Source organism: Telopea speciosissima, chromosome 3, assembly GCF_018873765.1.
Source record: "Telopea speciosissima isolate NSW1024214 ecotype Mountain lineage chromosome 3, Tspe_v1, whole genome shotgun sequence".
NCBI lineage: Eukaryota > Viridiplantae > Streptophyta > Magnoliopsida > Proteales > Proteaceae > Telopea > Telopea speciosissima.
The window spans coordinates 21772142-21997741 of NC_057918.1; the positions used below are offsets into that span (position 1 = coordinate 21772142).

General features: G+C 39.2%; 11 protein-coding genes across 16 annotated transcripts in view; 7 read left to right on the plus strand and 4 right to left on the minus strand.

Moving 5' to 3' along the window:
- Positions 1–2119, minus strand: part of LOC122656417 (uncharacterized protein At5g49945-like) — an 8762-nt gene extending 6643 nt beyond the window's left edge. Inside the window, exon 1 of the mRNA XM_043850923.1 lies at positions 1031–2119. Coding sequence (XP_043706858.1) covers positions 1031–2062 — 1032 coding nt within the window. The 5' untranslated portion in view covers positions 2063–2119. The remainder of the gene's footprint in view (positions 1–1030) is intronic.
- Positions 2120–4939: 2820 nt separating this feature from the next.
- LOC122653560 (transmembrane protein 18) lies at positions 4940–17530 on the plus strand. The gene is made up of 4 exons (XM_043847430.1): positions 4940–5231; positions 16343–16448; positions 16945–17093; positions 17189–17530. Exons 1-4 carry the CDS (start codon positions 5091–5093, stop codon positions 17282–17284), a joined length of 492 nt encoding a protein of 163 aa, XP_043703365.1. The 5' UTR covers positions 4940–5090; the 3' UTR covers positions 17285–17530.
- A 2606-nt stretch (positions 17531–20136) lies between these two features.
- Positions 20137–23851, plus strand: LOC122655702 (FHA domain-containing protein PS1). Of its 4 annotated transcripts, XM_043849988.1 has the most exons (9): positions 20137–20653; positions 20802–21025; positions 21113–21262; positions 21354–22430; positions 22523–22670; positions 22814–23199; positions 23327–23555; positions 23639–23652; positions 23702–23851. In XM_043849988.1, coding segments are annotated over exons 1-8 (2523 nt in total). In that variant the 5' UTR covers positions 20137–20346; the 3' UTR covers positions 23641–23652; positions 23702–23851. The 4 variants fall into 4 exon arrangements, with proteins under 4 accessions (XP_043705923.1, XP_043705920.1, XP_043705921.1 ...); XM_043849985.1 differs by lacking the exon at positions 23639–23652 and having other exon boundaries at positions 23327–23552; positions 23777–23851; XM_043849986.1 differs by lacking the exon at positions 23639–23652 and having other exon boundaries at positions 20802–21021; positions 21109–21262; positions 23327–23552; positions 23777–23851.
- Positions 23852–27336: 3485 nt separating this feature from the next.
- Positions 27337–30199, minus strand: LOC122655703 (protein SENSITIVE TO PROTON RHIZOTOXICITY 1). The gene is made up of 2 exons (XM_043849989.1): positions 29851–30199; positions 27337–29083 (listed from the first exon to the last, which is right to left on the minus strand). Exon 2 carries the CDS (start codon positions 29068–29070, stop codon positions 27457–27459), a length of 1614 nt encoding a protein of 537 aa, XP_043705924.1. The 5' UTR covers positions 29071–29083; positions 29851–30199; the 3' UTR covers positions 27337–27456.
- A 9687-nt stretch (positions 30200–39886) lies between these two features.
- Positions 39887–44063, plus strand: LOC122654969 (COBRA-like protein 1). Its single transcript, XM_043849224.1, has 6 exons — positions 39887–40004; positions 40084–40163; positions 40912–41365; positions 42520–42673; positions 42786–43051; positions 43747–44063. The coding sequence occupies exons 1-6, from the start codon at positions 39887–39889 to the stop codon at positions 44052–44054; spliced, it is 1380 nt and encodes a 459-aa protein (XP_043705159.1). The 3' UTR covers positions 44055–44063.
- A 5196-nt stretch (positions 44064–49259) lies between these two features.
- On the minus strand, positions 49260–165798 carry LOC122655676 (DExH-box ATP-dependent RNA helicase DExH7, chloroplastic). Of its 3 annotated transcripts, none has more exons than XM_043849942.1 (35): positions 165459–165798; positions 165261–165366; positions 164985–165175; positions 161280–161333; positions 130215–130368; positions 129739–130133; positions 129243–129461; positions 128857–128968; positions 128589–128768; positions 125874–125953; positions 122274–122396; positions 122008–122094; positions 114433–114533; positions 112916–112973; positions 110897–110962; positions 103071–103153; positions 102784–102967; positions 100445–100597; positions 100260–100361; positions 99983–100135; positions 99696–99800; positions 99129–99269; positions 98907–98996; positions 98701–98757; positions 86682–86765; positions 86329–86427; positions 86100–86240; positions 85948–86018; positions 79711–79780; positions 72516–72608; positions 68715–68927; positions 63844–63936; positions 62457–62579; positions 61226–61320; positions 49260–49343 (listed from the first exon to the last, which is right to left on the minus strand). In XM_043849942.1, the coding sequence occupies exons 1-34, from the start codon at positions 165765–165767 to the stop codon at positions 61234–61236; spliced, it is 4377 nt and encodes a 1458-aa protein (XP_043705877.1). In that variant the 5' UTR covers positions 165768–165798; the 3' UTR covers positions 49260–49343; positions 61226–61233. The 3 variants fall into 3 exon arrangements, with proteins under 3 accessions (XP_043705877.1, XP_043705879.1, XP_043705880.1); XM_043849944.1 differs by lacking the exon at positions 49260–49343 and adding an exon at positions 59592–59630; XM_043849945.1 differs by lacking the exons at positions 49260–49343; positions 61226–61320; positions 62457–62579; positions 63844–63936 and having other exon boundaries at positions 68721–68911.
- A 7108-nt stretch (positions 165799–172906) lies between these two features.
- Positions 172907–176256, minus strand: LOC122654002 (pentatricopeptide repeat-containing protein At1g19720). Its single transcript, XM_043847976.1, has one exon. The coding sequence runs from the start codon at positions 176085–176087 to the stop codon at positions 173373–173375; it is 2715 nt and encodes a 904-aa protein (XP_043703911.1). The 5' UTR covers positions 176088–176256; the 3' UTR covers positions 172907–173372.
- A 1169-nt stretch (positions 176257–177425) lies between these two features.
- On the plus strand, positions 177426–190380 carry LOC122654003 (translocase of chloroplast 90, chloroplastic). Its single transcript, XM_043847977.1, has 3 exons — positions 177426–177660; positions 184315–184439; positions 187726–190380. The coding sequence occupies exons 1-3, from the start codon at positions 177626–177628 to the stop codon at positions 189975–189977; spliced, it is 2412 nt and encodes an 803-aa protein (XP_043703912.1). The 5' UTR covers positions 177426–177625; the 3' UTR covers positions 189978–190380.
- A 4797-nt stretch (positions 190381–195177) lies between these two features.
- Positions 195178–196420, plus strand: LOC122653519 (tRNA (guanine-N(7)-)-methyltransferase). Its single transcript, XM_043847371.1, has one exon. It carries the CDS (start codon positions 195330–195332, stop codon positions 196149–196151), a length of 822 nt encoding a protein of 273 aa, XP_043703306.1. The 5' UTR covers positions 195178–195329; the 3' UTR covers positions 196152–196420.
- Positions 196421–210177: 13757 nt separating this feature from the next.
- On the plus strand, positions 210178–210873 carry LOC122654970 (osteocalcin 2-like). Its single transcript, XM_043849225.1, has one exon. It carries the CDS (start codon positions 210178–210180, stop codon positions 210871–210873), a length of 696 nt encoding a protein of 231 aa, XP_043705160.1.
- Positions 210874–222509: 11636 nt separating this feature from the next.
- LOC122656209 (WEB family protein At3g51220-like) lies at positions 222510–223356 on the plus strand. The gene has a single exon (XM_043850682.1). It carries the CDS (start codon positions 222515–222517, stop codon positions 223220–223222), a length of 708 nt encoding a protein of 235 aa, XP_043706617.1. The 5' UTR covers positions 222510–222514; the 3' UTR covers positions 223223–223356.
- Positions 223357–225600: the final 2244 nt, after the last annotated feature.

Below are 225600 nucleotides of genomic sequence, written 5' to 3' on the forward strand. Positions count from 1 at the left end.
GATGTTAGAACTTCCATTTGTCATTGGAGATGGGTCCGAGATATTAAACAAGCTAATTCTATGATGCTAATTGCTTAACCTGATCCAAGTCATCCAACATAAAATTAGAGAAATCCTATCATCGTGGACCCTCAAGGATTCAAACAGCACCTTAATTCCTTCACAATTTCTCATTTTATTCTCTTAATGCTATTCATCTCTAGATGTTCTTTTAGGTGATCTAGAAGTGTAATACAATCCAGGATGAAAACATGCATTCCTTCAGGGGTCAACAGTTGGAACCTATCACAGGAAGGACACTTAGACAGGAGATCCAGTACCTTCTCTATGTATCCCCAACGGTACATCACATGAAAGGGTACAGCAAAGAAAAACAACTCTTCATTCTGTCCACAAACATTTTTCCAGATATCAAGAATGTAATGAGCAACTTTAGATGTTTCACATGCCCAACTGTCCACTAATAGAACAGTACTGACCCTGTTTTCCCCTTCCTGCTCATGACTTCACAAATGTCCACACAGTCAAAAACCCAGACTAGGGCACAGATAGAAACTACAGACAAGTGGAGTGTGAAAGGAAAGAAAGAGGACTAAAATCCATTACAGCAAGATTCATCTAAAATGGGACTGGACAACTCCAAGCTACTTAAGGTATCAGAAAGCTGACCTCAACCCTCAGGCTTCTGAGCCCCATAAAGCCCATATTTGAACACAGAAAAGTAATGGGAGCATTGAATCTAGCAAAAATAAGTAGGGAAAAGGGAAGTACGGTGCAGAGAGGAATATGGACAAAAGCAATTAGCCTCTTCAATTTTTTATTTCTTGGATTATCATGAAGTTTGTTCATGAACTTAAAGGGGGAAAAAAGAGAGGTAAAGGTGACAATATAATTAAGGCATGGAGGAACTGAGTCCCATCTCCAATTAATGAGTTCATTTATATCAATTTTTTTCACAGTGGAGTCTAGAACATCACAAAAATGGGAATAAAGAAAGAAATCGAAACTACAAGGTTTTAACAAATCTCACCTGATCGAGAACGGTATCGTTGATCAGATCACCAGCTACCTCCCGTGATTCCGATAAAGCAGCCAAATCCTCAACAACCCATTTCCGACTACTCGGCGGCGAAACCAAATTTGCATACCCCTGAAGATCCCTATACTCCTTCTGCATCACCTTGGCAGCCTTCTTCTTCGCAAGCGCAAAAATCACATGATCCATGGCATCATCATTCATAAAAACCTCAAAAGAAATCTCATCCTTAGAAGGCACAATCAAATTATAAACTCTCGATATCAAATCATGCCGACTCTGAAGCTCCATGGTAGCCACCAAACCCTGACAATACCTCCTCCCACTAGCATAGAACTTAAACATATTCTGCCCCTCTTTCAACAACAATGGCGTATCCTTCCCATCACCCGTACCCAATAAACTAAAATTCTTGTCAAAGATCGAATCCTTAGTGGCAAACTTGGAAGCCCAAGCCAAAGCAATCTTCTCATTCTCTTTTTTCCCAGCGAAGTAATTGATCACGAAACAGATTAAGAAACTGATACAGCCGATCTCAATATAGTAAGACCTGGGCTTTGCCGGCGGTTTAGTGGGTTCGGAATCTTCCGCCGGGGAAGACTGAGTGGCAGTTTCCGGCGGCGTTTGTGGGGATTCGGTGATCGGAATACCTTCGAATTCATCCTCGTCCCAGTAGTCAAAAGCTGAGGCTTTGGGAGAGGGATCAGAGGGCAGCGACGAAGCTGAGGTGGCGGGCTCTGGAGGGCCGTGATGAGTTTCGAAGTCAGATTGGGTGACGGGAGGAGGAGGGACGGGTGACCGAAAAGGTAGATCGGTAATTTGTGGGGAATCAAGAGGTTCTTCTTCTGCTTCGTCGCCGAAACCTTCGAATTCAGCTGCAGCAGCTAGGGCGGAGCAGCGGGTGAGTTCTTGACCGAGGACGGAGAGGATGGAGAGGACGGCGAGGAAGTACCAGAGGGTCTCACCTCGTGGGGCTAAGAATGTGGATATGGTTCCAAACCAGGTCGGAGGGATTGGCTTCGCCATGGCTCGACTGGTCTCAGAAAGTGAGTGAGTGAGGAAGAAGAAGACGAAAGGAGTTGCAGAAGGGAAGTTGGGATTTATTACCAAATGAAATAGATTCCAACGAAATAGAGAGCTGTTTGGATGCGGGAATTGTTATATTTTAGAAAGAGGAAATATAGGAAAAGACTTGGAAGTGTAGTCTCAATCCCCACATTTTCACATCATCTACCTGGCTCAGACATAGCGCGCTTGAAATGATTAGCGCAACCCTGGTCCTTTTGCTTTTCCAGTGAATGTGTGGATCATTTCACGCATGATTGTGTTTGGGCACAGGTACATGCCACATTGTATGATCGGTTACCGATCTTTATCCCTAAAAATATATATATTTTTGTTTTTTCCACGTTTAAGGTATGAAACTCACCACAACACTCAAATTTACCATAGGTTGAGTAATGATAAATGAGAATGTCTGGGACATACAATTGGATAGATCCTGCTCTAGAGATTAACTTACCAAGTATCAGCTTGAACAATAAACCAATCATATAATTTATCCTTATTTGGAGAACCAAAAATTGCTCAAAAAGTTCAAATGATGCATGAAGCATATGGTCAGAAGTCTTATTATCAAGGAAGTATTGAAATAATCAATGGAACTCATCCCTTTCAAGGTCCTGACCCTTAAACCAACACTCACATTGTATAATAATTGGGACCCTAGACTCAGGCATGGTATGACAAATGTTTTTAAGAAAGGAAAAAATAAACAAAGAATGGATCAAATTAACTCTAAATTGACAAAAATATTAACCACTAATTATGAAAGTGATAGGTAAATGGTTTCAAACTTTGAAGGATGGTGAGGGCTTATTTTGGTACATCTTAGTTTACTCAAGAATGTCTGGAATTATATCCATCAAAATCTATATTTAAATGATTTTGATCTAATTAATTTACATGATTATAATGGGCGGTTATTGTCCTTATATTTTAATGTAGGGTAAATTACATGACACCCCTTGAAAATCAAAAAATACTCTACTCACCCTCTCTTATTTGAAAATACTCACCCGTCCCCCTGTATTAGAGCCTTATATTATTACTTAGTCTCCACCGTTAGTTTAGTGCGATCAAGTTATGATGTCAGCAAGTAAGAGGAGGTGAGTTGAGCATCGTTCGATTTTCAGTGGGTGTCATGTAATTTACCCATTAATCTAAAATATAGACAAAATATTAAGTGTACATATGTCTATATATTTAACTCGATCCCATGAGAATCTTGAATAGATTGTTGTCAATTATATAAGTAACAAGATTTTCATTGATAGATTATGATTTGTTTCCAAACCTAAGAGATTGTTATCATTTACAGATGGATATTGTGCGTTTTTGGTGTACCAGCTGTTGATTTTTCTCTGATTGTATATTGATGCGCTAAATATAGTGTTTACCTGTGAACGAAGAGACGTTCGACAAGGAGTGCACTTCCCATATAGGGTGAATATTAGGAGAGAGAGAGAGAGAGAATGGTGGAATGGTGTTTTATGATTGAATGAAATTCTGGTACTAGTAGCATGCTTTGCAAATTGTTTTCAAAAGGATTAATAATAATAAGGAAAAGGAATGCCACCCGATCGGACGCTGTGGCACATAGTTGCGCCCAGACACAGCCGGGCACAAAATGAATGCCCCACCCCCATGGAAAGGCAAGGGTGTGCAAGTCATTTTGTGTCCAGTTGTGTCTAGAGTAAATATTTGCTCTCTTTCCCCCCATATTTTACAATTTTTTATAGGAAAATGTTTAGGCAACAACTTAAAGGTGACTTAAAGGAATTTGTTGATCCAAATATGCAATCCAAGAGGATGTGAATTGGAACAATAAAAGCCTTACACTCATTCGAATGAATGATACTGTATGTAACTAAAAAGAATGGAGTAAAAAAAGGTTACAAATCTATTGACACCTCAAGGGTGTCAGTAAGAAAATCCCATTTAATTGTAGTCTAAACTCTAAAGTCCAACATCTAAAACCTTTTTGCTATATTTATTAAGGGCAAGAGAATATTAACTGTTCATGTAGCCCCTACACCAATGTAGTAACCAATGAAAGTGTGCACATAGGCATAGGTTAGGATGCTAGTTTCAATTTCACTAGGGATTGAACGGTCTTTTCGCATACAAAGACATTGGTTTGTGTCTTTTAGCATAGAAATCATGTTAACCAGGAACATTATTGCCCCCAGTACTAGGGGCGGTCCTGTGCACATCGAGCGGCTGGGCACAGCCCATGTGTGCACAGTGGGCCCCACCGTGCACACATGGGTGGTGCACAACCGCACGATGCGTACAAAACACCCCCAATACTTGGGGCGACAAAGATCCCGTTAACCACGCGAAGGATTAGTGTTGTTTTTTTATCCATATATACAGCGTTAGGCTTCAACCCAAGACTAGACCGACCCAACCCGATCCAACCTGACATACGCATGGAAATCTCAACCCTGCCCCAACCCACAAACTGAACAGTCCAACCTAGGCTCTGACGGGCTTGGACAGGCTCAAGGTTCAAGATTTTGTTTCGATTGGAATCTCGACCTTGCTCAAAAACGAAATATACCATCAAAATGACCTAAATATGGTGTATTTTTGTGAAACAACCGAAACATTGAAAACCCCTCATTGGCATGCCATACCGTATTTGACCAAAATATCGAAACCGAATTAGATCGCCAAATCGAACCATAAGCAGGCTAGGGAATGGTCTAGCCGGGCCAAACTTGCGCCACTAATCGCTACTGTCTAGCACAAGTCACGTATATTTTTCACACGTGTCAATTTCATATTACTTCCTTGGGTGCTGGGCATTCTCTCCGAAACCCCCCCGAACACTCGAGCGAAAGCCACTTAGATCTCTTCGACTCTGCTTCTGCGTTGCCCTTCCCAAACAAAAAAAGAATTTTCTAAGTCGAATGCTTATTACAAGAAATCGTTCGGAGATTGTTGTTCGTCGGTAAACTCATTCTCTCTGATTCCATCTTATACAGACATGGAAGACCTTAAATCTGCAATGAATGAACATTTAGATCAGATGCAAGTACTCCTCGAGAAATTCACTGCCGAACTCAAAACTGGATTTCAGCCTGCTTATGAGAATTTCATGGGTTTTTTCCATTCAATCGATTGGAAGGTATATTTGTTTCCTTTTCTTCCCCTTACACTTCTATTTGTACTCAAACCTCCCTAATTTTGTTTGGTTTCCTCTGATCTGACTTTTCGCTTATTGTAGTTGGATCTATGGTTATTTGATGGGTGTTCTAAATACTTGAATGTTACGTTTTAGAGAATCAGAATCGGACTTGCTTATTTTTCACTTTCTTTTTTAGCATCCGATTAGATGGTGTATGGGTTCCCCATATAAATGTTGTCCTTACTTTACTTCAGTTCATTGATTCTGTAATCTTTCTTAGTTGCTTATAGCTATACAATAGAGTTGCAAAGTACGATAATCATTTGAGGAAGAAAGAAATTCATTGCATGTTCATTAAAGATTAGAATTGCAACAGAATTAAGCATTTTCTGCGTAAGTGTTTTGAAGTTGCAGTTTTAGATTAACTCTCACTGCTTTTATGTTATTTGAATGATAACGTTCAGCTAGTACAGGGTCCTCCATTCTAGACAAAGTTTCTTTCTTTGTGCGAACAATATCCTCTCAATGATTCTTGACTGATGATCACTCTATTTATAGGCAGTTGATATTCTTAATTTGTTCCATAATATCTTTAGACAAAGCATTGTTTGGTTATGATGTCACTTGTTGATTATTTCAAAGCAATTCTTATGTCCTTGTTTCGTGGTTCTCTCCTGGAAGCTAACCTGGCCTTCTCTTATTCATAGTTGGCACATTCAGTAGAGGTTGGATGGTATAAACATGATTATTTTGGCTTTATATTGTTCCATGTCAAAGAGAAGAACCATACTTTTGCTTCTTTTTTTTTATTGGGGTGGGGGGGGGGGGGACCTTAAGTCATGCTCTTGTCAGTTGGTCATGGATAGCTCCATTGGGCAAGTTATTTTTCTTAATGCTTTTACAACAAAGGACAAGTCCCTGCCTTTGTGCAGATCCTTGGGCTGCCCTGCAGTTCCCCATAAAGGATACATCTATTGTGTCATTCGAGGTTCTTTTCACGGTCTATGATACCTGGATACCTCTACATTTGGCCATGCTATCAGTATGGGATATGGCTCCAACTTTATGGCCTATAGAGTCGTATGTTATGATCTAGTAGCTGAGATTAGGACAAAACTGTGTATTGTATTTCTGTGTTGTCTCAGTCTTTTGTATCAACTACCAAATACTATATCTGTTGGGTGAAACATAAAATTTCATGTTGAACTAGGAAACCATGCAATCACGATGAGTTAATAATTTCAATTTAGCTTTAGCAGTGCCTGAAGTTTTCTTTTGTCCCATTTTTGTTATGCTCTGTATTTAATCAATGGTGTATCTTATCAATGTCGTATTTTATGCTACTACTATATTAATTGGTCTTATAGATTTCACCCGGGGGGGGGGGGGGGGGAGGCGACTGAATTAAATGTGTTTGTCTGCATTTGTGCCCTTGATTTGAAAAATGGAAATGGCATCCATGTTCCTCACATTTGTCTCTGTATCTAGGCATCGTACCTTTGTTTGTTCTTGATAGGAGTTATAGAGCTGCAATTTTCCTCCTCCCATGCCCATTTTGGCAGCTTGGCTTCTTTTCAGCATTTCACATATTTTGGGATGGGAGGGTTGGGGATGGGTTCCCCAGTATATAAATTAGAATTTTCATTGTCACAATAGCTAAGCAGAAAAAATATATAGAGGAAATAGGAGGAAGAAAATTGAAGAACAAACTTGGGTCAGAACATGTATTATGAAGTGGAAGTAGTTATAAGTAATTTCTTTTGGAAATTTCAAACATAATTATTTGCCTCATCTTTGTTTTTTTTTTTTTTTTTGACTACATAGCTTTATTAAATAAGTTCAGGGATGGAAAGGTGGAGATTGATTCTCTTCCGCCATTAGCAGTAATGTGTAGAGGAGAAATAAGTTATATTTGGAAATTAGTATAATGTTGTTGGTTTTATGAAAATCGAAATGAAATCTTTGCTGTTTCATTGGTTATCAATATCCAATGTAGGTCTTCTACTTTTCGTTCAGGTTGGGAAGTGATACTTCATATTACTTCACATGTTATTCTTTGTATAAGTGTTATTCCCAAAGTGGATCATGCTATTTGATTTGTCAGTGGAGTCATAATATCTCTTGTGCAATGGCTAGTGTGCTTCCTCTGACTTTTCTGTTATATTATCACTTATCCGAAGGAGGATATTATGGCAGAAATGGTTGAATTTAAGAACTGTCTATTCTGAAGGGTGCAACCGTACAACCATGGTGAAGGTTGCTTCAAAAGATTAATAGAGATTTTCTTATCAAAGATCCCAAGACCCTTGGATTGAGTGGGATTTATAATGGTTGTTATTGCCACCATATGATATTCATTGAAGAGAATGAGAGCATTTTTTTGTGAATAAGAAAAATTAGAGCATTTCTGTAGACTTGTTAAATACCAACATCTATGCGAGGTTGGTTGGCCAAAATTTGACCTGAGCCCACTCGTAACATAAATAAATACCTGAAATTTCTCTTTCTGTTTGTGTAAGGAAAGTAGGAAAGTGGTTCCATGGGAAGTTGTGTGTGATGGGTAGTTATTGTGTAGTTATTATAATAGAATTAATTAGGAAGTAGTTTATTATGGTAGGAAGTTATATAGGTGGTAGTTATTCTAGTGGAACTATGGGATTAGTGTGAGTTGGTTATGCAGGTAGTTTTGTAACTCCTATTGTAATTTCTTAATTAAAGACGAGGCAACTAATGAGAAGGGAGGGAAAATATTTGATAACTCCTATAATTTCTGAGATGATGCCCGACTTCCTCAATTAAGCCAAATCATTTCTTAAATTTTTTTTCTCCTATCTCTTCGTTATCTCTTTCCTTTCTTCTTCCCTAATCCTCTCCTATTCATCATACCATACGGACAAGGTTTGCTCCTAACACCTCTACAAGATCGGCATGTATCATTTGGTATCAGAGCCAGGTTATGTTCCATAGACTATGGAGCAAAACTTCAATAAGATTCATGATATTCAAGCTAGAAATTTAACTTTATTTGCTGAAATCATGAAAAAGATGCTAGCATTGTACAAGAAATTCGACCCCTCGGGAGAGATGAAGAGACCAAAGGAAGAGATAGCAACCAATGCAATTTAGTTGCTGCCAATTGAACTCACAACAACGGTGCATCCAGAGCAGCCAACGAAGAAGAAGAAGGAGAAGAAAAGAAAGCCCAAGCAATGTAGATCATGGACCGGTTCCTTTAAATGCATCTCTAAAACCACAAAAGCTGTAAATAAAGTTACAACCTAGAAAGGACTTGCAAAGTCTATGAAGAAGGTAATAGGAGAAAAGATGATGCCATTTCCTTACAGCAAGGTTGGTACGTCTTGAGATGACCATTGCTCAAGAAAATCTTTCTTTTTCTGCTTCATTTATTGGGGTTTTCCCTATTAAGGAATGGGGTCCTGGCAGACCCTTATTTCCCTCAATTTCATTGTCCTTGAGGACAAGAACACTTCCAAAGGGAAGGGAATGTTACGAGTAGGGAAAGTAGGAAAGTGGTTCCATGGGAGGTTGTTTGTTAATGGATAGTTATTGTGTAGTTATTGTAATGGAATTAGTTAGGGAGTAGTTTATTATGGTGGGAAGTTATGTAGGGGGTAGTTATTCTAGTGGGAATATGGGAGTAGTGTGAATTGGTTATGCAGGTAGTTTTGTAACTCCTATTGTAATTTTTTATTTAAATACCAGACAACTAATGAGAAGGGAGGAAAATATTTGATAACTCCTTTAATTTTTCTTTTGAGATGAGGCCCGGCTTCCTCAGTTAAGCCAAATCATTTCCTAACTTTCTCTCCTATCTATTTCTTATCTCTTCCTTATCTTTTTCCTGTCCTCTTCCCTAATCCTCTCCTATTCATCATACCATACTGCCAAGGTTTACTCCAAACACCTCCACAAGATCAGGTATGCATCACTTTCTACTTTATTTTCCTCGCCTATAACTAAGTTGTAATTGGTTTGCATTAATATCTTAGATATCTTGTTTTGTAATTGGTCAAACAAGGAAGTGGGACTTTGATGGAGACACTAACACGATGTGAAATGAGATAATTACTTGTATTAAGAAGGTTGCTAATGATATCTTAGGTGAATCGAAAGGAAAACGTCATTTTTCTAGGGAGACTTGGTGGTGGGATGACGATGTTCAAGCAGCCATTAAGGGTAAGAAAGCTAGTTTTAAGACATGACAAAGGACTAATGATGTAGAGGATAAAATCAATCTATAAGATAACTAAAATAAGTGGAAGGCATTGTAGAGATTTTGACCATGTTAGATGTATTAAAAGTGAGGATCATAAAGTATTATTAAGCGATGAGAACATTAAGGAGAGGTAAAAATTATTTTTACAGCTTACTAAATTAATACGCTTAATAGAAGCTTTAAGGAGGATGAAAATAAGCAAAACACTTGGTCCATATGGGGTTCCAATAGAAGTGTGGAAATCTGGAAGAGCTTAGGATTATGTGGTTTATCTTGGCTAACCAAGCTGTTTAATAAGATTATGAGCATAAGGAAAATGCCAAATGAATAGATGAGAAGCATTATTATAGTTTCGATTTATAAAAAATAAAGATGATATCCAGAGCTGTAATAACTAAGAGGTGTAATAATTGAGGTTGGCCTTGTTGCAACAATAAGGTTGCTCCATTGTGACTAAGAGGTCATGGGTTTGAATCTGGAAATAGCCTTTCTGCGAAAGCGGGGGTAAGGCTGCGTACATAATGACCCTCCCCAAATCCCGTAGTGGCAGGAGCCTCGTGCTCTAGGCATGCCCTTTCAGAGCTGTAATAACTATAGAAGCATAGAACTAATGTCATACTATGAAGTGATAGGAGAGAGTTTTGAAACTTGCCTGAGACAGGAAACTACTATTAGAGAAAACCAATTTGGTTTTATGCCAGGAAGATCCACGACAGAAGCTATTTACCTAGGAGACTCGTGGAAAGATATAGAGATTGCAAGATGGATCTCCATATGGTCTTTATTGACCTTGAAAAGCTTATGACAGAGTCCCTTTGAGAGTTTATTTGGCATGTGCTAGAGAAGAGACGTGTTTCAACTTTCAAGTAAATATGTGGACATAGTTAAAGATATGTATAATGGTGTTGTGACTAGTGTACGAATGGTGGGGGGGGTTAAGGTAGTGAATTCCCAATTACAACTGGGTTACATCAAGGATCAGCTTTAAGCTCTTATTTGTTTGCATTTATCGTGGATGATCTAACTAGAGACATTCAAGATTAGGTCCCTTGGAGTATGCTTTTTGCATATGATATTATTTTGGTGGATGAAAAAAAAAGTAGGGATTAACTCCAAGTTGGAACTATGGGGATCAACCTTGGAATCAAAAGGTTTTAAGATAAGTAGAAAGAAAACGAAATATATGGTGTGTAACTTTAGTTACAGTAGGACGGATAATTAGGTGGTGAAAATTGATGAGAGGGAGATCCCGCAAAGTGATTAGTTTAGGTATCTAGGCTCAATCATAAATAAATTAGGAGAAATAGAGGATGATGTTATATAGAGAATTAAAATAGGATGGATGAAGTGGAGAGGTGTGTCTGGAGGGATATGTAATCGACGTATTCCTTTAAAACTTAAAAGGATATTTTTTAGGACACTCATGCGACCGGCTATGATGTATGACGCAGAATGTTGGGCAGTTAAGAAACATCATATAGATAAACTCAGCTGAGATGAGGATATTGAGATGGATTTGTGGTTAAACTAGGAAGGACAAAGTCAAGAATGATTAAATTAGAGCTTATTTTTTGGAGTAGCTTCGATACTTGATAAGATGTGAGAAAGTTGTTTGAGGTGGCATGGTCATGTACAACAGAGGCCTTTAGATGTTCCAGTACGGACGGGTGATTTAATTCAGATTGAAGGAGCTAAAAGAGCCCAGGGCAGACCTAAAATGACTCTGGGAGAAGTGGTGAGGAAAAGACATGCATAGCCTAGGCCTTGTGTCATTTATGGCGTTGAATAGAGATGATTGGATGGTAAGGATCCATGTAGCGACCCCGTTTGGGTTAAGGCTGAGTAGTAGTTGTAGTTGTTTTCCTTTTAATTGTTATGACTTATTGATGCAAGTGTGTAGCTCCGGAAACGAACAGCCTTGTTTTCAGTTTTTTTCTGTCTAGTGTTGAGCTGTATTGGTGTTTTAGGACCCTCCAATGGCTAATGAATGACTTTGGCTATCCATGTGGATTCGAATGCTCATAGTAGATTAGTTATTCTTTATGAGATTTAAACTAAGAGTCTCAAGTTCGGAAAGGTAGTTCCTTATTATGTAGGAGAAGAATAATTTCTTACCACTTTTTGTTTTTAGAAAAAGATAAGGAAGATAGAAAAAGTTTTCTAGAGTTTTAAAGTCATTCAGGGAATTTCTTAAGGGCAGAGGGTGGGCACGCCGCCCGCTTCCGGTAAGCAGGCGCCTTGTCCAATGGATGGGATGGAGTGGGATGGGAGGGGGGCAGGGCAGTCCTTTCCATGGGGGCTGGTAGATAGAGAGATAGAGAGCTAGCGTGGGCACCCCGGCGGTGTGCCCAACCTTTTGACATTTCTTAATTATCAAGAATAGCTTAGATTAGGAATATTTTTCTTGCAATCTACATATACATTTTATGGGCTTCTCAAAGTATTGTAATTGAGGTTGGTTTTGTTGATTTATTGGGTTTGAGTCATTGCATGGCTGCAGAGAGGGTTTTGGTATTTCATTGGGCACCACTGAGTTAAAGTGTTGGGTTTGGGGGCTTAAGATATCTTGTGTTTCTGAGTTTCTGCAGAGGGAATTGTTCTGAATGGTTTTTACTTATTTTTTGCTTTTCCATCTTTCTTCTCTTTGTCCTTGTACTTCGTTCTCATGTTGCATATCTTTGTTCCCATGTAGCATATTGCTGATATACATTTAATAATTACAACAACAACAAACAACAACTCAGCCTTATCCCAACTAAATGGGGTCGGCTACATGGATCCAAACAAAGACAAAATATTAAAAAAAAATAACACAATGACGACAACAGCATAACCTTATCCCCACTAAATGGGGTCAGCAGTCAGCTACATGATCCTTCCTCTCTACTCGGTTCTATTCGAAGTCATACAAGGTACGAGACCAAAGCTATGCGTGTCTTTCCTCACCACTTCACTTAAAGTTAATTTAGGCCTGCCCCTGGCTCTTTTAGTTCCTTCGATTTTAATCAAATCATTCCTCCGAACTGGAGCATTCCAAGGCCTCCATTGAACATGGCCATGCCATCTCAAGCGACTCTCTCTTAGCTTATCATGAATCGGAGGTACTCCCAACTCAGCTCTAATATGGTCATTCCTTACTTTATACTTCCTAGTTTTTGCCACACATCCACCTCAACATCCTCATCTCCGCTACACGTGGTTTATCTATATGCCGCTTCTTCATTGCCCAACATTCCACTCCATACATAATAGCCGGTCTTATGGCAGTCCTATAAAATTTCTCTTGAAGCTTTAATAATCTCCATTTCATCCATCCAATTTTAATAATCTCTTGTTGGTAAATAATTTTTTTTAGAAGACTAAAATGTATTTTTGTCTTGATTTTTAACTTATCTTGACCACGTGAACATTGTTCTTCTTGCCTTTTTTATGGACTCTTGAATCTTAGATCTGGTTCTTGATTTTCCTTGAAGGAAAGGCTTGAGGGCCATTACCCAGTACTCGTCCTGGGAGGGGTGAGTTTGGAGTCGGTCTTAACCTTTGGCATTTTTGCACAAAATGGCTGTCCTCAAGACTCGAGCCTAGGCATTTGTCTTGGCAGCCCAAGCCTTGAATCATTGTCTAATTTTGGAGCTACAGGTCTACAACAGTCAACAAGCTGTCATGATTCCTGATCGTTAAGTCAGCTATACCCAGATTCTAAAATCCCTATTTCCTGTTAGCCAATGTTCTACCAACACCCAATTGCCCTTGGTCTAATGGCTCTTTCATGTGCTGTTAATGTAGATGGGCCAGTGGTATGTAAGCTAGACCTGATGGAATTTTAATTTGTATGCGTTGTAAATATGGGGCTCTGCTCAAGTTACATCTTGACCTAATTGTTGGTGACGGTTATTATTTAAAGATAACCATGTAAGGCACTATAGAATACACCCTTATGTGTATAGAACAAGGGAAAAAGTTCACCATGACTGTATTATCATCCTCTCACATGGGTTTATTTTATTTTCTCTCTTCCATCTCGACCATGTAGGCCCCATGTGGATTATACCATTGAGGTGGCGTGGAAGATTCCCCCTACATTGGCTTCATGGGGAATACTTCCCCATGTGGATCCATGGCTAAGATCCCCCTGTTATAACCTATCAGTATGGAGGGGGTTGTTTGATTCCGATTGAAGGAGCTAAAAGAGCCAGGGTTAGGCCTAAAATGACTCTAGGAGAGTCGAGAGGAAAGATAATGTAGGGGGATGATCATATATAGCCTAAAGATAATTAGGATATTATGTTTTTATTTTTATTTTATTTATTTGTGTAAACAGTTTCCTTATTTAAGTAGGTTGTTGGGTCAGATTAGTAAGCTTCCCACATAGCGCACACATGTAGGAAGTTCCCTTTTTAGTCTTGGGATTTGTCTTTATTTATTTAGCAAATGAGTCTGATTAGGAATCTTCTTTAGCTTGCGTATGGAAGGAAGCCGAATTTATTTTTATTTTTTACACTTCATTTAAATACATGTAAGAAGATCTCACACATGATTTGATTGGATGAACAAAAATTGGGTTGTGTTTCTTCCTATTTCCTCTCTTCTTCTCTTTTGAATCAGCTCTTTCCCCTCTAGTACAATTTCTTTCTTTCCAGATTCAGTTCCCATCTTCCTCCTTCCTCCTTTTCTCTTCCTGGGTCCTCTTCCTCACTTAATATTATTGATGTTACCCTCTCTTGATTTTGTATTGGCGGTACCTTTGGAACTGGTTGAGTTCGCTGGAGTTCCCTCTATACAGGCCAGTTCGACCTAGTACTTCTAGGATTGGATCGCCTCCCTAGGACGACTCAGACCCTAGGTTCCTGCCCCCCACTAGTTCCTCTATAGTGAGAACCAAAGCCTGCAAACGGGCTGGTTCTAAGCGTATTGCCAGAAGCAATTTCAGTCATTTTATTTAAATAAAGGGAGTAAGGGACTGTCTAAATGACACCTCTATAGGTGTCTTTAGAACTTGTAACCTTCTTTTGATTGCCCCTTGTTTATTCCCAAAAGTTCTTTAAGCTAGGAATTATAAAAGGGTTTTCAATAATTTGAAAGTGACTTGTCACTATGTAATTATCAAAAGCTGTCATCAACTCATCATCTTGCACATTTTTCAAGTATAAATGTGAAATGACAGGATTTACCCTCACTGAAAAAAAAATGTGTTATATTAAAAGCGCAAAAAAGTAAGGTTACAAATTATTTGACACCTTAAAGGGTGTCAATAAGAAAATCCCATCAATAAAACTTGATCTCTGGAACTACTGTTGCCCACTCCTGAGGGGCCTATGTGTCACATATCCATGCCTAAATTCTCCGGTTAAACCCAGACCTACAGAGGGAGCTCTATCAACTGATAGCAAGCTGGGTTACCACCTCCCTTTTCTTCTATAGAGAGGTAGAAGAAGTTGTTCTTTTGTTGTTTATACGTAAGGACTGTTTCTTCTAAAATCACTCAAAAGCCCCTTAGTTTCTCAGCTTGATTTATTCCATTCCCTTTCCTATTTGAATTCCAGAAAAACACTCCCTTTCTAGATCTAATTGCCATCGAGTCCTTCATTTTGTTATCTAGCCCAAAAGGTAAAAAGGGTGTACCCAGTGCACGAGGCTCCCGCCTGCGGGATCTGGGGAGGTTCGTAATGTATGGAGCCTACCCCCGCTTCGCGTAGAGGCTGTGTCCTGACTCGGTCCTGCTACCACTAGGTCGCAATGGTGTAACCTTACCATTGCTCCATAGCGATCCCAAAACAGGGTTTTTGTCATTATCTTGCCCAAAAGGTGGAAGCATATAAATACAGAATTGGCATTTATCTTTAATTTTTGATCCGTTTATCATCTAGGTGAGCCCATAGCAACCCCCAATCAGGGTTTTGTGACCCGGGATTGCATTAAAAGACGTGCATAGCTTAGGTCTAATCACAAGTATGGTTTTGAATAGAGCTGATTGGAGAAAAAGGATCCATATAGCTGACCCCATTTAGTTGGGATAAGGCTGAGTTGAGTTGTATCGTCAGTAAATATGTTACTAATGGGTCTTGGTAGCATTTTGAACAGTTATGGTGTATTGTTTATTGGCATATCAGTCTATACAGTAAGTAGAATCCATTATGGCATATGTTTCTATGAATTGTTTGTAAAGGTTCCTTTTAGCATCACTTTTTCTCAACTCAGTCTATGATAAAGAAATATTCAATTATTTCAATCTGAGACGAATATCAAATATATGAGGATTATTAGTTATTATGGGAGCTTGTTTGTCATTCTTTCCTGCAGAGCGATAAATCTGGAGCTATTGCAATCTGGAGCTAGATATGATGATGAGTGATCCAATACAGAGATATATGCTTTGAATTTCTGTGCTATAAAAAGCTTAGTTGATGCTAGATTTTTTCCATTATTTAATATTTAGATCCTTTTTTTTTCTCCAGCAGTGGATTTCCTCCAAATTGAGTCCTTGCAATGGTTCCTTGAGTAGATGTGTCTTTTTTTTTTCAAGTAGTTATATCTAAAAGAAAATTTAGTATTAACATTACCCTTTGGTGACACTGTTAGTAACATAGAATATCTTTCTTTGTTGAAGGCATTCATATCATAATCATAGATTTTTTTTACTTGATGTCTTCTCTGCCCCCACCTCCCTTCTTACGGTAATAAATTGATTAGTTTAATTGAGTTTGGAATACATTTAATTGCAATACAATTGTGGCATATTGATGATAAGTTCCCATATTGGGCGTCTTCATACGATCCTTGATATGAACAGACGTTTAAAACCATGGTCACAACTCATCAGAACATCATACTGTTTGTGTTATTGCTGATATTTTTGTTTTCCCCAAATTTACAGGAGCCTTGGTTGATAACCTTATTATCATTCCATGTTGTCTTGCTGTTGGTAGTCTTCATCTCAAGGAAAAATGTCAACTTCCAAATGTTCCTGTTCCTTATGGCATGTAAGTTTCTATTCTATCACCCTATTCCCTTCCCCCCTCCCCTTCGTGTATCCAAATTAATAGAATGTCTGCCTGCCTATTTGTCAGATGGCTTTTATTCTTATGAGGTCTGATGCATGTTTATCTGCATTCTGCAATTATTCATATTGGTTTTGCTATGGTGTAATCTGAAGTTGGTATAGGAAGTTCCTTTCGAGGTTAGACAACAGATATTTGTTAGTTTCTTTTGCAAATTCTATCATTTTAGGACTTGAAACAATATCAAGTCCTAATATTGGGGGCCTGAGTAGTAAGTCAGTGACATGATTAGGAATTGGGGTATTTACTGGAGTTAGCTACAGACTAAATGGGTTATTAATCTCAGCCTTGAGTTAGCTTTACAGTTTGTTATTTACAGAAGTTGTTCAAAGGCCATTTCAAGAGGCATTCCACCCGTGTGTGTTAACTTCTCATCTATGGGTTGTATCCAATTTAATTGTGCATTTATGTTTTGCAGTGGGTGGTGTATATTTTGCTGAGAAAATTAATAGTTTACTGGCTCAAAACTGGAGAAGCTTTGCAGGCCAGAATTATTTTGATCCACATGGGGTTTTCATCTCAGTGCTTTGGTCCGGTCCTCTTCTTTTCATATCAATTTTAATATTGGTTAGTGGCCACAATCACGCCTTTATCTGTTTCATGTTTTGTTTTCGCAGGTCATGGCCTTGTTCATTGAGCTTAAGCCTTTCTTTCTTTTGCAGGTAAGCACCCTTTTTAATTTATGTGTACTTATCGTCAAGTGGAAAAAGGCTGAGCTTAGACACCGCGCAAGGCTAGCTCGAAACAAGCAGGATTGATTTCCTCTATATTGCTGGCTGTTTACGAAAAAACACCATTCTTACTGGTTTGAAGTTCAGGCATCATTATGTACCATCGGTCAACAAAAAATCACATAGGTGTATCTTCTTCAGTTTTTGTATGGGAGTTGGAGGAAGGTTGTTTTGGTGTTTAAGCTTTTGTGATTATCTTGCTTTATTGAGCTACACTGGCATTTGGATTATATAGAATCTTCAAGGTTCAAAGTTGAATACCTCTAGAGGGCTTACAAGGCAGTTGTTGGTGACTTGGTGCTCCTCTGTATTTAGATGTAGTTTGTTCACAGGCTGTTTATTTCATTGAAAATTTTTCGTAATTTCATTAAAAAAAAATATTTAGTTCTTTGTCATTTATTCTTTTAGCATGATTAAGAAGTATCAATATGGATGATTTGAGGGGGGGGGGAAATCCATCCATATGATGTGGTTGGTGTCCTCCATAGTTGGCAATTATATTTTAAACAAAGGAGTTAATTCTTTTAAAAAAAAAAAACAACATTTCTTCTTTGGAGAAGGTAGCGGGCTTTATTGTGGGGAGGAGCTGGAATCTTCTTCTAATTAATTCTATTTTCCCAAACTGTTATCTCCTTTCTCATTGATATTATTCCATTAGTGTTGAATCTTCATTGATGATTTTCTGTTTTGCCCCTTTATCAAGATTGGAGTCTTATGCTAGTTTTCTCTCTATGTAATCTTGTAATAATAATTCTGAGTATTTATTGGTGTCGTCCTCTTTTAGATGTCTTTCAAGTGTCTCGTTAAGATGATAAAAATTCAAAATGCACCTAAAATTTAAACTATTTTTGCAGAAATTAAAAGGGAAGTCCAACTAATAAAAACAAGTTATATCATTTTCTTAATATTGATGATAAATGTGTTACCTGAATTTGTTTTAGTCTTCGTTTAACTTCACTCCTCCTATGGCCTTACTAGTATTTAAACAGTTATATGTGATGGACGCTTTGTTAAAGAAACATTGGACGCATGATGAACTTTGGTTATTGCCCGTGTGAAAATTTTTTGTCACTATTTTCTATGGACTTTGGTTATACATGGACCGATCAGGAAGCCGAAGCTAAGGGAATCCTCCAAGGGCTTCAAAAAGATGGAGAATTGGGAGCAAGAATTGTCTTTTGGACTGATTGCCAACTTTTGATAAAATAGATGGATGAATGTACGAGAACCTGGCCGTGAGAGCTTTTTACTATTCTCTTAGACATTAAATCTATACTTTTAAGCTATTTTTTTAGGTGTTTGTAGTTAAACAAAGTAGGGATCAGATAGGTATAGCTCATAATATAGCTAAGTGTGTCTGAGTAAAAAACTTGTATGTCTAACAATCATCATTTTTCTCTTCTTAGTAAAATTTCTCTTTATCAAAAAAAAAAATTCAAAATTTTTTTAAAGGTAGAGATACGGAATGATAGAACTACTCATGAGCCAAATTTTATGGCCAAGTAGTCGGATCGGTAGGCAACCCAAGAAAGAAGAGAGGAGGGGAGGGGAGGGGAGGGGAGGGGGGGGGGGGGGGAGTAATTGGTGGTATGGCAGAATATGATTGTAAATTAAAAATTAGATACTAAATAAATGTGAGGAGGAGGGATATTAGATATACCAATAAGAATAAAATCATTTCACAGATTAACACGAAGAATCTTTAAAAACAATAATAAATGGGAAAAAGTTTTGTCCGACAGTGTGGTCTACGCCAGCACTCCCATGAGTCTATCTCTTTCTTCCTCATGTGAAAAGAAACCTCTGCCCCCTTGTTTTAAGGAGGAGAGAGATAGACACATGTGAGTGTTAACGTAGGCCACACTCTCGTACAGAAAACTGCTTCCCATAATAAATATATCATATGTCAACACAAGTGGATTGTGAAGTGAAGCTTTTCCACATTTTCGTGCAGCTACCAACTACCCAAAAATAGAAGTAGAGAAGTTCTAATTTTCTTTTGGGAAAAAAAAATTGCTTGGTCGTGTGGATCTCGTGCTTAGACACTGGAAAAAATAATCCTCTCCAATTCCCTAGTAGTGTGCAGTGCGGCAGTACTAGATGGAGATGCCGACACTTGGCAACTCGGACATCCAATGATCTGAGTTCATTGACTACTATTGTGCTTAGACCGTTGGATGTACGAGCTGCTAGGTGTAGACATCTCCACCTTGCACTGCCACACTGCACATGTTTACGTTTACGAATTGGAGAGGATTAAAATCCTAGACGCAGGATTGCAAGAAATCAATTTGGATCCTCTACGGCTGGGAAGCTGAGTGGCCATTGTGTGGCCTCACACAGGCAGGGGTGAAATTACCACCCCACCCACTGGGCGAGCACCTTGCTTAGATGGGTCCATGCCCTGCATGTGTGAGACAGCACAATGGCCGCTCGACCACCCCCAACCGTAGAGGATCCAAATTGGCACAAAATTACCACCCAAACTTTTAAATAAAAAATAATGTCGGTGTTAAACTGTTAATACCCCTGGGTGCACTCTCATTGACCCCTATACTGGGGCAGAGGCTACATGATCAAACATCGATCCCTTGCCTTTTTGCAATTAAGGATGATCTTCTCATTGAAATCAATGTTGGGACCGGCCAAGCACTTGTTCAAATCCAACGGTATCCGATGGGATCTCAACATGAGAACGACCTCATTCATTCCCGGCTCAATTGTTCTCCCTGCCGACCCTTCGTACGTTTTCAACTTGAAACGTCTACCGCTATTAATTATCTCAGTCCATTGTGCAAACCATACCAGGAAAGAAAACTAGCCGTTGTAAACAAACAAACGGTCACTTTTTCTGCAAATTGAAAATCAAAAGCCGTATCTCATCTATCAATTCAAAATCCACAGCGATAAATTTCACTGTTAATTCAAAATCCGACATAATATTCAACTTTTATCCCATCGAAATTGAAGAACAAAACCGAAGACCCACATTTATTCATTCTTCATATTTGTTCCTAATCAAACCCCACATAAAACCCCCACAAAAAGGGAAAAAGAGAAGTAAAGCCCAGTCCCCAGCCACTTCAATCATGGCAGATAAGAAGAAGAAGAACGAGCCAGTGAAAGAAGAGAAGAAGATCCCTGTCTTCACAGTGCTTAAAAATGGTTATATTTTCAAGAACATCTTTCTCATCGACAGCCCTCCTTCAATCTCTGAAGAACCCAAGTCGATCGAGTCCAGTGGGAATAGTGATAGATGTAACGAAGAGATCTTGATCGTGGGAAGGCACCCAGATTGCAACATCATGCTGGAGCACCCGAGCATTAGTCGATTTCATCTTAAAATCTGCTCGAAACCGTCGTTGCAGAAGCTTTCAGTGATGGACTTATCATCTGGTAGTGTTCATCATCCTTTACCTCTTACTTTTCTTGTTCTTTTTGCCCTTCTTGCGCTCTCAAATTTTCTCTTCTGGGTTCTTTGACAAGATTAAAAGCTTCTTCTTTCTGGGTTTCTGTTTTTTTTCCTGTTCTTGGTTCTGTTCAGCCCATGGGACATGGATTTCGGGGGAAAAGATTGAACCACAAGTTCTGGTTGAATTGAATGAGGGTGATACTCTGAGGTTGGGTGCTTCAACGAGGATTTACAGACTGCATTGGATGCTTCTGAGCCAAGCATTTAATGTTGAAACCCCATTTATTTCTCCATCAGATGCGTTACCTTATGAAGAAGAAGAAGAGGAGGAGGAAGAGGAGGAAAAAACGAATCAAGTTAGGCTGGTTTGTACCTTTGAGTTTACAGTGCAGAAATGTAATTGGAAAACCTGTGTTTCTAATTTTCTTGATTTGTTTCTTCAGGATGAGAACTCAACGCCAGTTGTAGAGGGAATGTCCCCATCGGCACCTCCACCTCCACCTCCAGAAACCTTGAATTTTTCATTCCCTGAAGAAAATTTAATCAAGAACTCATTTGTTTCTGCGTCTGATGCATTAAGACAAGAAGAAGAAGATACGTATCAGGTAAGACTGGTCTTGCACTCTTTAGTTAAGAATGCAGAAATGTAATCAGAAAGCCTATGTTTATAATTTTCTGGATTTGATATTTCAGGATGAGAATTCAGCACCAGTTGTAGTGGGAATGTCCCCATCGGCATCTCCGCCTCAAGAAACCATGAATTCTTTCTTCCCTGTTGCGAATTCGATGGCATTTGAACATAAACAGATCCCTTCTGCACCTCCCATGCCAGAGTCCATGAATTCATCCTCTCCTGATGAAGGGAAAGGAGTGGAAGAAGAGGAGGTCATGTCTGCTGGTGAAAGGGTTGAAGTTGGAGAAAACCAGAGTCCACTAGGGAGAATTCTTGACAAGCCGGACATGTCGACCCTCTGGTCAGAAACTGTTGTGACAGAATCTGTGAATTCATCATTGCCTATGGACGAAGTACTCTCGGAGATCACAGCTCTACAACTTGACAAAGAGAACCAGAGCCCACAAGTCCTTTGTTCCACAGAAGTCCTATCTGAAAGAGAAAATCAGGAAACGCCTTTGAAAAGCTCAGAGAAAAAGAACAAAACACCAAATCTTTGGTCACGAAGAGGCAAACCGGTAAGTGTTCTTCAAATTCAAACAGGAAAGAGCAAAGGGAAGAGTGTGGGAGATAGTATCAGTGTTCGAACAGAAACAGAAAATCAGAAATGCGGAAAAGAGAACCCAATTTCTAGGGTTCTTTTCCCTCACTTGAATGGAGAAGAAGAAATTTTCACTCCAGACAAGGAGAATTTCAGCCCAATTACTTTGCTTCTCAAATCCATGAAGAAGGTTAAGGTGGACGAAAACATGCATTTGAAGTTATGCAAATCATCATCATCTAAGATTACTGCTGACTCCAGTGTGGATCCAGAAGAAGAGCTTTTCTCTTCAGATAAGGAGAATCAAACATCTGTGATTTTCAAAGAAAGAAAAGTCAAGGGAATTGAATCACAAACTCGAGCAAGGCTGGAAACTGGGATCACGGATACAGAGAAAGGACTTGAGAGAGTGCCATTTCAGTCCTTACTATCAAAATCTATCAGTAAAAGCAGGTCAAAAGTTTCAGTCAGTAATGCTACTACAAGGAGCAGCAATTCTGTCAACTGTGCCCAAGCCATACAGAAAAACAGTAACCCGTCATCTTCTGTAAGTCTATCTTTATTTCTCTTTGTTTAAAAATTTCTTGAATAGATTTTATTGAAGATATGTTCCTTCTATATAAGAATGTAATTTTCTAGTGTATGCTGCAGAATCAGCATCATAAAGATGCCAAGAAGAAGTGGAACATGGTGGTTGACACAACTTGTCTTCTAAACAAGGAGTCTAGAAGGTCATTGAAGCTCCTACAAGGCCTCAAGGGAACACAACTCATCATTCCAAGAATGGGTAATTTGGGTGAAATTCAATAATCAATTAGTTCTTTCTCAGTCAAAATCTGTATTTGTCTGTGTTCTTCAAAAAAATGAACATATCAAACTATCTTTCTTCTCCAAACAGAATTTATGACCCTTGTCTTATTTTATCTCTAGTCATAAGGGAACTGGATTGTCTGAAACGACGTGGATGCCTCTTTGGAAGGGAATCAGATGTTTCTTCTGTACTGAAATGGATAGAAGAGTGTATGGTGAAAACGAAGTGGTGGATTCATGTTCAGAGTTCAGTGGAGGAGACCAGGCCAATTGCACCAACCCCTCCTGCTTCTCCAGGCTTTAGTGAGGCGAGCAACGGCGGATTTGCTGGAGGTTCTACTTGTTCAGTTCCATTTTCTTCCTTTGGAAGTTTGTCAGAGATTGTTTCTCCGACAGCAGAAGACCATATCCTTGAATGTGCTCTCCTATTCAAGAGAATTAAGATTGATGAGCAGATCATTCTTCTCTCAAATGATGTTACTACGAAGATCAAAGCAATGGCAGAAGTAACTTTATTCACTACAAATCTTGAAGTTGTTCTTTTTGTTTATTTTATTCCTTTTTTCTTTTATCATTATTATGCATTACATTTTGTTCCTTATTAATGATGGCTTTTATTTTGTTCGTTTTTAGGGATTGCTCTGTGAAACCGCTAAGGAATTCCGTGAAAGTCTTGTGAACCCATATTCAAAGAGGTTCTTGTGGGCAGAGAGCACCCCAAGAGGGCCTACTTGGTCTTGTGTGGATGACATAGTTCTTAGGGAGAATTACTACAAGCGTCCTGTCAGGAAGAGTACTCCAAGGGGCTTGAAGCTTATTTTGCTCCATAATTCTCAATATGGGCAGACCAATTCGGTCAATTGAAGAACTGTCACTCCAAGGGGGCTTGAAGCTTATTTTGCTCCATAATTCTCAATATGGGCATTACCAATTCAGACAATTGAAGAACTGTTATCTGTTTTCTTCATCTTGTAAAAAGTCTTATAAATGGGTGATATGTGAGGATTGAATTCCTCTTTTGTCTAGTTTGTCTGTGAATGAATCTTTATTTTCTACCTAACAGTCTTGTTAGTTCTTTCGACTATAACATTGTCAATCAAAAGGGATAGTTCTTTCTGTAAATCATCAGATGCTGGAGTTCTTACTTTTTGGCATTCAGTTCAACTGTGTTAACCTCCATGTTAGTTCTTAGCATTCCTATTTTTTTTTTTTTGGAAAATTTCCCTGCTTCTTCTGACATGCTGGCAACTGCAATAGGAGGATCTTTCTATCATAAATAGTATAATCAGCAGTAATGTCAAATCCCTCTCTCTCTCTCACTTACACACACATCTGCTCTTTTACTAGATTTTCTGGTTTCATAAGCTGAGTTTACCATTCAAGTTCTTGGATGCCCTCAAATGATTTACTAGATGTTCGTTATACCTTTTAATGGCCTACTCCCAAAAGAGTAGGATTTGGCTCTTTTGACTGCCTCTATATTCTTGAATTAAATCATTAACTCGAGCACTGTCTTGAAACTTTGAGGACCCTCAGATTTGTAAGAAATTATAAGGGTAGTGTGAGGAGGAAAATTATCATCTCCATTTATCTTCCCCTTCATTTCCTCCATTACATCTAATAGGAGAGAAGGGGGGGGGGGGGGGGGAGTGGACCCCACCTGGGCAGTGTGTTCTAGCAGGGGGTAGGGTGGTCATTTCTGCCTCCCCTATGAGATATAATGGAGGAAATGAAGGGGCAGATAAATGGAGACGATAAAGATCTGATTCCCCACACACTAGAAGCATTGAAACCCTTTTAGTAGTATAAAATTTATGAGGCATGGTTCCCTGAAAGGCAGTGTGGCCCCTACGTTATGGGATCATGCACAAAAGCATCAACAAGGATGGAATTTTTGCCTTTCATAGGGAGTGAGATGGTCATTTCACTCCCCGCTGTGTCTGGGCACAAAGGCCACACTGCCTCTCGGGTTCAAATTATTATTTTGAAAAATTAGGGTAACTCCCACTTTTCAAAACTTTTTTATGATTTCAAAGGAACTTCACTATTTTTTGATTCCCTTTGTTTTTAAAAACTATTTATGAATTCAGTTGAGTATTTATTACTCAGCCCAAGTAGATTTCTCTTTTGACACTTCTATCCCTCCCTAAAGAACTTGGAGAAATCCAAAAATTCCCCCATTGTGTCTCCTTGTTCCCTCCCACCCCTCATCCTCCATATTTTCACATTTACCCCAAATCCAAAAATTCCCCCATAGTTTCAAAAAAAAAAAACAAAGTGGCAAACATTGTAAGAGAAACCCTTTTACTTTTCCATTGTCTATGTTAATGCAAGCAAGCAAAAGAGGTGGGAGACTTCTTCTCTCATTTCCCCTTTCCTTCACATCCTCCCAAGACTGCAACCAAACAAAAGGTTAGTGTTTCTACTAGATTGGAATCTAAACTACCTTTCCTACCTAGGGAAGTAAGCCCGGGGGTAAGTTCACCCGTCTATTCCCGTGTCGAACCCAAATGGAAACTTCAGAGTTTGAAAGAAGGGGACATGGAGAATCTAAAAATTGCATAATAACAACTGAATTAAATCTTGATTTGATATTAACTGAATATCTCCTTTCTAAATTTTATTTCACCCAAATCTTCTAGATTATATAGTTAATAAGGAACGAATTTGTTAATATCAATGAAGATCTGATCAAGCCTACTTACCATCTTTAGTATATTTGTTAAATAAAGAATGACCATATTATAGCTGGTTTGGGAGTAACTCCAATTCAAGATAAGTTGGTGGTATGATCATGTTCAATGGAGGCTGTCGGATGCTCCAGTCTGGAGAAGTGACTTGATTTGGATTGAAGACTCTAAAGAGTTATGGGTACGCCAAAAATTACCCTAAGTGAAGTGGTGAGTAAAGACATACATACTTTTGGTCTTGTTCTTAGTATGACGTCGAATAGAGCTAATTGAAAGGCAAAGATCCGTGTAATCAATCCTAGTTAGTTTGTTTTAAACTGATTCGTAATTGTGGTTGTTGAGTTCCTTTTCTTTTTCTCTTCCTATTATTAATCCTATTTTTAGTATTAATCCTTTATTCTTATTATTAATCTTGTTCTTTGTTAGGCTGAGTAGTTGTTATTTGCAATTTTAAAAAAATGTCATATTTTGAACGATTAATAGGTTGATCTACCTTTTTGTCTTATCAATTAGGAGACTTTTGTGCGAGAATCGGATTGATCAGGACTAATCAACCCTAGGCCCTAGCCTTAGCCCTAGCCCGGACCGATCCTTAGCAGCAGGCTTCTTGCCTTCTCTATCGGACAACTAGTGCTTTGTCACAAACAAAAGATTGTCATTAGTTTGTACTTTGTCCTAATTAAGACAAAGATTAGCTGGCTTTCTTGTCGTATTCTTAGTACAATAAGTTAAATTATTTCATGAAGAGGAATGCTAATTTGATCCGCAACTAATACACAACATAACTAATTTAGTGTGGGGCTCACTGTAAGTGTAAACACATTTGCAAGTGCCTCTACGTGAATTGAATGGTTGCTCCCACCCCCACCCCCACCCCCATGCAAGAAGCATCACGTTTTCAGTTAAAAGTTGATATCTTGACCAGAATTTGATACTGAGAACACACTTCTGATCCCTCAATTATGTTTGATGACATGAATAATAATAGAGTTCTAAATTGTATTGAGTTCAGCATCCATCAATCAAATAAATAAACTTAACTAGTCCTACCAATTTAGCAAATCAAATAAAAAACCAAACACTTTAGTGGTTCTTCATATCACTCACTAACTGATTCATAATAGAATTTTAATTGGTTCAGCTAAACGACTGGTGTTTCGTCTGTGGGTGCAATGGTTGATCAGAACTGTGTTACTCTGCAAACCCAAATCATGATTCCAAAAGCCTAGGGTTGGTGAGGGAAGGATGAGGTGTTGGAAATTAAGAATTCTTTCCTAAGTTGAATAAGTAGGTCTGAGCAGAGCTAATTCTGCTGTTAAACTTACTGTTACAGTACTTTCCATTAAACTGAGTGACAAACTAGACATGAATAGCACATGAAGAGACCTGGATTTCAACTGAAAGGAATGACAAAACTAAAAAATTTAGCACTAAAGCTATGGAGTTGGGTTTGCAGGTCCAAACTAATTGGATTGAGCCTTTGACCATTTAATGCTCACTGAAATACTGGGTGGGAACAGAAATCCATGCTTTCAGTAAGCATTAGCTGGCCGTGATGAACCAATCATTAGCATTCAGTAATCCTACTAAGAATTGTTAGTGAATGAACATATAAGCCGTAGAGGAAGGAAATCACACACTTCTAACACACTCATAAAACTTACTATATAGTTAACCCATTACCTAGCTACTTCCCTCTCCATAACAATTCCGTCATGGGCATGTATTAATATGCAAAGATCATCCGTGACTTCTGATTCAATCTAAGTCTTCTGGTGCTGAATCAACCATCTATTGCAGATGGTTATATCTCACTTTACTGCTTGCTTATGTTTTTCTTGGAAGAAAAAGGCTAAAGATTCCAATAAGCTCTACATGTCTTCGGCATTAATTATGAACTAGAAAACCATCCTGAGAGAAGAAGATCCAATTTGTGTACATGACATGAGCCATAAAGAAAAGCATCAATATTAACTCCAGAATTTAAAGGTTACAAGATGTTATGGTACAGATATCAACTCAAAGTAGAAGCATGGAAGAACTGCAACAAAAGAAAATTGAATACCATAAACATCAGTTTAGGACATCAGAACCTGATGTCCCTTCAGATTTTTGAATATAATTACAAGACCCAGAAAGAAGGAATGAGAAAGAACTATCTGGAACATCAAATGGCGGTCGGGGGAACTCATGAAACCCACCAAAGTTACACGTGTCAAAGTTCATTGATGAGAAATAACCAGTAGGGTCATGAATACTGCGTTTCACATCCACAACATTCTGGGCACCACTTCCACTGGAGGCACTGGAGCTGAAACTGAATCCCGTATTCCCTTCCGTGGGAGTTTCTGTGATTGCTTCATTGCTTTCCCCTTGTTCCATTGGCCCAGATATTCCTTTGTTTTCATCAAAGGGAAGGACAGGAGTATGACCTTGGAAGAGTGCAACATGTCCAAACAACTTGTCCTTCCTTGAGAATGTTGTGCCACAGGAACATACCCATTTGTCCCGCCCGCAATGCTTCTCATGAGTCTTGAGATCAGCAATAACAGAGAACCTCTTGTTGTTGCATCTGCTGCAAGTATAGCTTTTGTCACAATGGGTACGTTTATAATGGTTCTTCACGCACAATATGGTCTTCAGTGGCTGGAATTTCTTATGGTCCTTATTCCGCTTGCATCCAGCAAAGGGGCAGGAGTACCTCCTGATCAGTGTGGCCTCTGAACTCAATTCTTTATTAGGCTTGGCAAGAGCAGCTGGGGTCTTGTATTCATCCCCATGACCTCTCATGTGCATCCGTAGGTTTGCATCTCTCTTGAATCCTTTCCCGCATATCATGCAGAAGTGAGTATGCGGTGCAAGAATTTCCTCCTTTTCTAGTTGTAAAACTTCATAGGATCCAGGGGGGAGGTTCTCCCCTTCCCCACCATCTTCATCATCCTTTGAGTCATGCTCTTCAATAGGGGAAACAGAGTGGTGAGATTGACCTGCATGGTTTTGTTCAGGGCTGTCATGTCCCATTGAGTCATTATGCTCAGAATGATCAAACACCTGAGTTCCACCATTAGACTGTGGTATAGCATCATCATTCATGCCCAAACTACGAGGGCATCCAATACCAGAGTTACTTCCTAGCTGCCCAACAAAAGGATTTGCAGCCAATATGTTATTTTTTGCAGATGGGAGAAGACTACCTGCAGTTGAGATCAACTGAACTATGATGGAAGTCAGATCAGCAGTTATGAGCTGCTTCTGCTGAGCCATAATTTCATCTGGGCGAGCCAACACTCGACCTCCTCGGCCAACAATCAAATGTACCAAATCCTGGAGCTGGTGGATCTTTTGCTCAAGGAAGGAAAGATTGGTTAACATGGCTCGGGGATCCCAACCTTGAAGTTTATCAGCATCGATGGCCATCTCTGCCGTCTGTCCATTCACTTGATCCAGGATTTTGATTTGATTACCAGGGTTACTCGACGAGGGCTCTGAAGGCAGATCGAATTGAGAGAATGGCTGCTGCATCCCAATTCCATAATCAAGACTGGAAGGATCATTCCACTTCCGGTGTCGTTGCTGCGAACTGAAGGCAGTGAAGGGGTGTGGATCTGAGGGGAGAGTTTTGGATGATTTATCCTCCAAAGCAGACTTTGTCCAGGCTTCTGAACAAAGCCTTTCTTTAAGATCCATTGCAAATCAGAAACTGAAATAGAAAAGCAGAGAAGTAACCCATCATCAGAAAACTCTACACATTTTTTGTCAACAAAATACCCATGAAATTCAATATCAAGATAGAACAGTAACCCTTCCACAAAAGTCAGAATTTCTCAAACAAAGTCATCCCAAAACCCTAAATTCACCCATTATCCATTTCTCATCCAGAAAAAAGCCCACAATCGTTTTTTCCAGAGAAAGAAAACAAGAAAACTAAAGAATTCAATTATTTTCTCAAAACCAACCATTAATTTCTTTTACAAAATCACTAATTAGTCACTTCAAAATACAGAACCCAGGACCACAAGAATGAAAGTACTGATAAGACTTCTCTTGAAGACTAAAAGTTAAAAAAAAAGGGTTAATCTTTCCCTAAAAAGTATCCTCAATATCGCATGAACTACTCCATAAAACTTCCCAAAATCCCTCTTTTTTCTCCTTTTCCCACCCTAAGAATCATCAGAGAAACCCATCTCTAGCTCAGAAAATCTAATCTGCCCCATCAATCTTAAGATCAGTTCAAAAACCAACACTCATTCCAAAGCAAAAAAAACCAAAAAAAAAACCCAAAATCAATAACTCAGGTAGCATCACAAGATCCTACCACTATTCACTCATGACTTACCCAAAAATTAAAAGCACAACATTTCCAACATATACGGGTCTAATTTTATCAGGGCAAGTTTTGATTCCTAGAAACACTACCAGACGAATCAATCCATAGAAAGATTTTGAGAAGAGGAGAAAAAAGCTCACCAGATTCAAAACTGCAGATGCTCTTGGTCGGTCCTCCTATTGTCTCTTACACGTAGGAAGGGAAGCATGGAAAACGAGAGCTCGGCACAAGCACATCAATAAATATATACCACAAAGCATCAGCATCACAGAACACAATACATGAACAGATTGAAACTCAGATGCATCGTCTTCAATAGGCCACACCCACTTTCATCCCTTCATGGGCTGATCATCCAATGAGAAATGGGTAGATTTTCAGCTGGTGGGTCTGAAGATTTCTGATTAAAGAGATGACCCACTAATCCAATGGCTTTGATTGAGAAGAATATAGGGATTAACAAGCACAGATGATCCACAGTATACATGTATCATGTGTGTGCGGTCCTCGACCTCCACTTTCTCTCTCCATCTCGGTTTCTATGATACTTCGTTTGACCTGTTTTCCTATCTTCTTTCTTAAAATCTTTTTTTTTTAATCGGATTTGTTTAACACAATCAGAGAGAGCAAAGCTGGCCTGAGTTACCAGGAAGGGACGCACCGCCACTTGGGCTGCATGGTTCAACCGGTAATGATGCGTACTGTAGTGCAGGGGTGTGCTGGTCATTTCGCATCCGATTATATCTGGGCGTAGAAACACGTCACATTATATGAATCGGGTGGCATTCTTCCTCCTTTTTTAGGAAGAGAACACTATCCGATCGTGTAGCGTCTGTACTAACATGGGGCCAATAAGAATGCAGGCATTAACATTTAATTGAATGAGATTTTGTAGTTCGCGATTCAATGGTAATTTTGTGCAATCTTGTGTTTGGGTGCAAGAACCATTCCACCAGTTAGCGTTAACTCTTTTTAAATATGGATGCATAGGATGAGAAAGGGTTTTTTTTTTCCCAACAAAATCCCACCTTGTATTTCTAAATTGAGGGGAAATTGCAAAATTTCCACCCCACCGTCTTCAAAAGCAAACCAAACATGGAAAAAAAATAGAAAAGATAGTTTTTCTTCATCTAATTATTCCTACCTCAAAACTCTGCAACATGTGGTGTCTGATTGTGCAGTGATTCCTTCTTGAAACATCACTTTTTAAATCCGAACCCTTGCTGATCCACCAGTTGAAACAGTATATACTTCAACCGGGTTTATTAGTTTCGGTGGAAGAAATAGAATGATTGAACCAAATTGGTCAATTAGCTTGAGCTAAAATTTCGAGCATTTTTGTTCAAATTTATGGAGTTAACCTGCATTATATTGTTTGCCAAAAAAAAAAATTCCCTGTTTGGTGGCGCCCTTATGCCCTTTCACAGGACACCATGAAATGACTCCTCTACCCCCTAAGTAGATACTCAGGTATGCTCCTCCATCAATCCAAATGCTGGTGTAGAGACTATGTGATAGAGACCATGCGATCAAGTAGAGATCTCCAGCCAAAAAAAAAACCTGCACCATAGTTGATCCACCGGTTGACCCAATACTTGCCTTTCACTTGAAACGATTAGCTTCTATGAGAGTTTGAATTTTTAGTCAACTTATGTGCAGTGGATGGATCAATAAGATTCAATCAACTTAAAGTCTTCTCTTCTCTTTAGGGAATTTGTGGAGTAAAACTTTTAAAAGTGACCAACAAACAAACCTGTTGGTTTGTTACATCTTGTCTTCCTTTGAAATAGTCATATTGATTAAGTTTGGGGGATAGCAGTCATGGAAATTTATCCTGTCATGTGAAGTGCATTTTTCAGAATCCAACTGTAAAAATATGGGCAGTGACTTCTTTTTAATCTCTCAAGTGTTGGGCTGATGGTTGAATTCTCAAGTGTGGTACACTGGGTAGTACACAACACTTGATAGGATGAAAATCCAACCGCCATGTGTTCATTGCCTACCTTATTATTTTCAATCATTGCACAAAGATGCTCAAGTGTTAGGTGGATGATTGGATTCTCAAGTGTGGTGCACTGGATAGTGCACAACACTTGAGAGGATGAAAATCCGACCGTCATATATTCATCGCCTACCTTATTATTTTCAATCATTGCACAAAGATGTTCAAGTTAAAAAATTTTCAACCAATTCTCAAGGAGTACCAGGTGTTAACAACTTTTCAACATCGACAAAATCCTGACAAAATTACTCATACATAGCTTAATAAGGATTGAGTTTTCCTTTATGGTGAAGAGAGAATCTCTTCAACCATGGGGATTTAAGCCTATGATTGGATGAATAATTGGATCTTCGTTGGTTGGGGCGAGAGTTAATGAAGAGACTCACTTTATAGGAGTTCAATAATTGAAGAAGAGATTCTCTCTTCACCTTACTTTTGCTTTTAATAAAAAGTGAAAAATGACATTAAAATAAGGTGAAAGGTGAACCATAATTTTTTTTTTTTGGGTGGTATTTAATTATAATATGAAAAAATTATTACTTGGATAAAAGGGACGATTTTCCTTCAATTATGGTTAGGTGTTTGGATGGTGTTGAGAGGATATCGAGAACCATAAGGGGCTATTATCAAATTTGTACTATAAGGTGTAAACCTTAAAGACCCTAGATGAGTGTACTTTTTCTATACCCACAGTATAGCAAAACTTTCTCTCAGATAAAATGTGTTATCTGCGAAAGAGAAAGGGGGAGGGGGGAGGATTTATAAACAATATTCAAATTCACAAAATATTAATTTTTGTGAGGCAAAAGATTTCTTAGTCTTGTAGGAACAAGAAGTTTTTTTTGCACTTGCCCAATTATTTATGCCACAAAGTAAGCATGACCATTCGTCTAGGAGATGATTTGAATAGACATAAAAGATTTTAGAAGCAAATTCAATCATGTAACCCCCCATAAGTGCATACCTTTCATCTATGTTCATGCACCTTTTTGATACCCCAAAACTTTTCAAAGTTTTGTTTTAAAAGAATGCCATTTGGTCACGTAGTGGGGTGTGTATTTGCGACCAGACACAACTGTGTGTGAAATGATCGATACACTCCTATCTTTTCCACCTTGGGACATGCCGATCATTTCGTGCGCGGCTGTAACTGAACATAGGTACACACCACATAACACGACCGATTAGCGTTTTTTCTCCTTTTGTTTTATTAATTGGCAAAGTCTCTTCATCAATTTGCACAATGCAAAATAAGGCCAATATCAGTAGTGGGCCACAAAATGAAGCCCAGAGCCCATACCCAACTCATCCACGTGATGACAGCTTCTATGACGAAAGAGGTGACGAGATTTGGATTGTAAATTTGTGATTTGAAGAATCTTCTCCTCCTTTAAAAGAACTTCCTGAGGAACTTTCTCCAAAAAAACGTAGAGAAGGTTAGAAAATTTGTTTCAAGTAGGCGGCTACGGCTAGTGGCAATGTGTCACCCCTTTTATTTTTTTAATGTGCTTTTTTAGCGTACTTTGATGTTTGTATTCTTTATCATCTTTTTGGAAAGTAGATGGAAAAAAGGGTTTAGTTTTAATCTTCTAATCCCACCCTATTAATCACTCTAAAGAAGATCCATTAATTGTTATTGTACAATTACTTGTGAGTTGTGAATGAAACTCTTGGTTGGGCCTTGGAATCCAAATCGGTTTCTTGGGCTGGGGATTATATGTGATTTTCAATTTTATTGGAGATTGAAAGGTCTTTTCACACAACAAAGGCATTGGTTTGTATTTAAACAAAAGAATCACGTTGATCACATGATCGGTTAATGCTCTTTTTCCCAAAAATGTTACAATGAAATATTCTCATCTATGTACTACCTATAAACTACACTGTTTCAAAATCTATTTATTGATTGGGAACATGTTACTTGAGTCACTCGGGCAAGGAACACTCGCACCTGTGTATCTTTATCTCTCTTCCTCACATGGAATGACTTTACTACTCTCCTATGTACGACACCATTTTATCACACCTCATTGGTGCATTATCCTTTGTGACTTGCTCATCACACATTTTCCATTATCTATTAATTAAAATAAGTAAGAGGATTCTAATGCCGCCAATGTGGGGTAATATCTCATGCTACACCACTCAGGGCTCGGAAAATCAATTTTGTCAATTAGAGGTCCACATGACAGGGGAGAAAAAAAGTGTCAAAGATGTGAGAGGGCATAGGAAAACATCCTTACATTGATGGTGTGGGGATTTTTTTCCCCTTAAAGCCCTATTTGTTTCATTATAAAAATCATCATGAAAATAATATTTTACATGGAATTTTTTCTCCCTATATAAATATATGTAAAATTTTCCTTTTTTTCACCATTCTTTCTATATTTTAAATTAAAACGAAACAGTGGAATATCCTATTTTATGAGAAATTTTACTTTTTTTCCTCATCTTTTAACATGGAAACAAATATAGCCTAAAAGAAACCAGTGTGGTATTTAGGGACTCGGCTCCTGTCCAACATCCTGCTCGAGCTACATGTGCAGCGTCAGACACAATGAGGTGTGAAAAGACCGTCTCACCCTTGCCCGAGCTGGGGTGAAGCGGTTTTTTCACGCCTAGAGCACCTTATGAAATCGATCTAAAACGCATTCCAAAAATGCATACCAAACACAGCCTTATTAACTGAAATTATATTCTCTAATGCTTTCATTAATTCTCCTTCCTTCCTTCCTACCTAAGAATCTTTAGCCTGACCTCATCTCCCATAGAGATCTGACAATGCTTAAAAATTAATCCCTCCAATCACTTTTGTTCCCCTGTCCCCCACTTCACCCCTTTCTCTCCAATGACTTTCAGCCCATATGTATCTCTCTACTCTCTGATCCTCTCTCCCACTTTCTTCACCTGTAATTAACTCACATGGAAAACTGTGTTTCTTTATTAGTTTAAAATCATAATGGCTTTTTTGAATTGGTCTCTTCTATTGGGTGGTAGTGGGAACTCTCATTAAATATTTTTCTCAGTACAATCAATGCTAATATATTTAATTTTCTATTTGTCTCTATCATGCAACTATAAATTAACCTTGTATAAAAATATAAATTGTTGATTTTTTCTCTTTGTGGAACTGCTTTATACATTGTTTTATTGAAAAATAAGTTTCATCATGATTACACAAAATAGGATGTTATAACATGAATTTTTTTTCCTTTTTCTTTTTTTAGCAGGATTTTTAATTTTATTGAAAGGTTTTTACTTGACTGAGGAAGTATGAATAAAGGAATTGATTTAATTGTGTTGTTTATAGTTGTAATTTTATTTTATTTTTAAATAATACATATTTTTTTCACAATGAAGGTAAATATTGTCATTTCACATGCATACTCGACAGAATGATATATCACTTTCAAATTAGTTTTGAAAATCATTTTTTATTCTCAACTTCTGAAAATAAGACAAACAGCAATTAGAAGGTGTCTAGTTCTAAATACACCTATAATGGTCGCATTCAAACACAACCTTTACCTATATTCAAAAGCTATCAATGCGTTAGATAGACAATGACACCATGCTTTGGGGTATTGGTATTTGAAAGTGGCCAATATCGATACCTGATCGATATCATATCGATGAATCTATACAGACAAAGGGTAAAATAGTCAAAAATCCTGTTTTTCTTTTTTGAAAAAAAAAAAAAATCAGAGGTGAACTTATCCGATATGAACGATCTATGCCAATATCATATCAATATTGTATCAGTTTTAAAGATGACTGTTACCCGATCTGATACCGTGCACCAAAACCATGAATGACACTGAATTTGACATATTGTTTTGTTTAATTATTAGCTCGGTAAGCTCAAATCTGACTTAGCCGCCTTCAATAATATCCAAAGTCCTCCTTGCTGCCTCCTTGCGGTTATGAAGGTCTTCGATCCCTAGCTAGAGACTTTTGACCATGATTATTTTGGTATTAATTAACAAAAATGACTCAAACTAAACAATCTCTTGTCAGGTTTGATGCTAATGATCCATGCACCCTGGTTGTCTCTGAATCATCATACGTAATTGATTTTGGTCTTCTTATACAATGGAGGGCGCCATTTTCAAATGTGGGTTTTGATCTACTGTTAACAAAGACATCTTTGATGGATAATTAGTTGCAGATTAATGTTAATAAATGTGTGTTTTTTTTTATATTTATTTATGGGTCTAGACACTAGAGTATAGTCTTATCTCATTTTTTTTGGGGGTAAAAATAGACTTACCTCTTTCAAGAATGAAATAAGGGGCGATGTTATTTGTCTGGGAGTGCATGGAGGCGCAGGCTGTGCCCAGAGTCACATGGGGCGGGACTCAATGGTCATTTCTACCATTCAAGGGGGGTGAGGCAATCATTTCACCCACCATCATGTGTCTGGACGCATTATGTGCCCCTGGTGCTGAGAACGTTTTCCCTTCATAATTATTGATAGTAACCTCAGGAGTAAGAATAATGTTTTACTAAAAAAATGAATGAGGATGCACGCACGCGTATGTAGTGAATCTAGGATGTGGCTTAATATCATAATATGGCTTAATATAATATCTGCTGATTTTTAGCAAAAAATATGATATGGTTGTAGAACCATTAATCAGAATCCGGCTGACTTTGAAGTAATCAATTTTGCTCATTATGGTTTAATTTGATCAGATTTAACCATTTAAGAGTATAGAGTATACCTGAATTAGGATCTTATTGAGGTTTTCCTAAAACCAATGGTGTGAGAAGCCATTTTCACATCAATTAAAATTCTCTTTTGTTATGCGAAAATATTTGATAAAATTATTCAAACTTTGTTGACATGTTGTCCATGCGATTATCTAATTATGGATTGATATTCAGAGCAATATGATTTCTCTATGCCTTAATATAATGCTATTGAAAAATTACTTAAAAAATATATTTGAAGAATAGGAAATTATATGTTGAAAAATACAAGAGGAGAAAACGTAAATATAGATTATTAGTGAACTCTTCATCTATCCAATGATTAGGTTGACCAAAATATGTATTTCCCACTTGGTAAAAACAAGTTGCGGCTATGTAGGAAACTCTTATCCCTATTATATTCTACATTAATTTAGTTTAGATGACTTGATCATCTAGTTGTAAAAGAACTTGTGAGGACAAGCAAAATTAGAATTTAAGTTATCAATGAAAAAATGTTTATAAGTTTAAACATTTGGTTCCAATTTTAGTATAGTAGTCCATATACCATTTGACAAATAAAAATGAGCTGAAATTTTGTGAATAGGTAGGCCCCAAGTTCCACTCACATGTCAAGTTTCAATCCAAATAAAATTGGCCATGTGAATACAAATCACTGAAAAACCTAGAAATTTGACATGGTGCATGAAACTATATATTCGAGGTAATGCATGTATATATGTGGAATATATGACATTACATGGGATAAATATGATTGAATTTAGGTCTTAAATTTCACATGTTTTTATCCATGTCATCTCTTTAGTAACCAATGAGGTCAGATTTATTATTAGATCATTCCACGTGGTGGAATTAAGATGTCTTGATTTGGAATCCCCTTACCTGATCTATCATAAAGATTTTTCAAAATTCTATCACATACCCTCTCATGTACGTATATCCAGACATGCTATGGATAGTTTGTGCACCCTTTTTGTAATCGTGTACTTTTAGTTTTGTTTTTCTACTTGATTAATTTCGATTGGATTAAGATTTGAGATGTGAGCAAGAAATCTTGAAGTCAAGATCTTTACAAAATCTTGTCTCACATCGTAAAAATAAATGCTCATGCAAAATAAATTTAGGGGGAAACATTCTCTATTCGGGAGCATGGCCCTTACACTGGGAGAGTGCACGTGGAAGCATCTGTCTGGGTGTCATTTTTGCCTTTCATGGAAGGAGAGATTATCATTTCGCTCCCCTCTATGTCTGGGTGGACGCACACTCTAGACAAAGTTTATTTTCCCAAATTTTTATTTGCACCATCATGTAGGAAACTTTTTTTAGAGGAACTCATCTCAAGGGGAAGTTCAATTTCTTTGTACATACGTTCACATGCATGTACGAGCTAGATTACAACACCCATCCCATGTACAGATGTACTACCTTTTAAAAGATGAAAAAAATTATAGAAAAGGAGCCTATTCGGTAATGGAAAAAATTAAATCAAGAAGCAAATTGTAATCTGCTTTGAACGCATACTCGCTATCTTAAAGGAGATAGTTGCCCTCACACGATAAATTACACCTTCAAGACTCAACAAAGAAATAAAGACAAAATAGAGAATTTGACATATGTGTTCATTTTGTATTTTATATTTAAACCATTAGATCGATTGCCATCCGATCTAACTGTCCAGATTAAACTAGAGATGTAGCTGTTTGATCACAACAGTCATACCATATCAAATGTGACCGTAGGATCTTCTAATCAGACAGTTCTGATCACATCAAAAAATCAACGTTTAAACTAGAGATGTAGCTGTTTGATCACAACAGTCATACCATATCAAATGTGACCGTAGGATCTTCTAATCAGACAGTTCTGATCACATCAAAAAATCAACGTACTAGATCAGATTGCTTGAAGTGCTAAGTTCGATAGCTATGTCATTTAGCATATACACTGTAGAATATCTCCTTTTTTCGATTGAATCAAGAGATAAAGAAGGTAATATAATAAATACCATTTATAATTCTTGTAGTTTTTCGATGTGGGACTAAATCACTTTATCCAATGAATATAATATTTATTTAATCTCTTATCTTATTACAATCTATATAACATCCAATAGTGTGACTACTGAGTTTAAAGACAAGTTCCTATGAAATGACGTTGCCACCCTCATGAAAAGCAAAAATTCACCCGTGTTATTGCTTTTATGTGTGCTGACTGCCTGGCACAAGAACCACGAGCCTAGACAAAACTCTCCCCCGAAAAATACTTATGAAAGCAAATTCAAGAGACAGATGTTGACATGCAGAGGAACTCAACTCCGGGGAGGCGGGGGGGGGGGAGGGGGGGTGGTGATCGCACCATATCTCTTTTAGGCAAACCAGCCCTCCCCTCCTCCGTACCAAAATGAAGAAACCTAGTTTGTTTCCCTTCACAGTTTCCATCGCATGTCTAACAATAAGGACATGGTCAATTTTCACTGTTTGCCTTTATTTTCACGAAATTAATTCAGTGGGACCCGCCAAACAGAATCGTTACTCAAAATCCATTTCTGATTTGGCGCTGATCATGTAATGCATGCACCCATGCATGCCTTTCAAAACTAGGGTTCAGAACTTCAGATTAGTTAAATACTACATGAACGGTCAAGATCACCAATATAATCAAGATAACCAAATCACAGTTCCAAGATCTCACAATCCAACGGTTCAGAAAAACATCTTTAGTTTTATATTCAATTGTGACATCCATTTTAAAGATGCCCACCACTTGGAAATTGGTTGGACCGGGTTGTCTCAAACTCAGTCAAACTGGGGAGAGAGAGAGAGAGAGAGAGAGAGAGAGAGAGAGAGAGAGAGAATAATGGGTCCATGAAAATATGTTAGGAGGATATATAGTTAACTGGATTCACGGTAACAAACCCTGATTGGTTCATCAATTTTGTTAGAGCATGCAAGGAGCCTTGATGGGTCGAATCATGTAATGGAGATACCGGGTAAGCGAGTCCATGAACCGACCCAAATAATCTTATTCAAAGATGAAACGGCAACACAATGGGGCGCGGGGAAAGAAACGCGTGAAGAGGAAGACTAGGAGGAGGAAGTGATGACCAGCGCCAGCTTCAATTCTGGGAAGAGAGAGCGAGAGAGAGAGAGAGAGAGAGAGAGAGAGAGAGAGAGAGAGAATTCAATATTTTCCTGTTTTGGATACACCAACAGCTCACTCTTATTCATTCCCTATTAATATTCCCAATTTAATATCACTTTCCTTTCTTTCTTTGTTTGAGAGAAAGAGAAAGAGAAAGAGAAAGATATTTCTTGTATTATCGGCTTTCTTCTTCTTCTTCTTCTTCTTCTTCCTCCTTTCCCTCGGATTCTTCTGACACAAACAGTGTAGCACATAACCCACGCATACCACAAGAGGGCGTGGGCGGTGGGGGGAGAGATTAAGAAATACAGATAGCTAAAATGGAGAGAAGGATGTCTGATAATCATGAAAAACCCATTTTTCTTCATTTAAGATTCATGTGTTTGATTCCCATTTCCTTCTTTTTGTTGTTTTTCTTGAGCTCTTTATCCCCTACAGGTTAGCTCTCTCTCTCTCTCTCTCTCTGTGAGAATAGTTTAACTGATATTTTAATCAAATAATCTTGATTAATGAGCAGATGGGTATGATCCATTGGACCCAAAAGGGAACATCACAATCAAATGGGACATCCTAGAATGGAATCAAGACAAGTACGAGGTAATTTTTTATTCTTCTTCATTTTCAATTATTTTAGTTTTAATTATTTTTTTAATATTTTTGTTCAAAATATAAAATAGAATTCAGGTTGAGATGAGACTAATATGAATAAGATCGAGTATTCTTTAGAATTATATTTCCGAAAATAACTATTTTTTTTTTTATCGATCCAAAGAGAAATTTTCAGATCTCTTGAGGTTTTAATCTTGCTCAGATCATTCTGCAAAATTAACATGCAAAACCCACAAATTTTCTGAGTTTCTGTATAGCTTAAAGAGTTAAGAACGAATCCTTAATTTTTATTTTTTTTTTAATTATAAAGCTTTTCTCTCTTACAGCTTCTAACCTCCCAACATACCAATACATGAGGCCAAACCTAATACATCCTTTGAATTGATCAAACCCAGAATAATTTTGGGTGAGAGGTTTCCTACACTCACGATCAACACTTCAACCGTTAGATTGGAATATACTTTACCAGTTAGACTGTCATGCTCATCTCGACCAAACTTATCCATCCAAAAAGGGCGTACCCAGTGCACAAGGCTCCTGCCACTATGGGGACGTATCCTTATCCCTGCTTTGGCAGAGATGCTGTTTCCAGACTCGAACACGTGACCACTTGGTCATAATGGAGCAACCTTTATCGTTGCACTGAGGCTCACCCTCTACGGGCCCCACCCGTCCAGCATTGAGAAAATGCAAAAAAATATAGTCTTTCTAATTTTGCTATGAAATTTTTATGCAGGCATTGCTGTCCATATTCAATTACCAATTGTTCAGACACATAGAAACGCCAGGTTGGAGGTTGAGTTGGTCATGGGTAGGGGACGAAGTCATATGGCACATGACTGGTGCTGAAGCTACTGAACAAGGGAACTGTTCCAGGGTCCAAGGTGCAACTACCCTACCCCACTCATGTGAGAAGACACCTATAATTATAGACCTTCTTCCTGGGACACCTTACAATATGCAGACTTCTAATTGCTGTAAGGGAGGTGTTTTATCTTCTAGGGTAATGGACCCTGTTAACTATGGAGCTACTTTTCGAATGACTGTTGGTTTGGCCACTTACAATAATTTAAATGAAGCAAAGCCTGAGAATTTCAGCATTGGACTTCCTGGTTATACCTGTTCTAATGCTACTGATGTCCCTGCAAGCAGATTCACTCAAGATGGCCGTCGCTATACACGGGCTCTCTGTAAGTGATGAACTCAATACTGATTACATGATTATCATGTTTTACTTTTTATACAATTACTGAATAATGATTATTAGATCATAGTAAAATTGCATCTAATGTTCCATTGAAAGTCTTATTATAAAGGAGAAATTAAATTTTTTTTTTTTAAATATTGGTGTTGGGACTAGGTAGAACTCATCCTTAAAAGCTAGTCAACAAGGAGAGGGTGCTCAAATACTTACAATAGATGTGTAAGTTTGGCCGTATTGTCCTAAGCCTGCCCTCGCCCTAAGCCTGAACGGGGCTTGGGCTGGATTTTTCAACCCTGTTGGAGAACTGCTTGCACTGGGTAAAATTGCAAGATAACATCTCACCGGGGGGCTTTCATTTTCTGTAGAATTGTGACGTGAGACTCTATGTGTTCAAGATGCCAAGCCAATCACATTTGTGTCATTTTTTTAATGCATAGTAGGACACAAATGTCAAAAAAAGCAGGGCCAGCCATGGTCAATCAGGGCCAACCTCGCCCAACCCGACCCTGTTTCACACTTAACTTATATGCTCTTGCAGCATCAGACTATTCACATCCGATGTATGATCATTACTTTCGTGTGAAACCCCTAACAATCTGTCCCTTCGTGGGAGTACACATAAAAAATTAATTAAGATCTGTCCCAAGGAATTTTTCTCCATCCTTGAAGGCACATCGGAGTACTCACGTCCTGGCTGTGATACCACTTGCTGAGGCTTGATTTTTCCTTAAACAAGTTACCCTAATACAGTAGCTGTAACTTTTTTTTTATTGATTTGATCATTTAATTTTAGAGTTTAAGTAGGTTTATACTTGAAATGACTTCCACAGTAGGTTTAATTTTTTCATTATTGCTTTATTCACTCATTTCATTTCTCCAACTCTTAAAAGTGTTGTAAATAGTTTCTATGATCAATTCAATATACTCCAACAGTTTTCCTTTTCATTTTAGAATCTTGAAGACATTGATTTCAATTAATTCCTTCACTTGGGTTATATTAATAAACTACTTAATTTTAGAAGAAATTTTGAATTTTCATTTGTGCATAGGTTAGTGTAACCTTGAAAAAACCTTCCCTCTTGTCTTTGGTTATTGATTTTGGTGTTGATGATCATTTGGGAATGAATGTGTTTACTGCAGCAACATGGAATATAACATGTACCTACTCTCAGTTCCGGGCATCACTTAGGCCAACATGTTGTGTTTCTTTGTCTGCCTTCTACAATGAAGCCATTACTACCTGTCCTCAGTGTAGCTGTGGTTGCATGGGAGACCCAAAAATAAAATGCATTGAGTAATAACACTTATCTCATCTACCTTCAAGTGCATTCTTTCTTCTTCTTCTTGTACTAACATAGAAAAAATGCATTTTCTTTCATTTTTCTTTTTTCCATGGTAAACTACAGGAATACAGAGTCATTGTTGCAACTTCCATCAAATAAGCAGACTAATGCACCAATTGTGAGATGTTCAAAACATTTGTGTCCAATTAGGGTTCACTGGCATGTGAAAACAAGTTACACAAAGTATTGGAGGGTTAAGGTTACAGTGGAGAACTTGAACTTTCTTAAAAACTACAGCATGTGGAGCTTGGTGATCCAACACCCCAACATGAGAAGCATAGATCAGATTTTCAGCTTTAATTACCATTCTTTGGATCAGTACCCAGTCAGTAAGTTCATTATTAACGATGCTACCTTTGCTTTCTATTAGGGTTCATTCATTCTTTTGCTTTAAATTTTACATTTTCTTTTGGGATTGTTTACTATCTAGGGTTTAGGCATCTGGCCCAAATAATCATAACCCTTCATGGTTCCATGTTCAAAGGATAATGAAAAAGTTGTAGTTTTTGGAGCAAGTCATTAATCAAGTTCCAAAAAAGTCTTTTCATGTGGTCCAGATCCATAATTTTGCCTTCTGCTTTTAGGGTTCAATACTATAGGGGAAAATTATCTCCTCCAGTTCTCTGTCCGGCCCAGTTCCCTTGTCCGGGCAGAGTGTTTGGGAAGGGGTAGGGTAGTCATTGCACCTACCTTGTTAGGGGCACTGGGGAACTGGACCAGGCAGGGAACTGGAGGGGATAAAGATCCAACACTTGTTATTTGTTTGGAAAAGGCTGGACACACCACAGGTGATCCGTAAATTAGCGTCCCCACACAGTCTCTCTCTCTCTCTCTCTTTCCCCTTTGAAATGACCCCCTTCCCTCTCTTGTATGATGATAATACCCCATCCCGCACCCCCATTGGTGAAGTTCACTAATTTACAGCACACGTGTGGTGTGCCTATACCTCTCCTTTAATTTTTTCCCCCTATTTATTTTGTTTTTTAATTTTTAATTTTCCTCTTGTGGTTTATAATGTTTGCAGATGATACAGGAATATTTTGGGGTATCCAATACTATAATGATATGTTACTGCAAGCAGGAGATTCAGGAAACGTTCAGAGTGAGATGATACTAAGCAAAGAAGCAGGGAATTTCACATTCAGGGATGGATGGGCTTTCCCTAGGAAAATCTCTTTTAATGGTGATGAATGCGTAATCCCTCCACCTGATCAATTCCCTAGACTTCCCAATGCTGCTTCAAATTTACAAATTTCCCCTCAAAGTAAAAAACATCTTTTGATGATGGCTTCTTTGTTAGTGTTGCTCACAATGATGATCATTCTCAGTTAATAGAGGAGCTTCTTGCTGGGTTGTTACCTTCCAATTTTCAACCCATTAATTATACAAATCAGAATTTAAACAAAAATTTCACCCAAAAAATTTCTTATCCATTTTATTTTATAATTTTCTTGTTGGGTTCAAACAAAACATACTGTGTATAAAAAATTTTCTTTAGATTATTCAAATGGAAAACCATGGTTAATGCTGTTCTACCCATCTGGTCAAGTTGGCCTGGCTTGAATTCTTTTTTTTGATTTTTTGGGTTGGACCAAGTCTAGATAAAGTTGCTTCCTTTCTCACTGTTTGGTTGGCAAGGAAAAGCAAATTCAGAGTGTTTCCACTGCATCAAAATGAAAGTGTTTCCAGTCTAATCCTAAATTACTGCTATGACTTGCTGGTTGGAAGTGAGGTAATTAAGGTGTTCTTTACTTCAATTATCTCTAACCAGACACCCTCTATTCAAAAGTTTCCTTACTCTTTTTCATTTTACTTCAGTTTCTCTTTATCAAAGAGGATTTTATTTCACTTCCACTTCCCTTTTTCTTTAACAAAAGGGTGCATAAAATACACTTACATTAGCTAAAGGCCTTGGATCTCTTAAAGCAGCACTAGTGTAATACTAATTACAACTCAAATTAAATATAGCAAAATATTCAATTATATAATTTAGATACAAAGTAGGAAAAACGTTTTAAACTTAACCAAATTGATTTTAACCTATCAAGATTTTTGTCCATTGATGACCCATCCTTTGGGGCCTTATCCCCCCATGTTGTTAAAAAATCAGAGGATGACTCTTCTATCACTCATATATATTTTATGGGTAAGAGATCTCTACACAAGTGTCTAGGTCAATGGGTGACCATACCCGGGCACCTACCCAGGGGGTACAGGCATCATCTCATGGTGCCCTGTGAGAAGGCGTAGAAAACACCACCTAGTATCTTTTTTCTATATTTTATAGTATAACTTAAAATAAAGGCGGGCTGCGATCAGTCCGAGGCTTTATTAAGGATATGGATACAAATTGAATTCAAATTTGTTCAACCCTGACTTAGGGCCAAAAATTTTCAGCCTTGACCTGCCCTCAGAGCAAGGGTATCTCAGCCCAAGCCCCGTTCAGGCTCAGGGTGGTCCAAGCCGGGTTCCGGCAGACAGGGCCAAACTTGCACCCCTAGACTATTACCTTGTTTTATTGTCTTGTTGTGTAAGCAAGACTGGAATGTGTGTTTTGGGCATTTTTTTTTCGTGTTGGGGTTTTTTGGGGAGAGTTCTTGCTGCGACTTTTGGTGTTCTTGAGAGATCTCCATTGTATTTTTCTTTCATCACAAACTGAATCATCTTCAACTTTGCCCATGGATATTGCACATCACATTAGTGTATGAACCATGTTAAATCTCCATCATTCTTGCTTGAATCTACTTTGTTTCTTCGTGTCTGCGCTAACAGTTATAACCATAAGAAGAAGAGTTAAGCTTGTCGAATTACACAATTTAAGAAAAACAGAAACAATAATTTGCATTGTCCGGCTCCTCTCATTGGGGGGCAGAAATAATGACTTAACCTCACTCGGGCAGTGTGTTCGGGCAGGGGGTTAGGTCTTCATTTCCGGCCCCCCTATGAGAGGAACCGGACAACTGTACTGGGCAAGGAACCTAAGAGGATAATGACTGTTCTGTAAGATCTATACTATTGACCAGCTAAGTGAATTGGGCTGGATTCGGGTCATCTATTTGATACAATTAGAACCAGTCCCTGAAATTGTGTTGAGGACCAGGTAGGCTTGGTTTCTGGATCTGAACTAAGAATAAAAACTAAACAGAAACTTCACTTCAAGGGCCAGGGATGTACTCATATAACCTGTCTTTGCTGTAGATTTATGGTATTAGCACATTAGGCTGTAAAACACTAAGCTCAACCCACCAGCCAGGTTAGCCTATGTTTTCTTCAGGCCCAAAATGAAGTTCAGGCTTTAGTACTGAGGTTGACCTTGGCCAATTGGAAGCTGCCATCTCCAATGTTTTAGGCCCAAAGTGAAGTTGTGGGCATTGGTGGGGTTCAGAGCATTTGGAACTTGGAACCCGGAGAAGTTTAAACAAATTTAGTCCATAGTTCTTAGATTAGCATGAAAAGTTAAAACTACCAGACATGCCAGAATTAGCCCAACCCCATCCAATCTTTACCAATTGTAATCCAACTTGTGTTTTGGTCAGATTACAAAAAGTTTAATGTTCTCATTGTGGACTTCCCCCAATTTCGTCTGGGCTTTAGGCCCACTGTGGACATTCCCTAAAATATTTCATTTTTAGGGAAAATGTTTCCTGCCCGGTGGCATAACCCCCACTTGCATCCTCTTTCGTTCTCTCTCCTCCCCCATGAAATTGACTTCAGTGCTTCTTAATTGTTGGAATATAATAAGATGGACAAAAAATATAAGACTCAAAATATAATATAATATAATGAACAGTAAGTATACGTATTCACATTGAGATGCTGTCACGTAATAAACCCAAGCGATCAAGTCAAAGTGTTGATACAGACAATGCTGTCAAGTTGTAATAGCACACAAACAGCAAAAACTGGTTGCAACGTCCCCTATATGAATGCAACAAGGGTTTCTTGCGCTTTACCTCCAAGATAACTCAACCATTAATCGAATGTATTTTACACAAAGACTTCGACTGTATGGGATAGTGAGGCTAGGCCCACCAAACATTTGTTTGAAAATAAATTTAATGCAACTAGAAAACCAGAAATAATAGAAAAATCTAAGAGCATAATATAAAGTGAGATTGTCTCTAAAAAGAATGTTAGAGTAAATGAGCAACATCATCTCTCTCTCTCTATATAGGAGAGGAAGAGACACCACCAAGGGGTATCTCCAAGAGATATGCCCTAACATCATGCATTTTCCCAAAATACTTGTTTCTTGACCATTCAAACAAATCTCTAAAAGTCACACCTATTAATCATTTAGGTACTTATTAGTGTTTATTAGGAAAAGACATAATCCTCTAAAGATATTTTGAATATTTTATTTTAAAAACAAATAAAAAAACCCAACATGGTTTTCGCTTAGAAAAACTGGAGCATAAAGAAACCATGTGTGAACATACTTTGTTGGTCCTTGAATGGTCAATGATTTAGTTTACCAGGTAACTAATTCCTTTTGAGCTGAAAATTGACATCTGAGGGGGGCGGGGTGCTTGAAGGGCTATCTGCCCCACAAAAATTTCAGCTCTATTCGATCTGTCACTCGAAAAAATTTAGGAGCTTTTTTTTTTTGTGAGAGCTTTTGCGTCTCTTTATGTAGACATGTCTGTCGAGAAAATCTGACCCAAAGAGAGGGGAGGGGAGGGGGGAGGGGGAGGGGGAGGGGAAGGGGGTGGGGGTTGGAATTCAAAAGGTTGGATTTTATGCCACTACACCGTAGGTTTTGCACTCAATGCAAGGTTTCAAAACTGGGATCAGCTGCCCCAATCCAACCTCCAGTACCATTTTTTGAATCCTTGTTCTCAGGACGTAATGGATTGGAGGGCTGCCATAGCATACCCAGATTATCCGACCATTAATGCTGAAGTAGTGAAGAAGATTAACTGCATGAAAGAACATGGGAGGTTTGATAATCCATTGCCAGAGGAAAACATTGGGCCATTAGAGAATCAACCCATCCAGTTTCTGTTCTTTACTGTTTTTATCTTTTCTCAACTTAATTTTCCATACCCGCCTAAGAAAATAGATTTTTTTAGGGTAGGGGATGGGTGGGGAAATAAGGTAAGTGAAAAGAAAAACAGTTCCAATGATGAATAGATCAATTGTCTTTCCCCATTTTTTTCATTTTTTCTATTCCATCTGTTTTGTCAAACAAATAGGGTTCTATACAAATGCTTGGATCATGATTTGTTAAGAGGGGGTTTTCTTAATGCATTGCTGTGTGATCCAACTTCTCTGTTGTTAATTCAATCAGCTAGGCACCAGGCACCATCTTGCTCTTGAATATTAGTTTTTCTCTTCTGCAGCATTCTGCAATTTGAAGACTTTCAGCCACAGCTTATTATCCTGTTGAAACATTTGAACTTTATTGTTACTTCAAGATATAGTCCTCGTCATGGTATTCTTCTACGATCATCTTTGTCTGCATTCACCAGCAAATTTTTATCACTATATATCTAAAAGCTCATTTATCATTGTGTGCAAGATGGATAACCATTATGATGCTGACTCACTTGTTTGTAAGAATACTAGCTATTTGAAGGATCTCTCTGATACAGATTATCTATGAATAACTTTAAAAAAGGAGAACAAGAAAAAGAAACTGAAACCATATATATGGTTTTCTTGGTTACAAAAAAATGAAAAGTAAAGAACCATGGATTTAATCCAATAGAGTAAGGAAATTATCTACCTAACCAAACTGCATTCTAACGTTACAAAGGTGGAAATTAAAGCATATGGTAGGTCAGATGGTTGAGATGGGACGCATAATTGACACATGACCAATAAAGAGCGACCTCCCTATTCAATTGTCTGCCTGCAGCGATGACATAACCCATGCTGACACACCAAATAGCAGACCTTTTTATCAATTCCCTATCAGTTTTAACCACGCAGCCCAGCATTTACTGGACATATTGCTTTGTAATACCAGTTGCCAATGTTCCAAACCCAGAGAAGACGGATGAATTGTATGTGGGCTGAGAATCATGGCATTAGTAGATGTCAATTTACCTATTGCTTCTACGCTCTCAAGAAGATCATTAGGTTTTGATCCGTATGCATTAATGTTAATTTTTAATGGGAGCACTCATTGTGAATTTGACACAAATACCTGCTACTCTGTATTCTAAACTGAGATTTTTATTGTCTTTTTGCATATGGACCCATTACCCCCATTGATCCATAAATATCTAAACCACAATTTTTTGAAATCAGATACTAATATCACTTGTTCCTAGTTATTGAACGTTGAGAGCCACAACTAGGATTACCAATCAGCTCCCATGAATGAATCCATCCTTGAAACTTTCCCTCACTAGTTTTGTCGATCATATATTCAACTTCACCATCACCTCAAGTACAAAGATTCATGGACATTATCGTTTCTTGATAGCTGAACAATTGGTTAACTAAACCATGACTGGTCCTCATTAGAATTGTAAATTTACCTGAAATTAGTATAATTTTAGTCAACTTCACCATCACCTCAAGTACCAAGATTCATGGACATTATCGTTTCTTGATAGCTGAACAATTGGTTAACTAAACCATGACTGGTCCTCATTAGAATTGTAAATTTACCTGAAATGAGTAGTATAATTTTAGTCATAGAACAAACTTGAAGCCAACTCAATTCCTTCAGCCCTCTATATCTCTATGAAAACATACTCTCAATATTCCTTTCATGCATCTAATATAGTTAGCATGAAAGAATAGTCTATCTTCACAATATCAAATTGTTGAGTTATGTAACCCGATAAGGGTATTTTGGGAATTTCTCTGTTTTTTGCCCATAGCTAGCATAGTCGGCTATGTAGGGACTTACTTGTAATTCTGCCTCTCTCATTAAAAGTTATAAATAAAGGGGCTTAGTGATCACATTGATCATTCAAGCCATTCATAAAATTCTATTTTGTTAACATGGTATGAGAGCCAAATTCTTCTCTAATCTAGGTTTTCAAAACCCACCACCCTCCCATCGATTTTTCTTCCCTCTCTCTTTCCCTTGATCTTTTCTCTCCTTTTCTTCTTGGTTCTCATCCTTCACCTTAGGGCAGCACTAATAAGGTGATCATATGATCTAGTTGCTGCCCTCAACCTTACCTCTTTTTTTCTTGACCTAACCTTGCTTCTACTCGATAGTTGCTGCCCCTTCCCTTGCGATATTGGAGCTCTCCAAGTTTTTGAAGATCAAGCCTCTATTCCTGTTGTAGGTTGATCTTCCCATGTTGGAGCTTCTTCTGCAACCTTGACCAGCTTCTATCGACCTTTACAATTTTTTTGAAGACCCCTAACCTAAAATCGATCTCACTTTCAGGGTTTTCTAAAACCCTGACACCTATCGATTTTTAGGTTAGGGCTGCTTGCTTTTGCTGCCTATTTTGGAGGTGTTTACTACCATCAAGAGGATCCCTAGACATCACTTTCAGCCACAGATTCTGCCCTTTTTTGGAGATTCCAGATTTCCTTCTCTTGACATCGATTTCTCCCTATATCGATCTCAGGGTTTTTGGGTCTTCCTGGCTGGCTGCATCGGATCCTTGCTTGTTCACTTTATTGTTTTGCTGCCACAATGACAGGCTCAGATTCCTCTTCTGCAACTTCTGGGATTGATGGACAGACCCGGACAGATTTTCTTCTCCTTGCTGATCCTATTAAGCACAATGGCACTAATTATCTCATGTGGTCTCGGTCTACTTATTTGACCATTGCTGGTCAGGGGGTTACTGGCCATATTCTTGGGAGTAACCCCATGCCAGCTGACCCTGGTTCTCTGCAAGACAAGTGGATATCGCATGATGCTATGATGATGTCCTATTTGCTCCACTCTATGCAACCGGACCTCTCCAGCAACTACTTGCTCCTAGAAACAGCCCATCAAATATGGAGTGCTGCCAAGGAGACTTATGGACAGGTGGGGAACGATGCTCCGGTGTATGAGATTCGCAAGAAGGTTTCATGACACCACTCAGAAGGAGCTGTCCGTCTCTAAATACTATGCTGCCCTCAAAAGTTTATGGCAGCAATTGGACCATTACTCTGACTTTCAGCTCTCTACTGTTGCTGATATTGCTGCCTATCGCAAACACATCGACAAAATCCGTGTGTATGACTTCTTGGCAGGTCTGAATATTGAGTATGATCCTATTCACGGGCAAGTTCTTAGCCGGTCTCCCTTTCCTACACTAGAGCAGTCCTTTGCATTGGTTCATACAGAGAAGACTCGTCGGGCTGCTATGTTGCACTCTACTACTGTTGATCGGTCTGCTTTACAGGCTGCTTCCAGCCCCTCTTCTATTACCATTATTGATGGTGGTAATGCTACCTCCAAAGAGCCTGTGAAGTGTGAACACTGCAATAAGCCCTATCACACTAAGGCTCAATGCTGGAAATTACATGGGAAGCCTGCTGACTTTGAGGCGAAACATGGCCATGGGAAGCCCAAACCCAAGGCTAATCAGGCTGATTCTACTACTGCTGCCCCTTCTACAGACATTGGTCTCTCTCCGGATGAGCTTATGGCTTTACGTCGTATGCTACAGGCCTCTTCCACTGCACCTACTACAGCCTTTGCACCTGGTGCCCCTTCTGGTTCTCACTTTGCTTCAGGTATTCCAGTCGGTAGTCATTGTGCATCGGCTGTCTCCAATCCTTGGATTATGGATTCCGGTGCTACTAACCACATGACTGGTTCCCCCCATGTGTTTCACCAATATTCTCCCTCTTCTGGAAAAGATAGTGTTCGGGTGGCAAATGACTCCCTTTCTCCTATCTATGGAAAGGGGTCCATTCGCTGCTCGCATACCCTTACTTTAAATTCTGTTTTGCATGTTCCCTCCTTTTCTACTAATCTTCTTTCAATTAATAGTCTGACCAAAGATTTAAACTACAAAATAACTTTCTTTCCCTCTCATTGTGTCATACAAGATCTGGTGAAAGGGCACACGATTGGGGGGTGGTAAAGAACATGGTGGTCTCTACTTACTCGACACAGGTCAGCCTCCTCTTCCACCAGCTTCCTCTTCAGCTCATCAATTACATTCGGCCACGTCTCCAGATCTCCATCTATGGCATTGCCGGCTTGGTCACCCTCCACTTAGAACTTTAGCCTTTTTATTTCCCCACTTGGTTAAAGATTGTAAAACGGATGAGTTTTTATGTGAGGCCTGTGTTTTGGCCAAACAGACTCGTTCCAGTTATTCTCTATTAAATCAAAGAAGTGCCTCTCCCTTTGCTTTAGTTCATACTGATGTGTGGGGTCCTACTCGTCGTGCTTCTATTTCTGGTCATAGATGGTTTGTCTCCTTCATCAATTGTGACACTCGTACTACCTGGGTGTACATGATGCAGCGGGACGTTTTTCACTGTTTTCGACTCTTTCATCGTATAGTTCAGACCCAATTCAATGCCACCTTAAAAATTCTGTGGATTGATAATGGTAGAGAATACATGGAGGGTCAGTTCCAACATTATTTGGCTGAAAATGGCATTCTACATCAGACCAATTGTGTTGACACTCCAGCCTAGAATGGAGTGGCTAAAAGGAAAAATCAACACCTCCTGGAAGTAGCTCGGGCCATTATGTTTGCACGGCAGGTTCCTTCTCAATATTGGAGTGATGCTATACTTACCGCTGCCTACCTGATCAACCGAATGCCTACCTGTGTACTTGATGGCCGTGCCCCTGTTGACATTCTCCAAGGTTCCTCTTCTTTTGTGGTTCCCCCAAAAAGTTCTGGTTGTGTTTGTTATGCTCATAACCATCATCCTCATGGCAAGCTTGATCCTCGGAGCATCCGGTGTATTTTTTTGGGCTACACTGCCACCCAGAAAGGTTACAAATACTATCACCCACCCACTCGGCATACTCTGGTTACTATGGATATTGTCTTCCATGAATCTCTGGCATATTATTCTTAGCCACCTCTTCAGGGGGAGCACGATCCATGTTTTGAAGATGTGTCTACTATCCTTCCGGATCCCATTCAGGGGAGCCTTCTTCTCCAAAGCCTTCAAACTTCAGTTCCTACCATGATTCCTATTCAGGGGGAGCGTAGACTTGTGAGTCAGATTCCTGTTGATAAAGTCTGTACCCGGAAGCACAAAGAGCAAGTTGAGACTACCACCATTGTGCCACTTCTCCAATTGTTAGAACTTGATCTAGATCCAGACCCTGCTACATCATCTGGTAAAGATCCTTCTCTGGACTTACCTATTGATGTTTGTAAAGGCATTAGGTCTTGTACCCAACATCCCATCTCCAATGTTGTTTCCTATGATTCTTTGTCTCCTTCTTATCGTGCATTTGTATCCTCTCTTTCGTTTGTTTCGACTGCAGATCCAAAGTGGAAAGCAGCCATGATGGAAATAGATAACGGCCTTATCCAAATTGAGACGTGGGAGCTAGTGGTTCTTCCTCCGGGCAAGAAACCAGTCAGCTGTAAATGGGTGTTTATTCTCAAGCAGAAGTTGGAAGGAACAGTAGACAGATATAAGGCTAGACTTGTGGCCAAGGGGTTTACTCAGACCTATGGGATTGACTATCAGGAGACGTTTGCCCTAGTTGCAAAGCTGAATACTGTTCGGATTTTTCTATCATATGCTTTCAATCTAGGCTGGGATTTGCAGCAATTAGACGTAAAAAATGTATTCATTCATGGAGAGTTGGAAGAAGAGGTTTATATGGAGGTTCCTCTAGGTTTATTTTGTGACAAGACTCATGGTAAGGTTTGTAGGCTGAAGCGGGCATTATATGGGCTGAAGCAATTTCCTCGGGCTTGGTTTAGTAGGTTCCATAAAACAATGATCTCTGTAGGATACAAACAAAGCAATGCTGATCACACCTTGTTCATCAAGCGAAATGGAGATCAGATCACTCTTCTTATAGTCTATGTCGATGACATAGTTGTGACAGGTAATGATGCAGATGAAGTTTCTCACTTGAAGACTTTCTTGGGACGAGAATTTGAAATAAAAGATCTAGGACAGTTGAGGTAATTTCTTGGGATTGAAGTTGCCCGTTGTCCCAAAGGCATTTTTCTTTCCCAAAGGAAGTATGTTCTAGACCTACTCTCCGAGACTGGTTTGTTAGGTTACCCCTTTGGAAGCTACTACTCGTCTGCAAGAGAAGGATTATGATCCGGTTGATAAGGGTCAATATCAACGGTAATGTAGTCCTAGAATAGGAATTAATCCCACTAGGAACCAAGTAGAACCAAGCCTAGGATAAGCCTGCTGTTTAGGGCTGATTAGGGGCTGTTTTAGGGCAAAATTAGGGTTTAGGATGGGAATTTGGGAATGGGGTTTATAGGGTTTTAACCTGCAGGTTTAGAGGCTCATTATGGTATAAAAATATCTGGATTTGAATAAGTTTTAATTTCCTGCAGAAATTAGGGTTAGGTTTCGGGTTTTGTAAATAAGGTAAACAACTAAAATTATGGTTTAAAGTAGGATTTAGGGGCAGGGGTTAAGGTCGACTGTTAGACGGGCTAGGGGGAAGATTCGGTTGCAATATGGAAGGTTTCTAATGGCTGAATGTGTCCCAGCAGAAAATTAGGGTTTTTAGGGTCAATGGAGAAGAGGGATCTTAGGGTTTGGATGGACAGAATGGGCAGCAGCTAGGGTCGAGTGGAGATGGTGATGAGGGGAAGTTATGGTCCAAATCTGATCAGATTCCAATGGAGGAGCAGATCTGAATCAGAGTTTAGAGTCTTCTAGGGTTTATAAAAATAGGACAGAAGAGAAAAGGAATTGATTGGGGAAGGGAAGAAAGGATAAACAGAAAATAATAAATTCAAACTCACTCTCGAATCCTCTAACAGCAGTTTGAATGGTTGAAGGATGAAGCCACCTTCGAAGAAAGAAGATCCTCCCAGCCGCCACGGCGTAAGGAGTCAACCGGATTCCACCAGTCCCTTTCCACCTTGATAGAACCACAAGGATGCACACTCAACAGAGCAACACTCAAAAGAGCAGGGCAGCAACTATGGCAGCAAACAAAAAGCTTTTCATTAATCAAATTCGTCTTCAAGGCTTTGCCCCCTTACAACCTTATATAAAAGACTCAAAAATAGACTTTTATTCTAAAAAGGAAAGCCCTAACCCAATTCCTAACGTATTAGGTAACTTAAACTGACTAGGAAACTAAAATAGACTCAAAATAGAGTCCTAATGACTTAAAAACAACTTAAACTACTTAAAATAAAGAAGATTCCCTACTAGCCAATAGGATATAAGAACCTCTTAGCCAATAGGATCACTTCACTTAAATTAGACCAATTGAACCAATTGGATGCAACCAATTTAAACCGGTTCAATTAAAAACATAAAAATAGACTAAATATTGGGCTAATCCCGTATGCAACCAATGTACCCCTCTTTTAGGCCCATAAAAATGGCCTATTACATAGAAAACCCATGGGATCAAAGGCCCAACATACATATAACCCAACCCTAGACTTATTTCTAAAGAAATAAGCCCATTTCGGTGACGAATCTGCATCAAACGGTTAGTGGGAAAATTAATTTATCTCTCCCACACTAGACCAGACATTGCATTTGCAATAAATTTGGTCATTCAGTTCATGCATGATCCCTACTCCACACATATGGTTGCTGTCCTTCATATTTTACATTACTTGAAGTCAGCTCCAGGAAAAAGGATTATGCTGTCTCCGCATGATCATCTTCGTATTGAGGCTTACATCGATGCTGACTGGGGTGGTAATCCTGACAGGAAATCCACTTTAGGTTATTGTACATCTGTAGGAGGTAATCTTGTCACGTGGCGTAGTAAAAAGCAAAATGTGGTGGCAAGATCCAGTGCTGAAGCTAAGTTCCGTGCTATGGCCCAGGGCATATGTGAGCTATTGTGGCTTCAGAGTTTACTCCAAGAAATTAGTGGTTCTATTTATCTTCCAATGATGTTGTATTAGTGATAACAAAGTAGCAATCAGCATTGACCACAATCCAGTGCAGCATGACTATACCAAGCATGTGGAGATTGACAGACACTTCATCAAGGAGAAGTTAGAGAGTGGGCAGATTTGTATACCTTTTGTGAAGTCTGGTGATCAACTAGCTGATGTCTTCACCAAAGGGCTAAGGGATAGTAGAAAGTTGTTTCATCCTAGTTTAGTTAAGTTGGGCATGTGCGATATCTATGCACCAACTTGAGGGGGAATGTTGAGTTATGTAACCCGATAAAGGTATTTTGGGAATTTTCTCTGTTTTTTTTCCCCATACCTAGCATAGTCGGCTATGTAGGGACTTACTTGTAATTCTGCATCTCTCATTAAAAGTTATAAATAAAGGGGCTTAGTGATCACAATGATCATTCAAGCCATTCATAAAATTCTGTTTTGTTAACACAAATATATAATGGGAGCTGGGTCCTACTATATGGCAGATTGCCTAGGGCCTTAATTTAATGGATATGTTGTCCATATCATCATCCATCCATTGTCAAAATCTCAGACCAATCTGGCATTACAAAAGTTTAAAAAGAGTTTGCAAAGGTAGCGAACTTAACAAGAACCAATGAAATGAAAGGTGAAGACCCATATTTGGTAGGACATACAATTGAGATAGGCCACCAAATTTGACAGTTAGGGGGCACCAACTCTATCCAATGGTCAGTCAAAGAAAGCATCAGTCTACATATGGCCGAAAGTGGAAAGCATATTTGAAAGGGTCTAGAGTACAAGTGTGAGGGAAACTTTTTCCTATATAGAAGTTAAAATATATGCAAAAATATTTTTTAAGATGTGAATAATAAATAAAACAAGCTGTTCTCTTTTCTTTCCCTCCCTCCTTCCTTTTCCTAAATCAAATCTAGATGCTTGAAAAGAAAAATAGATCCCTCTACATATTGGGTACAATTTCTTTTGGTCAACTACTGTCTTACTATCCCTTTTGTTTTTCGGATCTTTCAAAAACCTTTCATTAGTCATTACTAACAGTTCCCCAACTATGTCAAAGACTTCACATAGTCTAGTATAATATGTAGAAAGTTACTTTTTCAATAGTATTAAAGGACAAAAAATGTTCAATTGTTCGACTTTAAGTGTACAAGCAACGGCACTATACAGTTCTAGAGAGTGAGAAGTGTGTGACATATGCAACTTAAGAGCCTCACTATTTTCAGGATCAGTTCATATCATTGATTATAGTTTCTTTAAATTGTCTCTATTTCAAGTTATTATGATACACTTTTCTTTTCTTAACATTGTTTCCAAATAAAATATTTTCATCGAGGTGGCCAAGCTTAATGTAAAAAACCAACAGAAACATAAAATAATGCAGAATAGACAAGAACTTGTTCAACAAAATAAGTGGAATAAAACAAATCTTATAAGTGGCTGAAGTTGCAAACAGAACTCAATTTTGTTTATCATTGGAATGAAGAAATGAATCATACCTTGTTGCTCAGAAAAAGTTATTTGAGGGTTTGTTTTCTTCCATCAACAAATGAATTATAGATTTGACAACTTCATTATCAACAACAGTTACTGTCTGGAGAGAGAGGTTAAATCACGTAAAACACTATTGTCTGTAAATTATCATACAAGGCAAAATAAAAGTGCCACACAAAGACCAGCTAGCCGTAAACACCAAGATAGCTAAAATGAACATAACCAGAAAATAAAATCTAAAAACGAGGTTGGGAGCCAGCAATAAACTTACCTAAGTTGTTATTATAGTTCGAAAACTTGGCTTCTGTTTCGTTTTGACCTGACCAATATTTCGCCAAAATAGTGCATTTTTTGTAGGTGAATTTTGATTGGCCACTTTTTGTCTTTTTGTCTTTTTTTTGAGGGGGAGGGGGGAGAAATGGCCAAAATGACCAAAATGACATTTTTTTTTCCGAAACAGTGCACTTTTGTCTACAATGTAGACATGACCGAAACAGTGTTAATTCCTTAATTTGCCTGTTATTTTGCCTTGGCCTCATTGAAGTCACCGAAATTTGGCGAGCTTTTTTTCAAAAAGTTAGATTTTGTGCCACTGTAACATGGGTTTTGCACTCTAATGCCAGGTTTCAAAATCAGGATCAGCTGCCCCAATCCAACCTCTAGTACCATTTTTTGAATCCTTGTTCTCAGGACGTAATGGATTGGAGGGCTGCCAGAGCATACCCAGATTATCCAACCATTAATGCTGAAGTAGTGAAGAAGATTAACTGCATGAAAGAACATGGGAGGTTTGATAATCCATTGCCAGAGAAAAACATTGGGACATTAGAGAATCAACCCATCCAGTTTCTGTTCTTTACTGTTTTTATCTTTTCTCAACCTTAATTTTGGATACCCACCCAAGAAAATAACTTCTTTTTTTTTTTTTTTGGGGGGGGGGGGAAATAAGGTAAATGAAAAGAAAAATAGTTCCAATGATGAGTGGTTCAAATTAGAAGGAAAGAGAAGCAATTTGATAATGTTATAATATATCTTGCCCATTAGGGTACAAAAAGCTCAAATGTCTTCCCCCATTTTTTCATTCTTTCTATTCCATCTATTTTACCAAATAAATAGGGTTCTATACAAATGATTGGATCATGATTTGTTAAGAGGGGGTTTCTAAAGAACTCAGTCGAAACCGACCGAAGCCACCGAGATATCTCGGTTTCGCAAGAAATCGAGACGAGTTAAGCAGAGAGCTTTAAAAGTTCATGGTTTCGGTGGGTTTCAACCATATTTCGCTAGTTACGATCTGAATACCTATATAAGTGTCACTTATCCCCATCGAAACTTGAGAAAATTTGGCTGGAAACCAAGACAGACACTTATTTATGCCAGAAACCAGGTCAGGCACTTATTTATGCCTAACATCATTTAAGTAAATATTTTTTTATTTGTATTTCATTTACTTAAGATATTAAAACAAAGCTTTCTAAAAAATCCAAGATTGCTTAAATCTGATTTATATTGAAGGAGTTATGTTCCGGTCAAAGTTAATATGGTATACGCAAATACTGTCAAAATAGTCTGAATGAAAATAATTTTTTAAACATCAAAAGAAATGAATATTTTACCCCACTTTTGGTTTTTAGAAATGTATTACCATATTAAGATTTATGGAATTTATAGATTTGAGAAAAACCCCAGCATTAGAAAGTTGAAATTTCACCTATCGCCAAAAATCCAATTTTTGTTCTTGAACTGGGGGGTTTGACTTTTTATCCTTTTGGAATTTTATTTTTTAACTATTTTTATTGGATTCAAATGGGGGGGGGTATTTGCTTATTTATGAATACTATCTTAAGTAAATGAAATACAAATATAAAAACATTTACTTCAATGATATTTGTCATAAATAAGTGCCTAGCCTGACAACTATGATTCTCAGTCATAGGAGTCCAGGCGTCGCCTACGAGCCGCCTAGGAGTCCAGGCGTCGCCTACGCGCCGCCTAGGAGTCCAGGCGCCTTGGACGCCTTGGTTGCCTAATTGGTGTCGCCTTGTTTTTTGACCCTCTCCACCGCCTTGGGTCGCCTACACGCCGTGACAACAATGTTCTCAGTACACTGTGCGTACACTAGTAAACTAGGGTAAAAAACCACTAGTACCATTTTGAGTGTTTATTTTATTTTATTTTTGTGAAAATAGTTCATGCATTGTGTTTAGATGAATGTAAAAAAAAAGCAGTATACAAAAAATCAGATTAAAAAAAAAGCATTTCTGAGCCTCGAAACCACCAACTCGAGTTGGCTAGGAAAAAAACACTGGTTTTGACCAGTTTCGACCATATCTCGATTTTTGGTTGGTTGAAACCCGAGATCTTGAACCTTGGTTTATTCATATGGCACTTCTTCACAGCCCAACATTCCAACCCGTACATCATAGCTGGTCTAATGACAGTTCTATAAATTTTCCTTTAAGCTATAAAGAGATACGCCGATCACACAGTATTCTGGTCACTCCTCTCCACTTCATCCACCCTATTTTAATCCTTTAGGCAACATCGTCATCTATGTCCCCTTTCATGTTTACGATTGATCCTAGATATTTAAAGTGGTCACTTTGCGGGATCTCCTTCTCCTCAATATTCACCACTTTATTATCCGACCCAGAGCTACTTAAGTTACACATCATGTATTTGGTCTAAGTTTTACTTATTTTCAGACCTTTTGATTCCAAGGTTGATCTCCATAGTTCCACTTTGGTGTTAATCCCTGCTTTGGTCAGAAATGAGTAGCATCATTTTAGGCATAGAACAAACTCAAAGCCAACTAAATTCCTTCAGCCCTCCATAACTCCATGAAAACATTCTCTCAATCTTCCTTTTATGCATCTAATATAGGTAGTGTGCAAGAATAGTCTATCTTCACAGTATCAAATATATAATGGAAGCTGGGTCCTAGCAAATAGCAATAGCATACATGTACTTGGAACACATTCCATCATGCCCTTATAACTACTACATGGCAGTTTGCCTAGGGCCTTAATTTAGTGGATATGTTGTCTATATCCTCATCCATCCATTGTCAAAATCTCAGACCAATTTGGCATTATAGATTTTAAAAAGAGTTTGAAAAGTATACGTAGCGAACTTAACAAGAACCACTGAAAATGAAGGGCAAAGGCCCATACTTGGTAGAACATGCAGTTGAAATAGACCACCAAATTTGACAGATAAGGGTCCCAACTCTATCCAATGGTCAGCCTAAGAAAGCATCAGTCTACATATGGCAGAAAGTGGTCAACATAATCAAAAGGGTCTATAGAGTAAAAGTGTGATCGAAAATTTTTCCTATGTATAAGTTAAAATATATGCAAAATATTTCTTAAAATGTGAATAATATATAAACAAGCTGATCTCTATTCACCTTTCCCTCCCCCCCCCCCCCCCTTTCTTTTTCTAAATCAAATCTAGATGTTTGAAAGGAAAAATGGATACCACCACATACTGGGTACAATTTCTTTGGTCAACTAATGTCTTACCTATCCCTTTTGTTTTTTTGATCTTTTAGAAGCCTTTCATTACTAAAAACTCCCCAACTATGTTAAGTCTTCACACAGTCTAGTATAATATGTAGAACCTTACTTTTTCAATAGTATTAAACGATGAAAAAATGCTCAATTGTTCGACTTTATATGTACAAGCAACTGCACTATACAGTTCTGGAGAGTAGAGAATGGAGAGTCTGAAAAGTGTGAGACATGCAACTTAAGAGCCTCACTATTTTCAGAAAAAGTCCATATCATTGATTATAGTTTCTTTAAATTGTCTCTATTTTAAATTATTATGATATACTTTGCTTCCTTAATATTGTTTCCAAATAAAATATTCTCATTGGGGTGGCCAAGCTTGATGTAACCAACCAATAGCAACATAAAATAATGCAGAATAGACATGAACTTGTTCAACAAAAACATGCAAATGGAATGAAACAAATTTTATATGTGGTTGAAGTTGCAAACGGAACTCAATTTTGTTTTTCAATGGAACGAAGAAATGAATCCATACCTTGCTGCTTAGAAAGAGTTATTTGAGGGTTTGTTTTCTTCCAACAACAAATGAATTATAGATCTGACAACTTCATTATCAACAACAGTTGCTGTCTGAAGAGAGAGAGAAAGGGTTAAATCACGTTTGCATTGATGGAAAGAAAAAGAAACAGAAAAATTAGTATCTATAAATTATCGTACAAGGCAAAATAAAAGTGCCATACAAAGACCAGGTAGCCGTAAACACCAAGATAGCTAACATGACCATAACCAGCAAATAAAATCTTAAAAAAAGGGGTAGGGGAGCCAGCAATATTCTTACCTAGGTTGTTATTATAGTTCGAAAACTCGAGTTTTAGTATCGATTCAGCCTGACCGAAATTTCGCCAAAATGGTGCATTTTTTGCTGTGAATATCGATTGGCCATTACAGGGGGCAAACAGCTGAAATGACCGAAAATTTTCCAAAATAATGCATTTTTGTCTACAATGTAGACATGACCGAAATTCCGACCGAAACAATTTTGATTCCTTAATTCGCCATTTATTTCGTCTCTCATTGAAGTAACCAAAATTTCGGTGAATTTTTGAACTATGGCTGTTATGCTAAAGTAGGTAAAGACCTCAAACCATGTAAACATTACTGAACAAGTAAGTTGCAGCATTTGTATGATCAAGAAGATACGTTGAGGAACAAACACATGATTTAATGAATACCTGGACATATATATATATGTCCATTCTGTAAAATGACCTATCATCAATTCAAGTTGTGGTCAAGAGGAAATTAGAAAATAAAGTTAAAATATATATATATATGAGAAGTGATGATTCCAATCGCCATTAATCAAATAAATGTTATGCTTTTGCAGTCAAATTTCCATCATCACAAGTTTCATGGTGATGATTTTTTTAAAATAGATAATTGGACGATTTTAATGAAAAGGAAACAACAAATACCATTCAGTAGTGTATGAACAACAGCAGCAGCTGAAGCTTATACAACCAAGAAGGAAGGAATTATATGTGATTGGGAAAGGACCTATATATATATAAAACTTCTAGAAGCTCCCTCTCTAGCCACCTCATTGGCCAGAGAATTGGCAGGACACAACCTCCAAGAGAGCGTAAAGTAAACTTGCTAACTTAACAATCTCATCCCTCCTGATCAAGTGCAATACTTCCAAGTACCAATTATGGAATCATCCAACCATCTAAAAAATGTTGAGAACAAAAGAAAATGTCACACACCTCTGGCTTTCTGATCAGCTCTTTTAGAACAGAATGAAGTGTTGACCGTAGTTCCTTGAACAGCACAGCAGTTTGGGCTGGTGCTGTCAATTTTAGCCAACCATCAATAACAACCAGTCCACTCTGCAATAATCATCAACACACGTTACCATCAAATAGAAGATAGATGAGTTTTTACTAAGAGTTACATCTATATATGTGTGTACCATTTTAAAATACATTTTTACTAGAAAATGTAAGACTAACTGTGAAAGATAGTAAAGTGAGATTCAGCTGAATCACCAATATCCAGTATGAAACTCTGTCAAATACATACTATTAAATGCAATTGCAACTAATATTTTATATGGTTGGATAGCAGATTACTAGAACAGAACAGTCCGACAGCCAGTAAAGTTTTTCGAACATTGACTCATAGGACTCGACTACTAAAATAAGGACCAACTAATTAGACTCAAAAACACCAAATAGAAAGAGACACAAGGCTGATATCTGGGCAAACTTCCTTGCAAGTTCTGCACAATGGCATACCTACTACAACTAGTGATTAATAACAACAAAATGATTACAGCAAGCAAACCTCAACAAACTTTAACCAAACTAAACCTTGCACGAACTTCATAGCCAGGATTTTTTTTAAAATAAGTTTCTTACGCCAACCTTTTTCATCCCCACAATCTATTATACAGATATTTTGGACAGTATTATAGTGGACATTTTTCATAGTCAACATCAAATTTAATTCTAATTTCTGTGTATTTATACTTTTTCCTTTTAGTTTACAATAAAGGCAAGGTAATTTTGAAGCATATTTATTTGAAAGAATTAGCAAATATCAATGACATAAAACATAGTAGCAGGTTTGTTATGGCATTTATGTATGTCCTAGAATGTTTCCTTTCCATAAAATGAATTCAATAAGACCAGGGTTTAAATTAGATTCCAAAGTTTTCATTTTTACTTGGCATCTAAGAGAAAAATAAGCCCATGCAATTATGGACACAATGTTGCATGATGAAGCTGCACAACCATATATATTGTTATAATATATCATGTGCACAGTTACCACTGTGATTTAAGCATCTCAAAAGTTTAAACTGTAATGGATGAAATTTGACAGCACCTACTCAGAATGTTTCCATTGCATAAATAGATAAATTTAATACAATAAAGTGGGAAGAGAAGTAGCATTCAACATTACTGATCCAACATTTGTTTCAGTGACAATTCTTCTAATCTACTGCTTTCTAATTATGGGTGATATTCTTTTTTCCAAGTGTATTAGTGAACAACATGTTGGCAACATACATAGTCATGCAACAATTATTTTTAGCAACTCCAGCAAATATGTATTACTTGACATGCGAAGAATCTAGGAATATGGTACCTGATGTTGAATATTAATAGAACCACCAAATAGCAAAATAGAGTAGGGAGAGACGATGCTGGTATCTCGTAGAAATACTTTGCTTGTTTCAACCTGAAGATTGTAAATAAGGTTATCATTTTCTTCATCACTAATTAATATGGAAAGTTCACAGCTACATATAAAAACTAAAACTGTTTTAGTATGAAACTTCACAACAATTAAAGAGGAATATCTGTACAAATATATTGTCATCACTTTATCTCATTAGTCTTGTTGAAGTATATTGAGATCATAAGGAGAAGAGGTTATCTCGATTAGAGCATTTCATAATTCTAGTCGAGATTCCTCTCCTCCTCATGTGTCTCTTCTATTTTATGTTTATGTTTCCTAGTCCTAGTTCCTATTCTAATTTCTTTTCTATTTTCCTATTGTAATGTGGAGTCCTAATATGGTTAGGAATTCCCTCTCTTAATGTAATCTTTTAGTATAAATATAAACAAGGTGAGGGAGACTGTCATATTCGACAGTTGTCATCTCTTCTTTTCTATATATATATATATATATATATATATATATATATATATATATTTTTGGGTGTGTTTGCCAATATAAAAAAAAAATTTAGAACGATGAGGCTTTTATTTCCAAATGAAATCTAACTTATTATTCTAGTTGAAATGCAAATTTAGATTGACCAAAGTGGTATACCCAAACCTTCACCGATAACCTTTCCTCCACTACCCAATCAATTGGAGCAACATAATCAGGAATGCAGAGCCCACAGAGGCAATAGTGCCACTGAATCAGACCTTGATAGGAGTGAGATGGTATGCTTTCATAGGAAGGAAAAAGGGAGTACGAAGTTAGCAGAGAGGCTAGCAATTCGTGTGGAGAGTCAGCTAGAAAGGCCTAACCCTTGAACCCACTAGGGTAATAGGTGCTTTGGCGGGGAATTCTCTAGGCAGAGGCTTCAAATAGCAAAGCAAAGAAAGTTGTAATAGCTGGACAGCAAGCCTCCATGAATTACCAAAGGAATAATAATGCCCGGCCAATAAAAAATATGCACCGTAGGTGAAATATAAAGCAAGGGCAGCACTGAAATTGACAGGAACAGCCATGGAATAGAAAATTTCAAATGCCAAACAACAAGGCAACCCCTATGCTTATCCCGTGAGTGACACTTGCACACATTACAATAAAAGGGACATAGCTCTACTTGGTGTCCAATCATTCCAAAGGGATGACTATTGTTCAACATGAAAAGAAACATGAGGCATGCAAATTAAACCGCAGATAAGTTGGCCAGGGGTGGGGTATCTAGACAGTCATTATATTTGGGCCCCTATCCCATTGAGTAGTCCTTCCAAATTTTCCACTTGGCCCTTCTTGTTGTATTTTATATGGATGGCCTCTTGGCCCTAGTTGTTGTTGCATCCTTCATCTACTTTTATGTTTTCCAATTAAATGTTCCGTTATCTATCAAAAGCATGAAGACAAACATGAAGACCAACTATAGGAAGTTGTCAAGGTGGTTGAGAAGAATGATGTGTGATCGGGCCATAATTATTCATGAAAGTGTTATTTAATTTATGATTTTTACTGAATATTCATGATTAAATTGATTTCACTTTGCTATTTCTTATGATTGCAGGGTTTCAAGGCATGTGCGCGTATTTGATGCTAAACAGACAGAGATGATTCAATCTAGAAACCTGCGCCATATGAACTCCCATGGACTGCCTAACTCATGTGCAAGGGCAAAACAGGGATTTGAAGAAGGGAATTTAGTTTAGAAAAGAAGAGGGGAGACTGCTGTCCACGTTTTCTCTCTCCCAATTTTCCAAAAACTCTATTTTCTTCTAAAATCCCAACTTCCACATCATCTCTCTCCCATGTGTTGCCCATTTCTCTCTCCCATTTCTCCTAAATTTCCTCTCTTTTCCCTAAAATCTCTTTATGATTTAGCTCTCCCATCTCTCCTAAAATCCTATTTCATCTCTCCATCTCTCTCTCTCTTCCCTATTTTTTTCTCTCTCCCATATCTAACTCCCTCCACATGCCACCCACGGTTTCACTTCCTAAAATCCTCCCTCTTGCCTAATATCACCTAACTCTCCTCTAAAATCCCTCCACATTTTCTCTTTCTCCCATATCTCCTATCATCTCTCCCTAAATCTCCAAAAACTCTCCCCTAAAATCCCTCTCCCGAAATCTCTCAAATCTCTCCACGGTTTTCCATATTCCTAAAATCCCAACTCCTCTAAAATCTCTTTGGGGATTATATTTTTTTTTTTTATCTTTTTTTTAATCTCTCTCCAGCATCCACGATGTATATAGCAGCCCCTTCCATCTTCCACCAAAGCTTCTCCTCTCAATCCCTTTCTTCTTCTTCAGGTTTTATCTAGGGAACCAGTGCGCGGAGCAGCCTTGCCATTAAGGTTTCAGCAGCCTCGTTGCATCACCTCATTGCCTCGTTGTGTTCCATGGAAGATCACCGTTGCTGCCCCCTGTCAATTAGCATCATGAGTGGCTAAGTTCCCTTTGCCTTTAGGTGTAGATGAACCATTGACAATTGTTATTTAATTTCTCGTTTAAGCATACTTAATTGTTTGATGTTGAGACTCCATCCCTTTGTGGATGATTCTAATTGAATTATTTAGTTTAGAGAATGTGCTTTTGTGATTCATATTTTCTATTCAAACAAAAGCTTTTATCGAAATTTTGGTTGCACCGATGATAGCTTATAACTGACTGAACTAAGCGTGCTAAGCGTATGCGTAAGACGATAGTGATCAACAAGATAGGTTATAACTAGGATGAACTAAAATTATCATTATGTGGTTGCATTAGGCTTGTAGCTATAATGAACCGGGTATTTGCCAGAGTTAAATAATCTTGTCAATGGGGATTTGAAACCTAGAGGCTGTTTTTCTCATCAATTCTCACTTTTGTTAATTATTCATTAATTTAGTTTTAAATTTTGCAAATTGCTTTTCAAAACCACTTTCACATCATCTTAGTAGATTTAGCCTTCCAGTTCCCCGTGGATTCGATCCCTTCTTACCACTGTCCTAGAAGTAATTTCGGGTTTAATTTTTATAACGACTCGATCAATGTGAAGATGCACTATGGACCTTTGCAGATGAAGGGCCTTTCAAGGTAGTTCAAACTTCAGAGGCTACTACAATCTACCAAGAAGGTTGTTATCTCTCAGGAGCACAAAACATTCCACACCAAATGTACGGTGAAAGGAGTGGTTTGTGATACTGCTAATGGTAGTGGTTTTTTTTTTTTTTTTTTTTAAACAGCAATTTTATTGAATATGGGCAATCAAGCCTATGACAGAGAACTGGCAAAGAGAGCTACAACTTAACAGGGGACTCAAACCTCAGACATACTAGCGAGGGCTAACCCGAGAAAACTAATAAAACAAGCCTACGGAGGCTCTGCGAGGCGTACTGAGGGGAACCTTGTCCTATTTGATCTTCAGGGGATCCCAGTATATACACCAGGCCCATCAAAAGCCACACGAGCCAAAAAAGCCTCCTCCTCTGGTGAAAAGGGAGATGAATTCTCCTTTTCTACTGTCGCGTCCACCGCTTTAACACCAAGCCTTGCCTTCTTTTGACGACGAGTTCTACCCATAACTGGAGTTGCCCTACGGCTATTCATTCGACCACCTCGAGGGGCATGCCTACGGCCATTACGACTTGTTCGACCCAACACCTGAGTCCACCCACCTTGCACCTCCTGATCAAATTGGTCATACTCCGATCCACCCACATCTGCCCCAGACACACAATCAGGGCTAATGGTAGTGGTTGTGAAGTTAATTTTGTGGCAAAGGTAGTGGTAGAGAAGCTTGGACTGCCAATGGTAGCTCATCCAGAACTATACTCTGTTGATTAGATCAAGAATGGATACTTGGGGAAGGCAATGCACCAATGTAAAATGTCCATCTCAATCATTAACACTTGATGATCTTTTAATGGCTGCTGCTAATCTCTCATGTGGTCCTTTTTATTTATTTCTCATTATGATCTAATCTTTACTATACAGTAGTGCGGAGTACCTTACCCAGTGAAGCAAATCAGATTTTTGCTCAGTTTTGATTCAACAGAGCACCTGACAATGACAAATCAATAGGCTTTAATTAGCTGGTTGGACAGTTTTTGATAGGAGAAACACTTGGGGGTCAGTTCATAGCAAGGAGAGAGCCTAAGAGTTGCGCAGATCAAGCCATGGTGGCCTATGTGTTTCACCACACACAATTTTTAGTTATACTTTTATCATTCATTTGTGTCCAGTTTAGTTATTTTCAATTACTGTTTTACCCCTAATTGATAAGTGTTAAAAAGGTTTTTGTTTTTCCAAATCATTGTAAGCAGTCAATTAGTAGAGTTTTGGCTGATACTGTGGCATATATAAGACTTTTAAGAAAACAGAGTACAGCACTCTCTTATCGATTTAACATACATAAGCAGATTTGCAGTTTCTTCCCTACAGTACTCGAGGTGTGAGTTTTGTGTTACTATTTGTTTGAATCAATTCACATAGTAAGAGTTAATTTTCCAATCATTTTCTACTGTTCATTTTGGGACTGGGATACCCAGCCTTTTATGCTTATATATATCTTTTCCTTAAGAAAACAAAAACTATTCAAGCCAGTGAACATAAAGAAATTCAATTTTCTTTCTCTTTCTCTTTTTCTTTTTCTTTTTCTTTTTTGGGGGATATGGACATAGAAATACACTTTTACATCATACATACATAAATATTTTTAAAGTGCAAGTGTCACTATAGGATGTTGCACACTTGCACTTATTCAAACAGTAAATGTATGAAATGGTATAATGATTAAATTCTGTTGAGGATGTGCTTTTACAAACCTTTTCAAGGAAGACGAGAAACGGGTATTGAAAAGTTTTGGCATTAGAATTGATAGAAGAAGGGTGTATCTGAACTTCTCTCCTTCCATCATACCAGGGTGGACGAGGTTTTGCAAGACTACCAGAGGGCTTCAAGTTGCTACCAAGGGCAGCAAAAATAATGCCTTCTTCCATTGCAGCCACATTGGGATAAAGACCTGCACATAATATCGACTGCAACAATCCCTTCAGCATTATTTTCAGACAAGTTCACAAATATTCAATGAGTTTAAATCTTCAGATCTATGCAAGAAACATTCCATCATGGTAATGGTAACATTTAGTAACTTGCAACTAAATACGATAAGACTATGAAATAATGATTATATTTGAATCTAGTAAATGAGCCATGCTGGATTTGTAACAAATCCAAGAAATGAAACCAGTACCTGCGAATATAGAAGAGAAGAAAGGCCGTCCGTACAGCTAGACTGGTTTAGTTTAACCATTAGGGCAGCATGTTTATTTATAGGGTGCAAGTATTTGTTGCCAAAGTGGTGAACTAAGAAGTTGTGACCTTACTTTAATGCCCCTTGTCCTATACCCAAAAGTTATTTAATGAAGGTGTAAAAAGGATTTTGAAATAGTTGAAAGTTGTTTACTACAGTATTTAATGCAGTATTTATGTGAAATGACAGGATTTACCCTACAACTTCTTAGTTCACTACTTTGGTTACAATAAGATTTTCCTTATTGAGAGTAAAACAGGAAGTATCAAGCACTCATTCGTCTTGGATGAAGCTCTCTTGTCTTCCTGATCACCGGCCCTCCTGGCTGGCCTGAGGGCCACTCCCTCTCCTGTCCATCAGCTCTCCTAGCTGGCTTGAGTGAGATACCTCCCATCTCCCTCTTCCTCCCCTCCTTCTTCCCCTGGACCTGCCCCCCCCCCACCTCCTCCCTCTCAACTGCCTTCGTCCCCACCATCCGCCTCCCCTCCCCTTCCGTGGAGCTCCTTGTTTGACCCTGCCCCTGAACCTTCGAGAGGTCTTTCCCTTCATTACATTGCTCCTTCCATTGAGGGCAACACTAAAATTGCACTTTAATATTGTCAAGTCATCTCTATCTAAGCAATGTTATCCCTACGGCCCATGGATAACTTACCTTCTTGAACATGGTGTATTTATTTTCAATTTCTCTGAAGAAGATGATAAACTGAAAGCCCTTGAGGGTGGACCTTGGCATGTGGGGAGAAATCCCATCTTTCTTCACCACTGAGATCATCATCTGCAACTAAACAAGGTTGATTTCCACTCCATCCCTCTATAGATCATGCTGCAAAAAGGGTCTCAACATCATCAGATCTGTCGTCAGCAAACCCCTTTACTCCGATAAAAGAACCAACAAGATGGATAGGTTGTCGTTCGATCGGATCTATGTTCTTGTCTCTGCTGATGCTCTCCCTCCATCCTCAGTCACAATCTTAGATGATTGAGGCTTCTCTTGCCAGCAGAAGATCCTCTTTGAAAGACTTCCGCCCCAGTGTGTTGTTTGCAAGGCTTTCAGACATCCCACCCAAGCTTGCAATCCCAAGACCCCTACTACTGTTGGGTGTGATGTAGAGTCTTCTCACAAGTCCCCTGATGCTGCTATGTGTGAAGTCAACCCTAGTTGGGTGTGAAGAATTTCCCCTACAGTGAATGGCCCTAGCTCCTCTATCCGCCCTCCGCCTCCTTTTTTTCCGGTAGCCTCTATTGGCCGTGACCCTAGCCATGGCTGGAGAAGAAGCCGTCAACGTAGATCTCGATCTTGTCGCAAGGAGCTCCCAGCATCAGGCTCTCTGCGTCGTCATTCTCCCTCTGAACCGTTGGCCCCCCTTCCAGCTACCGCTGGTCCAAATTGATTCGCAATCCTCCAGTCCGCCGACCTTTGTGACGATGAAGCTTTCCCTTCCCCCGAGGAGCTGAACTCTAAACCTCCAGACTCTTATGATCCTCTACCTGTCGATCTATCACCCTCTTCCCTTGTGCCGACTTCACGAAGGCCTTTCCCCTCAAACCTGGGGATCACCTCCTTTCTCAAAAGGTAGGCTAAGTTGTTTTTGTCCCCTCAACCCTCACTCACCCCGATTTTACCTACCCCCGCTGTGGGCCCCCCTATGTCTCCTCCTTTGTCCATTCCCTCTCTGACTCGGCCCTCCACCCTACTACCCTCTAGCTGACCCAGGTGGGTCTAATGGGCTAGTTCCCTCTTGCCTCTTGGCCCATTGCTCTAACTCTTCCCGCCTTACCCACCTTGGTTTGGGTCTTAACTCCAATTTTGGGTTGAACCACCCTGCGCATCAATCTACTGCCCTCGCCCCATCTCTTCATGTTTTTCAACATCGTAATCCCAGCTCCCCTCCTTTCCCTAAGAAACGTCCCTACATTACCTACTCCTTACCCAGCCCGGAGAAGAATTCGCCTCTTAACTTGGATATCAGAGATCACACACTCTGTCGCGAGACTAGAGACCCAGGATAGAGGGTCTTTGTTGAGCCTGGCTTGCTTGTCTTTGGAAAGCCAGGCATTTTTTTCCCTTTTAGTGCGCTGTTTTTGTATGGGCCTTTGCCCCCCTTGTCTTGTCCTTACCTTTTGGTAGGGCTTAGTGTTGGCTCGTGCTTGTATGTTCCCTCCCCCCCCCCCCTTTTTCTTCCTTTGGTATTGAATTATCTATTCATCCAAAAAAAAAAAATTTTGCACTTTGCCCTCCTGATATACTCGATGATGAAGTCAAGCTCTGGGGCAACTGTCCGGCTGGCCACTTCCTGGGTTCCAGTCTACCATACGTCCATACCACATCGTCAAGCTTTCATTCTTGAAACATTGGAGAGTTCAAGGGAACCTCGAGATCTTCCTATTGGATAACGACTTCTTTGTATTCAAATTTTTAAATGAACTCAACAAGATCCACACCCTTGAAGAAGGCCCCTGGCAAGTAGGGAAGAAACCTATATTCTTCAAGCAGTGGCATCGACAACTCCAACATCGACATGTTGATTTGTCCTACATCCCCATTTGGATTTCTCTCCCTGGGCTTACCCTCCACTTCTGGTTCATAGAAAGTCTCAGCACTGTTGGATCCGTTGTTGGTAACCCCCCTTCTCTGATGCCAGAACCATGAGAAAAGATCGCCTTGCATACTCCAGAATTTGTGTCGGTGTCTCTGCAAGTGATCCTATGCCTTCCTTCAACAAGGTGAATGATGGTGATTTTCCCTTCGAACAAGACATCAACTATGACTGGCGCCCTCCCCATTGCCTAGTTTGCAAGAAGTTTGGCTGCGATTGTCATCTCTGCTCTCCAAAGGATGCATCAGTAGCTCTAGAAAAGATCCCAGAATCTGTAGAAGCTGCCTGTAATAGCCTTCCTCGTGGGAATCTCTCACCTAGCAGAGGAAGAACTCGAACCAGGCACCACCGTCGTCGGAAACACAGCCACATGAGTATTCAGCCCACCCTGTAGCTCCAACTGGATATGACCTGAAGGCAAAATTACAACTCCTACAACTCTTCACTATTTGCTCAAGCTAGTTTGTACTAAACAGTTGCAGGGTGTATCTGCAAATCTGCAAGTCACAACAAAACTATGCACAATCAAGTAGCTTTTCCCATTTAAGTTGTATTTTTTCTTCAAAATGATTGTTTATAATGGTGTAACCAGCTAGGAAATTTTGCTCACGTTTCACTATCCATGGAACCCTGAATTTGACATTATAAATCTTTAGATGTACATACACATATAGAAGCATAAAAGTTTAACATACTTGAGTGAATACATGGTTTACCTTCACAATTGAAGAATGATGTGAATACATGTTAAACGGCTGTGACATATCAGCAAGCCAACTGTCAAGTTTGTCTTTCATTTTTCCATCAGTCTGATCCATGGAAATGTGCCTCATTAGAACACCAAAGAAACATTAGGAAAGAGTTGAACATACGAGAGAGAGAGAGAGAGAGATGCAAAGTTCAGAAAATTTACAAATGATTGTTGCAGAATAGAGTCATCAAATGAAAATACAAGTTCCCAGTTTCAAAACAATTGGAAGGGTCTAAGGATTCTAAACACAAGTCCTTTACTAACAAATATAAGTCTTCAAATATTCGAGTGTAAATATACAAAGAAAAATATTACTAATTCAGCATAGCTATACACTGAGCATATCCATATTATCAGCACAGTTAGAGGTCAAGAGTGAACCAGAGGACAACTTTACCTTAGATTGCAGTGTTAATGGCAATAGTAAATGTGAAAGTGCTTATCAAGGAACCAAGCCAACATTCCTCTGGAACAGTCAAAATTTCTAGTACCAAGGTATGATACTTATATTGACTAGTCCACTTCTAAAGAAGATTATTTAAGTGCTAACAGCCAATAGGCGCCCCACATTTTAGAAGGTTCTTGAGAGCCAATGTTTTAAATTGGAAACCAGCTTATGACCAATTTGATGGAAGATTTCAGCCGAAAGTGCAAATGATGAGATTTATTGGACTTCATTCTCGATGCTACTAAACTTAACAGAGTCTTATCCCAACTAAACGAAGTTGGCTAAGGAATCCTCTTTTGCCATTCATCTCTATTTAAAGTTGTTAAGAATGTTATGCTTATGACCCTCCCTAGACCCCACAGTGGCAGGAACCTCTTGCACTGAGTATGCCCTTTTTTAAGAATGTTATGATTATATACTACCGGTAGGTAGTTTAGAAATTCTGTTTCTTATGTCTTCTATGTGTAGGGGCATAAGTTGAGAACGAGAGAATGATTTGGCTTGTCTAGAATGACAGAGGCCTTTTTTATTTATAGAGAGGATTTGGGATTACAATTACGGTATGTTAGGTAAGGATGAGTCATAGTCTTTATCCTAGCATACATACAATGAATCTAAATATCCTATTCCCCCTCAAGCTGGTGCATAGATATCCCTCATGCCCAACTTGAATACAATAGGATGAAATAACTTAGAAGTCAAACCCTTTGTGAATACATCAACTAATTGATTCTCGGAAGTGACAAACGGAATGCAAATTGAGCCTTGTTCAATCTTCTCCTTGATAAAGTGTCTATCAATCTAAACATGCTTGGTCTTGTCGTGCTGGACTGGGTTATTGGCTTTACTGATTGTTGCCTTATTATCACAGTAGAGCCACCTAGACTCTTCAGATGTCACCCCTAGATCACCAAGTAACACTTTGAGCCATATTCGCTCACAGACACCTTGTGCCATTGCTCAGTATTCTGCTTCTGCACTAGATCTAGATACCATTGGTTGTTTCTTGCGCTGATTATCAATGGAGCCAGCCCAATCAACATTAGTAAAGGATTCCAACTTCAGATTGCCATTGTTGGAAAATAAAATGCCTTTCCTGGTGTTGATTTCAAATACCTCAGAATCCGGTATACTGCCTCAAGATGTGCAGTTTGCTGATCATATAGAAACCGGCTAACAGCCCCTACATCTTAGGCAATATCTGGCTGGGTATGGAAGAGGTATATCAATCTTGCTACAAGTCATTGATACCTTTATCTACCGAATCACCCCCGTTGTTGCTGAGTTGATGATTGACCTCAACAGGAGAATCTGCAGGTTTACATTTGAGCTCCTTTGAGAGATGAAAATACCCTTGTTGGATCAGGCTACTTCAATCCCAAGGAAGAATTTGAGAGGTCCTAAATCCTTGGTCTCGAACTCCGTAGCTAATTGATCTCTCAATTTGGAGATTTCCACATCTTCATTGCCTATTATTACTATATCGTCAACATAAAACATAAGAGCAATAACCATACTTTCCTTATGTTTGACAAACAAGGTGTGATCAACGTGACTTTGCTTGTAATCAAATTTTTGCATTGCCTTCAAGAACCGGCCAAACCAAGCCTGCGGTGATTGCTTAAGACCATAGAGGGATTTCTGTATCCAGCACACCCTACCAACTGTAGATGATGAGGCAAAGCCTGAAGGGATATCCATGTATACCTCTTCTTCAAGATCTCCATTGAGGAAAGAATTTTTTACATCCAGCTGGTGGAGACACTACCCAAAATTTTCCAACACAAGACAGCAACACTCAAACAAAATTCATTATTGCAACAGGGGCAAAAGTATCATGAAAGACGATGCCATAGGTTGAGTAAAGCTCTTGGCAACCAGCCTTGCGTTATATCTCTCAATGGTTCCATCTGCCTTTTGCTTCACAGTGAATATCCATTTACATCCTATTGGTTCTTCCTTTCAGGACAGGGTACAAGCTCCCAAGTACCATTTTTCTTCAAGGCTAGCATCTCCTATTCTCCTCTACCATATAATCCTTCAACTTAGGATCTGTGATAGCTTCTTTCCAGCCCTGTGAGATAGATACAGAGGACAACAAAGAAACAAAGGCACGATAGGGTATTGGGTGCAAGTTCTCACTCCCTTTCTAATAGCAATAGGAACATTATCATTATCAAGTGGAAAAAAAATATCACTACTTGACGTCTGCGATGAAGGAGCTGAATCAGTGAGCATAGATGGACATGGTGGGTTGGAGATGGGCTTTTCATTCTGTCAAGAGTGAGTGGGCCCTTTTTAGCCAAATAAACAGGAGGAATGTCAGGCCTCTCCCACTCACTATTGTTAGTGTCAGATGTTGGGAAAATGCCCTCATGGGTATTCCACTCTCCTAAGCTGATAACAGCTAAGTTCTGATGATAACAAACAACTGAAGATATTTTTCAATCATGTTTCAAGTATTATCGATATGTAGCATCCAAATATGAAGAATTAAAGTGTAGAACCCACTTACTGAAGAGATAGTGCAAGACAAGCAACCTAAGCCTTGAACAGATTTCAAGTCAAGAAGACATCAAGATATGACAAGAAGCAACTCACGAACTGGAAGAAGTGAGGCATTCAAGTAGAGAAAAGAAGTTCAAGATTGAAGGCATGAAGAGCCATGAAGATGTTCATGTGCACTTAGCCAACAACCCTTTTTAATCGCATCTCATATGCATTTATTTCATGACTTAGTTAGACCTTAGGTGATAGCCAACAACCTTTTTAATGGCCCAAACATTATGGAAATAAGTTGGTGAAGAAATCCCCAAAGTTAGAAAAAAGAGACTTATTTGTCTGACGGTCAAACCTGACGGTCGAACATGAAAAACAGACGTGCAACCATCAATAACAGAAGCTTGGCGGGTGACACCGTCAGAATGTGACGATCGACTGGATCTTGTCCATTGACTGTCAGTTAACCAAACAACGACTGTCAGACCCAATCATTCCCAACGCCTAGTTTTCACCTCTAACAGCCATATTTGTCGATCGACTGGTAAGGCTGAAGGTCGACCACCGTTAGAGGAAAAATATGACCGTTATTTGATCGTTGGATATTCTCTTTGCTCAATCATTTTGGCTATAAATAGGCCACTAAAAAACAAAGGCTACACAGACACAGCTTTTTAGGCAATTAATACTATTCAATTGAGAACAATAATTAAGAGCTTTTTGTTCCCTTTTAATCCATTGTCTTGAGTTGGAGACAGTCAAGAGATCTAGTTCAAGTCAACTCAAGCATTGAAGGCTGTTGGAACCACTTCCTCCAAAAGGCCAACCTTATAGGAGAGGGAGGAAACAATATGTATATCAAACAGGAGCTCTAACATGGCGGACTATCCAAAGGGGGACATGGGTGGATAAATAATTTTTTAACACCTGCCAGCTCCTACGGGGACTCGATACCGTGACCCCTGCCTGCTCTAATACCATGTTGGAACCGCTTCCTCTAAAAGGCCGACCTTGTAGGAAAGGGAGGAAACAATATGTATATCATACAGGAGCTCTAACACGGTGGACTATCCAAAGGAGGACACGAGTGGATAAATAATTCAACACATGCCTGTGTTGGAACCGCTTCCTCTAAAAGGCCGACCTTGTAGGAAAGGGAATAAACAATATGTATATCATACAGGAGCTCTAACAAGGCGGACTATCCAAAGGGGGACACGGGTGGATAAATAATTCAACACCTGCCCGCTCCCAAGGGGACTCGATACCGTGACCCTTGCCTGCTCTGATACCATGTTGGAACTACTTCCTCTAAAAGGCTGACCTTGTAGGAAAGAGAGGAAACAATATGTATATCAAACAGGAACACAAACACGGCGGACTATCCAAAGGGGCACACGAGTGGATAAATAATTTTTTAACAAAGGCTTACATCATTGCCATTAGACATCTCATCAAGGAGCAATAATGCAGTCTCACTTAGTGTACATATACTCACATTCATATCATTTTGCACGAGTAATTCTCTAAATAGGTGATGTAGATTCATCACCGAAATGGGCTTCTTTTATTAAGAATAAGTCTAGGGTTTGGTTATATACATGTTGGACCTTTGATCCCATGGGTTTTCTACGTAGTAGGCCACTTTATAGGCCTAAAATATGGGTACATGAGTTGCATACGGGATTAGCCCTATACTTAGTTTATTCTCATGTTTTTTACGTTTTAAATTGAACCGGTCCAAAACTGGTTTGAACCAGTGGTTCAATTTAAGTGATTTTATTAGTTTTCTTTTAGTTGTTTAGTTGGGCTGGATTAGGACTCTATTTTGAGTCTATTTCAGTTTCCTAGTCAGTTTAAGTTAGCTAATAGGTTAAGGATTGGGTTACGCCTTTCCTTTTTAGTGGAGGAGTCTAATTTTGAGTCTTTTATATAAGGTTGTAAGAGGGCCAAGTATGGAACACGAATTTGATTAATAAAAATAGCTTTTGCTTTGTTGAGTGTTGCCTTGTGAGTCACATCAAGGTGAAGGGACTGGTGGATCTCTAGTTGACTCCTTGCGTCTTGTAGACCGGGAAGATCTGTTATAAGGGATTGGTGGATCTCTAATCGACTCCTTGCATCTTGTAGATCGGGAGGACATGCTTCTATTCTTCAAGATGCTGCCGTTGAAGACCTGCAAATTCAGGTAAGTAGTTTACAGTTTTAGCCCACACCCTTCTTCTCCTAATCATCTAAACCTAGCCCCATCGATCCCCATTGCCAATACTCAATCATTACTACCTTCCTCATCCACACCATTAAAACCATAGATCCATTAGAACCCAAAAACCTGCAACTATTCTTCTTCCCTTCTAGAAGGTCACATGCAAGGTGATTTTCGCGAGAATTCTACCCAGCCAAATCTAACCGTTAGAACCTGCTAAAATTTTGATTGAATCTTCCTCTAACTCTAACAGAGACTTGATCCTAATTTCGGGACCATCCACCCAGCCAATTGTCTGAAATTACACTACGCCTCCCTCCTATCTCTATTAGGAAACCTATATAACTCCAGATTTAACCATCTAATTTAACTGTAACTTTCAGCATATATTCCCTTCCACCCTACCCATTAATCTCATTCAACCACCTGATTTCCTGTTATTATAAATCCTAGATTCCAACATCTTCTACCTTTCAAAACCCTAACCCTAGTTGCTGCCCAAATCCATCTAACCTATTTTAACCATCTAAAACTTACAAAACCTAGTTCATTAGACTCCTCTAAACCTGTCTAGCTTTACCATATAAGATACCTATTCATTACCCTAACCCTAACCCTAAATTTGACCTAAAAACCTCAATTTTGCCCCCATCAAACCAGCAGTTCTACAGGTCCTGGTTATGTGGCTCCTAGTAGGTCTCTTACCTATCTAGGAAAACATTAATAGGTATTGTCTTTCCTCTTCTATTTATTAGTATTAAAGTAGTACTTAGTGTTGATCTAGAGTTGGTAGAACTCTTGATCAAACTAAGTGTGCATTAGCCTAGACCGTACTTAGGAAGTGCACGGATCCTCTTATCCTCAAAAGAGCTTTTGTAAAGGATCCTCTTGTCCTGTAACAAGATTGTGTAAAAGGTAATGTTTCCCACCTACTATACTGAAAGGAAACATCTAGTGGAATTCTCTCAAGTGTTGAGAGGAGTAGACGTAGACACTTAGAGTCGAACCACTATAAATTGCTTCTCTTGTGGTGATTGTTTCATTACTTTTTAATTGTGCAATTTATTTTATAAAAACGACACGATCCACTAGATACAACCTATTCACCCCCCTCTAGATTGATTCACATCAGAGGCCTTAATAGAAACAGTATCTATTCTCCCCCTCCCCTCGAATTTGAACAGTGTCAATAACAAAAGGGCTTGGAGGAATCTCTACCTCAATACTCTCCCCGTGAAGAGATGGCTGAAAATAAGACTCAGACTCATGAAATGTCACATCCATGGTAAGAAGTAGCCGACGGGAAGGAGGGTGATCGCATTTGTACACCTGAGAAGCGGAGTACCCAAGAAAGAGACTGATAGGAGTTTTAAAATCAAGGACACTAAAAGGGACCCAGTTAATGAGGAACGCTGCAGTAAGCATCTCCGGAAAATAGAATTTAGGAACATGGGTGGTAAACATCAAGGAGCGGATAACCTCAAGACGATGGTGGTTCTTCCTCTCTGGAAAACAAGCCCATTTTGGTGATGAATCTGCATCACAGTGGGCTGCTCTTGCTAATATGTCAGGCATCTGAAGTGGTTAAGCCATTATCTTTCTCCGTTTGGAAAGAGAAGCAAGATGACACTGACAAAAGGATCTTTGACACATTATAGGCTAATTGGAAGGAGATGTGTTCCAAATTATTCAACGATTCCACTACTAGGCATAACCACAATCAAGAAATCCCACTGGGTTAACAAACTAGAGGCCTTCAATTACATCCACAAATGACCTTGGGACAGATTGCCAAGCCATCTTCCTACAGGTTAACATAATACCAATCCTGATTGAAAACTATAAATTACTCAATGGTATGCAATGAACTATCGAATCTTCCATAATAAAACAGAATCAATGCATTCCTTCCCAGGACTCTGACAAAAACAATTTTCAAAGGCAAAGGATGCCACATAATATGGAGGTATGAGGTATCAAGATTCATTTCATAGAAAAAGATAGAACCTGAGAACACTTCGGAAGATTGATTAAGCCAATGTCTGCCAACAAGTTTCCAAACTGAATGCGCATGTCCCTAGCACATCAGCAGATAAATCAGTAAAATTGAATGATGACAAAGTGCATAATAAATTATCAAATTAATCCACAATTTCACATTAATTCTCTGCTTCATTCTTAACCAAATTGAGTGCCAAATAGCTTGCTTTTCAAGTCAAAAAGAAAAACACAATATTCACCCAAAAAAAAAAAAAAAAAAAAACACAGAGGAGAGCTTTCCTAGAAATAAAAGAATTTTAAAATCTTTGAGTAGCAATGATAATTTAATAGAATAATAATCAATTGAAGGAAGACGCATAAGAGAAGAAAGAAACAATAACTAGGAATAAAAGAAAAAGTTAAATCAAAATCCAACTCCTAACCATATCCACAAAAATTCACAAAGCTACATCAACCAACAAAAAAGACCAAAAACGAACAAGACGAACACCTGCCCCGAAAGAATAGCAGGATTGGAAAGAAACTCAATGGAGGCCTCTCTTATTAGGCTTATCATTACTAGTCATCATTCAGCCTCATAGGGAACATTTTGGTCCCAGAGAAGTAGCATCAATGAACTACAGCTGCCAAACTCCAATGGTGGCATTCCCTCACCTTCAGTTATCTCACTAAGAACATTGTTTGTTTCAAAACTTTATATTAATGCAAACTCGAACTTGAACCAGGGAAAAACCAGTGGAAGATGAATTGCAGCACAATCAATAAAATAAGGGAGAACAAAATTGAATAACTGAATTTTTTTCTATTTCTCTTTATCTGTTTACATATGAAAGAAGAACATATAAGGGTACAGACTCAGCTTGGGACTTTGTCAGACACCATGCCCCCCCCCCCCCCCGGTCCCTTGGTCCAATATTGTCTGATTCAAAGCCACATCCCCCACCATAGCTTTAACATTTGGAGAACCCTTAACCTTTGCCTCCCCACCAAATCATTTCTACTCCACCATCACATACGTGTATCCCCCTTTTGTGTTCTCTGTTGGAATAGTAATGAGGACATCGACCACATCTTTTTCTCTTGCCCCTTAGCCAGTTAGACCTCTCTATCTGGAAGAAAGCCTTGGCCTCTGCTTGGCATTGTAGCAGGAGACCCCATCCATTCACAAGGGAGTGGCTTTGGTTGGGTAGGGTTTTTTCGGGTAGTACAATCTGTGATACCGCCAGCAAGCTTGTGTTTGGGGCTGCTATTTCTCACATTTGGATGACGTGAAATCTCCGAAGATGGACCTCCAACTCTCGCTCTATTGACATGATTTGGAAAGCCATCTTCTTCAATTTTAGCTCTAAACTCCACATGTTTCCCCATAGACCTCTTGTTGATACCCCAAGGTATAGGCGTATTGTTGTATCCATGGTTCAAAATCTCGCGATATTTCGCCGAAATATCGCTTAATTTCGTATATCTCGAGCTTACCGAGATGCGAAATCAGGTCGAAATGAAAAAATACCATATTTCGTCGATATCTCGTGAGATATCGTGAGATATCGACGATATCTCGTGAGATATCGACAATATCTCGATATCTCGTGAGATATCGACGAAATATGGTATTTTGGCTTAAAGTGTCACGTGAAGGGGGCTTTAATACAATATTTCGCAAATTTCGGTCCATATTTGCCGAGAGCTGCATTTGCTAAGGAATTTCAGTCTTTTGCCTATTCTTCCACTCTTCCAAGCTCTCATCCAACACTCTAGCCATTGTTCAAGCACATTGTTGTCGGATTTTCGCGGTAAACTCATCGGAGGGTCATCTAAGCTCATCATCCAAGCTTTTTCCACTATTTAAGGTAAATTCTATTCCTCTAAAACTATTTTTTGAAAAGACTATGTACAAATTTTGTTGGATGGTGATGATATTAATATATGTTAGACAGGAGGCCGATCTATAGCCTCACGAGTGTCGAAATTTTTTTTTTTTTCTGGTTTTAAAAATTCATTTTCCTACAATTAAAATAGGAAATAATTAGGGGTAATATGACTTAGATGGTAATGAATTAAATATATGTTAGACACCAATGGCGATCTACGGCTTTACGGTGTCGGATTTATTTTTCTGCTCTTAAATAATTATTTTAATTTTCGCACATACCACTCCATTGGCATCGGATTATGGTGCATCACAACCTTACGATGGATATAGATATGGATCATCATCATATGGGCGAGTTTAGTGGGGTAGGGGACTATGACTACGGTCCCAGTCCCAGGGACATCTTGGATCATCTTTTGTAAATAACATCTTTGCATACCTAGCGGACCTAACTACCAACCTCACCGCCATACATGCACCAATGCCATCGCCTCTTTGGCCGGCGCCAACATCATATCACGGTGGATCATCTTCTTCACGGTGGATCGATTGGTAACCTAGTTTATATCCTAGGATAGGTTACCCTACGGTATGTTGATGATTCCATTTACGTGACACTTGTGGATGACTACACTCGTTTCTTCTCGATTCTATATCGTGGTCCACATATGTCCTTGAAAGAGAGAGCAATGGGCGTCGACTCCGGCGAGGCATGAGTGGGATTGATCCGAGGAGGCACAACTACTATTAGCGGTTTAGCACTTGTAATTTGTAACTTAAGTTGTGATTTCATTGATCTATGAACTTGTGAGTTGTGACTTGCGAGTTGCGAGTCTTGTGACTTACTAACTTTGACACTTAGTGTATTGCCTTTAAGGCTTTAAGCGAGTTATTGAATATTATGGAGTTATGAGAATCATGGCACTCATCAATGTGTATTGGCTTTAACTTGATATGTGATGAAGTTAAATACTATTATTAAATATTAATGCCTAATCTATGTGTATTTAACTATTTATACATTAGTGTGAGTATGTCATCAGTGCAACCAAACACCAATTTGAATTCACATTTTACAATTTTATGGTTTAAATGTGTTTATTAAGCTAAATAAGGCTGTCCTGAAGTTTGAGCCTAGATATGGCCAAAACCCCGAGATCGAATATTGCGAAAAATGCAATATTTCGGTCATATTCAGCGATATCGGATATTTCGGATATCTCGTAGGCCGAGATACCGATATATCGCGAATATAGTACTATGTTGTATCCGGTCTTGATGTTTCTCTTCTTTGCTTTGATGGCCGGCTTCTTGGGCTGGAGTTTTGTATAGCTTCCCACCCCCCCAACTCTTTTTCCTTGTGTATTCTCCCCCTCCCCTCTCTCTTCTCCCCTTTCTAGGGTTTTGATAATGAATCTTTTATTCAGAAAAAAAAAGGTATGGAGGAAGAAGGGGATATGGAAGGGAAATAGGGAACTCTCTCAGTCTAGGGTCTCTCACCCACGGCCTTTCACCGTTGCCACAACCCACAGCCACTGCCTCTCACAGCTTCAAGCCAAGCTCTCTATTTTCTTCAATCTTCAATCGTGCCTTGTATTCAGCCGTGCTCCTTATTTATTTAGAAGAATGGATTACAAAATAGAAAGTGTTTGCTAACAAGTAGTTTACAACCAAAATAGAAACTTCCTATAAAATCTAGCTGCCATACATCAAAATAGAAACTTGTAAAAATAGTAACAAACTGAAATTAGAAACTACGTAAGGTTCTATTGCAATGAAATAAAATATACCTTCAAAACTGAAAATAGAAACTAAACTATGGCCGCATTATGATAGAATCTTTCTCCACTTGATGGGCCCACAAGATCTTCTAAAAAGCATCCCGACACAAGGTAAATATGAGCAGTGAAACTGTTCACATAAACAGTGTTTTGGTCTTTTTTTCTTCATATTTCGATCTACATCATATATGGGTGGTCGTCCTTTCTTGGAAAGAAGACACCATATTTTGTGATCATTTGCACTATTAAAAGACCTACTACCAATGAGATGATGGATGGGGAGGCTGTTCTGTAACCTAGATCAGATTTATGGCTCTGATACCATGTTAGTAGAATAGATCTAATGCTGTAATGCTTGAGTGATCAATGTGACCAGCCCAAGAACTTTATTTATAAAAAAATCTCAGAGGAAAAATTACATATCTGCCCCCTCACTAACCGACTCTACTAGTTAGAGTCAGTGGAGGGGGAAAAACCAAAATATGCCTCCACGGCACATTCTTTACAATTTAACACTGTCGATTCTACAAAATCAACTTCAACGTGAAAAAACAACGGGCTCCAATAGTGGCCATAGTTGTCATGGCGACAAGGCGATCCAAGGCGGTAAACAGAGGGGAAAAAAAAAAAAAAGGTGCCTAGGCTTGGCCTATGCAACACCTTGACAACTATGATTGTGACAGCCACTTTCAGCTGCAAAAAGAGGGAAGACATAAGACTGATAAGAGTGTGTTCTGGATTGGCTTTCTCTCAATCATCTTCCAATAAATACTCTAGTGACCATAGTAATCAAGGCTTTGTCTAGGCATCCAGGCTCCTTAGGCACCTAGGCACCTAGGCAGGCACCTTGCCGTCTTGTTGGTGTCGCCTTGCTTTTAGACCCTCTCCAACACCATGGTCGCCTTGCCGCCTTGATAACTATGCTAGTGGCATTCCTTTACCATCGAAGATGGTAAGTGGAAAGTTCCAATTGGATTTTCGAAATAGCTCTCTCTCCCAGGCCTAGAGCTCTTGAACCCTAGATAACATCACAAGCCCTGTCCCCAACCTCGGATAAAATGGGTAATGTAGTCCTAGGTAGGTAGGAGACCTACTAGGAGCCAGACAACAGGATCAATCGCAAAAGGGGTTGCTGGTTCAAATGGACAGCACTAGGATTTAGGTTAATTCTAGGGTTTAGGATGGGAATTTGGGAATGGGTCTTATATGGCTTTAATATGCAGGTCTAGGGGGTTATTATGGGATAAAAATAATTGGATTTGGGAAGGTTTTAAAATTCTGCAATTCTGGACAGAATTGAGTTGCAAGTTTTGGGTTTAATGGAGTGGAGGAATGGAGGGGATATAGTGGGGATTATGGACTGGGTTTAAGGTCAAGTGTAGGGAGAGGTGTGGGGGATATAGGCTGGAAGTATGGTTCGAAATTGATGGCCAGATCTGTAGTTATAAGGGAGTCCTAGTTGAGATAGGAGTTGCAGGTTTAATGGAGAGTAAGGTTTTGATGGATGGACGGGGGGTGAATTAGGTCTAATGGAAGGGGAATGGTTGGGCAGATTAAAAGAAGAAGGTTTAAAAACAAAGTGCAGGTTCAAACTTACTGAATTGCAGACACAATGGCAGCAGCTTGATGATTTGAAGGAGCCTCCCGATCTTCACAATGTAAGGAGTCGCAGGAGTCCACCCACCCTATCCACCTTGAGATCCACAAGGATATACACTCACAAAGAGCAGCAGCAGCAAGCATAAAGCTAATTTTTATTAATCAAATTCGTCTTCAATGTTATCCTCCCTTACAAACTTATATAGAAGACTCAAAAATAGACTTAGACACTAACAAGGAATGGCCTAACCCTATCACTAACCTATTAGGTAACTTAAACTGACTAGGAAACTTGAATGCTAAAGGAAATAGACTCAAAACATGGCTGGACTTATAGAGTCTTAGTCCAGCCCAACTTAGATCACTTGACCACTTAAGTTGTCACATGACCACTTAACCAAGTCACATGATCACTTAAATTGAACCAATTGGATGCAATCAATTTGAACCGGTTCAATTAAAAAACATAAAATAAACTAAGTATTGGGCTAATCCCGTATGCAACCTATGTACCCCTAATTTAGGCTCATTAAAGTGGCCTATTACATAGAAAACCCTTGGGATCAAAGACCCAACACGTATAGAACCCAACCCTAGACTTATTCCTAATAAAACAAGCGTATTTACCTGATGAATCTGCATCAATGGGTCATTTGCTTTTCAAAACCCAATACATGGGCCTATGCCTATGTTGCGCTTGGCATTTGTAGATTGGTCATATGGATTTTGGCCTGGACCAATATAAATTGCTGGTCTGATCCATGGTTTATCACAGTATCGTGGAGCAGGTCAAAGTTCCACCGGACAACATCCCAATGTTACCCGTAAGATTCGTAAGCCCAATACTCATGAAAGGAGGAATCCAACAAAGCAATAGTTTGTCAACAAAGAAATCACCGGTATTAAACAGGAGGAGGAGGGAGGAACTAGGAGCACAAACAGAATCTAGCAGAATGTTCTGCAAATATGTCTTTGGAACAAAAAACAAACCTTATCATGTACAAAACTGAACTGCTTAGGAAAAAAGAACTGCAAAAGTTCTGTGCAGCTTTTGATCCTTTCTGCAAGAATAAATATATACATTGGAGTGCAATCTGATTAAAAAAAAGAAAGCACTATTGCATATGGTAGAGAATTGTGACCTCACGCAGAATCTTAGCCCATTTCTTGTATGCAACAGTCATTACAAGGTGGTCAGAATGCCTGTCACCCTCACTTGAATCACTTTCTCCATCTAGCTTTTCAGACAATAGGGAAAGTTTTGCCCTTTCTACATTTTGTTTCTAGAATATGAACAATTGAATGTTAATCTACACCACAATTTCGTAAAATATAAGAATAGTACAATCAAATTTAACTTTAAAAATGGACCTCATCTTTTGGAAATACGAAGGGTGACTTGTAACTCAAACATGTAGAAATGGAGAGAATCGGAGATAAGCAGCCAAAAATACAAGCATATAACATCATCTGCAGTGCAGAAGAAGAGAATAAGTTTTATAGATCCAGGTCAGAGAAAGCAAGATGTAATCATATTTCATATTAAAGAAGAATTCATGATCCAAAATGCCAAGCCATTTGGCAGGAAGAAAAGAAATGCTAATAATGCAAGTCTCAAGCAGATCTTAATTAACTCTTTTAGATAAGAAAAATTATAAAGCTTAACCATGGGCACAACCACCAAAAATATAAACTCCAAATGAAGTAAATGTAATGGTGTAGACCTTTCCGATTAAAACATCAACTGGAAGTTTTGCCAAATGGTATCCAAGAGGCGTCAATTCTTCGTCCCCTTCGAGTGCACCAACCTGAATCACATCCCAACAGGACATTACATGAATCCAAGTAACTGACAGTAGAAATGAAAGTTGTAACTGAAGAAATTTAACTATAAACATTATATTATAAAACCTCTAATATCAAGAGAAGTAGAAACCAATGCAATCAAGGATATCTAACAAATATTTCAAGAAAATAAATTTAGGAAAACTATCATGTTATATTTACAAAATATCCATTCCACAAATTGAACAACATGGCCAATAGAACTGCAATTTCTTTGATGCACAATAACAGTTTGTGAAATATGATCAATAGTTAGTTTGGTAAAATCAACATAAACGAACATAGAAAAGTATGGAGAAGAACTCTCACATGTATAACTAATTATTACAATGAAACACTCTTACGACATACACCAATGAGGAGTTCAAAACAGTTACAGACAGGAAAAACTTCACTCAGGTTCCATCCTTTTCCAGGTAAAAGCCATGTAAAAGGACAACTTTCAAGTAAAATTCTACATTTTGATACTCATTTGACCTGAGATTTCTTTTTACAAGGTTTTTTACCTGGAAACGAAGCAGAATCTGAATGGAAAATATTAGTGTAAGAAATAAATCAAAATCTATAAAATGAAAAAATTAATTAGACAAGCAATTGCCTGAAACCCAAAAATGTGAATAATTAGACACTTGGACAAGCAATTGCCTGGAACCAAAACATGTAATAATTAGACAAGACAAAGCTGCACCCATAGGAAGATGGGAAAATTACACTGCGATCCCCTGAGGTTTGTCCTAAATACAGAGCGACCCCCTATGTTTCTAAATTATACAGCTGCACCCCCTAAGTTCCCACTCCATTAGTTAGGTGTTACAGTGTTGGTTAAGTTTGCCTTCAAATGACTAATATACTCCCTTTCAGGGTGTGAGCTTACCATTTTGCCCACAGGTCATCCCTAACTTCACACCCCCTTTCCCCTGTTACTCGAATCAGAAAGCAAGAGCAAAGCTCTTCCGTTGGTGAGCATTTCAAAGTACTGGAAAACAAGCAGAAAACAAGAGCAAAGTTGAACCCTTCGTCCCCGCCACTCCCTTCCCAAAACGGAAACGGAAAGAAAGAAGAACGTACCAATTGTTTCCCTCACGATAATGAAGAAATCTTCCCAGCAGGAGCCATAAACAGGCTAAACAACCCAGAGCTAGGACACTTCACTATGAGATGCCTCGTTAAGGAAGGAGAAGGAGGAGGAGGGATAGTTCCATTAACCGTCAAGGAGTTGGGTTGTAAAAGAATAGGAAAGAGAGAGCAAAAAAGAAGGTGTATTAGTTCTTTACAGAAATTCGTTCCAAGTTTTTTATGAAAAGGCGAAAGCCGCCAGGCCTTTGCCAGTCCTAACAGCATCCAAGAACAACAAAAGCAGGAACCAACACAACACACCATCAACGCCACTAAACAAACATGCTTCATCAATTCATTAGTACCACTTTTTGCTTTATATTCCCATCAAAGAAATACAAAAACTACTCAATTTTGTGGCCAAGCCTCGGTGGCCGCGCGTGTTTGAAACTTTAAATGGAAGTGGAGGGATTCAGCCATGGCCACACAACACGAACATACAGAGCTTGACCCCAAATCCACTGTTGGTGGTGGCATTTCTCTGTTCCTGTCCATCTCTTCTTATCCCCCCCCCCATTAAATTAATCACAAGAACTCATCAATCTCACCATCTCACAACTTTCCCCTGTGAAGAGGTCTCCCAACCGGATTTCAGCCATAATTCACCGGATTTCCAGCCAAGACCACCACAGATTGCAGATTCCGAAAACACTGAAGGGGGGGAAAAAAAAAAAGGCGAAAAAACACGGCTTATTTCGTTAGTATCTCTGCAATGATTCTCATCCTTCGAACCCTAAACCCTCGTTCTGATTCGAGTAACAGGGGAAGGGGGGTGTGAAGTTAGGAATGCCCTATGGGCAAAATGGTAAGCACACACCCTGGAAGGGGAATATTAGTCATTTGAAGGCAAACTTAACCAACACTGTAACACCTAACTAACGGAGTGGGAACTCAGGGGGTGCGGCTGTATAATTTAGAAACACAGCGGGTCGCTCTGTATAACTGTATTTAGGACAAACCTCAGGGGCTAGCAGTGTAATTTTCCCTAGGAAAATCAACATCAAGCGATTGGACAAACAAAAAAAGTGAAAAACTGATAACCTGTAATCAAAATCGACAACCCACAATGATGTCAACCAGATTGTTAAAACATCTAAACCAATTTGCTTGCCTCAAAAGAAAACAAAGTAAAAGTCGATTGAAACAGAAATCAGCAAGGTTAGAGATTCTTTGATATTGATGGAAGATTAAAGCCAAAAGGAATACAGATGCCTTGCAAGAAATAAAAGTTTAGGAAGTAGGGACAAAGAAGTCCGTCATTTTCTTGTCGGTAAATTTTGGGTGGTCAAAACTTGTCCTTTGTGTATGATTTTGCCATTTATTTGAAAGATTATTCAGTTATTTATCTAATAAGAAAGATTTGGCAATTCTGAGTTATGGTAGATTTACAAACAGTGCCCACCCTGTGACAGGATATTTATTTTTGGCTGTTGACTTCATTTTAGTCATGGTTCAAAATTTTGGTCAAAACAAACAAGATTTTGTGAAAATATTTGGTTTTGATAAAAGTCAAAATGAAACACAGGTCAACTCATTAGGTATGCAGAATTTTGACAGAAATTTTGCAATTTCGGCATTGTTTTGATAAAAATGATACAAACAGTACACATAAAAGCACTGTTCCAATGGTGAAGGAAAACTTTCTTCCGCTATTTTTCATTTTCTATTTGTTATTATATGAGAAGGGATCATATTTGGATGTCATTGACTAAGATGCTATTTTGCATTTTCTATTTGTTATTATATGAGAAGGGATCATATGGATGTCATTGACTAAGATCTTAGAGTTGTCATACCATAGGGTTGGTATGCTAAGGGGTGGTTATTCTATTATTGGCCAATCTACTAGCATTTTTATTCCATAACATAGTTGTCAAGGCTGCGTACATTTGCCCCTCCCAGACCCTACAGTAGCTGGAGCCTCATGCACTGGGACGCTCTTTTTTTATAGTTGTCAAGGAGTAGCCTAAGCGGTGGAGTCCAGGCTCTTTCTTGGTTCCAAGACAACGACAATTGTTGGCATTTCACGAGCTTACATTGATATATGTTTATTGCTTTGTTTTTGGATGAATATGCTTATATTATAGGCAAAAGGTTTTGTGCACCGTGCACGGTACTGTCCCCCTCACACAATAGAGGGTTGAAATGACATAAACCCCCCCCATTTGAGACTTCGTAACCCGTCCCCTCTCATCTGTCCATGCATGAAAACCTCCCCCTATATTGTATCCTATACTTTGTTTATTATATGTTGATTTTCTCATATTAGATCATTACTAACATAGTTATATCATAAAACATTGATATGGCTTCTATGTTGCATATAAGCATAATTACATAAAATTATCATTGCTATATTACATATAGTCATGTACTGCACGCCTAGGGTGCCTAGACAATGCTTAGGCGGGCGCCTCATAGCCTAGGCACCCGTCCAACACCTTGGGTCTCCTAGTCGCCTTGACAACTAAAAGGCATACCCAGTGAACGAGGCTCCCGCTACTGCAGTGGGTAGGGGCATATGTATCCAGCCTTGCCTCCACTTTTGTGCAGAGGGGCATATGTACCCGTCTTGACAACCATGTTCCATAAATAAATTTTTCTAAATGTTTCAATATGTATATTAAATGGTTTTATGGAACAAAGTTGGGGACTACTGGCATGGTTCGAAATTTCGCTGGAGTCAGTCGAAATATGTCAAAAAAAATAGGTTTCGACCCTGGCTCGAAATGAAATGCTATGCGACTCACTAAGTATACCAAATTTTGAATGAAACTTAATGTTTTGTTGATTTCAATTCGTTTCGCCAAAACGTTACATTTCACTTCACTTAAACACCATAAACCATTCAAAATGGGTACTGTTTTGACCCATTTAGAACTCAACTCATCAGGTTTCGACCGAAAGCTGTATTTGGACTTCAAACTTGATTTTTGGTTGATATTGGCCATTACTTGGTGTAACAACTTGTTGGAAGCTAGTACAAGTCATCTACATCTAACATTTGGCGGATTTGAGAGAGATTGCTTGAAGATTCACAGTTTAAGTTAATATCTTTTTTCTCTCAAGGGAAATATGTAAATTTTTATATGATAGATAGCATTTGCCGATCTACGACTTCACAGAGCCGGATTTGAATCAAGGTTATTCTCTTTTCCAGCCATGCTCTGATACTAAAATGATGCAGACCTAAAAGGCTAGCACGCCAAGATCAATAACTGGTAGAGAATAGGGTTTTGATCTGAACTTGGTTTGATTAGGCTAGGGTTGATTAGGGTGGCTGGCTGCTGGTTCTAATGGAATATCAGTGACTAACAAATTAATCCTGGTTCTGTAATGACCAGATTAGGGGTTCTTGCAGGATCGATTCTGGAGGACAACCAAATTAAGATCAGGTTGTGTAGGACCAAAGAGGGATAGAAGGGTTGCAAGCTAGGGAAGATGAAGAGTCACCTTGATGTAGATCCAAGCCTCCTCGAGTTGAAGAAGCCACCCTAAGCATAGGGTCATAGTAGGAGCCGTAGTATAGTCTTATACTTAGTTTATTTCAGTTCTATACTTATTTTAATTTGAAGTTATTAATTGAACAGGTTCAAATTGGTTGCATCCAATTGGTTCAATTTAAGTTGGTCTAAGTTAAGTGAAGTATTCCTAGTGGCTATTAGGATCTTATATCTTATTGGTTGATGAGGAATCTTTTTAGTTTAAGATTTTTAAGTGTTTTAAGTTAATAGGGGCAGTTAGGACTTTTAACTTTGAGTTATTTCATTAAGTCACACTCCGTCCACGATTTTGGAAGAGAGAGGATTTTAAGTTGTATTAGGATATTGGCCCTTAGGCCCTTATTAATAGAAATCGTGGGAGAGGCTCCCCCACCAATTAAAGTTTTAACAAAATTCGTTTTTGTGCTGCTGGCTATCGCTGCTGCTGTTTCTCTCTTTTGAGATTGTCTTGTGAGTCATATCAAGACCCCCCCCCCTATTGTGAGTCATATCAAGGTTGAAGGCTGGTGGATCTCCAGTGACTCCTTGCATCTTGTAGATTGGGAGGTTCATCTTCAAAGTTGTCTTCAAGGTTGCTGCCATTGAAGATCTCCTTAAACCAGTAAGTTATTTACTGTTTCAGCATTCCGCTCTTCTTCTTAATCCTCCAACCCAAGCCCCACCTGCCCTTATCAATCCACATTGTCTCCATTAAAAACCCATCGATCCCCATGAACCCTAACTGTTTTAAATTCTGTCCAGCCTTGTTCCTCAACCAAATTTCAACTACAGCCCCCTCTCATCTCCTCCTCCACTCGACCTAAAAACCCTAATTTGCCTTGTCTCTATAAAACCCAAAAAAAACCCTAAGTTCTGTATAGCCCAATTCAGCCATCAGAATTGCATCATATTATAACCGAACCTTCCCCCTAGCCCCTCTAGCACTCGACCTTAGCCCCTTGCCCTAATTCCAAGTTTAAACCCTAGTTTCAACCTAAATTCTAAAACCCAAAACCCAAAACCCAAAACCCTAACCCTAACCCTAATTTCTGTAATTTTTAAATTTTGTTTAAACCTTGTTCAAACCTACCCTATTAGCTTCTCCTAGACCTGCCCATTAAAACCATATAAGATTTAACCCTATTCTCATAAACCTAACCCTAGATTTGACCTAAAATACCCCAATCTGCCCCAATCGGCCAGCACCTTTGTGAGGGTTTGATCAACCTGGCTCCTAGTAGGTTTCCTACCTATCTAGGACTACATTACACCTAGCCACAGTTTAAGTTTAAGGTGGTTTGATGGAAGGTTGAAGATGATGGACTGATGGAGATGATGGTGATAGATGAAGTTGAAATTAAGAAAGAAGATAAACAGAAAATAAAAGATAGCTTTGGCAGCCTAGAGTCCCACTAGTTGCTCAACCGTCGGAGTCCCACTGAGGTCATGATCGAAGGAGTCCCACCTTGATGCCACTTGAGTCTCACAAGCAACAGTTCTCACAAGAGGATTTTTTTTAAAAAAATTCTGGGTTCTGAAACAGCAACCCACCATTTCAGTATATAGCTTAGGAGGCTTAATAGCCTCTTGGATTATATCAAAAAGACTGTTGGAATTCCAAGATTAATTAGAATTCCCACACCTAGAAACTAAAACCCATACATAGATAATATAAACATAGTTGTCACGGCGTCATGGCAATCCAAGTCGGTGGAGGGGTGCCTGATCGATATATCAACACGTCGCCCGCCATGGCGACCATGTCGACCATGGCAAAATTGTAATTAAATCCAAAGTTGAATGGCAAACTAGTAGATAAATCAAGATTTATAAGAGCAATGGCAGAATTGTAGTTAAATCCAAAGTTGAATGGCAAACTAGTAGATAAATCAAGATTTATAAGAGCAATGGCAGAATTGTAATTAATCTGAAGTTGTAAAGGAGTGGCAGAACTGTAATTTAATGGAGTTAAAGAGAAAACTGAATGGGTTAAACAGAATAGCAACAGAGAATATAAGGGGTTCTATATAAATAATACAAGTTGTCCTTGCTTGCAATTTTAAAGACTTAATGTCTTCTTCAACCTTGCAATAGCATGATAGAAAGAGAGGCAGAGAGGCAGAGAGGCAGTGAACTGGACTAGTTCCGGCAGAGGAAACTCCTTCTTATGAAGACGATTCTCCCTGCAATTTCTGGAACAAAATCGCAGCACCAAGGTCTGCCGATCCCAACGAGAAATAGCCCCAAAATTCTACTGGCAAATGGTGAGATCTAAAATCAGATCTGGCGGATGTCTTAGTGGCAGGTTACTAAACCAAGGCTAAAATAGGAGATTTAGGGAAGCAGGGAGTGGATCTAAGGTTGGGGAAGAAACAAAATATTAAAGAAGAAGAAATCGAAGAGGGAAAGAGAGACAGGATGTCATGGCGTAGGTCGATATGCACAGACCTCCGGCGCCAGGATGCCATGACAACTATGAATTGTCGCCATGACAACTATGAATATAAACCCAATACATTGAACCCCACACCTAAGAAAAGTAGAGACTTGTTCCAAGACTTTGGAACTACAAACAAGGAAAATAATAAATCTGCCTAGGAATATGAATAGACACTTAACTACCTAAATACATGAAAATAAGCTACTACTAAGCCTAATCCCGTATGCCTTCCTTGTACCCACATTTTAAGCCCATTAAAGTGGCCCATTACAAAGAAAACACATGGAATCAAAGGCCCAATGCATACATAACCCCACCCAAGGCTTATTTTCAATAAAATACGCCCATTATGTGACTTATCCGCATCAATGTGTATCTACCCCAACAGAGGAAGGAGTTAGAGGAGTACAATAGGACCCTCAAGGGTCCATAAGAAGAGTATAAAATTACTAAGATGTGTGATGGTTGTCTTGGTCCTACTAGATAGTCCATCATCAACTTCATGGTACATTGTGATGGGAGGACTGTTCCTCAAGTTTGTTGGTGCATCCAAGGAAAAGAAGGGTGCAAAATATATTTACAACTTGTTGAACGAGATGGTCCAAGAGGTGGGAATAGAGAACGTTGTCCAAGTGGTGACGGACAACGGTAGTAACTTCAAGAAGCCGAGGGAGAGAATGATAAACAATAATAGATATTGCTTGTTTTGTACCCCTTATGAAGCCCACTGCAGTGACCATATGCTGAAGGACATGGGGAAGAATACATTTGATACAGGCCCAAGCCCAGCAAGTCCATAAGGCCCAGGGCCTAAATAAGTCTAAAACCACCAGACCAAAAAAGAACCATTCTAAGATTAGCCTTGCTAGTGGAGAATCTCTACAATGCCTCTTGAGGTACCTTAGTGGATGATGATGAGGCACCCACTATCAAAATTTCTAAGTTCTCTCCTCTTAGTCCTCTCTTGAAGATAGCATCAAGGCTCTTCAAAACAATAACCAAGGCACCTTGATACAAGAACCAAGACATTGTACTTATTGTTTGGAGCAACCAACAAGAAAGTGGAGAAGAAGCTCTAGAGTATTCATAAATCAAGATGTAGTCTCAATCATTGGAACCTCATTTGAATCAAGGGTTGAGATGTTGTAGGAGCTTTTAAGTTTACTTTAGTTTTGCCTATAAAATGCCTACCTATCTTATTTGTAATGGAAAATAGAGATTTGTGAATGAAAAAATTGCTATAAGCATTTCCCTTGAAAAAAAAAAATTTTTAAAATAGAGATTTGTGAATGAAAGAATTGCTATAAGCATTTCCCTTGAACCAAGATGTGTTCTTCTTGAACCTTAAAGAGTTCATCCCTTTTGAAACCTTGAAGAGTTTCTCACCATCCTTGAAGAGTTGGTGCTTTCCATTGTGTTCTTTGCATCCTAGAAGAGTTGCAACAACACTATTGGTACTGCTACACATCCTAGAAGAGAGGTGTTTCAGCCCCATATTTATCCCTTTACAAAAACCTACAAAAAATAGTTTGTTTTTTTTCATTTCAGAATTCGGATTTGCAGAAGGTCTGTATTCTCAGCTTGTTTTGACCAATCTACACTCAGAATCAGAGAAAACTTTATTATGAAAGTTTTAACCCCATGAGTCCTTGATACGTAGGATTTGGAATCAGGTCAATACAACCTATATTGAGAAAGTTATCCTCATTTTACTGAGGTCACGCATTTCTGAAATTTTCTGTCCGAATTTTGTTTTCTCCGTTCCTTATTCTCTCTCTCTCCTGGTCTCACACTTCTGCCGCCTGCATTAACATTAGTATGGAGTGTTGTTGAGAGGGCAACACAAGTGACCACAATTGTGTACAACCATGAATATGCCCTACAGCTACTAAGGACCAAGTGTGGTGGGGATTTGTCAAGCCGGGCATCACTAGATCAGCATGGTTCTTCATCTTCATTCCACACTACTAAAATGATCAGTTATAGGGTATGGCATTTTTGTGGATAGCCTCTTCTCCTTCCCAGACCCCTAGCAGCCCTATCAGCCCGATCCACTGAGAAACTACAGTGGAGGCACGTTTGCATCATCTTTTCGACCCAGTGATCTATATTCAAGATTGGTTCCTAGAGTATGTGGACAATGAAACATATCAGGCTGTTGTGATGGACTTTGAGTGTTTCGTCTGACATACCATGACATGGCCATCTTTTGTGATCAAGTTGGAGGAACAGTTTCGTCGGCGGCAGCAATCATTCCCAGCTTTCAAGCCTGCCCAGAACTCTCTGTGTCATTGATATAAGGTAGGAGACTTGGAGCAAGGGTAGGGTGTTTTGCTTATTTGCACCTTTGCTATGAAGTCAATGACTTAACCTATGCATTTAATATTTTGAAATTTAATAATAGTAAATGATTTTCCTTCATTGGACAATTGCAATTGCATATTTTAATTGGTTTTCATTATATTTTGTATGTTATAGTACTAAATCATGTGTAACATAGGCTATCTTGAGAAATATACAAGCAGGGTATGGCGTACACTGCCAACTTAGGGTACGAAAAAAAAAGTAATATTTTGAGTGTGTATTCCAACAATCTAAAGGTTCCATTGTATTCAGGGATGCTTAATTAGGGTTTCTGCCAAGTTTCAGCCCAAATTATGGTAATTTGACCGCTGAAATAGTCAAACGAAACCATGCACCGAAACCTGCAGGATTTCCGTCAGGTTTTGGTCGCCTCTATTTTTGTAACACTCTGACATTGTGTAATATTAAATGGTTTTTCTTCGTTCCTGATGCATATTTTAGTTATTTTCATTGAATTTTGTGTTCTTACACTAAATTATATGTAGAATAGGCTATATTTGAGAAAGTATAGTGTAGGGTACAGCATACACTACCAACCTAGATTACGAAACCAAACAACAATATTGGGTGTTTTTATATAATATAAGATTCAAACAAACTGAACAGCCGAAACATGCAGAGTTTCGGTCGAAAAAGAAATCTCAAACCTTGGTTTTAGCAAGGTTATATTATTTATTGTAGGGACTAATGTTAGCCATTAGATTAAATTAGAATAGGGGTTCAAGACTAGTTCTTACTTCTTTGTAGGGATTTTCTTATAAGGCCAAAAAGCCTGGAAGGTTCTTGCTTGTTTTTAATGATATTTTAGAGATTTTTTTCTCTTCTTTCCTCCCTATCAAATTGGTTTGAGAAATGAGAAGTGGGTGATACTTGTTGATTTGATTCCAAGGTATTGCTAGTTTGCTTGGTTCCCTTTGTCAATTCTGCCTCCTATGGTTATCCATCTTGAGTCAAGCAATAAGAAGCCTACCTTACAGTCAAACAACAGAGCTCCAAAATACCAAGGCAGCATGCAAAATCCATAACAGAAGGAAGACAAGCATTGAAAGAAGGATTTAATAAACAATTGGAGTTCCATTCTATGGAGAGAACAGGCCTAAACATTTCCGATATTGGTCTACAAACAGAGACCGCTCTCCCATAATTGACAATAAAGGGAATTTAATACAATTTTCTCAAAAGTACAGCTCCAGGCACTCTACATACTTTTTGCTAGGGCCTAGGGGTCCTCCATCAATTCCAGCATCAAGAACTGGTTTGATGCTGCCTCTTGAGTCACAAATTATTCTTAGCTTACCTCTTTTTAAAATTATCAAATTCTATATCTAGTTTCTAATGTCTTGGGTTTAGAAAGTCCAAATTCCTTTATTCTTTGATTTTAAGGTTGGGGTTCAAATTCCTAAATTCTAGACTTCCCATTTCACCTCATAATTTACCATACCTATATCAGTTTGTTCAATTAGTTGATACATTAGGTTAGCACAAAAAACGGATGAAAACTAAATATTAACTCAGAATTCCAATGATTTGATTGCACTATTATACCATAAAGAAAGTCACTAAGAGCTAAAAATAATAGCACTTAGCGCCATATGGCTCATTGAACTCAGTCATGGTTTTGCTACAATAAACAAAGTTCATAAGCAAAACTCTGGCGAAAGGGCAGAGAAAGGCTTAGAGTTATGGTTTCCTTATGTACACTTAAGAAAGTACTTTAAAGTTAAGTACAATGACCAAAAAGGATAGGGAATCCTAGTAAGAAAAGTTGATGTAATACATCTCTTCTACCTGGCACAAGAGACTAGAATCTTCAGGGTCTGGAGTGGAAGAACCCCAAAAAAACTTAAGTTGGAAGAGTATCTTTTTTTTTTCAATAGTTCAGTTTCAAATGCCCTTGGAGTAAGTCCAAGAATTGCTTGATATCACGAGGGGTAGAGTTTTGGATAGGTTTTTCAGGAGATCTGAGATCTGAGAATGCTTAAGGATAAGCAGCGAGATGGACATCTGTTGCGTTATGGTTAGCTTTTTATTTTTTTGAGGCAGATATTTTCCCTGTTCTTTTGGCCTTTATGATTTATTATATTTATGTCTCCTTTTTCTTCTACCTAACATAAATTCTTTGCTGTTTTTACATCCCCTCCCCACACCTCCCCCCCCCCCCCCCAAAAAAAAAAAAACTAATGGCCATCTGATACACCTGCAACAGAGGATAAGACTCCTTGTGCTATACTGCTATCTACAGTGCATTTCAATGGAACACCAATCAGCCTCGGAACCTAGTCTATTGATCGTACCTATTTATGTAAAAAATTGATCAGCCAAATCGGTAACTGCTGCCACTATTTCAGACATTCATCATTTAGTACTTAAATGTACCAAAATAAATTAATAATCATGATCATTTTCTTTAATCCCAACTATTTTGGATCCACAACATAAATCATTTTCTGCCTTATAAACCTCACCAGAACTTAAATGATAATATTAAATTAGTACCTCATACAATGTTGCAATTGCTGAAGACATTGCTTCTTCTCGTGGAGGTTCGATAGCCTGGATTCAGAACGAAACTAATAAAATGTGTTGATAGTATAGAACCTTGATTTTACATTTGGAATATACACATTAACGATAAAATAAACCAAAAATGGCGACTCTTAAGTCAATGGGGATGTCTAAATTCTATTAGTGCTTTTACTTACCTTAAGTAAAAATGGCTTTATGTGACCAAGAGAAAGTGACTTAATTTGTAAACACAATTCTACCAATGGCATTCGCAGCATCTCAGGCACCTTTACATTGAAGAACAGGAATTAAGTGACATGTGAATGATACAACTAAGAGGTAAAATGCCAGATTAGAAGGAGACAGGACTAAACCTTAAAGACACCTTAACTACAAAGCTTATATGGTGCAGAAAATACCTGATATGGGCGCAAGAGCTTTTCAAACCTGTTACGGGTGTACAAACAAAAGCAAATTCCAGGTTTTACACGTCCAGCTCTTCCTCGTCGTTGTCTCCCATTTGCCCGAGATATCCAATCTTCAACCATGCTAGACAATTTCTAATGGAAGAAGTAAAAGCAGTCAGATCCTAGCAATAAAAACATTATATAAATGATTTATGTTAAAAGTGTACCGTGAGGGGGAGTGTCAACTGTCAATTAATATGATTTTATTGCTTTCTCTCTCCTACCTTGAGCATGTAGGCCCCATGATGATTATGTCATTCCCCACAGCGCCCTTGTATTGGTGTGGCCGCGTGGGAGATTTCCTACCATACTAGGGTCGTGGGGAACCCTCTCTCTCTCTATATATATATATATAATGAACTATTGCAAATGTAAAAAAGCATTCCCGAACATGCAACAGTCCCCTTGGATCATTAAATATAAATGGTAACAAAAGTCTTGGTTGTAACTTCAAATTACTTTTCAGAATCTACCCTCCCATAAGCAACATTTCAAATTCAGAAAGGAAACAGTACAAACCTTTTGTGGATTATAACGATTCTCCTTATGTTTTCCACAGTCAACCACATATACTACATCATCTATTGTTATACTGGTCTCTGCAATGTCTGTGGCTACAATAACCTGGAATATAAAGCCATACAAAGGAGAAAAAATCATAGTAATTGACATAAGAGGTTAATAAATGTGATAGTTGAGTAATATGTTGGCAGCCAGTTAATCATTCATTGTTCTACTAAGGGATAGCATAAGATTAGCCACTTCCCAGTGAAAGCTGAAATAACCAATCCAGCTGAACGAGTTACCTTCCGTATATTTTCAGGTGGGGATAGAAACACCTTTCTTTGATCAGTTGATGCCAGGGAAGAGTGTAGAGGAAGGAGCCAATCAGAAGTCAGACCACTAAAACGGTATGAAACACTGAGTTTATCAAGTAACCTGTAAATTTCTGAAACTCCCTGCATGCAAGACATTTATAGTAACTAAACCTTCAGTATCTAATAAAACAAAGTTAACTTTATTCTGACTGAGAACAGAATAAAGACATTCAACATAAGACACTGGCAAGGGTCTTAGTCTTACAGGCAAAAATACAAGTATTGCACCAGCAGGATAATTTTCATCAATATGGCATACCAAGTCTTCTAGAAGGTCATAATCAATTACATCTTCGTTCACATTTTTCTGCAGGAAAAAATGTTATAGACACTATCATATGTGAAATGACACCAAAGCAACAAGATAAGTTGCATCCAAATATCATTTACCAGATTCTTGCGAGTTCGTTCACTATATGATTGATATGAACTTGGGTCATAATATGGGTTAACATTATCTTCAGAGAGTAAAGAATCATCTCCCCAAGCAGATAACACAAGGTTTTTCTTCCCTCTGTGGTTGTCCACAGCACTGCTTCTAAACTATCACCAAACAAAAGTGCATGATTTAGAGAATAGCAATATCACAAAGATTAATTGATTCACCCAAAAAAAAAAAAAATCAACAAAGTAGCAAAAGAAGATAATCTGATATCCCATGCTTTAGCAGAGAAAGCATAATCACGTATGATACACATACTTCAAATAGAAAGGGAAAAAACAAATTACACAAGAACAACAGTGTCTGCTAAGAGAAGATAACACATCATAAAAATGAAACCCGAAATGTTGTACCCAGAATGGCAGGACATTGCATTAATTTTGGATGGATATAAAACTACAATGAAAAGGTAAATATCCAACATGGATATAACACTCAATACTGCCATTGCTCCAGAGAATGATATGCAACTTCACACATACTTATTATGTTAAAAAAAAAAAAAAAAAGAGTGTCCCACTGCACAAGGTCCCGCTATTGCAGGGCCTGGGAGGGGCAACTGTACGCAGCCTTCCCCCCTGCTTCACAGGAGAGGTTGTTTCCAAGTTTTGAACCTGCAAACAATGGGTTGCAATAGCGCAACTTACCCGCTGCATCAAGGCTCGCCCACTACACATACTTATTATGTTATTAAATAGAAATTGAATATTCCCATTTCTTGTAAAGCGAAAAATGATTTCGAAGGATAATTAAGATATATCAGTCCACACAGTTTCAATATTACCATTTAATTCACTTGTATAACTAATGGGCTTGCTCAAGAGCCTCAAGGCAACCAATCTCAAAGTGATGAGTATGAAAAAAAATTCCATGAAAACAAAATATGATAACTAAGAAGCATTCCATACTCGAACAATTGCAATGCTGTCAAGATTATACATTTTTTCAAGATAATCTTCTTAATCAAAGGTGTAGGGTCAAGTGGTCAAGTGCCACAATCCACTAGTTGCAGTATCACTAAGGACAGCCATCAAATATGAGATAATTTTATAACTATGATGAATAAGGATCTAATTAGGCTAAGAGAAGCACAATACTAGGGCTGGCAATGGTATCTCTTTACCAGTTAACCCAGGTTATCCTAACTACCACTAAGTTGCTGCACTTCAAGTCTTCAATTGCAAGTAAAACTGGACAATGCAATGACTAATACAATATAAACTCAGTTTTTTAAGTGCAAAACTGCAGAAGCACTCTTTGTCATGGTATCTTAGAAACACTGTATCACTGGCATTCTCTGCTGAGGTATATCCATAGTACTATATCTCGCGATATATCGGTATCTCGGGCCTACCGAGATATCCGAAATATCCGAAATTTGGTGAAATTTTGCCGAAATATTGCATTTTTTCTACAATATTTCGGGAGTCCATCCCGGTGGGTATTTGGCCATATCTAGGCCTGACACTTCATGGACATCCTTATTTAAGCTAAATAAACACATTTAAACCTTCATATTGCCAAAAAAATGAACTCAAAGTGGTGTTTTGGGTTTGCACCCTTGATTGACTGTATACGGTCGGACCCTGTTGTATAAAATTGTTAAATACATATTGTTTAAGTACTAAAAGACATAATAAGAAATTTAAACAAAGTACTGAAACAAAAATAAAGTCAAATGTAGCCTTTAGTTTAAAGCTTAAACTCATAAAGTCATAAGTGCATAAGTCATTACTCATAAACTTCATAATAGTCAATAGTTCAATACTCAATAAACAAAGTATTTCTACGAAATTTACCGAAATATACCGAAATACACAGTATTTCTACGAAATATACCGAAATTTCGCCGAAATTTGAACTTTTTTCATTTCAGAAGCCCATCTCGTCTCGGCCCTACCGAAATTATCGAAATTTCGTGATATATCGGCGATATATCGCGAAATTTTGTACCATGGGTGTATCAAACCGATATATCGCGAAATTTTGTACCATGGGTATATCAAACAAGTCTAGCTCTGGATTAGTACGTCTGAAGAATCCAAAAAATGTTGATACAATATTTATTTTTTTGGTGAATACAATACAATCATCGAGACATCAACTGATTTATCAAAAGGGAATTTATAACCTCATCTAATTGCTGCTTGAAACCTGAATGGTCCCCAAAACTTGCACATAAAATTATTAAGAATGGCACCAAATATACAAAGATGAAACCAATCAAAAGTAGCGAACACATCTAACAGCATAACTGCACAAGAAATATGAGGATACTGTAAACAACCTTCTCTTTATTGGATGTAATGAATTTTACAGAAGCTGGAGAATCTGATGCAAGAGCATAATTCAGATTTTCATAAAGATCCTCAAGGAAGTACGTTGACACAGGATGAGTACGCCCTTGTGCTGTGATTACTGGGCAGTTTCCAAAATATCTTGCGAACAAATCTGAATCAACTGTTGCAGACCTAAACATCATAAACATGAATTAGATTCGAAGAATCCAAGAAATGAGATGTCAGAATACATGACACTTAAAGAGGAGAAAAAAAATTGTAAGTGAGACCATACATAAGAATAACTTTTAATTTTGGTGAGCCAAGAGTTGATCGATTCTCAATCAGATTCTTCAAAACAATAAGCAGAAAATCACCCTGTCATGAAAAAGAACCCACAAATTTCGCATTGAATGAGTCCTCCAATTGGGTTAACAACCTTAGCTATTGTGACAAGAAAAAAAAATAGCCTATAAACCATAACCAAAGTCTGCCATTCCATTCACAAATCAACAACCTAGAAAAGGCAAAATTCCCTCTTGTAAGACTTTGGTAAAACAAGAGTCACAAAGAGAGGTATTCATTGCATTGGTAACAGGAAGCCACTTCTAAACGACACAACACCAGAAAAATTATGATACACAGGGAGAGTCTCAAGTTATTCTGGCAGATGGATTATTTACTAATGTTACTGGTCATGGTACCATTCCACTGGCTTCATCTCTTTTGTTATTTAATGTACTTTGCATTCCTAAGTTACCTGTCAATCTTTTGTCTGTTAGTCAGTTTACAAAACATCTTAACTGCTCCATCACCTTTTAACCTTCCCATTGTGTATTTCGGGATCTCAAGACGAAGACGACAATTGGTGGAAGGCATGAGAGGGATGGCTTATGCTACTTTGACGTTGCTTCCTCATCTATGACAGAGTCTGTTACCTCTACTGGTGCTTCTCCTCTACATTAGCACAACCGTCTGGGACATCTTTCTCTTTCCAAGCTACAGCACATGGTCCCTAATTGCAAGTATAGTTCGAAAACTCGTATTTCAGTCTCGTTATGGTCAGACCGAAATATAACAAAATGAGCAAAATTTTGCCGAAACAGTACATTTATTGCCAGCATGTTTCAGTTGGCCGTTTCAAGGGGCAAATGCCCATATTAAGCTCCGATACTTCAAGGAAAGCCTATTTTAATGATGCGATCCCGGGTTCAATAACATTGTTTGGGTTCACTTAATGGGCCCACCCAAGTGTACAATAGCCAAAATTTTAAGAATGACGGCAATTCTGTAATTAAACTGAAGTTACAAAGGGGCAATGGCAATCTGGTTAATAACCATGACTTAAAAGGCTATTTGGTAGTACAAAGGAGGACATAAAAGGGAATTTGAATTATAGACGAAGGATAGACTTGGATGGAAATCAATTGAAGGGATATATGGGGTTAGAGACAAAAGGAAGGGGTATATTTGGAAATCAAGAAAAAAATAGTAGATAGATAGAAAATCTAGAAGCAGGGGAGGGAGAGAAAGTTGAATTGTCTTCAACCTTTGGACAAAAACAGGGACGGTAGAACCAACATCTTTTCGATTAGGAGAACTCCATCAATGGAGCTCTAATGGGCCTGGGATTTGGGGATGATGTTCCCAGCTCAAAGCTCTAACAACTCCAAGAAACAAAGGAGTGATTCATCATCTACTTCAAAAATCCAAAAAAATCTGCAGATTAAAACTCTTGACTCTAAAATGCTAAATAGGGAGGTTCAAATCTGACTCACAGATTCCTTGCGCCATAGCACGGAATTCTGCTTCAGCACTGAACCTTGCCACAACATTTTGTTTCTTGCTGCGCCAAGACAAGGTTCCTCCCACAAAAGAACAATAACCTGAAGTAGACTTCCGGTAAGGAGATCCACCCCAATCAACATCGGTATATGCCTCAATACTGAAGTGATCATGCGAACACAACAGATCCCCTTTTCCTGAAGCTGATTTCAAGTAATGAAAAATGAGAAGAACAACAGCCATATGTGTAGAATAGAGATCATGAATGAACCGACTAACCAAACTCACCGCAAACGCAATGTCTGGTCTAGTATGTGAGAGATAAATTAATTTCCCCACTAGTCTTCGATAACGGCCTTTGTCAACAGGTTCACCATCTTTATCCTTCAATCTAGTATCAGCTTCCATAGGAGTATCACAGGGATGGCAACCCAACAAACCAGTCTCAAATAAAAGATCCAAGACATACTTCCTTTGAGCGAGAAAGATGCCTTTTGAGGAACGAGCAACTTCAATCCCAAGAAAGTACCTTAATTTTCCTAAATCTTTTATTTCAAACTCACATCCTAGGAAGCTCTTAGAACGAGATATTTCAGCACCAACATTCCCTGTCACCACTATGTCATCGACATAAACTATGAGAATAGTGACCATGTCACCAGTCCGTTTGATGAGCAGAGTATGATCAGCATTATTCCGTTTGTATCCCACTGAAATCATGGCTTTATGAAATCTACCAAACCAAACCCGTGGAGACTGCTTCAGCCCATAGAGAACACGCTTCAATTTGCAAACTTTCCCATGAGTTTTTTATATGAAAATTCTGGAGGAATCTCCATATAGACTTCCTCCTCAAGCTCTCCATGAAGGAAAGCATTCTTAACATCAAGCTGCTGCAAATCCCACCCAAAATTCACAGCACATGATAATAGAATACGAACAGTAGTCAGTTTCGCAACGGGAGCAAATGTCTCCTGGTAGTCAATGCCATAAGTTTGGGTGAAACCCTTGGCCACAAGTCTTGCCTTGTATCTGTCAGTTGTGCCATCCATCTGCTGCTTGACTACAAACACCCACTTACATCCAATTGGCTTTTTCCTTGGAGGAAGAACAACAAGATGCCAAGAATTATTTTCCTAAGGCTTTCATCTCTTCCACCGTAGTTGCTTTCCATTTTGTATCTGCATAGCCTTCCTACCACTTCTGTGGAATAGAAATAGAAAAAAGAGAAGACACAAAAACATTATAGGAGGAAGAAAGCGAATCATAGGAAACAAAATGAGATATAGGATGTTGGGTACATGCCCAAATACCTTTACGGACAACAATAGGTAATTCAAGAGAAGAAGAATTCTTACCAAATAGAGTAGTAGGCTCTAGCTCAAAGGATGGTGATGGGATGAGTAAAGGCGACGCAATGGTGGTGGTTTCAACTTGCTTTTTAGGGGTTCGAGTGAAGACATGTAGATTTGGGCGATCAAGTCTTCCCCCGAATTTTTTCAACATGCCGTCTAACAGAACCAGGAGTAGGCTGCTCTCCCTGGATTGTATCCAAAGAAGGCCCTTGATCCGGCAGTTGCTTCCCCTGAAGAGGAACATGGGAAGGAGCAGCAGGTACAGTAGGTGGTGTAGCAGCAGGTAATGCTGGCACATCTTCACAAGCTAAGCCAAACTCCTCCTGAAGATGTGATGATGAATAATATGATGTCCATGGAAACCAACGCACGGCTAATTGGAGGATGGTAGCATTTGTACCCTTTTTGAGCTGCAGAATAACACAAAAAAAAATACACGACACCATGAGGATCCAGCTTCTCATGAGAGTGATGATTGCGAGCATAGCAAACCCAACCGAAAACTTTTGGGGGAATAAGAAAGGAGGATCCCTGAAGGACATCAACCGAAGAGCCCAAAAAGCGAGTAGGCAAACAATTGATCAAGTAGGCAGCAGTAAGAACAGCGTCACTCTAGTATTGGGAAGGGACATTCTGGTCAAACATCAAGGCACAGGCCATTTCAAGAAGGTGGCAGTTTTTTCATTCAGCCACACCATTTTGAGGAGGTGTCGACACAGCTGGTTTGATGAAGGATCCCATGATCAGCCATATATTTTTTAAATTGCCCTTCCAGGTATTCTCTACCATTGTCACTGCGGAGAATTTTCAAGGTGGCATTGAATTGAGTCTAAATCATAGTTATCAAGGTGTCGCCTAGGCAACCGTCCAGGCTCCTTGGTTGCCTTGGTCGCCTTGGCGCCTTGTTGGTGTCGACTTGATTTTAAACCCTCTCCAACGCCATGGCCACCTTCCCGCCTTAATAACTATGGTCTGAATTAACTTGTGGAAAAGCTGAAAACACCAAAATACTTCACTCTTGTGTTGCATCATGTACACACAAGTTGTACGACTATGACAATCAATAAACGTGAAGCTTTCCAGGAAGGGCCCCATACATCAGAATGAACAATATGAAAAGTTACTTTGCAGTTTAGGTCCTTAGTAAAAGTACTAATCGACAATAAATTAGTAGAGAAAGAAGGGACATGTAAAACAAATTGTAGAGTATGACTAGAAGAGCAACAAATAGACCCCTTTCCCGATTTAGATGAAAAAGACCCATTTGCCACTCGAATAGTATCTTTCTCGGATGGAGTGTACTCATGAAAAAGGGTAGAAGAACCTATCATATGGTCAGTGGTTGGCATCGGAGCCGATGATCCATGGACTGGAGACTGCCGATGCACAATGACCACCAATAGAAATACCTGAGGCAAAGTCAGAAATAGAACCAGAAGTGGCAGCAAGTGTAGAAGACTAGGAAAAAAAGGCAGAAGAGGCCTTTAACATCCGATAGATAGCTTGAAATTCTTCCAGAGATAGACCAGTGTCTGCAGGAGGTGTTGCAATGGTTTCAGTCTGGTTTGCCTTAGCTGTAGACTGACCCCGACCCATGCTGCCACCTTCTTTGCGATTGGCTTCAAAATCAACAGGCTTCCCATGTAACTTCCAACAAGTGGCCTTTTTATGCCACAACTTACCATAATGTTCACATTTGACAGTCTCCTTAACAATTTTGGAGGTGCCAGTAGTAGTATTATTCGAACCAGACCCAGTATGTAAGGCTGATTGGTCTGTGGGTGCAGGGTGCAGCATAGCTGAACAGCGGCGATCCTCAATATGAACCAATGCATAAGACTGCTCCAGGGTAGGAAAAAGTTCCCTGCTAAGAATCTGGACTCGAATCTGATCATAGTCAACGTTGAGACCAGCCAAAAAATCATAAACTCGAATTTTATCAACATGTTTGCGGTAGGCAATAATATCGGTGGCAGTAGTGGGCTGATAATCTGAGTAATGATCAAGTTCCTGCCAGCACTTACGAAGCTCTGTATAATATTGGGAGACAGATAATTCGTTTTGCTTTGTATCCTGAATCTTCTTCCGTAGTTCATATACTTGAGCATCATTCCCAACTTAGGAGTAAGTGCCTTTTGCAGCTTTCCATATTTGAGCAGCAGTGTCCAAGAGAAGGTAACCCAGTGCCATAGTAGGATGCATAGAACTAAGAAGATAAGACATTACCATGGAATCGTGGGAGAGCCACCAATCTTGGGCAGGACCTTCTTCATCAGGTTTGACAAGGTTACCTGTAAGATGTCATGTAAAGCCGCGACCAGCAATGGTAAGGTAAGTAGATCGAGACCACATCAGGTAATTAGTCCCATCTAACTTGATAGTAGTGGCAGCGAAAGGAAGGTACTCAGTATGAACAGATCCATCTGATGGAGATGAGGCTGTAGTGAGATCATCCATAGTAGCAAGAGAGTGGGGCAGACGGGTTTTAGGATTTCCATAAATTTAGCCGTCAGAAGAGGGTAAAAGGATCGAGTCTCCCTCTGGTAGTGGCCAATATGTCTTTCAAAAATCAGCACCTTCTGATGAGCCAATAAAAAAAAACCTAATTTTGTGTCAAAAATTAGGTAAAAACCCTGATTTGGAAAAATCGCAGAGCTGAATCTGAGTTTTACTTGATTCAAATCTGCAGTCTTCAAACAGGAATGGATGTTGACCAATAATCAGCAGGAAAAAAGCTCCAAAAAAGGGGGCAAAAATTGATCTTCAAAAATTGGAGAAATCGATCTTCAAAGGAGGAGGGGACCTGCTGGCAGAATCTTGTCAGCACTTGTAGTCTTCAATATCACCTCATAGTGCTGCCCTTAATGGTTGAGAAGAGCCGAGCGTGAGAGAGCGAAGGTTGTAAGAGGTTTGCGGTAAGAGGAAAAAGGTCTAGGGTAGAGTCGTGGAAAGCAGGGAAGGGGAAGGGAAAAGAAAAAAAAAGAAAAACCAGAAGACTGCAACCTAGATCAGAATTCCTGCTCTAATACCATGTTAGCAGCCTTTAGGAATGAATGCTTGAATGATCAATAGGATCACCAAGCCTCCTTATTTATAATAAAATAGGAGAACAAAAGATTACAGAAATACCTCCCTCATAACCGACTCTAACTAATGAGTCGGCTATGGGGGGAAAAACACCATAATGCCCCTGTGGGCTCCATAACTCAACAAATCAAAATGCTTAAAACTGAAATATGAAATTCTAAACAGAAAGGAACTCCTACTATAAGATAGGGAAGTTCATCCTAGACTAAAACTCTCTTAACAGAATTTAAAAAGGTATGGAACTGTTACTAGAGTTTCCCACCTGTACAAACAACTAATAAATAAAAATAAAAGAAAACCTAAAACTAAATCCAGCGTGTAACTACATCAGATCTCCCAGTCTTACAAGAACTTGAATCCGTCAAGTTAGGTCGTGAACCCAAGGTGCCCTTGTAAATTATCTTGACGCTGGGGTTGCAAGTATCTCGGAAAAGGCAGTCGAACTACAACTCCATGAGTGGGGAGGAGAGAGGGATGTACAACTAGTGGAGGGGGCTGTCGCAGACAAGGCATGTCAGATAACCCATGTGGTTCCATGAAGTATGTACAGCCTCCTTGATTAACTTTGATAGTGTTCCATGCACCATCGTAGAGAAAACCAGTATGTAGTTGACAAGGTCGTCCTAGAAGAATATTACAATGCATCAACAGGGTGACTAAGCAGCGCACATGGTACTATAATGACCCAAACTGTAGGTGTACTCGAGCTACTGCACTGACCACTTCTAGAGCTATAGTCCAAAACCCCGCACATGAATTCTTTTGAATAGCTGCTTTTGTGAAAGGTTGAGTGCCCGAGAAAATCCAGCAAAGATAAATTTGTTTCGGCCCCGGTATCAACAACTGTATTAACATCTGTAGAACAAGGATCGTGCAGAAGAATAATGTTTGCTACCGTTTCACCTAAAAAGATCGAACTGTTAGGAAAGGGCAGGCATCAATGTATACATCAACACTCCTCCGCACATACAGACCAAGATCCCATGGTCCTTGCACGTGGAGCTTACGCAGCACTTCCTATGCACTTCCTAGGAGTTGACACTTGACCTCACTACTCTGATACCATGTTTGTTACCGTTTTATCTAAGAGCTTGAACTGTTAGCGAAGGGCAGCCTCAATGTATATATCAACAAATACCGTTATGTCTGAAAAGGGGAGCTTTATCAACTAGCCTGTTTGAGAATGAAGTAAGACTAACGGAGTCAGGACTCAGGAGTGAGCTTCAACTTTGTCATCATCAGGACAATCATCCTCTAAAGGAAAAAAATCAGCTGTATCATAATTATCGTCCTTCTCTGGCGGTTACATCTCTGCTACATCCACCAGTTTTAAAATAAAAAAAGTTATGGAATAGCATTTCAAGCACATGGAACCTCTGTTGCTGCATTCAGGTAATTATACAGCATTTCATATCCAGTTAAGAACAAGGCTGTTTTTCACAATTTCATATTGTCCACGTTTGTTATTGCTGGAGAAAAACAGCACTTTGACCATGTAAGTAGTTGATAGATAGATTAGGGACAAAGCTTGGATATGTTATGCTGGAGATAGTCACTAATTCCCAAAGGAAGCTGTAAATCCCAATGATTCACAAGAATTTTAAATAACAAGTTCTCAAGAGTTTATGACCTGCCACGAGGGCAATCACTTGGAAATGGGCCTGGAAAGTTAAATAGTGCCACAATGGCTCTACAAATGTTTTGCAGATGGGATGGCACTAAAGGTTATGATAGCACCCCTATGGGCCTGAATGTATCTAAGGGTTGGTGTGCCTATCATTGATTTACATCTATCCGGTTGGTATGTAAATTGAGCTAAAAGTAAGTACACACTATGAAGCCCATAGAACATAATATTATAGATAGAAGCAACACAGTATATCACCAAACTCACCAAGAGAGACCGCTCATGTACTTCATCAACTATGACATGTGTGATGCCTGTTAAGTTTTTGTCTCCCTGGAACATCAAAGTTTCATAAGAAAGACATATTTAGGATACACATGGATATTTTACTTCATGGTTAAGTAGTCAGCAAATAAGTAAAATTTATACATCCAGGTTGGTAACATGGTTGTATAAGCAGAGTAATTTATAAGAACGGTATCCACCAAGCAATCAAACTTCTAAGCAACTAGGCAAACTACGCAATGCTACACAACTGAATCCTATTGGATAAACCAAAAGGCAAAAGGCTTTTTGCTGTATAGCATACTGATATAGCACCAAAAGCTATAGAAGTTGCAGCTAAGATGCCTTTTACATTTCTTTCGATTTCATCACTTCTCTCTAGATTTACTTTTTGTAGGTCAATACTTGCCTGTTTTGCGCATTTAGTGTCTTCAGAAAGGTTTTTAAGTTACCTATCTAATGAGACCAAGATCTTGTAGTTCCAAGTTGTAACGGGAGATTATAACCAAATTACTAAATTGATGCTATTATATGACGGGGTTTCTACTTTTGTAAGTTTAATTTAGTAAAGTTATTTTGGTCCTTTATGTTAGCAGGGTTGATTAGGGTTTAGTAGTCTATAAATATGTCATTTTAGAGATTGTATTTTGCTCTTTATGAGAGTAATTGATATTCTTTGGGTCATTGTCATCATCTCACCCCTTTAGGGGGTATATTTTTTTCTGTTTGGGGGATGCACCGATGCAGTTTAATACTCTTTCTGACAGTGTTTAAACCCAACACGATTCCGCTACATCACATATACAATCAATTATAAGCTGTTGAATACTAAATTCAAAACGAATTTGGGCAAGTGGGATTTCAAACTGGAGGAACTCTCCATCAATTTAAAAAGATAAAACGTACTCTAGGAAGATATTGCCACGGATGTAGCTGGAACTGAAAATTAATACTTGACAAAGGAATACCCAATTCATCACTGACAGACAGAATAGAGAAATAATAGCAGAAATCGGAGATCTAAAAACATATCAGAAGCCAAATTGTACAAAATGCTTACTAAATGGAGCTCTATGATATTTCTGGATTTTTCCACCCAAAAAAAAAAAGAGTTATAGGATAACTTGAAGACTACACCAAAGGACATAATATCACCAACTTTTGATCCCAAGACTACACTATAGACAAGATTTTAATGCAAGAAATATCACATAAATGGAAAATTTTGACTGGGCATAACAAGTGATTATGGTGTAGGAGAGGAAGAAAGTAAGAAGAAGAAGATCTTAAAATAAAAGAGTAGAAGAAACAATAGTAGGTGCATTAAATTGCAGATCTGGTTTCAGATCTGATATCATGTCAAACACAAAATAAGTTTCGTCACTTTTCTTTAGGTTTATATTTGGAAGGTCAAAACTTCTATGTATTGAATGATTCGGTATCATTTGGTACTTTATTAAGTTATCTAATCCAACAAGACCAAGGTATCTTGATTCTGAGATGTATAGGGAAAGTAATGACCAATTTATTGAAGGAGTGTCTTCAATTACGAATTTTCTATTTTCGGTTGTTTAGGTAGTCTAAGAGTTTTTGTATGAGTATTTTACTCATTAATACTTCCTTTTATTAATTGTCCATGTTGCCATTGATTAGTAGTAGTTAGTAGGGTTATTTCTGGTCATTGTTTAGTAGGGTTTGAGTCTATAAATCGATGTATTGTTCTACACTGTGGAGCAGTCTTCTTCTTCTATTGGTTTAATATATTTTTCAGGAGCTATTGCAGCCATTATTCCTCCAGTTTTCTGGTTTACAAGTTATATTCAGTGATCAGCATAGTTAGATCTCCTTAAACATCCCATCACGTCCCCTGCGTTAAGATTAGAAGAAGCATATTCGTTCCCTCCATTCCCCCTGTTATAAAACCAAACTACAAGCCCCCTCAAAAGAAACAGTAAGAACCATTGATACAAGAAACCATTTTTATAAACAGGCAGGTCATACCACAAGTTTCCGTAAAAGAATGCCCGTTGTACAAAACAGAAGCTTTGTCTTCTCATTCCTAATATCCAGAGATATCAACAAAAAATACAATTAGAAGGTACAGAAAATGCACAATTACAAATAGGAGTCTAACAGGCTGTCACACAAAATACTGTCACTAGAATAGAGATCAGAGAACAATTTTAGATATACAAATTCATAATGAAGTAGTACGCAATAATGTTCCGACTCTTACTGAACAAGCAAGCAACTCAAATTGGCAAAAAGGAAAACAAACCCCATTATAAACGAATGAGCATGTGTATCAAAATATCAAAAACTACCAAGTATGGTTCCAGTGGATTGGGTTTGATCCAGATCCAATGTGAATCCGATTCCAAAATTACCGATGAGGCATTGATCCAACCCAACCATGATCCAATCTGATTAAGGACAATCTGGTAACTAAATAAATCAAACAATTGACATTACATATACATAATATCCACATTAACATTACCAACTTAAATATTTAAATTTATAAATTAACAATTCTAAATGTGTTTTCCTTTTTGTTGCACTGGATACATATTTTAATCATTTTCCTTCCGTTTTTTTCAACAATATATTTTAGGGAAGCGGTTTTCTGTACGGGAGTGTGGCCTATGCCAGCACTCTCATGTGTCTATCTATTTCCTCCTTAAAATAAGGGGTAGAGGTGTCTTTTCACATGGGGAAGAAAGAGATAGACTCATGGGAGTACTGGCACAGGCCACACTCCCGGACAGAGATCTTTTTCCCTATATTTTATTTTTATCTTATGTAATTGTTCTTTTAAGAAATAGACCAACACTAAATAGGGAGAAAGAATGCCATCCGGTCGTGTGCTGTGGCGTGTACCTGTGCCCAGACACAGCCGGATGCGAAATGACCAGCACACCCCTGCCTTTCCATGGGGGTGGGGTGGTCATTTCGCGCTCGGCTGTGTCTGGGCGCAGGTACACGCCACAGCACACAACCGGGTGACGTTCCTTTTGTAAACGAAAGAAATCGCAGGTATTCAAGAGCCATGTGAAACCAGCCTGTAAGTGGCAGGGAAATCCTTAGAGAAAGTTTATTTATGGACCTCCTTATGCAAGGAATTCAATGGCATTAGCTCTTCCAGAATTTTATGAGCATGTCTTTCAGTGTATGTAAAAGCCATAAAGCCCTGGGGGAAAAAAGAGAAAAAGATATCCATATAACCATTGTACAAGGCCTTGTTCAGTATATACAGGGCTTCTTTCTCATTTCTCTCACCCAACAAAATTCTGACTAATCAAAAGCATAAACAAATAAATAATTCCAAGGCTAACAGAGAACATAGAGGAGACTAAAGGGAGAAAGAAACCACACACCACTTACACATGAAATTTAACCAAGCAGATTAGCTCACCCTTCACAAAAGGATGTGTTAAATCCAAAATCTATGCCATTCCAACCATGTAACAAAAGAAGCATAATGCAATGAACAAGTTTTGGTTACACAAATCAACTACCTTGAACTTTCAAGACGAACTTGAAAACCAACCAAGGACCCATCTGAACCTGGTGATGGTTCACATCGCTCATCTGCTACTCTTTCTGCAACAGAAATTGCCTAAATAGAAAAATGAAAGAACCCAAAATTACAATGAACATAAGGCTTCTGTAATATTAGAGAGAAAGAAGCAAACAAGAAATGAAGTTTAAGGAGAACATGAATCATATGGGATAATTTCATTTTCAGGTCCCCATTTATGAAAGGTTCATAATAGTCAACTATTTTGAGCCATGTGGCAAGATGATCCGGCGATTCTGACCATTACATAGACAGGTCTAGGTTTGGATTAACCACATGTCAGATTTCAAGACCTAATTCAATCAAATACCCTCCTGTGGTCCCTAGATATATTTTGCCACTAGGCAAACACCATTTGCCTGAAATTTGACATGTAGACAAAGGGCCTCGAGCTCTTGTCCACAAAATTTACGCCCCATCCGATCTGCCACATGGCAGATATTTGTGCCGTTCAGATAAGCTTATATAAACGGGACGTTCAGGTAACATTTGTCCCATATCATATGGTTGACCAAAGATGGTGCTACCACAACATCCCAAAAATTCAACATTTCCAGGAAAAAAGAAGAAATTCCATAAAACATAGACAACAAAAATAAATATATTATTATGAGCAAGTTCATAAGCGGAGAAAAAAAGAACAGAAATAACATCACATATTATGGGCCAGAATTGAAATTACCATACAATGCTACCATCCTATTAAAACTATGATGGAATTGCGTCAATCTAAGTAATACTAGATATCATGCCATAAAGAAAAAAAAATTTACCCAATGACATGGCATCAAAGAGGATAATTTTTTGAAACACATTAAGAATCCTTAAAAGGGAAGTTGGTGATATACAGTTATCTGGATCACCCAAAACCTAGATAACAGAAAACAACTTTCAAAAATTGTACAGACATCTCATTTGATTACCGAGTACCGACAGTGTCTGGCATATAAGAGCTTGCCTTGGGTTTCATGGAGAAACCTGACAGATCTGAGCCAGTTTGATAAAAGCCTTCAAAGTTCAATTTTTTCCTATCTAGCTGCCCACTACACAAGGGGGGGGATGCCTTATGGCACAAATATGGTGCTGGACAGTCGATTCCATGACCCCCTGGGGGCAATGCACTCAACTGGCATGCCACTGACCAACCGAGCAAGCGGTTGTTCACATCTGCAAAGATCAGATCAAAAGCAGCATTTTCTTTCTTATTTCTTTCCCGCTTCGTTAATTTTTGTTTGTTAGTGTTGTATGGAGCTGTACCCCAGAAAGAAATCATGGGATCCAAACAATACTCATAGAAATCGTATCTGAACTGGGATTTCTGTTAACAGATGGTCCATAGTCTGGTCAGTTCGAAAGCTCTTTATGTTACGACTCTTTGCCCCTACTTTAGCCTTGTCATTGAAGGTTATTGTGTCCTTCATGTTTAGCAGGGTTTATGATGCTGTAGCACTAGCATGGTTGGACCAACATGATCAGATTTGTTGCCCCAAACCAAGGCGAACGGGACCTAAACCAGTTTTTGGTCCAAAGGGAGCTGGTAGAGATTATTTCTATGTTGAGATAAGCAGTATAATCTTTTTATTTTATTTGGTTTTATTTTGGTAGGAGAAAACTAGAAAGGAGTAGTTAGTTTCCTAATTGTTTTTGCTTCCTAGATTGTGTTAGTTTCCAAAATAGAGTAGGTTTTTTTTGGAGTTTCCCTCTTTATATATGCTAGTTGCTTAGTACTCATTGATGGAGGTTTAGAAGAGAATGAAAAGTTGACTTTTGTTTGAGTATGCCTGTGTGGCCGAAAGGGTAGCTTGCTGGTTCTGGTTGTCGGTTCCCTTCTCCTCTCTACCCTTCTTCTATACATGTTGACCAAATCCCTCCTCGGTTGGGTTCCTTTCCTCTAACACTTCATTACCCAGGTTTGATTTCCTCCCATAGAGCGTTGACTCTGTTGTTATTTCTTTCTTTCTATCTTCTTCTTCCCTGGTCTGTCCCTACGCTACCCCAATCAGTCACTCCCAACTGGTCTTTCGATTTCCCTTATCCCCTTCTTTCTCTTTCCAGTCTCCACAATTTTGAGAGATCCTTCATCTCCCTTGGGAGATTCTATATGCTAGCCCCTAGTCCTGGATACTTGGACTAAGAGTTTCAAGCTGAAACTCACTTCTGGGTTGTGTTCCTGCGCTGGATTTAATTGCAGAATCAAATAGTCAATTATATAGATTTTTATTGAGTTTATATCAATTACATTTGATGGGGCTAAGGGTTGGGAACTTCACCCTGGAAGTTCAGTTCATTCGGAGATCATATGAGAGAAATCTCCCATTCGGAAGCACTCCCCATCTCCGCCGCTGGAATCTCATTATCGAGAGGTTGAAGATGAAGTGGTGATGTAATTTTTTTTTTTTGGTGAATAAAAAATTATATTACCAAAGCCCAAGGGGGGCGAAAAGGAGAAGAGAACCGAAAAAGGGGGGGAATGTACAAAAAGGGGAACACCGGGGGGGGGGGGGGAGAGCAGATCCAAGGCCCAACTAAGTGGGGGAGAGGGATCTTAAAAGAGCACTATCTAAACCCCAAGACACAACAATATGCCTGTTCCTTGGGGAGTCCAAAACAGCCTTGGTAGGAAGAAAAGTAAGCTTAGTGGAGACATCCCAAAAGATGGCTTTCCAAATCAAGTCAAAGGAGCGAGATTTGGAAGTCCATCTCCTAAGGTTCCTCTCCATCCAAATGTGGTAAAGAGAAGTGCAAAACACAAGCTTGCCCATAGTGTCACAGATCGAGCATCCAGGGTAAGTCATGACCAGCCAAAGCCACTCTCGAGCGAAAGGGAGATGTCTCCTACTGCGAGGCCAGATAAACGAAAGGGCTTTTTTCCAAATGGTAGAGGTAAAGGGGCAAGCAAAAAAAAGGTGGTCAATGTCTTCTGAACCATTCCAACAGAAGATGCAAGATGTGGGGACGTGGATTCTGCGGTGGGAGAGGAAGGCTTGGGTAGGGAGGCAAAGGTTAAGGGTTCTCCAAGCAAGGAAGCTATGTCGAGGGATGTGGCCTTTGAACCAGACTAACTTATGCCATGGGACAGTAGGGGCTTGGGTTCTGACTAGATTCCAGGCGGATCTAAAGCTGAAAAGGCCATTAGTGGAGGGGAGCCAAATAACCTTGTCCGCGTGAGCATGGGGGGAGGGAGGGAGGGTGGGGAGGGAATTCCAAATCAAGGAGAGGGCGAGGGAGGTAGGGGAGGGGGGGGACCAGGAACCCTGAAAAATGATGGAGGAGGGGGGAGCAGACTTTGGAATGCCGGAGGAATAAATTGTTCTGGCTCCAAAGAAGTTGTAGAGGACACCAAAAGGATGCCAGGGGTCAAGCCAGAGGGAGGTGGAGGATCCATCCAAGATGGAAGAGGAAATGGCTCTAAGGGCCAGGGGGCGGAGAAGAAGGATCTTACGCCAGATCCAAGAAGAATCCGCAGGGACGGAAACAGTCCAAATGGAGTCATTCCTGAGGAAGTGGGAGTAGACCCAATGGACCCAAATGGAGTCATGCTTAGAGGAGATTTTCCAAATAAGCTTCAAAATACCCGCGGTATTGGAATCACGGATACGGCGGATGCCCAGACCTCCTTCGGATTTTGGGAGGCGAGATGGATTTCCCGGAGAGGGTAGAGGAATCGTGGGATTCTTTTCCTTTCCGGAGGAAAGCACGAAAAGGGCTTCCATAGCTTTGATGGTGGCTTTGGGAAGGGCAAAGATGCCGCACCAATAGATATAAGAAGATTGAAGCACCGATTTAATGCATTCAAGCCTACCCGCATAGGATAGGAGCCTACCCTTCCAAAGTGAAGATGCTTGCGAATATTGTCAAGCATGGGAGTGCAATGATGACTAGAGAGCCTAGCGGTGGGAAGACCCAGGTATTTCACTGGAAGAGAGCCAAGAGAAAAACCAGTGAGACGGAGGAGGTAGTCTCGGTTAAGGGTCGAGACACTAGAGAGGAAGAGTTTGGATTTAAGGAGATTAATGCGGAGGCCAGAGAGACTCTCGAAGAGGTTAAGGGAAGCCATGATCTCAGAGATGGAAGAGGGGGAAGCTTTGGAGAAGATCATAAGATCGTCGCCAGCAAAGGCCAAATGGGTGAGGTTCAGCTGCTTGCATTTGGGAATTGGGGAGATGAGGTGGAGATCGGTTTTGGCTTGGATGCTCCTGGAAAGGACTTCCAGGGCCAGAGAGAATAGAAAAGGAGAGAGAGGACATCCCTGACGAATACCAACTTTAGATTTGAAAAACCCCACCGGGAAGCCATTCACAATAACTGAGAAAGAGGGGGTGGATAAGCAGGCATGGACCCAGCGGATGAAAGCAGGGGGAAAACCCATCTGGGAGAGCACATCACCGATGAAGTCCCATCTGAGGGAATTAAAAGCTTTGTGACGGTCAATCTTCATAAGGGCAGCAGGAGTGTGGGATTTTCTGTCAAATCCATGCACAATTTCTGAGCAAAGGATAATATTATCCGCAATGCTTCTACCCTCTATGAAGGCAGATTGGTTGGAGCTGACCAAGGCAGGGATGACAAGCTTGATCCTATTAGCTAGGATTTTGGCAATGAACTTGTAGAGAAGATTACAAAGAGAAATAGGTCTGAAGTCGGAAAGAGAGGAGGCTCCATCATGCTTAGGTGATGTAATTTTAAATGTCACTATAACTGGTTCTTTCCCATTTTTACCCCTCCATTCTTCCTTTATTCTATCTTGCTCTTATTTTATAGATGTAGATCGAAATATGAAGAAAAAAAGACCAAAACACTATTCACGTGAACAGTGTCACAGCTCATATTTGCCTTGTGTGGGGATGCTTTTTAGAAGATCTTGTGGGCCCATCAAGTGGAGAAAGATCCTATCCTAATGCCGCCAAAGTTTAGTTTCCATTTTCAGTTTTAGAAAGTGTATTATATTTCATTAAGTAGCTTCTAATTTTAGTTACTTTCTATTTTGTTTTCTTGTTTGTTTAGAAGGCTGGATCCTATAAAGCCTTAGTAGTTTTATTTTCCGTTAGTTTCTATTTTCCTATTTTGTTTTCTTGCTTGTTTAGAAGGCTGGATCCTATAAAGCCTTAGTAGTTTTTATTTTCCATTAGTTTCTATGTTCCTACTTTCTATTTTATCTTAGGAAGTTTCTATTTTGTAAGCTTGCCTAAGCTTTAAAATTGGCACCCATTGTAAGAAAGAGTCACCAATTGATTAATGAAATTTACAAGCAATGCTTGTCTCCAATTCTGAGAAAGAATTTGCCTTTCAACAGCTGAGATAGCTGTGGGTGGGAGACCCAAGGCTGAGATAGCAGATACCCCCCCCCCCCCCGCTCCTATCCCTATCCCCCTTTCTATCTATCCTATTCTCTTTTTTTGTTCTTCCAAACGACCCCTACTGTTGCTGCCATCTTGTGACTGCAATAAACTGCTGCTGGAGAACTCTTTGAAGACTTGAATCAATCCACAATCATCACCAAGTATTGCTGCTACTGTTTACACAATCAAGTGAAGGACTAACGCACCTGCGATCTCAGTTCTGCCCAGAACCTGCTGCAAACTTCAGACTTGAATAACTTCACAAACAGCCATTAGAATTGGCTGACATTTGGAGCACAAACCACCCTTGCCTAGGCCTTCACTTGATCCTACTTTGGAGTTTGGAGCCATTCCTGCTGCTGGTTTGGTCCTTATTCACTAAGTTTCTAATTCTGATTTAGTTTCCATTTTGGTGTTCTGATGCAACTAATATCGATCCTACTGCAGAGTGGTTCTTAGTTGAACTCCTTCTACATTATTTATGTTTCATTCCAAGACTACCCCTGATCAACAAATACAAATCCCTTTTGTTACCTTTTTCCTATTTGGCTACCAAACAGCGATTTCAATTTCTGGTTAATTACTGGTTTGCCAACCCCCCCCCCCTCAATAAACTTGGGGATATGTACAGAAATAGCCATCAAACTTATTCTTGGAGTTGTATAGCACTTGGGTGGGCCCATAAGCGATCCGAACTGAGTTTTTGGAGCCTCGATTCAAATCGCATCAGTTTAAGGTATAAAAGGTACTGATCTGAATTTTTAAGATAAGATTTTATCAGCAGACTACAGACTTGTGTCTTCTCCAGTTTGTCTGGTTTTTTTTTCTTGGAACTTTTCAGAGTTAGATTCTCTTAAATTTCCTACGTTAGTGCCCATTCCATTGGATCTTGAAAATTTTAGCAGATGCATCTGAGATTTTTTCTTTCTTTTTTTGGATAAAAAACACAGCTTTATTCAAATGAAAAAACTAATAAAAACACTGTAATAACCAGCTCAGGAGACAAACTATTACAATGTATCTACCTTGTACAAATGAAGGAAAAGGATTCCTTTGTTAGATCATCCATTTTCGAATGGACATAGAACTCCCGCCGGTCAGTCACATTGCTTTGCTAACAATATAATGTAGATGATATATCAAATTTAAGGGTAATAAAATGGACAGCAAGATTGTGACATGACATCGAAGAGTTGGAGATGGGCAGTGAAGTGTCTTAATTTAAATAGTACCACATACACTCAGTTCTAAAATGTACATTATATTTAATATTTCCATTCTTAATTTTAAAATATTATAACTAATATATCCTGTACGCCTATACCTATATAGATGTACCCATATTCCCCTTATTGTTGGAATATTTACCAATATGCCATTATTGTGTGAAGATCTTTGTGAGGCTATGGTTGGCTCAGAAGTTTCTGTTTACTGGTTTTTCACATATTCATTTACCAGAATACCTTTGGATGTCATTCCCCTCATTATTGGGTCACTATTTTCGAAAATGCTATTGATTGTGCTAAGATACCATTTAGGTTAGATTTGGCTCCCAGAAAAGCATATATGGCACTCACGCAAGTGTCCTCTAACTACTACGCTTATAATAGGAATGAAACAGAGATTAGAAGCATCTAAGCAACGTAATCAGATAAGGCCCTATATAAAGATGTTCCCAATCAGCTCTCTAGCTAGTTCATCTGTTATAGAGAGTATGAATTTAAGCTACAGAATTCCTTACCTTTCCAGCGAAAGCAATATACTTATAATTTAAGACATTTTGGGAAAGTTGCGGAGAATTTCTTGGCAGGTTCATGCTACATTTGGATATTTTTTTTAATTCTTAGATTCCTTTTATCAAATCATGGTAAGATTTTCTCAATGGGTTCATTGAAGGGGGAAAAACAGAAGTATTTTCCATGACGCAAATCTAACCTCTAAGGTTCATATGGTTATGGGAGTGTCCTCTTTTGAATGGTCTATGGTGTTGAAAGAGTGCAAAAGCAATTAATAACCAGACCTTCAAACAACAGTCCCTTCAGAAACAAGGGAGAAGAAAAGGAAAGCAAAGAGAACAGAACAGAAAGAACAATATATATATATAAAAGAAACAAACATAAACTAAAGTCCAACAAAGCTATAGTCAGTAAAAAAATGTATATAATATTGCATACCGCTATTCTCCTTGGTTGTGTGCAAATAATGCTACACTGCCCACCAAGTCCAGCTTCAATCATGTCATCCAATATGAATTGTGGGACCTACAAAATTTCTTCCTTAGCATCATCCAACCACCATGTTCTGGAATGTGAGGAAAAAGTTTTCCCACAAACTAGGAAAAATCACATTTACAAGAAGTTCCAAAACTGCAACAGCTTGAAAATGCTGTAAATGTAAAAAAGGGTATAAGATGGAGGGAAAGAAAAACATACAATAGTACCTGAGTTGTCTTTCCACACCCCGTTTCCCCACAAACGACAAGAACATCATTCTCCTTCAATAGATGCAGTATATTGCTTTTCAATTCAGCAATGGGTAGAGCAGCTCTAGCTTTTAACATTTCCTGAAAAGGAAAGCATAATACATGTCAAGAAAAAGAGAAGCTAAAAGGAAAATTTTGCATCTCATAATGCGGGGAAGATGCAAGGCCCCAAGGGCACATTAATGGTCATAGACCAAAAATGTAAGGACAGCTCTTTTTACTACGTAAGGAATTTGTTGACTTGGGGCTCTCCAAAGTCCGATCAAGTAGCAGAGAAGGTCATACAGAGTAAGGAGAGTAGAAGAACCCCTTGTTCTCAAAAGATTTTTGTCTTGGAATATCCATGGCCTTGGTGATTCTCTTCATTAATACCATTTGCAGAAAGTTGGGAGAGAATATGGTATTGATGTTATCCTTTTCAGGAAATGAGGCTGGAAGAGATATGTCTTGCCATTTCAGAAAAAATGAGGATCAAATTCAAATGCTCTTTTGTGTGGGTGGTTCCAGTCCAACCGTCCACTCAATATATGTTGAACCAAACTGAAGAGGATTTGAACGAATTGAGTCTTCCTTTAATATCCTCCTTTGTTAATGGGCTGCCCATCTTAGGCAAAGGACCATAGACCTCTTCCAATGCCTCTTCCTTTTTGTCTGGTTGAGGGCTCACTCAGGATGGACCTCTTGTCCCCTAGTGGGCTGCCTACTAGAGCCCGTGGAATTTTAGGCCTAAGCCCACGTCTTTGTGATGTAGAACCCTCTAGCAAGCTGCTTGATTCATTGGGTGCAATTTCTCTTATTTAACAAATCGATAAGGGAAGAGGCCAACAGTTACACTTGATGAGAAGAATATCTCTTTGGCTTCACAAGGGTGCGTCCATTCCTGTCATCTACTCATCTTCAGTCATGGAGAATCAATTTTCAAAAGTCCTTTGATCCACAAAACGGTGCTGGTTTCCCTTCTCATGGAGAGTATCCAAATTCTATCATTTGGCATCCAAGTTGGGACTTGGAACTAAATTTTTTAAGCCAACGTTAGGTCCTTAGTCTGTAGCAGTTGACATTGAGCATGAGGAAGAGCTCGAGAAGGTGGCTCCATCACATGGAGTTGATTAACCCTCACCTGTGACACCAGATACTACAAGTCTGAGTAATATGAGAAGTCTTTTATTACTAATCAACGCCGGAAAATGGCAACTAGTGCATGTTGTCTTCTCTCTTCAGCAAAGGTAAAGAACTTTAGGTAACTAGGTAAGTGACTAGTGACTAGTCACAAGAAGATTAGCATGGAATATGATGGGTATGCAACAGAGACTCGAGGATAGCCACGTAGATGCCAATTTAGCAGTTTAGAGCAGTCAGCTATTCAAGTTAATAAAAGTTGAGTGTGCCAGTGTGGTATGGTCTGGAGGGGATGATCATGCTTCCATTTTTTTTTTTTAAACAAATCTCTTTTACTTGGTCCAATGGGCAGCATCCTCCAAACTTGAGAAAATTAGATCCATTTTTGGTTTCAATTGAAGGGGCAGATCTACTGCAAGATTACTTCCTAAAGTTTTGGTGAATAAGGTATTGGATTACAGTGTGATTGGCCTATCCACTGTATAATAGCTAAGATCAGTCCTGTAAATGACAAATCCGACCAAGGACACCTGGTACCACAGTTGGCTTGAGACTAGTGCAGTTGAGCCTAGCCCCCAGGAGGTTTCGACTTCGAGACCTCCTGTTCCTCATCTAGTTTAGGATTTAGGAATCCCTCGCCCCCACCAAAAAAATTTACTAATCCAGCTGCACTTAGCCAAAGCCAATCCTCAAACCATGTTCCCTACTCGAATGGAATTTTGAGTTTTGTTTGGTCTTTAGTTTCTATCTATATGGAAGTAACTCAATTGAAAATTTTCAGAATACACGAATGGAATTTTGAGTTTTGTTTGGCTTAGGGCAGCTTATCTATCGACTCTTTCTCCCTCCTTTCCCTCTCTCAGTGAGTTCCTCTTCCATCTCTTCTTCTATTCTTCTTCTTTTTTCTTATTTCTTCTGTCCTTTTATTTCTGTTATCACTTTCTTCTTTGCTGGAAATCGATACTCTGTTCCAGCGATTTTTCTAGGCCAGCAATTAGAAGCCAAATCCCTCACTCCTCCATCTTTCTTCCTCATACCTTGGGACTTGGGAGTGAACCTTTCCGTCCTAGACAATCCTAACCGAGGCTTTTAGCCTCTGGAAACCATTCTACTCGGAAGAACCAAAGCTGTGGTATTGCTGCTGACTCTGCAACTATTGTGTGGTAGTGTTTGTGACCTTGGGTTGTCCTCGTTGGCCGCCCTTGACTGTTTACGGTGTGTAACCAGAAGACCTTAAGTTTCCGACTTCCTCCCAAAGTTTCAGCCCCATCGGAACTCCTATAGATGAGTTCTCTTGCCTGAAAGCAGGTCTGGTTCTGCCGTTACCTTATTTATTCTATCGTGAGGTTGAAGACAACCTCCCCCACTTATTAATTAAAGCCCGTTTAATCCCTTATTCCCATATCGCCCTCCCTTTTACCACTAAGTACCTCATGTCTTTTAATTTAGTTCCTATTCTATCCCTGCTCAATAAATCCTAAACCCCTTCATATCCGTTTCATTTTAACCTATCTAGTAACCCCTTCAGAAATCTGGTTATTTATCAGATTGTCACTCCCCCCTTTGCAACTTCAATTTATTCACAGTTGTGCCATTATATTTCAACCTTTGGTTAGTGTACACTTGCGTGGGCCCATAGCAACCCAAATTTAGGGTTTTCGAACCCCAAGATCACAACAATCTGTTTCGACAAATGACCAACATGCATTCTCAGCTGGGAAACCACATAGAGCACAAGCAAAGGCATGGAAGGGAATCCTTGGTTTTTAGTCAATTTTGCTGGTTGGCAGAGCCCTTTTATTGGAGCAGAACAAGAGGTCTAGACATCCAATTATCACTCCAAGCGAATCATCTACTGCCTGACCTCAGAACCTGAGATGCTATTAAATCAGAATGGAGGATGAATAGTCCTCTAAAGTTTCTACATTCTAATCACCACACCAGCAGACTGATTGGATAAAACAGTAAGTTTTAAGTCTGAACCAACAAAGCAGCTTATTAAACACTTCTATAAAAGATTCCACATTTGTGAACTCTTTTATTTAGTATTGCAATGAGCATGGTTTATGCACATACCCCTGGTTGGACACTGCCTCTACAGTATTCCCATATTTCCAATCCCCACCCTCTCTTTCCTTCAGTAACCTTTTGCCTGGCCTTGGGGAATTTTTGTAGATTTCTTCTCAACAACGTTTTGCATTTCTTGTATGTGTTCCTGTTTTCTAACAGATTTTGCTGTTGATAAGGAAAATAACATCTGGGAATGTTCAGTATGGACGTATGGTAGCGTTTGTTTACAGGAACAAGATTTTTTGTATCTTTTTTTTTTTTTTTTTTTTTTTTTTGGGGGGGGGCGGTTGGGAGGGGGAGGGGGATTGCAACAAATCTAAATGAAAAGAGACATATCATTATCAGTTCTTTGAGGATAACTGTGCCAACCTTGTATCTCGGCACTTTCATTTTGTTTTCTTGTTCTTGTCTCAAATAGGTACTCTCAACCTCTTTGTAATAATTCATTCCTGTTAAAAAATACGAAAAATAGTCACATCAAATGTACAGTGACGAAACAAATACTCTAAACATGTACCAAAGAGAAGATACACAAAAAACAAGAAGACCAGAATTTAATTTTGTACATCTTATGATAGATTTACCCTAGGTGTAAGAAAAAAATGCTTCTAAAGGAGAACTGAGATTCAGACTGAATGCATAGAATGAAAAGACAATGATAGAGGATCTAAATTAAAATCTATGCATTAGTAATTCAACACCATTCAAGTAGCATTAGAAGACAAAGTGAAATCCACGAGCAATTTGTAGGGTGGGGGGCCAGCGGGAAGAGAAAAAGAAAGAAAGGGGTTCAAGGAGAGTAAGGCAACAGCTTCAGTCAGAATATTCCTAAATACGTTATCTTTCAAGGATATGGAAGAAGAGGCTGCTCATTGTACTCTTTTCACAATGAGAAAGGTACTGAGCAAGGTTCAAGATTTCACTGAACTTTCGGTCAAAACCTATACATTTCGCCATCAAGTTTCAATGAAGGGTTTCAAGGACTAAATTGCCAAATTAGGTCCCGAAACTTTTAGAAACTCTATTTTAGGTTCTCTAAACATAGTGGAACCCTTGAAGATTTTCAAACCAAAACATTTAATTTCTACCTATTTTTATAAAATTTCTGTTTTTTTAAATAATTTTTTAATCCAGAAATTAAATAATTACTTTTTTGAAAGAAAAAAAAAGACTCTGTGAGGCTGTAAATTGACCAATGGTGTCTAACATACATAAAATTGAACTCCAAACACCTAGTCTAATACCCCACTTTTTCAGAAATTTGTTGCAAGAAAATCAATTTTTTCCAGAAAAAAATTTACAGCTCCGTGAAGTCATAGATCGGGCTATGGTGTGTAATATATAAAAAATTGAAGGTCAACCATCAAGTATTTCTCCTGTTTGTTTTTTAAATTAATTTTTGGGAAAAGTGATACATCTCTAACTTTGAATCTTGCATAAATCTTCCAACAACGCAGCAAATCGTCACTTTCAATGTGTTCCTCTATTTCCCAAGTACTTGTTCCAACCTTGTACACCAGTGATTTGGCCAAGATATCACAAAAACTAGGTTTTCCCCCTTCCCCAGCGAAACTCGTCGAAACGAAGAAAATGGCTCGAAATTTCAACCCATTTCGTTCAATACTTTGCTTTTATTATAAAAGCAAAGTAACGTTTTGCCCAAAATTTTGGTCAAAATCTGGACATTCTTGAGTATCGCAGGCTGTTTCATTTCAACACTTCTCAAAGCTGAAATATTTCGAGAAATCTTGAGCCTTGGTACTGAGATTCCATCTCCAAATTTTCAGTTTTAAATTCATTGGCATCAAGGTTTTAGCAGTTGCAAAACCTGCCTAGTTTACTTATACGCAGGATAACTTTACATGTTTCAGCCAAAAGGATGGGTTAGTTAATCAAACTGACAGGAAAAGCCACAAAGGAAGTTGGGAGCTGTACCACACTTTACATAGACAGTAACTTAAAGATAATACCAGCAAGGCACATGAATGAATCAGAGAAAGAGATAGCTTAGTGTGAGTATTAGGGTTAGTGTTCATAATCAATACAACAAGCATGATAGGAAAAGAGTCGGAATAAATTTGATCCATCAAAATATAGGGAATTGGTTAAGAAGGACCACCAAAATCAAGTAGGCATAACATTAGTAATATCTGAGATATTACAACATCAACATGACAACAGATGAACAGAAAAATATTACATCTTAAGCGGAAAAAAGAGTAAAACGTCTCAACTTTGATGATTTAACATTCTAAAATTTCCAAAATGGTTTTTACAAGGGTCTAGAGGTATGGGATAGAAAAAAGGCAGACATCATGGATGTCAGTGGATCCAGTGGTATATATGAGACAACACAGTGAAAGTATTGCTTGATAAGACACCCATATCCTTTTATAAACTCAGTACGGAATGTAAAGTGGCGATGCAACAGTAGAAAAGGCTACACGAAGGGCCAGCAGTTGGCCCCAAGAATCAAGACTTCGGTGTAAGGCGTAAGGTGTTCTGTTGATTTCTGATAGTCGTTTGAGGTTCTTTAGCAGGATTTTGAGGTGAACAGATGTAGGTCTTTCTCTTTTCTGATTTTCTTTTCTCTCTACCTTAGTTCCCCCTTCCCCCTCCCCCCCCCCCCCGGTGGCAATCTAGAGCCTTTTAGTGTATATTCTTGGATTATACTCCGGGTCTTATGCCTATCGTCTTTGATGGTAGTCAGAGTTCTGACCACTCGTTACTCTCTCCTATTGGTATAACATTGTAGGGTCTCTTGTTGGCAGAACTTCTTTTGCTGCTGCACTAGTAAGGCTACTATTAGAATAACAAATCAAGTAGTACTAGGAACTGAGAAAGGCTACAATGTTTTCTCTTTATCTGATGATGTCCATCCACCTTCTTCTATAATACTTTTTCATAGATGGGATATCAACCTTGCCAAACGAAGGATTGAACCCGCAAGCTCATTCGTGCTATACTTTTAAACCTTCTGACCAAATAAACAGTCACTATAGTTTTCCATTTTCCAACATAATTTCAGGTCATTTAGTTTTTGTTTCTGCATAAGATGAAACACAAACAAGTCTGACAACATACTTTCAGCTTTCGTGGCAGTAATAGAATGTGAGCTCTCTGGAACATAAGGTTTTACAAGCTCTTCATTACAAATGAGTTCCTTTGTAACCGCCGATACTGAATTGTCAGCAGTCAACAACGAATCCACAAAATCAGCTCTACGGACTTCCTCACTTTCTTCTATCTTGGTTGCAGATTCTCCTGTAACTTGCAAACAACAATGGCAACCATTAAGTAATCCAGACAGCCATTTCTCATATGCTATGTCGTAGAATGCAAGAAATATCACCTTCGCAACACTTTATAATGAATGAAGAGTATGGCTCTACAATTAGTTGGTGAACAGGAAGATCCGGAAATAGACGATAAAGAGCAAATGCTGCAACTTTATTCTGTGCATCCTGCAAAATCATTCAACTAGAACTTCACAACCTTTGAAGCAACATTCACAAAGAGCTACCAAGGGTTCATCTTAACCTTCAAAATGTAAAGCAGGTTTTTTTTTTCTAGCACCAATTCATTCAGAAAACAGGAGTTCTTGAATTACATAACAATCAGGGAAGGATAAAGTTTGTACGCAGTATAGAAAGGTCTCAAAAATTAGAGTTAATTCTTTACTCTACAAACCAATATGGGTATTGCATGATAACAAGCTTCCAACGGGTGTGTAGTTACCTCAGCAGATTCAGAGGCTTCATCTTGGATGGGAAGCTGGAGGGTAATCAGTCCTCCAGGTTTTCTGCTCTTACCCCTCCCACTGGCTGTGCGTAATACACTGACAGCATACGAGAATCTACTTACTTTCCCAGGCAATTTATTAAACTTGGGTGCCTCCCACCCAAACTTCTGGCAAAGCTGGTGAAGAACAGCCTTGGGAATCTTTGGTGGGTCACCCTGTCATTTTGAAAAGCATTTAAGAAATAACTAATAGATAAACGGGGGAAAACAGAAAATAAATTCTAAAGAAGTTAGAGACAACAAATATGAAGAGCTGAAAGACAGACCAAAGGGTTGCCACAGCCGATATGATACATCACAAAGAGAAACAATGTAAAGCAGAAACTAGCCTAACTAATCGGTTTTACTCATTTTGGCATGGTTATGAGTAAATCCAACCGGCTAATACAGGGACAAGTTCCTTGACTCAAAAACTGACACTGCAAGTTATTACCCTTTTCCAAATGCCTTCAATTTTTTCCAAATTCCGTCCACTAAATAATTGTGCTATCTTTTCTTTCTTTTGCAGTTCAACAATTTCAGGAGGTAAAGCTCCAGAGGCATCTTCAGAGAATAAACCAATGAGTGCAACATCTCTAGGCTCCAAATTGTCGACAACAACTCCCTCCCTGGCTGGAACATTCGACGAATCAGAAGGATCAACAAACGCCTCATTGCTGCAACTTTCCCCAACATTTCCATCAACTGAGGCTTCAATCTCAGGAGCTACGATGTCAGCACCACTTAACTTCATTGTCTCAGGACCATTGCAAGCCGTAGAATCAGAAAATATGTTAATAGAACTATGATCTTCGCCCAATCCAGATGCCAAGATTTCATCCGATAGCCCTGCTTCGTTAATTCACACATCACGTCAATACTGTGAAACAAACAATGGCTCATAGAACAGATAGCAGAAGAATGTTTAACCTAGAGCAGATATCTCTTGCTTAAGTTTGCGGATTAAATGGCCAGCCTGTTCCTGTCTTTTCTTATCTCCTCTCTCTTTGGCATCAATCGCCTCTATTCTTGCAATATGATATTCTTTGGCAATAGAAATAGCACGTAAGCTTGGATCAGAAGCCTGTAAATAATCCAAGAAACAAAACCAACATGGCCAACATCAGAAGCAATAGAAAACATCTCACAACATTAAAGTTCAGAAGGGACTGAAAACCTTTGATGTAGAAGCTAAGTTCCAGAAGCAGTACCAGAGGAAAAAGAGGCTGAAGTGAGCTTGTGGTTTCAGAATTCCTCGTCTTACTAGGAATTTTTAATCCTGTTCTGTCAGGGGGGATCTGTTAGCAGTTTTATTTTTCATTTCTGAATGTTATTAGTCAGTATCATTCGGGCTGGAATAAGACCTGTTAATTCCAGTCCCATTTTGGTTGTTATTATGGAGTCCGAGTCAGTTCCAGCTCGCTATGGCCATTGTATCCAAGCCTTCTTGATGTATTCCCTCAAAACAAAAACTACTTCCCAAAAAGCTGAGACGATCCTAGTTTTTTTTTTTTTTTTTTTTTTTTTTTTAGGACTTCAATAAGCTGTTCAATCAAAGGAGTTTTAAGTTATTTTTTGTTAATGTTTTTGTTTCCTTTTCAGAGGGCAGACTTTGGTGCAACGGTAAGGTTGCCCCATTGTGACCAACGGGTTCGAGTCTGGAAATAGCCTCTTTGCGAAAGTAGAGGTAACTCTGCGTACATTATGACCCTCCCCAGACCCCGCAATGACAGGAGCCTCGCACATTGGGTACTCCCTTTTGTTTTTTTTTCCTTTTCAGGTCAGGTTTGATGTCCGCCAAGGTTCTAAATCTCGGTTTCAACCAGCCAGAAACCGAGAATGTTTCAGTTTTGACCATATCTTGGTCGAAACTTGGTACTTTCTCCAGGCTAACTCGAACCTTGGTTTCGAAGCCCATAAGTTGTTTTTTTGCCCTGATTCTTGTTGTGCTGCCTATTTTTGACATTTTGAACCCAATCCATGCATTAGTTTCACATAGAGAACACTCAAAACAATGTTTGTGGTTTTGACCCAAGTTTGATAGTGTATATTGTTCTTGGACATGGTATCGAATAAGGTTTGACCAGAACAGAACTCCTTCAATATAAATCAGATTTAAGCAATCTTGGATTCATTGGAAAGTGTTGAGAGGGAGAATATTTCCTCTCGGGATTAGCATCAGGTTTCTGGCGCTAATACCAAGAGGATCTCCTCTCTCTCTTTATTTAATTTTGTTTTCCCTTGTCGCCCCTAAGTGTAAACCCTTTATATAAAAGAAATATCGCAGCCCCATCATTCAACGAGAGAGCTGCTCTTTGGTTCTCTTTTCTTCTTCCTCACTTCTTCCATCTCTTTTCTGTTTATTTACATGGTATCAGAGCTTATCTGATTACTAGGTACAAGCTCACACAACTCCGCTTGGTTCTCCATCGTCTTCTTCATCCCCACAACAAGAAGGTGAAGGTGTGACCAATCTCCTAGGGCTCTCGGCTTCCTTTCTGCAGCAGGGGGAGTTTCCCCCAGATTTTTCTTGAAGTTTGGGAACTATGGTGTGATGGATTAGAGACATTGGAATACTCTTTAATCAGGTTTGATGTCTTCTTTCTTTCCGGATGTATTCTGAAAATAGTGGATCGATTTTATGTTTTCTATCTCTAGTGATTGAGTAACTCGATTGAGAATTGAGATAGTGATGTTTGATGTTCTACCATGCATCTTTGCATTCGGTAGTGAAGGGATTACTTTCTAGATCGATTTTTAATCGATTTCTATGGTTGTATGGTCTTTGGTTTGGTTGATTGAGATCGACTTTTTTGGATATATGGCTCTTTGATGCTCTTTGATTGAGATCAATTTTTCTGCTACTTGAAACCCTTTGTCGGTGATCGATTGTTGAGACTTGTTGGAGTGTTTGGCTGTTTGATTTGGTTTCCATTGGACTGTTTGGCTGGTTTGTTATTTGAAGATATTTGGACTGCTTTACTGCTGCCCTTGAATCTGTCGAACTCTATTTCTGATTTACCTTGTTTCGGTTGTAATGGGAGAGACTCAAAAGGACGCTAAGTTGGTAACTGAGGTTGTATCCTCCTCATCAACATATCTCACATCTAAGAAATTGGAAGGGAGTCACAACTTTCAGTAGTGGCAGACGATTGTGTCCTTAGTTCTGACTGGAAGGAGTGACAAAAATCACTTGACAGGGGTGAAGCATGCGGGTATTGATGAGTCTTCATGGGAAATTACTGATGCTCGAATTTTGGGACAAATGCTGAATTCTATGGACAGCAACATTGTTCATCTAGTCACTCATATCAACACTGTCAAGGAACTATGGGATTACTTGGTTGTGTTGTACTTTGGAAACAACAACCTTTATAGGATTTATGAACTGTCCCAGGAATTTTATCGTGTTGATAGGAAGGGTCGTCCACTTACCCAATCCTTTGTGACTTCAAGCGTATGTATCAAGAATTGAATGCACTGCCCATTACCTCTGATAAAACACAAATGCAGAACCAACGGGAGCAGTTGGCTGTTATGAGCTTCTTGGGTAGCTTGGGACCAGAATTTGATTCTGTTCGATCTCAGATCCTTGTGGTGACAAGGTTCCCTCACTTGCAGATACCTTTTCTAAGGTTCTTCGTGTACTCCAAGATACTACACAAGACTCTAGCACTGTTGATAGCGCTGCCCTTGTGAGCAATGGCCGTGGTCTTACTAAGAATCCACCATTTGTTGTTTCTTCATCAGCTAGTACTCAAGGCTTGACTGATAAATCTGAGAAAACGGGTCCGGTGAGGACATGTCACCACTGTGGTAAACCTGGCCATATTCAGCGTTTCTATTGGAAGTTACATGGCAAGCCACCTCAGTCCAAGATAGCTAACACTGCCAGTACTGAACCAGCAGCCCCTTTGTCGCTTATGGAGGAGCGTCGTGTAACTTTGACCATGACAGAGGAGGAGTATGCTCAGTACAGCCAGGGAAAGGCATCTTAGGAAACTCCTTCCACTGATACTTTTGTCCAGACAAGTAATGCCACTGCGTGCCTCTTCACTTCTAGACCCTGGATTATTGATTCAGAGGCGTCAGATCAAATGTCTGGGATGTCAGGTATATTTTCCTCCTTACAGACCTCTTCTTCTAGTGTTACTCTTACTGACGGTTCCTTTGCCACAGTCAAAAGTACTGGCACCATTCAGCCCACTTCCACCATATCCTTGTCTTCAGTCTTATATTTACCTAAATTCCCATTTGATCTTTTGTCAGTTAGGCAAATCACTAAAGCATATAACTGTTCTATAACCTTTTTCCCGGATGGTTGTGTTTTTCAGGATCTCCAGACGAAGAAGACGATTGGTAGGGGCAGAGTATCGGGGGGCTATATCTTCTTGAGGGCACACCTTCTGTTGCCTGTTCGAGTACATCATCCCCTCACCAGATACATTTTTGGCTAGGACATCCTTCCCTACAAAGTTTGCAGACACTTTATCCTAGTTTTCATTCTCTTTCGGTTTTAGATTGTGAGTCTTGTCAGTTTGGGAAACTTCACCGTGTGAGTTATTCCCCTAGAGTAAATAAACGGGCCACTGATCCTTTTTATTTGGTTCATTTTGATGTATGGGGTCCGTGTCCGATACAGTCCAATCTTGGGTTTAAGTATTTTGTTACTTTTGTTGATGACTACTCTTGTGTTATATGATTGTATCTAATGAAATGTCGGTCTGAATTATTTTTCATCTTTTCCACATTTGTTGCTGAAGTAAAGAATCAATTTGGTTGTTATATCAAAGTTTTATGTAGCGACAATGCACGGGAATATTTTTCTGCTCCATTTAATGCTTTTATGACTACCCAGGGTATTATTCATCAATCTTCCTGTCCTGACACACCTCAACAAAATGGTGTGACAGAACGGAAGAATCATCACTTGATGGAAGTTACTCGGTCCCTTCTCTTTGAAATGAGGGTGACCAAATCTTTTTGGACGGATGCCGTTTTGACTGCATGCTATCTCATCAATCGCATGCCCTCTTCTCTGTTGCAAGGTGGTATTCCTCATACTTTGCTTTTTCCTTCCGAAACTTTATTTCATTTGCCACCCCGTGTTTTTGGATGTGTTTGTTTCGTTCAAGACCATACGCCTAGGTTATCCAAGCTTGACCCGAGAACTCATAAGTGTGTTTTTGTTGGATACTCTCAGGTTCAGAAGGGGTATCGGTGTTATTCTCCTACTCTTCCGAAATATTTTATTACTGCAGATGTTTCCTTCTTTGAGTCTCAGTCATATGTGTGTGACTCAGTCCTTCCATCTACTTTGGATGAGGATATTCCAATATATTTTGTTTAGTCTCCTATGCCTGTGCTTGTGCCTGCTCCGCCTATTCCTGTGCCTATCACTGCTCGGCCTGAAGTTCGCAATGTTAAAAGCTGTAGTCCAAGGGAAGAAGTTGTTGCCCCTGTTGACCCTCTACTTATTGTCACCTCTTTGCCGTTTGAAGATTCTGCACCAATCCCTATTCCTCCACCTCCGGATTTGGACCTTCCCATTGCTCATCGAAAAGGTACACGTCGGTGTGTTCAACACCCTCTTTCTTCTCATGTTTCTTATTCAGGTTTGTCCACTTCTTTTTGTGCCTGTCTTTCTACTGTTGAATCTCATCCCATTCCTAAGACCACTGCAGAGGCATTATCTAGTTCTGGTTGAGGACAGCTATGGAGGAGGAACTGCAAGCATTGGAACATAACCAGACTTGGGACCCTGTTCCATTGCCACCTAGGAAATCTGCCATAGGTTGTCGTTTGGTATATGTTGTCGAGGTTAATGGGGATGGCTCTCTTGCTCGCCTTAAGGCCCGTCTGGTGGCCAAAGGCTAAGCCCAGGTGTATGGGGTTGATTATTCAGATACTTTTTCTCCAATTGCTAAACACACTTCTATTCAGGTCTTGATCTCTCTTGCAACCACCCATCAGTGGCCTTTGCACCAATTAGATGTCAAGAATGCCTTCCTTCATGGTGATCTCCAGGAGGAGGTATATATGGAGCAACCTCCCGGGTTTGTTGTTCAGGGGAAGTCTGGCTTGGTTTGTAAGTTGAAAAAGTCCTTGTATGGCTTGAAACAGTCTCCCAGGGCCTGGTTTGGTCATTTCACAGAAGTAGTTCTTGAGTTTGGTCTATCTCGATGCAACAGTGATTATTCTCTCTTTTATCGACAGACCAACACAGGCAGAATTTTCCTTCTTGTGTATGTGGATGATATCGTGATTTCTGGAGATGACTTTAAAGGCATTAAGAGTTCGAAGTCTCATTTACAACAAAGATTTCAAACTAACGATTTGAGGAAGTTAAACTATTTCCTAGGTGTTGTGGCTCAATCGAGAAAGGGTATATCTCTTTCACAGCGGAAGTATACTCTTGACCTGCTTACAAAGACAGAGATGCTAGGTTGTAGACCTCTCGATAACCATATGGATCCTAATGTCAAACTTGTTGCTGAAGAGGGAGATGTTCTTGATGATCCAGAAGACTTGTTGGGAAGCCCAATTATTTCACTTTCACCAGACCTGATATTGCTTTTCCAGTGAGTGTTGTGAGCAAGTTCTTATCATCTCCTCGAACTCCTCATTGGGATGCTGTTATCCGAATTTTGAGATACCTCAAGAAGGCTCCAAAGCATGGATTAGTATATGTTGATCATGGACATGGGAGAGTTGAAGGGTTCTCAAATGCTGATTGAGCTGGGTCACCTATTGATAGGAGGTCAACTACAGGTTATTGTGTGTTTGTGGGAGGTAACCTTATCTCATGGAAGAGCGAGAAACAGCGTGTAGTGGCTAGATCAAGTGCAGAATCAGAATATCGAGCCATGGCACATGCAACTTCTAAATTAATTTGGCTGAAAATGTTGTTGACTGAGCTTGGGTTTGAGGACTCTTCACCAATGCAATTATGGTGTGATAACCAGGCAGCAATACATATTGCCTCAAACCCAGTGTTCCATGAAAGGACCAAACACATTGAGGTAGACTGTCACTTTATTCGAGAAAAACTTTAGCAGGGAGTAATCTCTACAAAGCACGTCAAGACAGGAGAACAACTTGCAGATCTTTTTTCTAAGTCATTAGGAAGTGGGAGGGTTGACTATATTTGTAACAAGCTGGGCGTAATTGATATATATGCTCCAGCTTGAGGGGGAGTGTTGAGAAGGAGAATATTCCCTCTCGGGATTAGCGTCAGGTTTCTGGATCTCCTCTCTTTCTCTTTATTAAATTTTGTTTTCCCTTTTTGCCCCTATGTGTAAACCCTTTATATAAAAGAAATATCGCAGCCCTCCCATTCAACAAGAGAGCTGCTCGTTGGTTCTCTTTTCTTCTTCCTCACTTCTTCCATCTCTTTTCTGTTTATTTACAGAAAGCTTTACAACAAATCCAAGATTGCTTAAATCTGATTTATATTGAAAGATTTCTGTTCCGGTCAAACTTAATTTGGTGTGCGTGAATGCTGTTTAAAATCACTCTGAATGGAAATAAATTTTTAGACATCAAAACAAATGAACATTCTACTGATCTTTTAACTTTTAGCAATGTTTTATCATATTAAGATTTATGAAATTTTTAGATTTAAAAAAACCCCAGCATTTAAAAGTTGAAAATTGCGCCTATCGCCGAAAATCTAGTTTTTGTTCTTGAACTAGGGGATTGACTTTTTATCCTTTCAGAATTCGATTTTTTTTAACTATTTTTATTGGATTCAAATAGGGGGTATTTGCTTATTTATAAATAATATCTTAAGCAAATGTTTCTTAATTGATATTTGGCATAAATAAGTGCATGTCTAGGTTTCTGGCATAAATAAGTGTTTGTCCTGGTTTCGAGTCAGGCTTCCTCAAGTTTCGATGGGGATAAGTGAATTTATATTGGTGTTCAGGAACTTGTGAAATTACCGAAATATGGTCGAAACAAGGTCGAAACATTGCAATTTTTAAACTCCCCCTTCAACATGTCTCGGTCAGCTGCGAAACCAAGATTTAGTTCCATGATGTCCACAGTCCTTTGTGGATTCCAAGTGGAACTTAGGAGGATTCCTAACCTTTTTATCCTATCTATCTATCTATCAGTAGTGTGCTTTATCCTGTGGCTACTCTATTTCTGTCAATTTTTCTGATCTGTTTCTGGTTACAAGTTCCTGCAATATTCTATTTGATTTGTGCACAGGTTGCATTTAGCAACTTCTGAAATTTTATTCTCTGAGATTCTGTTCTTGCTTCTGAATCATCTGTTCAATTTTAAGCTTTGTTTTTTTTTTATTTTCAAAAGTAATTCGCGAGATTGAGCACCTATTTTTTTTTTAAACCCAAATATTACCTAGGACCCGGGCCAGTCCCTAGCATTTTATTAAAAATAATAAATAATAAGAGCATACACGGGGGGGACATTCCACCTTACCCCAGCCCAAGGAGTACAACCACTCTTGGCCTCTCAAGGATCGAAACCCACCAAACCTGCACAGAATGGGAAGAAAACACCATAAGCTATTTTCTGAGAACAGGCAGTCCAGCCCTGTCCTCCCGTAGGATAACCTGAAAATCGCCCGTAGGTAAACCGTCCTGTTGAAACATGATGGACGACCCAGAATCACAAGCAAGATTAGCCAACCAATTAGCCGCCCTGTTACTTTCGCGATAAGCAAAGGACACGTAAGCCCGAGCAATGGCAACTAAAACCAAAACCTCCTGAAACCAGTACCACCCCTTCCACAAGTTACTCCTATTATGGTTAACCACGCTGACAATGGATGCGGAATCCGAGTTAACCACCAAATCAAAGAGACCTAAATCCTGGCACAGGAGCAAACCATCCCTCAAGGCTCTTAGCTCTGCAATCGAATTAATGCAAATACCATAAAAGTTAGAGAAGGCCGCCAAGACCACACCATTCGAGTCCCTGATAACCCCTCCACCCCCTCCATAGCCTAGAGTACCCCTACAAGCACCATCCACATTAAGTTTTACTGAGGCGAAAGGTGGACACCAATAAACTGGGAGAGGCCGTTTCAGCTTGGGTTTTGGAGCCAAGAGGCCAAAACATTGAAGAATTAAGCCGTCCCTTAAGGACCCCAACCGACCAACCTTGGAGGGCAACTGAATTTCTTTCACCCAGGCTTCAATGCGCTCAACTATTGAACCAGCAGTACGCCTACTTTCCCCATGCCTTCTATTGTTTCTCTCCTTCCAAAACTCCCAAACAATCAAAGAAGGCAGGACTCCTGTGATATAAGCACTAAGGTTTGTTCCAGCTAGCCGACCCCTGCCAAAGAGAAACAACTTCTAACATCCTATGAGATACTAGGAGAGATGTCAAAAATACGAGAGAAATAACCCCACACCCTATAAGCCATACCGCCAGTAACCAGACAATGATTAGTAGTCTTCCTCCATGGATTCCCACAGCAGTTGCATTTGGAAGCCAAAGGAATGCCACCGACATTAGAGATTCATCTATGGGGACCTTTCCATTAAGGAGTTGCCAAGAAAAAAAGGCCACCTTCAAGGGTACAGACTGATTCCATATCCACTTAGCATATGATATCACGGGAGAAACCCTCCGCACTTCATTCCAAGCCGACCTAGTAGTGAAGCAGCCATCACTAGAAGGGGTCCACACTAAAACATCATTCCTATCTGAAAGAGCAAAATTACCACGGGTAATACTATCTCTTATTGCAGCAAAATCAATGTGAGCTAAAATGTCCCGCCTCCAAGAGCCATCCTCCTCCCAAAGCATCCTTAACACACAAATCCGTATCCACCAGAAGACCACTGTCAACATAGTCAATCGGAGGGCCAGCCCTAGTCCAATCATCAAGCCAGAAGGATATGTTGCCAAAGCCAAGCAACCATCTCGAATTATCCACCAAGAACTCCTTAAATGCCAGAGTATTACACCAAGACTTTGAGCCAACTCCATGCAATCCAGCCAGAGCAACATGAGAGTTTCTAAAGAATTTTTCCCTGAAAAAATCACTCCACAATGAGCGGTCAGAAAGGACCATCCAAAGGCCCTTAAGCCTGAGGGAAAGGCCAACATCCTCGAGGAGCCTAACTAATGTAGTACCTTTCTCTGTCTTCTCTGTATTGATCTCTCCTTGGAGCTCTTTGTACTACCAAATTGACTTGATATCTGTCCTTTTCTAGGGGAATGTTGTTGTCCCTATAAGGGGTAGTCCTCTTCTCTTCCAATCGTGTCACCTTTTCATTCAACTTCTGTAACATCTCCATTATAGCAGCCATAGGATCAAGTGGAGGGGGCAGAACTGGATTGCCATGTACATCCATGGCTCTGATACCACTTAATGTAGTCCTAGATAGGTAAGAGACCTACTAGGAGCCAAACAACAGGATCAAATAACAAAAGGGGTTGCTGGTTCGAATGGACAGCACTAGGATTTAGGTCAATTCCTAGGGTTTGGGTTGGATTTTGGGAAAGGGGTTTATAAGGTATTAATGGGCAGGTCTAGGGGGTCAAATATGGTATAAAAAGGTTAGGGTTTGGATGAGTTTTGAAATTCTGTAATTTTGGGCAGAATTGAATTTTAGGGTTTTGGGTTTGGGTTTTAATGGAGCAAGGAGATGAAGGGGTTAGAGTGGGAGTTTGGGGCTGAAACTTGGATCGAGTATCAACAATGATGTAAGGGATGTATGTTGAAAGTTTGGTTTGAAACTGATGGACAGATTCGAAGTTATGGAGGTTTCCTAGTAGAAGTAGGAGAGGGTAAAACTGTAATTTCAGACAATCGGCTGGGTGGATGGTGCTGAAATTTGAATCGAGTCTCTCTTAGGCTTTGAGGAAGACTTGATCAAATTTTTAGCAGGTTCTAATGGTTAGATTTGGCTGGGCAGAATTCTCACAAAAATCACCTTGTATGTGACCTTCTAGAAGGAAGAAGAATAGTTGCAGAATTTCTTACTTGTTGCAGGTCTTCAATGGCAGCAGCTTTGAAGATGAACAATGGGGTCTCCCAATCTTCACGATGCAAGGAGATAAATAGCAGCCCTCCCGATCTTCACGATGCACGGAGTCGATTGGAGATCCACCAATCCCTTCCACCTTGAGATCCACAAGGATATACACTCACAAAGAGCAGCAGCAATGGCAGCAAACATAAAGCTAATTTTTATTAATCAAATTCGTATTCAATGCTGGCCTCCCTTACAAACTTATATAGAAGACTTAAAAATAGACTTAGACACTAAAAAGGAATGGCCTAACCCAATCCTTAACCTATTAGCTAACTTAAACTGACTAGGAAACTGAAATAGACTCAAAATAGAGTCATAATCCAGGCCAACTAAACAACTAAAAGAAAAACTAATAAAATCACTTAAATTGAACCATTAGTTGAACCGGTTCAATTTAAAACACCAAATAAAAAAGTATGGAAATAAAACTAAGTATGGGAGGTAATCCCGTATGCAACCTATTTACCCATATTTTAGACCCATAAAAGTGGCCTATTACATTAGAAACCCATGGGATCAAAGGCCCAACATGTATGTAACCCAACCCTAGACTTATTCTTAATAAAAGAAACCCAGTTTGGTGATAAATTTGCATCACTAACCCCCAACCCCCCTTCTTCAAGAGGCCTACAAACCTTTTGCCAGCACACCCAGTGCCAATGATTTCCCCACTCCGAGCTTCCCCAAAAAAAATCAGCAAAAATTCCATATAACCTTTGAAGGACTGTCTTAGGCGGATCCAACGTTGCGAGAACGTGGATGGGAATCGTAGAGAGGACATGTTTTAAGAGCGTAACACATCCTCCGGAGGATAAGAGCCTTCCCTTCCAGCCTGCCACCTTGTTTCTTATTTTTTCAACAAGATCATCAAAGAAACAAATTTTGAGTCTTCCAAAGTGGAGAGGGGCCCCCAAATAGGTGATTGGGAGTGACTTCATGGCAAACCCAGTCACAGCCCCTACCATACGGGCTCTAGCCAAAGGGACCTTGTCCCCCAAAACAAAGCAGTTTTTTTGCCTATTGACCAGTTGCCCCGAAAAGCCTTCATATCTGCTAATAAACCCCATAACTTGCTTGAGCGAGTTCTTCAAACCCCTTGTGAAAATAATGGTGTCGTCTGCAAAAAGGCAATGTGATATCCCAGGGCATCCTCTCGGGAGTCTGAAGTAAGATGCATGCCCCTCCGCAAAAAGATTTTTTATGCCCCTGCTCAGCACCTCCTCCGCCAAAATAAAAAGAGCAGGAGATAAAAGGAAAAGTACATAAGAATAAAAAGAATACGATGACAATAGAACCCAACCCCTAGATGGATTGACATCTTTGAAATCATTCAATATGGGGTGCCAATGCATCATTATCATCCACCTGACTGGATGGTATGCACTCAATCACCTTGCATCCTGCATCTGTTCTCAAACAACTCAGCCATCACCTTCTATATACATGCCAAAAAATTAAAGACAAGGACAACAGTAGATTGCACTTTCCTTAGAAGGACCAACCCCTTTAACTCCTTGGAAGCTCAAGGAAACTGTTCCTCATAAGCCAAGATACCAAAAGACACTTCAAAAAATTAACAACATGATAATAGCATAAACTTGCAACGGATGAACATTAATGTTTTACTCTATCATTTAGAAAACACGTGCATTTTAGTAACTAATCACACTATATCAATAAAATGATCCACCACAAAGAGGTCATGCAATTTCCTAAATTACAGGAGCAGTAAAATTTAAAATTCTTATGTTCCACGCACACACTTTGAAAAAATAGTAAAAATAGGATGTAAACATGGAATAAACATTATGATTTTCTCTTTTTTTTAATCTTCTTCTTTTTTTCTTTTTTTCTTTTTTTATTTAAAGAGAAATTTTATTGAATATATAAAAGGGGCAAACAAGCCTATGACAAATTACTAGCAAAGAAAGCTAAAGCTTAAACAGGAGGGACTCAGTCCTAAACCATATGGGCGAGGGCTTCAAGCCACTCGCTTACCCGATAGAAATGATATACCAAGGCTACGGGGGATCTGCGAGGTGCACCGAGGGGGTCCTTGTCCTATTTGATCGTCGAGGGATCCCAACATATACTCCGGGCCGATCAAAAGCCACACGAGCCAAAAGAGCCTCCTCCTCTGGTGAAAAGGGAGATGTGGTCTCCTTTTCAACCAGAGGTTTTTCTACTGCCGTGTCCACCCCTTTAACACCAGGCTTAGTCTTCTTTTGACGTCGAGTTCTACCAATAACTGGAGTTGCCATACGGCAACCCACACGGCCACCTCGAGGGGCATTCCTACGGCCATCACGATTTTTTCGACCCAACACCTGAGTCCACCCACCTTGCATCTCCTCTTTATCAACTTGGTCATAATCCGCCCCACCCACATCTGACCCAGTTGCACAAGCAGAACCCACATCCATATTTAGGCCCGAATCCACTCCATCCGACCCACCGAGAGAAGATCCCTCCTTATTTGAATATAAAGACTCCTTTCCCAACTCAATCTCCACCTCATCATTATCTTCCAAATTTGAAAACAAAGGAACATTTACACTAGAAGTATTAACCACCACGCCTTCTCCACTAAATTAGCACCCAAACTGGCATTCACTCTATCTCCTTCCAAAAAACCTCCATTTGATTGGATCTGATTAACCAAATCCCCTTCAATGGGATTCCTTCCAACCTAGACTCCCCAACCCCAACGTCTCTCCTCTCAAGCCCTCTGCCACCTGCAAATTCCGGTACCCGTGAAAGATCTAGCGAGTTCTCCATTCCTCTGAGAATAGCACCATTCAAAACCACAAGTGAAGCCCCATCTCCACCACCACCTATAGCCTTCTCCCCCTCCACTTGAATGTTATTGGAAACCACAACAGCACCAGGAGTAGCACCATATTCGATCCCCAACCCTGAGCTCGAAGGCTCTTCCATTGCTTGCGCTTCTTTCTCGTTCTGCCCTTCCTCTGAGTTGCAGGCCGGATTGGCCTTTTCCATTAGGGCTCCCCCTAAGGGGGTTGGGCCTTCCACATCATTCACTGGGGGTTGTGTTGCCCCTGTGCATTGCTCCCCTAACCTTCTTCCTCCTACTCGACCCACCTTGGCAAGTTTTCGACAAATCTGTGCTGTATGCCCTAACTTTCCACAGCCCATGCAAACCATAGGCAGTCATTCGAACGAGACCTTCTGAAGGAAGCCTGAAGCACCACACCCTATCCAGATTTTTTCAGGCAGTTTAGCGCGAAGGTCTACTTCTACGCAGGCCCTCGCCTCAACCATTCTGGTGTACCCTGACGTGGCACCATCCACCTTCAATACTTTCCCAACCACCCCTGCAACCGATAGAAAATAGTTACCCTGGTACAAGTTTACCGGCAGATTCAGAAACGAAACCCATACAGGCACTACCGGGGACTCCACCCCTGCTTTAAACATTCTTGTACACTTAAAGAACCTAAACGGGAATCCCTTGATCATCATGTGATCTTTCAGCCAGACTCTCACGTAGTCTGTGTGATTCACGAACCGTAGTAGAAGGTGCCTCGCGTCGAGAGAGGAAATCACCACATCCGCTGACAGGTGGAATGCTGCTTGCAGAGCCCATTTCACCTCGAACAGCGATGGCCTCCCGTACGAAAACTTCGCCACTAGCGCTAACCTGAAAGGCTCTTCTGATTGTTCTATCTCTTCTTCTGAGAAGAAAACGGCAGGTGTACCTCTGTGCATCGACGGTTTCCACACAGCAATCGAAGGGGTCGTCACCGAACTGAGAGACACCACCGCCGAGAACGAAAGGGGCTGGGAGACCGCCGGCCGCGAGCATTCTAGTGGGCAAGCCCCCCTTGTGGCGAGAGGCTTGGCCATCAATAATCGTATTTCAATTCAGCCATTTCTTCTGATCTAATTCATTGATTATGCAAGTTAATTCAATAAACAATTTTGTATGATAGGTGAAGTAAAGTGATCTAATGTTCAAGCAGCATGGTTCTAACAAAAGACTAGAATAGCAATATCAAAGGATAGGAAAAACAGAACAAAATCAAGGAAATTTCTGTAACTACAGAGCAACAAATCAGAACAGGTGCTAAAATTAAAGTCCATGAGTCTGTTCTGCTGACAGAGCTGATGTTCACAATTTGATCTGATTCTGACAATGGAATAGTGATTTTCTGAAGAGCCCTACTGCTATAAGGACTATTGACAACAGATTCAGAATTGTAGTAATCAACCAGGAAAACTCAAGGAAACAAGAACAGAATCTTGGAGAGGATAAAACAGGAACTATGTAAACAATCTGAGCACTGCAACTTGCAATCATCAATAGTTAAAAGAAAATCAACTGAACAGAGTAGCCAAAGGGTTTAGAAATTGGATAAATCTGACCTGCAAATCTGCAATTTTAGCAGTAAGATAGATAGAGAGATAGAGAGATAGAGGGATAAAGAGGATAAGAATCCACCTAAACCCTGTTTGGAATCCACCAAGTACACCATTGAATCCACAGCAGCAAAACTTAAGAAAAACTGAAAGAAGTATTTCATAAATTTTTCTCTGAGGCCATATGCCAATAAATCCATATATAAAATTCATAAACTGGCTCTCTTAACACTCCTAAAACGGATTTGGAATTCAAACTACTACTTGGAATAGTAAAAATAGACTAGTATTTTGGCACTCCTACTCAAACTAGGACTCTAAAACAGAACATAGACTTGGAATGAAATTTGGGACTCAACATAAAACAGAACATAGACTCCTACTCAAACTAGGACTTGACTTAGCTAACTTCTAACATAAAAAAGTCGTTAAACTAATCCTACTTGACTAATCTGGTAGTCCTAGCTTCTACCTATATAATAGGCCCATTAAGTGACCTATTACAATGAAAGCCCATTGGACCAAAGGCCAAACATATATGTAACCCAACCCAAAGCTTATTTCAACTAAAATAAGCCCATTTCTATGATTTATCTACATCATGAAGTCCCCATAGTGACCATCAATCAAGAATTTAAGTATCGGTATCGGGTATCGTATCAGATAGGTGATTTTAACAAACATATCATATCATATTGAATCGTATTGTATCGGAGAGACAAAAGATATACTAAAGATTCACATGGAAATGGTTAAAAAATTCATGGATCGACTTATGACCAAGGCTTTAAGTATCCTTCCATATCAGCCGATATGAACCGATACGTATCGTATCTTTAAGGTACTGATACAATACCTAAAAAAAATTGGTATTAATACATGTAAGTAACCTCATCTTTTATTTATAATCAATTGAATGCACTTGTCTCGTCGTACTTTTTTCTCCTTTTTATACATGATATATTATACATATCATAGTTGTCAAGGCAGTGGAGCCTAAGCGCTTAGGCTACCAAGGCACCCAAGTGTTTTTTTTTATTTCCTCTCTTCTGTAACATTATTTAGTATGCTACAATATATACCATGTATCATCAGAAATCAACATTAAGCCACATCAAGTCATCAAAAATCAACATTAAACCACATCAAGTCATCAAAAATCACCATTAAACCACATCAAGTAATCAAAAATCAAAATAAAGTCACATCAAGTCATCAAAAATCAATACTAAGCCACATCAAGTCATCAAAAATCAACGTTAGAAGTATCTTGTGGAGGGTAAAATAGGTATGTCACTATGTCCCATTCTCGAGAACAGCGTCAGCCATATGGCCATGGGCTTGTCTCCTCTCTTTTTGTTTCTTGTTTTATCCCTGTAAAGGTCTCTATATATTAATGATAATATCTGGCCTCTCTCATATTTATTGAGAGTCCAGCTTTCCCATTTTCCTCTCCTCTTCTCTTCTCTTTTCTTCCTTTCTTTCTTTCTTCCTTTCGTTCTTTCCCTTCCTATATTTCTCTGTTATTTACATAGTATCAGAGCATTTCTGATCCATAAGGGCCTGCTTCCACTGCCTTTCTCAGTCCCTTTCTTATCTCTGTAACCGAAAGAAGAAGGGGGGTTGATTCCATAAGTATTTGAAGGCACTTTAGGAGTCTGCTCTACTGTAGGGGTAGTCTACCCCATTTCTGATGTCTTGAAGGTGTTTGAAGGATTGCGGCAATGGTTTAGAAGCTTCGATTCATTTCTGAATCAGGTTTGATGTTCTTGGCAATGCTTTTAAGTTGAATGAAAAGCATTTCTGGACTGTTTTTGGTATTTTTCCATTGCTGTAATCCATATTTGGCATGGATATAGATTCTTGAATCGATTATTTGGACTGTTTGTTGGTTGTTCTTTTCTTGTTGAGCTATTGTTATGATATCGGACTGTTTTTAGTGAGCTGCTGAGGTACTCTATTGCTGTGTGGGGGCTTTTATGTATGGATTACTGAGCTATTGTCTAGCTACTGTTTGAAGCCTATTGAGGAGATATTGGTTTGCTGTTTGCTTGCTACTGTTTGAAGCCGATTGCTACTGGGCTGCTCCTGTTTGCTGTCTAAGGGCCTGCTATACTTGATCTTTGTTGGTTGAGTGCTATTATTCTTGGTTGGTATTCCTCTTTGGTGGCCATTATGGGAGAGACATCGAAGGATAGCAAGGTTGTGCCCAAGGTTGTATCCTCATCCCCAAATTTTCTGACCTCTAAGAAGCTAGGAGGGAGTCAGAATTTTCAGCAATGGCACAAGATTGTGACCTTGGTTCTCACAGGAAGAGGTGAGAAACATCACTTGACTGGCAAGAAACCTGCTACCATGACTGATGATGCTTGGGAGGTTGCCGATGCTCGTATCTTGGGTCAGATGTTAAACTTATTGTAGACCTTGTGACACATATTGACACTGTTAAGGATCAATGGGATTATCTGGCTGTTTTATACTCTGGACACAACAACCTCTCTAGGATTTATGAACTCTCCCAAGAGTTTTATCGGGTTAATAGGAAGAGTCGACCCTTGACCCAACACTTTGCTGATTTCAAGAGGATGTATGAGGAGTTGAATGCTCTACTGCCCATTACCTCTGATGTTACCTAGATGCAACTATAGCGTGAGCAACTAGCAGTTATGAGCTTCTTGGGCAGTTTGGGCCCTGACTTTGACTCTGTATGGTCTCAGATTCTTGGAGGTGTTACAGTTCCTTCTCTTGTAGACAATTTTTCTTAAGTTCTTCGTGTGTCTCGTGACACTACTCGAGTCTCTTCTAGTGATAGTACTGCTCTTGTGAGTAGTGCTCGCAGTGGGGGTCGTCAGCCTACCAAGTCCATCCCAGCTACACCTTCTGCAAGTACTCTTAACTTATCTGAGAGATCTGATCCTCCAAGGACTTGCCACCATTATGGCAAATCTGATCATATTCAGCGTTATGGTTGGAAGTTACATGGCAAACCTCCACAATCCAAGGTAGCTAACACTGCCAATGTTGATCCTGCAGCCCCACTCGTACCTATTGAGGACCGCCGTGTGACTTTGACTATGACAGAGGAGGAATATGCTCGCTACAGCCAAGGCAAGGCTGCTTAGGGCATTTCTTCCACTGCTACTTTTGTCCAGAAAGGTAATGCCACTGTGTGTCTCTCCACTTATAGGCCTTGGATTATTGATTCAGGGGCCTCAGACCATATGTCTAGTACCTCAGGTATCTTTTCCTCTTTACAACTTTCTCATTCGAGTGTCACCTTAGCTGATGGTTCCTGTGCTACAGTCAGAGGCACTGGTACTATTCAGCCCACTTCTTCCTTATCCCTATCTTCTGTCTTGTATTTACCTAAATTTCCTTTTAATCTCATGTCTGTTAGCCAACTTACCAATGCCTACAACTATTCCATAACATTTTTCCTGATTCTTGTGTCTTTTAGGATTTGTGGACGAAGAGGACGATTGGTAGAGGCAGGGTCTCGGGGGGGCTCTATATTCTTGAGGACACATCTTCCATTGCTTGTTCAGGCACCGCTACCCCTCATCAACTTCATTGTCGTCATGATCATCCGTCTTTACAGAGTTTGCAAAAACTGTTTCCTAGTTTGTGTTCCCTTTCAATTTTAGATTGTGAATAGTGTCAATTTGGGAAACTCCACCGTGTGAGTTGTCCCCCTCGTGTCAACAAAAGGGCTTTACATCTCTTCTCTTTGGTTCACTCAGACGTATTGGGTCCTTGTCGTGTGTCTTCCAAGTTGGGTTTTACATATTTTGTTACTTTTGTTGATGACTACTCTTATGTGACTTGGTTGTACTTAATGAAAAGTCGCTCTGAATTGTTCTTTATCTTTTCTTCATTTATTGCCGAAATCAGGAATCAATTTGGCTCTTATATTAAGGTGTTGCATAGTGATAATGCACAGGAGTATTTTTCTGCCCCTTTTACTGACTTTATGACCACCCGTGGGATCATTCATCAGTCTTTCTATTCTGACACCCCCCAACAAAATGGTGTGGCTGAACGGAAGAACTATCACTTAATGGAAGTGACTCGACTCGGTCCCTTCTCTTGAAATGAACGTAGACAAGACTTTTTAGGCTGATACAGTGTTAACTGCTTGTTATCTTATCAATCGGATACCCTCCTCTATCCTAGGTGGGGGCATTCCTCATGCTTTGCTCTTTCCATCTGAATCTTTATTCCCCTTGCCCCCCCGGTGTCTTTGAGTGTGTCTGCTTTATTCGTGACCATACTCCCGGGTTGTCGAAGTTAGACTCCAAAGCTCTTAAATGCATTTTTGTGGGCTATTCTCGTGTTCAGAAGGGGTATCGTTGTTATTCTCCTGTTCTTCGCAAGTATTTTATTACTGCTCATGTTTCATTCTTTGAGGTTCAATCTTAGGTGTATGAGCCTATTGAGGATCCTTCCGTGGATGAGGATCTTCCTCTTTGTGTTATTCAGCCTCCTATGCAGCCTCCTGTGCAACCTCGTGTTCGGCCTCCAATCATTCATGTTTATCATTATGAACCTCGTCTACAGGAAGAAGTTGTTGACCCCATTGATGCTCCGCCTACTGCCACGTCTTTGCCGTCTGTGGATCCTACCCTTGATCCTCCATTTTCTGATTTGGATCAGCCCATGGCTCATCGGAAAGGTACCCGTCAGTGTGTTACACACCCAATTTCTTTTCATGTTTCTTATTCTGGTTTATCTTCTACCTTTCAAACCTGTCTTTCCACTGTTGCATCTCATCCTATTCCTAAGAGCATTGCAGAGGCATTATCTGTTCCTGGCTGGAGGACATCTATGGAGGAAGAGTTACAGGCTTTGGCACATAACCACACTCGGGACCTTGTTCCCCTGCCCCCTAGGAAGTTTGCCATTGGTTGTTGGTGGGTCTATGTGGTCAAGGTTAATGTTGACGGGTCTCTTGCTCGCCTGAAAGCTCGGTTAGTGGCCAAGGGCTATGCACAGGTGTATGGTGTCGATTATTTGGATACCTTTTCTCCAGTTGCCAAGCTCTCTTCTGTTCTTGTTTTGGTTTCTCTTGCCGCCTCTCATCGGTGGCCCTTGCATCAGCTTGATGTCAAAAATGCTTTCCACCATGGCGATCTTCATGAGGAGGTGTAAATGAAGCAACCTCCAGGGTTTGTTGCTCAGGGGGAGTGTGGATTAGTTTGTTGTCACACCCGGCCCGGTTAGTAAGGGCAAGGTGTGACCGAATGCCAACTGGCATTCAATCGATCCCCTAGGATCAATTAGTGCAGTACTCCATATCACAGTCCATAAACACAGTAAATCATTGTGGCGGAAGAAAATAAACAGTAATAATAACAATAATAATAAAGGAATCAGGTGATAACTGAGTAATTATATTAAGTGAAACCTGTGATACAATGTATAGTTCTCAAAAGACACCAAAGTACAAAAGTGAAACTGTATCTACATATTATATTTCACAAAAAGTTTATAAACACAAAAGATTAGCCTGCTCCATCAGGCCAAATCAAGAGAACGCGGATGCATCGCATCCACAGAAGGCTTCATGAACTTCAAACTTCGGCACCCCACGGTCTCCCTCGGTGTGGAAGTCAGAAGCAACAATATCAACATCATCTGGTTTCTTAAAACTAGCAGCACTATCTGAAAAAGAACAGGTACCACAGGGGTGAGCTCCACTGAGCCCAGCAAGGGAAACATGCAAACACAAGCATATAGTCCATGATGCATGACCTATATCTAAGAATGCTACTAACATCAATGTCTAGGTCTCATGAGGTATAAATGCTACTGTAGTAGGAATGATATTCCCAGTCACGGAATGAACTCATCGGTCTTCCCAAGAATACCACTCTACTACGGTGGGGACCTGTCAGGTCCGGAATATACACATCAGACCCCGACGAACCCTCAGTGATAACCCTACTGTTATTCCCATTCCGGTATGTACTCATCAGACCTGGGACAGTGAATGACATTCCGGTATTAACCCTTCAGACCTGCCACGGGTTATCCAACACCTTTACCCCTGTTGGCAAGGGTCGTAGCATTTGGGTTAATGATAGCCTAACCATATGCATTTCTAAACATGATGTCATATGAGGCAGCAATATATAGTAATTTAGAAGTTCAACATCATTTCTCAACACATCGCAGTAAATCATAGTAAAAGTATGCAAGTGCATAAATGAATGATACCTATAACATGCATACATCTAATGCAAAGCAAAAGCTATAAAACTACATAATATTATACTACTAGGATGATGGATGTAGGTGGCAACCAACATAAAGAGCAATTAAAGAAGAAACATTCCAAAGAAAGTCAGAATTCCCTTACCTGTACTGGAGAATATCCCTAGACAAGTGGAGCTCCAATACACACCAAAAACCTCACCAATTGATGTTATTAGTCTCTAAATAACCAATATATAACAAACATTAGGTCTAATATAGTCCTAGGTAAAAGCCTAAGGTACCCAAGAACCCAAACCAAGCCAAAAGGTAGAACCAGATTCAGAACTGGCTGAATCCGGTTCACTTTATTACTCAGGTGTGTGAATCCGGTTCAGCTAGCATTGACTGTTTTGGGATCCAAAGTCCATGGATGATTGAAGTATGGGGCTACTTTCCCAAAATTAGTTTAGGGCTTTGATAGATTACAGCAATTGGAAGATTTTGACCCATTTGCATGTAGGATCAGATTAGGGTTTCAAATAAAATTTTAAATAATTATAAATTCTGCAATTTTTTTAAGAAAATGGCTGAAATGAGAGAAGGAGATGAGGGATTGATATTACAGCCTGGTTTTAGCAACCTACCAAGCTATAACTAAGTCTTAAATGGGGATTTTGTCAAAAGTCATCTAAGCTATTGGGTCTAGGCTGAATTAGGTCTTAATTCTAAGAAGAAAACAGCATGACATATAGAGAAAAGTTTGAGAAAATGGGGATTTAGGATTGCAGGTTGTTCTTAGAATAATAAACTAGTTAATTAGGTCCTCAATTTAGGGTTTTGAACAACCCAATCTAGGATTCACCATGTTAGGTTGATATGGGTCAATGATTCATCCATTAGAGAAAAGAGAAGAGAGGAATTTGGGAAAAACAGGTTCAGGTTTAGGAGCTTTACCTGAATTTAGAGTGTTCTTGATGATGGCAGCCCCAAATCCCAAGTTCCAATTGAATCTCAAGGTTAGATGAGAGCAATCCCAGCTTTCCTTCTCTTTTCCTTAGTTTTCTTCTAAGCTCCCAAGGCTGGAACGATTTCTATTTGGTGTAAAATTGAAATTCTGAGCTAAGGATTTCTTATATAGGAAGTCTACTAAAGGTTGTTTGTTACTTGTTAATTAGAATCAGTTTTTAAAATGTAATTTCCTAATATGTTTTTAAAGTAATTTAATTACTTAATTCTAATTTTTAAGTTGTAACTTAGTAATGGAAGTGGGCCAGGGTATGTTGGCACCTAAGCAGTCTAGATCTACAAAGGGGTGTGGGTCCCACTAGGTAAAATTTACTATTCTGCCCCTAGTACAATAATTAAACAAAAATAGTATATATATATATATACATAGAATGGGATTCTTACCTATATACCAGCCTAGGATATGGTGAGGTTCTGCATATGCTCAACCCAGCAAGTCTGGCATAAGAAACTGATATGCTAGAACCCGGCAGGACTTTCAGACTCAAGGATAGCTAGCTGTCCTGGCTCCTCGAAATCCTCCATAGGTGTGTCAAAGGATTGCTCTGAATCCACCACCGATGCAGCCCACAACATAGAGGCAAGCATAGACACAGACCCAGAACCTGTAATCACACAAGTTCGAAAAAGTTCAAATTAGAGGTGGGTTTCACATTTGCAGATTGAAGAAATCTTTGTATGGGCTGAAACAGTTCCCACAGGCCTAGTTTGGCCGATTTACAGAAGTGGTTCTTGAGTTTGGAATGTCACGATGCAATAGTGACTACTCTCTCCTTTATCGTCAAACTAGTGCTGGAAGAATATTTCTGATTGTATATGTTGATGACATTGTGATTACTGGTGATGACTCTACAGGAATCGATCGTTTGATAACTCATCTTCAACAGAGATTTCAAACTAAAGATTTGGGAAAGTTGAATTATTTCTTAGGGGTCGAAGTAGCTCAATCCAGGAAGGGCATATCTCTCTCACAACGAAAGTATACTCTTGACTTGCTTATGGAGACTGGGAAGCTAGGGTACAAACCTCTTGATAGCCCAATGGATCCCAATATCAAGCTTGTTACAAATAAGGGAGATGCCCTTGATGATCCAGAAAGATATAGAATGCTGGTTGGAAAGCTGAATTACTTGACATTCACTCAACCTGATATTTCATTTCCGGTGAGTGTTGTAAGTCAATTCATGTCATCTCCTAGGACACCTCATTGGGATGCTGTCATTCAGATTTTGAGGTATCTCAAGAAGGCTCCTGGACGAGGATTAGTATACACTGATCATGGCCATACACGAGTTGAGGAATTTTTTTATGCAGATTGGGCTGGATCACCGATTGATCAGAGGTCAACTACAAGCATTGTATACTTGTTGGAGGGAACCTTGTTTCATGGAAGAGTAAGAAACAGAGTGTAGTGACAAGATCAAGTGCAGAATCCGAGTACCGAGCCATGGCCCATGCTACTTGTGAGCTGGTTTGGTTGAAAATGTTGTTGACTGAGCTTAGGTTTGAGAGCTCTACACCAATGCAATTGTGGTGTAACAACCAGGCAGCAATACATATTGCCTCAAACCCCGTATTCTATGAGAGAACTAAACATATTGAGGTGGATTGTCACTTTGTAAGAGAAAAACTCCAACAGGGCATAATCTCTACAAAGTATGTCAAGACTAGAGAACAACTTGCTGATATGCTTACTAAGTCTCTAGTAAGTGGGAGGGTTAACTATATTTGTAACAAGCTGGGCATGATTGATATATATGCTCCAGCTTGAGGGGGAGTGTTAGAAGTATATTGTGGAGAGTAAAATGGGTATGTCCCATTCTCGAGAACAGCGTCAGCCATATGGCGCTGGGCTTGTCTCCTCTCTTTTTGTTTTCTGTTTTACCCCTGTAAAGGACTCTATATATTAATGATAATATCTGGCCTCTCTCACATTTACTGAGAGTCCAGCTTTCCCATTTTCTTCTCCTCTTCTCTTCTCTTTTCTTTCTTTCTTTCTTTCTTCCTTTCTTTCTTTCCCTTCCCCTATTTCTCTATTATTTACAATCAACATAGAACTAGAAGCCAGCAAAACTGAAGAAGCAAACTATTGGAAGTTTGAGACAATCAAAACATACATTTGGTTTATAGTTTATATTTTTCTTGGAATGGGTCATTGTCCTGGTATACGTAGTCTCACATTTGGTTTAAACTGTTCTTAGAAAATATGATCTCATCTATAAGTAATTAAACTACCCTCAATTTAGAGAAATGTTCTTGTTCTCTAAGAAGTTTAACTGGTCAAATGATTTTATTTTTACATGAGATTTTTTGTATTAGGTAGAGCATAAAACCAGCTTTCCAACAAATCCAAGATTGCATAAATATGATTTATATTGAAGGAGTTATGGGTCAAACCTTATTTGGTATGCGCAAATGCTGTCGAAATCGCTCTGAATAAAAACATTTTTTTAGATATCAATAAATGAATATTTTACCACTCTTTCGGTTTTTAGCAATGTTTTACCACATTAAGATTTATGAAACTTTTAGATTTGAGAAAAAACTCAGCATTAGGAAGTTGAAATTTCACCTACCACCAAAAATCTAGTTTTTGTTCTTGAACTGGGGGGTTGATTTTTATCCTTTTGGAATTTGATTTTTTACCTATTTTATTGGATTCAAATAGGGGGTATTTGCTTATTTATGAATTGTACACAGCAGAAAAATAGAAGAAGAGAAAGGAGAAAAGAGGAGAAGAAAGTGAGGGAAAGCTGCCTCACTAATAGAGAGAGAGAGAGACCAGAAATCACATTAATATAAAGGGACATTTACAGGGATAAAACAGGAAACAAAAAATAAGGGACATAAGCTCAGCGCCATCTAGCTGACGCTATTCACGAGATTGGGCTATTCCCATTTTACCCTTCACATCTAACACTCCCCCTCAAGCTGGAACATATATCAATCATGCCCAGCTTGTTACAAATATAGTTAACCCTCCCACTTACTAGAGACTTAGTAAACACATCAGCAAGTTGCTCTCCAGTCTTGACATACTTTGTAGAGATTACGCCATGTTGGAGTTTTTCTCTCACAAAGTGACAATCCACCTCAATATGTTTAGTTCTCTCATGGAATACGGGGTTTGAGGCAATATGTATTGCTGCCTGGTCGTCACACCACAATTGCATTGGTGTAGAGCTCTCAAACCCAAGCTCAGTCAACAGCATCTTCAACCAAACTAGCTCACAAGTAGCATGGGCCATGGCTCGGTACTCGGATTCTGCACTCGATCTTGCCACTACACTCTATTTCTTACTCTTCTATGAAACAAGATACCCTCCAACAAATATACAGTAGCTTGTAGTTGACCTCTGAACCATCGTGGATCCAGCCCAATCTGCATCAGAAAATCCCTCAACTCTTGTATGGCCATGATCGGCATAAACTAATCCTCGTTCGGGAGTCTTCTTGAGATAACTTAAAATCCGAATGACAACATCCCAACAAGGTGTCCTAGGAGATGACATGAATTGACTTACAACACTCACCGGAAATGACATATCAGATCGAGTGTCAAGTAGTTCAGCTTTCCAACCAACCTTCTGTATCTTTCTGGATCATCAAGAGCATCTCCCTCATCTGCAACAAGCTTGATATTGGGATCCATTGGGCTATCAAGAGGTTTGCACCCTAGCATCCCAGTCTCCGTAAGCAAGTCAAGAGTATACTTTTGCTGCGAAAGAGATATGCCCTTCCTAAATCGAGCCACTTCGACACCTAAGAAGTAATTCAACTTGCCCAAATCTTTAGTCTGAAATCTCTATTGAAGATGAGCTTTAAACCTATCAATTCCTGTAGAGTCATCACCAGTAATCACTAGTAATCACTATGTCATCAACATATACAGTCAGAAAAATTCTTCCAACACTCGTCCGACGATAAAAGATAAAGTAGTTACTATTGCATCATGACAAACCAAACTCAAGCACCACCTCTGTAAATCGGCCAAACCAGGCTCATGGGGACTGTTTCAGTCCATACAAAGATTTCTTTAATCTACAAACTAACCCGCACTCCGCCTGAGCAACAAACTCCGGAGGTTGCTCCATATACACCTCCTCATGAAGATCGCCATGGAGGAAAGCATTTTTTACATCAAGTTGGTGCAAGGGCCACTAATGAGAGGCGGCACGAGAGATCAAAACTCAAACCGAGGAGAGCTTGGCAACCGGAGAGAAGGTATCCAAGTAATCAACACCATACACCTGTGCATAGCCTTTGGCCACCAATCGGGCTTTCAAGCGAGCAAGAGATCCATCAGCATTAACCTTGACCACATAGACCCATCGACAATAATGGCAGACTTGCCAGGGGGCAGTGGAACAAGGTCCCAAGTGTGGTTATGGGCCAAAGCCTGTAACTCGTCCTCCATAGTTGTCCTCCAGCCAGGAACAGATAATGCCTCTGCAATGCTCTTAAGAATAGGATGAGATGCAACAATGGAAAGGCAAGTTTGAAAGGTAGAAAATAAACCAAAATAAGAAACATGAAAAGAAATGGGATGTGTAACACGACGACGGGTACCTTTCCGATGAGCAATGGGCTGATCCAAATCAGAAAAGGGAGGATCAGGGATAGGATCCACAGACGACGAAGACATGGCAGCAAGCGGAGCATCAAGAGGGTCAGCAACTTCTTCCCTTTGACAAGGTTCATGTTGATACACATTAATGACGGGAGGCCGAACAAGGGGCTGCACAGGAGTCGGAGCAACAAGAGACTGCACAGGAGGCTGACTAACACAAAGAGGAAGATCCTCATCCAAGGAAGGATCCTCAACAGGCTCATGCACATAAGATTGAGATTCAAAGAAGGAAACATCAGCCGTAACAAAATACTTGCGAAGAACAAGTGAATAGCAGCGATACCCCTTCTGAACACGAGAATAGCCCACAAAAATGCATTTAATAGCTTTAGGATCTAACTTCGAAACCCCGGTAGTATGGTCTCAAACAAAGCAAGCACACCCAAAGACACAACGAGACTGAGCAAGAAGACTGATGAATGATCCCACGAGTGGCCATAAAGTCAGAAAAAAGGATAGAAAAATACTCCCGTGCATTATCACTATGCAACACCTTAATATAAGATCCAAATTGATTCTTAATTGCAACAATAAATAAAGAAAAGATGGAGAACAATCCAGAACGACATTTCATTAAGTAAAACCAAGTCACACGAGAGTAGTCATCAACAAAAGTAACAAAATATGTAAAACCCAACTTGGAAGACACACGACAAGGACCCCATACATCAGCGTAAACCAAAGAAAAGGGATGTAAGGCCCGTTTGTTGACACGAGGGGAATAACTCACATGGTGGAGTTTCCCAAACTGACACGACTCACAATTTAAAACAGAAAGAGAAAGCAAACTATGAAACAGTTTTTGCAAACTCTGTAAAGATGGATGACCAAGGTGACAATGGAGTTGATGAGGGGTAGCGATACTCGAACAAGCAACTGAAGATGTGTCCTCAAGAAGATAGAGTCCCCCCGAGACCCTGCCTCTACCAATCGTTCTCCTCGGCCGCAAATCCTGAAAGACGCAAGAATCAGGAAAAAATGTTATGGAACAGTTGTAGGCACTGGTAAGTTGACTAACAAACAAGAGATTAAAAGGGAATTTAGGTAAATACAAGATAGAGGATAAGGACAAAGAAGAAGTAGGTTGCACAGGAACCATCAGCTAAAGTGACACTCAAATGAGAAGGTTGCAAAGATGAAAAGATACCTGAGATGCCAGACATATGGTCTGAGGCACTTGAATCAATAATCCAAGGCCTAAAAGTGGAGAGACACGCAGTGGCATTACCTTTCTGGACAAAAGTAGCAGTGGAAGAAATGTCCTGAGCAGCCTTGCCCTGGTTGTAACGAGCATACTCCTCCTCTGTCAAAGTCAAAGTCACACGGCGTTCCTCAACAGGTACAAGTGGGGCTGCAGGATCAACACTGGCAGTGTTAGCTATCTTGGCTGCAAGTTTGTCATGTAGCTTCCAACAATAACGTTGAATGTGACCAGATTTGCCACAATGATGGCAAGTCCTTGGAGGACCAGACTTCTCAGACCTCTCAAACAAGTCATAGGTACTCGCAGAAGGTGCAGCTGGGGGGATCTTGGTAGGTTGACGACCCCCACTGCGGCCACTACTCACAAGAGCAATACTATCACCAGAAGGAACTCGAGTAGGGTCACGAGACACACGAAGAGCTCGAGAAAAATTGTCCGCAAGAGATGGAACTGTAACACCTCCAAGAATCTGAGATCGTACTGAGTCAAAGTCAGAGCTTAAACTGCCCAAGAAACTCATAACCGCTAGTTGCTCACGCTGTTGCTGCATTTGGGTAACATCAGAGGTAATGGGCAACAAAGCATTCAACTCCTCATCCTCTTGAAATCAGCGAAGTTGGGTCAAGGGTCGACCCTTCCTATCAACTCGATAAAACTCTTGAGAGAGCTCATAAATCCTGGAGAGATTGTTGTGCCCAGAGTACGATACAGTTAGATAATCCTATAGATCATTTAATAGTGTCAATATGGGTCACAAGGTCTATAATATTGCTATCCATAGAATTGAGCATCTGACCCAAGATGTGGGCATCAGCAACCTCCCAAGCATCATGATCCATTTTGGCAGGTTTCTTGCCAGTCAAATGATATTTCTCACCCCTTCCTGTGAGAACCACGGTCACAATCTTGTGCCATTGCTGAAAATTCTGACTACCCTTTAGCTTCTTAGAGGTCAGAAAATTAGGTGAGGAGGATACAACCTCAGTCACAGCCTTGGTGTTCGTCGATGTCTCTCCTATAATCACCACCAAAGAGGAACACCAATCAAACAATAATGGCTCTTAAGCCAATTCAAACCAAGAAACAAAGAGGCAGCACAAACAACACTTTATCTTCACCAACGAGGCACCCGAAAGTGCAAATAGAACCACCAACCAATGCTTAATCCAAGATAAGCAAGAAATAAGAACTCATCATCACACTAAACAGCAAGTCAGTCCAATAGGAGTAATCCTATAGCACGACAGCAGCTCAAAGAACACTCCAATATCAGACCCATATCTCAACAAAGATCAAATAGGTACAAAACAGTCCAAGAAACCAATTCAAACATGGAGAGCTATATCAAGTGTTATCCAACAGCACAATAGACCCCAAAAAGATCAAAAGGAAGATTCACAGCAATGGAAAATCACCAAGCAATGCATCACACTCAAGCAAAGGTCATTCTAAGAACATCAAACCTGAAATAGAGATGAATCAACATCACCAAACCATTGCTGCAATCTGTCGAACACCTTCAAGGCATCAAAAATGGGGTAAACTACCCCCTACGGCAGAGAGGAACCGAGACAGTCTTCAAAATCGAATGGGGTTTATTCCACCTTCTTCCTTTGGTGTAGAAGTGAGGAAGGGACAGAGGGATGGAAGGGGAAGCTTGCCCTTCTTGATCAGATCTGCTCTGATACCATGTAAACAGCAGAAAAATAGAAGAAGAGAAAGGAGAAAAGAGGAGAAGAGAGTGAGGGAAAGCTGGCTCTCTAATAGAGAGAGAGACCAGAAATCACATTAATATAAAGGGACATTTACATGGGTAAAACAGGAAACAAAAAATAAGAGAGATAAGCTTAGTGCCATCTAGCTGATGCTATTCTCGAGATTGGGCTATTCCCATTTTACCCTTCACATCTAACATGAATAATATCTTAAGTAAAATATAGCTTAAATGATATTTGGTATAAATAAGGTTCAAAACCTAGTTCGATACCACTAAGGCGATGGTCGGCTAGACCCCAAAACTCTGCCTGGACGCCTAGGCAACGCCTTGACAACTATATTACATATTACTTATTTATAGTGTTTTTAATGCAAAAAAATCAACCTCAAACCAAGGAAAACCAGCGGGAGATCGATTGCAGCCCTGAGTCTCTCACTCACAGCTATCCCAACTGTTGAACAGCGAATGTTCTCCCATAACGATGACAAGCATGGCCTCAAAATTCTATTATTCAATTCTGATTCAAGTACAACTGATGGGTCCTATTTATAGCTTGGCCTAAGCTTCACAAAATAGAAAGTTGAAAATACAAAGTAGGAAATAGAAACTACTAAACCTAGCAACTAGTGACAATGGCAACTTATTGAAAATAGAAACTAACTAGAATTAGAAACTACTAGGGTTATATATATCAGCCTACTAAAACAAAAGAAAGGTCTCTAAAATAGAAACTAAATAAAGTAGAAACTATTAGGCAGCAATAAAATCGGTTTTGTCTTGCTATCTTTAGTGGGGCCCACAGAATCGCAATTATTTGCTTGGACTTCCTTCTCCATTCAAGGCTGATGGACCCACAACACTGTTCGCGTGAACAGTAGTTTGGGTATTGTTCATGTGAACAGTAACCGCTTTTTTTTTTTTGGTGGAAGTAGTTCAGGCTGCCTTTGGTGATGCTCCATCAAACCAACAAAAACTTGCCACATCATTAGACCAGGCTGCCTCTCACAGAAGTCACATCCCACGACCTTGCTGGGCTGGTTTTGGGGCTTGTTTCTGCGGGTACATATGGACTTGTGATCTACATCAGTTTTCTGCTTCAAAACTGTATTTTGTATATATCCTAAGCATTTTCATATGTTTCTTGACCATTTCCATATGTATCTAGCATATCTTGCGTTTCTACGGTACGATAAAATACGTCTCTTAAAATACCCTTCCGATACGATACCCGATACCAATACTTTAAACCTTGCTTATGACACATAAAATAGAGTTTTGACGCACAAAACACCTTATTATGCAGTATGTAAATATATATCAGCTTGATGCAAGGATTTGAGTCGCTTTTACCAATCTAGTGTTGCATAACCCAAAAAAAAAGAGATTTGAGCACCAAAAGAATAAGATATATGCAACTTTACCACTTTTTCTCCCAAATCTGTTTCGATCCGTGATTGTAACACTGTAAGTCCCCAAAACTTGTTGAAATTGTGAAGATTAAGGTCTTTTTATGTTAGATGATTTCTTCGAACTCATATCAAAGAAAAAAACATGTTTCCAAAGCCTTAGGTTGCTCTCAGTTTCATATCTCAATCACAGTTTCTGTTTTGCAGGTTTAAATGAGGCTTATCAAGTGTATCTTACTTGTATCGGACCACAACGGTCCCGTCTCATACAAAAAAATTTTGAAAAATAATTATCGTATCAGTATCCACCAATACCGATATGAATCGGCAGATACAATATGATACCAACGGATACTTAAAACCCTGCTATCAATAATGCATCGATGTTGCTGACAATCTGACAAAGTAATAAAGAGTACCTCCCTCGTTGAATCCTGGACAATTGCATCATCTACAGCAGCCTCCCAGTCATCCTGTATATGATGCAGAATTTCTATTAGTTCATTATGCTTTCATAGTGTGCACATCCATATGATACCTAAGTATATAATTTGGTGAGTATGAGATCAATAGAATAAGAAAAGTAAGCAATTTGGATATTTTTCAATACTGGACCGTTCAAGTATTTTATTCCACAATATCTCTATCATCTCCAAAGGCAACTTTACAATATATAAAGCAAAACTAGTAAAGTTAGACAGACAGTAGGGTTATGTGTGAGCATGTGTACACATGCAAGTGTAGGTGTGTGTTTATTTGTGTATGTGCGCATGCATTCTGTCTCTGTAGTTGTGCTTATCTCTCTCTCTCTCTCTGTGTGTGTGTGTGTGTGTGTGTGTGTGTGTGAGAGAGAGAGAGAGAGCTATAGCATAAAGGCAGCCAGGCAACACCCAGCCACCACAATATATAAAGCAAAACTAGTAAAGTTAGACAGAGTAGGGTTATGCGTGAGCACGTGCACACATGCAAGTGTAGGTGTGTGTTTATTTGTGTGTATGTGCGCATGCATTTTGTCTGTGTAGTTCTGCTTCTCTCTCTCTCTCTCTCTCCCTCTCTCTCTCTCTCTGTGTCTCTGTGTGTGTGTGTGTGTGTGAGAGAGAGAGAGAGAAAGAGAGAGAGAGCTATACCATAAAGGCAGCCAGGCAACACCCAGCCACCAAGGAGGTTAAAAACTACAACTGGATTACAAATAGGCATGACACATCCACCTCCCCACCACTGACAAATACACCAAGTAAACATCAAGTACTTTACATGCTCTAAAAAGCCATAAAGGGAAACTTCCGGATATTTGGAGGTGCGACTCGATTGGAATTATTGGCAAGCTAGCATTCTGCTCATCTATTCATCACTTGTGGCAGCAACAAACTTCCGGATATTTAAAAACAAAACAAGGAGTAGGCCTCAGATTTGTGATGCAATTAAGGAAGATGTCCAAATCAGGTGTAGCTCTATATCCTGTCTAGTGCGTGGATTCCAAAGAACATTTATATTATATAACATTGGGGGATTCAGATTAATTGGATTACTCAAATTCTGAAGCCAAGATACTGGTTTCCTCCCCCCTAGACATGTAGTTGCTTTAGACTGTGATGAGTCGCTGAATCAGCATAGAGCTTCTTATGGGGGGCTGGTTCATGATGATGTTGTTGTCCTTGTCTCTGCATATTCAAGAGTTGGCAATGATAGTTCTGTCCTGACCGTGGAGATGCTCGCCATATATACGGGTGTTGTTCTGCATAGGGAGAAGAATCTATCTAAGATCTCTATCAGATCAGAATCCAAGTTGGCCATTGAGATTTTGAAGAAAAAGGTTCCCAGGCCTTGGAGGGTGCAACACTAGAAGAGCTCAACCCTGCACTTACTTGGGAAACTTCATTGCTATGAGCTTAAGTATGTTTGGAGGGAGCAAAACCAACCAGCAGATCAAACCGCATCATTGGCTACTGGATCTACGGAAATCATCGTTTACCCTCAGGTTTTTTATGAAGAGCTATTGTAAGGATGATTCTGACATGTGTATTTACTACAACTTGTAATCTACTTTTTGTTTAATGAAATTATTTACTTATCAAAAAAAAAACCAATGATGGGAAAGATCACCTGATTATAAGGAAATCTTTAAGCAAATGGGGGTTGAACTACTTAACCCTCACTAAGGGGAAACAATCTGGGTGGGTACTGATTACAATCAAACTTGTATCAGCTCTAATATGATCATTCCTTACTGATTCCAATGTCATCAAAATTCTGATGCAAACTGATGCAGGTTCCTAGTTTTGAAAGCTCACAACCCCATCTCCCTCATAAGTCATAAAATTTTTCTTTGACTTCTCCCATGGCTGGTTTAACTGTCTTAGCATTCCACTATTTCTCCAGCTGCCTCCTCTATTTACATATCCTCAGAAACATCCAGAAGGAACTTACCCGTCACATCTGGTACAAAATCCAATTCATCACTATACGTTGGTTATCATCTTCTAGTAATCCAACATCACATTTTGATCATTACCCTCTAGTACCGGAACAATCGATAGTTACAACATTGCATTCAACAAAGTGTCCCTCAATTCCCTTGCTTCTCCCCTTTCGATTCCCTTGTCCTCATGAGTCTGAACTTCAATTCTACCTGTCACCTGCTATTCGAAATCAAACTTACCACTGATCTTCTTGGTTTAATGACTTCATATCAATCTTGACAGACCACCACATACATCATCAAATGCTTGAACACCGATGTGATCCAGAACATAAGCCCACTCAACTGAAGCGACCTCTCCTTCACCATGCAGTCAGAGACCCTTTTATTTATCATTGGCCACCACCCCAATTTAGCTTCTGCAAAGTCCACAGAACCTCTTGATGGGGTTCTGGTCACCTAAGATCACTAGGTTACAGAAATCCAAAAGAGAACAAAATTGCAGGACAGGGAACCAATCAGAAAATAGAAAAATTAAATTTCAGAATATTTAAGAGTTTGATTTGGCTATCAAGCAGGTCGAGTGTTCTATATTTTTAGAGGAACATGATATGAAAAACTGAAGCCAATACAACTGTTCAAAGAATATACAGAAATAGAGTAGGTTTTAGGGGGCCAATGCTTGGAGCATGTCTAGAAATTTGGACAACATATTTCGATTTTGATCCTGGTCGAAACAAAAATACATGTGAATTCAGGGGTCTTCAATGTTTTGGTATTTTCACCAAAATGGGCCATATTGCGGTGCAATTTTCACTCGGCCATTTCAGTGGTATGTTTCAGTGTCATTTTGGTCATTTTGGAGGTATAATTTGGTTTCAACTAGGGTTGAAATGCCCGGGTTCAAGTCTTGAGAGCGGTCACTTGGGCAAAATGACGTATGTGAGGATCATCTCCAAACTCACTCCTCCCAAGACCCCGCGTAAGCAGGACCAGCAGTAGGTAATGACCCTTTAGAAACAATAGAAACAGAGTAGGTTTTCAATATGTTATATAGCTTGAAGAATGCAACTAATTCAACTCAACTAAACCTTATCCCAACTAAATGGGGCTCGCTACATGAATCATGTTATCTTGAAGAATCTGCTTGCAAAATGTTTTACCAAGATTTGTGACCATGAAGAGGAGGGAGGGGGGAGAGCGGAATTTATAGGCAGTGCCTATTTTCTTTTCATTTACATCTTGTAGCATTACTTAAAACATGTTTCTTGTGTTACGAGATATTTCTTGCGCCTTTTTCATTCCGTCCTCTAATACTTTCATGATTAAAAAAGAAAACTATTGAGATCAAATCAATCACATATCAGCCCATACAACCAACACAAATCTAAACTTGGACAAACTCATAATTTTATAGTTACAAGTTTAGACACCAATCAAGCTAAAGTCTCAATCCCTCCATCTTCTTCTCTCACAGTCTGATGAAAACTTTGTATGGGTCAAGACCTATTGAAGCTAATCAGACTGTCCCGAGTTCTAACAGATAACCCACAGATATGGTGACCGTAAACTCACAAGTACATTTCATTCAAGTAACTGCTTTTATTCTTCTAGTACAATCGGCAAGCACATTTCATTCAAGTAACTGATTCTTTTTTTAGTACACAATTGAAGCTGAATATACAGAGCATTTCAAAAAAAATACCTCTTCCTGTTGTTCGACATACTGTCGAATCCAATCAGCTTGAGACGGCTGCCTAGAATCCAAAATGTCATCTTCCCAATGTCCTTTGACTCTAACAGCAACTCCAGGCGTTTGTTCCTCAATTTTAGTGGATGGATGTGGCGAAGGTACCCAGTCATCCTTAGCCGCAGCTATTATACCAATGGAACCTCCTGACCCAATTTGAATAGAAGAACCAATTACACCTATTTGCACTCAAAACAATGCCAATCAACGAATACTAAATATCTTATATACCTTCATTGGTATGCAAATAAGTACCACTCGAAAACTTTAAGGGAAGCTCGTTCCCGGGCAAGTTAAAGCACAGCCAGTCAAGAGTAGTCTCAAATGTAGCCCCATCCTATAAGAGAAACAAATCTACACTTCAAGTGCAAAAGAAAAAGATAAACAATCATCTGCAGAAACCGAATTTTTTTAGTAGGGATTCAATACATTGAGAGTGGAAAGAGCGCGTTCGATCTGATCGTCAGTGAAGCCTTCGCAAGATAGCTTCTCATAAATAGTTCTGAGCTTCTTGGCCTTCTGAGATTTGGAAAGTATTTCACCGGCGGGATTGGTGGAAGGAGGGGGCGTGGGCTTGTTGGAATTAAGCAAGAGACGGCGTAAACGTTGCTCGTTCTCTGCCGATATTTGGAGTTTCGGACCTGACGATGCTTGCGGTTTGTTCTTGGAGGACGAAGAAGAAGAAGCTCCTCCCCCCTTGTTCTTCTGCTGTTGTTGTTGCTTCTTTTTGGGAGCCATTTTTTGGTTCTCTCCCAACTCCCAAGAGGGAAGTGAAGAAAGACCTGAAGGACTTCAAAGTTCCAACTGCGAATCTAGTCTACTGTCCCGGGCTCTGGACAGTAGAATTGTTGAGAGTTGAGACAGTATATGGGCCCACGTAATGGTTTGGGCCAAATCGCCAAACGGCTGGTTTCAAGCATTTTTTTCTTGGGACTCATTTATAATTTGTTGATAGTAATCCCTTTGTTTCTCCTTCAGTTTTTTATGAAAATATTGCCATGTTATCATCTAGTCGTATAGTGCTTTTTCAAGTTTTTAGGTTTTTATACAATAAATTTTCAAATCGATTCAAACTTACCACATATCAGAAACAATGCTTTGAATTTTTTTTGGGAAAACTCAAATTTGTTTAAAAAAAAGAAGTTCGGAGAGTCATATGATTGATATACGCTTTTAAACTAGAGTATAAAGCATATTGTAATCTAACTGAGGCATTTCTGATCTAGGTTCTCTTCCTCAAATAAGTTACAGTGTCCCCAACCCTTGAGGACATAGAAACTATGAAAGGATGTGTAGAAGATCAAATATATGTCATGCAGTTGGTATGGTAAGTAAATATCAGTCTAACCCTAGACCGGAACATTGGACTGTTATCAAATTGATCATGAAGTATTTGAGAAGGATAACTAATTCATACTTCCAGACTAATAAAGTTGACAAGAAGTCCACTTACGAGATGTTGTTTATTTTAGGAGGAGGGGTAGTCATATAGAAGAGTGTCAAACATATGTCAACTACAAATTCCACGACTGAGATTTGAGTATTCAGCAACTTGTGAAGTAGTCAAGGAGAGGGTGAGAGTGAGAAAGTTATCGGCTGACCTTGAGCTATCAACTGACCTCGTAGAACACCTCATATACATGTTATGTGATACAGGGGAGCCATTGCTCAAGCTAAGGAAACTATAGTTCATCAAAAGAACAAACATGTGAAACACAAATATCATTTCATTCAAGAAATCATATAGCGAAGCGATATCACCATTGTCAAAGTTGACTTTGTAGATAATCTAGTCGCAACAAAGGGACTCACACAGGTTGTATTCAATAAGCATGTTGAAAATACGAGTATTATAGTAGTTAGACATTGGTTTTGATGTACAAATGAGAGATTGTTGGGTATTTAGCATATGATGTGTGTCCATCAAACCCATTCGATTTAATTCCATGCCAGTAAGATCTATAGTGGATGTTGGTTGTATGGGGTAGAAAACATAGTGAAAGTTTTCTACCATTGTGAGTTTTCAGGTTGTGTTATCTATAGGATTGTGCTTTTGTGCAATTAAGAAGAATTCAAAGAGTACCCTTTAGGATCACATCACTTGGAATGATTGGAACCGTTAGATTATAATATCCAATATAAACTTTGTTTAAAAGCTAATGCTAAAAACCCTAATTGAATATGAGAAAAAGAAAACTTGAAGAGAAGAGAGAGTCTCATCTAGAGGCCTCCCCCCCCCCCCCCCTCCCTTTCCAAAAAAGAAAAGAAAAAAGAGAGTCTCATCATCTTCAAGTTCAGGTTGCGGTCATTTGAAAAGCAGTTGACAAAGATCATCACCAAGTGTTGCATTCCTACTCTCCCTTGTTATTGATTTCGTGATTGTGGTTGTTGAGATCCTTGGGCGATTTTTTATTTATTTTTTTATCGGACATGTTAATGGTGAAATCGTTTCTGCCATCATCATTTATCACATACATAAAAATATAATTAATAAATCCAAACAACAATGGCCAACACCAAGCTTTCAGTGGTTGAAAGAAGGACCATCACAATAAGCACACTCCTTGAGGGCCCCCTCTTACGCTCATATTCTTGTTCTGCAAAATTATCAGGATTTCATCAATTACCATTGATAATGTTAATTATTTAAACAAGAAAATGGTTTCTTAGGACTGGCATTTAAGGATTTTTTCTTCTTCTTCGATGCATAGCTTTATATATCCCCAACATCAAGTAGATGGCCGATTTGGTTAACTGCTATATAGATAGAGTACATGGACTTAGACTCAGCAGCATATTAAGGCTATGTTTGGTATGCAATTCTGAGAATGTGCATTACCATTCTCAAAATGCAGAATGCATTCTTAACTAAACACTATTTTGGATACATGTTAGGGTAAAATGTATTTCATCGAATACCTCACATTGCCTCAGAAATACAACAGGAATTTCTACACTCACCAACACCATATACTAAAAACCCCAAACCGATCAGTAACTGGACCCATGGAAACAAAATGGAGGTCCTCCAATGTTCAGTAGATCCCCGTATGTTGCAAAGACGAAAGAAAAGCTGAGTATCTAGGCAGTGTGCTTTCCACAGTATCTGGTAACAGACCCTATTAAGTGTTATCAGAAGTGATGTTGACTCTCGTCCATCATTTTCCCCCGGGTAGAACTTAGGAAAGTAGGACCACAACACGAAAGGAAAACAATTCATATCTTAATTGAAAACAACAAATAGGTAAGTAATTCATGTGAGTATCATCCATGTACACAAATTCTATTCTTAGTCTGAATTTCATTCCCTTTGCAATTCAGTCAGTCTATGGTGATGTTGTTCACAATCTGGTTTGTGAAATAACTCAAGAAGAGATCAGGTCAAATAGACTCATTGAATCAGCTATTAGCTAAGATATATAAAACCGTTTGTACTTGTACCATACATACTCGAATTGTCTCTAACTATCCACCAACTGTAGACCCAATTAAGATGGCAACAACAGCTCCACTAAGCATTCCGATCAAAAAGCTTGTAGTAAGATAATGTGATGGGCAGTGTATAAGACTTCTCTGTTAAATACATTGCAGTTGAATATCACGGTAATGTCCTTGTACCAGATGAAGTAGAAACTCACAGCAACAAAGTAGTCCTCCTCCTGGAATCAGAAACAGCTAAAAATGGAGTCGAATCGTATCAGAATGATACTATGCTTAAGGTTTTTAAACGCCCTTAATTGTGCAATCTGGGTTGACCATGCGTTTATACCTCCAAGATAAAACTACTCCCTAATCACATAAGGTGCACTCCTAAATATGATTACACAGGGAGCCCGAAAGCTATACTCAGTAACTCACATCAATACGAATGGACTTGCACAAAGGAGAGAACACTAACTGCAATAATATACTCGAATGGAAAGGAGAGAACACTGACTGCCAACAGTATACTCAAATGGAAACAAAATTTCAGGATGAAAAGAAGAGGCACGAGGAATATTGATACCAATATTTTTATTATGGAAATACTCCCCAAAAACAGAGCTCTTAAGAACTGAAATGGAAAGGAGAAAAGGCAAGAAGAAGAACTATAAAGGAGGAAGGCGGGCCTGCAAGGACACTGAGTTGAATCAGCAAGAAGAGTGAGACAGAGGAGAGAGGGAGTTATCAGCCAATAGAACTTGTGCAAGCAGCATATGGAACCAGAAAATTTCATTCAAACCTGAAGTGATGGGGATGGGGTAGCTTACATTAAGACTCTTAAAAAGATGAAGATAACTTTTTTTTTTTTTTTAACCCCGAATATTACTTGGGACCCGGGCTGGCCCCTACGGTTTTATTAAAAATTAATAGAGTAATAAAGAATACAGGGGGGGACATACCGCCTTACCCCAGCCCATCACAAATAGAGTACTCACCACTCGAAAAAAAAAAAACTATCCCTCCCCTACAAAGAAAGAAAGAAGAAAATTAATTCCTTAAAACTGGTAATCCAGCTTTGTCTTCCTGAAGAATGGCCTGTAGCGGACCCAAAGGGATGCTACCAGGCTGAAATCTGGTTGATGCCTCAGTATCACAAGAATGATTGGCCAACCAGTCCGCTGCTCTATTGCTTTCCCGATAGGCAAAGGAAACATAGGCCCTGGTGTGTACCATCAAGTCTTGAATCTCCTTGAAAAGATACCATCCTCTCCACAAACTACACCTCTTCGAATTAACCACTTTGACAGTAGCCTCAGAGTCGCAATTGACCACCACATCCAAAATTCCCATCTCCTGGCACACCTTAAGCTCATCCCTTAATGCCCCAACTCCGCCATGGAATTAGTGCACGGGCCATAAAAGTTAGAGAAGGCAGTCAGAATCTCCCCTTGCCGGTTCCTGAAGATGAAGATAACTCAAATAAGGATTCCTAATGGAATCCAACAATTGAAACTAACCTGAACGTTATCTCCAAATATTTACGGCTTACCTGATTAAAATAATAACTATTAATAGACAAAAATTAACCCCAAATAAAAAAAATAAATCCCTAAGTATCCCTACTGGACCTAAATCTAGGTTTAGGCTTGGTTCTCCTTGGTCTAGGCTTCCGGATTGGGTCACCCTGGTCCAACCAAGAAAGTGCTGCTGCATCATGGGGTAATTCAACCCATTAGGGAGCTCACCAATATCATTGTACATCAGTGAGATCCTCATTAGAAGTCATTCCCTCTCATAGGCCATACTTTAGTCCTTCGCCAGCTCTTATCATAGACACTTGATGATGATTATTAATTTATTATTTTGGGAATTCATGGATGCATTCAATACTGTTCATGGATAGCATGATACACTCTGCCCACAGAGAGATTTCAGTCTATAACAAGAAGCAAGAAGCTTTTAGGGTCGCCACCATGCTGTATGACATATCCCTAGCTTCATCCAATGTGTGGGCATTTCTAAATAATAGTCCCCCTCCAATCCTTTAAAGCACCAATTTCTCTATCTTGATAGTAAACACATCTGGAAACAAAAAAAAAAAAGTAAGGACTGCTTCATTTCCTCATCCTCCATGTAATTAAAACTCAACTTTAAACGCAAGAATAGTTTTGGATTGATGCCTTTTATATTTGCAAGTTCAGATGTTCTAAGTTTCCATGTTGCCACTTCCAACTCTTTTGGGTCCCCCCTTTCCCTCATTGCCCTCCCAAAAGTGACGAGCTAATGGTACACTTACACATTCTTTGGCAACCACTCCTGCCACAGCATTGCAAGAAGGGGAGTCCACAACTTTATCTATCTGCCTCCTAAACAAAAACCAAGCATCTTTCTCTGTCAAAGCATTGAGGTGGATTGTTTTGCTTTTGCTTGTCACACTACGACATACCATCAGGCGTTTTGTTGTGAGTAAGATTTTCCCATAGTTCAAAAACTCGCCAAAATTTCGCTAATTTCAAAATGTCCGAGACAAACAGGAGGCGAAACCCAGAATCAGCATTGTTTCGCCGAAATTTCGCTCATTCCGGTCACAAAAATGCACTGTTTCATCGAATTTTCGGTCATTCCAGCCATTTGCCCCCCAAAATGGCCAAGCAAAACTCATGAAAAAAATATACTGTTTTGACGGAATTTCACCAAAATTTCGATATTTCGGTTTGACCGAAATGGCCTACCGAAACGAGATTTTGAACTATGGATCTTACAACCCCCATGTTGCTTACCAAGAAGAATCCCTATTACAGATGAATTTGCCAAACCAATCTAAGATATGAGGATCCTCTTCCCTTACTTCATCCTTTTGGATAGTTCATCTGCCACCTCACAAATTGTCCCCCAATTCTTTAATAAACAGCCCAAATGCTACCCAAGTTGGCACTGAATTTTTTGCAGGGATGAATATTGGAGACACAAGTACATTGACGACCATGTTAAAAAGCCCAAGTTGTTCAGCTTGCTTACCAACTTCGGCTGCCAAGTGTGTCTTTCCCACCCCACCTATGCCATATAACACAACTATATTGATTTCCTCATTCTTCAATGCCTCCATGACCTCTTCCTTGACTGATTTCCTACATTCTAAGGCCATGAAACAGAATCTCCATCCGAAATTGGTAGAGGGATCAATACATTGCAAATGATTTCCCTTCATCTAAAACCTTAGCAACCTCCCCCAACTTCTCCTCTGCCACCCTACTTAGGATATAATGAGCTGGAACAATCCTAAAGACCATTTCTTCTTACCTTTAACTGCATCATCTAACCACCTCCTCAACACATGTTCAATTTCATTCGCTCTCACCACCCATTCTGTTACTACTTCTATGATCAACTCTTCATCCCTTTAAGATCCTCCCACCAACCTTTGTATGCCATCACTGAGAGATACCAACTCCGCTAATCTATTTTCAAGATTATTAATATTTTCTTTGTAATGAATGTGATAGTGAAAGCACCTCTGAATTTTCCTACTAGGTGCTAACAAGGATTTAAAAGGCATTTGAGACAGATGAATAAGTAAACAATGGCTAAAATGCTACTCTTGTGCACAGAAGAATAGCTAATAAATGCAATTGAAAATTGAAATAGCAGGCTTACCACTCTTTCACTACAATGAGATCCAGCAGTTGCCATCTGATTTTGACTAAACTACTGCCAGAAGATGTGTTGTTTTCTGATTTGAATGATGTAGGGATCTGGTACATATATGAATATGGTGAAATCATCATGTGTTACACTCAAAGCATCAGCAAATATGAATGCTTTAGTTATATGCATCAATTGAGATTTGATTCTTTGATTGTGCAAAAAGGATTGAATATCTTTCGTAATGTGAAGATAAAAGCATTAAGAAATAGAAAGTAATGTGTACTTTGCTATAGCTAAGGGAGACAAGAATATAAATAGAGGGCTAAGCATGGAGGAGAAGAAGCAGATTACCAAATCAAGGTGCAATATAGAACTGTAAAACAACACAGAAAAGAAAATTGACATGTGGCAAATTCCGATGGCTAAAACTTGACACATGAGTGGAGGGAGATGTGGAGGACTCATGGATAATAATGGCTCCGTTGGTTAGAATGGAATTAAGTGAAATAAATTTTTATCGGCAAAGTGAAGTAAAATGAAAAAAATTAAAATTAAAATTAAAAAACTAAAAACTGGAAAGGAGTTTCCTAGATGGGCAAGTCTATAAGGGTTTCCTAAATGGGCACTATTTTTCCACATGGCAAGTCCAATGGGGCTCAAATTTTGTGGATCAGAAAACCTCAAGGTCCCACGTTGACATGTCAAGTTTCAGCTTAAACAGAGTTGGCCATGTAGCAAAATGAAGAATTGAAAAATTAGGGACTAGGAAAAGAGTGCATTGACATACATGGGAGGATAATATATGATTGAATTTTCATATGAGATTAGGCATGTGGCTAATCCAGGCCATTTACTCCATATTGACAAACTTCACTTCCAACCAAATGACCCAAGATAAGACTACATTTTACAGCGGTAAGCTTTCTCCAAAATATAACAAAGGTCTAACCACCCATTGTTTCGCCAGTTCAACAGCTTCTTGATTCACCACTCTCAGCATCGAAGTGCATGATCAATTCATCCAGGTTGCAGAAGATCAATTGAATCTCATCCAATGAGAGAAATGCCCATACTCCAAGTCAATGCCTTCTATACCGTTAACAATGTTGGCCTAGGCCGGCTGTAATTAGTCGGGTTAGGTTGAAAGTGTCCATCCAATTGGTCTCCATGTACTTGAGGGCAGAGACTTAGTATGAGAATGCTTGGGCTTGAATTACGCAATGCAGCTCTTGGCTCAAGCTAATATAAGGTAAGATCAAGAATGGCTATTAAGCATCACCAATAGTCCCTGCAAGAGCACTGCCCATTCTTGAAATGATGCAAGCACTTTGGATCACTCATATAAATTTCACGTCCATATACCAAAGAGAAAAGTTTTGCAGTCCTATGGCAATCTCTACACAATCGAAGGTTCTTGACAATTCTTATACTTTTAGATGAATAGGGAGAGCCAATGAGGGCAGAAGCAATTGCAAGTTTCTCACTGTGGATCCCAGCAACCTCTTCATTCTCTTCTTCCTCGATGCAAAGTTGTGTGTCATGAGAATCGGGAGCTGCTACCCTAATTTTTTCTGCTATACAACTTAACTGAGAATACAAAGAATCTGAATTTGGCATAGATTGATCACCCGTGATAAAAGTATGCATTGTGTTCTTGATTTCAATCCAACTACACCCAAGAAATCTGGTTGTCCCATTTATCATTTTAGGCTTTCTCACTTTTGAAGTATCTTCAGACCTTCCAACTAAAGCATATATCTGTGATACTAACCTGTAATTCAATGAATTCCCAGGTTCCAATTTCATTAAATGTTCTGCTGCATGTACTGCCAACCCAATAGTGCCATGAACCCTACAAGCTGTAAGAAAGGCATCCCAAACAGTGGCGTCAGGTTCACTGTCCATTTCCTCGATGAACTTGGTTGCTTCGGCAAGTCTACCTGAGCGACCAAATAGAGTTACCACAGCTGAAAAATGTTCTAAGCTTGGTGAAATCTGATAATTATCAATTATGCTAGAGAATATTTGCTTCCCTTCATCCACCATTCCTTTCAAACCATGTGCTAGAATAATATTTGTAATAGTTCCCCTGCTTGGATTGAGTCCAACCTGTCTCATCCGACCAAAGAGATCAATTGCAATATCAGGAAGACCATGTAAAACATAACCAGAAATTATCGAGTTCCATGAGACGATATCTTTGGATGACAGATCCTCAAATATGGCCCTCGCAGAGACCATGTCCCCTGAATTGGCATAAGCATCTATCAGAGAATTAGCAAGTGAAAGCTCGGAATTCAGATTTTTACGCAAGATGCAACCATGTATCTCTTTCACCTTTTTCAGTGCTACCAAATTTGCAAAAGCTGATAAGATGCTCAACAAGGTCACTGAGTTAGGTGGAACTTGGAAAGATTGCATTTGCTGGAAAATTCCCAGAGCCTTGTTTGTGTGCCCATTTTGGAGCGAACCTGAAATAAGCAAGTTCCATGTCACTGTATTCTGCTTGATCATTCCATCTGTTTCCATCCTCTGAAAGAACTCCATGGCCCGATCCTCATCTCCATTTTGAATATGGCCTGAGATCATAACATTCCATGTGACAACATTAGGCTGTACTCCAGAATCCTGCATCAAGACAAAGAGATCATAGGCTTTGCCACAGTACCCAGATTGAGTGTACCCTCCAATCATTGAGTTCCATGTGAAAATATCTTTTTCTGATATATTATCAAAGACACACTGAGCAGCCACAGTTTTCGAACATTTGGAGTACAGGTCAATCAGAGAATTTCCAAGAAGTACATCTCCCATGTATCCTGTCTTAATTCCAATAGAGTGAAGTTGCTTCCCTTTCTCTAAAGCTTTCAAAGTAGCACAAGCTGAAACTGCACTAGCGATAGTAACTGCATTTGGTTCAATGCCAACCAAAATCATTTCTCTAAACAATTCTAAGGCCAACCTTTTCCTGTTGTTTTGTGCATAACCTGAAATCATAGATGTCCAAGTAAAAACATCGGGAGTCATCCCTAAAATTTCCATCTTCCTCATCAGTTCCATTGCGAGGTCACAGTCTCCAGATTGGTTATAACTGGCAATCAATATGTTCCAAGTCACTAGACCTGGCTTTACTCCCTCAATTTGCATCCTATCAAACAGCCGGAGAGCTTTTTCATTGTTTCCACTCTGGCAATACCCAGATATAATTGAATTCCAACTCACCATGTCCTTCTTATCCATCTTCTCGAAAAAGCTTCTGGCAGAAATCAATCTACCACACTTGGCATACATTGATAGTAGAGCATTGTTAACATGGACACATGAATCCATCCCACTTCGAATTACAAAAGAATGAATCAATTCCCCTGACTCAGCATCCCCTGAGTTTGCACAAGCTTGTAGGATCTTTGGCAACAGAAATTCATCTGGGAAAATCCCATCTGCAGTCATCCAGAAGAAAAGGTCTATAATTTCCTGCCATCTCCGTTCTCGAGTATATGCACCTATCATGGTGGACCAAGTAAACAGATTTCTCTCCAGCATTTGATCAAATACTTGACGGGCATCTTCCAAACTCCCACACTTGGCATACATACCAACAAGTTTGGTCTCAATGAAGGGGTTCAACTCCCTAACCAACCCAACTCTGGCATGGAGCTTACGGCCTTGATCAATCGAATCCAAATCAATACAACACTGAAGTAAAGAGATATAAGTTCCGGGTTTCACCTTGACCCCAAGTTTGGCAATGGAATCGAGAGCAGCTACTGCTTCTTTGAGCTGCCCAGTTCTGCATAGATGATTCACATGATGTTCTGTAATTTTCTGGGTTGGTCTTGGTGCAGCTGGGGTGGAGGTTTTGGCGAAAGAAAGAGAAGATTTTATGGGTTTTGAAGAGAATTCAGTTGGGATTTCATGTTTGAACAGATCAGCACTCGGGGGCTTCGATTTGCAGGCGAAGATGGAATCCATCAGCAAAATTGATTTCATTTCTACACTTTTCTTTTTTTCTGTTTTGAGTTGGCAAGATAAGTGAAATTGATATTATCTATTGGACGAGATAATGACTGTTATTGGCTGAGAGAATCGAAAATTGGTGTATGGGCCCATTGGGATTCATCCACGCCACTGCCACTGCCACTGATAACAAATTTATGAATCCTGTTGATAGTTGAGAAAGAAAAAAACCAAGAGAATTTTGTTTTAGACAGTAAACCAAGAACTCAATAGCAGGGTTTAAAAAATCGGTGAATAGGATCGGGAATCGGCCCTGGCCAATTTCGATTTCTGCCATTTCAGGCCGACTCCTGGGTTCTTCAGACCATTCGGGCCTGATCAGAATCGATCGATCACCAATTTCCGGTTTTAAAACCTTGGCTCACAGGTGCATGACAGTAAAGGTGTCAAAACCTAGGCCGAACTATTAAGACTGATCGAAAACTCGGATCAAATCGAACTATTCTTTATTAGATTGATTTTTGGACGGAGTGTGACAGGATCGATTGAAAATCGGATCGATCAATAACAAATCAAAAACCGAAAATCGAACCAAATGAAATTGAAAAAAAAAAAAACCCATTGAGTTTAAGGTTATGAATAGGTGAATTGATTATCCATTGATTTCAATATTAGTGAGCAAATTTCTGATTGTAAAAAAAAGTGTTTCAAATCAAACTACAAAGTTATGAAAAAGGGAAATTCGTTTGTAACAATGCTACTTTCATTGATCTTCTTGGTTACTATTCAAAATTAGTTGGTTATCAAATAAATGATTTGATAGTAAGATTCATTTTGTGACTTCAATATTAGTTATCTTCTGAGTAACTATTAATTGATTCAATATTAATTATCTTTTTCATACAATTAATGATAAATAATAATATTATAACAATGATTTTGCTACAAACTCTATTTATCCATTGATTTAAAGATCTTTCATTCTTCCTTTTACAATTTATTCGTCTTTATTCGGATTTTAACATGAACATATTTTATTCATGATTGTTTACTTGTTATGATTTGGGAAAGATTTCATTGTGATTCAAACCCGCAAACAAATTGATTTTGAAAAATCGAAATAAATCAAAACTGCACCGGATCGAAAACCACAATTTCTTAACGAAATTTGACACTGAAATCGAACCGAACCGACCGTTTGACACCCCTGGGTCATTGGAACGCCAGACCAAGTGGACGATCTGATCTCATCTCCCCTATCAAATCTCTCGGATTTCTAACCAGACAAAATGAAAACCCATTCTCCCATTGTACTTGGTGGATACTTTGTGGAGAGGACTCTTATCTCTTCTCTGTCTCATTATCCCCTAGTCACGAAACCCTAAATCTAGATTGAAAAACCGAAGCGTCTTGTCTTCTTTATGTTGCTTATGTGTCATTTAAATTCTCTCATCTCATGTTCTTCCGTCGGTTTTGCTCTGCAACGTTTTTGAAGGAGCATTTGTTAGCTTTCCTGTAATGCAGTTGTCCACCATAAATTCAGGGCCTAACTAATTTTTACAAGTTCATCCATGATAGGCGATTCATTCTTCAAAATTCAATCAAGGTATGCGGTAAACCCTCTATTTTATTTGGCTTTTAATTGTAGGGAAATTAATTTTTTCAACATATTGAACATATATGGCCGTAAATATTTGAATAGCTAGTACTAAGTATTTGTATTATGTATTAGCTTTGAACACTTCGTATTGACTTGTCCTAAAATAAAAAAATTTTACTCGAAGCTAAATAATTGAAGAACAAGTTGATACATGGGGGCTAGGTTGGCTCGTTTTATATCGTCGAGCAAGAAAATGTCAAACAAATTATTTTATTCAGATCCTTACTGGTGGTTTTCCCATGCTGTGGATTCTCTACCAGTGGTTAGAATCTACAATAAATTTTGGCATCATATTATTGAATTTTGAGGTAATGTGCTGCATCTGTAAACGCTAAGGCCCTCGTTGGGAGTGCATAACTTGTTAGGAAATTTTTTTTTTGGGGGTAAAAACTTGTTAGGAATTGGCAATTGCATGATGAATGTGGATATAGGGGATTCATTTTCAATGAACACTACCCGCATATAAAACAAATAAAAGACATGCTAGTTATACTCTAACTGCAATTGTGTCAAAGTTCTTCTTGTATTCATAAAACTGTGTATAACATAATTGTATCTTTTGAGAATGACCCAACCTAGTTAACCTTCGGCTACAGTTGTGGGATCAGTGATTCCCTTGTGCTAAGCCCATGTTTGTGACATTGTGAGGAATATCATGGTAGATTAAAGAGACTTTTGGTGGGGAATTTTCAATCTGAGGTGGTGATGATATCCAAAGAGGATGGTGTGTGGACTTTCCACCAGGATGTACGGGCTGAATGAAAACTCAAAAAGCATCAATGGAGTGAGTTGGAGGCTGCTAGAAGTCAGTGTGGAACTATTAGGGCAGGGTGGTGATTTTATGTGCTGTTAAGGTTTACTGAAAAGAAAGGGGCCAACAGCTTCAATTATATCATCAGGCATGAAAGGTTTTGACAAATTTTTGAATTGAAATGAGTTAATTCTCTTACTCTTAAAGGACTAAATTCAAATGTTCAATCCATCTGACAACTCCTAGCTTAAAAGAGTTGGACATATTTCTTCTTCCAGTATAGTGGAGGACATTTGTGAAGTGTCCTTTAAGAAGCTCCAATTAATGCTGTTTTGGATCATAAACTTTCTACATGGGGCATGCTAACTCTGACAACGTTTGGACTTTCTAGGCTTGAAATTATGTTGCTGAATTTATGGAGTTTGTTAAGAGGGTGGAGTGGTGGGGGACGGACATGGTCTAAGCTTTTGATAGCATATGTTCCAGATTAAACTTAAGAGACTGAAGGAGAATATCAAAAGATGCAAGGTGAGGTGGCTGGTGATGTCAACAAGAGGCAAGAAGACTTTGAGGAGGCTGGTGGATAGCAAAGAGGGGATGACTATTTCTCAGGGTTGGGTTATATACATGTTGGACTTTTGATCCCATGGGTTTCCAGGGTAATAGGTCACTTTTATGGACCTAAGGTATGGGTAACAAGGTTGCATACGGGATTAGCTGTTTTAATTCCTTATTTAGTTTTATTTTATGTAATTAGTGGTCATGTGATCACTTAAGTGATCATGTGACTATTTAATTATTTTGTAAGTTGGGCTGGATTAGGATTTAGGAGTCTATAAGTCCAGCCATGTTTGGAGTCTATTTCCTTCATATTTCAGTTTAGGTCACCTAATAGGTTAAGGATTGGGTTAGGCCTTTCCTTTTGAGTGCAGGAGTCTTTTGAGTCTTTTATATAAGGTTGTAAAGGGGACAAGCATTGAACACGAATTTTGATTAATGAAAAGTTTTTTGCTGCTCTTCTTCTCCATTGAAGATTGTTTTGTGTCTCAAGGCTGGTGGGATTGGTATTTGGTCCAATCGATATCTTGCGGTGTGAAGCCCGGGTGGTTCCTTTGAGGCCCTCCTTCAAGTTCTGATTTTTTTATTCAAGTTTTCATCTTCAAACAAGCTGCTGCCATGGGATCTCTGCAACAACAGGGAGTTGAATCATCCCCACCCCAACCTTTCTTCTTCTAATCCTCTAAACCACTAAACCCTAGCATTCCCCCCCATCTCCAAACCTGTTTTCCATAACCTAATTTTCTTTCCAGACCAAACCAACCTTCAAAACCTGCACATATTTGGATCAAATACTCCCCTGCCCCATAGGAGAACTCGTTCCAAGTTTCTACCCAATCCACCCATCCTAGACCCTAGATTCCATGATCTTCTTTTCAAATACCCCAAAACTTAAACCCAACCTGTTGCTTACATCCGGTGTTTCTCATCCTGAATTACCTATGCCTTATGAGTGAAGATGGAGAGTCTGTTGACCATCTCTTTTTTTTTTTTTTAGGCAAAGGCCTGCACAAGGGAAGGAGAAGAACCCCAAGAAACCCCAAGAGGCTAAAAAAAAGGGGAACGACATAATTACAACCTGACACACAGACTTAATTTCAAGGAAGCCCACTTTTCCATGGTTAATTTTCTTGGCAAAGGTCATGGTTACGAATATTCATACGTAGAGGCAAAAGCTTCTCGTTGTTGGGCAAGGAGAAGTTCCGGGGGGGCCCGCTTTTTAGGGTAAGGAGGGAAGCTTGTATCTCGTCGGCGGTAGACACAAGGGGGGGATGAAGGACAACAAAGGGCTGGAGGGGATCAGAGGGAGGGAGATGGGCCCTGATCTGGGTTCGGGGTGGTCCGGCGCAGGGGCGTTTTGAGGGGGGCAGAAATGGGTGAGCCAAAAAGGGAGGGCTGAGGGAGTTCAGGAGAGAGGATTGCCTCGAGGGCAAAGGGTCAAAGGAATGCATGTGGTGGGTAGGGTTAGGAGGGCTGGGTACTTGATGGGCAAAATAATCTTCATGGGGTTGATAATGTAACACTAGAATTTGAATAGGTCTAATCCCAGGCAAGATCAAATAGAAAACCCTCCAATAAATAAGAAATCATATGAGGGAATCAAGAGAACAATGGGAACTAAAATGAGGGAACAATTTTCTTGGTTGAAGTAACAAATAAGAACCCACAAATTTGTAACCTGTTGAAGCAGCAATGATCTTGATGTGGTAATCTTCAAGAAATCGATGTGACAATCAATTGAAAAAAATCCCAGCAGCTTGTAGCACACTTGATCGATTTGAGCAAAATTAGGGTTTGGATTAAATAACTGATGGAAGGGGATGGGGGGAAGGAAATGGCTATCTCAGCCTGGGCATCTCACCCATCCTATCTCAGGATTTTCGCAAGGCTCAAGCCAATAGTTCATTAATCAAATTCGTGTATAATACTGGCCTCCCTTACAAACTTATATAGAAGACTTAAAAATAGATTTAGACACTAAAATGGAAAGGCCTAACCTTATCAGTAACTAATAAGGTAATCTAAACTGACTAGGAAAGTGAAATAATAAAGAAAACAGCCTCAAAATAGGACTCTAACTAAACTAATGAAACAAATCCCGTTTCCCTACTTTCTACCCATATTTTAGGCTCATTAAATTGGCCAATTACAAAGTAAACCCATGGGATCAAAGTCCCAATACAAATATAACCCAACCCAAAGCTTATTTCAATAAAATAAGCCCTCTAAGTGACTTATCTACATCAATTGAGACCCATTGAGATGGGGAGAATGGCTCAATAGGCCTAAGTGTAGGGCTTGAAGATTGGGACCAGAGTCAGGGGATGGGATAGTAGAAGCAGAAGGCCCATCAGGGGGGATGAAATAGGGCACAAGGGAAGAGTTGTGGGCCCCATCAAAGTAGGAGACGAGGATATATGAAGAATCGTGGGTAGGGTGGAGTATCGCGCAGGGGGCGGGATTTTGCCAAATTAAGCGGAAGGTGGGGTAAGGGAAGGCGAAGCAGCTTTGGGGGGGGGGGGGGAGGGGAGCGGGAAGAGGAACTCTGCAGACGGACATAAAGGTGCGTCAGGCGATGGCGACCAGACGACTGGCAGAGGGGAGAGGATTTGGCAACAGGAGGATCTGTGGTCGTCGTAAAAGGTGGGACAGAGGTGGTGTTAGTAGATAGGGATGCATTAGGCGACAGGAGAACCGAAAAATTTGTTTGGACCAATGATCCCTGAAACGAGGGGATGGATCGATAGGAGGGAAGGGGCAGCAAAGGTCTAACCACGCAGAGGGGGGAACCCGAGGTCAGTTTGTCTTTCAAGCATCTGGTTCGCCGTCGCCGGCTTTTGCTAGGAGAGCGATGGTCGATGCAGGGGGAAGAGCCATGGATGGATGAGGGAGCAAGGGGAGGGTAAATGGAGGAGAGACAGTTGCTAGGGGCTGGGCCATCAGCTCCAAAGGCCAACAGAGGATTAGCAGGGGTGTCAGTAGTGGAAGAGGACTTGGGCATACAGAGCTTGGAGTCGTGTCCGAAGACCTTGCAAACCTGACATAGAGGTAGCCATTCAAAGTGGACTGGTTGTTTGAATGAGTGACCCTCATCAGTGATCACAATAATGGAGGAGGCAGAAGCTTCTTCATTTGAAACATCAACACAAAGCCTCGCAATTGCTAGACGGTCCATAATATTGGTGTGACCATCAGTGTAAAGAGGTTTGCTGACTACCGACCACATGATGCTGAGAGCATCTTCGCTCCAGAAATGAAGTGGCATCCCAGGGAGGGTGATCCACAAAGGAATGGAGGAGAGGTGGACATGGTGAAGGTGGAGGAAACGATCCCATTGCCGAAGGAAAATTGGTTTCCTACCCACTTACCAAGGGCTTCCTTCAAGAGCTCGCATCTTTTCACTTTCGTTGGAGAACTTGAAGATGCAGTAGCCATTATCTAGCAGGTACGCTTCCAACAACCCATGGATTTTTCATTGTTTGGTTAGAGACAATTTGACAATATGAAGGAGGAGGCCTGTTACCGATAAAGAGACCAACCAGAGATTTTTCCATTTCACTGCTTCAACTTCTAGCAACTCCGAAGGGTAGAGAGCAACCTTGGAGGATCTGACAATGGATGGGGGGGAACAAAATGAAGGGGTTGACCCTCCATGACAGTTAGAGGACCTTGATTGAAAAGTGAGCTCGAGGACGGCATGCCAGGAGGTGGAGGGGGGAAGAGAAGAAATAGAGGGAATAGGCGGGGTTTGGAAGGGGGGGGGAGAAGGAAGGGATGGGGCAGACCTGAGTGTGCTACCCATGCTGGCGGGTGCACTCACTGAGGGATCAGGCCTAACGGAAAACCATCCTGTTTAGTCCCCTTCGGTACCAGGTTGAGCTCACCTTCAGTTGAGCTTGCGCCTTAACTAAGCAAGAAGAAAGAAGATGGAAGGTAGAAGAAACAAGGCGAGAAGAAGGAGACGAAGAAGAGAATGAGAGGAGAGATGACAATCTCTTTTTTTATTTCTCCTTAAAACAACGAATTTGTCACCATATTCTAGCTTCCAGATAACACTGGTGGTCTCTAATGATGTGAAGATTTAATATTGTATTGACACTTCAAACCTTTGGTACTTTTGGAGGGAGCATAATGCAAGGCTTTTCCTTGATCACTATATTGTAGTACAGGTGGTCATTAGCAATATTACCACTAAATTTGTCTATTGGGCGGCGAATGATGGCAGTTTTGAAGCATTCCAATAGAATTACTGCACTTGGACTGGGAACATTTGATTTTTTTGGAGTTGTTTGATAAGCCATATTGCTATGGCTACCTCTTCTAGGAGTAGCAAACTGAATTTTTATTGGTTCATTGGGGTGGATCCTTTAGTGGATGGGCCTTGGTGCAACGTTAACATCAGGTTGTGGGTTCGAAACATGGAAACAGATTCTCTGCGAAGCGGGGTTAAGGCTGCGCACATTTGTCCTTCTCAGACCCTGCAGTAGCAGGAGCCTCGTGCACTGGGTAGCTCTTTTTTTTGGGGGGGGTCCTTTGGAATTGGGGAACTGTTACACTGTGGAGTATTGCAGTTGTTGAAGGGAGTCGGGTCAAGTAGCATTGATTTGTTTGAAAGGTGGGATTGGAGTACATTGTTAACAGAGGATATGATCATTTGATAGTGAAGGGATATTCTGGAAATGTCATCTGGTGATGAAGGACAGTAGACTCAAATTTTCCCATCCTGGGTGAACTGCTCATTTCACTGGAATTTGAGGTGTCATTGAGTTGTTGGTTGACTTAGCAAAGCGGGGAGTCACGTTCTAGAATTTGTTTCAGAACTTGTCTTCCAATGTAATGTAGTTGTCTGTTTGTTCTTGTTCCTTTGCAGTCGGGGGATGATATTGGTCCTCTGTATCCCCAATTAGGGGGTTTTTATTCTTTTCTTTCCTGATTGTTGTTTAATATTTCTTTTCTTATCTAGAAAAGTTAAAGGATGGAACTGCTTGAAATTTGATGCAACATCCTAATTGTGGGACCTAAAGGTAAGTTTTTCCTCTCTCACCCCCTTCTGGAGTCGTGTAGAAGATTTTGCTTGTCGTCAAACTTAGTGAATATGTAGATCACTAATCTTTCTGCAGTGTGCCATTCATTTAACATAACTACACTTAAACAAACACTTGGAAACTGGTTGTTTAATTGTTCTCCATTTCTTCACACACAAAAATGATCTCATTTGATTAGATTCTGGTCATTGGGATTATTCCAGATGATCTATTCTGGATGCTGACCATTTTTTACCCTGCATAAAGGATGAAGGGTATGAAGGATTGGACATCCCAGTTAGTAGCCAAGTCATTGCTCTTGTCAAGACCACCATCATTCAGTGGCAGTTTAGTTGTTGAGGAACATTTGGATGAAGAGTTTGATGGTCGAGGTATGATTATTTCACCTGTGCCTTTTTCCTTTTTGTTGAAGCATTATTAGAATACTAAGCATGGAATTTTGCTCCCCTTTATTTTTAGTAACTTCAATTTTTTTCTGGCATGGTTGTATCGGTGTTAGTTAATTGTAATTGTTTATTTGGATTTCCTATTCAGGGAATTTATGTCTTTCAATTGATAGATTACATAAATAATCCGCCTGACAAACTTCAATTGATGACTAATCATCTTGGAGTATGTGTAAAGTTTCATATTTTGGTGTTGGTTTAATTTGTAATGGTCATAGGTACATTAGCAAAGAAGCATATTAGTCTTTTATGATGTGAGGAAAACTTGTAGAAGGGAGCATTGGGAGAACTTGCACCTCATACTGATGCAGTTAAGAACTTAAGATTGTCCAATTGGTCTTCAAAAGACTTTATTTTGGTCTATGGTTGGGTTTTATGGACCCTGGCTTTTTTATTTTTGGGTTTATTGATGTAATGGGCTGAAATATTAAACTCAATAGCAGGACTCTTAAGAGTCCATGACAATTGTTATTTTATTTGTTTGTCCATGTCTAGAGTCCACAATCTAGGAAGTTATCTTAGCTATCTAAGAGTTTTATTGTTTGTTATTTCAGGTTAGTAAGAGTTTTATTAATTTTGGTTGTTTATTTAGAGTAAAGAGTGTCTAAGAGTAATATGTAGATGAAGTTCAACCACTCTACAGTTGGATCGATGATAGGCCAACAGTAGGTTCCAGCAACAATGATCTCTAGTTGAATGATGAACAAATCAGTAGTATTTTCCAGTTTATAAATCTTCTAACCAGCTGCAACAATGAAGCTTTGATTGTATTTTAGATGAAGATTAACTCACGGCATAATATAATAGAAAGTAAGAGCAAAACAGAAAAACAGGTAAGGGAAAGAAGGATAGAAGGAGGGGGGTTGGGGATAGATGGCTATCTCAGCCTTGGGCCTCTCACCCACAGCTATCTCAGCTGTTGAAACAAAGATCTCTCTCAGATCTCAAGCAAGCAACTGCAATTTTCATTGATTTGAACTGTAGAATATTACAACTGATGGCCCCTTTATATAAATTGGCCAGGCTTCAAATAAATAGAAAGTTGAAATTTAGAAACTTACAACCAAAAGGAAAGAACACAAAATTAGATAGTACTCAAAATAGGAAACTACTTGCCTAACTTCCACTTATTAAAACAAAGACTTACTAAAAACTAACTTGTTGCTTGTTGAACAATCAATATAGGAAATAAAAATAGAATCAAATCAGCCTTCTAGAAGCTGTACCGATCTCCCTTCCTTGCTGCTGACTTGGTTTCTAAATAAGAAAAAAACAAGGGACAAATTTGATCTTCAACTTGGTCTTCTAGAAGGATTTACACCAAGACAATTTGGCTGTGACACTGTTCACGTGAACACTAACTCGTGGCAATTTTATTTTGTTTTTGGGCATAAAGGAATTTTATAGTTGAGTTTTGATTTAGGTGTGGTTTGGGCTATAGTTTGATCCTTTCTTTTTTCCTTTTTCTTTTAATCATGTTTGAAATTTATTGAAACAATTTATATCAGAAATAAATTTCTGACCATAATACTCAGTGGTCCGAGGATTATATTTTAATTTCAATCTTTAATTTAAAGTTAGAGCAGAAATAGGTTATGGAAATTTTTTTGCTGGATTCAAGGAGCTTTGTATCTAGTCTTACAAGTAGAATTTGGTTTTGAAGGACTTATTCTTCTTCATATTATTCATTGTTTTGGTTTCAAAATTATTTTATTACCATGCCTATTTCTGTTTTCAAATCCTTGGCATTAATTCGATACCTAGCATCCCACCACCATAACCTTCACAGATCATACATTCTGTCTCCAGCAGGCTGTTAGGACACTCCTACAAAACCTATAGACCACATGAGAACTCTGTCGTTTCTCTGCGACTCTGTCCAGATTCTGATACTCAACAACTTTCTTTTCTTTCCATAACCTAGGTTTATTCCTTTTTTTCTACAATGTTCCCTCTAATCATCCTTGTTTGAATTCCCTGTTCAACTATTGTATGATTAATACCTGACCTGATTGCCTGAAGTTGCTTCCTTTTGTTTGCCCTACATCACATTTGTGAAGGCTTGTTCTCTTCCTAGTTAGTCTTGTGTTAATATCCCTGTCAAATGGGCCCTGAGGTGTATCAAAGTGTGTCCACCATGATATGTGTTAAGTATTCCTTGTCCTTCTTGAATCCTAACTACCCATTTCCTTTGGAACATATTTCAACATGGTTTATTGATGAAAAGAATCCAGCCACAGTATGTGGGTGATGTCCTCCATGGGTGGCAATGGTATGGTTGAGTAAGTTACCATCACCTTTTTTTTTTTTTTGGGAACATTCAAAAAATTAAATTGGAAGTTGTTTTCCAAATTGGTTTAATGCTTTTTATTGAAATAAGTTTGTTTTTCTGTGCCTATACAATTCTGTGTTGGTTTTGATATGATTCCTGTAAAACATTCTTTATTGAAACAAATGGAGCCTTAAGTAATGACTTTAGAATGGTCTGTTCACTTCTTTGGGTTTAGTTACTTATGAAGAAGTTTAGGGGATCTTCAGATATGCTTTGAGTTGTTTTTGTTTAAATTTGGAAAGAACAGAAACAGTTCTTTTTCCCTGTTTTGAAAAAGAGAAACGTATCCAAACAGTGCTGGGTTGAAATTGGTCTTACAAGCACCCCCCATAATAAATAAAATAAAAAAACACTTGTCTGTGGACAAATGAAATTTGGTTTGTTGAAAGATCACTTATGCAAACTGGGGTATGTCTTCTTGGAGGCCATGGCTAAGAATTACCTTCAACAAGCAGTTGGGATGTCAAGCCTGAAAAGGGTGTGTGTGTGTGTGTGTTTCTGATGAGCATTCTACTGTAAAAAGATCTAAAACGCAACATTTCGAGAAAAAAAAGAGAGGACTTGGGGTGGTTAAGATAGAAAGACAACAATGAACTTGTTGTATGGGCTAACCTCCACTGAATAAACTCTAAACCAAGCAAATCGGATGTAATTTTTCCCATTTTAACTGCTACTGAAGACAGGAGTGGAAACCCCAAGCTATTGCAGAGGAAAAGAAATACCTATTCTTGGCTGGATTTAATAGCTACTGGGTACCATTTTAGGGCTCCAGATGCATTTGAATTGAATGTTGCATTGTGGGTTGAGCTTGTTCTCAACTGATCACTTTTATCCAATTTCTTTCTTCTTCTACTGAGCACATTTCTACCAATAATTTAGGTTCAACTTCTACTGCCAGTTTGTCGGCAACATCAGTGTCAACAGATGCTTCTCCTCGTCCTTCCAGTACTAACGAGGAAGCTGAGATTCCTTCCCTGCAGCAACATGGTGAGGTTGAGGATTCTTGTCAATCTCATCATAACACAGATGGTAGAAAGTTGGATCCATTGGCTAATATTGAAGCACTCCAAATCAAATTCTTGCGCCTTTGCCGACGGTTTGCACTATCATCAGACAATCTCATGGTTGGACAGGTCTTGTATCGGTTACATGTAGCAACTTTGATACGAGCAGGAGAGTCAGATTTGAAAAGAGCTAGTCGTACGAGTGATAGGGCTAGATCAATAGCAGCAGAGCAAGAGGCAACTGGCCAACCGGATTTGGAATTTTCTTTTAGGATACTTGTGCTGGGGAAAACAGGGGTTGGCAAGAGTGCAACCATAAATTCCTTTTTTGATCAAGAGAAGGCCATTACCAATGCATTTCAACCTGCCACTGATTGCATCCAAGAAGTTTCAGGGATTATCAATGGGATGAAAGTAACCTTCATTGATACCCCAGGTTTCTTCCCTTCCTCTACAAGTAATGTACGCAGGAACAGGAAGATCATGCTTTCTGTGAAGAGGTTTATCAGAAAATCCCCTCCAGATATTGTTTTATATTTTGAACGCCTAGACCTCATCAACATGGGTTACAGTGATTTCCCCCTCTTGAAGCTTATAACTGATGTTTTTAGTCCTGCAATCTGGTTCAATACCATCCTAGTGATGACTCATGCTTCTTCTGCTCTTCCTGAAGGACCTAATGGGTATCCAGTCAGCTATGATTCATTTGTGGTTCAGTGCACGAATTTGGTGCAACACTATATACACCAGGCAGTGTCTGATTCAAGGCTTGATAACCCTGCCCTATTGGTGGAGAACCATCCCCACTGTAAAACAAATATATTAGGGGAGAAAGTTCTACCAAATGGACAAATTTGGAGGTCTCAGTTCTTGCTGTTATGCATATGTACCAAAGTGCTTGGAGATGCTAATACCATATTGAAATTTCATAGTGACATTGAAATTGGACCAGTAGGTAGTACACGGCTGCCATCTCTCCCCCACCTACTCTCATCTCTTCTTCGGCCCCATTCTGTAGCTAGTACAGTTGGCATGGATGAAGAAACGGAGGAGATTCTAGACATGGAGGATAAAGATGAATATGATCAACTACCACCAATCCGCATCCTGACAAAATCTCAGTTTGAGAGATTAACCAAAACTCAGAAGGATGACTATCTTGATGAGTTGTATTATCGGGAAACCCTTTATCTGAAAAAGCAATGGAAAGCTGAAATCCGGAAACGGAGAGAAAGCATGCTTCCCAAAGATGAAACCTCTGTCAGTGATGATAATTTTGATCCCCAGGAGACATCTTCAGAGGCTGTGCTGCTGCAAGATATGGCGATCACTCCAAGTTTTGACTCTGATTGCCCTGTGCATAGATACCGTTGCCTTGTGACCAGTGAGCAGTTGCTTGTGCGACCTGTTCTGGATCCTAATGGTTGGGATCATGACGTGGGTTTCGATGGTATTAACTTGGAGACTGCTGTTGGCATAAGAAGGAATATCCAGGCCTCCGTTTTGGGACAGGTGAGCAAGGATAAGCAGGATTTCAATATTCAAACTGAGTGTGCTGTGGCGTACAAAGATCCAAAGGGGCACACTGCTAATGCGTGTCTAGATATTCAAACTTCCGGTAAAGAGCTAGTTTGTACAATTCGTGGAGACACGAAGTTGAGGAACTTGAAGCACAACATGACCGGTTGTGGGTTTTCTATGACATCTTTTAGGAACAAATATTATCTTGGTGCCAAGCTAGAAGACAGTGTTTCAGTTGGCAACTGGGTGAAATTTGTACTGAGTGCTGGCCGCATGGGGGGTCTTGGTCAAGTGGCTTATGGGGGAAGCTTCGAAGCAACTTTAAAAGGAGGAGACTACCCAGTCAGAAATGACAAAGTAAGCCTTACGATGTCAGTTCTCTCTTTTGACAAGGAGATGGTCTTAGGGGGTAATATTCAGTCTGATTTCCGCATTGGTCGGAGTACAAAAATGGCAGTTAATGCAAATTTGAACAGCCGGAATATGGGGCAGATTTGTATAAAAACAAGTAGCTCTGAGCAGGTTGGGATACCTCTGATTGCTGTTTTTTCGATTGTCAGACACCTATTACGGAGAAGGGCAACTGATGAGTTAAGCAACAATTAAAAGGTGAATGCTGGATATGAGATTGTTGTGCTTCCTCCAAAACTAGTTTTCCTGCTTTCAGGCAGTCCTTGTGGTGGCCGATTTATATCATTTAACAAAAGAGATTGACTTGGGGAGAAGCATCTTTGGGCGGTTTGGATGATGGTCACTCGAGAAAGTAATTGGTCTTAGCCTTTTTTGGTTCGCCAGCCATGCTCTATGACCTTGAAAATCATTAGAACGCACTGATCAATTGAGTTTCAGGCTAGGCTAAAGGGTTATGTTTCATGGTAATCCTGAAATAAGTGGGTGGAAACAGGTAATCAGATTTGCTTTATTAACCTTCTCCTCAAAGTATTATGGCTTTCATGCTCAAATCAATACCAGAAAGGAGAAAGCTTTGATCCTCAAAGTCTTTATCTTCGTCTTTTTGGGGTCATTTTCATATGTCAAACCATAGGGTAAAGGCCCTATGGAAGTGTATGCTACTATCATAATTTGTACAAACATAAATGTTGCGTTCAGCATAAAAGATACTTTATTCCCTCTGCCTCTTCCCCCCCCCCAAAGGTATATGGAAGTAGTTTTCTGTCTGGGAGGGTGGTCTATTCCAGCACTCCCATGTGTCTATCTCTCTCCTGCACAAAATAAGGGGGCAGAGATGTCTTTTCATATGGGAAGGAGAGAGAGATAGACTCATGGGAGTGAGGTCTTTTCCCCTTATTTATTTATTATGAAAATGATATATTCTCTTGCAGGATGTAATGGAATCTTGCACGGTAGCACCATATTGACCGTTGGATGAAATGGAAGACATCTCAACTGTTCATTTCTGCTGTTGATGTATCACTCATAATTCACTCCCTCCCCCTCCCTTGTTAGCTCGCGCTTCCCTCTCCCCCATCCCCGCCCCTGTTCACTGCATTTCGTTTCCTCGACCCTACCCCTCCCTTTCTCGCTCCCCCACAGCCCCTCTGCATCATGACCCCATAGAGAGAGCTAACAAACATCAGTAATGCCCTCAAGGGTTGCTGAAAGTTTCCAACTACTGACACTTGAGAACACCACCTCTCAAATCTGCCGACAGCCCCTTAGAAATGCTCCAAGTTATCATATTTAGAGTCCCTATAAAATATCTTCTAGGAACCGGGAGGATAACTTATTCACCATCAGTACAACTTCCTCAAAACTCAAAATTTCTGACAAAATAGTCAGTAAAGGAGGTGAAGTAGTTTTCTTATTTGCCGGGTTATTTTCTCTATTGGGGAACATATTTGGATTACTCAAATTGATAGGGCATTAGGAAATGATCATTCTGGAATAATGGAGTACATACTTCCTCCTCAGGATGGTCATTTTGCCCTAAATCCTTCTCTCCTATGATATAGAGAGAGAGCAAAACAAAGAGAAAGTGAGAAAAATGGTGGATTTGCAGCAAAGATTTTGAAGTTTTTTCATGAATAAAATTCGCAGAATCAAGAAGGGATTTTTTAAAGAAAATGGCATAGTTGCACATGGCCATCCTCGGCTGCCACTAGAGATGGGGTGTCCAATTGATGCAGCTTGAAAGACCGTTTGGTAGATCCAAGGAGTGAAATGAAAGCGATGGATGAGAAGAGAGTGATAATGTGGAAGAAGCACCATTGTCAGAGATGGGCGTGGGGAGGGGAGGGGAGGGGATCCAAGGAGTGAAATGAAAGCGATGGATGAGAAGAGAGTGATAATGTGGAAGAAGCACCATTGTCAGAGATGGGCGTGGGGTGGGGTGGGGTGGGGTGGGGTGGGGTGGGGAGGGGAGGGGAAGAGTGAGCAAAGGCAAGGGCCCGGGCATGGGCAGCAGAGGTCTGGTGGCTGGTGGGTGGGGGGTGGGAGAGGGAGGTTCCGAGGGAGTGGGGTTGTAGAGTGGGCGAGGGGATGGGGGCAGTAAGGGGCGGGAATTTTTATCGTCTATGATTTCCTTTCCGGTATAGTTCCTAGAGTCCTCTAACAAGAGGGGGGTGGATCCCACCTGGGTAGAGTGTTCGGTCAGGGAGTGGAATGGTCATTTCGCCCCCCTTGTTAGAGAATTGTAGGAACTGTATCGGATAGGAACCGTAGGCGATAAAGGTCCTAAGGGGTGATGGTTGCGACGATGCTAGAGAGAGAGGAGATGCAGTTGCTGTGGTGAAGAGATGCTACAAATAATAGAATGGTTTAAACTTTAAATCTTTAGTCTTTTATACGTGGTAAAATATTGCTAGCATATTAGATTCCGTTATACAATGCTAGCATGTAGATCTCCTTCCCTTGTTATGTGTTAAGTGGGTTCCCTAGATAGCTAACCTAAGGAGATCAATTTTGAGGACAAGTAGAGCCTAGGGTTCCATATACACATTTCAAGTTTCAACTTAAACTAAGATTTATGGTCAGGGGTTTAAGTATCGATAGGTATCATATCAGTTGATACGTATCGATATTGGTGGGTATCGATAAGGTACTTATCGAAATGATAGTTATTTTTCAAAAGAAGGTTTGCATCAATCGATACAGTGCTGATATGGTCTGATACGAGACCGATACAGGTAATATATACCTTTAAACCTGCAAAACAAAAACCACGAGTGTGCTACGAAACTAAGAGCAATCAAAGGCATTGGAAACTTGTTTTTCTCTTAGATATGAGTAGAAGAGAAAATATCTAACATTAAAAACGATTCTAATCTTCACTATTTCATCAAGTTTTGGGGATTTACAATGTTCAAATAACATATGGTAACCGATGAAAAAGTGATTAAGTTGCCTCTCTTTTTTCTTTTATTTTTTTTGTTATGCATCACTAGATTAGGTAAAAAACGACTCAAATCCTTGCTTCAAACTGATATAGGTAAAAAACGACTCAAATCCTTGCTTCGAACTGATATATTTCCATCCATGATTTTCTTATTAATACCCCTCAAGGTGTCAAACATTTTGCCTTTTTGGTATGATCCAATTTTTTTTCCAATGAGTGTAATAGTGCCATTTCATATGCGTACTTGAAAAATATGCATGACAACGACATCTTTTGATAATGGCATAATAATATGTCATTTTCTACTTATTTTTTAAAATCCTGTTATATCTATATCTTAAAATTTTGTGAGAATAAGATAATAGAATTTTTATCCTCTCAAATGCGGCTCACTGTCTAATGCACCACACTTGAGCAGCCGACGATGGCCATGAGACTGAGAGGATTAAGTGAAAAGGTGCACTGCCCAATGCACCATCAAATGCACAAGTGAGGTGCACTGGTGCACTTGAGAGTATATAGATCAAAGATAAGGGGCAATTGAAAAGTGTCAATTTCTAAATGCACCTATAGAGGTGTCATTCGACACTCCCTTTTAACTTGTCTTATGTCTTCTCAATATGATAGTCTTTTAAAATCATCCATCCGACAAGATATTCAATACCGATAGTTTTTTTTTACTACCAAAAAAATCCTTGTTTATGATAACATTCTAATATTTTGATACAAATACTATTCCAGTAACCTATAGAATATTTAACAACCAAAGCATTAAGTGGGGCTCATTATTAGCAGGTTAATTGCATTAGCTATTGCATTTTTTTTTGGGTATTATATTTTGGGGAAAAAGAAAACTAACCTATCACATGTTCTTGTGCCTAGACACAAATCAATACCTTTTTGAGCAAAAAGATTGTTCAGCTCCCAGTGAAATTGAAGATTGCATCCAAACCAATGCCTCTGTGTGCATTTTCATTGGCTCCCACACTGGTGCATGGGCTACACAACTGGTTAGCGTTCTCTTGCTATATTTTGTTTCATATTGGGGCTTTAGCATTATAACAACCAGTTAACAGGACTCTCGCGCCAGAGAGGAATTATTAAGACACTAGAATAAAACTTTATTAAATAAAAACAAAAAAAGCAAGGCTACAAATTGTTTGATATTCAAGAAGAGACCTTTTTTCCCTTAATAGGATCCCATTCACTGCGGAGTGGCCAGTGGGAGAGGATATCGGGAGGGTATATGTTGGAACATATTAAAACCCTTGGAGGGATTTGTGAACCCTAAGATGGTGGGTGAACCGTCCTCTATGGGTGGAGGGAAAATTAGTCCTTCAAGAACTGTTAATAAGAATATCCCTTTTTATAATTCACCATCAATTTGTCTTGGGCTTTAAGCCCAGTCTTAGAGAAGCTTACCCCATGAAAAAGGAGAGGGGGGGTGTTTTTGACTTTTGACAAGAGGTTCCCTATTTACCATGGTTTTAAGAATCGGGAATCGGATCGGTGAATCGATTCAGTTAATTAGGTTTACTACTTACCCAACCTCTTGAAACCAGAGAGGAGGAACAACCGTCGCCCCCTGCAATCACAGGTATCGTCGCCAATGCCATTTCCCTTGAAACTCTCCAATACCCAGAAGAGGATCTCTCTCTCCTCTTCTTCTTTTCCCTGTAAATTTAAAGTCATCTAAGAGACGAGAAGAGGCGAAGAGCATAGGAACTGAGAAACCGGGTTAGTATTTTGAAATTTGGTTTTTTGGTTCCTTGTCGAGGTATTTTTAGTATACTGAAGTAGTTAACCACTTGCTCATGATATTGGAAGTAGTGCTCTATTGGAAAACACAGGAATTTATTTATTAAATATCTATGTTTGAGGTAATACTGAATGACATATAAGATATGAAGGTCTAGATTACTTGATTGAAATGGAGTTTGATCTAAAAAGAAAGGGAACCCATTTGCTTCCATCATCAGATTCACTGTTAGTAATCAAGCATCAAAGTATGGATCTACTTTTGAGGTTTTTATTAATATGATGTGCAATCTTTTGAGTTGTTAAACTGTTTCTGATGTTTCCCTGATAGAAGAACAATTTCTTGATGAAGTTCATTAAGGTAAATTGCATCCAAGTATAAGTACTACTAAGACGTGATTTCAATTTAGCTAGGTTTTTGGGGCATTCTGAATATCTTTGAAGTTGAGTTCAAATTTTGTTTTTTTTTTCACTGTACTTTCTTGTTACTTACTGGTCCTTTTATGTCTGTGGAGACTATTTTGAATATCCTTGAAAATTTCTCCCGTTGAGTTTCTTTGAATATCTTCTTGTTACTTGTAATGACTTTTTGGTGGTTTGTCTATATCACACCTCTAATTACTTTATGATTTTTCAGAGTTCTTACTTTGTTCTCTTGGTGTTAGTCTAACAAAGTTTGGTCTTCCAGGAGGGATAGATGCTGCCCAAGAACAGCATAGAGATGCAAAGGGTCAGATTTCAGGCTCCATTAAAGATTTGAGATACCTCAAGTGCAAATTTGTAATACAAATCCTTAACCTGAAGCTATTCAGCCTTGGGAACAGAAGACTTTTATCATAGCTATTATGTCTCAAAATAACAAGCCAAACACAAAGATCAGCAATTCAACTCGCCTACCTCGGAAGCGTTTCTACCGAGCACGAGCACACAGCAACCCACTGAGTGATTCCCACTTTCCAGTCCCCATCACACCTTTGAATGTAGATTATTCCCTCCATTATCCACATTTCTTCCCATCGTACAAAATCAATAATGACAATGATGATGTGACCAGCACAGACCAGGCACCATCTCTTGGTGTCTGTTCCAAAAAAATCCAGTTTGCAGACATTGGTTGTGGCTTTGGAGGCTTACTTGTCAACCTTGCAACACTCTTTCCTGAAACTCTAATGATTGGGATGGAGCTTAGGGATAAAGTCACAGAATATGTCCGTGAACGGATCTTGGCTTTGAGGGAAGCGAACCCAGGACAGTACCAGAACATCTCTGTGGTACGGACCAATTCGATGAAATATATTCCAAATTTCTTTGAGAAAGGGCAACTGTTGAAGATGTTCTTCTTGTTCCCAGATCCTCACTTTAAAGAGAAGAATCATCGTCGTCGAGTGATAAGCCCACACTTGCTTGATGAGTATGCTTACACACTTGAAGTAGGGGGTATTATATACACAATTACTGATGTGGAAGAGCTTGGAGAGTGGATGAAGGCTTGTTTGGAGGGTCACCCTCTCTTTGAAGCAATCACAGAAGAAGAGCTTAAAGCTGACCCAGTTGTGAAGCTCTTGACTTCTGCAACAGAGGAAGGGCAGAAGGTGGCTCGAAATGGAGGTCAGACTTTTCAAGCAGTTTATAGACGCATATCAGTCTCTGAGGAAGAAAGCAGATGAATTGAAATAGAAGCTTGGTGAAACTTGGTCCTCCGTAAGAACTTAGAAATGGCATACAGGACAGTTCCAGATTGATTGGGATCGTTTAGCGTGTGATAGCTACACAGGGTAATTATGTTGCAATGTTTCCTGCTTTGTCACTATACGGTAGTCTACATATGCATTGATCTGGGCCGTCTACATTTGCCATCTTCTGTTTTACAGATTGCTAATTTGGTTTGATCAGTAAGAACCATAATGAGTAATATTCATATTTATTATTCTGTTTTTCAACTTTCTTTGTGATAATTTTTCTTGTGATCATACAAATTTCTTTCTCTCTCCTCTTAAACAATTATAAGATGCTGAGTTCTAGGAACCAATCAATAGAGAAAATCCACATAAGACAAGCAACCCTTTCCGGCTAGAACAATTTCATGTTCAGCTTTAGCTGCAAGTTCATTCCTTGATTTGCACTTTGAAAATCAAGCGAAACCCCACCCTAGAGATCCAGTCAGTTGAGACAACCATCTCCAGGCAAGAGGGGCCATTGTGATCTACTCTTCCATTCAGGCTACCACTGAAATTAGTTTTTAACTATATGTCCATGTATCTTCATATAAGAATCATTCTCTTCCTCCATATGTGCCACATTGATTTTCTCAATCACAGTGCAACAAAAGAGGAAAGGTTTAGCTATGATACAGCTTAGGACTAAAGCCCCAGCTGGCAAAAGGGATGCTTATGATACAGCTTATTGTGAGATCCTGATGAACCCTTATCATCTGCCACAGCTTCTTCCGCCTCTCCCTTTTCTCTGTCTTCAATTTCTGTACTGCTCCCTGTCTCCAACTCTTAATTCTCTGCTCCCCTTTATCCATTACCTCCTTTGATATCTACCCTCTCTTCACAAGGGTTAGCAGATCCTCCAGGGATCACTAACCCATGGACATATCTGGAAAGTGCTTCTGTAGGCTGCGCTTAACTTGGTTGTTGGGTATTTTGAAAATAAATTAAAATATTAAATCAGCCATCGAGACTCCATTTGACACATTTCTTAGGTTAAGAATTCATAGAGGGTTTTGAGAGACTGGCACACTTTTTGAGTTTCTGAACACTGATGGCTTGCTGCTCTATCTCCAGAGGACATTCTTAGCATGGCAAAGGTTTTCTTTCTTCTTCTTCTTGTTCTTTTTTGTGTGTGTGTGCGTGTGTGTTTGTTGGAGAGCTTGCCTATGCCCAACCTGAGGATGGATAGGCCTAGCCTGTGCCCATCCTGACATTGGGGGCTTGAGCTTGCCTAGCCCAAGCAATAAAGCCCGCTGTTGGCTTGGAATTTTTTAGATTTTCTTTGGGTATGTTGGTTGGATTAAATAGATAGAAATATTAAAAAGCAATTACTGGATACAATTCAAGGTTTAGTTTATATGAAACTTAGAACAGCTGATCTGAAGCAACCTGAGAACCATAATCTAGGCATTTCGAACCATAATTATTTTTTCATTGTGTTTGATCAATGTTGATCATGAACTTCATATATAAATCATACCCGATCGCATTGATCATGATTTGATCTCCGGAGTTTAGCACCCCCCTCCAAATAAAAGAAAAAAGAAGAAGCAAGTTTCAATTCAAACACAACCGATATTGGAATATGAGGTGTTTTACCTTAAATGGTAATTAATCTCATGCCAAACCAAGCTTGTGGTAGAGTTCATGGTGCTCATTGCATACTTGGTAGGGAGAAGAGACTGTAAATTTTGGAGATGGCCATGGAAGCATGAGCTAGAGCTTCATCAGTGGTGTGATGGACTACTTGGTAGTTGGTAGTAGATCTGAACACTGGCCAGAATGGTCTGAAGGAATGTGAGAATTATGACAAATAGTGCAGCTAAGAAAGCAGTTGTATTCCATGGCATCCTGAAATTAGTTCGCAACGCTCCAGCAATCACTCCACTTGTTCTTGTAATGCCTTTCAATGTAATGCTTAACTTATTTGTATGCAGTTATGCACTAGGATTTGGCATCAAATCGATGCTAAGATCATTGAATAGATAAGCCACTTTTTGGTCACTGCTAAGGCCATTGAGTATACCCATTGATCGCAGCTCTCTCATATCTTCGGCGTGATTGATGAGCGAATCCATTAAACAGGGCATGCTTTGTAGGCTATCAAGTTTAACCACTTAGTCTTGATGGAGTCATCAAGAACAAATGCTGGAAGTGATAGGACTTCATACATGAAGTGTGGTTTGTATTCAACATCCCTTATGCAACAAGTTCTTGCGCTATGGCATATGATCCCTGTGTCTCTGAGCTCTTGGACTGAATGGAATGATTGCTTCCAATTGGTATCGTCATTGTGAAACAAGTCTTTTCTTCCTTCTTTTTGAGACCTGCCGGGTTGATATGGTAAGGAATCTTGTTCAGAGAAGGTCAAGGAGTTGAAGTGGCTCCCCTTTTGAGCTTCCAGAGGAGAAGAGCATGAGGTGGTTGTGGTTGTGGTGGTTGTAAACAATTGACGAAGCATGTGATATCAGGGATTGCTTGTGGATGTGCTGCCTGTTGCTTTATGTTTGTAGTTCCATGTACTTGTCAAAGATATCAATACTATCTTTGGGCAGAAAGTTGGTCAGCAATGCTTGTAGAACCATATAAGGTAGTCGATTTTTAAGCAATAACATGCCCATTGCCATGAAAGCGAAAAGATCATTCTTCATCCTCAGACCTACTAGGTTGTCTATGTCACATTGCAATAAATGAAATACACAAGGCAGACACCATCAAAGAACATAACCGTTTGAAATCTTGCTCATTGAACCTATCTGTTGATCCAATGCCATAACAGTCTCGTGCCTCACGCTCTGCCTGATCGAAGTCGTCCTCGAAGAAATCTTTGATGCTTTTACCTGATTGAGCCTCTCCATTGGAAATGAAGAATTGCTGCACAAGTCTGATCTTGAGGGCCTGTCCTAGATGAAACTTTGGGTTGCAATGGTGGTTAAGGACCAAAGGAAACCAGCCTTGGATCATAGCAATTCCTGTTCTCTGTAATCTCCCAAAGAAGTGTCAGAACCTTCTGTAAGGCCTTTCTTCCTCAAATTCTATAGTTGTTCTTAAGTCACGGAAATCAGAGTTTATTGTTTGGAAGAGGTTATAGGAAGGAGAAAAGGGTAAGCTAGCACCCTAGGTGTCTCTCTCTCAAATTTACACGTGTATCGTCCGTTTTACCATCCGGTTCACATTTTGGTCCGTTTAAAACACAACTGTACCGAACACCATTCCATGCGGTAGAACTTGCCATGCCTATCCATAAAATTGTTTGTGTTTTTTGGTGGCAAGTGCATGCATGTATGAAGAAGTCATGCATCATATAAATCACTTGGGAACTCGTTTATGTTTAAAATGCAACTTACAATGTAAGTTTTGTGCTCACATATAGGGGTGTAAATGAATAGCCAAAATCTGTTTCTGTATCCATGTCCGTATCCGTTTAGCACTATCCGAATCCGTTCGAAAGCTAAACGGATGCGGATACGGATACGGATAGGCTTAGCTATCCGAAAAGCTATATTTACATGTAAACGGATAAAATATCCGATCCATATCCGTGTCCGTATCCATTTAGCACTATCCGAATCCGTCCGAAAGCTAATCGGATGCAGATGCGGATATAGCACTATCCGAGCCGAATCCGATCCGTTTACAGCCCTACTCACATATAAACTCTCTTATGAAGGGTTTTTTGAAGAGATTGGTCATATAAAAAGGGTCAATGGATCACGTTTTCAATTAGTTTTCTTAGGTGTATGACCCATGAATTAGTAGGTTATTAATCATACAGAAACCGTCAAACATGGTGTGACGATTAGCTGAAATATATGGTCTCTGCATCATAGTACTTATAGTACTTAAATTGATATGTTCTAAGAAAATAATATTATAAGGCAAAAGTTTTCATGCACGACCAGCGTTAAATGTAATCAGATTGGCATAAATGCCACTCTTTTTTTAGTAGAAAAGGCCAGCCTGAAATGACATAAAAGTTGCACCTTTATGATGGAGTTGATGGGAGAATCTCAGAATCTCCCGTGTACGAATACTTTCCACATACCATAATACCAGTATGTTGACATATTAATTCATGGATAGTTTCCCTCCACCCATAGAGGATGTTCATTCCTAGGGTTTTGGTATGTTCCAAAATACCCTCCAGATACCTTGTCTTGTCCTCTCCCGCCCCATGGTGAATGGTATGGTATTCCATTCACCGTGGGTGGGTGGGTGGAGGGAAACTCGGTCCTTAATTCATTATTATTATTTTTTTTTAGTTTTAATCCATGGGCATACACGTATTAACATCAATAATATCAAAATTTCTAGATATTATGTTTTAATTTAATTTTGCATCTATTTGTTTATCCACAATACCATTGGTTGATACATTTCATTTAAAATGAATAATCAACTTTATATTGAAGGAAATTAAATAGTTTTTTTTTTTTCACTAATTCCAGGCTATTTTAGGGAGAACTTATTTTCCCCTTACTTGATGCTTGATGGATGCCTTTGTTGTGATGTCGGCTGTATTTATTTTCTTGTAAAAAAGGAGAAAGGGAAGTTTTTAAATAGAATTTTTCATAATTTGTTTGGATGTAAAATACAAAAAATGACATTAAAAAAATATACAAATGAATTTATTTCATACAAAAAAAAAAAGGTTAATCACCAATCCATTCTATCCACAATCCAACTTCCCAAAGCAAAGTAAGAACAAGATTAAATATTGAAATGTGAACTTAAAAAAGAAACTTAAATATTGAAATGTGAACTTAAAAAAGGAAGAAGGGAAGTTTTTAAATAGAAAATTTCGTTGTTTGTTTTGACGTAAAATACAAAAAATGACATTAAAAAATAAAAATTTGCAGGGAATATTTTAGAATAAAATATACAAATGAAACTCTTTTATACCCAAAAAAAAAAAATATATTACTCACCAATCAATTCTATCCACAATCCAAGTTCCCAAAATTAAAGCAAGAGCAAGATTAAATATTCATATGTGAACTTAAAATGAATCAACCTTTTGATCAGGTGAAGATCTCAAATAATATGCAGATAAGGAGAAGGTATTTTTAATTTTGATTGATGGCTGTTGTTTTGAGTTCAGAAACTTGACCAAGTCTATCCTTTTATATACAATGCATGAGCGAGTCTACATGATTCTTGATCAATTTTCAATATTTTTTACTTGATTTGGGTGAATCACGTACCTGAGTCAAAATTTGGTTTTTCAACTATATAGGTCTTATAACGTATTTTTTTTTTAATTTATATTCTAGTATATTTTTGTCTGATAAACCTCCCATGTTTTTAGCAACCACATATGGGCAGCATAGTTTGAGGAACCGGTATTGAATCAGCCAATTTATATCGGTATCAACGCAGGCTGATATTGATTCCTGGCTGATCCCATATCAGTGGAGCACTACGAGCTAAGGGTAAAAATGTCAAGAAAAAAGGAACAAAAAACTGTCCAATCTAAGCCAATACAAATTGATCTGGATCGGTTTCGAATTGGTATTGACTATTGATTGAGACCCATTCCGTTACTAAATCCCTGATTATGACAGTCTATCCCACAGTTCTGGCTCTTCTCCACTGAGTGGAAAGCCCAATGAGGCATCTGACGGCTGGGCCGGGCCTCACACATCTCAACTCACACCAAGTCAGCCGTTGGGATGTGTGCGGCACAGCCCAGCCGTTGGATACCTCATTGGGCTCTCCACTCAATGGAGAGGAGCCCAATCCGCATCCCACAAGTTTATCCAGCCCTAATGGAAGAGGAAGGACCCGGATCCTTTCCAGCGAGCATCCAACGGCTGGGAGCAATTGGACATGCATCTCGAGTGCCTCCAGCCGTCAGCTGCGCATTGGAGAGGATCCCTTTTCGAAGAAGTACCCTGTTCCCATAATTAAGGAGTTGATTTTTTTTAAAAAAAAGAGAGTCAATGATTTGTTCTTCATTTAGTTATTTGGTAAGCATTAATCATGTGCCCTCTAATTAACTCACTAATGGATCATTATTATTACCACAATCACTGCACAAGAAATGCCATTTACTTTCAATCTGTTCTTCCTTTTGTTATTTGTAAGCATTAATCATGTTTCCACTTAACTCTCTTATTAAGTGCTCTCTATATAAGAAGGAAACTTGGGAAATGGGAACCCATAACCGAAACCTCCATAGCTACACAGTATTGTTTCTACCTTTTGTCCTCTCTTTACTTAATTTCTCTATTATTGTGTTTGTGTAGCCTGAAAATATGAGCAGCACAGAAATAAGCAGCAGCAAGAGCATGTTGAGCAGGTGCATGAAGGCACCCAGTAAACTCCTTTCATCAGCCAAGAGCTTCTACGATCAAACCATGAACGAAGACGTTGAAGACATTGGTATCGTTGAAGACCTAATAGCCTCACCTCATGGCTATTTTTCTTCTTTCATGCCCAGGAGCAGCAGCAGTAGCTCTTCATTGTCGTCGTCGTCATCGTCGAGGTCGAGTTCCAGCGATAGCAGCTGCGATGATTACCGAGACCTAGTTCCGATCAATTCCAAGGCTGCTACCATGGCTCGGGCTAGTTCCGAGAGTGAACTTATGAGGAGAAGGAAGGAAGATAGAGAAAAACAGTTGCTTCGGCAGCAATCGAAGAAGAGTAATTTGCCAAAGAGTTCAAATAATAAGCTTGTGAACAAGGTGGAGATGGAAATACAGAATCTCCGGTTGCAGAGACAGCAACAGGTGGCAATGAAAGGAAGGAAGCTGAAGAGCCAAAGTGAGAGGATTGGAACAATTCATGAAGAAGAGGAAGAGCTTTCTGAGCTTGGAGCTGATGGTCGTGATGTTAAGGAGAGTAGTGGGGTGTTTCTTTATCCAAGGAGCAAGACCTGTTCTATTGCCACCGAGTGTCCTGATGGTCCCTCCTTTCCTTTGTTTGAAAAATATATGATTTGAACAAACAAATAGGTTTTGCTATTTTACAGCCCCATGTAAGATGGTTTGGTTAGGGTTTTTTTTCTTTCTTTCCCCCTTCCATTCCAGTGCTGGCTGAGCCTGATGCACCAAGGCTAGGGTTTTTTCAGTGTTGACCGTCAATTTGATGTACCTGATGAAGTGGAGAGGTGCATCTGCCATGTTTTGTGATTGACGTATTTCTTTAAAACTTGGAGGAAAGTTTTATAAGATAGTCATACGATCAGCTATGATGTACGGTGCGGAATGTTAGGCAGTTAAGAAACATCATATGCATAAACTCATTGTATCGAAGATGAGGATGTTGAAATGGATGAGCGGAAAAACTAGAAAAGATAAAGTAATGAATGATCGATCATATTAAAGTTGATTCATTGAAGAAACTAAAAGAGCTAGGGGCAGATCTAAAATAAACTTAGGAGAAGTGGTGAGGAAAGAAATGCATAGCTTAGGCCTTGTATCAAGTATGACCTCAAATAAAGCTGATTGGAGGGCAATGATCTATGTAATCGACCCCATTTAGTAAGGATAAGGCTGAGTTATTGTTGTTATTGTCACTATTGACAAAATGGTACAATGTAATACCTTGTTGACCATTATCGTTCACAATTGACCTACTCAGCAAAATAATTAGAAGGTGTGTATGTACTCCATATTATCTTGGATTCAGATCCTCTGCTACCGAGCTGCCCGGCAAGACCATGTTGCCCAGACATGGTGAGACACGCAATGACCGCCTTACCCCCCCTCGGGCAAGGCGTTTGGGTAGGGGTAAGGCGGTCATTGCACGCCTCACCGTGTCTAGGCAACAAGGTCCTGCCGGGCAGCTCGATAGTAGAGGATCCAAATTGTATTATCTTCCAATGAAGTGGAAGAAACAGGTAGAACTCTTGAACAACTCTGTTAGTCTGTGCATTTTGGATGTGCATTCAGTTGCATTTAATTTGAACAAACTACTTATAGAATAGGCAAAATTTTTCTTGCATGCCTATCACTTTTCGGGCGATTTTAGAATAATTTGGTACGTTAACTGTTGATTTACTTCGGGATCTCCCTACAATGCTATATATGAAATTTGGAGACCTATCTAAACCATATAGCCCACCATCGCATTATTTTATGCGGGATGAGTTTCTGTATGGGCATGGAAGAACTCTGCTCCCTATAGAATAATGCTAGGGTTGTATATGGTAATTGAAAAATCACAAGCAATAGACTGGCCATGCTATATGTATCTAGTTGGTAACCAAGTTAGTTACCTCATTAAACTAGTGACTCCATACGTGACTCTTGGAGTGAATTAGTTATTATTTTGAAAATCTAGGCCTTACCAAGGGTCCTCAAGGCTCAGCCCGGCTTGTCCTATATTTTTATCTTTTAAATTATTCTATATAGTCAATATTTTTATCTAACTATTTATATGTTTAATTAAATGTCAGTTATGATATTTAATCTGACCCTCATCTATGTTTTTTAACAACAAAACTAAAAATCTTTATTAAAGAAAATCAGAAGAGGAGAAACTCCTTCTTAGACATGCACAAAAGATCGTACGGAAGATCACGAGGGTTGTCCACGGATATAGAATTTTAAAACTCAACTGTCAGTGAATTACGATTTTGAATATTTTTGGTTTGCCATTTAAGTTCGGTCGTCTGTTCACGGAAGACTATGGACAATACTTTTCTAAGTCAAAACACATATTCTCTTGGGTTTTTCATTTTAGGTCTTTTTGATGTTATTTTCTTGATTTTTTTTTAACATCTTGTGTATCTTATACACTAGGATTACAATGATATGCCAAGAAGTATCAAATCATAATCTTGTTCATGAAAGATTCTCCCATTTGATGTAGATTTTAGCTCTTCAATCCTTCAAGATCACACAAGATCAGTTTCTGCTTACGGAAGATCGTCCTTGATAGTTCTTCATTCAATCAACATGGCTTGTCCTTCTTATCATTAATCTCTTAATACATTAGGACACATGTTAGGACACCCATACACACATCACAAAATGGTTTTCATATCCAAAACACACACGCGCGCGTGCATACACACACACACATATATAGATTTACCCATTCTATTAAAACAAAAACCCCTTGTAGCCAAAACCCTAACACATTCCCTCATTTTCTTGATCGAGAATTTCAGAGTCTCGCACTCTTGCATAGCCGAAGTGCCGAACCCTAAGACCCCCTTGGCTCTTTATCGACAGTCGATCCCTCTCCCTCTCTCCCAACCGGCGATCGAAGCTTCTATCCCTTCCAGAGCATCAACGAATTGGCGAGTGGAGGTAAGCAGCAAGCCAGCAAAGAATCGAGATTCTGAGACTCCGCACTCGGTTAATCACACAGTCACTCTCCCTCTCTCCCAGCGGCTAGTCGGCAACCGGAGGGAAGCACAAGCCAGCTACCTATGGAAAAACTGTTAGCAGTCTGAAACCCCTCCTCCCTCCCTCTCTCCCTATCTCTACCTGATTCTTTATGATATAGTGAATCACACCAGATACTGAACTATTCCTACAAAGGAAAATGGTGATGACAATGTTATTGATAAATGTGTGGTGGGAATATTATGGAAACTCCATCGTTCCCTACCCGATTTGTTATGATAGGTGGGAAAAAAAAAAATGTGATGAGAATATATATATTTTTTTATGGATATGTGATGAGAATATTCTTGATAAGTGTTATCACTTTGATAAATGTGTCTCCTACATGTTCAATCATTTACACTTATAAGTTAGACTGTTAAGTTTATCAGGTGGTCTCGAGTTCGAGTCTCCTGACTGGTACCTTACCTTTCCCCCCAAAAAAAAGAAAAGTTAGGGTGCTAATTGATTTTTTTTGTTTGTTTTTTGATAAGAGACTACTAAGTTGATTCATTCACTGTTATTCTTTAACATTCCAAGATTTATATGATTATATTCTACATAGCTAACATACTTATAGTGCATTTCTGATTAATGTTTTTCTATTATTTGTGTGATGGGATTATTATTGAACCGTTTCATTTAGTATAGTTGATTCTGATATTGGAATGGATGGTTTGAATAAATGTTTGATTGTAATATTATGTAGGTGCTTTAGATTTCAAAGTGAAGTTAGAATGGAATGTGCTTATTATCTGCATTTGTTTTAATTGTTATAGTTGCTTAATTTGAAATTTGGATATAGGTATTTAAGTAATTATTTATCAATTTATGCATGTATATTGCCTTTTTTTTTTTATACCATATTGTTCAAATTGACACAACTGTGTATAGTCCATTTTTCGTTTTGGTCATTCTTGAAGTATTTGACCGTTCCGTTCAAAATTCTATCCATTTAAAACACGATTATACCGAACTATCACTTTTTTGTCGTTCCCATTTTAACCAAGTATGGTCAGAATCATGCAATCACCATTCAATACGGTAAAACTTGCCATGCCTATCCAGAAAATTATTTGGACGTGCCGGACAAGTAAATCTTTTTGCCTAATGTTAATTCAAAACTGAAAACAAAAAAAAAAAACAATTTGGATCCTCTATTGCCGAGCTGCCCGGCAGGACCCTAATGCTAAGACACAGCAAGGCAATAAATGAACGCCTTACCCCCACTTGAACAAGACGCTGGGGCAAGGGTAAGGTGGTAATTTACCGCCTTGCTGTGTCTTGGCAGTAGGGTCTTGCCGGCAGCTCGGCAGTAGAGGATCGGTTGATTACTTTTTTTTTTTTTTTAAATAACTTATCTTATTGGTTACGTCTTAATCAGGCTGACTACGGCCGGCATTAGCAAAATTTGACCAAAACCCAAGCAAATTTCATGCTTGCTTCCCCCAACCCTTCTCCCCAGCCGCCATTACCCGCCGTCTCTGAATCTGTGTGTTTTTCTCCCTCTTAGGCGCATGAATAACCTGGTGTTTGACTTATAAGACGTGCCTTTGTTCGGGGAAAATCTTAAATTTCCCACACAATTGCTTATAATATTTTTCAAGTTTTTTGTGGCAAGTGCATGTATGTAGAAGTCATGTGTATTAATTTCATATAAATCACTTAGGCAGTGTTTGATATGCATTCTTGAAATGTATTCTAAGTTAATTTTGTATTCTTAGATGATAAACATATTTGTTTTCGTCTTTCAAGAATGCGAAATTGACCTAAAGTGCATATCAAACACAGCCTTAGATCAATATAGGATCACTTAACAACTCGTGTATGTTCAAAATGCAACTTACAATGGATAAAGGGGTTCTGAACAGATTGGTCGTATAAAAAGGGTCAATGGATCATGTTTTCAATTAGTTTTTCATAGGTGTATGACCCATGAATTGGTAGGTTATTAATCATGTGGAAATCATCAAACGTGGTGTGACGATTAGCCAAAAAAATTGTGCTCTTGTGCATGGTAATTATTTTTATTTATTTATTTATTTTTCTTTCTGGTGCAAGGCCCCCATGGGAGCCAAAGAGGGACCTAATATGCCAATTAGGTTGATATGTTTAAAGATAATATTACTATAATACCAATATGTTTACATATTAATTCATTATTAAGTTTTTCTTCTAGTTTTTTATACATGGGCATGCACGTTGTTAAGGCCCGTGAGGAGTGCCGAAGCTAGCTTAATGTCATCCTTATGGTTTTAAAACGTGTCTACATGGAAGGGGTACGGTTGACCCCTGCTTATAATCCACAAGTTCTCTCGATACCCAAACTATGTGGGATTAACTTTAGTCGCATATTCCTTATTTTTACCACGACACACAGTATCAATATCACTGATATCAAAATTTCAAGATATTATGCTTTAATTTAATTTTGCATATGTTTGTTTATCTACAATACCATTGGTTGATACACTTCATTTAAAATGAATAATTAACTTTATATTGAAGGAAATTAAATAGAGTTTTTCATTAATTCCAAGCTATTTTAGGGAGGACTTATTTTCCTCTTACTTGATGCTTGCTGCTTGATGGACGCCTTTGTTGTGATGTCGGCTGTATTTATTTTCATGTAAAAGAGGAGAAAGGGAAGTTTTTAAATAGAATTTTTCATTATTTGTTTTCACGTAAAATACAAAAAATGACATTAAAAAATATAATTTACAGGAATATTTTATAATAAAACATTCAAAAAAAACTCTTTCATATCAAGAAAAAAAAAATATTACTCACCAATCAATTCTATCCACAATCTAAGTTCTCAAAATCAAAGCAAGAGCAAGATTAAATATTAAGATGTGAACTTAAAAGGGAGATAGGAAGTTTTTAAATAAAATTTTTCATTATTTGTTTTGACGTAAAATATAAAAAATGGCATTGAAAAAATATCATTTGCAGGGAAATTTTTAGAATGAAACAGACAAATGAAACTCTTTCATAAGACAAAAAAAAAAAAAATTACTCACTAATCAATTCTACCCGCAATCCAAGTTCTCAAAATCAAAGCAATAGCAAGATTAAATATTAAGATGTGAACTTAGAATGAATCAACCTTTTGGTCATGTGAGGATCTCAAGCAATATGCATATAAGGAGAAGGCACTTTTTTAAAAAAATTTTGATTCGTGGCTCGTATTTTGAGTTGTAAAAAATAAAAACTAGACCGAGTCATGCCCTTTTTATAATGCATTGGCGAATCTACATGATTCTTGATCAATTTTCAATATTTTTTACTTGACTTGGGTGAATTACTTGAGTCAAAATTTGGTTTTCCAATTACAGGTCTTATAATTTTGTTTTTTAATTTATATTCTAATACATTTTTGTTTGATAAATCTCCCACGTTTTTAGCGACCATATATGGGTATGGTTTGAGGAATTGGTATTGGATTGGCCGATTCATAACGGTATCAAGGTAGGCTGATAACGATTCTTGGCTGATCACAAATCAGTGGAACAATAATGACAAAGGATAAAAATATCAAAAAAATCCAATTAAAAAAAAAAGAGAGCAAAAAGTGTCCAATCTAAACCAATACAAATTGACTTGGATTGGTTTCGGATTGGTATTGACCGAGACCGATTACTAAACCCATGCTTATGGGATTGCATCTGGCAAGTGTATGTTAGAAACTATTCCAAAGACGATTTCACAACCTAGTGGAAGAGGAAGGACCCGGATCCTCTTAAACGCCCGCACCAGCCCCTCCAACAGCACCTGGGCATGCACCCTGAGTGGAGTGACTAAAGGTGTCAAAATCAAACTGAAACCATTTACGGAAACTGAATCGAACCATTTAAACCAAAACCATGGAATTATTTAATAAATGGTTCAGTTATGGTTTCAAAATTGAGGCCATTTAATTAAATAGTTAAGTCAAACTGGACCGTTTAAGTGAAATAGACCATTTAACACTCTTAGATGTACATAAACATGCCTAACTCAAACAAAAACCGTTTAATAAATGATTCGATTATGGTTTCAAACTTGAGACCGTTTAATTAAATTGTTTAACTGAAATCGAATTGTTTAACACCCTTTGACGAGTGCTCTAGCCGTCAGATGAACGTCGGAAGGGCTGGCGCGTTGAAGAGGATTTCTTTATCCCAAAAAAAAGAAAAAAAAAAAAAGAACACGTTGAAGAGGATCTCTTTCCGAAGAAGAACCCTGTTCCAATAATTAAGGAATAGGTTTTTTTTATTATTTAATTTTAAAAATAAGAGTCAATGATTTGTTCCTCATTTAGTTATTTGGTAATGCATTAATCATGTGCCCTCTAATTAACTCAGTAATGGCTCATTATAATTACCACAATCACTGCACAAGAAATGCCATTTACTTTTAATCTGTCTCTTCCTTTTGTTATTTGTAAGCATTAATCATGTTTCCACTCAACTCTCTTATTAAGTAGTGCTCTCTCTATATAAGAAGTAAACTTGGGAACCCATAACCGAAACCTCCATAGCTAGGTATAGCTACACAGTATTGTTTCTTCCCTTTGTCCTCTCTTTACTTAATTTCTCAATTATTGTGTTTGTGTAGTAGAAATTTTTTCTAAGCTCTTTTAAGAACACTCAAAAAACATGAGCAGCACAGAAATAAGCAGCAGCAGCAGCAAGAGCATGTTGAGCAGGTGCATGAAGGCACCTAGTAAACTCCTTTCATCAGCCAAGAGCTTCTATGATCAAACCATGAACGAAGATGTTGAAGACATTGGTATCGTTGAAGACCTAATAGCCTCACCTCATGGCTATTTTTCTTCTTTCATGCCCAGGAGCAGCAGCAGTAGCTCTTCATTGTCGTCGTCGTCATCGTCGAGGTCGAGTTCCAGCGATAGCAGCTGCGATGATTACCTATTTCAGATCAATTCCAAAGCTGCTACCATGGGTCGGGCTAGTTCAGAGAGTGAGCTTATGAGGAGAAGGAAGGAAGATAGAGTAAAACAGTTACTCCGGCAACAATCATCGAAGAAGATCAGTAATTTGCCGCCGAAGAGTTCAAATAATAAGCTTGTAAAGAAAGTGGAGATTGAAATTCAGAATCTACGGCTGCAGAGACAGCAGCAGGTGGCAATGAAGGGAAGGAAGTTGAAGAGCCAAAGTGAGAGGATTGGGACAATTCATGAAGAAGAAGAAGAGCTTTGTGAGCTTGGAGCTGATGGTCGTGATGTTAAGGAGAGTAGTGGGGTGTTTCTTTATCCAAGAAGCAAGACCTGTTCTACTGCCACCGAGTGTCCTGGTGGTCCCTCTTTTCCTTTGTTTGAAAAATATATGATTTGAACACCAAATAGTTTTTTTGCTACAGTCTGTGAGTACTGTAACCCTAATGAATTCCTAGCTCCCTCCTTCATTTCATTCATACATCATACAGCAACGGGCTTTCTTTCTTTCTTTTTTATTTTTTTGATAGAAACATGTATACTGTTGTTTAAGAGAAGGGTTTTTTTTTTTTTTTTTGGTGGGGGAGGGGGGTGTGGCGCTCTGAGATAGAGCAAAATAACATTTTTTTTGAGAATCCTGGTTGAAATTTTCTATCAGTTTTCTTTAATTTTGATACCTGAATTGAAGTACTTTAATGGATCAAATTTTCTACCCAAAAAAAAAAAAAAAAAATCAAATTTTAAGCTCATCCATCATGCCTTGTGACTTTTTAATCATGTGGACTAATGATTTTGTATGGTAATTGGTGGATAGGTTTGAGGTCCCTCATAAGTCATTGATAGTTTATTTCAACTAGGCTATCATGCATGAGAGTGGGAACAATTTTCCCAATGGTAATATGAACATAGGATTCATTAACAAACTCTCACCTTTGTTGATTACCATTTCCATGGGCAATGGAATTTCCCTTGGCCCTGGATGTAGGAAAACTTAGTCGTAAATGATATCAACAATATATTTAAGAAATTTGGACTTCAATATTGAACTACTATGAGACAATTATTAAAAGGGAAAAGGTTTGGTATAATATGAGTTTAAAAGTGAAATTGTAACCCCCCCCTCACATATTCATGTATAGGGAACCCTGAGCATAGATCAGGTCCACGTACGTGAATCGACCTTGGGACTTGATCTGTGCCCATATGGAATTCAGGGGGCAAAACCTGATCCGAGCTTGGGAACCCTTAGTGTGGGGAACTCTCTCAATTACATACTTGAACCCAGCTGATCGATAAAAAAGCATAACTTCTATGAAGGTTTATGAACTTTGTAAAGTCTTTGTATTGCAAGGTAGACAATGATAGACATAAGTGGATCCATGTTATAGAGGACTTCACATTTATTTTACTGGTGAATTTTTATTTTTTTTTTAAATTTAATCCAATATAAATATTCTTTGTTTAAAATAGATCCAAGGATGGTATTTTTTAATTATTTTATAAATTTAAATTCATTTTATTCCCCATACAAGCAAGGTTATGTTGGAAAGAATAAAATTTGAAGTGAGATAAGTTTTTGGAGGGAGGGCCAAATTGTGGCTGGCCTTTACAGGTTTGGAACCCTTTTTGGTTCAAGATTCATCAATTTCCCAATCGTGGCCCACTCAATTTTGCTTCAACCAATTATTATAATATTGACCACTGAATCGCTAACATGTGGGTTTTTTTTTTTTTGTAAGCCTTATGAAGTTGGCAACCATTGTCAACATTATCAAGACACATATGATTCACAGCATCATCTAAATTCTATAGATGGATTGAGTTTCATTCAAGTCCACCATTGGTAAGTGTTTGTAGAAATGGGTTTTGTTAACTTCATATAATATGCGAGGGATGTTGCCAAAACTCACAGATAGGAGGATACATAGGAAAGGGGAAAGTTTTCATACACGGCCGTGTAAGTATGGACTTTTATCCGCTGCTGTAACTAGAGCGCTGCTATGTGCATCATGCAGTGTAGCAGCGGCCATGTGTGCATAATGGGGTCTGCTGTGCACACATGTCCGCTACTACATCGCGATGCGCACAACAACGCTCCAGTTACAACAACAGATAAAAATTCTGTAAGTATGCACGGCCATGTCCCCTCTCACAAGGAGTTGGAAAAGTCATAAATCCCCACCCATTAATTAATGTCTTGAAACTCCCACCCTCTCACATACAGCCTTGTAAGAAAACTTTCCTCTATAGGAAAATAAAAATTAGTTTTCTATTCAAACTGCTGCTGATTGGCCATGTGAATCACATTTATGTGATCAGATTAGCGTTTTTTTTTTCTAGAAGGAATCTTCTTATTGACACCATTTCCAGCTGTGTGTAACTTTATTTTTTGTCGTTCAGTATGACATGCAATTTTTTTTAATGGTTGTCATTTTCCATATGTAAATGAAAAATGTGCATGACAATTACATATATTGATAACGTTACTTTCAAATTGTTTTTGATAATCCTTTTATATCAATCTTAAACAATTTTTGGGAATAAAATAAAGAACAACTAAAAAAAGATGTCAAGTTCTAATATATATCTGGAAAAGGCCAGACATGACGCCTGGGTGCTGAGCATATCCTCTCTCCTCTTGTGAGTTGTGAAAAAGAGCCCCTTATCCTCCCCTCTTCATGTAGAAAAGACCTTCTTACCCTCCTATGTTGAGCTTTGTGATTGATGTATGCCACTAGCTTATCTAAAGTTGATGGCATGTCCAAACCTTTCCCATATATGTATATAATTGAATTTGGATATGGAAAATGGAAATTACCTCTTCAAAAAGCCTTCTGGTCCAGTAGGCTTAGAAATAATATATGGTCTGACTATCTATTGCACCACGTGAAATGGTGACATTATCATTCCAATTTCCAATCATTGGACATCTAGAAAAGGTCTAAATATGTCACATCTCAATTCGTAGGCTTAAATTCAATCATGTACCCTCTCATACATATTTATACACTCGAACTCTTGGTGGTCTGTGCACCTTCTTTCTAGTCCTTGATTTTTCAATCCTTTGTTTACCAACTCCATTTGATTTACTAAAAAAATATCAACCCCATCAAAAGTGGCAAATTAAGTGCATATCTTGAGATTTTCTCCTAGAACTTATTCGACTTTCTTAGTATCCAAGGGTGTCAATTCAAAATTTGGAATCGAAACTATTTAAAACCAAATTAAATCGAATAAGAAAAAAAACCTGTTCTATCTTTGGTTTCGAAAAAATAAAATTTTATTTAGTTTGATTTTGGTTTTGAAAATTGAAATATTATTTGGTTCGATTTAGATTTTAGACTAAAAATCTTCTATTTGAACCACATCAGACCAACTGAAGTATAATTTATTTAAACTAAACTTGAATTGAACCTAAACCATACTAAACCCTAAAAGATTAAAACACGAGTTCCAGGATTTCAATTTTCTCTTCATCCTTTCTACCTCCATCTTCGATGATCAACTCTCCTTAGTTCTCTTCTGTAGCTTTACACTTCTGTTCGTTTATTTTTTCAAACGTTTTCTTCAAAGCAAGTATAACACATTCTCAAGTTTCATATGAATCGAAAAAACCTTGCTTCTTTAAGGTCAGTATTAGGGGTGTAAGTTTGGCCCTATCAACCTGAATCCGTCATGAGCCCGAACAGGGTCTGAGCTCGATTTTTCAACCCTGAGAGCGGGTTAGGGTTGAAATTTTCAGGCTTTGGGTCAAAGTCGGGCTAGGCCAGGGTTGAGGCCTCGGGCTAAGCCTAACCCGGCTAGGCTCTGTGTTGGGTTATGCTTTACAATTATTGTTTATATTATACAATTTTTGTTTAGTATCTAATTTATCTAAATGAAAATATTTACAATTTTAAGATTAAACTAAGTTTTTTAACACAAAGAAAAGTCTAATAATCTATTGGATATGAAACAAACCAATACCCAATCATGTATGTCTCATTTTTTTAATGTATAGGAGGATGTAAATGGCAAAAATCAGGGTCAATCAGGGCGGCCCGATCAGGGTCAATTAGGGATGGGTTGGGCTAGGCCCGATAGGGTTAGATCTGGGTTGAGATATCTCAGCCTGACCTACTGCCGAGTTAGGCTTGGCTTAAGATAAGACGACTCTGGATTGGGCTAGGATTTTTAAAAACCCAGCCCAACCCGGCCCTATTTCCCTTGTCAGTATAACACTTTCTCAACTCTCATTTTGAATAAAAAAAAAAGTGAATCAAACGAAACCAAATTAGTTAACTTAATTATCGAGATTGTATATGAATTGATTGAAACCAAATACAGAAAATCAAATAGGAACCGAAAGTAGTCGTTTTGTAAATATCTATCATGAACGAAACCCATTGACATCCTTCCACTTGGAATTTTTTAATTATAAAATGTGGTAGTTTATTGTTGATACATATTTCTCAACAATTGGATACACTTATGATTATTACATTAATAATTATAAAAGATTATTAGGTTAATTTATATAATTAAATAATAATATGCACGCCACACCAATGATTATATTGAAAAATGTATGATTTAAATGGGCTCTTAAATTCAGAGTAGGAGAGAGAGAAAAAAGAAAACAAATTACACTTGACAACTTGGTGGAAGGTTTTCTTATTATAAATACTGTTAATTCCAACTGATCTTATCCTAATTCCGTTTATTGATAAGCTTCCATTGACGCCTAATCCGCTAATCTATGTGCTCTCCGCCCACTTTCCCCGTTCACCTCAAGAGGGACCCTGGGGCGCCACTGGTTTGACTCTCTCTCTCTCTCTACAAAAGAGGTTCAACGCCCATAGACAATCCATCCAGCAAAGCAACCCCTGTAATCTATCACCCTTTTCCCTTTTTCTTTCACTCTCACTCCATCTCTCTCTCTCTTATAAGAAACACATCACCCAATAACCATCTTTATCTCAGCTTATTCTTATCTCAACAACCATAAATTCCTTCTTTCCCACCCAATTTCTCTAATCTCCATTCCTTAAATTCTTCTCAAAACAAACTCCTCTGTTTCTAATACTCTGTTTTTCATCCTCTGTTTTTCAATTCTCTGTTAAGTGAGATATGAGCAACAAACCAAGCAATCTATGCAAGCTAAGTCGCTGGTTCAAGGTACCCTTTAGGCTCCTTGGTAAGGCCAGGAACTTCTATGTCGAATTCATGTACGATTGTTCCAAGTGGGCTGGCCATGGTGACGGGTTGGGATTCAGTTCTACCTACTTCTCCCCTCTACCCATCAGGACTTTTCCTTCCGGCGATGCCGATGATCTCCAAGATCTGATCAGGGCTAATTCAGAATCCAATTTAATGAAAAGGGTTGGCTCCAAGATTGAGATTGGTTCTAAGAGTGATCTGATGAAGAACAAGTTGCAGAGGAGGAAGTGCTGTGATTTGATTGGGACTATTGATGAAGATAAGCCTTGTGAGTTTGGTGATGATTTGAAGGTGAGAACTGATTTTCTGCAACAGCCAAGATGTACAAGAAATTCTGTCGCAAAGAGAGTACGTTTTGTTGGCTAAAAGTTTCTCTGCTCTGATGCTTCTTTCTCCTCTTCAGGTCGTCCAATTATGAGACTTCGATTTATGTACAGATAAATGTGAATGTGTATTTTTTGAAACTTGAAATTATTTTTTTTTGATTGGTTGTTAATTGGTTTTTTCTCTGTTTTTTTTTTCCCAACTCCTCTAGATTTAATCTTTGAGAAGTATTGAAATCTAAATCATGAATTAGACCTTTTCAGTATTTCTATTTGATATGTCCAGACTCCAGAAGAGATAGATGAAAGAGTAGGGGGTGCTCTGCTCTGACTTTCATGTCACCTCTTTTCTTAATTATAAGGAAATAATATGATAAAGTAGAGGTTTGGTAATGATAAAGTGATGTTTGGTAATCGGAAGTTGGACTTGGTAGACATAAAAGGTACTCATCGTCATACCCTTCATAGGAAGACACTTTGGTGTAAAGGTTTAGAGAAATGAAGATTTCAGAAAAGGATTTTCTTATTAACACTTCAAGTGTCAAAAAATTTCGAATTTTATTTTACGCACTTAGTGTAAAGGTGTAGAGAAAACAAGATTTCAGAAAAGGATTTTCTTATTAACACTTCAATTGTCAAATAATTTAGAATTTTATTTTAGACACTTAGTGTAAAGGTGTAGAGAAAAGAAGATTTCAGAAAAGGAGAAAAGGATTTTCTTATTAACACTTCAACTGTCAAATAATTTCAAATTTTATTTTTTGTCCTCTTAATATGACACATATCTTTATCAAATGAGGGTAATTTCCTGTCATTTCATATATGTACTTGAAAAATATATATGATAATAACTATTTTTTATAATGACATAATTACAAGTCACTTTCAAATTATTTTAAAATTTTTTTGTCTATGTCTTATACAAAGGATATTTTTTTGGTAGAATGATAAACAAAGATTTTTTAGAATAAGACAAAGGGCAATTAAATATAGGACAAGAGATTTCTACTTGATCACATGGTCTCTACACAAGCGTCTAGGCCAATGGGTGAGTATGCCTGGGTATCTACCCAGGGGGCAGAGGCGTCATCCCACGGTACCCTGTGAGAGGGCGTAGGAAGCACCACCAATTAGAGATCTTTTTCCCTTAAAAATAAGTGTCTAAGTTTTAAGGGCTGATGTTCTCTGTGCTGTAGCGCAACCTGCGTCCAGACACATGAGCCTGCCATTCAAGGGGGTAGGGTGATCATTTTGCCCACCCCATGTGTTTGGGCGCAGCCTACGCCCCCGGCACAGAAAACATTCTCTCTAATACACATTTATGTCTCTTTCAAAAAATAAAGATTAAGGTTTCCATTCTTATGTAGTTCTTACTCCTCTTACAACCCCTTTTGTTCTTAGCAACACCGCATAGGAATGCCTTCCTACTTACTCCTCTTACAACCCCGTTTGTTCTTAGCAACACCGCATAGGAATGCCTTCCTATACAATCTTATATCTGCCAATGAAATTGGTTGGATCGGGTTCAAATTTGGTGGGCAGGCAAGGTTCAAAGAAGAAAAATGCAGCCCAGTCACGCCCCCCCCCCTCCCCCAACATGGGGGGTACACAGGGGCATCCAACTGGAGGGGTAGGGTGTTATGTACAATAGTCCCACATCGGTCCCCTTGGGGCTTGGGTGCGGGCATATATTATATTAGGTTCCCTCCCCTTGTAGACCGGTTTATGAGGGTGAGTTCTTCCAATTGTATCATTTGATGCTTTCATTGACCCGTCCTTTGCGGTTTACTACTTGGGAGGGGTGACCTGGTGTCAGAGTGCGAGCCCCTAAAAAAGTGATACCTGCCGTCGGGTAGAGTCCTGGAGCAAGGTGAAGCTGCCTAGAGAGGGCTTGGGTGTGGGCATATACGACCAGGCAGCATTTGGACCATTTGTTGCAATAAATCATAAATGGGTCCTTAGTTGTTTATGAGTTTTAGTTTATTTCGATTTATATTTAGGAGAAATAAGGATCGCAAATCATACCAAACACATGGGAAATTTTGAAGGGACCAATTTACCATGATGTGAGCTAATGGCATTGATTTAATTTTGTTAAAATTTTAACTTTGCTTTGAGTTGCTGCTTCCTTCACTGTTTTGGGCTTGAAGTACCAGACTATGAGATGCATATGAGAAGTCTTCTATTTGAAATTTGAATGGACCACCCATATATGCTAATGGCCTAAATCATGGTAAATTCTGACTCATTAACAAGCTAATATCCCTCATTTTGCATATATTCTTTGAGCTACCAACTGACGTTATCCTATTTTGAAAATGAGTAAGATTGATTTTAGAGGTGAAAAAAAAAAAAACTTAAGAATCACCCACCACTCTTTCTATGATTGCACTATTAATGATAAATGTTTCTTTGAAATTTGTATCTACCCTTTTAGTCAATTAATCATGTTGTGTCACCAAATAAATTCTGGAACTATATAAGATTGCGTACAAGGAAATGAATACCAATTTCAAAACTTTCCCTTGCCAATTACTCCAAATATAAATAAAATAATAATAGAAAACTCGATCTCTTTTTCGATGTTTCAATATTTTCAATATAAAATAGACATAACTAAAAGATTTTCTTTTCCATCACTATCCTAGTGAAGTATAACGTTTCACTATTTACCACATAACAGTACATGTGTTAGTCCATGCGAATGCGATAGAGGACCAGACAATCATTTCATTGGTACAATTTCAGCTTAAAAGGAATTAATGAAGTAGCTAAAATTACCAAAGATGTCATTTTATATTTCATATTCATTTCTATTTGATGACATTTTGATAATTTGTAATACTTTGAATCAAAGTTTGAGTAACTTTCTTCGCGTATTTTGTACTAAAATTTAGCTATTGAGATGTATGTGGGGTTCTCTACCACATGAATTAACTCATGTATTATCAAGTGACAATTAGTGAAGCGTTTACTTTACTAGCTAGACAGAGAGTTAGAGAGTCTTGAGACACCTAGAAGAACCCCTAAAGTAGAAAAAGTTAGGCATGAGAGATGTAAAAGGTTTTAGAGGGATCTACTATTTTATGTCCAAAAATTACAAAATAAATTACATAAAATAAAATATTTCATTTATTTTATTTTATTTTAGTTCCAAACATTTTATGTCGAAAAAAACATTAGTGAAACTTATCCTCCTTGCCATACGGAGCATATAAGAGCTTATTTAGATGAACAGCCAAGAAACCATTCTCAAATAATTTATCCTTGTGATAAAAAATATGAAAAGATAATAAGATGATTGCAATTTCTAATTTTCCCACCAACTCATGACCTCAATCCATCAGGTATTTCTTTTCTTTTCTTGGGTAAGAAAAAGATTAATTATTAGATCGAGTAAAGCTTGCAAATTCAGAGCTACAAGAAACCTGAATCCACAGAGTGGAAAGAGGCCAAGCCAACCACCTCAAAAACGGGAAAGGCCTTCCTAGCCAGAGTGTCAGCCACACAGTTACAGTTTGAGAGAATATACAAGAATGTCCTCGATCAGTGTTGTTCCCTTCAAGAAATTTAATGGCTTCAAGGTTATCCGATTCAACGAATCGTTATCCTCTCCTGTTACAGCATGGTGTTGTACTGCATCATGCGGCGCTGCAAAGACCATATAGCACAGTGGGTCCCATATGGTGCACATGGCCTCTGCAGCTACCACACGATACAGTACAACACCATACTGTAACAGGAGAGGATAAAATTTTCCGATTCAACCATGATACGATCACTTCCTTCCTGTAGAGCTTGAAGGACACCACCTCGGATGGCTAAGATTTCACTAGTAAGCACATGGATATTATATATTTCTTTACTTCCTTAGAGCTTGCTGGAAGCTTCTCCCAAGATGCAATCCAATCCATCAGGTATTTCTAGATGGTATTAAAGTAGTACTAATAACCAAACCTTTCAAACTCATGGTTGTCGCTTCTAATTCCCAGTCAAATATGTATTACAAAATTTTAAGATATTGAAATTTTTTTTGATCAAAAGGTCTTCCATAAAAGGTTTTTGGGAGAGGGATCACTACGACACAAGTGCAGTTTTTCACCAATGAAGGAGTGGGTAATCGAATTGTCGATAAGAGGGTTTAACAAGAAGAGAGAGAGAATGGGGTCCATGAGTGAGATATGAAAGGTATGCGTAAGAATAAGAGCAGTACTATTGTGGGCTTCTTTTTCTCAAGGTGTTTTTAGTTCCATATTGACGCCTAAATGAATGTTATGATCTTGGATGGTAGGATCCAACTTCTCTTTACCCATAAGTCCACAACCTTGTGCTTTGATCTTCTAATTGGATTGGAGAAGGATATTTTCAACCTTGTACAATAGGGGTGGGAGTTAATGTTGACTTTCACTATTCCAGGAGTCCAATCACATGGTAAAATGACCATTGTGAAGAGTTTCTCATTTCACCAAGGGTGGAGGAAAAATTAATACCATGACCTATTTTGCCTTTCATTGTCCCAATTTTATCCCTTTTGTTACTCTAACTGGAAATTCTTTTTTTTTTTGGTAACTACTCTAACTAGAAATTCTAGGTTGATTCTATTGGCTTGGTGTGGTTGTAAAGGAAAAAAAAAAAGGGAATCCAGAATAAAATGGAAACTTTTTATGTAATCATTAGTTCACATTATTAAAAGATGTGTCAGTGCACGAGGCTCCTGTCATTGCGGGGTCTAGGGAGGTTCACAATGTACTCAACCTTACCCCTATTTTCTTAGAGAAGTTGTTTCTAGACTCAAACCTGTGACCATTTGGTTACAATGGAGCAACCTTTACCGTTCACATGATTGCGTAACAAAAATGTTCCAAATCTCGTTATTAAATTTCACTTAACTTTGCGAACAATCCCTTTGATTTGAAAAGCAATACGTTGAACAGTATAATTACCAAATATGATAAGAGTTTTGGACGAGAAAAGAATGTTGCCCTGCAACAACCCCTAATCCTTCTCACATGGAGTAGTGAAATGACCACTCCACACCTTGTGTGCTCTCATTGGCCCCCATGTTAGCGCAAGGACCACACAGCTTGGCAGCAAATCCTTGCTTAGGTTTTTGATAGTATAAAGTTTTCCTTCATATTCCACAGTGAAAGAAATCAATAGTCAATTATGCCAACACCCTATTGTATGAAACCTTTCATAACCCTGGGGTTCTAATTCAACGTTGATTAATCCCTCTCTTCACCCAAGTCAGTCTTTTGAATATAATACAAAAACATGATTTACAAAAACTTTCTTACTAATCCTTCCCTTCTAATCAGATGGAGCCATCGAGTATTTTCCGTACAAGATAATATTGTATTACCAACTTACTTTTTTTTTGGGGTAGAAGTATTACCAACTTACCCAATACTCACGGTGTGTGTGTGTGTGAGTCAAGTCACTCAACCCCATTACCCCATATACACATTAGGCCTTTCCACATCAAGGTTTGAGGTATCGGATTGGATTGGCCGATATTGGTCGGATAGGATTGGTATCGATCGAGGCCGATTTCAAGATTTGACCGATACAATAAGGTTTGACTAGATCGTTGATTGAATCGCCCAACTCGGTTGGATCGGTCGATCCAATTGAATATTTTTTTAGTTTTTTATATTATCTTGACCAATACCGACTGATACTGACTGATACCAATCGATTTTGACCCATCCGATCCAGATAATATCTGTCGATCCGATCCGATCACAACACCCACCAACTCTGGCCGATACATGACCCGATCCATAAAAAAAAGATTTTGGGGGTTTTTTTGACCGATTTGGACCGATCCAATCCCGATCTGGAAATGTTTCGGCCATGACCAATCCCAAGTCCGATACCTAGATTTTGAACCTTGTTCCACAGTCCTTCACCCTAAGAACTTTAATAAGGTTAGGACAGATGGGGTAGGACCTTTATCTGCTCCATTTCCCCAGGTTCCTCTAATAGAGGGAGGAAGGAAATGACCACCCTACCTCTGCCTGAACACACTGGTGGGATCCACCCCCTCTATTAGAGGAACTTGGGAAAATGGAGCGGGCAAGAAATGGAGCAGATAAAAATACGACCGGGTCACCCATGACTCTTTAACATGATTCAGGATTACCACAACAATATTTAAATATGAACTCTGCTTTAAGTTTGTACGCTTCAAAAGCAAGCCCATGAATGTAGATGGGCCCAGTCCAATTGATACTCCTACTGGACCTACCCTATGTGACGTATAAGAACATGTCTACACCGTCTCTCTCTTTCTCTCTCTAGCTCTGTTGCTCAAGCAGCTAAACTCCCATGGCCTTTAGGTGAGCGGTCATCTTCTTCTAACCTCCAAATCTCACTGACTTTACCCTCAACCAATCTCCCTCACCTCTCTCCATCTCTTTGAATCTTTGAAGTATAAGCAAAGAAACTCCAAAACCCCCCATCATATATCAAATATTCCCATTTCTTGTTTCATCTTAATTTCTTCACATTCCATCAATGGAACCCATATCTCCTCATCCTATTGAGAAGACAATCACTACCGATCACTCCAGCACCGTCGACACTTCTCGCCCTTTCCGTTCTGTCAAAGAGGCAGTCGCGATATTCGGCGAGAGGTTTCTTGCCGGCGACCTCTGCTCTCAAAAGGCTTACACCACTCCCACAAAACCAGTCCTGCAGTTGCCACTGTCATCAACTCCTTCAACCTTATCAAAACCCAAACAAGTTAGACATGATGAACATCCACTGGCAAATGCATTGAAGAAGCTAGAAGTGGAATTGGAAGAGACCAAGAGAGAATTGAAGCTACTGAAGGAGAAAGAATCAGACACAGAGATAGTATTGGCTTCACTAAATGCAGAGCTTCACAAGAACATGTCTAAGATGGCTCAGGCAGAAGCAGATGCAGCTGGAAAGGCAGTTTCTACAAGAGCTTTAGTTGTTAGGGAGAACAGGGAAGATGACATCATTGAGGAGGAAGATGAGGAAAGGGAAAAACACCCAATTGTGAGGATGGAGAGATCTCTGTGTCTAGCTAAAATACTGAATCTTGGGGAGAAAGAAGGTTATAATTACTATGGAATCACAAAGAAGCAAAAGAAGAAGAAGCCTATAATTCCTCTTGTGGGAGACATACTATTCTCAAGGAAGAAAGGATCCTCCACCACCCTCCATAACCCACTCTATTCATCCTCCATTATATAGTGTGTGTGTGTGTGTGAGAGTAAGAGAGAGAGAGAGAGAGAGAGAAACAGAGAGTAAGATCGGTGTCATTATACTGCAATAACTCAGTTTGTGTTGAATTTGTAAACAAGTTTATCAATCCATGATTGTCAATTCAATTAATGGGGTGCCCAATTGGTGTTTCTTCTTTTCAAATGCTTAATCAAGTCTAGCCCTTCCCAACCTGAATAGACAAGAATGTAGCCCTTTTTTAACCTTAAAAATTTTTAGGATAGGAGGGAAGATATAGGAATGGAAGGGGGTGAACATTCATATAAAATTGATGACAAGAAAATATTATGATCATAAGAAAAAGGATGATCTAATATGAACTCCAATTCCCTCACAATTTATCAAATTAGTCAACTTGGTATACAATAAACACCTCCCTCTTTTTACTTATGCCATAGAAAACCACAACGGTCCCATAAGGGATTGGATATGGGCATATATAACATTGGGTTCCCTCCCCTTGTAGACCGGTTTATGAGGGTGAGTTCTTCCAATCGTAACATTGGTGCTTTCATTGACCCGTCCTTTACGGTTGGCTACTTGGGAGGGGCGACCTGGTGCTAGAGTGTGAGCCGCTAGGAAAGGGCTACTTGCCGCGGGGAAAGGGTCTTGGAGCAGAGTGGAGCCGCCTAGAAAGGGCTACCTGATCTGGAGTGGGCCGACGAGGACGTCGGCTGTTAAAGGGTGGGGTAATGTTATGTGCAATAGTCCCACATCGGTCCCATAAGGGATTGGATATGGGCATATATAATATTGGGTTCCCTCCCCTTGTAGACCGGTTTATGAGGGTGAGTTCTTCCAATCGTAACATCGGACCAGACTCCGCGTGGGGGGGGGGACTCTCCAATGCTTAATTCAGTTCTTCAATCAACAACACAAATTAGGAGGGCAAATTATGTAGGAGAGTGAAAGATTGATTGATCCCCTTACCTAGGTGCTTACCTTTGTATTTATAGGATGGATTCGAGAAGCAACCTTGAGAGTAGTGTTGGGAGTCTAATATTAGTAGGTATCCTAGGAAAGGACGTTGAATCCACGTGGGAGTCTGATATGGAAGGAGATCAACGTTGAGAGTCTCAAAGGGAAAGTTCTGATATGGCGCGAGAGGCCTCGGTGAAGTAGAAGGAAAGTCCCAATATAACAGGGTCACTTAGCGTATCTCATGATCTGTGAGTTATCTTTGCCATGTGTCACTTGCCTATTGAAAGGTGATATTTATTTGTATCTTTATTATGTACAATGAACCTTTACATTCTAAGTACCATCTTAAATTGTTAAAATGTTATTGAAGAGCTATTAGTACTATGAGTTATCATTGATCATCCACAGATGATGAAGTTATAATACAACACCTACTTTGGTTCTGGGACAAAGCATACTAGCTTTCCTCCTAATTTAAAAAAAAAAGCAAAAAAAAACACAAGAAGGGTTCTATCTTCAGTGATTTAAGTTGGGTTCGGTGTGCTTAATGCATGCTTTATAATTTCATGTGCCCGACCTTGGCTGAGATGAACGAATTCCTGCTACATGGAGGGCTTATCAACCCATTCTAGCTCTTGATGTGTGCAATCCAAACCATTTGTTTAATAGATCACACTCTTGATTGATTGGTCATATGTCGAATTTAAATGTCTAACTCAATTATATGGTTCATTTTGTATTAGACACATGTGGCAATCATAAGCTACCTGTGTTGCTTGTTCCAAAATAGGAAAAAGAGTTATCCATCAAAGTATTGTGTTGGTTTCTTGTAACCTACAATTACTTTCTTTAGCACTTCTCCTACTTTGGCAAGGAACCCTATTCTCGCCCAAGAACCTAGGCTTTATGGAATTGACCATATAAGCAAAAAAAACTGCCATATAGCCAAATAAAGCATTAAATAAAAATATGGAGAAGTTATTCTTATACGGGAGATTCTCCTATCGATTCTGTGAAAAAGGAATTCCAATCATGTACATGCACGGCTGTGCATGAAAATTTTAATAATAAAATATTAAAAAGGTTTATGAACTGCTCTAAAACTCTAAAGGGAAAAAGTTCTGTGTCTGTAAGCCAGCACTCCCATGAGTCTCTCTCTTTCCTCCCCATTTGAAAAGATACCTCTACCCCCTTATTTTGAGAAGAGAGATAGACACATGAGAATGCTTGCGTAAGCCACACTCCTGGACAAAAAACTACTTCCCAGCTCTAAAAAAGTAAAAAACCACTTTAGATCCTCATCAAGAAAAACTTCCTTTATAATTCCACATAATTTTGCCACATAACAAAATCAAGTGACAATTCCGATCATTGGATAAACAGTGGAATGTCAAGATTAGCCACTCGTCAAACTTGCAACTCAAATT

What these genes read in the sequence shown, in the direction of transcription:
- LOC122656209 (XM_043850682.1), top strand. Translation starts at nt 222,515, where the DNA reads ATGGAACCCATATCTCCTCATCCTATTGAGAAGACAATCACTACCGAT.
- LOC122654002 (XM_043847976.1), bottom strand. Translation starts at nt 176,087, where the DNA reads ATGAAATCAATTTTGCTGATGGATTCCATCTTCGCCTGCAAATCGAAG.
- LOC122653519 (XM_043847371.1), top strand. Translation starts at nt 195,330, where the DNA reads ATGTCTCAAAATAACAAGCCAAACACAAAGATCAGCAATTCAACTCGC.
- LOC122654970 (XM_043849225.1), top strand. Translation starts at nt 210,178, where the DNA reads ATGAGCAGCACAGAAATAAGCAGCAGCAGCAGCAAGAGCATGTTGAGC.
- LOC122655703 (XM_043849989.1), bottom strand. Translation starts at nt 29,070, where the DNA reads ATGGATCTTAAAGAAAGGCTTTGTTCAGAAGCCTGGACAAAGTCTGCT.
- LOC122653560 (XM_043847430.1), top strand. Translation starts at nt 5,091, where the DNA reads ATGGAAGACCTTAAATCTGCAATGAATGAACATTTAGATCAGATGCAA. An exon ending in TCCATTCAATCGATTGGAAG is followed by an intron (nt 5,232 to 16,342) that starts GTATATTTGTTT and finishes CCAAATTTACAG; the next exon opens with GAGCCTTGGTTGATAACCTT. An exon ending in GTTCCTGTTCCTTATGGCAT is followed by an intron (nt 16,449 to 16,944) that starts GTAAGTTTCTAT and finishes TATGTTTTGCAG; the next exon opens with TGGGTGGTGTATATTTTGCT.
- LOC122655676 (XM_043849942.1), bottom strand. Translation starts at nt 165,767, where the DNA reads ATGGCTCCCAAAAAGAAGCAACAACAACAGCAGAAGAACAAGGGGGGA. An exon ending in ATGTCGAACAACAGGAAGAG is followed by an intron (nt 161,334 to 164,984) that starts GTATTTTTTTTG and finishes CATCATATACAG; the next exon opens with GATGACTGGGAGGCTGCTGT. An exon ending in TGAAAGTGCCGAGATACAAG is followed by an intron (nt 122,397 to 125,873) that starts GTTGGCACAGTT and finishes TTTCCTTTTCAG; the next exon opens with GAAATGTTAAAAGCTAGAGC.
- LOC122655702 (XM_043849985.1), top strand. Translation starts at nt 20,347, where the DNA reads ATGGCAGATAAGAAGAAGAAGAACGAGCCAGTGAAAGAAGAGAAGAAG. An exon ending in ACTCATCATTCCAAGAATGG is followed by an intron (nt 22,671 to 22,813) that starts GTAATTTGGGTG and finishes TTTTATCTCTAG; the next exon opens with TCATAAGGGAACTGGATTGT. An exon ending in TGGGCAGACCAATTCGGTCA is followed by an intron (nt 23,553 to 23,776) that starts ATTGAAGAACTG and finishes GTTCTTTCGACT; the next exon opens with ATAACATTGTCAATCAAAAG.
- LOC122654969 (XM_043849224.1), top strand. Translation starts at nt 39,887, where the DNA reads ATGGAGAGAAGGATGTCTGATAATCATGAAAAACCCATTTTTCTTCAT. An exon ending in GGAATCAAGACAAGTACGAG is followed by an intron (nt 40,164 to 40,911) that starts GTAATTTTTTAT and finishes ATTTTTATGCAG; the next exon opens with GCATTGCTGTCCATATTCAA. An exon ending in CCAAAAATAAAATGCATTGA is followed by an intron (nt 42,674 to 42,785) that starts GTAATAACACTT and finishes GGTAAACTACAG; the next exon opens with GAATACAGAGTCATTGTTGC.
- LOC122654003 (XM_043847977.1), top strand. Translation starts at nt 177,626, where the DNA reads ATGATAGGCGATTCATTCTTCAAAATTCAATCAAG. An exon ending in TTCTTCAAAATTCAATCAAG is followed by an intron (nt 177,661 to 184,314) that starts GTATGCGGTAAA and finishes CCCTGCATAAAG; the next exon opens with GATGAAGGGTATGAAGGATT. An exon ending in TGAAGAGTTTGATGGTCGAG is followed by an intron (nt 184,440 to 187,725) that starts GTATGATTATTT and finishes CCAATAATTTAG; the next exon opens with GTTCAACTTCTACTGCCAGT.